Source organism: Cupressus sempervirens, chromosome 3 (assembly GCF_028749045.1).
Source record: "Cupressus sempervirens isolate cs-2001-9-10 chromosome 3, ASM2874904v1, whole genome shotgun sequence".
Taxonomy (NCBI): domain Eukaryota; kingdom Viridiplantae; phylum Streptophyta; class Pinopsida; order Cupressales; family Cupressaceae; genus Cupressus; species Cupressus sempervirens.
Genome location: NC_143120.1, coordinates 998,043,420 through 998,331,777, shown reverse-complemented (window position 1 = coordinate 998,331,777; position 288,358 = coordinate 998,043,420). Strand labels below are relative to the sequence as shown.

At 36.0% G+C, this 288,358-nt stretch overlaps 2 protein-coding genes across 6 annotated transcripts; both read right to left on the bottom strand.

Moving 5' to 3' along the window:
* Positions 1-58,865: 58,865 nt before the first annotated feature.
* LOC149570114 (uncharacterized) lies at positions 58,866-190,905 on the bottom strand. 5 transcript variants are annotated; one of them, XR_016362891.1, is made up of 10 exons: positions 190,532-190,905; positions 188,106-188,221; positions 159,250-159,422; positions 130,263-130,356; positions 129,389-129,499; positions 129,147-129,236; positions 118,842-118,927; positions 70,137-70,191; positions 69,654-69,718; positions 58,866-59,445 (listed from the first exon to the last, which is right to left on the bottom strand). XR_016362891.1 is itself a non-coding variant. In XM_089822773.1 (9 exons), exons 1-9 carry the CDS (start codon positions 190,797-190,799, stop codon positions 59,336-59,338), a joined length of 1,113 nt encoding a protein of 370 aa, XP_089678899.1. In that variant the 5' UTR covers positions 190,800-190,905; the 3' UTR covers positions 58,866-59,335. The 5 variants fall into 5 exon arrangements, 4 of the variants coding, with proteins under 4 accessions (XP_089678899.1, XP_089678903.1, XP_089678901.1 ...); XM_089822773.1 differs by lacking the exon at positions 70,137-70,191; XM_089822777.1 differs by lacking the exons at positions 70,137-70,191; positions 190,532-190,905 and adding an exon at positions 190,093-190,473.
* Positions 190,906-215,494: 24,589 nt separating this feature from the next.
* Positions 215,495-220,402, bottom strand: LOC149570113 (uncharacterized). The gene is made up of 4 exons (XM_089817092.1): positions 220,303-220,402; positions 218,126-218,674; positions 217,701-217,853; positions 215,495-215,721 (listed from the first exon to the last, which is right to left on the bottom strand). The coding sequence occupies exons 1-4, from the start codon at positions 220,400-220,402 to the stop codon at positions 215,495-215,497; spliced, it is 1,029 nt and encodes a 342-aa protein (XP_089673218.1).
* Between the last annotated feature and the right edge of the window lie 67,956 nt (positions 220,403-288,358).

The following is a 288,358-nucleotide window of genomic DNA, read 5'->3' as shown; positions in this document are numbered from 1 at the left end:
CCTATGATCCTATTCAACCCATTTCATTATGACATGTGTCTCTAGGGGTCCTATGACCCTTAGGAACATATAGTAATCAATCATATGGGTCAAATGGGGTTGTAGGATAACCTACAACCCCATTCAACCCATTCCATCACAAAATGTGTACCTAGGGGTCCTAGGACCCCTAGGGAAATATGGTAATTGATCATATGGGTCAGATGGGGATGTAGGCTAACCTTCAACACCATTCAACCCATTGCATCATGACCCCTAAGGATATATGGTAATTGATCGTATGAGTTGAATGGGGTCATAGGCTAATCTATGAACCCATTCAACCCATTACATCATGACATGTGTCCCTAGTGGTCCTAGGACCCCTAGGGACATATGGTAATCAATCACATGGATTGAATGGGATTGTAGGCTAACCTACCACCCCATTCAACCCATTGGATTGTGACATGTGTCCCTAGCAATCCGAAGATCCCTAGGGAAATATGGTAATTGATCACATGGGTTGAATGGGATCGTAGGCTAACCTACAACCCCCATTCAACCTATTGCATTGTGACATGTGTCTCTAGTGGTCTTAGGACCCCTAGGGACATATGGTAATTAGTCACATCGGTTAAATGGGGTCATAGGATAACCTACAACCCCATTTAACCCATTGCATTATGACATGTATCCCTAGCAGTCCTAGGACCCTTAGGGACATATGGTAATTAGTTACATGGGACGAATTGGGTCATAGTCTAACCTATGACCCCATTAGACCTATTGTATTGTGACATGTATCCCTAGTGGTCCAAGGACCTCTAGGGACATACTATAATTGGTCACATGGCTTGAATAGGTTGTAGGATAACCTATGACCCCATTCGACCAATTGCATCATGACATGTGTCCCTAGGGGTCCTAGGATCACTAAGGACATATTGTAATCAGTCACATGGGTTGAATGGGGTCATAGGCTAACCTATGACCCCATTTGACCCATTACATCATGACATGTGTCCCTAGGGGTCCTAGGACCCCTACAGACATATGGTAATCGATCACATGGGCCGAATAGGGTTGTAGCCTAATGTACAAACCCATTTGACCCATTGCATCATGACATGTCTCACTAGGGACATATGGTAATCAATCACATCAGTCGAATGGGGTTGTAGGTTAACCTACAACCCCATTCGACCCATTGCATGGAAACATGTTTCCCTAGGGGTCCTAGGACCCTTAGGCACATATGGAAATTGATCACATGGGTAAAATGGGGTTGTAGGCTAACCTATGACCCCATTTAGCACATTGTATCATGAAATGTGTCCCTAGGCATCCTAGGATCCCTAAGGACATGTGGTAATCGATCACATGGGTCAAATGGGTTTCTAGGCTAACCTACAACCCCATTCAACCCATTACATCATGACATGTATCCCTAAGGGTCCTAACATCCATAGGAACATATGGTAATCGATCACATGGGCCAAATGGGGTCATAGGCTAACCTATGACCCCATTCGACCCATTTTATCCTGACATGTGTCCCTAGGGGTCCTAAGACTCTTAAGGACATATGGTAAATGAACACATGGGAAAAGTAGGGTTGCAGGCTAACTTATGACCCCATCTAACCTATTGCATCATGACATGTATCCCTAGGGGTCCTAGGACCCATAGGGATATATGCTAATCGATCAAATGGGTGTTGCAGGGTAACCTACGACCCCATTCAACCCATTGCATTGTGATATGTGTCCCTAGGGGTCATAGGAACCCTAGGGATATATGGTAATTGATCACATGTGCCAAATGGGATCATAGGCTAACCTACATTTCAATTCAACCCATTACATCATGACATTGGCCCGAGGGGTCCTACAACCCCTAGGGACATATGGTAATCAATCATGTAAAGAAATGAGGTCATAGATAAACCTACAACCCTATTCGACCCATTACATCATGACATGTGTGCCTAAAGGTCCTAGGACCCTTACAGACATATGAAAATCCATCACATGGATTGAATGTGTTCATCATCTAACCTAAAGCCCCATTTGACCCATTTCATCATGATATATGTCCTTTGCTATCCTAGGACCCCTACAAACATGTGGAATTTGATCATATGGGCCAAATGGGGTCATAGGCTAACCTATGACCCCACTCGACCCATTGCATTGTGACATGCATCTCTAGGGGTCCTAGGACCCCTATGGACATATGGTAATTGATCACATGGGTTGAATGGGGTCATAAGATAACCTACGACCCCATTCAACCCATTGCATCATGACATGTGTGCTTAGGAGTCCTAGGACCCCTATAGACATATGGTAATTGATCACATGGGCCAAATGGGGTTGTAGGCTAACCTATGACCCCACTCAACCCAATTCATCATGACATGTGTCCCTAGGGGGCCTTAGGACCCCTATGGACATATGGTAATTGATCACATAGGTCAAATGGGGTCGTAGGCTAAGGACCCCTATGGACACATATCATGATGAAATGGGTCCAATGGGGTGGTAGGCTAACCTATGACCCTATTCAACCCATTTCATCATAACATGTGTCCCTAGGGGTCCTAGGACTCCTATGGACATATGGTAATTGATCACATGGGCCAAATGGGGTTGTAGGCTAACCTACAACCCCATTTGACCCATTGCATCATGACATGTGTCTATAGGGGTCCTTGAATCCCTACAAACATATGGTAATTGATCACATGGGGAGAATGGGATCATAGGCTAACCTACAACCCCATTCAACCCATTGCATTGTGACATGTGTTCCCCCTACAGACATATGGTAATTGATCACATAGGCCGAATGGTTTTGTAGGCTAATCTATGACCCCATTCGACCCATTGCATATTGACATGTGTCCCTAGGAGTCATCAGACCCCTTAGGACATATGGTAATTGATCACATGGGCTAAATGGGTTTGTACGCTAACTGACAACCCCATTCGACCCATTGCACTATGGCATGTGTTCCTAGGGGTCCTAGGATCACTAGGGACATATGATAATTGATCACATGGGTCAAAAGGGGTCATAGGCTAAGCTACAACTCCATTCAACCCATTGCATTGTGGCATGTGTCCCTAGGGGTCGACATATGGTAATCAATCACATGAGTTGAATGGGGTTGTAAGCTAACTTGTGACCCCATTCGACCCATTGCATCATGACATGTGTCCCTAGGGGTCCTAATACCCCTGGGGACATATGGTAATTGATCACATGGGTTGAATGGGGTCGTAGGCTAACCTATGACCCTATTTGACCAATTGCATCATGACATGTGTCCCTAGAGGTCCTAGGACCCCTAAGCACATATTATAATCAACATATGGGTCAAATGGGGTCGTAAGCTAACCTACAACCCCATTCGACCCATTGCATCATGACATATGTTAGGGACATGGTAATTAATCATTTCGTAATTTAATAGACCATACAATTCTATGTAATAATTTCTAATACTATATATTAGAGTATTATATGTAATAATATATATTAATATAATAATAATAATAATATATAGATAATATATATAAAATATATGATATTATAGATAATATATAATAATATATAGTACTATGATCTTGATATACTATCTAATCATATTTATTATCATATATAATATTATAACAATAAAATTTGTTATATAATATAATAATATAATAAAAAATTATAATATTCAAATATCATTATATCTTAAATGTGAAAACATATTTAATTATGCTTGTAAGATTTTAGTTTAAAATGTACAATTAGTTCCCACCATCTCAATTTTTTAAATTATGTTTTGTCGCCACATTTTAGGTACCTGATTAGGCTTGGTATTTACCAAACCTCTTTGGTCAACTAAAAAAATATGTTTGAGACATGTTTCCCTAACATTTAAACTTCAACTAGCCATCTGAAAATATATTTTTCATCCAAATTCAATGGAATGAAAAGGACATTTTTAGAACACTCTCAAGATCCCATCAATATAACTATTCTCAAATTATGAGTTTGATAAGTATTTATTAGTTAGTTTCTAATGAAGATATTTGTAAACCACTGATTGAAATATAGCTATAACTTTCAAATGGTATAGCATTTTTTAAATCCAAAAGTTGTGTAACATTCTATGCTTAACCTAGTATAAGAAAAAAAATGTAAAGTTTTCAATTAGTTAAGGTGGTCAGACACAGGAATTTTTTAATTCTAAAAATGTTATAGTAGAAAACTCATATTTAATCATTTACATGGAATAAAAATACACAAAAAAATTCATCACATTTGGGAATGAGTCTACTTTTTATATCTATAATTATATTTTAAAATATTCTCATTTGACTTTTATTAAGGTGGTCAGACATACACATACCTTTTTATTTTGGCCCTAAAATTTTTGTAATACTACATTAAAATCCAAAATTTTGACCAATCAAATTATTTTTTCTCCAAATAAGGCCTATTAGTTTAGAAACTACATTCAATTTCATATAGAATCTTTTCTTACAAATTTTTTATATAAAGTCCATAACTACTTTAAAATAACATGTTAAGTTAACATAACCTTGATTTGTAGGTTTTTCATTGCCACTTAAGGCTATAGTTTTGTTGACTGTGATCCTTTGCATACCTGGGTGATAACAAGTTGTTTAGGTTAACATCCTTTAAGAGTGAAAAGGGTTTGAGATAACTACATAGGTCAATACTACACACGGTATCACACATAGCAAGCCATGATATAACCCTATTATAAAGGTTGTCTATACAATATGTAGAGGAAGTCGTAGGAGGAATGGATTCAATTAAGATCTCATTCTTTTCATTTGCCCCTTTTCTACTAGACACAGGTCTTGAAAGTTTTACTAATAGACACATCATTAAAATAATCATGAAATAAATCATACATCTTGAAGGAAAGCATTATCTCTTAAGAGCATATAAAAATGTAAAATGTAAAGTAATCCTAATTCCTTTTTTTTTTTTATTCTTAAATTTATGAATGAAATGCATAAAATAAAGATCTAACTACTAAGATCAAACAAAATGAGTTTTCATGATAGGTTCACCAAAATGTTTAGCGAGGAAGCAACACCAATGATAATAATGCAAGTAAGACTAAGTAAGTTGGACACTTTCTCCCTAAGCCATTCAATACAAGAGAAAGAGGAGCTTCCAAGAATAATTCTCGCTAAGCCCTAAATTTTACTAGCAAAACCTTGAAGAGGATAAATGGATGCCAATAAAAATATAGAAACTTGTCAAGGAAGTACACTATCAAGTTAAAGTAAGACCAATTAAGTTGGACACTTTCTCCCTAAGCCACTCAATACAAGAGAAAGAGGAGCTTCCAAGAATAACTCTCATAACTAAGACCTAAAATTTATTAGAAAAATCCTAGAGAGGATAAATGGATGCCAATAAAAATATAGAAACTTGTTAAGGAAGTACGCTATCAAGTCCCCTTTCATTTTATGTAAGGAAGAGACAAATATAGATCTAAAATACACACAAATATCCCAATAGAGATCTAAAAGTACATGTATGCTAAGAGGAAAAATAGGAGATAAAGCACTCACCTTGAAATAAAAAGAGGAAGATGTAATTTTTCTTTAAAACTTGCAAATCTGAACTATTTTTGAACTATTGACCATAGATCTCGAAATAAAATGAAGAAAGGAACAAGACCCAAAAATATCCCCTAAAATGGAGACTAAAGGACTCTAGGTCGACTTGAAAAGTTATCCTACAACTAGGTTGACATAGTCTGGTGAGCTAAAACTAACTTCTTAAGAAAGATCCTAAAACATAGATTCTACATTTTTAAATCTTTCACTAATATGCTACAAATTTATTACAAGTTTTGCATTTTTGGGTGGCTATAAAAAGGATTTCCTTAGTCAACCCCCCATTGTGGTGATTTCAACCTCCACAAATATCCACTCTAAAAAATGCCATGTGTATGTGTGTATGTTCATATCCTTGATTTGTAGATCTAGAATGAAAATATGCTAAAATGATAAGAATCTACTCTGTGAGTGGAACCCTAACATGTAAGTGTGCATGTAAATGTATGAAAGTGTGAAGAGTCAAATCTAAAGTATGATGTGCAAAGGATAAAAGTACTCTAATCATCTTTGAGATCCCTTTGTAACTCCACATTTGATATGTTTTCCTATGAATTCTTGATGAAGACTAATAGCCTCACTTTTAATGAAGAATAAGAAACTAGCCCTTGCTTTCACCTTGAAATTTCTCTAAATTCATATTGGGGTGTCTACACATGCTTGCTCCTTGCTCGTTTCATGTAAAAATGATGGATTGAATGTCTTTTTATAGTGTATTTTGTGGAATTACTCTATAAGGGCTGATTGCATAAGCATGAATTTTTGAAGGAGTTGAATGTTACTAAGCCCTTAATCAATGGAAACTTGCGACCAAGCCAACTTGGGTTGACTTGGTCTAGACTAGGTCAACCTTCAAAGTCTCCATGTCCAAGTTCCAAACTAGTAAAGACTTAGTGATGGAATAAGTGTGTTAGAGTATCATCTAAAGATCCAATCTAGGATTTTGAGGTCCTAGACAAAGAGGATACACACAGATTAGGTCCTAATGTAGTGAATAATTGAAGGAGGTAAATTGAGGAGGATTTTTTAGGTCCTACCTTTGTTTCACCTAGGAGAAAGTGAAGAAAAGAAGTGAAGTGTTTTTTAAAGGTGTGAATATGAAATGCAAACATGCTAAAGAGGAGCTAAAAGGTCTTAAATTGAAGTGTATCGAATTTAAGATTATACAATACCTAACTTGTATGCTTTCCTTAAATTTCTGAACTTAATGTTTTTTTTTTTTCTTTTGAGAATTATATTAATGAATGACAAACTCTACATGAAAAAGGAAATCCCTTCAACATAAAATTAAGGAGCAAATTTTATGATATTCCCATCAATTGTCACGTCGCATATGTTTAGGCTTAAAACTAAATTAAAAAAATGATGAGCATGAAAATGTATTGAAGTAATTTTAAATTAATATTATGTTTATATTTTTTATAATACACAAAATTGTAGAACTTTAAGCATGCAACAAGGAAACTATGCCTTTTATACTTAAGGAGAATCAGAATATCATTTCATAAAGCAACAAGTCTTGATTATCAATAAAAAAAGAGTAATTTTCTATCCTCCCATAAATTTTTATTGAGTATTTTCCTAATAGGTTAATGCTTATATTAAATAATTGTACTTTGCAGATTGATGGTAGTTGATTTCTTTGGTCTCTAGCAACAACATGCATATTTAATTTTTTGTGAGTGTGGTTATAAGATTTCTTTCCTCCAAAATATTTTTACTCTAAGAATTTTACTTAATATTATTCCCACCATAAAGAAACATGTCTTTAATAATAAATAATTACTTTTTGACAAATTCTTTCTTAGAATATATTCTTCTCTCTATTTACTAGTCTTCTCAAGCTGCATTGCCATTTTATAGAAAGATATTGAATGTTGATAGTTTCACATTCATTTCCCTTCTCCCACATTTTCTTCCTACTCCCCCACCATAGACAAGGATTCCAACTTATTTTAGCCCTTATCTATCAATTTCTAATATCTTAATCTATGTTATATAAAAAATAAATATGAATATGTTCATTATTGCTAATGATTTTCAATTGGTAACAATTTTAATAATATTAATTTTCATTTGGTAAATAAAGGATTTAGTGTTTTTAAAACATTATTGATCTATACAATAATTAATCAATGGGAAATAAATATTGTTTAATACTTTAAAAAAAGAAATAAACTATTAGTAACTAATACCAAATAATGACAAAATAACAATTGATTATAGGTAAGATATTTGGTTTAAGGAACCTTTATGGTCAAAAATATAAGGGATACAACAATAGATGAGGTTATAATTGATACTTAATCACCAAGATATGAAATCTTTCTATCTTTTAATTTTCTCTTAAATATACTAAAAATAGTTTGCATGCGTGTTTCCAACACTTTCTCCCTCTCAAGAGTTGTCTCTATTGCTCACATGAAACTTCAATAACCTCACTCTCTTTCCATTCCCGTATTTAAGAATTTGGGCACCATTATATACTATTCAAATTGCTAGCTTTTGTACCAACTATGTGTAGCTTTCAAGAGCTCCCTCCCTTAACTATTTTGAACCAATTCTAAGACCAAGATGTTGGGCAACATTTTGCAAAAATTCCCCCTCTTTTTCCCCATGCCCAACCAGGAAGACTCCTCCCAACTAGTGCACCTTAAGTGATCTCCCATATCATCCTATGATTTTGTATGCCTCTATAAAAAAAATAGTCACTCCTCTCCATGCACACTTCCTCGACCACCCTTAAACATCATATACAAGGGAAAAGACTAAGCTTGAAAAAAGTAAGACAAGTTTGACTATTTACCACTATTAGCCTAAAAATCAAGCCTTAGTGTTTGATGTTTAAGTTATTTTGCACCTCCCCTCTCCATTTGTTTTCAGATGCTCTTAACATGGATTTAGTCTCCAATTCCTAGCACCGTGAAAGTCATTGTTGTCACAAAAGCTTGCACCCTTGTCCAAAGTTTTTATCTAAGGACAACCTTGTGAAACATGGAGACAACCTCCAAGTTATAGGACTTAAACTATGAGGTTGATTCTCCAGAGAAGGCTGGATTCCTCTACCATCAAGATGCACTTAAACTACTATTGAAGAGAAAAGGGAGAAGGAATACATGAAAGTAACTACCTAATCTATTCTAAGGAGCTAATGCACCAAAATAGGGTGTTCAAACCAATTTCTACCCATACATGCATAGTACAATTATCATGACAATCCATAGATATACGGATTCAGACTTTCTTTAACCTATTAGCCACATACAAATTAGACAACCAAGTGAGTGATATGAGGAAAAAGAGATTCACTTCTTATCATTCATAGGTCAAAAGAGATATAGAAATGTAGGTTATATATATCCATAGTACATCGAAAAGAGGTAGACAAAGCTTGTACAATATATTGATGGCTAAAAGAGATAAGATACGATATCATATAATGCAAAGGAAAAGAGGGAATTTATAGTAGTATGCTAGGGCAATAATAGAGAAATACAGAAGATTCCACCCTAATAAACAGTACAATTCATCTTCTTTTATAGTGTAAGAATAACTTATATAATTTTCACCCTAAGATAAATTTCAACTACTACATTCAGATCTATAGAGAATAATTACTACAAAAAAATAGAAAAGATCTAATCATAATTCAAATCCAGATGTGAGAAGATCACTTAGCCACCAAAGAATCTTTGAGGAGATAGGAACAACAACCATTAACCTTCTTACTAAGTAGATGGATCAAAAGGTAGTGATGGAGTGTTCCTTTACATTTATCAAACCTAGGGAATGATGAAAGTGGTTTGCAAAAGATTAAAAAGATTGGATCTATCATCAAAGAGTTGCTTCCTCTGTCATCAACTTTCCAAATTAGATAGAAAGCATAGGTCAACCATTTTCAACTATCACTCTGTACCTTTCCTACTACCTGATTGGTCAAGAACTTCTCCTTGTCCAACTTGGCAGGTGAATGTCCTTGTATATTTTGGTCAACAATGGAACTCATGATCTTACAAGCATCAATTGTAGTCAAAACCCTTCATGTCACCTTTTGTTCAAAACCTTTACTTTAACAATCTTACAATTGCCAATACCTTGTAGAATTGATCCCATCCTCCATTCTCTTTACAATCCTTCAACAATAATAAGTCTTACGATCTCACGAAAGAACGATGAAAACACTCTTGGTATAAGGTCACAGTATCATTATTCTCTCCTTTTGATGTCACGGGCATGGTTTATTTGACCTTTATGATCTTACAATCATAGTTCATCATGATATGATTAGTCATGGTAATAACCCCTATGATCCTACAATTTCAATTTAACTATATTTTATTTTCACCTCAAGAGGCATCCTTTCTTGTGCTTGTGACCTTACAACCATAAGATCATATGACCACCTTCCACTTCATAGCATTGGAAACTTGAGAAGTCAACCCCATGATCCTACGATCGTTGACTTTCATGGCATCAAAACACACCTTTGTGACACCTATGATCGTATGATCACTTAATATTATAAGATCGGGCAAGACCTCTTTCTAGCTTATGACTCCTTGACTATCTGTAATGTCATGAAAGCTTGATCAATAGGAACCTCATAGCATCTTATCACTGCTTGATTTTCCCTATGATCTTTTGATTTATGAGCTATCATAGATCGGGACCATACCATTCTTTCGTGCCCCTAGGACTTAAAATATAATATGAAAGTGATTGTTAGGTGGGTTTAAATATTTGAATTCAAGCATTGGAGGGAGGGCACTTTTGGCCAACATTTCTAGTGATTTGAAGGGGATGCAATTTTGCTTGGAATATGACTAGTGACCACTAAAATATCCATCAGGCTACGGAGTCTCTTTGCAACTCTTCAAAATTGGGACAAAACTCTCAACAACAAAACAAAATTCTTGGCACTTCTTCGAAAATAGGAAAAGACAAAAAGAAACTACTCTAATCATGTATAGGAAACCTCATACTTTCCTTATAAATGGGACTTGAGATATATTCCATTTACTAGGATAGGAAGAATTTCATAGTTAGGTTTGCTTAACTAGAAAGCATTGGCCTATTTGCAACTAATGATCACATAGGGACCACTCCATAAGGCATCAAATTTTGAGTGTCTCCCTACTTTTTCTCTGTCGACATCCCACTTTAGAGCAAGATCACCCTCTCTAAAAATTTTGGATTTAGCCTTCTTATCAAAGTTCTATTCATTTTTTGTTGATGTGTCTTTAAGGTTTGTATGGCCTAATTTCTTCTCTCCTTTATCTTAATCAAATCTAGCATTTTTATAGACATAGCATGATTTTTAATTAGTTCCAATTGATGGGCTAGTTCTAAGGATGGAAACTCTAATTAAATAGGAATTCTAGCTTCTCTATCATATACCAACATAAATGGAGAATTTCCAATAGCCCTCTTTGGTGTTATTCTATTAGCCATAGGGTTGTCTTCAATTTCTATTGCCAACACCTTTGATTGTCCTTAATAGTCCTCTTGATGATTCTAATCAAATTCTTATTAGATGACTTGGCAAAACCATTACCTCGAGGGTAGTAATTGGAAGATGTACTCAAATAAATACCATGATCAATCACCTATGCACAAATCTAATCTCCTACAAATGATTTTGCATTATCTAATATTATGGTGGAAGGAGCACCAAATCTAGTAACAATTCCATTAAGGAATTCCATGACTGAAGCCTCTATAGAATCTTTCAAGGCTATTGCCTCTGTCTACCTTGTAAAGTAATATGTTGTAGCCAAAACCCACCTGTGACCAGAACTATAAGGAAGATTAAAGGGACCTATGAAATCTAACCCCCATTGAGCAAAGGGTTGATTGACCTAGATGGGGTGAAGTGGAAGGGTTGCAAGTCTCTATTTACCTAAGAAGCAAGCACACTTTTTACACCTCCTTACATGTCTATGGTATTCATGGAATAAGGATGGATAGTAGTAACTAGCTCTCATGATCTTCATTGCAGTAGTTCTTTCTAAAAAGTGGCCATCATTAGGACCATCATGAAGCTCTTTAATCATTCTCTCTACTTGGTTGATATCAATTGATACATCTTAGCAAAGCTCCATTGAAGTCCTTCCTAAATAGAATACCATCGACTATAGCATAGGGGATTGATTGCAATCTAAAATATCTCCTTTTAGCCTTATCCAACCTTTGAGGATATCCATTTCTAGCTAAGAAGCTCTTCATGTCATATATCCAACTCCTTGGATTATCACTTCTGACTTCTTGTTGTTCTACCAAAACCAAGGCAACTTCCTCATCAAGTTCATGAGATGAGATCATCTACTTACACAACCCTTTCCCTCATACCAACCTAGTAGCCTAGATGTCCACATCATACTCCATCACCTTAGTGATCCAACCTACTCTTTTCTCACTAATATCCCTACTCAATAGGAAATCTTTAACACTTGCATGAGGGACCAATAAGTGGATCCTATTATGGATAGAAGATGTTTAAAATTCTTCAAATATCTTATGACTACAAGGTCTTGCTTCTCTACATAGCTATATTTGTCTTCATACTCCTTCAGTCCTTCACTAAAGAAAGCAATAGGTTTTTCTTTAGTCTTATCATTTAATCGATTCAAGATAGCAGAAATACTTGACTCACCTCCTAAGGTGTAAAAAATGAAATCCTTATCAAATTTGGATTCATAAGAGTAGAGGTTGAAGCTATGGCTGCTTTAATCTCTTCAAAAATTTCTTTCCCTTCCTTTTTCCATAAAAAGACCAATTTTTTAAGCATGGTTATAAGAGGTTTCACCATGGTAGCTAAATTAGGAATAAATCTCCTCACAAAATTTATTCTACCAAGAAAACTTTGCAGACCTTTCTTGTGACTAGGAAGGGAAAAAACAAGTATTGCCTTTGTTCTTTCTGGATCAATGGTCAAACCATCCTTAGATACAATGTTTCCTAATAATTTACCTTGATTAGTGGCAAAGACACACTTTCTTGGGTTCCAAGATACGCCATACTCTCTACATCTTATAAACACTTGTTTAAGATGACCAAAATGATCTACTATATTCTTCGAATATACTATGATATCATCAAGCTAGACTAACACAAACCTTTCAATTATTTTTTTGAAGGCCATCTCCATCATCTTTTGAAATGTGGCACCTATATTTGTTAGTCCAAAAGTCATTTTACTATAGGCATAGGTGACCTATTTGGTAGTGAAGTGGTCTTATATCTATCAACCTCTTTGACTAATGCCTGATTATAACCCAAGAATCCATCCAAGAAAGAGAATCTCTCTAAACAACTAGATTTGGACACTATTTGTTCCATGGAAGGAAGGGGATGGTGATCTTTAAGGAAGGCTTGGTTAAGATCCCTAAAGTCCACACATAGTTTGATTTCTCCATTCTTTTTTCTAACAAGGATGAGGTTTCTACAAAAGAAAAATACTTAATAGGGATAACGATATTGGCCTCAATCAATTTGGATAGCTCATTTCTCATTAATGTCTCAATCTTTGGATTTACTGGTCTTTGATTTTGCCTAATAGGCTTGACATTACCAATGAGATCTATGGTGTGTTGAAACAAGTTTGTGTCAAAACCCTTTAAATCATCATATGTTCAAGAAAATACATCATTAAATTCTTGACATAGATGAATGAAACTTTCTTTCTTAGTTTTAGAACATACTTTCCCATGTTTAGCATCCTTCACCAACAACTATAGCTAGCTTATGATTATCTTTGTTTGCAACAAGATTCATGCCTCTATCCCTTGCTTGGTCATCAAGATTGAAGACACTCTCTAAGTTAATGAGACCCTTAGGCAACTTATTGAAGATGAGGTTGATGATTTGATCACCATACTAGTCATGCAACCTCAACTAATTTATATCTAATAACTCTACTTCATTCTATAAGAAACTCACAATTTGTGCATCAGATTCAAAGACCTGCCAATTGTTATTATTATCAAGGATAGTGGGTCTAACCACCACTTTAATCTCCTACTTCTTCTCATCTTCAAGGCTCCTTGGTACATCATAAGATGCACCCACTATCATAAGTCTATTAGCATATCTATTTCCTCTTCTAGGGATGCTCTAAATATTAAATGCATTAAAAATTTCAAGAAAATCTCATATTGTATGTTTATAAGACTTGAGCAAACCATTTTTGGTGATATTTTGATTTCTCACCTAACTAACCACTAATTCACTATCTCCATATGCACTTAATGTTTGAATTCCTCTTTTTTGAGCAAGTAGAAGACCCTGAATTAATGCCTCATACATAGCCATCTTATTTGTACAAGTAAATTGAAGCCTAAACAAGAAACAATACCTTATGTTCATAGGAGAAACCAACATCACACCAGCCCTTGATCCATTCTTATTCTGAGATCCATTAGAGTACATGCTCCATATCCCACTTGTGTCTTATTTTATTTTCATTAAGTTGGGAACAAGAGCATCCTTTAATATACAATATGTGTCAAGGCTTATCTCTAAGGTTTTTGACATAGGATCAAACTGATATGCATTACCCCATTGATCTAAGAGGAAATTAGGAATCTCTACCAAAGAAGTGGAAGGCTCATTTGTTGTGTCACTCTCATCTATCTCTAGGATGGTGCAATTCATATTGATGAGATTAGGATTGTAGGACTCTCTATGATGGAGGGATAATAGTTTTACTCTAACTAAAGCTTTGGTTCGATATCTTGTTCTAATAAACATGTATGACCATTCAAAAGATATGTAACCACCTATTTGAGTAGTGAAATCTATTGATAGATAAATAGAAAAGTACAGTTTAACCTCATAAATTGATATATCTTGAACTACAATACAACTAGGGCATGCATGTAAGGCTATTTCAACATTCCTAAGGATTCCTACAATTTTGATAGTACTATCATCTAACTACAACACATCCTTAACAATGGGTTCATATTTCACTTCTAAGATATCAACAAAACACTTGGGCATTACTAAACTACTAGCCCTTGAATCAATCATGAAATTGTGGACTAGCTTATCTCTTATAATTAGATAAACATAAAATGGATGAGGTATAACCTTTTTACTTGTTTCCACCTCCTTATATGGCTGTACCAAACTTGCAGCATTCTCCATGCTAGGTAGCTAGCCTCTGAGTTCAATGTTTTCCAACACCTATTGTAGCAACCTCTTCTATGATGGTATGATGGCCACAACATCCCACATAGAAATTTTCACATTGGTCTTCTTCATTTGATCTACCATGCTAAAAGATGCATTAGATGTTTTGGTAGAAGCCCTAGATGTAGAAGGTAGAGATGGAACAACTTGGGAGTCATTCACATCTCCTCTACTTTCATTTTGCCTTTGTTGTTGAGGAGTACCAGTAGGTTGCTTAGCATTGTGTTGTTGCAAAACTATTTGTAAATGTGGCACTACACTTGATGTTGAAGCCTGATTACGAGGATTAATCTCTTCCATGGCTCTTCTCTTGATTTTGGTATGGTAAGCATAGGAATCCTAGTTTACATTACAATGCTCTTCCACTAGATGGTTCATGAAAGAATAGCCATCCTATTGAAAGGTATCAGCGAGTGGATTAGCATTATGTTGTTGGGAAACTAGTCATTTTGGTACTATTAAATCCAAGTAAGACTCTTCCTTTTGACACATGAAATATCCATAGCAGTAGTTACAAGAAGGGAAAAAATATTGATCTTGGGAAAAAAAAAATTGAGGGGCTAAAGCCCTATTTAGGTTGGTGTTTTTAGTTTGGGAGTGGTTGATAGGTCTATTCTAATTGTGAGGGTATTTGATAGGTCTATTTAGATTATAGGGGACATGACTCTAGTTTGGGGGTCTACCATGAATGGGACCTTGACTCTGGAGTTGGAGAGGCTTATTATTTTGAGCTTGCTACATCTTCATAGTCACCAAATCATTTCCCATCTTTTGTACTACTGCACTATTGTCCTCCATTTTATTTTCTTGATCCTGCATCCTCCTATCCATATTCTACATCATGGCCTCAATCCTATCGACACCATTAGAGGATGTGGAGGCTATTGGGACTACAGTAGGAGACTGAGTTGTAGAGGAAGTATGAATAGGGGCTACAACAGGCTAATGATTGAGCATGTCAGAGAAGAAAGGCATTGGGGGCCTTGGAGCTAACTTTCCTCCCTATATCAAAATATTTTTAGCTCTTATAGCAACCTCATAAGCATTTGGTAGAGTCTCTCCTCCCATAGATTGTAGAGTGGTAGCAATATCACTATTGAAGGTTCTAAGATAATACAAAAATGCATTACCAAGAGAGGGTTTCACTATAGTAGATATTCTATGCCATGTCTTCTAAAATATATCATTGAAATCAATCATACATTCATGGGGGGCCCTCTTGATAGTTGTCATTTGTTCTAAAAGTGATAGGTGATCACTTGTGTCCTCAAAATACTTGCATAGGGCTACTCCTAACCCATCCCAATCAGAAATAGAGTTATGATGCAAGCCTCTATACCATTATAATTCTTTTCCTTTTAAATATGAGGCTAAAAGTTAGACTACTACATCATCTTCAGTGATACTATGAATATTGCATATGTTAGACACCTCCTAAGTATGCTCGGTAGGGAAAATTGAGATTTCACCAGTAAACTTAGGTATAATTTTAAGGGATGATACTAGTATGTCATGCCTTTTAGCTAATAGGAGGAGAATTCCACCATTAAAGGTGGTGAAAGCATGAGCCCTAGCCATGTACTTGAGCAATCTATTGATATGAGCAGATGGTATTCTAAACTAAGATCTAACAACAGGAGGAGTGGAGATGGAACTTGTAGGGATATGTGTTACTGCTGCACTCCTAACTAGTAATAGAGATAACCTAGCCTTTCTTCTTGGATTAGAAAAATAAAGCTCCTAGTATTGGAACTTACCCCTACAAGATGTCCTTGTATGTGTCTTGGGCATGAATCATAGCAAATTTAGTCTAGAAAATAGATTATTCTTAAGGCTTGGAGTCGCCAAGTACTTTGAACATATGAGGCTCTTGAAGACTTTTAATATCAAAGGCAATATTATCTCCTCAACATGAACATGAAATCTTTCTTTGACATCAATAAACATATAATGTTTAATATGATGGTCCTACCGGGCATGCCAAAAACTATTGTCACAAAAGTTTGCACCCTTCTCCAAATTTTTTACCAAAGGAAAACTTTGTGAAACATGGAAACAACCTCCAAGTTGTGGGACTTGAACTATAAGGTTGAGTCTTTTGAGAAGGTTGGCTTCCTCTACTATTAGGATGCACTTAAACTGCTATTTATGAGAAAAAGGAGAAGGAATACATGAAAGTAACTACCTAATCTATTCTAAGGAGGTGATGCACAATAATATGGTGTTCAAATGAATCTCTACCCATACATGCACAGTAAAATTATCATGAGAATCCAAAGATATACAAATTCAAAATTTCTTTAATCTATTAGCCACATATAGATCAGAAAACCAAGTGAGTGATATGAGGAAAAAGAGCTTCACTTTTTATCATTCATAGGTTAAAAGAGACAAAAATGTAGGTTATAGATATCTACAGTACATCAAAGAGATGTAGACAAATCTTGCATAGTACATCGGTGGCTGAAAGAGATAAGATATGATGTCATATAATGCAAAGAAAAAGGAATTCATAGTAGTATGCTAGGGAAATACCCAAGAAAAAGAGAAGATCCCACCCTAAGAAAGAGTACATCTTCTTTTATAGTGTAAGCATAACTTAGATAGCTTCCACCCTAAGATAAATTTCAACTACTACATTCAAATCTATAGAGAATAATTACTACAAAAAATTGGAAAAGATCTGATCATGGTGCAAATCAAGATGTGAGAAGATCACTTATCCACCAAACAATCTCTATGATTTCCATTAACCTTCGAACTGAGTAGATGGATCAGCAAGTAGTGATAGAGTGTTCCTTTGCATTTATCAGGCCTAGGGAATGATGAAAGTGGTTGCAGAAGATTGAAAAGATTATATCTATCATCAAAGAGTTTCTTCCTCTATCATCAACTTTCCAAATTAGATAAAAAGCATAGGTCAACCATTTTTAGTTGTTGCTTTGTACCTTTCCTACTACCCGATTGGTCAGGAACTTCTCCTTGTCCAGCTTGGTGGGTGAAGTAACTTGTATATTTTGGTCAACAATGGAACTCACGATCCTACAAGCGTCAACTACAGCCAAAACCCTTCATGTCACCTTTTATTCATAACCCTAACTTCTATTATCTTACGATCGCCAATACCTCATAGCATCAAGCCCATCCTCCATTCTCTTTACGATCCTTCAATAGTAACAAGTCTTACGATCTCACAATAGAATGATGATAACACCCCTAGCATAACGTTGTGGTATCATTATTCTCTCCTCAAAATTTCATGGGCATGGTTGATTTGACCTTTATGGTCTTACGATCATAGTTTATCATGATATCAATAGTTGTGGTAATAAACCCTATGATCCTATGATCATGGTTTAACTATATTTTGTTGTGACCTTGTCATGCCCAAAATTTAGGGCAAAACACAAAACCTTTTTTTTTACACTTTTTTTTTATTTCTCTTAAGGAGACACCAATTGACATAAGCATATTGTAACTAGGTTGCTGATTAGTTAAGCATTCATACTACATCTACTTAGGGTATTGAATAATGGTTATATTCATTAGAATATGGTATATATTGATAACTGCCACTTTTACTTATAGAAGGTGATCTCTTGAACAATGATTTAGTGTAGAGTGATACACTTAGCAGTATCATGTTGCATGAATAATTCCAATTGGGCCTTAGACATCATGCTTGATCTTTTGGACATAGTTTCACAATTGAATTGTTCATACAACATTACCTTCATCACTTCATATCATATAATGCATGAGTATGTATACATCACTTGTCTTCTTTGCTACTTGGATATTGTATCTAAATATATCAATTACTATTAATGTATATAGTAAATCAAGTTGTACTTATCTTAAATATTGGTGATAGAAGTTATATATTAATTAGATAAGTAAAAAATTACCCTATTAAACTCGAACCAAATTAATGCTTGCTAAAAAATACTAATTATTCCACAACTTATCATTTATATACTATCATAATTGTTATCTATTATCTATATCTATTCAAAAAACATTATATTTTCTTCCATTTATACTAACCAACCCACAAGTAACTTTTTACTAACTAATTCATTTTCAATATTTATACAACCTATTTCCTAACCATTGGATTCTTCTAAACATACTATATTAACCTAGTACAAATACGTGTTAGTGAATATTTACTAACTAGCAATCTATACTAATTACTAACTAACCAATCTATTAATATTAATTTGTAACTAATTAAGTTTAAATTATACTTTACTATTCACTAATTAATTGTTACATCACTATCCAATAATGCTATTAATTTTATTATCCCTTAACTATCTTGTGTCTTCCAACTACTAACTTTTTTCTAACTATCTTATTTATTTACATTACAAATAAAATCTTAATATTTATTTATATTTACTTAAGAATATTTCCTACACTATACTTCTAATACTTTATCCAACCATAATTATTTAACTTAGCAACTAAGCCTTGACTCCCTACAACACATGAATTTATAATCTCACCCCTAACATTACTAATTATCCTATACTAACTAACATTTCCTTATCCTACTACTTGCTAGTAATGATTTGCTACTGTCCTATCCTACTTCCCCCACCTACACCTATTGTTAGTGTAGTTTTTTATTTTTCCTATTTTGCTAGGTTTTTCCTACACTTTTAATAATCTCGCTTAGGTTAATAAAGCATGTCTTATTAGGTGAATGGTTGTGAGGTGTCACCTTCCTACATGTGAGCATCCATTAGCTATCTTGGGAAGATACTTTGCTATCTTTAGTCCGATAGATGGTTGCTCCTCATTGGTTGGTGTTGCCACCTCCTCCCTCTTCTTAGCCTATATAAGCATGCTACCTGGCTTGTATTTGTATCTCTTATTTTTGCATCCTCTTAATGCTATTTTGCTTCCAGCATTTGCATTACTCTCTTGGAGACTAACTCTATGATGCTATTTTGATTTTGTATCATTTGCATTCATAGTTTAGATATTTACTCTTTGCACTAGTTTTCTGGGTTATTAATCTTTTCAGATTCTAACATGGTATCAGAGCTTTTCTATGTGCAAGAGTAGATTTTAGTTTCCTTATTTGAGAGATTCGGGGGGGGGAAATAAACTTTATTGTAGTTTTTTGAAAAACGAAGTATGCTCTTCTCTTGCATCTTTGGATGATCCTGAGAATCAGAAAAGTTTTGACAAAAACAGTTTTTCTCTGGGGTTTCAATCTCAAATTTGACAACCAACTTGCATATTTGGAGTTTTCAATCAGTTTTGCAGGTTCCAGCATGCCATTGATGGACTTAAGAAGCTGATCCAGCATTTGCATGTCATATTTTGGTTGCTGGGGTCGTTTTCTAATTTTTGGAGCCATTTTTTACTGTTAAAAGCGTCTGATTTACACTACAGCAACATCTTCTATTCATTAGCAAGAAAAACGCTTTCTGGGTTTTGTTCACAGCCCCGAAAAACCATCTGGGTATCTTTTATATTTTGCATGCAAGTTGTATATTTTTCAGAATCGAGCATGCAAAGCTACAGCCATACCCCTCTCCGTTGGCAGCCGCAGATCTGAATGCAGTTTTCAAATGTCTCGTTCTTGCTCATACGGACTCCGATTTTGATGATTCTTGTTATGAACTTGGCTATTTTTTTGTGCTCTATCCACTAATGGAGTTAGTTTTTGATTTTCATGCATGAATTCTTCAGAAATTGCAGATTCTCAGCCGTGACTGTGCACAGTTCTCGTTTTGGAAACTTCGGAGGATCATAACTTTCTCATACGACCTCGTATCGAGGCGATTCTTTTTTTGAAAGTGCATGATTTTTTGAGTAGATCGCAGTGGTGCTATTTGTTTCCTTGATTATTATGCCCAAGTTTCACTTTTAGCATATGCTCTTCATGAGGGTTTGTAATGCATTGAAATCAAGACCTACTTGTGGTTTTTTGGCCATAACTTTTGCATATGGAGGTATTTTTCCGATCCGAAAGAAGCGTCGAAAAACTGGTTCTAAGACAGAGATACTGGTATAGGTTTTTTTGAGTTTTGATACAGTTTGGTTGCCTATTATGGCAATCAAAGTCAGATGTTCTATTTTGCACTCCGAGAGGCATATCTTGAGCTTCCGATCTCCGTTTTTGGACTTCTTTATATCGCTGGAAAGCTCTTTCTGTGCTCTTTCTAGTGATGTTGGTTGTTGTTCCAGATTCTGTTCCACACACATCCTATTCAGTCTTTTGCATTTTAGCATTCTGGTGGATATTCTGTTTGTTTCAGGTTCGGAGATCAATTTTGTTGCTTCAGTTACTTCATTTTGGGCTTTACCTTCTGTTGTTTCAACCTTATGTTTTTCTGATCATTGTTGATATTCACTGTAAGCATCTTTATGCAACGCATTGAGATAAAGTGCCACTCTTGCGATTCGGGATCCTTTTCATCATTGTGATTCATTGTACTCGCACTATTATATAAAGTGCCATGGGGGGGATAGTTGTTTGCCGCTTATAGGCTCTCTTTCTCTAATTCCTCATGCAGTGTCAACGACACATGCCTTTATTTGTGTTTGTACCTCACTCTCAATGAGTTTGGCTCCTGTGTTGTAGGAGATTTTTGGCCCATCTTTTCAGCTGCCTGTCACCTCACCTACCTTAAGGAGAGGTTATATTGTTGTTCTATGCTTCTTTGGTTGATGGTTCGTGCCTTCTATTTCCATGGAGGTTCCTTTGGTTGATGGTTCGTGCCTTCTATTTCCATGGAGGTTTCTTTGGTTAATGGTTCGTGCCTTCTATTTCCATGGAGGTTCCTTTGGTTGATGGTTCGTGCCTTCTATTTCCATGGGGGTTCTACAAATCAGCATTTTGACAGAGTTTTGCGGTTCTTCATGCTCCAGTGATGCTGCTTCTTCATGATCACTCCTTGTTCCTGTTTTAGGGGACAATTTCCCTAGTGGGAGACTTCTTCAGTTCTTCACTAGGTTCTTACCTCTTTTTGGGGGAGGGTTTTTCCCTTGTGGTTTTCTCTCTTTTCCCACTTTCAGAGGTTGCATCTTCTTGCATTGTACTTGGGTACCTAACATGGCCTCGTTGCCGGGACCCATTTCTACATCCACCTAAGCTTCGCTTATGGGGGGGTGTTAGTGTAGTTTTTTATTTTTCCTATTTTGCTAGGTTTTTCCTACACTTTTAATAATCTCGCTTAGGTTAATAAAGCATGTCTTATTAGGTGAATGGTTGTGAGGTGTCACCTTCCTACATGTGAGCATCCATTAGCTATCTTGGGAAGATACTTTGCTATCTTTAGTCCGATAGATGGTTGCTCCTCATTGGTTGGTGTTGCCACCTCCTCCCTCTTCTTAGCCTATATAAGCATGCTACCTGGCTTGTATTTGTATCTCTTATTTTTGCATCCTCTTAATGCTATTTTGCTTCCAGCATTTGCATTACTCTCTTGGAGACTAACTCTATGATGCTATTTTGATTTTGTATCATTTGCATTCATAGTTTAGATATTTACTCTTTGCACTAGTTTTCTGGGTTATTAATCTTTTCAGATTCTAACACCTATCCCATCCCAAAGCTATCTCCCTTTTTCCAAGGTGCCTACATCACCTAGGTGGGCACATTCCCTCCAACCAAGCCAAAGGCACATATAATAATTACTTTTTGACTTATGTCAGAACCAAGGCAAGATGTGTTCCCTTTTTTCATGTGCCAAAAGAGTATGAAGTGCCTAGATGAGGGTGGGTCCACTGTCTTTACAAATTTTCAAGCATTAACTTCCCTCCTTCTTGAAAGGTAGGCAGCTAGTTCAATGTTTCTTGAGCTTTCATTCTTAGTTATATCTTATGTTTATTTGATGATGTGAATAGGGTGATCAACTAGGTCAGAATCTAGTTGGTATTTATTGGTTTTGTTTACTGCTTTATTAATATGTAATGTCTTTGGTGGTTGAGAGGTCCTTTCTAGGGTGGGCTTAATTCAATTTTCTTTATTGTGTGTCATATATGTATGTTTTTTTTTTTTTTAAGGACAACTACACTTAGGTCTCCTCAAGGGTCACATGACTATCTAGCAAACTTGCTTTTATGTTAATTTATTTTGTAAGTTATCACCAACTAGGTTTAATAAGTTTATTTAGGAGTCAAGATCCTAGGAAATATTCCCTAGGATTAATTTATTGGTCTGTAATGGGGAGTGGGATATTTTCCCACTTCTCATACAATTTCCAAAGAAGAATGTGCATCTACAGTTTGGATTTTCTCTCATAGATTTTAGACTATGTATTATGCTAATGCTACTTTTCTTCTATTCTACTATGGAATTTAGGGGACTACAATTATGGTATAACAATGGTTTGACTTAACTTTCCTATTTCCTCTATTTACAAGATTATATCAATTCTTACATCTATCTAATCTATGAAATTAAGGTACTCAAAAGTTAACTCTTTGTTTTCATTACACAAAAATTATATACAAGTGAACTGAAGGATGAGAGGACTCTTATAATGAAATTTCTTATACATAAGAAATAATTCAATCATTTCACCATGCATACATAAGAGCCATTAAGAAATTGATATTTTCATTACATCAAAATACATAATAAAGAACCATAAAATTAAATCATTCAAGTCTATATTGATTCATTACATTTACACCCCTTACATAAAGATTCCATCAGGGTTAGTTAAGGATTGAATACAAGAATCTAGGGGAAAACAAGATATAAGTTACATAGGTTCAATGGGTAATCTCTTAAATGAGTTGATTTCTTTCTTCCTATACAACTATGATAGTGCTACAATATTTATCTTGCAAAAACAACTATATACAAATTTTTCAAACTCCACTTTACAAATTTGCAACAATATGCAATAAGAAGGAAATCCCTTTTCACATTTTATCAATTCAACAATGGAAACCTAACATCATAATACATTATGAGATGACATGGGAAAGATTTATCTCTTCACAAACACCTGGTTCTTCAACATAGCCAAAGGGTGAAACCCTAGTCTCTTCAAGGAATCCATCTTCACAAAACCTTCAAACAACATAAAAGTGGGAACCATGGAGGTTCACCTCCCATCATAGGCTTCTATGAAGCCACCCATCGAGGAGGGGAAACAAGGCTCAAATAGTTTAGACTCAAACATGTCACAATGCATGCATGACTCAATCTCACAATACACTTACAAAACCCTCCAAGGTTTTACACAATGATTCACCATTGGAATCATGAAACAATGGGTGAAAGTGGGTTCTCCAAATAGGAGAATGGCATATCCATAAACACATATACATTTACAATTGCATAATGCCTCTTCAAGGCTATCAAATACATCCTCCTCATCACATCAATACACTTATACCTCCCATAATACAAATGCCTCTTCAAGGCTATCAAACAAGGCATATGGCTTCAATGGAGCCCATACTCCATGAGCAACAAAACTCTCTCCAAGAGGAAAATCTCTCAACTTCAATGTTGAGCCCAACTAACCCCTTCACCCAAGGCTTCTCTTCCCTCCTAAGGGTTGTAGGGCCCATTTTTCATTGCACCAAAAGCCATGATTGGTAGTGAACATGGAACGCCACATAATTAACCACCTGTGGGCAGGGGAGCGTGTCGCATCACCCAACAATCTCCCCCTCGACGCGCATACCAGGTGCTTACGTGGGTCGAGAAGGCACCGAGGAGATTTGAACCCATGACCAGGCCAAAATCAGGCTCTAATACCAATTGTAGGGCCCATTTTCCATTGCACCAAAAGCCATGACTGGTAGTGAACATGGAACACCACATAATTAACCACCTGTGGGCAGGCGAGCGCGTCGCATCACCCAACAAGGGTGAGTGAAGCCTTGACACCCATGAAAAAATTCAACATTCAAAAAATAATAATGAGATCAAGAAAGAAAACCAAGAAAATGCATGAAACTCATTGCACAATCACAACACAACACAAAGATTACCATAAGAATCCATGATTCCAAAAAAACACTCCATACTTGCAAATTCATTATGCAATGATAAAATAAAATTTTCATGGTTTGAGCACCTACGTTGGTTCAAGCTAATGGTAATGATAGTTGATGAAGAGCTCCCTTAGCCTCCCTCCAAAACCCTAATTGTCTCTAAACTTAGAAAGTGGGTGAACACCCCACTAGTTTGTCCAAGACTCTCTAAAAAAGCCTTCCCACTAACCATTTTAACAAAAACACCAAGCCACTTCCTCTTACAAACTTGTCTCCCCCTGAGTTTGTTATTTTTTACTTGGTGGAAACATGGGAAAGAGCTCATGTGACAACTTCATTTTTGAATTGGTGGGAAAATGCATTGGTAGAAGGGCCCCTAGCCTATCTAAGCACTATCATGGTCAAAATTAGGTCCCTAACATGTTATACTATCATATGGGTAGCTCATTTTCACATCAAAGACACTTTTGGACCACCTAATGACCCCTCAAAACCCTAGTCAAGTCTAAATTCGAATTTCCTTTAATTGTGACCCATCCTATCCCTTGTTAAGTGGGCTTACATAATCATTAACAAGGTAACTATTTTTAGGGTATTCTACTAACATGACCAAACCCTAGATGACATGCCATTAACACACAAAATCCACAAGTGTCAAGTGACACATAAAAGCACATTCCACATCATCATGACATGTCCCTGATGCATCTTTGAGACTAAAATTTAACATACAACCAAGCTTACATTACTAAATAAAAATACATCACATCGAGGCTTTTGAATCTTCCAAAGATTCACCATGGCTAAACCATGTTCACATAGGTTTGAACCTTGTTTACCCTAAAAAATTTCATGGTTCCACTTCCTGCACACTAAACTCAAGCATCAGTAGTCCAAGGAGGTCATAAAGAATACATATCATAAATGCATATGAATTTAAATGTTACGTAATGTATATTAACATAATTCAAAGGAATTCCTTTACTTAATCATTTCAAATAAGACATTCAAAATGTTAAAATATCAAAATCTACACATCACATTTAATCATAAATCATCATAATCAATTTAACATTTTGCATCACTTCATAATCCATTTCCTATCATAATGACAAAATGTGAAGTCTATATTTCTAAATTAGCCAACATAAAAATTAGTTATGATTATATACCTTAGATAAAAAGCACCAAAATGTAATAATCACAACCAGTATACTTGATTCAATTAAATATAGTTTGATTACTAACACTATCTCATTATCATTATGAGATATTACATGGTAAGGAACATGTCTCTAAAATCACTAATGTTAGGAAATTAGGATGTTTTCATAATCATGTCTGCATAGGTTAAAAATTAGTCATTAGGCGAACCCATTATATCTGTTAGTCAATATATTATATCTTCATCTTAATCATCATTCATTGTAACCTATCAACCTAATACTACTTGTACAATAATTGACTTATTATATTTACATCACGTCGAGCTCTACCAAGTAGGCCTTTATCTAAATTAATAACAACTTATGTCCATAATTATTATTAGTATTCTGAAGGGTGGGTGTTAATTCACCTTTCACAATGGCCACCTAAAACAACTATCCTAATAAATCATAACATACTATGAACCCATTGGCATAGTTTTCTAAGTTATAACATCTCAAGTCTGTTCCATAGAGTTTTAGCTCACCTACCTGATATAATTTTGAATATGCTACAATGTAAATCAATCTTAATAAGATCTTAGGTTCAATATTAATAAGAAGGATACCAATCATGACATACCTAAATCTCGAAACCTACTTATCATCATTTTATCATAAGGTGTATGGTAGCAGTCTATAATTCACATACCTTGCATGAGAGACAAAGACATGTCATCTCATCTCCTTGTGCTTCCTAGTTTTGACCACATTCATGTTATTTAGGGTTTATAATATGGTACTGGGGAAGGGGCCTTATAGACCTCAAGAGGCATCCTTTCTTGTGCTTGCAACCTTACGACTGTAAGATCATACAACCCACCTTCCCCTTCATAGCATCGACAACTTGAGAATTCAACCCTACAATCCTACAATTGTTGACTTTTGTGGTGTTGGAACACACCTTTGTGGTACCTATAATCTTACGATCACTTACTGTTGTAACATCAAGCCAGACCTCTTTATGGCTTACGACTCCTCAACTATCTATGATGTCATGACAAACTAATCAATAGGAGCCTCATAGCATATTATCACTGCTTGATTCACATGACGATCTTCTGATATATGAGTTATCATAAGATCAGGACCATACCATTCTCTCATGCCCTTGGAAATTAAAATATAATATGAAAGTGACCATTGGGTGAGTTTAAATATTTGAATTCAATCCTTGGTGGGAGGGAACTTTTGGCCAATAGTAACTTTCTTTCCAACATGTTCATTTTGCTTCCTTTCTTTATCTTTTTCTATCTTTTAATTGTTTCCTTCCAAACACGTCCCACTTCTAAATTGGCATTCATTCTAACTTTTTCAATGTTCCCAAAATGCTTCTATATGTTAACCATTATGTTGGATATTATATTGTGTTTTGTTTTGTTTAAAATGATGAGATAACTAAAAATTAAATTACATATCTATTCAATAAATAATAATAATAATATCACAAAAATAATGGCACAAGAAAAAGATAAATTAAATATTTGTACGACATCATTTGATAGAACTCATAATATTAATATTGACAGAATGACAATCACTTACTATTTACATATCAATATTATTTTAATTAATAAATGTAGTAATAATATTAAGATGATTATTATATAATTATTATTGGTACTAGATATTTATATACTTTCATCTCAATCATTGTACTAATAATTAAATAATGTTGATAAAATTATATTTTTTAAATATCTTGTCACCTTTATATTACAATACTACCTTAGTAATAATAATTATTAAACAATATTTTACTATTATTATTAGTAATGTTTAAATTATTTAGTGCTAGATCATTTTTATCCATGTAATCATCATGTTAATATCAATATTGATATCGATAGAACAATAGTCACTATATTTATTACTTTGTGTGCATGTATGTTTGTTTGTGTGTGTGTATGTGTGTATGTGTGTATGTATACTAGTATAATTATTATTTTGGTGATAATTCATTTATAACAACTTTTAAATATCACATTCCAATCATATTGGAATACCATTGTCATACTTATTATTATTACTTTCATAATAATTATTGGATTTTAATTATTATTGTCATCATTAAAATTAATCCTTGGTTAAAAAATTTTGATTATTCCATAATAATATTAACTCCCTATTAGTTTTCAAGCCCACTTTATTTTTCCTTCACAAAATTAATGTTGTGGTGTTGATCTCAGATTGGTTTTGACTAATGAGTGTCTATACACTTAAGTCATCTACTTAGTTAATATTGAATAAGTAACATATGTCGAGCATAACACATAGTGCATGTCGAGTAAATAATGAGTGTCGAGCCACTCAAGTGTTGAGTCACTCAAATCCCAAGCAGATAGTATGTGTCGAGTGATTCAAGTGTCAAGAAATCAATGCATGTCAAGTCACTCAAATGTCGAGTGATAGCATTGAAGTTATAGTTAGTGCTGAGCACCAGGGACTTTAGATGTCGAGTAATATAATTTTGACATAGTTGTTTGTATTGGAACAAACTACTATGTAAGTCATTTCTAAGCCATCTTAAGTATGGTTTTATGATTTTTATTGATAAGGATGAATCTTAATTGTGAATCCCTATGCATGACATGTAGCCAATTAGAAAAAGGGAAGGTTTAAGCGGCAATATGGGTGAATCACTACCATTGATCCATACCTAACCCTAAACCACCTAGGTCTTCTTAAGGAAGATGAACCCTAAACTTCATAGGATGGAAGAAAGGAATGCTAAGTAGAATTGAAGAGAGTTTACATGCACAAATAGAGAATTCATGATGATTAAGGTGTTATGAATTGAGATACATTGCAGAGTCAGTTAGAAGGAGAATAGAGGGAAGGGAATAGAGGACAACAAAGGTACATTTGATTAGAAAGGATCAAGTACACATTAGTATAGACGTGATCTTACATCAAGAAATAGAGTGCTAACTACAAGATCATTGTTAAGATATTTTAACATGTGAATTAGTCAAATCTCTTAACAGAGTAGTCTTAACAAGCTCTTGTAAATCCTTTAATATGGTGCTTACTTCATTGTAAGTTAACATCCTCTTACCAAGCACACTTTTAGTAGGGTGTTCTAAATCCTTTAACAGGGTAAGATCTAACAATCTTGTAAGCCTTTAATAGGGTAGACCTTTCATAGGGTAAGATCTAACAATCTTGTAACCCTTTAACAAGGAAAACTTTTCACAGGGTAGATCATGTTTCATGATCAAACATTGTAACCTTCATTGGATACACTTTATTACTGCAATAGTGAAGATTTGTGGGTGTCATCCCCACCCTAGTTTTACCTTCTCCTTGGAGGGTTTCTGGGTAACCAAATATCTTATGTCATACATGTGTTGAATATTTACTTTCATGCTATGAATGTATACACTTAATTTGGTATTTCAGTTTATATGCATAGATTGTGAGATGGATGTGTGGTGAATAGCTTTAGAGATTGAAAGGTTTAAGTGTTGATTCACTCCCCCACCTCTAAGAGTTTACTTTCCTATTGTACTTTCCAACATGTCATAGTTTCCTTGACATTGCACACTTTAATTACTAAGACTCAACACTTATTTTGATGACAGGTAGTAGAAAAATAATGGTTTAAAAAAAAATCAAAAGACATGACATACAAGACACAAAATATCAAACCAAAAGAAGTGGCAATATGGGTTTGAAGAACATCTCCATCAACAACATATGTTTCACTGAAAGGATACACACTCAATGCTACCAATTAAAGGGAATGTGCTTGGTTCCTATAGCTACATCATAAAATTAAACCATATACATATGTACACATTAGAGTGGGGTTATTGTTGCACCAAAAGACCGATCTAGCAATGGTTGATATAATCACTCAAGTTATAGTACATATGAGGCAGTTGATCCCTTGTCATGAGTCCTGAGGGGAGAGTTGAACATTTTTCCAAAAATCTCACCCTCAGTGTTACCTAATGGTCTGAGGTTTTGAACCTATGACCAAGCTCTGATACCACTTGTTAGAATGGGGTTGTCATTGTACCAAAAAACCAATCCTACAATGCTTGATACAATCACTCAACTTATAATACACATGAAGTAGTTAATCCCTTGTCACGAATCCTAAGGGGAGTGTTAAACATTTTTCCAATAGTACACACACACACACACATGTGTGTGTGGGTGTGTGTGTGTGTGTGTGTGTGTGTGTAGACAATCACAGCCAAGAAGAGGGATTGTCACATTGATGCAGGAGCATCCAAAGTGTAAGGGCAATCTTGCATCACCAAACAATATTTACTTTTTTATCTTTTTCAATAAGGGTTATTTCAATGTAGAGTTTCTCTTTGTGGAAACTTACTATTTTAAGTAAGTTGGTCATTCACAGGTGGATTCTTAGATATTTTAGTCTCTCAGTTGAGTTGCATTGACATACCATTTTTAGTGTTGAAGTTATTGGGAAATTTTGGTACAAAATATTTGAGCTCAATTTTGAAGGCTGTAGAGGCTCCAAAATGAGGTTAAATCTTTCCTAAAGGTGCTTACATAGTCAAGGTGTTATAGATTAGGATCTACCATTTTTGAAAAGTGGTTACGATAGCCAATCATAGCTATACTTAAAAATAATGGCCTCCAGAACTTGGGCTGCCTGAAATTAAAATTTGAAAATGTTTTGAGCCAATTCTAATGTAATAAATATGAAAAATAAATTAATTTTAGGTTTGGTTAGTGTAATGGGCACCCCTGGATGTCCCAAAAAACTAAACCAAATTGCTGAAAGGAATTATGTCAAACAGTTTGCATTCAACTTCTTAAAACCCCTTATAACTCTGGAAATCAAACGTTTATTTGTTTGTTGTGTTTCATGCATGGAATTGGTATCATACAACATAAACAAGAAAGGAACTACAATAATATGCAAAGTGGAAATGAACTGCTACTAATAAAATGTTATTTTCAGAATTCATAAAACCAAATACATGGCAGATTTATCAACTCACTAATTACTTCAGCAATATTGTCATAATACTCCAGCCCATGCTTACGAACTTGCTGCTACAATACTTTGTCCTTCAATCAGTCCACTACCTTCGTAATACCATTCCCTCAAAGCGGCATAAGCGTCGGACAAGTAGTGAAGAAGATATGAGCAAAATACCAAATCTGCCTGTAGCTGGAAATGCAACTAAACTGTCTGATAATGAAGCCAAAAACAAAGAATTCCAAAGGCCAAACCCCAAGGGAATGACGTCTAGAATGTTACAAGAGAGGATAGACGTCCTCAAATGCCAAGAACTGAGCTGCAACTCACATACCAATTTCTTCTCATATTCAACCTGTCTAATGAAGCCACAAATGCTTCCTTTTATTCTATTCCCACGGGTCCCCTCAACTCATATGGGCAATGTGGGATAAAAGATGTGTAATATAAAACATATATTAAAATACCCCTTATGTCTCTCTTGGGTACACATCACCATAAAATAAATATTAAAGTAACACTTTAATATTTTACAATTAAATTAGACGTTACTTTAATAAAACTTCAGGCATTAAAATGTATTAGCAATCGGACTCCGAATAATGCGAGTGATAGCTCATCGAAAAGCTCTCACCGAGGAGTATCAAATCCAATCACCAAAATTGACCTGCACTGTGTCCTACCGACTTACTAAAAATAGTAAGTATGCCTAAAATTGAGTAAATCAACTTCATTTTGGCCCAAACTGGAAATGACTAGGCCAAAACACTCCAAGATCCCATTAAACCCTTCGTTAGCCCTCGGGACCATGTAGAACAAGGCTAACATGCACACACTTGGTCAATTGCTAAAATGGGGACATTACAGTCTGCCCCCCTTGAAATTGCTTGTCCTCAAGCAATCTCAGTCCAGCCTACTGAATAACCTGCTCACTCTCCCATGTAGAATCTTCCTCCGGCAGGTCTTTCCATTTGACCAAATACTCCTTCACTATCCTGTTTCTAAGCTTCCTCTCTCTGGTATCCACAATAGCCTCAGGTACTAACACAAGCTTCCCCTCCTCATCCAAAGGGGGTAAATCTGCAGAAGGCACTACACTCTGACCAATGGCTTTCTTAAGCCTAGACACATGAAACACATTGTGCACTCGATTGCCCTCTGGAAGCTCAAGCTCATAGGCGACTTTGCCCACTTTGCGAATCACCCTGTAGGGACCATAAAATCTAGGTTTCAACTTTTCAGCTTCGCTCTTCTTGAGCGATGACTGTCTATATGGTTGTAGCCTCAAGTAAACCATATCCCCTACCTCAAAGCTACGCTCTATTCGATGTTGATCAGCATACAATTTCTGTTGATTCTGGGCCTGTTGTATATTCTCTTTGAGCACTTTCAGGATGTCCTGACTATCCTGCAATAAGTTTTTGGCTTTGGGCACTCTACTGTCCCCCAAAACTAAATCCATGAAGCTAGGTGCTTCATAACCATAGAGTGCCATGAAAGGAGTCATCTTGATGGACATATGATAAGTGATGTTATAACAATACTCTCCCATATGCAACCATCTGATCCAAGCCTTTTGTTGTGTAGTTACATAGTTCCTCAAATATCCTTCCACCCATTTATTCACAATCTCTGTTTTCCCATCTGTTTGTGGATGATAACTAGTTCTAGGTGTAAGATCTGTACCACACAACCTAAACAACTCTTGCCAAAAAACACTCATAAACTTACTATCCTGATCGCTGACAATGAATCTGGGCAGCCCATGTAACCTGAATATCTCTTTAAAGAAAAGATTTGCCACCTGTGCTGCTATGTAAGTGGACGGAATAGCAAAGAAGTGAGCAAACTTCGTCAAGCGGTCCACCACCACATAGATGCAATCCCTTCCCTGCACTCGTGGTAAACCAGTGATGAAGTCCATCAAAATACTTTCCCATTTCCTATCAGGAATGGGCAAGGGCTGTAATAAACCTGCAGGAAATGTGTGTTCTCCCTTATTCTGTTGACAAACCATACACTCCCTGACATACCTCTGAACATCATCCTTGAGCCCTTTCCATGAAAACTGCTCTCGGATCTGCCTGTAGGTCTTGAAGACCCCCGGATGTCCTGCTGTGGGTGCATCATGAAATGCCTTCAATATTGCCTCTCTCAAATGTGATGACGGAATCAAATAAACCCTGTCCTGAACTCTGATCAATCCATCTATCACCTCATAGCGATCATCCTGTATGGTACCTGAAATCAATCCAGAAGCCCAAGCATCTCCGACATACTCTGCTATAATCCGATCTCTCCAATCTCCTGAAATCTCTGCCAGAGCACATAAGTGAGGTCTCCGAGATAAGGCATCAGCCACCACATTTTTCTTACCTTTGACAAACTCTATGTCAAAGTCATAAGCCTGCAATTTAGTCACCCATTTTTGTTGCCGGTCATTAAGATCACGCTGGCTCATGAAGTATTTAATACTGTTGTGATCAGTCTTGATCACAAAACATCCACCTACCAAATATGATCAAAATTTGGCCAATGCATGCATTATGGCCAACATCTCCCGGTCATAGACAGAATAACTTTTCTCAACTCCTCAGAGCTTCCTACTCTCGAATGCAATGGGATGCTTCTCCTGCATCAATACTACTCCAATCCCATCACCTGATGCATCACAATGAAGCTCAAAAGGCTTTGTAAAATTTGGTAGAGCTAGAACTGGACATGAAGACATTACCTGCTTGAAATGCTCAAAACACCTCTGTGCTGCCCCTGTCCACACGAAGGCTCCTTTCCTGGTAAGATCTGTCAAGGGTGTAGCAATCTGTGAGAATACCTTAACAAACCTTCTATAAAAACCACATAAACCAAAGAATCCCTTAAGCTGTGTAAGGTTTGTGGGAGTAGGCCACTCTAAAATAGCTCTAATCTTTGCAGGATCAACCCGAACGCCATCTGCACTAATGATATGCCCCAGGTAAAGGAGCTCAGTCATGCCAAACTCACATTTAGATTCCTTGGCATACAATGACTCTCTCTCCAGAATAGATAACACCTCCTCCAAATGATGTAAGTGCTCCTCCCAGGTCTTACTAAAGACCAAGATGTCATCAAAGAAGATCAAGACAAATCTCCTCAACTGCTTCCTGAATACCTGGTTCATACAACTTTGAAATGTAGCAGGTGCATTGGTTAGACCAAATGGCATAACCATGAACTCAAAGTGGCCATAGTGACATCGAAAGGCTGTTTTCTCAATGTCCTTTGCTCTCATCCTGATCTGATGGTATTCGGATCGCAAATCAATTTTGGTGAAGAAGCATGCCCCATGCAACTCATCAATCAGCTCATCAATCCTAGGAATGGGATACCTTTTTTTAATTTTTTTCTTATTCAGTGCCCTATAATCGATGCACATGCGCATTGTCCCATCCTTCTTCTTTACCAATACTACTGCTGAAGCAAAAGGGCTCTTACTGGGCCTGATATGCCCCATCTCCAACAAATCCTTAATCGCCTTCTCTATCTCATCCTTGTGTTTCTTAGGATGACGATAGGGAGTAATCATAATTGCTTTGGCTCCCTCCTCGAGCTCAATAACATGTTCCATCCCTCTGTCAGGAGGAACCCCATGAGGAATATCGCTAAATACTTTAGCGTGTCTATCAATTATCTTCTGGACATCTAGTGGATGACCCTTTTCTTGTGGCTCTGGTGAAGTTGGCATGATGTGGCACTCTGCCGCCCACTCTATGTCATCATGACGAAAAAGTCTCTGCATTCTCCTCAAGGACACTATTCTGCAACCTCCATCTGAAAGCCCTCTAAGTACCACAGTTCTCCCCTCATGCTGGAATCTCATCTCCAATTTCGCTAGATTGAGTGTGAACTCAACTAGCGAAGCCATCCATGTCATGCCGAGGATGACATCATAATCTCCCATGTCCACAACATAGAACTCATCTTCCAACTCGTAGCCATCTCCAAACCTGATGCGAAGATTAGATATCTTCCGAGTGCATAATAACTTATCACCGTTAGCCACCATGACTCTAAACCCATCATGCTCCTCTATCTGTAACCCTCTCCTGGCTACCAACTGTGCATCTATGAAGTTGTGTGTAGCCCCAGTGTCAATAAGAGATATCACTTTCTGCCCCTGGATAGTACCCCTGACCTTAAATGTGATTGCCTTTTGGGCCCCTGTCAAGCGTGCCAACGATCTATCATCCTTAGGAATGTTGCTCTCCTCTATAGTGTTACCCTCATCTAAATCGGAGTGTTGATCCTCCCCTTCTGACTCTGACTCTTCTGCTGAAAAATACTCCATTTGATTTGCCTTAGCCTTGAGAGAACATTTATGAGATAAGTCCCAAGGCTCTCTACAATGGAAGCACAGCTTCTTCTTTCGAAGTTCATTCAAGGTTTCATTGTCTAGTCCTTTTGATCCTTCTTTGGGTTTGGTATACTCTTTCTGAAATGATTTTTTGTCTTTGTCCTTGCGGTAGGAAGAATCTGTTGAATGGTTTTTTCCTTTGTATACCGAAGGGGCTAAATCTCGTGCCTTTTTAGTTGCTTCAGCTAACGTGAGTGGATCATGTCCCTTCACCCAACCTCGTAATGGATCAGCAAGACCATCACAAAATAACACCACCAATCTCCTAGGAGAGATATCAGTAACAAGTACAGACAAGCGCTGAAACTCGGCAATGTAAGCATCCACAGAACCTGACTGTTTTAACTGTGCTAGCTCCTTGAAATGTAACTCGGGATCCTTAGTGTCAAATCTCCCAATCAATGTTTCGGTGAATTCCTCATAGGATGTAATCTGATTATGCCCCAAAGTCACCATGCCATGATGCCACCATTCATGTGCAATGCCATCCAAGTGCATAGCCGCATACTTGATAGCCTCCTCCTCAGGCATAGGATTAAGCTGCAAGTATGTATCTACCTTCTGCACCCAAGCTCGTGCAGTCATCTTCCCTGAAGCATCATAATAAGGTAAAGAAATTTTTCCATCTTTCTTCCTCAGCTCAAAGTTTTGATTCCTCCCTCTTGCTTTAGGCATGTGTCTCATCCTCAAGTCCATATAATCTCTAAGAGAAATATCCGCCTGAAACTCTGGTCCACTAGCCTCCCAGTCCCTCCTGAACTGATCCTGTAACTCGGTAATCTGCGATTCGTTTACTGGATGAACCGGATCTCTGGGTGGAAAAGTGGGTAGAAGAGGTCTCAAGCTCACAGTCTGTGCTGGGCATGCAACGTGTCTAAAGTTATCAGCCTTATTCCCATTGTTGCCGTGTCCATTATTACCATTAATGTTATTCTCAGGACCATTGTTGTTGCCTTGGCCTTCATGGTTATTGTTTCCCCCGTTGTTATTGTTTCCCTCGTTGTTATTGTTTCTGTTGTTGGCATCACCTGGATTAATATTGACACCCATCTGTCTAGCCATGAGCTGCAACATCATGTCCATTCGCCTATTCTGCTCCTGCTGCATACGCTGCCCCTGCTCTAATGTATCCAGTAACTGTCGGAACAGTACCTCCCCTTGATCTGGACCAGCATTTCTGCCTCCGCCTAATCCTGTATTCCTGTCATCTCGATCACCCATATTATTGTCCTGATCACAGAATATCTCCTCTGTGTCTGTATGGTTGAATTCAATGTCCCCCTGCACGGATGTACTAGACTGTTTGCTTTGCAAGTCTGAAATCCTATTTTGTCTTGCTCTGGTATCGCGGAAATTATAAGACCCCTGTCACATGCTCAAACATAAATGCTTAGCCTGTGTTTTTTTTTACTTACTTTTTCCCTCTATCCGGCTGTTCCAAATTCCCTATAAGACCTCCACAGGATGGCAGGACTTATAGCTCTGATACCACTGTAATGGGCACCCCTGGATGTCCCAAAAAACTAAACCAAATTGCTGAAAGGAATTATGTCAAACAGTTTGCATTCAACTTCTTAAAACCCCTTATAACTCCAGAAATCAAACGTTTATTTGTTTGTTGTGTTTCATGCATGGAATTGGTATCATACAACATAAACAAGAAAGGAACTACAATAATATGCAAAGTGGAAATGAACTGCTACTAATAAAATGTTATTTTCAGAATTCATAAAACAAAATACATGGCAGATTTATCAACTCCCTAATTACTTCAACAATATTGTCATAATACTCCAGCCCATGCTTACGAACTTGCTGCTACAATACTTTGTCCTTCAATCAGTCCACTACCTTCGTAATACCATTCCCTCAAAGCGGCATAAGCGTCGAACAAGTAGTGAAGAAGATATGAGCAAAATACCAAATCTGCCTGTAGCCAGAAATGCAACTAAACTGCCTGATAATGAAGCCAAAAACAAAGAATTCCAAAGGCCAAACCCCAAGGGAATGACGTCTAGAATATTACAAGAGAGGATAGACGTCCTCAAATGCCAAGAACTGAGCTGCAACTCACATACCAATTTCTTCTCATATTCAACCTGTCTAATGAAGCCACAAATGCTTCCTTTTATTCTATTCCCACGGGTCCCCTCAACTCATATGGGCAATGTGGGATAAAAGATGTGTAATATAAAACATATATTAAAATACCCCTTATGTCTCCCTTGGGTACACATCACCATAAAATAAATATTAAAGTAACACTTTAATATTTTACAATTAAATTAGACATTACTTTAATAAAACTTCAGGCATTAAAATGTATTAGCAATCGGACTCCGAATAATGCGAGTGATAGCTCATCGAAAAGCTCTCACCAAGGAGTATCGAATCCAATCACCAAAATTGACTTGCACTGTGTCCTGCCGACTTACTAAAAATAGTAAGTATGCCTGAAACTGAGTAAATCAACTTCGTTTTGGCCCAAACTGGAAATGACTAGGCCAAAACACTCCAAGATCCCATTAAACCCTTCGTTAGCCCTCGGGACCATGTAGAACAAGGCTAACGCGCACACACTTGGTCAATTGCTAAAATGGGGACTTTACAGTTAGCCTCAAGGGTTAGGGCTAAATTTCTATAACCTTCTTCAGTTGTGAAAAAATTGCCTATACTAAGAAGGTCTATAGGGTGGTCAATGCCAGTTTTGGATAGTGATTCGAGCTTTGACTTATAGGATATTGTAAGGAAATGCTCATGTGGCTTCACATGTATTTTTTTAATTTGTAATTCCATAATTTTGGAGATAGTAAGAAGCCAATTTTTTGGTCTTGCAAATTGTTGTTGTCTCTCTATTTTGATTGCGTGATTATGGTATTAAGGGGAGAACCCTTCATCATACATCATGTAGATCTCCTAAAGAAGTGACTAAAACTGCCTCTCCTCATCCTAAAAATACTATGATCATAAAAGCATAATCTATATGGTTAGTATTGTAAGAAACATGAGAAAATATAAGCATACACTCAAAAGAAATAGATCCATATGTATACTCAAAATACATAACATTAGTTTAAGACAAACAATATCATTCAACAAGAAATAATGCCCACAAACACAATTAAACAAAATATCATGAGAATGCAGAGTTATCCAAACAACATCAATTTCATGAGAAACACACAATTTCATAACCATATAAACTACATTATGGAGTCACAAACATAATCACAAGAGCATATCTAAGCTCAATGTATGAAATCAAACCATCATAGATTGATATGAATAATCATCAAGTCTATAAAAGCATAATTGTATGCAAATTTGTTACATCATGATCCTCATAATGTCTAAGAGTATTAGGAAACTATAGCATCCATGAGAATACCTAAATGTCATCACTAAGTGTCATCTCATGTCCACATCATAACTCACAATAAAAACTAAACATCAAAATAATTGAGAATGTGTGTAGACATGCTACAATCAATAACCAAAATAAATTATCAACATAAATCATTTCACATAACAAGGTGACTAGTGCCAACCACACTCAAGGGAGTAACTACTTTACGATACCCAATAGTACAAAATCTTGGACTTTCTAGAGATTGTACCTAAACATAATAGATAGACACTTAGATATGATGCATCTAGTGAAAATGTAACTAATTGAATTGTAAAATGTGGCAAAACAACTATGAGCTATAATGGATCTCTTATGAACATAATGTTTAGTTAAATTGTGAACTTAGGTCATTGACCCAATTGAACTAATATAGGGAAAGACATATCCTAGTCTTATAAATATATCAAAAAATAACACATTATTTCTAATAGTGCACAATGCATTTCAATTCAAATGACAATAATATGAATTATTGTCCACTTCCATAATCACCCATATCCTTTGACATTTCATTAAAACATTCACATAATAAAATATGCAACACTCAAGTATGATACAATCAATAACATACAAGTCTACTCATCTAATAACAATAATATCATACCACTAGGAACATGGCAATAAGGTTTCTTAAGGAACATAGAAGGCTTAAAGAGTTAAGGATCATCAAAAAAGGATCGCCTAGAACTAGGATCTCAACACCAAGGAGGGTTGCATAAACCCTAAACAACACTCATCAACAATTATGCTAAGTCAAATGAGATAACCCAACCATGAGCTCCAAACATTTACCCACATACAAACCACAAGCGGTACAAGAAGAAAGATAACTACTAACTCACAAAAAAATACTCACATAGACAACTACCAACTTCATGAGAAATAATCTAACAAATCCTATTGTTATAATGCGAGTTCAAACAATGGATTGAGCCTCAATAGGAATTTTACCTATAACAACCAATGAGAAAAGAAATATCTCAAAAAAACTAAGAGAAATAAAGACATAGTGCTCAACTTTCAATTCAATATTTCTTAATTACAAAAGAGTTGTGTGTATGTTTTCTTTTAAAGTTTACTACAAGACACCTAATCCCATACAAAATTATTAGGGTTTCTAGTGTAGAAATTCAAGCTTTGATACCAGATGTAATGCTCTGCCAAGGAGCCCGTGAGAAATTAAACTAACTTAACTCAGTGTCGATGCAATAATTTGATGCAGGAGCATCTTGCATTGGAAAATTATTAGAAAAAAAAAAAAAAAAAATTGAAAAAGAAAAAAAAAAGGCAAAAAAAAAAAAAAAAAGTTTATAGAGGAGAGAGAAAAGTGATGAAAATTAGAGGAGAAATAATAAAAAATAAAAAACAGAAAAGAAAGGAAAAGAGGATTTTTATTTCCGAGGTGCATAGGTGGCATAAATAGAAAAATTTTTTAAAAATAGTTGTCATTACATTAATCGAGGTGTGTAGGTGGCATCTTAGAAGCTTGTGGAAAGTTTCTTAAATCTTGCATTTAATATTTGTTGTGATCCATAAAGGAAATGTAATTTTCTAATTGGACCACATGGTGGTGCTTAGTTTTAATTCTAGAAGGTTATGGAAGTTTTAGAAGGTTGTGGATATTGTGTAGGAGGAATTCTAGAAGGTTGTGGATAAGTCATGCATAGGGTGGTAAGTGCCTATTTAAGCAAGACATATGAGAATTTCTAATGAAGCTCAAGGAGAAGCTTGAGGAGTAGAAGCTCGAGAAGAAGGTGAAAGCTCAAGTAGAAGCTAAAGGAGTAGCTTGGCAAGTAGAAGCTCAAGAAGAAGCTTGAGAAATGGAAGCTTGGGAAGGAGAAGTTGTGGAAGGTGAAAGCTTTGGAAGGAAAGCTTGGAAAGGTGAAAGTTGTGGAAGGTGTGAAAGAGGAGGAAGTGAAGAGTGAGTTTTCCTGAGTCTGTGGACAAAGCACCGAATGTGAGGCAGTTTACAGCAGGATTTTGATGGACTTGTGAGTGTGTAGACAGAGCGCCGAATGTGAGGTCGTTTACAGTTGGATCTTGGATAAAGTTGGAGAAGAGCTAGTGACTGTGGTTTAGAAACAAGGAGGTTTCTTGGTGGCTTCTGAGCACAAGGTGAGATCTTAGAGATTTCTACCAGAGTATGGATCTGGACTAGCTTGGGTTTGGATTGGATCTTGAGAGATCTTGGAGAAATGTTATTGTAATCGCTATTGGATTTTCAAGTTTAATAAAATTGCTTGTAAAGTATTTTGTTATCTCTTTGTCTTCATATTGTTGCATTATTGGTTGTGAGTTGGTAAGGGTGGTGTGGCCCTTCGTCAGTGGTATCAGAGTGTACCTACATTAGTGGTATCAAAGCAGGAGATCTTGAGTGTACAAGAAGATCTCCGAAGAGTGAGGCAGTTTGTACCAGGACCTTGGTTGGGTGAAGTTTATTAGAGTGGGAGTTCCTGAGCATGTAAACAGATCATCGAAGCTGAGGCAGTTTGCATCAGGACCTTGAGAGGACATGCAGATTGATCAATTGATGCGGAGATGGAAGACTGAACTTGTTGAGGCATGATTGTGGAGAGCTGGTGGATTGCAGATCCGTTGTCCTAGACTTGTGATGTGGTTCCTGATTGTTCGTGTGAGGTGGCAGGTTGCGATCTGACTTGCAAAAAATTTGGTTGTCACAAGGAGCGTAGGAAGGATTTGTTGCAGAGGGTTTACGAAGATCTTGGGAGATGGATCCAAGAGGATTGGACCCTAAGATGATTGCGAAAATCCATGATATAGTGGAGAGGAATTTTTCTAAGATGTTTGCTCGGTTGGATGCTAAAGCTAAAGAGGTCAAGGTGGAAGAGGATGGTTTTGCTGATCAGTCTGTGGAGTCTGGTGCAGAACCTATAGAGCAAATAGAGGTTGTTGCTAAGGATATTCCTAACCTTGCTAATGTTGGGATGGAGGTTGGTTTTCATGATCAATTGGTTGAATCTGACATGGAGATTATGGAGCACTTGGAGGTGGATGATCCAGTTGTTGAAGGTGAGTTATGTATTGCAAAGCATCTTGTTGTGAGCAATGAGGTTGTTGGTGTTGAGAGTTTGGCATGTATTGATGGAGATCTACATGTTGATACTGATATGAAGTTTGTTGTTGCTGATGCAGGGTTTGTTGCTGCTGGTGTGGATTCACTAGTTGTTGATGTGAATGGGAGTTTTCTAATGAAGCATTATGTTCAGTTTGTTCTTGTGCATGAGCTTGTTGATTGGATGGTTGAGATGTTGGTGTGGAAGATTTGCATGGTGGTTTTGTTGTCCCTATTGAGGTGGAAGCCTTTGGTGAAGATGAAAATGGTTGTAGATTTTCTTTTTGGCGTCCAAGTGTGGGACACACTTTTCTATCTACCGGGGGAGTCTGATGCAGGAGCATCTTGCATTGGAACATTATTGGAAAAAAAAAAAAAAAAATTCTGGAGGAGAGAGAAAAGTGACAAAAATTAGAGGAGAAATAATAAAAAATAAAAAAGAGAAAATAAAGGAAAAGAGGATTTTTATTTTCGAGGTGCATAGGCGGCATAAATAGAAAAAAAATTTAAAAATAGTTGTCATTACATTAATCGAGGTGTGTAGGTGGCATCTTAGAAGCTTGTGGAAAGTTTCTTAAATCTTGCATTTAATATTTGTTGTGATCCATAAAGGAAATGTAATTTTCTAATTGGACCACATGGTGGTGCTTAGTTGTAATTCTAGAAGGTTATGGAAGTTTTAGAAGGTTGTGGATATTGTGTAGGAGGAATTCTAGAAGGTTGTGGATAAGTCATGCATAGGGTGGTAAGTGCCTATTTAAGCAAGGCATATGAGAATTTCTAATGAAGCTCAAGGAGAAGCTTGAGGAGTAGAAGCTCGAGAAGAAGGTGAAAGCTCAAGTAGAAGCTAAAGGAGTAGCTTGGCAAGTAGAAGCTCAAGGAGAAGCTCAAGAAGAAGCTTGAGAAGTGGAAGCTTGGGAAGGAGAAGTTGTGGAAGGTGAAAGCTTTGGAAGGAAAGCTTGGAAAGGTGAAAGTTGTGGAAGGGGTGAAAGAGGAGGAAGTGAAGAGTGAGTTTTCCTGAGTCTGTGGACAGAGCACCGAATGTGAGGCAGTTTACAGCAAGATTATTATGGACTTGTGAGTGTGTAGACAGAGCGTCGAATGTGAGGCAGTTTACAGTTGGATCTTGGATAAAGTTGGAGAAGAGCTAGTGACTGCGGTTTAGAAACAAGGAGGTTGCTTGGTGGCTTGCGAGCACAAGGTGAGATCTCAGAGATTTCTACCAGAGTCTAGATCTGGACTAGCTTGGGTTTGGATTGGATCTTGAGAGATCTTGGAGAAATGTTATTATAATCGCTATTGGATTTTCAAGTTTAATAAAATTGCTTGTGAAGTATTTTGTTATCTCTTTGTCTTCATATTGTTGCATTATTGGTTGTGAGTTGGTAAGGGTGGTGTGGCCCTTCGTCATTGGTATCAGAGCGTACCTACATTATAATTATTCTTCTTGAATATTAAGTGAACATTAAACAATACAGATGTGGAAGAAAGTTCAAACATATGTTAAGATAATATCATCAACACACTAATGTACATATTTAATCAATTAACTATCTCAAGGGTTCCAAGATGTGATTACTTTTAAGTATACAAATTAAACTACTAAGAATAATCCTAACATTTGAAATTAGTTTAGAAATTGTCACATAGTTTGGAAATGTAACTTAGATTTTCTAAACTAACAATTTAATGAGCTTGAAGTTTATGGCAGAAAGCAGAAAATAGGGTACTTTTCTATAGATTCCTCTAGTCTTTAACAACTAGATGGTTGGTTCATTCTTTCCTATCAAAAAATTTTATCCTAAAACAAAGACATCCTAGTTAAATTGATGGAAAGGAAAAACATTTATTTTATCCAATAAGCATTCAAGCAAAAGATCACTAAAATTTGTAATATTGGGGTCTCTTTGTAGACCCCATCACCCAAGTCATTATGTGGAGCCTAATTAGAGTCAAATAAATTTATCATCTTTCATCATTGCAATTTTGCCCCCAATTTTGTATTTGTTTTTTGTTTTGTTTTTTTTGGGATTTTTTTATTTTTTATTTTTTTTTAAATTTTTTTAGGAGGTAGGGTTTAGGGGTAGTGCCCCTTGAAGGGCCTTAGGAGAGATCTTTAATGACTCGTTATGGTAAAAGGCATCAAGCAATATTTTATGTTAGATGATATATTTTTAACCCTAATTTTGTAGCTAACATAAGTCTTGTTTAAAATGGTTTAGGGTTACAGATTTTGTGATGATAATTTCCTAGCTTCTTGCAACAATTGAGTTCCAAGGGATTACAAATTGTAACCAAGTTGAATCACTAGATGACAATATTGGATTCTATGTTTGATGGGTGTAGCCCTCGATTGGGTGAACCACATTAAATCTTGGTATCTTGTATTCTATTTTTGTGTGTTTTATTCCTTTGTAGTATTGATTGTATTTGCATCTAACTATTACTTTTGTTTACTAATCTTGTTACAAGTGACCATATGTAGTTTTAGTAATCCTCTCATACAAACAAGGAAGAACTATGGCATGCCTCAGTTTTCTCCCACCAACATCCTAGCTTATACTAGCACATAAGGCATAAGTGAGGCATAAAAAAGATCCTATTGATATTTCTCTCCTAATAAATTTATTAAGTTATCATTTACTACTCAACTTACAATAAGTTATCGTATTAGATAGTTTAGGGCTCTATCACGTATTGCAATCCACTTCTCCTCTAAACTCCAAGATAACCCACACTAACACTCTAGGGAGATAAACAAAAGAAAGCAAAACCAAATCATTGAAAAATTCTCATAAATCATCAAGTAAAGAAAATCACCAAACAAAATTGATGGGACATAAGCAAGAACATCACATTCTATACAAGAATCCAAATTGTCCATCCCATAATAGACATTTCAATAAAACCATTACCAATTCTCATGGTCTCATATCACAAGACCAAGATCACCAAAAGTATTAATAATATATTTTTGAAAATATGGAGTAAAATAGAAATTAACAATATCATTTTTCAAATCATAGAACACCCATAATAGATGAAACAAAGTGACCAAGTAAAATCTCACCACAGTGTTGGCCATCATCTTTTATTTTCAAATGATATAAAATTTGGGAACATCACTACCAAATGCACCCCAAAACACACATGAACCAATTATGGTACACAATTAATTAAGATTTTTCCACTATATAAACCTAAGCAACAAAAAGTATAAAATCATAAAATAATTCATGTTTTAAAGACAAATCGACAAAGGGCATTACTCTATTCACACATATGCATAATCAAATACAAAAATAACATGATAAAAGACTTGTATGCATTTGATGTCTTGTTAAATCCAATTTATAACATCATTATGCTTAAAATAATATTATTTAATAACATATGTTATGAGATGAAATTAATATTAACTATATTTTAAAAATATTAATTTAACTTTTACTTAAATCTAATACTAATATACACTTCTCCATTAATTCATAATGCAATTATTAAAGACGCAAATTTTTAATAATTAAATTATAATTATAATGCAATTAAATTATTTATGATTTTATAGTTAATATCGAATAGTTACAACTAAATGATTATATACTAAACTCAACTATAACTCTCATTACAATATATAAAACCACAATCTAGCAATATCCTATAACACTATTGTAAGTTATTAGCCTCTCATCTAAAAGGTCTTAGGTTCAAATCTACTCAAACTTAGTAAATAATAATAATAATAAATTTAGGCTTAGTCCATTATATATATATATATATATATATATATATATATATATATATATATATATATATATATATATATATATCACAATGATATATTTATTAACTTATAACCATACTTCCTTTGTTAAATATATAATAAGTTATATCTAACAAACAATTTAACCAAACTTATTTATATAAATAATTATATAGATAAAAACATTAATATTGGAACTCTCCTATATAACATTTAAAAATATTATTAATATTTATTTATTTATTTTTAATGTTTATAATAAACATAAAAGAAGGTATGGATAATAACAAATTTATCAAAGAAAAAGAGTTATTATCAAAACAAGAATCTATACTGGCAAAAAGAAAAAATCTTTTGAAGATGGAAATCAAGGCAAACATGGTTGACAGATGGAGATCATAATACAAAATCTTTCATAACATACAATTAATAATAGGAATGGCGTCATAATTTCTAAAACCAAAGATACTCAAGGCGAGGTCACAGAAAACCCCAAATAGATAGCAAAAATATTTGTAAATTATTATACCAATATTTTCAATAACTATGAAAACTCAAACTTAAGAGCACAAAATGCAATATTAAATGCAATCCCAAAACTAATAACTAATGAAGACAACAAATTTTTTAATGGAGCTTTCTCAAAAGAAGAAATCAAAACAACTCTGATGAGGACACAACCCAAGACAAAATGAACACAATGGGAAAAGGGGATATTATTATTAGAAATGATATGCCATTACATTCAGTACAACAAAAATAGACTCCACGACATGCCTTATGGACTTACAATGTTACTAAATTCTAGAGAAAACCCTTCTCACAGTACCTTCTCCCAAACTCCACCAAAAACTGCCTTTACAATGCCAGAAATGTCCTTACTTAACCCAAATTAGGTTTAGAGTTAGGAATACATTTTAGAATATGACATTTGGCATCCACCACCAAAACAAAAGGTTCTAGAAATACATCAGAAGTCAGTGTAAAATTAGAAGAATCTAGAAATGGTAGTCCAACTTTCGGGAGGCATAACTTTTGATCTGGGACTCTGATTGACGAACCATTTACATTTCTGGAAAGCTTTCCAAGCGCTCTATAGCCCTATGAACAAGCTTAGCTTTTCTCCCATTTTTTGGGCCCATAAAAGGCCATTTAATGCCTCAAATCTAACTTTGAAGTGCTCTTAAGAGGTCTCCAAGCAACTTAAAATTGTAATAACGTTCAAACCATAAAGCCTTTTGACTTGATTCCTTTTCTGGAGTGCTTTAAATTACAAGTATAATCATCCCTCCACTTTACACCCTATAACTCATTATAATTATGGCTCAATTACAAAATAACCTATTTTTTACATTAGCACGTATCCCAAGGTGCTAAAAAACTCTAACCTAGAAAACCAATAATGGAGCTATGAGAGTTGGAATATTTAATTGACCCAAATGGGTATCTAGAAATAAAAACACTTTAAATAGAAACTAACACTAAGCATTTTTTTTGGGGTGATACAGGATTGCCCTTACACCACTGGATGCTCCTGCATTAGACACCTAGGGTAGATTGAAAAGTGACCCTATCACTTTATAGTTGGTAGAGGAAAACCCAAATGGGTAACATCCATTGCAGATATCTAAGTTGAGTCTTCTATTGGTCATCCTTTCTATTTCACCAAGTATTCTTCATACTGCATGTTTCTAGTACTCTGGCCTGCATGACTATCTAGAATTTCTTCAATCTCTTCCTTCACAGAAGTAGGAATTGGACATGGCTCCAGCATCAACTCCTCATTTGCACCATCATCATGATATTTTTTTAAGTCTACAATATTGAAATTAGGAGAAATGTGAATCTCATCTGGCAACTCCACCTCATATACATTCCCTGAATCATGTTTCTTTAAAATTTTGTAGGGGCCAAATTTCTTCATCTTCAGTTTGTTGTAGGTACCCACTGAAAATCACTCCTTCCTCAAATATACCATAACCTAATCTCCAACTTAGAACTCCTTATATCTCCTCTTTTGATCTACCCTAGCCTTATACTATAGGTTCATCTTGATAATATGTGCTTGCACCTCCTCATGTAGGTTCTTGACATGTTCAGCAAAGTCTTCTACATTAGCACTTGTCCTCTCCCCTGCTCCATCTTCCTCAGCTCTGGTGTAGTCCTTGGACTACTCCCATACACAATTTGGAATGTCGATCTACTAGTACTCTTGGTCACATAATTATTCTAAAAAAATTCTTCTTGTGGTAGAATCAAATCCCATCCCTTGGGCTTATCTCCTATAAACACCTTAGCAAATTACCCAGACTCATATTCACTACTTTTGTTTGTCCATCAGTCTATGGATGATGTGCAAAACTAAACTTCAATTCTATCTTCAACTTCTTCCACAAAGTCCTCCAGAAATACCCAACAAATTTAGTATCTCTATCAAAAATAATACTTTTTGGGAGACCATGTAGCCTCACCACCTCTCTAAAAAAAAAATCTACAATATGTATTGCATCATGAGTCTTGTGGCATGGAATGAAGTGTGCCATCTTGGAGAACCTATCAACCACCACAAATACTGAGTCATTACCCCTTTGTGTCCTTGGAAATCCAAGAACAAAATCCATACTTATGTTCTCCCGAGGCTTCGATGAAATAGGCAATGGCTGATAGAGTCCAATAATTTGACTAAATCCCTTGGTTGTTTGGCATACTTGACAACTCTACACAAACTTCTTCACATCCTGTGACAATTGAGGCCAAAAATAATGTTCTCTAATAATGGCAATGGTCTTATCTCAACCAAAGTATCTTGTCATCCCTCCATTGTGCTTCTCCTTGATCAAGTTATCCCTCATGGAACTCCTTGGAATACACAATTGACTTCCCTTTAACAACATACCATCCTGAATCATGTAATCTAGCTACATGGTCCTGTCTAGAATAATAAGTTCTTTACAAGCCTTGCAAGCCTCTGTGAAAGTCAAGATCCTTAGGGTATAGATTCTTGAGTTCATCAAACCCAACCACTTCAACCTGCATTACTGTTAGCAACAATTGTCTCCTACTTAATGCATCTGCAACCCTATTAGACCTTTTGTTCTATGTTTCAATACAAATGTATAGCTTTACATGAACTCTACCCATTTCAAATGTCTCCAATTTAATTTAGCTTGGCTATTTAGGTAATGCAATGCTTGGTGATCAGTATACAAGACAAATTCTTTTGGCAACAAATAATGCCTCCATTTCTTTAAGGCCTAAACTATTGCATAGAACTCTTGATCATAAATCGAATACTTCTTTGCATCATTCAATTTTTTACCGAAATAGGCAATAGGCTTACCTTCTTGGCTCAACACAACCCCAATAGCATTGCCACTAGCATCGCAATTCACCTTCTTCTTCAGTAATTGAAAACTCCTTGCAGCTCCTCTAGTCCACTTAAACTCTTTTCTATCCCCCCTCATTGTTTCAATTAGGGGTGCACAAATACTACTAAAATTCCTAATGAACTTCCTGTAAAAACTAGCCAGACCATGGAATGACCTCACCTCAGTGGCATACCTTAGAGTAGGCCATTCCAAGATGACCTTCACCTTCTCTGGGTCCATTTTAAGACCCTCAGCTAATACAAAAAACCACAAATAGACTAACTCCCTTTTGACAAAGCTACACTTCTTCAAATTAATCAACAATTTCTCTTCCCTCAACCTTTCAAGGACACTATGAATGTGCAATAAATGTTCATTCAAAAACTTGCTGAAAATCAAAATATCATCTAGATAGACAATAATGAATTTTCCCAAAACTTTCTTTAGTACCTCATTCATAAGCCACATGAAGGTCCTTGGCACATTGGTCAGTCCAAAGGGCATGACTAACCACTCATATAGACCCTCCTTGGTCTTGAATGTAGTCTTCCACTCATTTCCCTTTCATATCTGTATCTAGTGATACCCACTCTTGAGATCTATCTTTGTGAAGTACTGAGCTCCACTTAAACAGTCCATCAAATCATCCATTCTCGGTAAAGGAAATTGATACTTAATGGTTATTCTATTTATAGCCTGAGAGACTATACACATTCTCCACTCTCCATCCTTCTTTGGTGCTAGCACTACAAGTACTACACATGGACTCAGGCTCTCTCGAATCAAACCTTTCCTCACCAGCTCCAAAACTTGTCTGTTTTGCTCCTTAGTCTCAGTAGGAGTCATCCTATGAACAACCTTGTTAGGCAAACTAGCTCCAGGGACTAAATCTATTTGATGACTGGTTTTTCTTACTAGCGACAACCCTTTTGAAACATTATTAGAGACGACATCTCCATACTCACTTAATAGACCTAAAACTTCAAGTGGGATTTCACTACTACCTTCCTTATCTTTTCTAGGAATTAAAGTGTGACACATATGCTAATGTTTCATGCCATCTAGAAATTTTCTTCCATCAACAAGACATACCCTAGCACTATTGCATACCTTTTCACCCTCCTTTATCAAGGGCTTCAATTTGTGGCAAACTCCATCCTTTGTCAGAGAGTATGTATTTGCATGACCATCATGTATAGCATGCCTATCAAATTGCCATGGCCTTCCCAACAATAAATGTTAGACATCCATTGGAATGATGTCACAGAGAACCTCGTCATGGTAACTCCCAATCTTGAACTTTACCAAACATTACCAACTAACTAGGACCTTATGATCATCCTGCATCGAAGCAATCCAATAGGGTTGGGGGTGTTTCTCCCTCTTGAGCTCTAGCTTTGAGACCATCTCCTCTAACACCAAGTTGTCAATGCTTCCACCATCAACAATCACATCACAACATTTACCCTCACACTTGCACCAGGTACGAAACAAACTCCTCCTTTGTCTAGGTTCACTCTTACCGCTCAATAAGACCCTTTCATTAAATAAACCTCTCCTCTTTCTACATCCTCTAAATGTGATGACTATGCATCATCATCCACATGAGCAACCCTTTCTTAACCATCAACTCTCCTATCTGTCCTTCCTTGGCATTGAGGGCATTCAAAGGCTTGATGACCTTCTTCATTGCAATGAAAATAGGTACTACGAAAGCCTCCTCTTCTTGAACCTTGTCCACATCCTCTACCTCTTCCTCTCTAATCTCCAAATTTTTTATCATGGGAGCAGTTGAAACCCTCGTTCCTTTGATTTTGGCTAGTACCCACATCTTCACTTTTCTTCTCTTTCTCATTTCGGCCTCCAAATGACCTACCACCACCTCTTCCTCCTTGACCACGCCCTCTTTGGCTTCCATCAAACTTTTTGTTTAGATTCTCATCAACTCGCAAGGCACACTAGTATGCCTCTTCAATGCTAGTCATTCTAACCAAACTTAACTCCTCCTAAATGCTAGGTTTTAACCCACTAAGGTAACAGGCAACCTTCTCCTTGTTTGCTTCTGCATGCCCCGCCCCAATAAGGACTCAATAAAATTCCTCTGTGTATTCTTGGATAGGTTTTTCTGCTTGCTTTACCCCTTGCATCTTCTTGAACAAAGAAAGCTCGTAATCAACAGGAATGAACTACTTCTTTAGTTTGTCCACCATGTGATCCCATCTTGTGATTTTCTCCTTTCCTCTTCTATTTCCTTCCAATTGAATCTCTTGCCACCACATTTTGGCATGGCTTTTCATTTTGGCCTTTGCAAACTTAACCCTATCAGGGTCCTCATACTCATAATATTCCTCCAGCTCATTGATCCAATCGATCAACTCATCCATGTTTAGATTTTCCAAAAATATGCTGACGTCAATTTTAGGTCTTCTTCCAAGCTTGGCAATGGCCCTAAAACGCCTCTCCTCCACCTAGTTTAGGACTTGTCCATCTCCTTCCCCTTCCTACCCAATATTTCCTTCTTCATTATCTTCCTCACTTTTTTCGCCTATGGCAACATTCATCCCTCTACGGATCTCCTCATATAATGTTTGGACTTGTCTCTAGAGGGCTCTAACCTTAGGAGTAACAACTCTGGCCCTTCCACCATGCTCCCTTTGTGAAGGCATCTTCTTGTATCAAAACCTACAACCACATGTTCCTGGTGCAAACTGCCTCACAGTTGGTGCTCTGTCTACACACTCAGCAAGACCTACTTTGATACCACTTGATGAGGACACAACCCAAGACAAAATGAACAGAACAAGAAAAGGAGAATATTATTATCAGAAATAATATGCTATTACATTCAGTACAACAAAAATAGACTCTGTGACATGCCCTATGGGTTTACAATGTTATCAGATTCTGGAGAAAACCCTTCTCACAATACCTTCTCCCAAACTCCACCAAAAATTGCCTTTATAATGCCAGAATTGTCCTTAAGTAACCCAAATTAGGATTAGGGTTAGGAATTCATTTTAGAATATGCCATTTGGCATCCACTACCAAAACAGAAGGTTCTAGAAAACACGTTAGAAGTCAGTGTAAAATTAAAAGAATCTAGAAATGGCAGTCCAACTTTCGAGAGGCATAACTTTTGATTTGAGAGTCTGATTGATGAACCATTTACATTTCTGGAAAGCTTTCCAAGCGCTCTATAGCCCCATGGGAAAGCTTGTCCTATCCTCCATTTTTTGGGCCTATACGAGGCCTTTTAGTGCCTCAAATCCAACTTTGAAGTGCTCTTAGGAGGTCTCCAGGCAACTTAAAATTGCAATAACTTTCAAACCACAAAGCCTTTTGACCTGATTCTTTTTTTGGAGTGCTTTAAATTACAAGTATAATCATCCCTCTAACTTACACCATCTAACTCATTATAATTATGTCTCAATTACAAAATAACCTATTTTCTACATTGGCGTGTATCCCAAGGTGCTCAAAAACTCTAACCCTAAAAACCAATAGTGGACCTATGAGAGTTAGATTCTTTATTTGACCCAAATGGGTATCCAGAAATGAAAATACTTTAACTAGAAACTAAAGCTAAGCATTTTTTTTGGGTGATACAGGATTGCCCTTACACCACTAGATGCTCTTGCATCAAACTCGTTTTTACCTTATCCCAGACAAATACCCTAGTCCTGATGGATTTCAAGTTTTTTTTGTTAGAAATGTTGGGACATTTTAGGAGACGGTGTATGGAAAGCAATTGAAGCCACAAGAAACTTTGTGTCACTACTATCAAAAATCAACAATACACTCTTAGCTCTTATACCAAAAAAAACTAATCACAAAGAACCTATTGATTATCACCCTATTGCGCTATGCAACACCATTTATAAAATCCTACCTAAAACAATGAAAAATAGACTTAAAACAGTCTTGCCCAAACTCATCTAAGAACAGAAAATTGGATTCATGCCTACTAGATCAATTTTAGATGGTATTATCATAATTCAAGAAGTAATTCACTCTTTCCAAATAAATAAATAAACTTTTATGCTTGTGAAATTATACGTTCAAAAAGAATATGACAAAGTGGATTGGAGATTTTTGTGTAAAACCCTTGAAGCCTTTGGTTTTTCACAGCAATGGATAAATCTTATCAACAATTGTATTGTCACCCCAAAAATCTATTTACTTGTCAATGGAACTTTGGAAGGTTTCTTCAAGATCTCAACAGGAATAAGACAAGGGGACCTGATTTCACCCTTCCTATTTATCATAATGGAAAAGGCCTTTGGAAGAAGTATTAAGAAGGTTCAAGAGGATTCAATCATTAAAGGAGTTATAGTTGCGGTAGGTATATCAAGAATTACCCACCAACAATGTGTTGATAATACCATCCTACCAAGAGAGAGCACAATGGAAGAAGCTCATAATTTTAAATGCCTCATCACAACATATATGAAACTTGAAAGCCTTCGGTCAGAAAGTCAATGAAGACACATCTTAATTTGTTTTCTTAAATACCTCTCCAATTTTAGAAAATAGAAATTGTAAACACATGGGATTCAAGAAAGGTTATTTTCCTTGCAAATTTTTAGGTGTACAACTTGAAAAGGGAAACAAGAAATATAAGTCTTAGCAACCTACTCTAGAGAAATTTGAACAAAAAAATGGAGAGTTATAAAGGTAGATAGTTAACTAAAGCAAGGAAAGCAACCAAATTAAAATCAAGATTAACAGTCATTCCAACTTATCAAATGTCTCGACTTCCTCTACCCAAAGGAGTTAAAAATAAATTAGACCAAAAGATCAGGAATTTTCTATGGGATGGGATAGAGGACAAGAAAAAACAAGCTCTTATCAAATGGGACAAAATATGTGGACCAAAAGAAGTAGAAGATTTAGGTATAAAAAAATTAAGTTGGCAAAATGAAGCATTGGGAGCAAAACTAGTATGGAAATTATTTTATGAGAATGATTGTGAATGGGAAAAAATTTTATATCACAAATATCGAACTCCATCTGAGCCAGCCTTATTTCATACTAACAATCTCTCAAAGGGATCTAAAACCTAGAATTTTATGTTGCAATGTTGAACCCTTATCAATAATAATCTTACTTGGGATATAGGTAATGGGGAAAATGCTCTATTTTGGGAAGACTCTTGGGATGGCCTCTCAACCCCTGGTAACCTAAATCTCCCCTAAAATATAAAGAATACATTGACCAATCTATGGTGTAACTCAATATGATTATCAAACCATCTCCACATCAACATAATCAACAAGACACATATGAAGATCAATTTCATATACAAATTTGTCAAAACATAAAAAACAACAATATGATTTATACATCAATCAAAGAACAACAAACCATAAAGATAGAGAGGACAAACTTATATGGGGAGCCTCCAAGGATAGACAATATAGAGTGAAGAAAGGATATGAGATAATTACTAGATCACAAAGATGGGATGCAACATATATCCCATTAACTCTATGTTGGGATCCAACATGCCTGCCAAAAGTAGGTTTTTTTTATGGACAATTATCCAAAATAGGATTATAATTGCAGATAGATTTATGAAAATAGATTTTGAAGGACCCTCGAGATGTCCATCATGTAAAAAAAAAACTCAAAAACAATGGACCGCCTTGTGATATTGCTATCAGGATGACCCATGTTTCATGAGTAGTGATTCAACATGAATCCATCTCTCATGAAGAATAAATGGAACACTTAGCACTCATTGAATCTAGGAAATTATCTCCTGCTTGTTAATAGATCACCTATTAATTAATTGCCCCTTCACCAAAACATGTTGTCTTTGGTTATGTAACAAATTAAGTTGGCATTCGGCTCTCTTAAACAATCTTTGGCACCATCTCAAACGCTAGCCCAAAAATGGATACTCCAAAATCTAAAACAACCTTTGGAAGGTATCCCCATCCATCATACTATGGGAAACTTAGGAGAGAAATCATAGAATTTTTGTTAATGAAGAAATGTTAATACCTTCCTTTATTTAAAAAAGTAGAGGTCGGTATCATAGAATATATAAATAATGAACTTAGACATTCAATTAAAGAGGAAGGTACCTTTTCAGAATGGGATGCAAAAATAAGGCAAAATTGGCACAATTTAATCAATCCTCACATGATATATCCTAAAGAAGACAAGCATGCAAGAGCAAATTGTAAATGGAATCCACCACCTAGTGGACAGGCTAAATTAAACTTTGATGGTGCCTCAAGAAGTAATCTTGGTAATGCAGGAATAGGATGCATTATCCACTCAGTAAATGGAGAATGGATAGCTAAGAGAGCTAAATACATAGGGGTAGTTTCAAATAACATAGTTGAATTGGAAGCTCTAATTGAAGGATTGAACCTCAGTCTACAATTAGGGATTAAAAACTTGGTTATAAAAAGGAGATTCACATATTACATTAAACGCTATCAGAAAAAGGAAGACTCCTAATCAAAATCTCAATTCAAAATTAGAATATGCTCTAAAATTAATGGACAAATTAAAAGAAGTTTGCATCCAACATATTTATAGAGAAGGGAATGGAGAAGTCGATTCTCTAGCAAATTTAGGGGTAGATGGTGAAGAAATTATCCTTGAAATCATTTTACTCTACATAAGAACAAGGTATGTTAAATCCTTGCATTGAATGAAATTGCAATATATTTGTTAAAATAAATTCAATTACATATAGTTATGAAGGATCCCAATAGACTTCAAAGGAATTGGTTCACCTTCTTGGTGCACCTTTAGTTTGTGTGACTTTAAAAATTCATTCGTTTTACACAAATTCAACTAACAAATTGAAGGGAGACTTAAAACTTATTTTTTTCTTTCTTTATAATTCAATGATTATGATCTTTTATCACAATTAGCAATCTATTAGATTTAAGCATTTACATATGAAAATATAGTGGGAGTAACATTAATCTTTTCCAAGTGATTGAGTTATGCAAGAAAAGAACGAATGAATTGAAGAAACTATGGAATGAGGCTCTACATAAAGATGAAAGCTATAATTCAAGCAAGGATAATCAAGGAACAATTTTGAAATTGAATAATTGTTTGCAATCTCTTAAAGGATAATAAGTTCTAGAAGAGTTATAAGCCATCAAGTGATGCCTAAATGTGAAAAATATTTAATGTAATTCAATATTCTATATAAAACAGGGCTTGGGCCTTTTACCGATAAAAGAATATGTTTATAATAAATAAATAAATGATTTTCTAAAATTTATAAAAATAGTATTTTTTAATAATTTTATAAATTAACCCTTTTGTTTTAAATTGAAAACTTGCATTATGCAGAAAAAGAGGAAATTAAAAAAGTCATAATGATACAAGTAATTTTTCCAAAATCTTATTTTTCTTCAACCTACAAAAACTCTCCACACCTTTATCTCCCGCATATCAAAAAATCTATGCATGAAAATAAAAATAAAAATTTAAAGATAAAAGTTGTATGAAACATTTCCACAAAACTTTCTTACAAACTCTAATTATTTAAACCTCAACTTTGAATATATTATTCAAAGAGCATACAAAAAATCACAAAATTAACAAAACAAAATTTGATTATCAAAATCATAATTTTGAAGAAGACAATCGATAGTCACACAACCTAAAGAGGCACCAAGAAAAAAAATTCAAATGGTAACCCCAAAAGTTTAAAACCTTGGCTCAAATCTAACAAGCAACTTCCAAATTTAAGTATTTAGTTTTGAATTGACCATTGTTGTCTCCCAAAATCTAGAAAATTTTCCCATACTAGAAGTTAATGAACCCCTAAAGTGACAATCTCAACTAACTTTAAAGAAAACCAAAAGTTAAAGTTTGAAATAGAGAACTAAAAATAAAAGAACTCAACTGAAATTCAATTAAAATATATTCTATTAATTTTCATCTTCACTTCATTTTGCATAATTAAAATCAAAGCATAATTAAACTCCATAACTAAAATCAAAGTATATTCAAAATTTGCATAATTAAACTCCATAACGAAAATCAAAGTGTATTCAAAATTGAATAGTTTCTGTTTTGATTAAACTAATATTTATATCTTAATTAATGCAACTTTGAAATATAAATGAATATCAAATATAACTAAATTCACTTATACATTTTTTACTTAAATTTTTTTTAATATTAATTAAATCTTTAATTATACCTAAATATTATCTTGTCTATCTTACCATTGAGAAATTACAATAGGACATGTCACCCTAACAATTTAGGGAAGTCAATATTCAGTACATATATACTATTGAATGGTATAGATTTGTACATCGTGTAGATTTTGCAAGCGACAACTTTGTTCCTCAACCACTTCAAACACATCAAACACAAATACAAAGCATACATGTCAACCATACGCATGCGAGTATGAGATCTACAAAAACCATAATATACATATGTTGTTGTATGCAAATCATCATCATCATCTAGCATTGTGATATAAATCAAATGCCCAAGGTATCTCAATCTTGCATAATCAATAGATATTGTAATAACATAAAAACATAATTAAATATAAATAAAGATCTAACATGCACATAAAAAATGATCTAAAGAGGTAGTACAAGGGTGGGTATTACATTTTATTCTATGAGAAGTGAGAATCAAGTCAGGATCTCATGTCAATCATATATCACATGAAGCCTCGAGTAACAAATGATCGAAGATCAAAATAGTTGAATAATAAGAAATTTGAAATGAAAGGAAAAGTAGAGATGAGAAAGAACTCGATAGTCTCACCAAACTATAGTTTAACTATTTAAGGTGAATGGAGTACTTATTATATAGAAAAACAACACCATATACAACCATGAGGTGCATTTTAACTCATTTTCTATAAAAGGTCAAAGGTCTTCAGGTGAGTTAAAGTGCTTATTATATAGAAATAAAGTCTCCAACCAAGAGGTAAATTTTTAACTCTCATTCTCTATAAAAGGTGGGAGGTTCTACATATGTCATAAATGTCATGAAAACATGTGGCATAACCTCCTTACATGAAGATAGAAAATGAATTATGTAAAGTGGCAAATAAAATCACGAGGGTGAGAAACCCAACTACCCCATAACCAAATTAAGAAATGAGAAAATAGTGGTTATGCGAGCTGGCACAAGAAGCCAAAAGGTGTAGAACTCTACCCATGTTTGGGAGTGAGTGACACATGTAAATTGTTCCCAATAACCCGAGAAAACTTAAATAATGTGTGTAGGAAGGAAAAAAACCTCACATCAGGAAAATAAATCCTGCAATTAGAGAATACAAGAATCTTCTATCTTCACAATCAAATCCAAAAACATTCTGACAATCTTCTATTTTCTTGTTATGAAAATTGCAAAATTAAAAAAGGATTGTTTTAAGACATTAAATGAAAAGAGAAGAAAATTGAAGGATAGAAAAGAAAACATCTCTTCAAATTTGACACTCAAAATGAACTATGAGCTGCTCCAAGTTGACGGTGGATACCCCCAAATACAAGGTGACCTTCAAATGCTTTCTGGATTGCTACAATTGTACTGCTCAATTTAATCAACATTTGCTGGCCAATTTACTCTCTATTTTTGTTTTTCATTGTCTTTGTTTTCTCTTTATAGTCTATTATTCAGAATTCTCCTTGTATGTTTGTAAATGATATTTAAGTCAATTGAATGTGTTTTTTAAATTTTCAGAAATTTTGCTGCTTTTTTTATTTTTCGGTTTTCAGTTTTATTTGCTTGTTTTCCTTCCAGTTTAAAAAAGCCAACTACTCGAGCATTAGCAAGTTAATCAAGACTTGCCTTTGAGTCCCCTCAGCTTTGAAAAAACAAATTACCCCCAAACTCAAGAAGTTTGATGAGTCATGCTAGTCAAAATTTGATCCAACATGCAATTACTTGTTATATCATAGTGTTGAATTCATTCGCATAGTTGCACATTCTACTTCCAGCACAAAGCCAAAATATACTTACAAATCCAAATAATCGTGGCAAAGAAAATACATCCATTTTAGTGCTAACATTAACATTGTCCACCATTGTATATAATGGATTGAAGGCTTCATTTTCAAAGTAACCCATAAAGGTTTTCTAGAGAACTTATATAATCAATACCATGTTTTTTTTTTGCTGTCCACAAGATGAGTACTGACATTTCACAACTTGGCAATAACAGGGTGACTGCAAAAAAAATTCCTTGCATTCTTAACATCAAATAACTAACAAGCACATGAAAAGCACCTCCAGAAACATGTATAGAAGCCCCCTTAGCCTTTAGAGTATTAAATGAAATATTCGGGGATCAAATCTGAAAGAATTGAACTTTGTGAAAGCAGTAGTCTTTCTTCTTAACTTGTAACTCCAAGAAACTCGGAGAAGCTTTGGTATATTGGGACCCACCCAATCTCATTACGAGTTTTTGCATTGTTCATTTGTTTTCCCAGTGGCCCACTAAAACCTGCATTTTATCATTATGTGTATGCTTGTCACGGCAACAAAATACATAAATTTATTTCAGAACAACACATCAAGAAAATAGAGTAAAGATAACAAACATAATGTAAATGCTATTCAGTATGGCCAGAACTTTTCCAAGGATAATATTTTTACTAATAGATTAGTGATACAAATCTACCATATTAGAGCTAGTTTTAAACTTTGCCTCCACCCTTAATTCTTAGCTAAACATTTGCAGTGGTGGCTTTCCTCCCCACATCATCTATCATTTGTATCTTGACAATGGCTTTAAACACAGATGTTCTACACTCCCTCAAAAAAAAATTGAAATCAATAATGTCTTCAGGTCAGCAAACCTTACCATTCCTTAAGAAAAACATTTTAATTATAAATACATTCAAAAAATGAGGAATCATATGTTAGGCTAAGAAAACATTAAGGGTAAATAAGCAATAAACCATTCATGTGTGTGTGTGTGTGTGTGTGCACATGTGCATGCATGTCTGGTATCACACTCGAGATAGTTACCAAAAACTGTCTAGTGTGTTCAATAGCAAGGACATGATATTTAGTGGTAATCAAGATTTACAGATGTATCTTCTGAACGGAGTATACTTCCTAACCTTGAAGACAGACTAAGTGCATTTATATTAGGAAAAGTAGCTACAGTTTTTTTTCTTTGTTGTGCATAGGGTAGCTTCAGAGAGACTTATCATATGTACAAGGAACCATAGATTTAATTTCCAAAGTGATTACTAGGATGGATGCAATAACTTTCCTCATTCAGCAAGCTGACATTCCAAGCAACTGAGATGAAGTCATGGGATTGATAGGGAGTTTTATTCCTCGAGCAGCAAAAAATTGTCTTACTGAAAATTTCAAAATGAGCAGCAAATGCAACTGGCCAAAGGATTGTATCCAACACTCTCAACTTATAGCAGTAATTTTCCTTTAGGCTGATTCAAGGAGTAGTATGTCACTGATGGCTCCAATGGATTTATTCGCTGGTTGAAGACTTCACTTAATTTCTCCACCCGCTCATCTACTTTCTTTCTTCTTTTTCGTCACCCACTCATTTACTTTGTCTTTTTCTGATTGTTCAAAAGACAATGTAGAAGCCTAAACAGATCCCCTTAAATATGGGGATTGTGAATCCCCTTCTGCTAGTGCATTTCAAATAGATTGAGATCTTTTATTATATCGACAATGCGAACTAAGAGACTGCTGGTAAGGAGAGTGCACATGGGATTTGAGGAGATTCCTACAAGAGAAATTTTTATCTTGTTCAGGATTGCGGATTCAAATTAGCTTAGTTACTCAAGCTCGCCACTTTGCCCTCCAGATCACGTACTGGTTCAAACCAGTAAGTGGTTTGCATCCAATACCACAGAAATACGGGCAAGGTTCGATTTCTAGGGACATGGTTCAAACCAGCATCAACCCAGATCAAACCCGAGCGAATTTTGCCCCATAGACGGTGTTTAAATCGTTTTTTAAATGTATTTTATAATTTTTTGAATTCCACAACCATAAAAAGTAAATGAAAATAGCTTGTATTGGCTTCTAACACTCATTTGTGGTGTGCAAATAGGTTGTTTTGTTTTGTGCAAGAGCAAATAGGTGATTGCAAGAATTTGTTTGTGCAAGGAGTTGGAAGATTGCGGTGTGAGCTATCTTGAAGTGCTTGTGCCTCATTCCTACACCTTTGCAAGCTTACTATGGCAGAAAAAGCTAAGTTCTCATTCCATTTTTCAAATGTGATTGATGCAATGTGACTGTCTGAATGTATGTACAATGAATCCAATATTAACAAATACTGAATATCAAAACATATTTGAGAATTCTAAATAAGGCAGAGCATTTATTAGTTTCAATGCTTCGTCTCTTGGATTCATTCCATATAAGTATTCATACTAAGAGTCGCATCATGAGCGGACTTGGCTATTCATTATGTGTCTCTTGGTGAAGAAGCATGAAGTCACTAAATCAACACTCCAATACACCTGTTCCTAATCGGACATGTTTACTAAATAAACAAATCTTATTGTGACCTCTGATTTACATAGGATGATGGATAAACTCGATCCAATACATGATTGATATTTTGCAAGGAAGTATTGCACAATCTCGAAGAAAGCTATAATCTGAATGTACATATTTGCATACTCAGTTTGATATAATAGTTTCAGATAATCAAAAGGATAATCGCCTGTGATATTAATGGCAAGATAAATGCATGCACAGTTGCCATAATCAGTATCTTATCAACGTTATCATATCTCAACACTCCCTCTTAGCTAGGGAAGATAACTAAGTATGAACTAATTTAGATATCACCTAACTCGTGATATCAAGGAGTATACAAAACATCAAGTCACATGACATTTGTATATCCTTATTATGGTAATGTGCACTGACATCACGTCACATGATGTCTACCACAACATGTCATTGTCCATGGTTATTACGTCACATAATATCCACTATGATAATTTCATAAACAACATATTGATACATCCTACAGTGGGAGTGTCTTAAAAACCTACTTTCATGACGGTTTGTTGAATGAATATTTTACTTCAGATCTTCTCAAGTTAAAACATGTTTGAATATACTGTGAAAGTGTTGTAGAAGACATCATGCCTCCCATTGGATGGTTTGAAATAACATCAATAAAAAATGGTCTTCATGGGTCTAAAGAGAAGTTTTCCATTTGAAAGTCTAACAAGAATGTATTGTATTAGTATTATTGGAAGGGTGTCTATTGTCATTTCATCAAAATGCATTGTAAAAGAATTGAAAAGTCCAAGACCCCATGCTTGTGTGAATGGTCACCAAGTTCATTAAGCAAGGTCACTAAGAAGAACAAGTCATGGTCCTAGATTGAAGATATGCTTGTAATGAGTCAAAACTTGTTGCGACTGTTTTTATTTTTCAGTTCTTTACATCAAGAGGTTACATGACGTTCACTGTTAACATTGTTTAATGCCATCAATGGATGGTCAAATGGATTTTAAACCATCAATAATGTGGAGGCAGCTGATAGTGAGTAGCTCTCCATGTATGATTCAGACTTTCAACTCCACAATGAACAATAATTCCTACAAGCATTCTAGGGTATAGCTACACCTTCCCTCCTATAACTCTATAATGATATTAGCAATTGGGATTTTCCTCTTGACTTCTTAAGGAAATGTATCAAAGTTCTGTTCCTGTCATTCAAACAAGTTTTTCTGTCAGTCGAGAATAAGAGTAACCTTGATATCTGTTTCAGTTGGAAGATACAGTTGGAAGATACACAATGAACACTGCAAAGGATTTCTAAAAAGGCAACAACAGTTTGGCCATGAAAATCAGATTTTGAAATCAGAGTGACACAACAGCAACGTGATGGTACACTCATAAGGAGAATTTGGAATCCAGGATTCAGTTAAAGCTCAAAGGTTGATAAATATCAAACGACATATGCTGAATACAATAAAGAGTTTGAGATCATCAAAGGATATTCATCTAAAGCGTTCATGCAACATTGGTTGACTCGTCCTACGGATAGTCATCAAAGCAACATTCTTATGGATATATTCAACTTCACTAAGTTTTGAGTAGATGATATTACAAACCTTGTAATCCATGAGTTACCTTGGTAAACAAGCATCATAGCAGTAGATTGTTCATAGTATGATAAGGGTTGATGCACTTGGTAAATTCCATGCTAACAACATAAAGAAAAGAGTATTTTACTGGATTAAATAGGATTGTGGTATCAACATGAGATTTGAAGAATGCTCATGGGCAAACATTTTCAAGGAGGGGAGACTGTGCTATCCCCATCAAACACCGAAAATATTCCCTTGGCATATCATGGAAGCTTGCAGCTTATAGAATTTATGAACACAAGACTATGATAAGTATCGAGATGAATTTCTTATGAGCATTGCAAACTTTATGCTCACTGATTAAACTAAAGCCAAACATTAGTGACCACAGAAATCATATTCCTTAATTGGGAATTGATATAATTTTTCAGATGAGGAAAAATATGTGTCTATACTGAGACCAATTTGTAGGAATACTTTTATGCCACCATAAATATCAAGTAACAATTGGATTAATTCTTCTAATGAACAATGAATCCTAAGAGTTACATTTGACTGTAATTATCGGAGCACCCTGGTTATGGCTATATTCTCCAAATTATTATGTTTTTATCAGATTGAACAACTATTGGCTACGAAAACTAAGTATTTATAAGACTCTAGAGAGACCATTGACATGGGGATCAATATTCTTGGAATCAATGAATATCATTGGCAAATACTATTCGCTATTATTGGAGCACTACATGTATCAACATTTTCTTCATAGCTTACGATGGGTGCCTTTTTTATTTATCAGAAGAGAGTAACAGTCAGAAAACATAACAATGATCTTGTACATTGAAGGATAATCATCACCCAGAACTAGTTATAGTCAGCTAATCCATTGATTAGTTATTCAAGGAAGAGCAGCGATTAAATTTTAAAAAGAAAAGATTTAATATAAGGTAGCAATTAAAATACATTAGCAATTTTAATATAATAACAATTAATTAAGAAAAGGTGTGATTCAACGGAGGAATTAAAGAAGTCCAGCAAATATTAAAATCAATATTAAGAAGACACCATACTTATGTGGCTGCTCTATAGGAGTGTGATTTCAATTATCAAACAAGATTTGCTATTACCAAATGAAAGGATGCACCCTTCCATAAAGTCACCTCTTTGCTAATATAGGAAAAGGTATTAAAGAAGATTGAAATATCACTCCAGCATCAGCATCAGTTATTCCCTTTTACATTCTTGTAGGATCATTCATATAAAGTACGAAATCAGGAATAGCACCATTGTTACAAGCTTACAAAGACAATTCAGAAACAGCACTTTATCGCTATAAGTGAAATGATAAATCATGAATTTGCATATTCATCAAGATATATCAGGAGCAGAAAATCACCTCCTCATTGTATGCATGTGTGTGCATATATGTACATATATGTGTGTGTGTGCATATATGTACATATATGTGTGTATACATACGTATATACATATATATGTATACATACGTATATATATGTATACATACGTATATATATATATATATATATATATATATATATATATATATATATATATATATATATATATATATATATATATATATATATATATATATATATATATTGTAGCATACCTTTTATTGAAATAGCAAAGACAGCTACCAATCAGATTATATTATAACATAATTTCCATTGTCAAATCAGAGACCGCAACCAATCACATTGGTTTCTTACTCAGATTGCACAATTCTGATTGTATAATTCATATTGTTTAGCAGAAAGTACAGATTGGATATTAAAAATCATCCGTGCACAATTATCATCAATCATATCAGATACAATAGAGATAACAATAAATATTTAACATTGATAGCATTGCTAAGTGAAGATATATAGATCAAATCATCTTGCTAATATCTAAGTGTTAAATCAGAGATAGCAATGATATTGTTCTCAGATATCATATTATAAGTGGCATCAATAGTATAACACAAGGACAATCATTATAAAGTGATACCACAGATTATAATTCTTACAATTAGTGACTTCAATCATTATTATTTTAGTGCTATTACACACTTTAAGGAAAGAAGTCTCTTGCAATTTCATTTTACTTTTAAATTATTTTTAGCACTTAAATGGAAATAATAAAGGAAACTTGCCAAGCTAACAAAAACAGAGAATCAAACATGCTAGAACACAACCTATTTCAAATAACATATTTATAACATCTCCAATATTTGTGTGAATTTCACTTGCTATTAAGACATGTAACTAAGCATCCACACTTTTGATTCTATTGCAGACCAATATTTAAACCTACTGTTGTGTCTCAATAGTTGATACTGATTTACAGATTGACTTTTCTGTTCTATTGGCTGTAACATTTCCCTCATGGTTATCATCTCAGATCTTTCAGCCAATATGGTATGGTTTTTTGCATGTTCAATACTTGATGTCGTGTATTATGATTTCTATTTACATTTCACTCATTGATATAATATATGGCACCCACATTGGTGTATGATCCCCAAGGCTTGCTTGCACTGCTACTAAGAGACCTAGCTTGTCTCTTCTAGGAACTTAGTCTCCTCTAGGTTCTAATTGGCTTAGGTGATTAACTAAGTCCAATTCCAACTCTACTCAAAGAGTTCTCAACCCTTGCGCTTAACCTTGAAAGACTAACACCTTTAGATAGTACAATCCTTCACCTCACTTAGAAAGCTCTAAGTGCTACTTTCTCACAAACTCCATTCTTCGTTGCAAGGGTATCCATCAATATGAGAACATTCCATTTGCTTCCACTTGAATCCATTTGGAAAGATCTTCAAGTCTTTTTCCTATCGATTTCAAGATTTGGTCTCTAAGAAGCCTATTTAGGCCTAGTTCCAATTAGCCCTTGAAAATGACTAATTCCACTTTCTTGCCAAAACTCTCCAAACAACCTGGAAAATCAATCCCAAACTCAAATACCCTTTTGGATTTTCTAAAGGATTATGTAGGTTCAAGACTCCTATGCTATCCATACAGGGGGTTCCCACTATCTAGGTCTAATAGGGCTAAAAAGGCTTATTTCTTCGTAACTCACTGGTTTCTTGTTCAAAACCCACTTAAATGGATTGATAAACCCTAGATCATTCTAACATGGCAAGATATGCTCATATCACACCTGGAACTGTACTTGTTCCGTACTGTACTTCTTTATCCTGCAATAAATCTTCACTTTCTCATATCCTAAGCCTCTAACCGGACTCTATCTGCTCACCTAGGGCTTAGCAGTAAAAATAACTTCCCATACTTCCATGACACCTAATCCTAAACCTATGTACACTACTGACTCCCCTAGCATTCCCATCTACCCTTAGGTGTTTTCCATGGCTAGATTTCATGAGGGAGCCATATATATACAGACTGGTCAGCACAAAACCAGTAAGATGTTCAGAACTTAAACAATTTATTCAACACTATATACCTACTCTAATCAACTTGCTTATCAAATGAAATCCTCTACAAACTAATCAAAGAACATTATACAATCATCAGAACGAATCTTTCAATCCATCATAAGGCATTGTCACTACTAAAACTCGAGAAATTGTTGAAAATGCTGTTGCAGAGCTATATTTCACAAACAAAACTTTTACAATGCATACACTCTCCTCTAGATTCGAGTCTTTACTGATATTTAGATGCCATCTCCACCATTCTAGGGCCTGTTGCTCAATTTCCCACTCCCTGTCCTTAAGGGAATCAAAGATAACTAAGTTGCATGCAACATTTGCAATAATTGCAAATGTTGTCATGACAACTTGACAACATTTGGCATCTTTCTCATTATGCCTTCATCCTACATTTTAGGACCTCTAACCTCTATATTCCGAGGAACCAACACCATTTATGGCCATTAAGCATCTTTCTCACCACTTATATGTGTTTAGAACACATTTAAGACTTGAATCTAACACTAAGCTTCTAAGCCTAAGAAATTGAAATGCTACTAACAATGACTATTTGTGCGACCTTAGTCCACATAGCAAATGACCTTCTAAGGTCTTAAACCAACCTAATCTAAACTTCTTGACTTGGCTAGAGTCAAAAACAAGCCAAAAAATAGACATGGAGAGGTTAGCTTAGGTGTGCTCCTGCACCACACACTCATGGATTTCATTTTGCTAAAAGAAGTATTAAGTCGATTAGTATCACTGTTGTAACCTTGCCACTTGGCCAGGGGCTTCTGTATGCAGCAATATGTTTTCAATTGTTCAACATTTTTTTAATATCCATATAAATTATTATTCTTGTTGATCTAAATAAAAAGCTTTATTCCAGAAACATAGTAATGTTTTAACTGTATGTTACAAAACTGCAAGTAGCTAAACAAATAAATATTGTCAAACTATTCTCAATATTTAAGCATCTTGGGGGACCACATTGTTGTGTAGTGGTAAATTGGCTACACTGCTAATAGTGCAACCAAGGTTCAAATCCCCATTTGGTCCATAACAAGTGCTAATGCCGGTTTTGGGGGCACCTTGGTGGATGTGTACAAGATTCTTGGTAGGGATAACATTCGCTATCGTGCTAATGGTTGGGAAGGAGTTTGGAGGTGGTCGTCATATGAGTAAGTCTCAAGGAAGGTGTTGCGGAGGAGTTTAAGAATGTAATGTTCCCGAATAGTTTCAGAGATGCTCCCATGCTGCGTGGTCACTTCCCCGTGTTGCGCGACTACTACCCGTGCTGCACGACCGCTACCCGTGCTGCGCAACTACTGCCTGTGTTGCGCAGCCACTACCGAGCACTGCAATGTTCCCAAATAGTTTCAGAGATGTTCCCGTGCTGCACGACCTCTACCTGTGCTACGCAACTACTGCCTGTGCTACGCGGCCACCACCCGTGCTGTGCAGCCACTTTCCCGAACAGTTCTAGAGATGCTCCAGTGCTGCGTGGTCACAAACCATGTTGCGTGGCCACTACCCATGCTGCGCGACTATTGTCCATGCTATGCGGCCACTACCCGTGCTGCTCGGCCACTTTCTTGAACGGTTCCGAAGATACTCCCGTGCTGCATAGTCACTTTCCCATGCTACGCGACTACTGCTTGTGTTGCATGGCCACTACCCATGTGTGCGACTACTACCCGTGCTGCGCTACCACTACCCGTGCTACGCGACCACTTTCCCGAACGGTTCCGAAGATGCTCCCGTGCTACGCGGTCACTTTCCCATGCTGCGAGGCCTGAAAGACTGAGTGGCTGTACAATAGCAGCAGAGACGTACAGTATGTCAGCTAGTCATACGGTAGAAAGTAGTGACCGTACGGTGTATGAGAGGGGAAGTACAGTGGTGTGTGGGAGATGGTCGGAATGAATGTCGTACGGGTGGTAAGGAGGCCGTATAGAAATGTCCAAACACCACACGATTACTCAATTGCGCCACACGGAGGATGCAAACTTATTCCTGCGTAAATAGATTCAGACACGTTAATAGAAAACTTGAACACGAGCAGTCCTTTAATTAATGTGTCAAAAGATGTTGCTCCGATTTGCCAAATCCCAAGTTAAGCCATACACAACAGAATACAAGTGATCGCCTTTGCCAAAGATATCAATAAAACTAGTACATGTATAGAATAAGAATTAACGATTGATATAGATGTAAATATTGGCAAACAATAATGGCACTCCAATTTGCCAAATCTGAGCTGAGTAATACACAAGCGAAATAGGGTGAGGGTTGATTCCCACCGAAACTGCAAATAAGCCAAATAGGGAAGATCTTTCACTTCCGAAATGGCGAACAACAAAGAATCCCAACAAGAATTCCCAGTACATAGAAAATAATCCAAAAGCATACCTACGACTACCTACAAGCCGTGCTTAAATACCCTTCAAAAATAGCCGACAGCCAACACCTATGGAACAATTAAATAAAAATAGGTCCGAGATATACTAAATCAATCGGAACCCCTAAATACAAACATTAAATAACTTGGGCCCAAATTAATTAATTAAAGGTCCTTTTATTATATTATTTAAATTCTAGGACCAGTTAATTAATTAATTTAATTTAATTATTACATAAAAAATTGGGGACATTACAAAGAACAGACTAGGCAAGACCCTCACTAGGCTGGAGTGTCCCCAGACCCCGTGCTAGCCCCACAGGCTATGTTGCTAATGGATCCAAATTCTCCTTGGAAGGTGTTGCTCACAAACTTTCCATCAAACCCACACGGGTCTATTTTTTTGCATCTAACCCACGCAGGGCTCTCGCTCCTGCATGGCTTGGGGTCCCTGCTAGGCTTCCATGCTCACAAGTCTAGATTGTTAGGCTAGGTGATGAGGCCCAACAATTTGTGGCCTAGCTGGTTCATTACTTCAGTCAAAGAGATTTATTGATCAAACACACACACATGCGCACGCACACGCGTGAACATATAAACATTTATACATACATACATACATACATACATACATATATATAACATCTTGAAACTCAATGGCTTGTGAGTTAGTTCTAAACATGAACTCCTGTGAAATTGGGTTGCAACAAGAGAAGAGACAATAATCATAAGCAAGATGATCTAAATGTCTTTATGATAGTTAGAATTGTTACCTGTGAAACCCTGAAATTTCTCCTTAAATTTTCCACTTTTGCAAACATATTCCATCATCTTCTCCCTGTAGGAAGGTAATTCTTGTCAGATAAAAGGCAGAGCACAAAATAAAGTCAAATTTAAGTAGAACAGCTATGAATAGATTGAAAATATAAAAATTAATAATTGTATATTGCTAATAGAACAACTTTTGGGGCATATTTTACAATGAAAATAATACGTCAAATCATTTGATTGCACTATCAAGAATACTTTCTGATTACAAGATATCTTGCATTCATACACAGATTTAAAACCTAAGTAAACTGATATGGAAATTGTTCAAGAAGAGATTTATCTAACTCCACTCAGCACACCTATCCTAGTCAAAAACTGATAGTTTATGCATGTATCTACCATAGACCTCTGAATAAGGTGGTTATGAAAGAAGAGTATACACCATTAGCCATAGCAGAAAAACTGAGTACTTTGCTGCGACTCACCATGGCTCATGAGTTTTCCAGCTTACTGTGGCAAGTCGACTGAACTTGCAAGTTTCTGTAATTTATACAATTTTATTTTTTTAAATACAACAAAGTAATTAATTATATGTAATATCAAAAAAATAAAAAATAAAACAATACAAAAGTAAAATAAAAAACAATATTAATAAGTTCAAAAAATTTGAGTGCTGATTTTAAAAATAGGCCATATCATATCAAATACAATAGGTTGGTAAATTTAGCTTAAATATTTTTGAAGCTTAATAAATAACTAATTTAAAGTCTGAAATGAATATTTGAAAATATGCCAGTTTGATTTATTAAATGAATATTAAAATAAAACATAACATTTTGAAAATATAACAATATTAAAATTAATTTCACCTTCAATTTTTTTATAAAAATCTAGTTTAAAATGAATAATAGTTAGCATTTGTAATGTTTTTGATATTGAAAGCAACAAAAACTAGGGCCTTGTCCCTGTGTACAACGCCTAAAGGACAACACTCAGCAGAATCTCATTCTTAGCACGATATATAAATCAAAGTAGTTACCGCGACTTCTGCATCTCAAAAACCATCAAAGACCTGCTAGTCATAATGGCTAAACAAACTGCAACTAACATTACCTTACTACTTATAGCATTACCAGTATAATAACCATAACCATTAAAACTATTAAGTAAAGGCCTCAGAGGGCCATCCAAGCAAACATCTTTAGGAAGCAACATCAGAGTATCTACTATCAGTAGAGAAGATTGAAACTAAAACTAGGCTTACAAAGCCATTATCAACAAAACGACAAAAAGAAAACAGAAGTCAGAGCACCAAGCCTCCTTATGCATGCATTTCTTCAACATCATCCACACCTAGTCTACGGTCAAGAACTTAAGAACTTCCTTACAGTTATCATCTTCAGTGTCCCTCCCAAACAACATATCCTTCTGTAGAAGACAGAAAGATAGCTAAGGAGTGCATCGCTTTAAGGGCAAAACGTCAAACCCCTTGGAACCTATTATCCATGTTGATAATTTGCTTTTTTATCTTCCCCATCTCTTCCCACAAAGTCCCACATTTACCGCAATCTCCTTTAGCAGTGATTTTCTTGTCTGCAATGAGGAGACATGGCCTTGTTGTCAGTGTCCACCTAATGTATGAGGTCAATAAACTCAGTTTTATAACTTTCTGAGATGTAGGAGGAGATGTCAGCAGTGATAGAGCGGACCTCTTTCTCTAGCAGTTTTTACTCTATAATTTTGCTTTCACTACCCATGGCATCCTCCGACACTAACTCTTCTTATAAATTCTTCTCTTTCCCAAGAGGCTTGACTGCAAGTCCAACACCCAGTCAATTTGTTGAACATGGCTTTCTTTGTGGCTTTGATCTTCAAATTCAGAGGAGGCTCATTTCTATTCTTCTCTTTCAGCATTTTTGTAAACACTGTTTTGGGAGAATTTTCCAAGGAGACTTGTGGGGTTTTAGGATTTTTTATACATTTCTTTTTACTAGGGCGAGGGAAGTCCATCAAACTGGACAATGGTGGGGTTGAAAAAGTAGGGATTTCCTACACAATAATGGCTTGTGATGGATAGAGTGCAATATGAAAGTGATATAACCTAAATATAAGGCCTTGGTGCAAAATAGTATAATTTTTACCTTGTGCTTTAGAATCCAAAACATCTATAACAATAACCTCCAATGAATGAAGAAGAAAATATGAAATAGAAATAACATCATGATTCCTAAAGTGGCTTAAAAAGGGCATATGGTAATAGTAATAAACCCAAAACCTACCTTAAAGGGTAAAATATTTCATGATAATTGTACACACCTAGTCCTAAGGCTCTTCAAGGGTAAAATATCTCATGGTAATTGTACACACCTAGTCCTAAGGTTCTAGTTCTTTCTCTTGATTGAATCCCTCCCTCAACTTGCCAAGTTGTTCGTTTTTGTGGAAGAATTTATTAAAGCTGGCCAAATCGAAAACCCTGCTTGTCTACTTCCATTTCAGCCCTTTCGTTGAGAGGCCAGTGGCTTGGACAATGACCTCCTTCACCTCAAAAAGGTTCTAATCAAAGCCTATCATGCATTCGACAAATGGGGTAATTCTCCTTCCTTACAAGTATGGCAAACAATGGCATTTCTTTTGTAATTATCATATTTATCGGACTCAACACTAACCCAATCCCCCCCCCCAAGTTGTTATAAATTAGAAGCAATGTTTATGGTCAAGGAAGCAATAGTGCGAGCTTGAGGAGAAACGTTACAAAGTGGTAGAATCCCTAGATTAAATTGGATAAATAAAAAGGCACAGAAAAACTTATTAAATGATGGTAATTAGTACAATTATTGCACTTAGTGGCTTTGTCAGCTTCCAACTCTGTGGGAGCAGTAACCTTGTGTGAGTAGGTCATCCATCCAAAAATAAATTTGGCTGAAATTATGTTCACCTCAAGGATGCAACCTAGAAAAATCTAACAAGCCGACTTTGAAATTATTATTGCAACCCCCAAGGAATTTTATTTGCCTTTCCCTATACTCAAATCAAAATGCAACCTCAGCCCATCATGAAGAGGCATAGGATGATGTGTACTACTCGAGTACATATCACATCGAAACTTTGTAGAAATTTGGTAAAGCACAACACACGGATAGTAAAAATAGGAACGAAAGAGTGTCCATGTGGAAAATAATCCATCTCACCGAGATGCATAGGTAACTAGCCACTGCATCCATCTAGTCCCTAGGAACAGATAATAAATACATAGCTCACTCTATCTAGCCAAGATTGAACCAATAGAATCCCCCTATAATGTTGAGAGGTAAGATAGGTACAATAAAACTAAATGCATAAACTATTGCAGAATAAAGAACCAGGAACATCGAGAGTGCAGAAGAAGTATAAACACCTATAAAAGCACGTGTCATCAACACATCATGAGGCTAATGTCGTGGAAGGAACACTCACTTGTCAAAGGAAGATGGAAAAAAGGCCAAGATAAACCCCCCCATGGCACTTTATAATGTAGCGTGAGTACAACAAGATACAAAGATATGCAAGATCCTGAAATGCAATAGAATGGCACTTTATCTCAATGTGTTTGCAAAAAAATGCTACAAAAGATGTCAACAAAGATTAGAAGAGACATAAGGCTGCTATAATAGAAAGTAGAGCCCAAGATGAGTCATCTCATGTAACGAAAATGATCCTCGGACCTGAAAAAACCAAGATATCCGAGTGCAAAAAAATTGAATAGAATGTACCTAGAGAAGAATCTGGAAGAGAAAAACCAGCATTACTAGAAAGAGTACAGAACAAGCTTTCCAACGATATAAAATTTTCGAAAAACCATACCAAGCTTCTTCATAGTATTAGCATCAAAACTTTGTTGTCCAACTCCAAATGAATTCTAGTGGTTACCAAAATTTGGCAATCAATATGTTGAAGATCTACCATTGTTTCTCTGCCTAGAATGATGGTGATAATTTCTTCTAACACTTCCATTTGTGCTTTCTCACATTATGTTATTATTTTTTCATACTCATTCAGCCCTCTAGTAATGTTCAAAATATCCTAGCTTATACTATTATTCCAAATTTTGTTACTGGATATCACTTGGATCACTCATGATCTTCTCGGGAATTAGAACACTCACATCAACTTTAGATATCTCCTATAGCTCATAAACTACCCATTCACAAGCAATCTTTTATTCTTTTGTTGTTTCAAGTTCCTTAATCATTTCTTGTTTCTAGATAAGAATCTTTACATAGACTCCTTTTGCTTTGATTACAAAATCGGAAACATTTTTTTTTAATTTTGTCAATCGTGGATTCCATCATTTTGCTGTGATTTTTTTGCTTTGCAATATTTTCAACCATTGTCTTTTCAAGTGTGCCTTCTAAACCGGTGTCTTTTCAATGTTCTCAAGAAGACATGCATTTATTTCATTCAACCTGTTTTCAATCGCCCATGGCTTGTCATTTCTGTGTGTGCAAGATAGCTACATCCTATTGATAAACCTAACCATATTTGCTTACCAAGTTCAACCATGGTGAACTTGTAGTTGGTGGATTGCATATGCTTAGTGGATTTATCCACCAAAGGCTCAATTATCTTATAGTATATTTAACCTCATTGTCATAAACTACAACCCTGGAAAGTGCCTTTGCCTTTTTGTTCTTTTGGGCCTTAGGTCTATTGACTTGTTTGAAATCAGAATCCTTAGGTGGAATCTCTTCATTCTTCCTCTTTTGGATCATAGAGCTTAATAATGGGGATAAGGACAAAGAAGATGAACCCACTACTAATGTGGTTGCTAACATAGTAATTGTCTCTGCCTGTGCAATTGTAGTCACAATCAGAGTGTCTCTATCTGAATCGCCACCGATGTTGAACTATTGCGTGTAACTTCAGTCATACATTTCTCAAACTAAGTAGTAATAGTATCCAGTAACGTCAAGGGTGTAATAGACATGAAGAAGAAAGTAGAATATATGTCAAACACATTCCCAAAACTGCCATGTTTGTCCAATGATGTAAATGCAAGAGTAGTCAAGGATATAGGCAAAGTAGGTGTAATATCAACAATGTACACTAGAGGAACATGCACCATTGAGAATGAATCTGCATTTCTATCCAATCGAGAGTCAGGAGACTCATTTGACACTGGCACATGATTTGGGAGTGTTGTCATGGCTAATGTATCTATGGATCGAGGGACATGGAGAATAGGTTCCTCAGGAATAGTTTCATGCATCTCGCCATCCTTTCAAGCTCTACAACCTTGATTTCAAAATTCATGAATGTGGGCTTTCCCCCTTTGTTGGTGAGTTTCAGAATGGATAGAGCTAGAGCTTTGAATGTGGTACCATCTTTCCCTTGTCCCTAATCTTAGGTCGCAATATAACTAGTCCTACAAGATCAAAACCTTTACCCAGTTTGATTTTGATGCACTTAAAATCTCTCCTTTCAACCAAACATTTGCATTTGCGAGGATAGGCTAAATTTGTCCTAGATGGCAAGCTTTCCTTAAGTGACCACGAAGGTGACAGGATAGCTCTGCTCTCTACATGATGCTTTACATAATATGGATCGAGAACATCCCCATCATCTTCAACCTTGTCATGATATCTTGATAGTTAATTTGCAATAGTTCAACTTTTTAATGTCCACCTTATTGCGCAAATCAATCCAAAAGTACTCTAAGCGATATACATGTACAATCTACCTCCTCATCTTGTCATTGAGGCCCCTCTGACGAAGCAACTTCTTGCCATGAACTTCTCTAGAATGATCCGTAAAGTTCAAATTCCGCGTTCTTTGCCTTTGGGACTATGTCAAGGGAATACCCACCAATCTTGAGAGCATTTCGTAAGAAATCCCCACTCCTTGCCTATATAATGTACACTAGTATGCTTGCACTGGCATGAGTTGTCTTGCCAACTCCACTAGTATGATTTTATCGGTAGGATACATGGCAAGGCATATAGTTCGCCCTCGAAATTTCCAAGCCTCAAGTATGTGAAGTTGGAGAACTATAGGAAAAGACAACCATACTCATTTATACCTTATTCCATGCCTCATCTAAACACACTTCTTGAGAAGCTCTTTATCAAACAAGTACATCTAGTGCCCAACAAATGCATCTTGTACTCTCTTGCAATACACTCGATTGGATCTTAGAGGCAACTACTCATAGTACTCCTACAATAGCACAAGTGACCTATCTCCCTTGATTTAGAGGCCAAAAAAGATCCTAACGCAACAACAATGTATACCAAATATGAGTTCATATAGATGATACAAATGGAGGAAACTTGAGCCAATTGCTCACACAAGATGTCACTAGTCTCCATTTTCCGAGCATTCCATCAAATTCTGAAGCTGGTTTATTTTCTTTTTGCATTTCCCATTTTGCCCTTTTGACTGCGAGGAAGGGCCTTCTCATTTCACTGTTTTTGCTTTGTTTTTGCTTCCATGGTGCAGAGCAAGGTAGGCCTTTCCAATTTCTATGACAAAAAATGCTCAAACAATGAGTTTTCCCACAAGTTTCCCAACACAACCTTAAGGTTTAGGTTGCCCAAATCAAGTACTTCATCTCTCCAATGACTTCTTATGACTCTAAGGGATTTGAATCCCCTAATCCAACCCAAATAATCAATTTAACAACTCTGCCTACTAGGCCTACAAGCCCCAATTAGCCCTCAAATGCTCTCCACTTGCGTTTTTCTCCAAACTTTCCCAAAACACTAGACATATAAATTGCATATTTGAATACCCATTTCGCTTCTCTACAACATATCAAAAGACTAGGTGGGGTTGCTTTGGACCATGTCTCTTCTGTTACACTATGGGCCTCCTTTTAGGCATAAAAACCTCCTCATTTACAAAGGAACTTTAAGGAATACTTATCCCCCCACCTTATAACTTGGTACAGTATCTTCAAACTATCCTAAACTAAGGATTCTTCAATTAGTTTGAACCTAGCAACTCCCCATATATGCTTTCTATGAAACCCTCACCAAATTGAGCCAAAAACTAGGGCCTCTGTAAATCCGACCAAGAAATCACTTCCAAAATCAAATGAAAGTTATTACACCATCCATTCAACATATATTAACTATTAAAATCATAAAACATACGCCTCCAATGGCTAGATCTCCTACTGCTGCTCCATAGCCTTAAATCTAGTGTCCTTCAAACAAACAAACTCCAATGGTGATTACCAACTTTCAGACTTTCTTGTCAAAATTTTGTTAGACTGTTTCATACATATTATTACATGATCATTCAATCAGAATCAAACTCCTACATTCATGGAATGATCAACATTTCAAATAGAAACTCAAAATTGTTAAAGAAAAGATCAATATTCTTGTAACCAGTCAAGAATCAATGAACAAATGAATCAACAAAGACTTCAAAACATTCAGTAGACTTCCTTAGGGGTTTATAGATGTCTTTGAACCATCACAAGTGCAAAACAACTCGCTGATCTCAATCAAAAGCAAAGTTTTTTTGAAAATAAGACACTTTCTATTGCATTTCTCAAGTCTATGCATACAAATGCTACTCAATTTCATAGTGTACTTGCTCCTATGCCTTGACCAGGCTATATAGAGTGCATGACAACTTCCTCAACCAATTTCATTTGGTTGGAACTTGTTACAAACTTGTTTAAGGCTCTAAAACTAGTTTCCCTCTAAAAGGTAACTAATCGTTATAATTTGAAAATTCAAATTTATAACTCTTATTTCTTCATTCTAATTAATTTAAAACCTACCAAACTTTTGTCAAATCTCTTTCTAGCACCTAACTGGTCTACTATCCCTCTAACCCCTTTTTAATCTATTGGACACTATTAACCTCCCATTACATTCAATTTTTCTCAAGCCTTTACCAGGACCTTGAGGAATCACATTCATCTTATGAGTTTGATTATTACATATAGCCATGATTGGCTCTAAAACCTTCCAATTGACCTTTAGAGATGTCTCCTTCTCATCCTCCAAGCTAGGAGCCTTCATCATGCCTTTATCTTTGAGGGGTTGCCCTACACCATACACCCGGCCTCCAAAAGAACTCTTGTCCCAAGAGTCAAATGGCATTTTCTTGACTACAGCAATCCTCCTTGATGGTACCCTGTAACTTGTCCTCACTTTGTCTTGATTCACCCTCCTTGAACCTGCACATAACTTGTTAGAGACATACAAAGACAATGCATCTTTTACAGTACTGTTTGACTGTGATTGTGCATAGTCATCTTTGTTTTTCTTTAACTCTTTCTCCTGCAGCCTTCTAGGAACATGTAGACCTACACCACTGCCTGGTATAGACAGCATTCCTTCCTTCCTTACTAATGAAACAAATGGACACCATACTGTGCCAATCATGACTCCTTGATCAGTCCTTTGTCTCTGTCCTGCGGAATTCTTATTCGCTCTATTAGCAACAACAAATCCTTGCATTTCTCTTCCAGATTTCATCACCAACAAAGATGTCTTTGGTTTAAGACCTCCTTCTATAGGGTTGCTCCTCAAATGCTCCCGCAAATCAACATGCTTCTTTTGCCCAAAACAAATGATTCTTGGCTCGACCTTACCCCTCGCTTGCAAAGGTTTTAACACATGCCTCTTACCATCTTTATGAACAACATAAATGTTTTTGTATCCATCATGGATAGTCCTTTCTAATTGTCATGGCCTCAATAACAGTATATGACAACATGTCATAGGTACCACATCATAAACCCACTCCTATACTCGCCAAGTGAAAAGTTCACATAGGGTCACCTCCTCACCAAAATGTTTTGTTCATCACTCACCCAAGTTGCTCAATATGGCTTAGGGTGCTCAAATGTCTTCAGATGCAGCTTCTCCACCATCTCTGATGAAACTAAGTTGTCAAAAGAACCTGAATCAATAATCATCTTGCAAATCTTGCCTTAGGCAATTAGTTCTGAAAATTGAAACCTCTTGTTTGCTTCACTGCAACCCCTCCTCATTTCTCACCATAAGGTGTTCTCCATCAGTATAGGGCCCTACTTCAATGATCTTTCCCTTGTCCATATCTTCATCATTCTCCTCTTCCACTACACCTTGTGTCATAGTACCCCTCTAATCGGACTTTGTTATCTCTTTCAGGGAACTTATAGAAGGGATGCCCTTTGTCACCACATGTATAACACTTCCCACTGAACCTACTATTCACTCTACCAGCACCAAATTAATTACTGCTTCTTTGTCCTCCTCTTGACTCATTCATCAGCTCCTTGCCCTTGTCAAGGTTATTCTGACCCTGACCTTCATTAAATCTTCTGCCCTTTCCTCTATTTAACCGATTTCTTCCTCCACCTTGCCTTTCTTGTCTCTTCCTTATCTTTTCTTCAGCCCTTACTGCTAACATGTAGCATTACTCAACTGTATTATGGGTATTCAAACTTATCTCATCTTGGATATTGAATTTCAGACCACCCAAGTACCTTGCTACCTTTTCTTCCTCTTCCTCATCATGTGCAACTCTTTTATCCAACTTATGGAACTCCTCTGTATACCTTTGGACATCCATGTCCTTTTAAGTTTTGCGTTTTCTTGCATAACTGAACCTTATAGACTCTTGGAAGGAACTTTTCCCTCATCTTGTCCATCATTCTCTCCCATGAAGTAATTTTAGGCAACTTTTGCTTCCATCTTTCAGCCTACAAACAGTCCCACCATAATAAAGCATGCCCCTTTAGCCTAGACTTTGCAATCTTGACTTTGTGTTCTTGTTTCACATTTTCACAACCAAAGAAATTTTCTAGAGCACTTAACCAATCAATATGTTCTCCCTCATTCATTCTTCCATCATACATAGGGATGTCTGATTTTCCCTTGTAGTCATCTGCTTTGATGGCTTTGATAAACATTGCCATTCTAGCGTCCTCAAGATCCATCTCATCTCTAGGTATCCTCTCTTCTTCTTCAACTTCTACTTCTTCATCTGTATCCTAATTTCATGACCACCGTTCTTCTTCCTCCTATTCACCTTTTCTGACTCCACCTCCATCTTCTTAATCTCTTCCGCTTGTTGACTTACAACCTTGGCCAACTCTATATTTGTCATCCTTGGAGGCACTTGTTCAGCCTCTTCTCCTAAGGTCTCTTCTTCTGACATGTAATCACTCTCCTTCCTAAAGATGCTACTATACTCTGATACCACTTTGATGTAGAGCAAGGTGGGCCTTTCCAAGTTCTATGACAAAAATGCTCAAACAATGAGTTTTCCCACAATTTTCTCAACACAACCTCAAGGCTTAGGTTGTAATGTCCCCTTTTTAGCATTCATAGCACGATGTTGTCGTTAGCCTATTTCCCCACGGTCCCGTAGGCTAACCAGGACATTAAAGGGGCTTAGAGGCCATTTGGCCTAGATAGTTTCAGTTGCAGGTCTTTCTAAGGGGTTTTGAGGCAACTTTGAGCATACTTACTATTTATAGTAAGTCATCTTGCGCATGGGTGGACATCCAATGGCAACGGTATGTCGATGGTAATTGTTTAAAATCGACAAGAAGACTTGTTTATCATTGACAAGATTTGTTATTCATTGATAAAACTATTTTATAAAGTTAAATCTAAATATTTAACTTTATTAATGCATAGACTATAGTTTGTGGGAAATATTTAAATTAAAAGTCCCCTTTATTTTATAACACATTGGAGACATAAGTTACATAAAGGGAGTTATGTTTTATCCCACATTGAGAAAACAAAGGATGGAGCTCTTGTGAGAACACTATAAAAGAAATGGAAGAGCTTCTTTTATGCATGGTTGGAAATATCAAAGAAATTGGAGAATTTTCTGGAGGTTATGTCTCAATAGTTTGAAGGACGAAATCCCTTCAAGCTGAAAATCTTGACGCCATTGAAAGATATGGTCTTGAGATTCAACAAGATAGCAACCCGAAAAAGCAGTCCGAAAAAGCGGAACCGAAAAAGCAGGCGGAAAAAGCGGAATCGAAAAAGCAAGCGGAAAAAGCGGAACTGAAAAAGCAGGCGGAAAAAGCGGAATCAAAAAAGCAAGCGGAAAAAGCGGAACTGAAAAAGCAGGCCGAAAAAGCAATTCGAAAAAGTAAAGCAAAAGGGGGCAGCATTGAAGGAAAATTATTACAGCCATCTACAACCAGGTTTCCTTGTTAGTATTGGTTTTTTTAGGGTATTATAAGTTTCAGCTGCAAGTGTGCATTATACCAGCATTGTCATTTTGGTAATCCATGTAAATGCCAAAGTCTTGGCCATATTTCATGAGCATTGTATTAGAAATTTGATTGCAATCAAAAAGATAATAGTTGCTGGTGTCATTTAAGCAATTCAATCTCATTATTTATCAGCTAGATAGTTTGCATACCAACTGTTTGCAAAAATGTCAGTTGGCTGTAGGTGTTCTTTTCTCATGCTTAGATCATAATATATGCACTGAATATTGTCAAAATTAAGAGCACACTCATGTTAGGTCATTGTGTAGTTCATTGCAATCTTCTATCACTAGATTCTCATTGATGCAAATTGGAAAAAAGTCATTTAAAGCAAGCTAAAATACTATATCAGTCATATGTCTCTTGCATATGAATTGTTTGACAAAATTCTTTGAGCCTTCAATCAGCATCTTTGAGAGCAGATTTGAGGAGGGTTATTACAGTGGTATCAGAGCTTGCTTGCAAAGTGTTTGACGAAATGTCAAACAACTGAAGTATAAAGATTTTTGGTGCTTGAAGAAGCTATAACCTGTTGGGGTTTTTACATAGGTTGCCCAAATCAAGTACTTCATCTCTCCAATGACTTCTTATGACTCTAAGGGATTTGAATCCCTTAATCCAAGCCAAATAACCAATCTACCAAGTTTCAAATGCCTATCCTCAAGGCAAAACCAAACAACTCAAACCTACTAGGCCTATAAGCCCCAATTAGCCCTCAAATGTTGTCCTCTTGCATTTTTTTCTCCAAACTTTCCCAAAACACCAGACAAATAAATTGCATATTTGGATACCCATTTGGCTTCTCTACAGCATATCAAAAAATTAGGTGGGGTTGTTTTGGACCATTTCTCTACTGTTACACTATGTGCATCTTTTTAGGCATAAAATCCCCCTCATTTACAAAGGAACTATAAGGAATACTTATCTCCCAACCCTATATCATGGTACAATATCTTCAAATTATCCTAAACTAAGGATTCCTCAATTAGTTTGAACCTAGCAACTCTTCATTTATGCTTTTTATGAAAACCTCACCAAACTGAGCCAAAAACTAAGGCCTCTTCAAATCCAACCAGGAGGTCACTTCCAGAATCAAATGAAAGTTATTACACCATCCATTCAACATATATTAACTATTACAACCATAAAACATAGGCCTCCAATGGCTAGATCTCCTACTACTCCTCCATAGCCATAAATCTAGTATCCTTCAAACAAACAAACTCCAATGGTGATCACCAACTTTCGGACTTTCTTGTCAAAATCTTGTTAGCACTGTTTTGTACATATTATTACATGATCATTCCATCAGAATCAGACTCCTACATTCGTGGAATGATCAACATTTCAAATAGAAACTCAAAATTGTTAAAGAAAAGATCAATATTCTTCTAACCAATCAAGAATGAATGAATAAATGAATCAACAAAGACTTCAAAACATTCACCAGACCTCCTTAGGGGTTTATAGATGTCTTTGAACCATCACAAGTGCAAAACAACTGACTGATCTCAATGAAAAGCGAAGTCTTTTTGAAAATAAGACACTTTCTATTGCATTTCTCAAGTTTGTTCGTACAAATGCTGCTCAAATCCGTACTGTACTAGCTCCTATGCCTTGAGCAGGCTCTATAGGGTACATTACAACTTCCTCAATCAATTTCATTCGGTTGGAACTTGTTACAAACTTGTTTAAGGCTCTAAATCTAAATTCCCTCCAAAAGGTAACTAATCATTATAATTTGAAAATTCAAATTTATAACTCTTATTTCTTCATTCTAATTAATTTAAAACCTATCAAACTTTTTTCAACTCTCTTTCTAGGGCCTAACTAACTGGTCTACTATCCCTTCAACCCCTTCTTAATCTATTGGGCACTATTGGCCTCCCATTACATCAATTTTGCTCAAGCCTTTACCAAGACCTTGAGGAATCACATATATCTTATGAGTTCAATTATTACATATAGCCATGATTGGCTCTAAAACATTCCAATTCACATTTAGAAATTTCTTCTTGTCATCATTCATTTTAGGAGTCATCATCATGCCTTTGTCTTTGAGGGGTGCCCCTACACCATTTTGTTCTTTATTGCTAAACAATTGGAGGATGATGAGGAGCACACGTTTACACTGAGAGAGGGATGAATCAGGATAATAACTTTAACAATTTAAAATTTTTAACCAAACAATTAACTTCAAATGTTGAAATGAACAATTATGCACATGAACTCAATGACACAATATTTTACATGGAAACCCAATATGGGAGAAAACCACAGAAAATTAATTGCTTTATATAGCTTTGATCTTTTACAATATTATGTAGGCTCCAACCTCGATTTTTACGAGAACCAACCCATTGGTAGCTGCAACTCCCACTAGCTAAAGGCACCAACCTTGAAGCAAAGCACCTACTTCGCTTCTGAATTTCAACTTTTATTTTAGTTGCGCTTACAATGGATAATGGATACTATTAAATTTTCTTGCTTTGTAGTCAGCCAACGAATTCCTTCAACTCTTCACTCTTCCTTATATTTTTTGAAGAATGAAACAATATATACATATATATATTGGTTGTGACTTTTCAACATGAAGAGTCATCTCCCTTCTTAAATATATCACTTTTTAAATTTGCACCTTTTTCTTGATTACACTATTTACACTATATTACAAATTTATTTCCCAAACTTCTTATTAAATTCATTGGACTTAATAATCATCATTTTCTTTATATATTTAGCATATACATATATACCTTCGATCCTCCAATTCCACAGGCTCAAAGAGACAAATAAATTCATTTCTATTTAATGCAACCCAACAAAACATAATCCTTGTTGGTATATACAATATGGCCCTTCGATGCCATATGCATTTGGATTTTGAAAAACTTGTATTTGTTTTTAACATCAATCGCAATCTGTAGTGACTATGTGATTTGTAATGGTAAATATTATAGTATCTCCACATACTCCAACGGCAGTTCTTTAATGCATAATACTTCAAAGAAATTCCCTCGTCGTCGCTTCTCACTATTATCTCATATGCGAAGATATTGGGATCTTTGTATTATTATCCTTTGATGTAAGATATTGATAAGGAAATTCTCCCTCTAATAAATGTTCTCTATGTTCCGTAATTATTGAGAATATATGCTACATATTTGCTGACATCATCTCCGACTGGTGACTTCTCTTTATTTTATCTTTGACGATAAGGAACTCCCAATAACCATGTTTGAACCCATAATTACTGAGAGTATATGCTTAAGTTTTTTCGCCATCATCTTCGATTGGTGGCTTCTCTTTATTTTGTCTAATAGTTAGGAACTTTTGATAACTATGTTCAAGCCAGAAAATGATAAATGCCTAGCTTTATCTCAAACGCTCTGTATATACATATTTTTGACCAATTTTTAAATCATTTTCTCATATTTGATTGTTTGATCTCATAACCCTTATGTCCACAACGTATGGTTTGTCATGTATAAGAAATTATGCTGTCTTGAATATACCAGTTAATATTTTTCTTTGAGATCCGATCATATAATAATCGCTACACATTTGCTATTCATTCTTTGTTGTTGAAGACTCCCTGTTGATATTATGATCGCATCTTTCTTGTAGAAATTGCATCTTCCAAAGACATTAAGGCTGAGGTTCCATGGAGGGGGGCATCCTTAAAAATAGACCGAGTAACTGCAAAGAGTTTTTAGAAATATTTAAAGGGGGACTGTCCTATGAATTGTCTTAATTTCTTTGAGCTTTAAAATTTTAGCTCCTATATTTAAGGACGCTAGTGGTCCAATGAATATCATTTGAAGAATTTAAATTCATGATATTATTATTTTATTACTATCATAATTAAATCCTTAAAATAATTAATAGATTGTTGAAATATGGCAAAAAACACTCCTAAGTTGGTGGGGCTAAATCCAACCCCACCCAATCTTCACCCACTCAAATTGAGAGGGCTAAAAGGCCGGAACTCCTATTTTGTAGGAAAGTATCCCAATTAAACCTTTAGCCCCCTCCAAAAAATCAACATGGAGGTACCCACTCCACAAAAATAGAGCCCAAGCCATTCCCATAGGACCCCTGCCTAATGATTTATTCATCAATGTACTGCCATCAAACATGTTCTTTACTCACCGCTTCCAACCCCGATGTCTTCTCAATAAACATTTGCTGATTCCTAAAAATATTTAATTGTTTTAATAAATTACTGCCATCAGCCTGTCAGCATGGATCATAGCGCTAAACTTATCATTGATTAACATGGATCATTTTTCCGTAAATGTACTAACATTGCCAAAGTAATTGATGTCTTCAAAATGCAGATTTGAAGACTCATAAATATGTGAGGAGGAGACATGTCTCTATAGTTAAACATCATTAGTTAATATATTAATTATATAAATAACCATATGTATAATATATATTATTACATATATAAAATTATATATATATAAAAGAGTATATTTATCTAATGATGATTTACCATCAACAATGTCTCTCATGATCAAATCAATCTGACTCCAACTACAAACTTAACACTCCCTCTTATTTAGGGAGGATTGATATAGAACACATTGTGCTCTTGAGTATATGAAGAAATACCATCTCAATATGATATTCTTGGAATGGAATATTTAAGGATATCAACATAAATCCATCAACTTAGATGTTATCTTTTAATATAATCTGAAGTATGATTCAACAAGTATCAATCATATGATATTCATCATACATATATTCTTTTGGTATGTGCACTGGCATGATCTCCAGCACTCCGAGACAACTTAATGAAGTCTGATCATGATACGTTTGTTATCATGACTTCCAGCACTCTGTGACAATCCAATGAAGTCTGTTGTGATAATAGGTCTACCATTTCTAAGATCGTCACCTTAGAATGGTTAACTTCAATTTAATAATGATATATTTGTTATCATCACTTCCAGCACTCTAGGGCAACAACTTAATGAAGTCTATCATGATTACTAGTCTACCATTTATAAGATCGTCACCTTACAATGGTTACCTTTTATTTATATATGTCAATGAAAGATTGTCACCTTTCATTCCATATCATATGCGAAATAGTAACCACCATGAACCAAGCGAGAGGGTGTTACAAAGGTTTTCACCTCAATTCTCTCTCACAGAGAAGAATGCATTGCAAGGAATTTTACTTAGAACTTCTCCTCATACAGAAGATATCATTCACAAAGGATTGCACCTCCAAATTCTCCCTCTGAACAATGATCCTAGGAAGTCAAGTCCAATAGTTACTCCCTTAGAGGCTCTCTTCCCCCAAGGATTCTTGTCAGACTCACTCTAAACCTGATATTAATCTTCTGATTTTCTAGTGATAAGTCAATACTTCCTCATGATGCACTCAAGATTAGCCCCATCAAAATCATGCAATCACACACATGTATTTCTAGACTCCCTTTGAGTATTAATCTTCTAGGCTCCTCTGTTGCCCTCGAAGAAGTGTCATACTCCCTCTTAATGTAGAAGGATACTCACAATCTCAATCATCAAAGATATTTTCTTCAAGAGCCTCACTTTATCCAACCTGATCACAACTTCATTTAAGCTATTGTCATAAGTTGTCTAATGTGTCATTCTTCTTTTCCCACAAGATCAACTTCATATACAAAGGAAAAGATCAAGGCAAATAACTCTTATAGTATGTGTAGAGTGGCAAATAACTAGAGAGACTACAATAAGCAAGTAAATATAATACTCAAGGATAATAAATACTTATTTGCACATTAATGTTCTTGATACAAGTTGCTCCAATGAAGGTCCATATGTATCAAATAAGATGATGTCTCTATATAAACATTTGTCAACCAATGAGAATGAAGTATTGGATATTATTCCCCCCACAATGTAAAATTCTCACTCATTCCATCAACATTGTTAGTGATACTTAGTTCTTGTGAGCGATAATTTCATTCTATACAATTCGTATCTTGAGGAATGTATTGAAGTTCTGCTTCCATGAATGATCCATCATTGCTATTATTCCTCATATCATCATCTCCTTAGTGTAAGTATGTAAAGTTCCCTCTATACAGTTGCTTTGATTCTATCTGATTTTCCAATTTCAAGAGGGTCTTTGTAGTTTCCTTGTGGAAAATTTCTCACCTTCCACTTTGATATGTAGTAGGGTTTACCTTGGTTTTAAGGAGATCGTATATGTTTTACTCTTCAGAATACATGTTTCCTCTATTTTCTCCCTCTTTCAAGGTTGCCTCTAATGAAATGTTTGTTTCCCTCTGAATCTCAATCTATCTCTTTTTCCTAACATTCTCGGAAAAGATCAAGGCACGTAGTCCTTGTATAGAAATATAAATAAGAGAGAGACTACTATAATACTCAAGGATAATAATTATGCATAATAAGATCATTTCAATATAATATAGATCTAACTTAAATCTATATTTTCAAAATATTGTTTTCTTATTAATGCCACATATATTAATTTATAGTGACCAATTTTACGTATATCCTTTACAAATTATTTAACTATATTTGACTTCCTGTATTATCACCATACAGTTAATATTACACACACACACATATTCATTGATTTACTAATATAGAAGAAACTGTAATATATATTCACCTTGTTCTGTATCACTCAAAAAAATTCATATTTAATGTATAGAAATGAGATCATATGAAATAATGAGAACATTGTTATACTTACCTTAGCTCACAAGAACTATGTTTTATACCCCCTTTGGGCCCACCAAAAGATGTGACCTCTAAGATGGCTTGCAAGGAAAAGACATAAACTTCCACATACTCTTCACGTGCCTAACCTAACTTGTAATTTATAAGCATAAACAAGTATCGATGATGTGGTTTTCTGATTTGTGTAAACTTGCCACATTGTTATACAATCATTACTTACCTTACAAGGTTGGTATCCAAGTCCTGTCCTTACTCTTGCTTAGTATTTGTGATTTGATCTCAAAGCATACCATACCAATACTAGTTGATTGGTCCTTAAGATTTTATCTATTCTCCTACTTCTTTCTATATAAAATCATATTCTATCCATGGGTGAAACAACCTAAGCAATAATAATTCTCATGTCTTATTTATGTTGGATCTATTACTCTCCACCTTATATGACAAAAATGATTTGGTGTCATACGAATCGACTATTAATGAATGTTCCTCCTCTTAATCCAACCGAATGGGATATAGGGTTAAGGTGCCCGATGTCCTATCATTTATTACGCCTCCCTACTTCCCATGCTTATTTCAATTCTATTTTTCTTCCGTTTATTTTTTACTTATCAGCAAGTGAGCCTTATTTGACCACACGATAGTGGGTCGAATCACCAATATTGTAGCCACTCTTTTTGTACTCTTTCTTATCAGATATCTTCCAAACACATTGTAAAGTGGTCTCACTATAATTAATGGTTTGGCCTTTCATTTCCACATATTGGCAGGTTGGTCTGCACTTTTATTTTTTGTATATCTTTTTACTTTTGTATTATACGGTAACCATATTTAGATACATTTGACCTTCACGTAGTCTGTAGTTTATATTTATTTCTATAATATACTTTGAGGAGTAGATTGATACTTGTTACCTTTATCGTTCCTTCAACAGTTTAATCCACTGTATCAACCATATACGATCATTCATGTCCAGAAGATGTATATGTGTTCTCAGCAATGGTCATCACCAATCAGCAGTAGACGTACTCAAAGTGGCCAATGTGCACTTTCCATAGTTCACATTTCTTGTCAAATGAAACCGATAACACACACTCATTAAATTTGAACTGCAGGTTGAACTGCTGAGCGTAGGATTCCATATACTGCATGAACTATTCCTGGTGGTAGAGAGGGAAGTCAAAACGTAAGGGCATCAGAAGCAGCTCACAGAACTGTCCTCGGATTCCTTCCCTCTCTTCTTACTTTCACTTTCCCTTTGCAATTCCTGCAGACCTTTCCACGATGGCTATATATATCTTGCAATAAGATTTCAAAGTATGCTTTGATGGATGTTCATACTCCATTTTACAGCCTATACCTATGGCAAAAAACAAGACATGAGCATTGTTTGTGCTCTTTGTGTGCATTACTTTGAGGCATTCTGTCAAACTTTGCCGTGTGGCTTGTAACTCAATATGTCTATAAGAAACATTTTCACAGTGATTCATCTTCATTATTTTTTGAATGCACATTAATATGATGCTCTATCATGGTGCCAGTAAGAGGTTATTGCAGACACTATGGATTGCGCTGCGATATGCATGTGCTTTTCTACAAACATGTCCTACAATCATTTTCTTTTCATTTCATTCAATAAACACAACTCTGATTTCTGTTCATGAGACTGAGAATCTCATGATCGAATCAATCGGAATGCAACTACAAACTTAACAATCATGCATCTCTATTAATTTTGTCCATACATCTCTTCGGTTAGTGATATCACCATTAACGTTTTTTACAACTTAGCCCTGTAATGTGTTTGTCTTAATTTTTTCATTGAACATCTTAACCTTGCTGTGAATTGTACAATGTTTCTTCATATTCTTTCTATCCTTTACAAATGTTTCTGATGGTGTGCGTGTCTATGTGTGTATATATGCCTTGATGCTACATACCCCAACAGATTAACTACACGCACCATAGCTACAATCTTTTCCAAATTACTTACAGCAATCTTCATTATTTCACATCAATGACAGTCTATTCATCAGATGAGACCTAGTGTTTGTTTCGGTCTCTATGGCTTACTACAACCCGGTTGGACGAGGATGAACATTTCTTGATTTGGGGGTTTTAATTTGCAAGTTTTGGTAGTGTTACGCTGTTGAAATTTGTGTGCTGGCTTACAACTCGAATTTTATTTGAGATTTGGGTACTTGACCCCATTTGGAAGTGGGTTTTCGATTTCGTCGGATTTTGACAAATTTGATTTTTGACCAGTTTTTATATTGTTGTGTTTTGTGTGAGCCCAGATTTTATAGGTGTTTTTGGCACACGTTTTGGTTTGGATTTTGGAATGTATGCTAGGTTTCCAATCCAACCATAGTATTACTTTGTGTGAATTGGGATTCATGTCAAATTCATATTGCCAGTTATATGCATGGTTGAGTGTATTTTGTACTTAGCATTTTTGTTGGCTTTTCTCATCCAACCCTTGCTTTGGTTCTTGATTTTCGTAAAGTTGGTTGTGGCCACACATGAGCACGTCCCGCATACAAATGACAGATTCTTGCAAAACCTGAACTCCAAGACATCAGTCGGCTGAGGTATTGTTCATTTGATGTTGGATTGGGAATTTGTATTGCCTATGGGCACTCATTCTATAATGAACATAGGTATGTGGGGTAGACGTGTGGAGTGGCTTCTCTCATGTACCCCGGCCCAAAAGTGACCAACCGAGTAACGTGAAGAGGTCCTAATGAGTGATAACCAAACTAACTAATGGTTAATAAAACTAAGATAGAATAAGTACACTTGTACAATTACCGAGCATCCTGCGGGACCCAGTATGAGGGTGTGGTGCTTGTACGGTTACTAAACTTCTACGAAAGTTGGTATAAGGGCACAGCATGTGGCCTCTTGTTGGAGTTGAGCCATGTCATAGATACCTTGGGTTCACTGATGCTAACTGTTTTACACTCCACTAGAGTCCCTACATTGTTATCCCAGAGAGTGTCTGACTAGTGAGTTGTTGTACTGCATTGTCCTCATGATCATGGTGTTGTCTTCATGTTCTACTTGGCATGAGTGTTAGCATCGGATGACTATACTTAAAGTCACTACTCCATCAACACGACAGGCGTGGGCCTATGGGTACCACATCGTTGAGAAGCATAGCTACCTATACCATTGTTGGGGACCGATGTACAAAGACGGTCTACTTCCAATTCAAGACCGAAGCTTGGTGTTTTACTTGAATTCTCAAGGTTTTTGGTGTATGTTTCCTTGTGATTTATGTTTTGCTTTGAAGCTTGATATCACGTTTAGATGATGTATTTTATGGTTTTACATTTCCTTCATTGCGATGTTGTTTATGCACACACTTTTCATGATGATGTTGTACCTTGTTGCTTAGATCTTAGATGTGATCCATAAATTAGAATGATAGGACCTTTAGGTTCATTGCTATGCTCTCGAGTGATCACTCCTCGATTTACGTGGATCCGGTACTCCCCCAATGTGGAGGTTTTATCTTATTTCATTCTTCTTTTATGCTTTTTCTAGGATTTGTCCTCTTGATGTCATATGGAGATGCATTCTCTTGTACGGCTGAGCATTTTGTCCTACTGTTAGTTAACAGTTTGTTCTCCTAGTTTGGTTTATATCATGACTCTAAAATGCCCAAACTGTGGAGAAATAAAAGGATGTTAACGACAGAATGGGCTACTGCTGCTTAATGTCACTTTCCCCTAAATTGAAAAGTATAGTTCCGTTATATTTGCAAAGATTTTCATTTAGCCCTGTCTTTAGTAGGTCAATGTTTGGGGGGGAGTATGCTCTTAACCAGAGAGCGATAGAGGCCAAAACGAAGATGCTTGTAACCACAAACAACCTAGGCAATTTCATGATATGGACAGCCTACAATACCAATGGAATGATTTATGCGAGCTGTATTTTAACTCTTCTAACTCTAAGTCTACTCCTATAGCTACTTTAACACTCCTACTACTAATGAACGCAAAGATGTCGTGCAACCACGGAGAAGAAACGTGAATACATATGAGGGGCAAATGGAATTACTTGTTAGCACTCTACCAAAATGGTATCCAGTGAGTTACTAACAGGTTCACATACATTTGTCTTCCAACTCTATGAAAACCACTATAATATGCAATGCACCCAGGAAAAAGAGTAGAAATATATATGAAAGGCAAAATGGAATTCCTTTAATTGAGAACGCTTAACTAAATTGGAATTTAGATAGAAATTAACAACTCCACATGTAATTGTGCTACAATTTCAGGGGAGAAACTAATCTAAATACAAATGAGCGACAAACAAACAAATAAAACAGGTAGATGGAACTACAAAGTCGATGCTTGTCATGTCCCCAATTTCTGCCCTTCCTTAGTGACAACATTTCTAGCAAGGTTGGTCTATTATCTGGTTCCCATAGGCCAGCAGAGCATAGAGGGAACCAACCCAGGGGCTTTGAGAGTCATGCATGAGCTTCCCAAGTAGTTTGGAGCAGTAGACAACAGTTTCCTACAATTTAGGAGGGATTCCTAATTTGTAGGGATTGACTAGGAGTGGTCTAGGAGGCATTTGGAGACCTCGGCGAACGTTTTGGAGACTTAGAGTGCATCTCCTATTTTTAAGGAGGAACTCCCAGTTCAGTGACAGTTCTTTCAGAGGTGCACATAGTAGGGGAGTCATTGGGACTCAATTTTGGTTGATTGGGGCTGTCTCCTACTTTTTAGGAGCATCCCTAGATTTTAGGGATGGACTGCCAGTTGACCCATCTTGTCTGGCATCAGTCACAGACAGGTGACAAGGTCAGATTCATGTTTGATTGGTCATTTTGGGCCTTTTGGGACCATTTGGGAAATATTTTAATATATTTAAATATTTCCTAAGTTGGTGATTAAATAAATTAAAATAAGGTTAATAATATAACCATTTTGGAGTAATAAGGGGATTTTGGCTTCAGCTGATCAGGTACACCTATGTGTTATAGCTCGTTGGAAAGGTCTCGAATTATTATACATGATTTTTACTATCTATAGACTTTTTGGTACCTTCAGCTATGGAATTTTAATAAAGTAATGTTTTTCCTATAGCATGGATGACTTTAATTGGGAAAATGTTATTTTATTATATTTTATTTAAAGGGAAAAGTGTAATTTCCCTTTAAGGTTCAATTTACAATTGGAAGGGGATATAAGGAGATGGAGACCTAATTTCTTATTATCTTTTGCATATTGAAAAACTTGTTTTTGTGAATTGGCTCTAAGAGAGCAATTCTTCATCTGGGACGCAAACCCCAGGTTCTAGATTGGCTGGGACGTGGCCCTCAGCAGTTATTGGCATTGGATTCTTCAGACAGTGTGCGTTGCTATCAGGGATAGAGTACACCATTCTTTATTGTGGGTTCAGGTTGCAGATTCATGGTTTCAGCGTTACAGATTGATTCTTTCAGCTGGGACGTGATTCCTTGCAGTCTTACGGCTGCCATTTGCAGCAGTTTGGCATCATTGTTGGATCAGATCAGCAAGGGCATCTATCAGGGATCTTTCAGTCGTATCAGAGCCTACATCCTGCCAGCCTGTAGGGTTTGTGAGAAATTGTCACAACAGATCTTGGCATCTGGGTATTGGATAAAAAGTTTTGATAATTCATTTCAGCATCTGGGTACTGGCTAAAAAATTTTGATAATTCATTTTGGCATCTGGGTACTGGATCAAAAGTTTTGATAATTCATATTAGCAGTACAGGGTCGATTTTTGCTCTAGCATGTTAGTTTCAGTTGGTCAGCGTGGTAGTTCATTATGGCAAAATTGTTAAGAGATATAACCCTGTGGAAAGAATGGGAACAGTCACAACAAAAATTCAAGCTTCAATTGCAGCAGTTCAATGATTCTATGTCAAGGAAATTTGGACATGCTAGTGGATCATCATCTTCTTCTAGAAAGGATCCATTGCCACTAGACAGGAAAACGGAAGTAATTAGCATACTTGAGGAGTATAATACTCTTCCTCAATATGTTAGGGAGAACTTTCATTTCAAATATTACGTTGACATGCATCCAAAAATTTGTCATAAGATTAAGCTTGCAAAAAAGGAATACCATGCCATAGTTGATGATATGTTTTCATGTGAGAAAGAAGATTTGTGTCAACCTATCCATGTTCATGATAAAAACACCATAATGGATCAGTCACTTGCAGGGTATGCAGAAGAAAGGCATGAAGATGTGTTATCATTTGAGTTGCAGCCTATGAAAAACAAAAATCAGTCATCATGTGGTATTCCTAAAGAAGAAATAACTCTAGATCAGGAGGAGACACATAGCACACCATTGATTCATCAAGTTGATCACAAAATGGAAGAGATTACAATTATGGATCAGTCCATTAGGGATGCTGAAATCATGTCTCCAAGGTCTGATAACTATTCTAATTTTTGCAATAGTAGCTCTAGTCATGTGGTATCATCCATTTCACATGAAGGTAATGAGGTTGTTGAGTCTTCCTATGATGGTACTCAGGTTAAGTGTGTTGCACATGAGATTTATATTGTGGATTCAAACCACAAAGGTTTTGATTGTGTTTACCCCACCTCGGAAGATGTGAAAAAGGCTCAAGAGACGTGCAATGGATGGTCACATAGAGCTAAGAAGGCCAAGATGCTTGCTGCCCAAGCAAGACAACACTTACAAGAGGTCAAGGAAAGATGCAATCAGCTTGATAATGCAAGAAGACAAAGAGAGTCATACATTAGATCCTTATTTCTTCCAAGGAAAGAAAGTGAGGATGTTGAGCATGCAAAGGAAGAGCTTCTTGAGATAAGTCCACAAGAAGAGCATGTTGAGATGTGTGAAGAGGAAAAGAGTTATGATTTAGAAAACTCAGTTTGGTCTAGTTTGCATCATGAAGTTTATGATGTTCCTCTTTTAAAGAGCCCCTTAAAGGCTCCAAACAATGATGATATTAGCGTCACACTTGATGGACCAGCCACAAGTGTTATTTTCATTTGTGTGGAATGGAAAATTATTGATTCTGATTTGGTTAGTCATGCATCATCTACAATGGAAGGACAATTGTTAAGATCATACGAAGCATCTTGTCTTAAAGAGATGATTAAGGAGACTAAGAGGCTGCTTACTAAGAAAATATTGCATTTTGATAATGTTTGGTTTGTTTGGCATACTACACCTTGGAGTTTGTTAGTAATGGAAAACATATCAGTTATGGAGATAGAGGTATGGATCAAATTTTGGGCAGCTAAGGCAGTTAATGGGACATGTTATATTCGTTTGAACACACCCCATGGACCAGCACCTTTAGAGGAGTCACCTATCTTGGAAGGAGAGGCAAGAGAAGACTGCAAAAACATTGTGGAAAGGTATGAACATACTTCTGATTTTCTGACTTTGAACAGCAATTCTCTTTCATCTCATGAGTCAAACTTTGAACCTTGGGTTGGTTACATTTAAGTTGGGGTGTTCAAGTGTGAAGTTGATCCTTCCCTACCAAGAGTTGATGATATATTAAGTTGCATACCTAGTGGACCAGCCACAAAGAGTCTGTCTTTGTTGAGAATTAGAAACCTCTCTCATTCATCAATGGGTTTATCACCTCTTGCATATGATAGGGCAGCGATGTACCTTTTGATTGAAGATTCAAACTTTTTAAATATTACATTGGGCTTTCAAGATCAAAATATAAGGGACTTCATTGGTTACATGGTTAAACAAAACATTTATTTAACAACCTTTAATGAAGGCACACTAAGTTGTGGAAATATAAGTAAAGTTGCAGCAGCTGTTTGGAAGACTTGGAAAAGTATTCAACAAACTTTCCTTGCCGATGATTGGCTCATTTGTGAATTCCTAACAGCATTGGTTGTTGGTAGTAATTGTGGCTTCATTTGGAGTGAAATTCTTAGTTGGTTAGATGAGGTACAATTTCACAACAGCAACATAATGAGTATCAACATGCCGGAGGGATTTGTCAATGCAAAGATTCGGGATCTTGGTATCAACATGTGTTGGGCATTTCTTCAGTGGATTCCTGTTGAGTTGCTTCACTTTTGGTATACAGATGTTTACATCAGAGTAGCGCAGTGGTTGGGTGGAGCAATATTTCTCAAATCGATATGGGATTCAGGAATTGATAATCCTACAATGTTGGGTACAAATGACACATGCTTTGGTTTTTCTCATGATGGCATACATACTTCATCTTCGAGTTTGTCATCTACATCCATTGATATGGCAGTGGTATCCTTGTTGTTTGGTGATTCCATAGTCTTCGATTCCTTATGGACTAGTGGCTGTCCAAGCTGGAATCATTTACTACTTGACTTGGCATTGACCACATCCATGATTCAGTATGAGGGCATTAAGGAGTGTTTCTTTGGGACATTTGTTGTTTGGCATTGGTATGATGACATCTATGATATCATTTGAGTTGCTGGTCAGAATTATAGCAACATTGTTAGGTGGTCATGTGGGTTGGAATACTGGTTTATGGGAGTTCACTTTCACACCTTGCTGGTCTGCTTCATTGTATGTATGTTTCATGGAGTGCGGTTGAGATGCTTCTTCATCTCATTCAGCACATTTGGTATTTTGGTTTGGGATTCGAGCCCTGGTCTCATTGATACATTGGTGCTTCAGGGTCCTAATGAATTGCTTCACAACTTGTGGTTCACTAATATTTATATCAGAGTGACGAAGCGTCAGCATGGTGGTTCCCTTTTGAGGCAGATTTGGAATCCTGGAATCATTTGGATTTGCAGTTCAATAGTTGAGGATGTGGAAGCCAATGTAGGCTTATTAGAGTTTCCGCCTTTAGTGTTCCAGTTTGGTTCTTTCGGAGAGCAGTTCATTGAGGAGTTGACAGAGTTGGTACAGTATTTGATTGCTCTTCCTTTAGGGGGTTTTCATGAGGTTACTTGTTTGGGTGCAGTGCAGGACAGTGTTTCTAGAAGATGGAACTACAAACCTTCCAAGATGGCTTGGGACCCTGGGATCATTCTTGGTTATGGTATGGACTTGCCTAATGTTTGTGGAGTTGGATTGACATTGCTTGAGGACAAGCAATCTTTGGGAAGGGAGGACTGTCATGTCCCCAATTTCTGCCCTTCCTTAGTGACAACATTTCTAGCAAGGTTGGTCTATTATCTGGTTCCCATAGGCCAGCAGAGCATAGAGGGAACCAACCCAGGGGCTTTGAGAGTCATGCATGAGCTTCCCAAGTAGTTTGGAGCAGTAGACAACAGTTTCCTACAATTTAGGAGGGATTCCTAATTTGTAGGGATTGACTAGGAGTGGCCTAGGAGGCATTTGGAGACCTCGGCGAACGTTTTGGAGACTTAGAGTGCATCTCCTATTTTTAAGGAGGAACTCCCAGTTCAGTGATAGTTCTTTCAAAGGTGCACATAGTAGGGGAGTCATTGGGACTCAATTTTGGTTGATTGGGGCTGTCTCCTACTTTTTAAGAGCATCCCTAGATTTTAGGGATGGACTGCCAGTTGGCCCATCTTGTCCGGCATCAGTCACAGACAGGTGACAAGGTCAAATTCATGTTTGATTGGTCATTTTGGGCCTTTTGGGACCATTTGGAAAATATTTTAATATATTTAAATATTTCCTAAGTTGGTGATTAAATAAATTAAAATAAAGTTAATAATATAACCATTTTGGAGTAATAAGGGGATTTTGGCTTCAGTTGATCAGGTACACCTATGTGTTATAGCTCGTTGGAAAGGTCTCGAATTATTATACATGATTTTTACTATCTGTAGACGTTTTGGTACCTTTAGCTATGGAATTTTAATAAAGTAATGTTTTTCCTATAGCATGGACGACTTTAATTGGGAAAATGTTATTTTATTATATTTTATTTAAAGGGCAAAGTGTAATTTCCCTTTAGGGTTCAATTTACAATTGGAAGGGGATATAAGGAGATGGAGACCTAATTTCTTATTATCTTTTGCATATTGAAAAATTTGTTTTTGTGAATTGGCTCTGAGAGAGCAATTCTTCATCTGAGACGCAAACCCCAGGTTCTGGATTGGCTAGGACGTAGCCCTCAGCAATTATTGGCATTGGATTCTTCAGACAGTGTGCATTTCTATCAAGGATAGAGTACACCATTCTTTATTGTGGATTCAGGTTGCAGATTTATGGTTTCACCGTTACAGATTGATTCTTTCAGTTGGGACGTGATTCCTTGCAGTCTTACGGCTGCCATTTGCAGCAGTTTGGCATCATTGTTGGATCAGATCGGCAAGGGCATCTATCAGGGATCTTTCAATGCTTCAGCTCTTCTTTGCCACAACAGCCTTGTGTGCCCTTAATGCGTCCAACATCATCCTTATCTCCTTGACACCTAGGATGTAGATATTGTCTGCTCTCACCACCCAGTAGTCGTGATCCTCTGTCAAATTCTCCACCACGGTAATTTTAGACTGGAGCTTCTCTTATGCTCTCTTCAGTGTTCCATTAGTGGCAACCAACTCCAAAATCTTGGAATCTTGAAAGTTTACGTGGCTGATCGACTCATCTATGAATTCGAGGAACTTTATTTTCATCCTTTCAATATCAAGCAACTGATTATCTGTATTGATGTGTAACTCAGTGTGCAAGTCCTTAAGATACACACATACCTTCTCAATTATCTTCTTCACAGCATCATACACCCTTTTCAGTTCTTTTTCAGTTTTAACCAAGCTTTCATATTTGAATTCAATGGATTGCTTCCAATGAAGGAAGGGTTCTTTACCAATTCTGAGTATGCTAATACTAAGGGCAGCATCAACTTTCATGTCATTCACCTCTTGGATTAGTCTCAATTCATCTTTAACCTTCTCGGACTCCATTAGCATTGACACTTGATGTGAAGACACAGCCTCCCTGAATTTATGTGCATCCAAAATCAGATTGCCCAAGTTTTCAATCAAAGGGGGACCTTGTGACTTAAGATCTTCAATCCAAGCTTGAGCAATCTGTCCAAATTGCCTTTCTTTCTGTAATTTCATCAATAAATTCTTATTTTCATCTGCACTTGGGTCGAATGTGCTTGACTTAGCATTGTCCACCGATACTATAGCCAAAGGACCCAACATAGCTCTAATATAAGCAACCAATTCCTTGTTGGAAGCCTTCAATGTTTCCTTTGCTACTTTCAGCTCTTCCAGTCTATCTTCAATCCTGTAATTTGTGGATTTCCATATATTGACCATAGAGTCATGGGTTGGAAGACCTATATCAATTGATTTTATTCAAAAATCTCTAGGAGCTAAGCTCTCAATCCTTCCTTCTTTCTGAGGTTCAGCTACCTCTACCACCATGTGCCCTGTATCCAAATTTGTAGCCAAAGTAGCAAAAGTCTTTTGCTTCTTTGCTTTAGATGTTGTTTGCGTTGGTTGTGTTGCTTGTGAAATCAAATCCTTTGGCGGGACACTCTCCTCCATTCTCCTTTTCTTCCTGTCACTAGTCTCTTCTAGCCAAGAATCGGCTTAAAGGACATTGAATGTTGACTCGAGAGTTGTAGGATCAAATAGTTTCCTAGTGATGGGAGGAGTCTCCTTTTTCCTGCTAGAAAATGGAAAAGACATTGTTTTAGCATTGACACTTGATGTGAAGACACAGCCTCCTTGAATTTATGTGCATCCAAAATCAAATTGCCCAAGTTTTTAATCAAAGGGGGACCTTGTGACTTAAGATCTTCAATCCAAGCTTGAGCAGTCTGTCCAAATTGCCTTTCTTGCTGTAATTTCATCAATAAATTCTTATTTTCCTCTGCACTTGGGTCGAATGTGCTTGACTTAGCATTGTCCATCGATACTATAGCCAAAGGACCCAACATAGCTCTAATATAAGCAACCAATTCCTTGTTGGAAGCCTTCAATGTTTCCTTTGCTACTTTCAGCTCTTCCAGTCTATCTTCAATTTTGTGATTTGTGGATTTCCATATATTGACCATAGAGTCATGGGTTGGAAGACCTATATCAATTGATTTTATTCAAAAATCTCTAGGAGCTAAGCTCCCAATCCTTCCTTCTTTCTGAGGTTCAGCTACCTCTACCACCATGTGCCCTGTATCCAAACTTGTAGCCAAAGTAGCAAGAGTCTTTTGCTTCTTTGCTTTAGATGTTGTTTGCGATGGTTGTCTTGCTTATGAAATCAAATCCTTTGGCGAGACACTCCCCTCCATTCTCCTTTTCTTCCTGTCACTAGTCTCTTCTAGGCAAGAATCATCTTGAAGGACATTGAATGTTGACTCGAGAGTTGTAGGATCAAATAGTTTCCTAGCGATGGGAGGAGTCTCCTTTTTCCTGCTAGAAAATGGAAAAGACATTGTTTTAGTAATAGAATGCCCAGGAATATTACCCCAGTCTGCGCCGCCTTGTTGCTGAGGAGTGTCCAAGGTTTATTGGTCACCACCTTGTCCACTCTCTGACGGATTGTCAATTGGCTGGTTGTCCTCTCTATCTAAATTGATGATTGGCACAACGGTCTGTTCCCATTCTTTACCTTTTTCTTTTTCTTTCCCTTCCTTAGCTACTTCAACTTTTCTTGTATCCAACAGAGAACCTCCTCTGCAAGTTGGAGGGACTTGGATGTTCTTCTCAGGTGGTTATCTCCACCTCCTCCATCAACTGTTTGGGAAGGATCCATGGATGTAGAAATAGAGGAAGTTATGGTGGAGGTGGCAAATGATGAAGACTAGGTAGCGCCCGAGGATGCTCCCGTGGAAGAACCACCGGCTCTAGTCCTTTTTCTCCTCACTCTAGTCCACTTTACCCATTTACCAATTCTTTTCAAAATTTCCTCCATTAGGGTCTCTAATTTATCAATTACTGGGCCCTCATGTGAGATAGACAAAATAGGCTTGTCCTTTATCTCTTTTTCATAGGTGGTGGATGTCATATTAGATTTGTCATCATCAATATCATCCACGTTAATGTTCACCTTATATAACTTTATTTGCCACACAATGAGCCTCGACCAGCACCTTTCTCGGGTCTAATATTCAATGTAACATTCAACCCAATAATCCTCTAGGTCTAGAATATGCTTGGACCTTGCACCCATCTGGAGATTATTCTTCACAAAGCCTAGTAATCTTCTAGGTCTAGAATGTGCTTGGACCTTGCACCCATCTAGAGATTACTCTTCACAAAGCCCATGGGATCAAACAGAGGCCAAATAACTTCATGCTCTTTCAATTTGAACTTTCTCTAAAAGGCCTTAACAAGGATCTTTGCATCAGATCTTGATGTACACGAATAGGATCCTATCTCAATTGGAAAGGGGATTTCAAACTTTTTGTTAGCAACAAAGAGTGTTCACTTCGAAAATTTACCTACAAAACTCAACTAGCACAATTCTTTCGTTAGGATACCTGGGTAATCTACAAGGAAAACCATCAAAACCACCAATTTGTATGTAGGAAAGAGATGGGAATTGTATAAAGCAATAGACAAACTGAGTCACCACTAAAATGGCTTCTGGAGAAGATCTTCTTTCAAGGCACCCCTGAAGCTCCCTACACAATCTCATAGTGAAAGCATCATTTATCTCCACAAACTGCTCATAGCTTCTTTCTAGCTGAAGACAATGATAAAATTCATATACTTTGGTAGACTCGTCAAAGTCTTCATTATAGGGCAAGCATGGCCATAAGTGATGTGTTGCTAAAGCATAAATTAGATAGGAAGACATGTAAAGTTGCTTAAAGGCCTTAGCTAAGTTCATACAGCTTGTCAATTCATCACACAATATATGTGCCCAATCTAGATATTTTCCTCCAACACATACATCATGCACTAAAAGGAAGTGATGTTGAATGAAATGTAATGTCTCCTCGTGTCCCTTTAATCTTAACAACACCAATATATCCACAATTTCTCTTTTCAGATTAGTTCCAAATAGAGTCTTAGGCAACTTTCTTTTTGAACTCCTTGGGGATTGAAACCAAGTGCTCAGGATATCACCACGCCTCAAGGTTCTCTTCTCGTTATACATTGAAGCGGATGACCCAAAATCAATATCACAAAACATCTCTATCTGGCAATCCAAAAGCACTTTTCATCAAAGCTCTTTCAAAGCTTATCAACACAAAATCATCTAGCATCTTTATTTGTTTTGTCATGTGATCATATCGTGCAATGCATTCTTGAACCAGCTCAAGGGCTTGAATAGCCATAGGGAACCCTGCAGCTTCAACCAGACCACTCGAGTCTATTTGTGATTGTGTGAATTGGTTGAGAATTCAATCTTCTATGTAGATCGAATAGATCGTAGAACGGAAAGAAGTGTCCGTTAAATCCTTCAATTTGCTCACCAAACCAAGCAATTTGCTTTGCATCTCAGTCCTCAAGTCCATGAATCACATATACTTAGAACAGCTTTGCACATAAAAAGGAATATTCCCATTGCCAAATATCATGAAAAAGTGCCCATAAGATCTTTTATCTGATTTGAATATAACCGCTAAATTTTGAATCTCCTGCATCATAGGAGTGGGGTGCAGAAAAATGAGCAAATCAGGCTAATTAGGGTGATAACATTTAAATTTCCCATTCATACGTTGGGCAAATGGCTTTATTTGAAATAAATGTGCCTTTAAGAGTGATCTATACCACTTCATAAAATTTACCATTTAGGCTCAAGCATGACAGAAATGGCACTTTTCCAACGATATACTACGATTTGGTTAATAAGCTTTGGAGGCCCTAAGGGACAACAGTTATCCTTGTAATGGGTTGAAGAAATAACTAATCTCTCCCTCGTCGCAACTCACTTCTTTAATGTTTTGGGAGCGCAGATACTTGGAGAATTTTCGATACCTTCAAAACTTAGCTTGTTCACCTTCGATTGAGTGCCGAGCACTCTTCTTTTCCGAAATTAAATGCTTCCTTCTAAGTATTTGCCTTTTATAATTCTTCTAAGCATAGCGCATTCCAGGCATCTCCGACAAATATTCTATTTTGAAAGCAATCCTTCACTTTGTTACCTTTGCCCTATTCTGTACTCACTTGTCAAGTGCATAGTCAAAACCACAGCTCTCCAAAGGGAACATACTTTAACTAAAGTGTTCGACTCAAAAAATATCATTGAGTCTTCCAAAGGATCATCCAATTATAATCCAAATGCATCCGAGCATTACTAGAATGCTATGTTTTGACATATATATCTTTCAACATTGGCCATATCTTTGATTTCGAAAAAATAGCCTACGTCATACACGAGCAGAGCATTAGAGACAATTTTCTACTCTCACCACTTTCATCACCAAATCGACTCTCTGCAAGATCTATGCGCATGTGCTTTCCCTTAATGCCTTTAGGATTCCAAAGCTCCATGTATATATATATATATATATATATATATATATATATATATATATATATATATATATATATATATATGGATAACTTCTCCAAATTCTAATTTCGAAAAACTAGAGGCGTGGCTTTGCAATGGTCATTGCGTAGCATCGAGGGGCAACTTCAGAATAGGGACATTTGCCTCCATATCGCTCCACAAAAATGATCTAGCATGCACAAGATTATCTAAATTGGTTCCCAAAGTGAAATTGATGCCAAGTATGACAAGAATTTATCCTATTTCACTCTTGTTGGAAAAAGTTGTGCGTGGCTCTATTATGAAGAACAGAGCACGGTGTAGCCAGGAAGATTGTTTTCAGATGTTCTTTTAACTTTATCAATAAGGCTCCATAGTTTTTCCGACATATTCACAATCTTCCAAGTAACTCCAAGAATGAAAATTAGGAACAAATAACTTACCATTTGATTTAATTGGTGTGTTTTGAAAAACATTGTCTCCAGGTGCGCTACTTGTGCCCGCGAAGCAATGAAGGTGCATGTCTGAAATGCATATATTTTAGTAAAATGGTTAATCTAATCAAACGCACACTACAAGCTCCGTGCAAAGACTATAGAGAGGCCATCTCCTCGAGCTTAGAGACCAAACCAACACACTCTAATATGTTTTCGGGTAACTGGAAATGCGGCTCCGCGATGGCCTTGGCGAAATTAAAATGCTAGTTTCCAAAACAAATAGTTGACAATAATAATGCTTCTTCATGGGCGAATGGGAGGCCAAGATCATTCTTCTACTATCTTTGCAATCCAAAACACATTCTTCGAATGTTGTAGCGTATCCAAAACTTCTACACTTAGCTCACAGCTTTTAATAGCAAGACAAAAGAAGCTGATCGAGAGTAGGATGGAGAGCTCTGTGATGGAGCCGAAGCATAGGTTTTCTAAAATAGCCCAATTAGATGATACTTTTAGTATGTCTTCAATATAGAAGGTTGGCCTTTGGTTGCCAAGAACATGAATTTCATCTTTTTGAAGAACATTCTGGCACATGTCACTTAGAGCATGCATTCTGGTCAAATTTCCTTCACATGGATGCTAAATTTGATGTGGATGCTTTTACAATGCATACTGCAGTAACTACTCTCCTTCATACTGAGGAAGATGCAATGCATTTCCCACTCCAAACCTATAATCTTCCAGCCTGACTGATATATACTACTTGCTTGATATCTAGCTTGGTAACATATGGAGGAAAGTGAGAAAGGAGGCCCCCCATGGACTAAATTAATTTTGGATATGAACTAAGTTGCCTTTACTTATGATCGAACTCGAAGGTTGAAAAAGGGAGATTGAAGGTCTGGCAACACGTACAACACATGCATTCTCTCGTATAGCATAACATAGTCTCGTACGAGAGTTCCCTGATCTCGTACTAGTCTAGCATTGATTCCTCCAATCTATGGAGTTTGTTCATGTAGGGGCCAATCCTAGCTCATACAAGATTCAAGTTGTTTTGTCGTACAACAAACAGTGGACGTCTACACTCACCTTTCGAGAATTTGAATTGCAATTTTGGATACCCTTTTGGGTCCCACATATTCCTAGATCACAATAGATTGGTTTGGTCGTGTATTTTGGGAAATTACCCTCGAGGCTTCCATCATGGTAATCGAATTAACCTATATGACTAATCACCTGAGAACTTGTACTTTGCACGTAAAATGAATATCGTAATGAATGTTTACTTGTAATTTAAAATGAGCAATGTGCTTAATTAATGTAGTCAGTAAATGGACATGTTGATAAGTAGTGATGCTTGACGGATCTTCGGCAGTTGGTATTGTGTTAGTCTTTCTTTGCAATCTTGATGTGAATGTTGCATCTTAATTTGTCAATATATATATATATATATATATATATATATATATATATATATATATATATATATATATATGCGCCCTTGTCTATCCTTGTTTCCAAGGGTCTCTGAGAGGGGCATACAAATCTTCTCTCCACAAAGTACTTGACATTTAGACCTGATTATCAAAGAGATCAACTTGTACATCCTATCATCTTGGTAAGCAAATTGAATGAGATCATAGATCTCTTCTTTGAACTCTAGGTGAAGCACCCCTTTTGGCATTCTTCACTGATTAGGCCTCTTATTGACCAACCAATAATCATTCGCATACTGGATACAGTACTATCTATCATCATTCCATTTCTTCAAAGCTTTCTCTTATGTGACACTCATTATCACTAGAGTAGGTGGTAGGTGGTACTTTGAATATCTATCAATGGTATAAGGATCCAAGTTGATAATAGTGTTCCCATCTTGATCCTTGATAATTCTAGATGTAAAACAAAATTCTTGGCAAATGCCAAGATGAACTCCAATTATAGGGTAGCCACTAGAAAAGTAGAGACCATATGTATGTAGTTTTGTCTAATGTACTCCATGTTAAGTGCAATAGCAACTTCAACCCTTTACATAAAATCGTCCATATTTAAATGGGGAATATGAATATGAAATATCCCAAATGGATATTTGCTCTACTGCTGCTATAATGTTTAATTATATAAATTATATTTTCCTGTAGGTTTTTCTTTGATCTTATAGAGCTTAACAGAAGTTGCAGAAGAATGTTGTTTCTTTTTGTATTTTTCATAATATAGTTATTACAATGAATAAATAACAACTGATAAATAGAAATGATAGAAATAATATGCAGCAATACATACTAATCCGGAAACGATTCTAAAACCATACCAGCAGAGTCTGCTTTATTCCATAATAGTACCAATATAGATGTGCTCCAAACAAGATGGATGCCAGCTGAAAATGGGATCCAGGCGAGCTGCTGTAATAAACGTCAAGCTGAACCAAAGTGTTTGCCTTCCCTAAAAATCCACTACTTGCAAAGTGTATCTGCAATTCTAGAGACCAATCCACTACCTTGATCAAACTGTATGCATAGGAACCTTCGAATCTGATCTTGTTGAGGGCTACGTCCCAACAAATCTTCTCTCAATACTAGGGTTTCCGTCCTAGGTGAGAAATGCTCTTCCAAAGCAATGGCGTCCAAAATAGGATGATAAAATGATAAAAGATACTCCTCTTTAGATTGTCTTCTCCTTATATCCCCTCTCCAAGTCAATTTGAAGCCTAAAAGAACCCTAAAGTGGATTGCATTTGAATTTTATAATATAACATTATTTTCCTAATAAAGGCGTCAAAATAGAAGGAAATCATTACTTTATTAATGACAAATAGCTCCAAGCATCAAATAAGTCCTAGCAAGTGATAATCAAATACTGGAGACTGAGCTCTTTCCAATGAGCTATCACACAGGCAAATCGATCCAAATGGAGCCAGAAAACTCTCTTATTACTCCAAAATGGTTAAACACTTAGCCTTATTTAAATTATTAAAATACTAACTTAAGAGAATATTAAAATATATTAAAATATTTTCCAAGTAACCAAGGAACAACCCAAACACCTCTAAAACATGAAATTGAGTTTGTCACCTGTCTGTGACTAATGCCGGACAACCTGGGCCAACTAGCAGTCACACCCTCAAATCTAGATATACTCCTAAAATATAGGGAACACACCCAAATCTCCTAAAATTGAGACCAAGGGGTGATCTCATAGAACCTCAGCTTTGGAAACGTCACCACCTCCTAAAAGGTAGGAATCTCCTCCTACAATCAAGGAACTGCCTCCTAAAATCAAGGAACTACTCTTAATTGATCTACTACTGCCTGTAATACCAAATCCGGATCCTGAAAACCCTAATTGAGACCCTAATCACCACTACCAACCTACGAGACTCCATAATAGGCTAACTCTCATGTCACTGCTAGAAAGAGCTAAAAAGGGGACATGACAAATCCTCCCCTCTCAAAGATGTTTGCACACAAGCAACTGCAAAGCTAGATGCTGTAAAATAGTCTCGCCCTCCCAAGTGGCATCCTCTATAAGGAGACCTCTCCAGTGAATCAGATACTCTCGAATCACCCTACTTCTCAACTAGCATTCCCTCTCTTCCAAGATCTGGAGATGGTATAATATGTTGTCCCAATGCCTTTTTTAAACACGACACATGGAACACATTATGAATCCTACTGCCAGATGGTAACTCAATCTCATACGCAACCTCTCCAACACACCCGATAATCCTGTATGGTCCATAAAAACAAGGTTTGAGCTTCTCAGCCCCACCCCTTTTAAAAGTGCTCTATCGGTAAGGCTGCAGTCGTAGGTACACCATATCCCCCACCTCAAATATCCTCTCAATCTTGTGTCAATCAGCGTAGACCTTTTGCTGATTCTGTGCCTGCTAAAGATTCTCTCTAAGAAATCTCATGATGTCATGGTTCTCCTGTACCCAATCTTGTGCCAAAGCAGCCCTGTTGTCACTAATCACTAGATCAAAAAAAAAGATATAGCATCATAACCATAAAGGGCTCTAAATGGAGTCATAGCAATCGACATATGATACGTAGTATTATAACAATACTGGCCCAAGTGCAACTAACGCACCCATGTCCTCTGTTGCGCTACTCTAATATAAACATCAAGATCTTAAAAGTGTAGCATCTCACCATGAATCCACTAGAGGAATATGTTATACATGTCTTACTAGATTCCAAACCACTTTCAAAAAAAATGCAACATATTCATATTGCACCTGTTTGAATAGATGTGCAAACCCATATTGCCGATGCCTCTCCATGAGGTCCCTACTAACAATCCTTCAACCTGATGCAATCCGGGTAAACTAACAAAACAACATGCTCAATCGCAGCATGTGACCCTCCATATCTATCAAACATACAACCAGCTGTTCCATTCTGACAAAAATGCCCAAACACTCCAAACCATGAAGCAATATATGGAAGTCTGTGTAAAGTGATGTATCTCGTGAATCAATACCTGAGTCCCATAAAAAAAACATGTCGTACTGCATGTGATGTAGAAGAACTTCATATTATCACCGTCACTACCAAGTAACCCTTTCTTTATGTAGGACACCATAACTATGGGTGAGTAATATCTTGCATGCTCAAAAACTATCAGCAATGGCCATCCTATCTCACTGTCATAACTCTAACCACCAACACAAGTGATATCAAACATACTATCAAACCAATTCCAATCAACAACAAACACTCCTTACTCCATTGCTAACCTATAGGGGCACCTCCCAACACTCCCATACTGATGAAAACCTAATGTAGATAGTGAAAAACTCAGATGAGTCATAAGATCCCCACTAGGATAGTCACTAATCCTCAATGGATTGAAGAGTACAAAGTCACCAATTAGCAAGGTTATTTCTGCCCCGTCAAGGAAACCATGAGGCCAACTCTTTACAGAAGTATATGGGTCATCCATGCCCATAAGGGACAACTCTTGAGTGGCCGGCCCACCAAGTTTATGCTCAACTTCACAATCATACTCCAAGATTGAGCTCCAAATATCATTTGCGTCATCAAGATCAAGAGCCTCCTCATCATCCAATTCAAATAGTGGGTTATCTAAAATCAAATCAGCACTCATCTCGAAAAAAGGGTTATCAGCAATGATTGAATGTATGTCATCAACTTCTTCAAGACTATAGGTAGAAAACTCAGGAGAATGGGAAGTAAAATTGCTACTATCCAAACTCAAAATTTTGAAATCCTCCTTTATACCTTCTTTGGAATCATCTTGTATATCCTCAGTATTAATGGAACTACTGGTCTCACTAGATAATGTATCATCAAGTGGTTCCTCTTCCTTATTCACCTCATGAATATGTTGTCTATCTGAACAGGGTATTGCAAGAGGCAAGTTTTTTGATTGAGCTGAAGTAGAATGTAGTAGACTTAGCTCCACACAATGTTCCTCCCACTGATTTTCTGATTTTGTAGGTAAAGCATGGATTAAACTCAACTCCCTACTCAGTTCCTCAATCTGATTTTCTGCCATGAGGAGAGCTACTTGAGAATTTCTCAAAGTTTCTCTAACCTTTAAAAGTTCTTAAATAAGTTGATCAGTCTCCTCTTCTTTCCCCCTCAAAGCAATAGAGTAAACAACACCAAGGTCAAGAAGATGATCTCTATCTGAAAAGAGGTTTAAGTAATTATTCTTCATTGCCTCCATGGCTGTCTTAAGCACATGCAAATCAGAGATTGATGAAGCCTCTTCTTTACATTTATGTCTTCCCTCAAGTTGGACCTTCCAAATGTACGTCTCTACTAACTTGTGGGAATTGTCAAAATGTGACAAGGCTGCAATGACATTTTCTTCACCAACCTTCAATTGGCTCTCCAAAATAAGCTTATGGACATGTGTAAATCCATAAGCAAAGGATGTGGACTGCCATTGAATAGCAGGGCTCTCTTCAATATCCTCTTTTGATACCCCCTCAAGATCTTCATCTAGTAATTCCTCTTGCTGGTTATTATTGGTCTGTGTTTCCTTTGTTAACTTACCTTCTCTCCTAATACTTTATTTTCTATCATTTGATTCTTCTTTCCTTCCTTGCTGCTAATATGAACTTTTGGATACCAAATCATCCTCGGCATCTAGTATACCCATAAATTGTGAATGCAAGCATGTCTTGTATCTCCGTAGGAAGAGAACGATACTAATGGCAGCTGCTCATTATTGCATCATTGAAAGGCTTAGCAAGAGGCCTCTTACTTGTACTTGTTGAAAGAGATGAAACCTTAGAGCACCCATTTCTCATTCTAGCCATGGTACTGACCTGCAATTAACCCAACAGGCTGGCAAGAACTCCCTGTTCAATTGCAAAACCTTGCTTAAGTTGAGCTCTCGTATGCATATAAAATCTGTGTATCTCAGCTCTTGGATACATAGATTTGTAATCAAATCCATAGGCTGGCAAGATCAGGCTCTGATACCACTGAAATATCCCAAATGGATATTTGCTCTACTGCTGCTATAATGTTTAATTATATAAATTATATTTTTCTGTAGATTTTTCTTTGATCTTATAGAGCGAGACAGAAGTTACAGAAGAATGGTGTTTCTTTTTGTATTTTTCATAATATAGGTATTACAATGAATAAATAACAACAATTGATAAATATAAGTGATAGAAATAATATGTAGCAATACATACTAGTCCGGAAATTATTCTAAAACCACAGCAGCAGAGTCTGATTTATTTCAGGATAGTACCAATACAGATGTGTTTCAAACAAGATGGATGCCAGCTGAAAATGGGATCCAGGTGAGCTGCTGTAATAAACACCAGGCTGAACCAAAGTGGCCGCCTTCCCTAAAAATCCACTACCTACAAAATGTAACTGCAACACTAGAAACCGATCCACTGCCTTGATCAAACTGTATGCATAGGAACCTTTGAATCTGATCTTGTTGAGGGTTACGTCCCAACAAATCTTCTCTCAATACTAGGGTTTGTGTCCAAAATAGGATGATAAAGTGATAAAAGATACTTCTCTTTAGGTTGCCTTCTCCTTATATCCCCTCTCCAAGGCAATTTGAACCCTAAAAGAACCCTAAAGTGGATTGCATTTGAACTTTATATTATAACATTATTTTCCTAATAAAGGCGTCCAAATAGAAGGAAATTGTTACTTTATTAATGACAAATAGCTCCAAGCATCAAATAAGTCTCGGTAAGTGATAATCAAATACTAGAGACTGAGCTCTTTCCAACGAGCTATCACACATAGGCAAATCGATCCAAATGGAGCCAGAAAACTCACTTATTACTTCAAAATGGCTAAACACTTAGCCTTATTTAAATTATTAAAATGCTAACTTAAGTGAATATTTAAATATATTAAAATATTTCCAAAGCAGCCAAGGAACAACCCAAACACCTCTAAAACATGAAACTGAGTTTGTCACCTGCTTGTGACTGATGCCTGACAACCTGGGCTAATTGGCAATCACACCCTCAAATCTAGGTATACTCCTAAAATATAGGGAACATACCCAAATCTCCTGAAATTGAGACCAGGGGATGATCACATAGAACCTCAACTCTGGAAACGTCACCACCTCCTAAAAGGTAGGAATCTCCTCCTACAATCAAGGAACTACTCTTAATTGATCTACTACTGCCTGTAATACCAAATCCGGATGTTGAAAACCCTAACTAAGACCCTGATCACCACTGCCAACCTACGAGACTCCATAATAGGCTAACTCTCATGTCACTCCTAGACAAGCTAAAAATGGGACATGACACAATATCTCAGATTTCCTCACAATGTGAGACAACCTATGAAGGAGGAATGAGGTTATGATATGTGTCATAGTGGTACTTCATCGTAATCTTTTCTTTGCCTTGTAATTCAATGGCTTCTCCTAACATGGAAGGCTTGTGTACATGAGCAATTGTTACATAAAAGTCCCAAAATGTAACTAGATCCTCATGAGATGGACCCATGCAATTGAAGAATATAACTCGAAAGCTTCGGGGCAGCAAAGGGCAATTAATTTTGGGCGAAATCGGCTCTTTAAAAGGAAAGGAAAACCAAAAACGAGTTTCCCTGGGAGCCATGCATATGCAGACAAACAGCTTTAAGTACTAAAATGAAGCATGAATGGGTATATATACATGTGATAAGAGTTTTTCTCATAGGTGTGGTTTTTATATCCCACTACAAATCAAGTGGCAAGCATTTGAAAAACACAAACAGGAATTTTAAGTCCCTTTACAGCCTTGGGAAAAGCATGGAAAAAGCATGCAATGTACTTGAAAGTGGGGTTTTAGCTTGCATTTGCACATTGAGAAGCAAATTGTTTCCTTGGAATACTTCATAGTCTTAGAATGAGGTTTTTAATCTCAACTGCATATGCAATTTAGAGGATTTAGACGAAAGTAGAAGGATCAACAATAAAAACAAAACATACGAAACTGAAAAAGAAATGAAAGACTTCCATTTATATACATGAAAAAAACATACACAAGAAAAAGGCCCTAAAATTGCACAAGAAAACTCACCTATTTTGGGGAAAACAAGAAAACGTTCTTCCAAAAATCTTTGAGAAAACTGAAAATAAATCCAAATGACTTTCAGATTTAGAGAAATGTCTTCAAAAAGGGATTGTACAGGCAACAATTTTGACTCAATCTTCTTTAGAACTGAATACATATTTAAGTCAAGATTCAATACTTGACAAAAGCCCAAGATAGAGAACAAAATGCATAAATTTACCAACAAGATTGAAAGTTTCAAACCTGCAACTTGAATGGAATTGCAATGGGGATGCAATCGCATCTGAAAACGGCATCTAGGGATGAAGAATACAATGTTGATAGATGGAAAATAAGTTGAATGTGTCATTGTGTGCCCTAGATGGGCCTCTTACTCACAAACGCAGGCTTAGATGCTTGCACCCGATCCACTGAATCCCATTCTTACTCAATCAATGCCCTAGAAGGGTTGTTTTGGGACTATCACAGGAGTTGAAATGCCATGTATATGACGCTAAATTCGTCGCTTTCAGTTTAAGGCAAAAATGTAGCCCTAGTAGATAAAAACAAGCTTTTACAACTCCATTTCATGTGCCTGTTAAGCCAAAATCACCACTAATGTTTTCCTTGATATAAAACACAGGTATGAGAGCTCAAAATGCACTTTTGTCATTCATTTGCATAAGCAATACTCTATAAAATTGCCATCAAATGGACTTGACATAAAACGCTACATATTAGAGGCTAATAACATGTTTTTAGAATGCAAATACATGTGCATTTACTAAGAAAATCACCCATTATGTCTTTTGAAATGAAATGCAGCTTGAGGGAGTATAAACGCATTTCAAACATGCATTTGCATATGAGATTTGTTCCAAAATTGCCACCATAAGTGTTTTAACAAGAAACGCGTGTATTAGTTAGAGGTAATAATGTCGTGTTTTGAATAGTCACTTGCACATGCAAAAGTTAGAAACAATGCCACTTAGGTATAACAATTAAAACATGTGTTAATGAACAATAATAAGTTTTTAATAAGCAATTGCATATGCATTTTGAAAGAAAATCGCCACCATATGATGGGCTTTAGGAAGAGTTTTACATATGTTTTAATTTATATTAGAATATGTGTAATTGAGACAAAAATTGCCACTTTCCAATTAGTTGGACTCTAAGAGATAAAAATGCATATACTTTGGGTATATAAAGATATGTAGTCACGTGGACAATCACCACCATCACAAATAGTGAAAGATTCAAACACTTATGAGCTTTCTCATCTGCATTTACATTTAAGCATTTAAAAGAGAAGACATGTAATCAGAGTTCAAAAATCCACCATCACATGAAAAACTCATTTAAAGCTTCATATATTTGCAATCAAAGATGGGATTCTATTAACATTTTATATGTAAATACACCCAAAGTGTTATGCAATGGTCAACGAAAAGTAGTATTTAGGCAAGATTTTAATTAAAGAATAATGACATGCAGTCAGGCCAAAAAAGCCCACTTGCTGAATGCTTAATTCTTAAAATATATTTTGATAGACAACTCAATTTGAGGCTTAAGATAGCTTGAAACGAGCGGAATTGAAAATGCTACAAACCTAGAGAGAAAACAAACTAAAAACGAAGCACACAGAAAATCGAAGGTTCCCAAAAATCAAATGCTAGTAATTTTAAAAATCAAATACTGCTAGTTAGAGAAGAAAAACTCCTCACACGCAATATGGTGATAAGCTTGACAGAAACCTTCGAAAATGATGTTTAGAAAACATGAAACTATTCCCTAAAAAATTTGTACATCACTAACTACAACTTACAAGATTGTGACTTTAGGCAATATTTTATCAAATTTCTCTCTCCTCTCAACAATAGGGGAGGTTCCCTTCTTATCGTAGGTAGCTTCAATATGAACTTAACTGAAATTACAAAATGTATGGTTCTCTTGATCAATTCCTCTTTTTTCAGGAAGGATTTGCATACAACTATAACTTTCCAACTTAACAAAAAATGTCTTATTGCTACAATAATACCGGTGACCCTAGAATTGTCGTAAGAACAACACCATGGTCAGCAGTTTACTTTTTATATTTTGTGAAACAAAAAAAGCAACCCTAAGTCTCATGCATTTGTCTTGAATAAGGATTCAAGAAGAATAAATAGTAAGACACAAATTCTCTTACTGGATTCTCCCAAATTTAATAAAAACACTTACAATTGAAGCCAGGAGTCTTCAGCTCTAAGTAATTGCAGCCACTACTATGTTTTACAATTTATTTGTCCTCCTACAACACAAAGTCTTCAAAAGTTCAAATTGGCTATGAATGCAATAGGCAGCTCAAAGTCTACAAGATTAAATTCAAATCCCTCTTGATCAAAGCTCCAAAACTCACAATCAATATCTGAAAAATGTTGTCACATAGCACCTTGAATCAACACAAAGTTTGAAAGCAAGTTGCCTCTTTTATTGATAGCAATTTAGATTTACATCCAAGTACAAAGTCTTAGAATGCACATATAAACTGGCAAAATTCTCTTGCCTTGCCATAAGATACTTATTTACAATGAGCTTCCTCCTTTATATGGTAAAATAGAAGAAGGAAGTGTGGAGGAAAAAGGGGAAATTCTCAATCACCTTGGCTTATTCTCTAACAAACTTCTAACTAACTAATTTGACTTATTCAAAGTTGCATGCCTAATGTGATTGCAACTTGATTACATGTTATAACTTTGTACATGATACTATCACATGCAATTACATCTTGTTTTTCCATTACATGTAATATGTCAATTACAAATAATATTCTAAGTGCCTTACAAGACACAAATTCTATTACATCAAGCTTTATTGATCTTCATGTTGTTACAAGATGCCCAATGCTATACGATTGTTGTGCTCAAGTTTGGTGGAAACATCTCGAACTGGAATATGAATATGCATCTTTGATTGTTTCATTGAGTGTCCATTGACCTTTTAGCTTGAAAGCACACTATGCTTGTAATCATTTTTTCACCTCCTTGTAGGCTCCATCATTTGATCATGCTTGTTTCTTGTCCTCCTTTCTTCTTTGCATGGATAAAACCATCTCATTAAATGGGGGAAAAACTTAGAAACGAGGTTGTTTTGGGAGCATCGCATATGAAATACGACTAGGAACTTTTCGGACAGCAAAAGAACAAATAGGTCAAGCTTAGAATGGCTCAAATATGACTAGAAAAGCCACAAATGTGTTTTTCTGGGTTCATCACATATGTAGACAACGAGCTTAGAAGTGTGCAAATGATGGATAAAGTATAATGAAATGAAAGCATAGCATACTTTAATAGGTGATGTGGTGAAAAAAACTCAAACATAGCACAGCCGTATGGAGGCTCATGGAATGCGTATGGTGGGATTTATACTTTTATTCAAATGAGGAGAAATAAAGAGCCTATCTTTCTTTAAAATAGGATTTTACCCTGACTACATATGTAGGTGAGACTTTGCATATTCATGGAAGAATAGTAGAAGTATATTGACATATACAAAACAAATGCAAATCTGAAACAGGAAATGATTAGACTAGCATACACAAAATAACAACTATATACAACAAAAACCGTATGATAAAATAACAAGGAATCACCCTTTTATCAAGAGGCAAGAGAAGAAGTTGTTTCAAACGCTTGTGAAAAATCTGAAAAATGCAATCAAAGAGATTTCTTGGATTTAAGAAGATTGCAAGATGAAGTGTTAAATAGACTTTAAATCTTGACTTGATCCTTGCAAGAGATCAGTCAAAATTAGTAGTTTGCCAAGTGTAGGAAGTTAGAGCAAACATTACGTCATTTACAACATGCAAAGAATTTGGAAAATGGCATCCAAAGCATATCAAGTGATTTAAAAGATTTGAATGCAAGCTAAGAAGGATAGGCAATGCTTTCAAACTTATCTTGATCCAAACACTTGTTGTTTTAATGGTACAAATTGCTCAAAACTAGGGCATTTTTTGGGCAAAAACATGCCTTAAATGCGTTGAGAAATAATAAAAACACTCGACAACTGTCCTCATATTTATAATCTCCAAATGGCACCGGTTTTCCAAAGAACTCCACTTAAGAAGCTTACTCTACACAACATTAGAATATATTAAACTGCCATTAATATAATTTATTAATTGCTTTTGGCTCAAGAAAATGACCTTTTCCACCATAACTTAAACTTCTAACATGCAAGGCCACTATTTCTTATTCCCACAATTTAAAACTAATCATCCTAGTTCCAATGAGCTATGATACTAAGGTGACCACAAACAACACCAACAAAAATAGCAACCTCAACATATTTAGATGAATAATAATAATAATTTACCCGTCTTGCGAAAACAACTGAAGAAGCATCAGATTCGAAATCTGACAACACCAAAGTGATCCTGATGATGAAAGATGATGAATGAACCTGACAGGTGGTGATTTTAACAAAAATTGACCTATAGATTATCAAAAACGACCAAGAAATGCTCAAGATATGAGCATTTGAAGGCTGGAAAACCCCTTTTTGGAGAAAAAAGCCCAAAAAAGTGAAGATTTCAGAGGGGCTAAAAATCGCCACTTTAAGGTGTTTGATCAAAAAGCCTAATATTATGAAGTAAAACACACTTCTCGGTTGCATTTACATGTTCAAAACATATGCAATGGCTGGAAAAATCGCCACTTTCAATTTTAATGCACTAGAAGCCATTTCCATGTTTAAATGATATGCAAATGGGTCTAAAATCGCCACTCTTTCTGAAACGCATTTTTAGAAGAGAAACACGTGTTTAAAACTACATGTTATAGAACGAAAAATCACTACTTATGATCTTTAAGTGAAAAAAGGAAAAAAAGGGGTTTTCCAACGCATATACATGTTCTTTAGCATTTAAAACACGTGTAATGGGGTCAAAATTTGCCACTTCTAGTTTTGGTTTATAGAAATGGGTTTTCTTTTACCAAAATCATATGCAATGGGGTCAAAAAACGCCGCTTTTGGTTTACTTAAGTGAAAACTCACTTAAAAAATGTATTTGCATGTTATAATAATATGTAAATTGATCTCAAAAATCCACTTAAGTGGCAATTTTAAAAATGTATATGTAATAAGGTTTGAAAAAACTCCACTTAAATGCATTAAAACATTAAAATAGACTTATATGTGCAAGAACCTGTGTAAATGGATTCAAAATATCTACTTATATTGATTTAAACGTTTTATTTATGCAAAAGCATATTAAAAACCCATTATACACATTCAAATGTGTGATTGCATTTAAAAAGTGCACTTTAATGATGCTAGGACTTATAATTTATCGAAAGTGGGTTTTCTTATAGTGACTTGCATCTTGATATATGCAATGAATAATAAAAACTCCACTTAAAAGCATTTAACATGTCTTATGTAATTAAATTTAATATCAAGCTATAGTTTTCAATGAAGTAACATGAAGAATAGACTTGAAAACGGCTATTTTCATAAAACATTAAAAACTATGGTCAAATCAACTCAGAATGAGTTGAAATTTGAAAATGGGACAAAAAATCCACTTTAGATATTACATCATAATTTTACCAATAAAAATCCTACTTTTATGAGGCTTTTTAATCGAGATATGCAGTTGCGCTAAATAAAACCCACTTTTCCCCCTATAACTTAAGCAAGACAACTCTGATTTTGTCCTAAGTTAGCTCGAAACGAGTAGTATTCCAAGGGCTATTCACCTAAGGCAAAAACAAGACTAGAATTTTTACAACACAAAGAAAAGATAGAAAATTTTGCCAAAACTTGAGCGTTTGCGATCAAAGAAGAAAAACTCTTACTAGAAAACAATTTGTGATTTAACTTGACAGAAATCTTCAAAGAGAATGTAGAGATAGGATCACAAAGAGTACAATTCAGGGATAACGAATTGTTCAATGAAACCTTAACAACACATTAAAACAAAGAGGATGCGCCAACGAATCCATAAGAAAATTGCGTAGGGTTGCCCCAATTTTGTGAAGCCAAAATCGAAGACAACAAAAACTTAGAACAATTCAAGGGATAATGAAATGGCTTTATGACACATAATTCAAAACACCTAGACTTAGAGGAAACACCTATGAACTCATGAGAAAACTATGTAGGGTTGCCTTAATTTTATGATGTCAAATTTGAGGACAACAAGGGTAATCATGAATCCCAACCAGAGATAGTAGCAATAAACGTTGTGCCAACTTAGAATAAGTTTCTAATGTCTTGATGTCACAATTTTCATTAGTGCTTGAATACATCTAGGCCAACACTCATGTACACTATAGTCTATAGCCTAGAGGTTATCTCCTTAGTGGGCTTGTCATGGTGATAATTTGTTCTCCACTTGTCATTAGACAAAGCCGACTGGCAGCATTTTTCGTGTGTTGGCATGCATAGTTTGTAGTTGTATATTAAATCTTTCCACAAATACCTTGTTTTATGGTCTTAGGTCAAAAAGACCATCGAATAATGCAAACTGATAAGGAAATACACAAATCTCTCTTCAAACTCAACCATTAAACCAATAAATACAAAGAATTTTTAAGAAAGAACGTATGAAACAAAGAAAATGTTATTAAATTATGTAGTTCCTCTACATTAGAGTAATAGCTTTTGACAATATAACAAATGATATCAACTAGCTGAAGCTCCCCTAAAAGTACACAATGTTTTTTTTGGTTTCTTTCCTATGTTTTTAAAGCCTCCAAAGTAGATTTAATCACACAAAAGTAGTTATGATACAAATGTATTTAGACAAACTATTATTTACTATATGTTCTACATTAAGATAAGGTCATTCTATGAAAACCACCCTTTTATGAATATAGTGTTATTCATTTTACAAAAATGTAATGTATTGTCTCTAATGGTTAACATTTTTAGCATATTGTCTTCATACAAACCTGGAGAGGGAGCAGTTATCACAACCCATAAAAACATGCCCTTGACATCTCTTTTCCAGGATAGCCTTGCATAAGGAAGCTGCATCCTGTTACTCCAAAATACATTTCAAAGGAATGAGTAATATACTAAAAAGACTTCTAACAACAAATCATTTATAGTATATCATATATCAAGTTACAAAGTTATCTGAGGAAAACTAATTTTCAATTCAATAGCCAGAATCCTCTAATGTTTAGATAAGAGTTAAAAAAAAAAGAATGCTTGTCATATGAAATCTAGATGAAAACTGCCAAGATAACTAGCTTCAACATTTCTAGTACACAAACTGAAGCTCTTCTCGTTGTTGAAAGAGCACCTCCTTTGAAAGACTATGATCCCTATCACAGCAACATCTCATGTGCATTTTTTAGCATTTAAATGGTTCTCCATCATCAAGACCGGGTAATATGTGGATACTATGTACATTGCATTTGAATTTAACAAAGTTACCCATATTCTTTGTATCTACAATTAATGTTGTTTTGAAATTTTTACATATAAGTAAATAATGATATGTGAACTATGTATATACCAATCTGTGTAATTTGTTTATTCAAGAATCTTTGGGATTAGCTACTATCCATCCCAACAATTATCTTGCAAATATAAGTATTTCATTCTCTAATATCTTTCTATCCTAATATCACATCCATACACATATTTTAGCAAACAAAGTTCATCAAGTACACTTTCCAACGTTTGCACTTGATCTACAAGCAACAAGAGACCTTACCGATATATGCTAGCATTAATTGTTTATTGTGTACAATTGATATTGGGTGGAATATTTATTAGCGTTATTTTTTGGCTAAATCATTTTTCCATTACATGACCCTAACATCAAGAGTATTACGAAATAATTGGAAAATATTTATTTGTTATTATCAGAGACCAAGAGGTCAATATATACAAATGAATGCAAAGATGTTTCCTTAGGAAACGATCGGAAAGAATAGAAACTTTCTATTCTAACTAAGAGTTATCTACAGCTAACTAAATATTAGAAATATTTTAATATTTACAATAGATTATAAATAGATTACCATTAACTAATAATAGATATTCACCTAGTATTGTAATACTAATGGTTAATCTATCCACAACACCAAACTGTGCTCTAAATTTGACAAACTTATCAGGACCAATAGGCTTGGTGAGAATGTCCACAGTCTGATTTGTGGTAGGAACATACTACAAGTCTATTGTCTTGTCTTCAACCAGTTGTCGTATGTAGTGATAGTGAACATCCACGTGTTTGGTTCGTTCATGAAAGACTAGATTTCGTGCTAACTTGATAACGCCTTCATTATCAACAAATAGAGTAGTTGGTCCTACTGGTGACATTTGCATATCCCCAAGCATCTGACGAAGCCAAACAACTTCACATCAAGCCTTAACAATCCCTTTGTATTCGACCTCTGTGAAGGAGAGAGAAATTGCCTGTTGCTTCTTACTGATCCATGTGACAACACCAAATCCCAAAATGAACACATATCCAGAAGTTGACATTTTATCGTCAACAAAGCCTACCCAATATGAATCTGTAAACCCATTGAGTCTAGGGTTAGAACTTTGACAACAAAGAAGTCCATAAGCTGAAGTGTCTCTCACATAACGACGCACACACTTTGTTGCCATCCAATGATCAACCTTAGGAGCTGTCATAATGCGTGATATATAGTTAACTGCGAAGCTGATATCACGCCTAGTAGCAAAGAGGTAGATGAGGTTGCCTAATAGTTGCTTGTATATAGTATCATCCACTGGAGGAGAATTAGACTTTGCGGATAACTTGAGACCTTTCTCCATGGGTGTAGATGCAGGCTTGCAATCCTGCATATGCAATTTGTCTAACAAAGCCCTAGCATATTTGGACTGAGAGATGAATATACTAGAAGGTTGTTGCCAAACCTCAACACCTAGGCAATAATGCATAAGTCCAAGGTCAGTCATATCAAAAGACCACCATAAATTCTATTTGATTCCCTGAATCAAAGATGTCGAACTGCCAATGATGATCAAATACTCCACATAAATAACCAGAAAGGCGATGTTACTGTCAATAGTCTTGATGTACAAATTTGAGTCCGAAGAACTCCTCCAAAAACCTTCATCAACTTATCAATTTTTATGTACCATGCCCAAGGGGCCTACTTCAAGCCATAGAAAGCTTTCACTAATCTGCGAACCTGATGTTCTTTTTCAACAACCTTGAAACCAGTAGGTTGTGTAAATTAGGCCTCTTCGTGGAGATCACCATTCAGGAAATAACTCTTGACATACATCTGATGGACCTTCTGGCCAAACTGAGCTGCCCTGGCTAGGACTAACCTGATGGTGCTAATCTTTGTAGTAAGAGCAAAGATCTCCTCATACTCAATGCCCAAACACTAAGAAGAGCCCTTTGCAACTAAACGAGCTTTGTACTTATCCAAAGTACCATCATATTTGTATTTGATTTTATAAACCCATTTGCAGCCTATGGGTTTCTTCCCTAGTGAAATATCAGAAAGGACCCAAGTATTATTCTTCATTAGGCTCTAGTGTTCAAATGTCATGGCTTGTTCCCACTCTGGAATCCCTTTAGCTTCGAAGTATGTTTGAGCTTCAAACACACTATGAATGTTGGCCATGAGTGCAAAGCTAACAGACTCTGTAGGTTTTCTCTTTTCCGAGCAGTTCTCCCCTCAATGAGTTCATCATCTCGATGATCTACAAGTGTTTTAGCCCACCACTTTGGCTAGAGAGGAGAATGACCAACATTAGTATCAGGAGATGCTTGTTCATCAGGTTCTTCATCATACGAATCCAAAACAAACTCAAGTTAAGCATTTACAAATCCAGATGATCCTATAGGAGAAGTTGGAGGTCTCTGTATAGGGATCACTTGTATAACTAGAGTTGCAGAAACTACTGGAGCCCTCCAATCAAGTGGACCTAATGGAAGCCTGACTCCCAAATCATGATCCTTCATAGGCTAGTCTGTTGGATCAGGAACAAGAGAAACAGAGATGAAATGTCCTTGTTGCTCATCAAAGACTACATCACGACTGTAGATGAGACGAGATGTCTCAATGTCGATCAAGCAGTAGGCTTTGTGAAGACTACCATATCTAGCAAGCATGAGCTTTTGACTCTTGGTATCCAACTTGGTGCATGACGCATCATGGATCAAAACAAAAGCTAGGGAGCCAAAAACCTTGAGGTGACTGATTCTAGGCTTGCGACCTGACTAGGCCTCTTCTAGAGTTTGACCGCCACTATAGGTGAAAGGTTCAGAAGATAAACTGCAGTGTTAACTGTTTCTCCCCAGAACTTCTTTGGAACATGTTTGTTTTCAAGCATGGAATGAGCCATCTCGGTGATTATTATGTTCAAACGTTCAACTACATTGTTCTGTTGTGGTGTGTGGGGCGTGGTTAACTAGAGTTTGATGCCATGACTATCAAAGAAGCTAGACAATTCATTAGAACAAAATTCCCCCCCATTGTCTAATCTAAGAGTAATAATAGATTTCCCAGAGTCTTTTTCAACCAAAGGTTTAAACTTCTGAAATACAGGAAATGCATCTTATTTCTTTTTAAGAAAATACACCCACATTTTCCTACTGAAATCATCAACAAACAATAGAAAATACTTGGAACCATGAAAAGGAGTGGCCATAGAGCCGCAAATATCGGCTAGGAAAGGACCTTTTAGCTCTGGCAAGAAACTGACAAGGGTAATGTCCTCATCGGTTAGGAAAGGACCTTTTAGCTCTGGCAAGAAACTAACAAGGGTAGTGGTTGTTTTTTCTTTTGATCACTTGGCGCAGGACATGGCCATGAAGGACAGAGAAACTAAAATCCCCCTTTTAAACCAATAAGAAAAGACTGAAATAAAAAGGACTAACAAAACTATTACACCTTAAAGTAGGAATTCCAACAGTAACTAATGAGAAAATGTAAAGGGACTCACCGCGAGAAAGAAACAAGGCCCTTCGTCAGAAAATCTATGTTGCAAACCGCTTACAACTCCAAAGAAGGTGTGATCACTTACCTCATTTAGCAGTTAACAAAATGAAACAGAAAGGCAAGTTTAAATAGCCTAGATAGGTAGACGCATCATATTTCAATATGGAAAGTACCAATTTGACGAGAGTTCAATCATTTATGAGTATATATTATCCCCGCACGTAGTAAATCAACCTGCCATCTTTCGCACCAATCATGCATTGAAGTATGTCACTTCAACCTTTTAGGAAATATTTTGACAATCTTCATACTGCCACTTGTCACCTTCCGTATGTACTTTAGGCTGGCAAACTAAACCTTTGAACCACTTTGAGGTTGAAGATTCAAATTTAGTAGTTGATAATTGTAGGGACTCTGGCACATAAAAACCAACTTGACATGAAAAGGAGATTACATGGTTAATGAACTGTGAACCTGAATGGGTGACTATTCAAGGTTCAACTTCAAAAGAAGTGTCGAAATCCGACTAATCATACTAGTCCCATAGGGTTGAAACCAGAGTAACGAGCCTTGCCGAGAGGGGCGAGTCTCCTGAGTTGGCGAGTCTCACATGGCTTGCCGAGTCAAAATTACCCGTGACCTGAGCTCAGCGGGTTAAGTGAGGTGACTCGCCTGACTTGCGGGTCAAGCTGATTTGACCCGGCCAATTTTTTTTTTTTTTTTTTTGATAAGTTTCTAGAGGTTGGTATGAATAGTCTCAAGATTACAAAAGTTTGCTCTTTTATTGTGTCTATTTGTAATTTCGTACTAATTGAGAATGAATAACTTAATAAGAATTTTCAATTTTTCAATTTAGCCTATTATCTAAGGCTAAAAATAATATTTTAAATGTTGATTACACTAAAATGGGCTGTTCAAAGTTTGGGATTTGGATTCTTATCCATTGCTTATTCAATTGCCTAGAATGACGGGAATCAAGATTAGTCCAGTTTTTAGAATTTCCTGCAGTTTTTGTAATAATGTTTTCAGTTTCCTTTCCTTGACCAAATTAATTTAAATCCAATGTGTGAAGAGTGTTGAATTTGAAGGTTTGAATCATATGCGTTTGGGTATGGTTCTTAATTAACTGGTTCCTAGGAAGTTTTTAATCCTTTCCTCAACCATTGACTGTTTTTGAATGGTTATTTCCATCAGATTTAACTTTTAAGTCTCAACTCTAGATGAGACCAAATGAACATCCATAGAAAAATATATAAAAATCTTACACATATACATATTTGTAGCCTTAAAACAAGAATTAGGTTCAGACAACCACCTAGGATGCATATAAAAAACTAAATCAACTTAAAAGTCAAAATTGTACTTTATTGTAAATTTTTCAAACTTGAATGTCATGATAGATATTCATAGTTCAATGTTGAATTAAGAATAGCAGCATTGAACTTCATATGGGTCTTGAATCTCTATAATGATCTTCATTGTTAACATCAACATAAGATGTAGGTAGGTTTGAAGAAATAAGTGTCATTTGTACTCACTAAAAGTTTGTTGTCTAGTTGACTCCTCAAACAATAAAATCGATGTATGTTGAAGTATGTGATCAAATTACCTTCTATTTCATGATATTATTGTGTCTTTAAGCTTTATTCAATAATGGGTGCATGGAATGCTCTTTAAATCCTTAAAAAATTCAAAATTTTGAAATTTTTTCACTTTGTCGAGTCATTGGCGAGTCCGAGTTGGGTCACGAGTCAAGTTACCCTTGCCGAGTCCGAGCCGAGTACGAGTCACGTTACTATGGTTGAAACAAACGTATGGACAAGGGGAATGAACTTTGAAATTTGAACTCAAATGGTTCGGAGTTCAAGTTCAGAAAAGAGGACAAAACAATCCAAACAAAGGCGTCCCAATAAGACCAAGACTATTTGAACCTTGAACTTTGAACTCAATTGTTCAAGGTTAAAGTTCAAATTTTAGATAAGAAAGGAAGCGATATTGAAGGCTTGAAGAAAAACATACAAGACTTCAGGGCGGGTAACATGGCGGATGACAACAAACACAAAAGCATTGTTCACAATTCTGAACTTAAGACTCTCATCCTGCAACTTCTTCCAGACTAGCTATGGGTAGACCATGCATGACCATACCACTATGTCATTTTTGAATACTAGCTTAGATAGCCCAACGTACACATCCCTTGTAGCAAGCAAATACACCACATTTGAAGTCATGTAAAATTTTGAGTCATTCTTTATTCCCACCAATCGTGTATGTTATCACTGATCAAGGTTGCGTAGTTAATCATATTCATCTAGGTCCTAATCTTCTCAATAAAGTGTACCTTGCATTTGGCCTGCCCATTACTCTGCTCAAAAGTACCACAACATATTTGAAATCACTAATCATGCAGCCTCAACTCATATCAACCTTCTTTATCTTCCCATGGGAGGAGGGTTGATCAAGTATTTCTCCATTATTAACTTATTGGACGCTATGATGTTATCCTGGTACCACCTGCCAGCACTTTCCAAAGTGATTCTATAAAAGGTGTTGGCCTTTGGAATGTCCAAAACATGTTCAATTGTGTTCGACCTCAAATCCAAGACGACCCTCTACATGTGTTTTTCACAACCTTCCCATCAAGCATTAGTGATGTGCAAGTGTCATTATCAGATTTGAAGACAATATAGCCATTGGATGGGCAGTAGCAAGAACCAAACCAACCAAAACCATTATGGTGCACATCTTTGACCTTCTTAAACACCTCTTGCATTTAGTCAAGAAACTCATTCCAGTCTAAGCTCAATAACTTTCATCTCAAAGTGGAGATCAATGAACTCCGATTAAGGTGGGTTCTCCTGATACTTGTACTTTACAAGTTGAGGAGAAGCAACCTTTGCCTTCAACGATGATGTCATTGTCCAAAGATCAGATGTTGGTATTTTGCTTCATAGGGAGAAAGCTCGAACCTTGGGGGTTGTCAAAGGTGTCGAGGTGTCAAACTCTGACATCTTCGATAGCTCGATGCAGATAGCATATATTGCAAATTAATGATCGATCTTCAAAAGTCTTGGATGCTTCAGGGTTGTCGGACCTGTGAAACACTGACAACTTCGAAGAACTCTGGGAGTTAGACTCGGATGCGAAGAATTTGCAAGGTTTTGAAGTTATCGACAATCTCAGAGGTATAGGTATGAACCTCTGACACCTCGAACACTTCAAATGTCATGGAGTTGGACCACTAGAAGGTGCATTTGGAAGATTGGGGATGTTAGGAATGTCAAAAGTACGAACCTCTGACATCTCCGATGCTTCAACTTTTTCCTACCTTGGAGACAGATTGGGATGCTCAAACGACTGGAAGTTCAAAGGTGTTGGAGGTGCAAACCCCCAACAACTCCAATGCTTTGAAGAACAGACAATAGTTAGATGTAAAACACCCAAATCCTAAACCATAACATACTAAAAAATCTACCCCTAAGGTTAACTGTATGAAGGGGTGAGAAGACGACTAAACACAAAGACCAACCACAAGACACGACTAAAACCTTGGCAAGGAGGTACAGGCAAATGACCTTGAGCGAAAAATCAACAGTCTTGCACCGCTAGGGCACGAAAGTGCAATGAAGGACTAGAACCGGGGGAGACTATTGGAGAGCTACCTGCAGATATAGACAGTGAAGGTCAATAAATCTTTGCACCAAAACCCCCACTTCCAAATTTAAACCAAAGACCTCAATGCTCAAAGACAATGGCTCTCTAAAGACTCAAAGGAAAAATGCACAAATGTGACCAAAACAATAAACAAAACCACCTTTTATAGCCTCGATACTTCTTGATGTCACCCTCAAAAAGAGCGACCCCGAACTCCAAAAAAGACTTTAAAAAGACAAAATAAAAACCCTCTGGTCTTCGGACCTTTTGGAGGTGTCAGAGGTCAAACCTTTGACATCTCTGAAATGTTCCAAAGACCAAAACAAAAGGCAACTAAACCTCCGACATCTCCGAAATGTGAAACACTAGAAGAAACTAAAGTTTTTGTATCCCATCAATGTGGAACCCTAAAAAAAAAATTGCCCCTCTCTCAATCAACAACCTTTCTAGTATCTCTTCTTCCATTCTCGCCTATATAATGCTAGCAAAAAAATCAGGTTTGGCTCTAAATATCAGCAAGCCAAAAGTAATCAATCCTTACAAACCCCACAATGCTAGACAATCTTTACTTCAGCCAAAACAAATTCAACAGCTTCATGGGGTACCATGTACAAAATTGTTTGTAGGCAAAATATTAAGCCATGAAGGAAAATGATTTCCGCCCAAAAATGAGGACACTTACAAATGTAGATACAAGACAATTGGAAGACAATTAAAAATGTGGGTATTTTCATATGCCAAAGGAATACCTCATTGCTATTTTAACCACCAACAAAGAGAGAGACGAAATAGTTCAAGAAGAACAGTATTTCCTTTCTATATCCAAGCTTTTCATGAAACAATTGGCTCCTAAATTCAACCCATTGGAAGATTTGTCAAACACGAGATCCATTTCAACTTAGTACTATCAATGTTTTAGCTCCAGGCGGATTGATTTTGATCATAAATTGTGCAAATCAATTATCATGATTTATAAGCTGTTCAACATTGTAGCTAACTAATAATCATTAGTTAAAGTTATCTATACATATGTATATACACACACATATATATACACACATATTCTATTAATAATAATATCTAATTATTTTGTTAAGACAAATAATAATAAATAAATTACGATCAAATTGACCAATTATTTTCCAAGGGAATTGCTTCATTGAACACCGATTAATGCAGATCAGGGTCTGTTTTTAAAGGCTGCGATAATTATGATTAAGCAGCAATTTTTTTATAAGAGGTCATGTCCCATATAGGAACAGGAACCTACGTGGTTTAAGCCACGTAAAGTCATCCCCCTACATGGGACAGACCTTCTACTTACATATTTAATTATGAAAGGATCGCTGCCATTGGAAGATACAAAAATTACAACAGTAGTACTACATTGGCAGCAATTCTAGTTTGAACAAATCAGTATTATATATTACAGTTGCATTGGCAGTGATTCTAAAATATACAAGTCAGTTTTATATATACACTGAAAATTACAAATATACATGTCATTCATATGAAACTAAGCACAAAGCATGTCATTTAAACATTATAGAACCTTAACATACACCATTTGAATGCCATCTAGGAAAAATAACCGATTTCACTACTTAATTGTCAATATGCATATCAATATGTGAACAAAAATATTCAAATATAAGTTTAGCAGTGAGCAATATCATAAAAATATGAAAATCTAAATATGCCCAAAGGCTAGAGGGACTAGGCACACCATAACTCAAAACATGAGAACTAATTTTGTTAAGTGTTTTCATATGTGTGACCTCAGTCTTCTTTATTCTCTCCAAGGCATATACATTTTATAAAAAGAGGACAGTATATTCTTTCAAGTTTCCATAGTTTAAGTAACTTCTCACTCATCACATGGTTTCACGTGACAATTACACATCATCTCCTATTCCATACAATATTGCTCTCTGCCCAATTTTCCACTCCTCAAGTCGACACTACTTGGTGCGAGTAAGAATGTGGCAGTCTTTTTACAAGGTTTTAAATAGGCTACACAATAATCTCAGAAATTGTGAAATTTCTTCTCTTACAAGTTTTTGTTCCCCTTTCTTCACCTATTTGTACCCATTTCCTGAACAATTTGTCTTGGCACTCACCTATTGTTTTGCATTTTCTGTTTTTCCACATTTGCTCTTACCATTGGTGGGACCTTTCTAGGTGTCGCTTCCTAGAACTTTGTACTGTATACAGCTGTTCTCTTCAGTCCTGTCAACCTACTTGTAGCCATCCATGAAAATTCATATATGTCATCTTGCTTCTTTCTTTCTTTCTAGTCTACAACCATAAAAAGGTACTCTTGTACCCCCCAAAACTACATTGTCTTTCTTGTGAAAAGTGTTTCAGTGTGACCTCGCACAATAAGAACCACTAAAGTTGCAGTAAACTGGAAAGAAACCCATGAAAGAATTGACGAGATAACATAATATAGAATAATTGAATGATTAATACAAGAATAGATAATAGTATAGCTGAAACATGAGCTATTTTCTAGGATATCTAATTGATGAAATATCTGAATTCTCATGAAGGTTGATATGCTGTATACATTGTTTAGAATAAGTTATCTATGTTACCTTCAAAAAATAATGAAAATAAATAAACCAAAAGTTGTACTTGAGATAAAGATGAAATAACCTCATAATGAATAAGATTAATCATGTGTTCTGGGTGTGCATCAACACTTCCCTTCTTTAAATAATACATATGAGCACCTCTGTCTAGCTTGTGCAACTTTAAGTCAAGAAAAATAGGTTCAACTAAGCAACAACATTTATTGTCCTCCATTTCATGATTCAAGTGACTGACTGCCTTGCATATAATTTTAAAAGAAAACATTTTTATTGGACTTCCGAAAATAACTATTACAAAAAGGATATATATAACCCTGCCAATCGAATAACATTCCCACCAGCTTTCAGTGCTTCTGCCTCTGCCATAAGCAAAATATCTGTACGAGCACTCCTTCCCATGGGCACTGTAGGACACTCCTACAAAATCATGAATTATAGTTTGCCTCCAAATAATAAGAAAAGATCGCAACCAAATAATTTAATAAAGAATCAAATTGAATGTGTATCTTTTCATGAGTATTGTTTTTTGCCATAAACACATTGGATATACATCTAAAGATACCAGATATCCAATTGAAATCCATGGAATTATGTCCACAAATAATCATAACATAGTCACTACTTCTAGAGAGTCAATATTAGAAGATCAGTTTCAAACTTTCAAGATTGACCAATAGAAGGTATAAATTCTTTGTGTGGAACTTTATCTTAATGTTCCTCAAGCTTCCGTCTTATACCTTTCACTAGATTAACACTTTTAGCTGCAGCAATGAACTTGAAGAGGGTTTCAAAAGAGATATGAAGCCTTCTATTATAGGAACAGTTAACAACCTCATGAGACTAAAACACAGACAAGTACCAATGACAACATGAGACCGGAAACAGCAAAGAAACATGCCTTGAGACGAGGGCCCTGAGAAATAGACAACAATGCCACAGGAAATGGGTAGCCATGACAACATCATGTTCTATTCTTCAAAAAAATTACTGGCCTTTAATATACAGTTCTCAAATATTCATTAGTTATTGAACACTTTGACCTGAACCTAATTCAAATGATGCTGTAAAACCAAATAATGCATCAACACATTACATAGGTATACCATATACTTATATGCTAAAAGACAACACAAATGGTATTGATGAATCATCAGTATTTATGTAGAGTTCGTGTGATTACCTCATCACACAAGCCATTGTTATAGCAATCATACACAGCTGAACTTGATGTAAACAAAAATGACCCTTCTCCACTCCATTGCGTTATTGCTGCCCTGAAAATCACATATTTCTTTTAGTGAATAGTCGTGCAAAAGAAATTGAAAGCATTATTATTTGCAAAATGTTGACATTTTAGTCCTAAATGATAAGCAACAAATGCCTGCATGTGAACAAATTGAATTCAAAAAGGCATAGAGCAGTACAAATAGAATGACACAAATAATACCAAATGAAAAAATAAAAATAAAAAGAGGAGAAAAATATGTAGGCATTTAAGAAGTTTACAACTTATTAGCATGCCATCAATACTAACCACACACTAAGGGAATGGGAAAAAAATTGGCAAAGGTGTAATGTCCCCTTCAAGATTTACCCTATAATATGTTGTACAATCACAATTGCAACAAGTTAGGGTTAGAGTTATATCTTTACCAAGTAAGATATCTCCTTTGAACAAAAGGAACCTAGGTTTAGACCCTATAACCATAACCAAGGATACATACAGACAGACAAACAAATATATATATGATAACATGTAATAATCAAGGTCACCGAGAGACGGGGAGACTTCGAGGTCTCCAGTACTGGTACAGCAATTTTTCAAATAGGAGACGGGGGTACTTGGAGAAGGCAATTTTTTTTTTTTTAAATTTTTAATAGTTTAAAGAGTCTGATACTAAAAGTAAATACAAAATTTGAAAATAGTAATACTGTAAGACTAAAGTAAATAATAATAGTAATGTCACATTAAAAATTAAAATAGACTCAGAGTCAAAGATTTCAAAACTCACATGATCACAATATTGTATCTCATAGACATATTTGTTTTTCGAATATTGCATATGATCACCATCATATCAGATTGATAATCGCTGAGATTATCATTACATATTCAAATTTTAAATTCAAGAAAGTATAGTTTGAAGCTGAATTGCCGATATGCAAACAAAAATGAACACTTTGTACAATAAACAAAAAACAGAAATATATCTAGTATTAGTATGTCGATGGTACTATCATCTACTCCACAAGGTTGTGATCATCCATCTCAAGGTCTTCAGCTATCATGCTCTCCAAAAAATCATCTCTCCAAAAGTATTTTAAATGATTTAATCATTTAAATTGTTGAATAAAAATAATTTTTTAAAAAAAATCTAATGTTTTTAAAGTTATTAATTTATTAAATAAAATATTTTAAATGATTTGTTGGTGGTCTTAATATTTGTATTAAAAACATTAAAATGAGGGCTAAAATATATAAAATTATTTAATATTATATTTTACATTTATATTTTACCAGGAGACTTCGGGGAGACTTCACTTTTTGGATTATGAGACGGGGAGACTTCAAGAGACTTCATCATGAAGTCTCCAACCTTTTTTGAGGTCTCCGGAGACGCAAAAAGTCTCCGAGAGGCGTCTCGGTCTCCGAGACGCGACTTTTAGGGGGGAGACGGGTCTCCTGGTAATCATGGTAATAATCTTTACATCAATATATCAATATATACAATATCTTAAGAGTTAGATGATAACATGTAATGATCTTTACATCAATATACACAATATCCAGAACGTTCCCTACTATTTAAACACAACAGGGTTTGAAAGTAAACACATAATAGGCCCCTTAGAAGCAATCTTGCACTAGGCACATAAGCAGACATTCAACCTCTTGGCCCCAATGGCACACAACATAGACATCCACTCAGGGTGGTCTACCGAGTGGGGTGTTTGAATCTACCAAAAGGAGAGAAGTTCCCAAAAGCTTATAAGTTGGCCTTTGAAACCACCAATAATACCGCGGAATATGAAGCTCTCCTACTTGGTCTCGAGTATGCAAGAGAAAAAGGAATCAAACAACTCAAGGTATCAGGAGATGCAAAGTTAGTTGTCAACCAGGTACGCAGACAATATGTAATGTCCCCCTTTTAGCATTTATAGCATGATGTTGTTGTTAGCCTATTTCCCCACGGTCCCGTAGGCTAACTAGGATATTAAAGGGACTTAGAGGCCATTTGGCCTAGATAGTTTCAGCTGCAGGTCTTTCTGTGGGGTTTTGAGGCAACTTTGGGCATACTTACTATTTATAGTAAGTCATCTTGGATATGGTCGGACATCCAATGGAAGGGGTATGTCGATGGTAATTGTTTAAAATCGACAAGAAGACTTGTTTATCATTGATAAGATTTGTTATGCATTGATAAAGCTATTTTATAAAGTTAAATTTAAATATTTAACTTTATTAATGCATAGACTATAGATTGTGGGAAATATTTAAATTAAAAGAGTCTCCTTTATTTTATAACAAATTGGAGACATAAGTTACATAAAGGGAGTTATGTTTTATCCCACATTGAGAAAACGAAGAATTGAGCTCTTGTGAGAACACTATAAAAGAAAGGGAAGAGCTTCTTTTAGTATGCTTGGAAATATCAAAGAAATTGAGAAATTTTTTGGAGATTATGTCTCAATAGTTTGCAGGACGAAATCCCTTCAAGCTGGAAATCTTGACGCCATTGAAAGATATGGTCTTGAGATTCAACATAGTAGCACTCCGAAAAAGCGGAACCGAAAAAGCAGACTGAAAAGCCGGGTATGAAAAAGCAGGCCGAAAAAGCAGTAAAAGCAGGTACGAAAAAAGCTATTCGAAAAAAGCGGAACCGAAAAAGCAGGCTGAAAAAGCGGGTACGAAAAAGCAGGCTGAAAAAGCAGTTCGAAAAAATCAAAGCAGAAGAGGCAGCATAGAAGGAAATTATTTCAGCCATCTAAAACCAGGTTCTTTTGTTAGTATTGTTTTTTAGGGTGTTATAAGCTTTCAGCTATAAGTGTGCATTATACCAGCATTATCATTTTGTAATCCATGTAAATGCCTAAGTCTTGGCCATATTTCATGAGCATTGTAATTTTCATTGCAATTAAGAAGATAATAGTTGCTGGTGTCATTTAAGCAATTTAATATCATTATTTATCAGCTAGTTAGTTTGCATACCAACTGTTTGTAAAAATGCCAGTTGGCTGTAGGTGTTCATTTCTCATGCTTAGATCATATATATGCACTGAATATTGTCAAAATTAGTAGCACACTCATGTTAGGTCATTGTGTAGTCCATTGTAGTCTTCTAGCACAAGATTTTAATTGATGCAAATTGTTAAAAAAAAGTCATTTGAAGCTAGCTGAAATACTATATCAGTCATACATCCCTTGCATGTGAATTGTTTGATGAAATTCCTTGAGCTTTCATCAGCATTTTTGAGGGCAGATTTGAGGAGAGCCATTACAGTGGTATCAGAACTTGCTTGCAAAGTGTTTAACGAAATGTCAAACAACTGAAGTATAAAGATTTTTGGTGTCTGAAGAAGTTATAACCTATTGGGGTTATTACACAATACCAAACAAAGAATGCAAAATTGAAGGCATATAGAAATAGAGTGTGGGATGAGGTTGAGCATTTTGATGCTTTTTCTTTATTTGTTATTCCTCGTGAACAAAATTCCAAAGCAGATTGTCTTGCAGTCTCTGCCTCTCTCCTTATTCCTCACCCTGAGTTTAACAGAGATGTTTATACAATAGAGATGATTCATAGAACTAGTGTGCCTGATAATGATCGACACTAGCAAGTTTTTGATGATGATGGGCAAATCATTGCATTTCTTGAGGGAAGGCCTCCATTTTCAGACATGAAATTTGAAGGATCACGTAATCATAATCGAACACTAGGAGATGACCCTGAGGTTATTCAATTGGATGGTAATGTTATCCCGAGAGGATTAGTCACCCTAGAGAGTCTTTTTGCTAAAGAAGACAAAAGGAAAGAGAAAGTTGAGGACACTAAACCTTCTAATTGTTCGGGTTATGAGAAAGTACATATTGGTTCTGAGGAAAATCCAAAGATGGTCCTAATAGGGAAAGATTTGACATCAGAAGAGAAAGAAGAATTCACGAAGTTGTTGAAAGTCTACCAAGACGTTTTTGCTTGGGGTTATGAAGATCTTAAGGAATTCATGAATGGGAAATTTAAATATCAAATTCCTTTGGAACCTGGTTCAACTCCCTTCCAGCAAAAGCAAAGGCAATTCAATCCCAAGGTAGCTGACGCTATTTTCAATGAAGTTGATAAGATGCTTAAAGCAAAGATTATTTATCCCATTCACCATTCAACATGGGTAGCCAATATTGTTCTTGTCAAAAAGAAGAATGGCGAGATAAGAATATGTGTTGATTTCCGCAATTTGAATCAAGCGTCACTTAAGGATAATTATGGACTCCCCGTCATGGATCATATTCTACAATTGGTATCTGGGTCAGAACTCATGTCAATGCTAGATGGCTTCTCCGGTTATAACCAGATCAATGTCACACCGGAAGACCAACATAAAACAGCTTTTACCACTCCATGGGGTACGTTTGCCTATAATATGCCTTTTGGTTTGATAAATGCCGGATCTACCTTTCAACAGGCGATGGATCATTCATTTGCAGATTTCAAGAATAAGATTATTGTGATGTACCTTGATGATCTTACAATGTTTTCAAAACATAGAAGAGATCATGTGCACCATCTAGAAGCTATCCTGCATCAATGTCGAACTCATGGCATCTCACTAAATCCTAAGAAGTCTATATTTGGAGTGACAAAAGGAAAACTATTAGGGCATATTGTCTCTAAAGAGGGTATTCGAATAGATCCTGAACGGGTGAAAGCTATCCAACAGTTGTCACTTCCCATGAGTAAACTAGGAGTCAGATCTTTCTTTGGGCAAATAAACTTCATAAGGAGGTTCGTACCAAACTTCTCAAAGATTACAAAGTCAATTGTGGATATGATGAAAGGGAATACAAATTTTAAGTGGATAAAAGAAGGTAAGGATTCTTTTGAACAAATCAAGACTGAAATTGCTAATGCCCCTACCCTTTCTTATCCAGATTTTTCTAAAGATTTTCATTTGTATTGTTATGCATCTGAGAACACTTTATCTGCTATACTTACCCAACCTAACAAAGACAATACCGAGGCCCCAATAGCATTCATGAGTATCCCTCTTAAGAAACATGAATTGAAATACTCTTTGATCGAGAAGAATGCTTATGCTCTAGTCAGAGTAGTGAAACAATTCAGGTTTTACATCCTGAACTCTCACTCCAAGGTGTTTGTTCCTGATTCAGCAGTGAAGACTATTCTGACACAACAGGAGATCGGTGTGAACAAAAGGGCCTCCTGGATAGCTAAAGTACAAGAATATGATCTCGATATCAAACCTACAAAGCTTGTCAGAGGAAAAGGTTTGTGTAAAGCTATTGCAAAAGGATCTTCCTCAACTGAAGAAGAGACAGAGAAAGAAGTTCCATTAGTCTTATTCATTAGTAATACCGATGATTGGTTTTCCAATATTGCCTATTTTCTGACTTATGGAGAATGCCCAGCCCATCTGTCACCCAAAGAGAAGAGGACCTTAAAATTGAAATCCGCAAAGTATGTTATCTGGGGTGACGCTTTGTACAAGAAAGGAATAGATGGTACCTTCCTGAGGTGTGTAGATTCTGAACAGAAAAAGGAGTTGCTCCAATTGTTTCATAATGAAGCATGTGGAGGTCATTACTCAGCATCAGTAACGGCTTACAAAATTTTGAGGAATTGTTTTTATTGGCCCGGGATGTTCAAGGATGAAGAAGAATGGGTTAAGAAGTGTGATTCTTGTCAGTATTTCAAAGGAAGAGTCCAATTAGCAGCACTGCCCTTGAAGCCAGTAGTGATTGAAGAACCCTTTCAACAGTGGGGTTTAGATTTCATCAGTCCTATCCATCCTTCATCTACTGTCAGACATACTCACATTTTAATGGCAACTGATTATTTTACTAAGTGGGTAGAAGCCATCCCAGTCAAACAAACAACTTCAGAAGTGGTGTGTAGTTTTATCAAGCAAAATATTTTGGCTAGGTTTGGAGTTCCTAACAAGATTGTTACGATAATGCTACAAACTTCTCCTCTCAGGAAATATCAGCCTTCTGCTATCAATATGGAATCATTCTCTCTCACTCCTCAGATTATTTTGCACAAGGAAATGGTCAGGCAGAATCAAGTAATAAAAATATTATGACCATTGTGTGAAAATTGATAGATGTCAATCAGAGATCTTGGCATAAACATTTGTATGATGCACTTTGGGCAGATCGCACCACTAAGAAGAGAGCAACAGGATTATCTCCCTTTGAGATCCTGTATGGAACTGAGCCAGCTCCTCCTCTTCCTCTAGAATTATCTGCCTTGAAGTTACAAGATGCTATTGAGAATCATGAATTCAAAGATGCTCTTGAAAAACGAATATTATATTTGATCAAGTTGGAAGAAGAGAGGGATGTGGTTGTGGATAGAATTCAGGAACATCAATCCCGCGTTAAGAAGTTATTTAATAAGAAAGCTAAGCAAAGGGTGTTTCAAGAAGGTGATCTTGTCTTGCTTTGGGATAAATGCCGAGAACCAAAGGGCTTACATGGAAAATTTGATTCCTTATGGAGAGGCCCATTCCAGATTAAAGAGGTATGTGGAAAGAATTCATTCATTTTTTCATACCTAAGTGGTACTCAGTTGCCCTCATTTGAAACATTATCATCAGTAAGGTGTCCAGTCTGCCACCTTATACATATCTTAGCTAGGAGTTTTTGTTGTGCCCTCCTTTCTTTTCAGTTCGGTTGTGTTCCCGTTTTTGTTGTGCTTAGTCCCTTCTCCTAGATTTATCTCCTTTTTGGGTGACTCTATAGCCCTTGTGAAAAAGCACAGTCATTTCTTACCTCTGGATTCATTCAGCATCCTATACAGTCCTTGTCCCCAAATAGAGCCAGTTGTTACCCAAACATTTTATAGGGAGGTTTAATTATATTAATTCTAGAAAGAGAGATTAATTCCCAGCTAAACCAATTTTTCTCACCCCCTACTTTTCTCTCTCCACGTACTCCAATTTTTAGAGAGAAGTTCGAGGTTTGAGTTTGAGTTGCCCTCTTTCATTCACAATCTTCTCTCTCCCCGTACTTTTCTCTCTCCACGTACTCAAACTTTTAGAGAGAAGTACAGATTTGGGTTTGGGTTTTCTCATTCAATTTTTCTCTCTCCACGTACTAAAATACTCTCCCTGTACTCCAACTTTTTAACCTAATCCCAACCCGAACCTCTCAACCCAAACTCCAACATGAAAACAATTGCCGACTGGAAATAAAGTCCACATATATTTGGAGTAATAGCAGGTGCGCTATTTCATTGGAGGCCAGTTTGAAGAAAGCTCGAGTTCGAGGAACACAAATTGTGATTTCAAAAGGTGCCATACTATTTGATATACTACCTCAGAAATACATGTTACTCAACCGTCCATGCAAGTTAATGATCTGCGGCTTTGATAGAACATAGGCAAAGCACATAAGCAGGCTACAAGCAAGGAAAGTTAAGTGCAAAGGAAGCTTCCAAGTGTTTGAGAAAATGTTCCCAGTTCATCCTACACGTGGCAAGAAGGGAACACTTATGCTTAATATGGGCATATCTGTTTTAAAAAATTACCTTAACAAGCTACGGGTGGAGGGTGCAGCTAAGTATTTGATAAAATGATCAGACCCGTATCTCACCTTCAGTTCGAATAGATAACACTGGGTGCTGCCAAGAATGAATGTAATATGATTGTCAAAATGCTAGGGAAGGATGCCGAAGTTGTTGAGAGATGACATAGCGTTGATGCCTTTAAAATCCTACAGTAGACAATGGCGTTTGAATGCGACAACGTGATGACTCAAAGACATCCAACATTGCATTCCATATTCTTGCACTGAGGACTACCCATTAGATAGATATGACATGTCACAGCATAGAGCGCCTTGGTATGAAGATAGATGTCGCATATTTTGCCTGTAGCCATCCAACATGTGTCTATATACTATGCATGACACAAGATTTAGATTCCACACATGCAGAGAAGGTTGTAAGTTCTAAAACCACTAAAGAATCATCACTCCATGTAATGGTCATTTTTATATAGAGACTCAATGAACAAATTCGGGATCATGAAGCTTGCTATGAGAGGAACATAAAATATGAAGCTTGTGGAAATTTGTCATCGCTTCATACTAATGAAGGATCTCAAGAAGGGATTTTGAGGGTCTAAGTCATAATGGTTGACTTACAAGAGACATCACAAGAGGCAAGGAAAGCTAGGAGGGAAGCGCAATAGGATATTGGAAACAAGGTAGCAATATTAGTTAATAATAATAATAATGAATCAGATCTTTATGTTGTCTTTGCATTGGCAAATGGACTTGTACAAGTATAAGTTGATCAATAATCATTTGGCATAAATCCCAAGTGAACATGCATAGCATAACATGGAAGCATACATGCAGGCTATGACATATAATGTGATGTGAAGGAAATATTGTACATCATCTTTGTCTGGTTTGCTAGCCTTGCAAACGAATTCCTAATCCACAGGTCCATGTCCTTCCGCGTAGGGTAAATATGGATAGGACGTGCATGTGAGAAAACATAGAAGAAAATTATATGTTTGACCAAAATGCCTCTAATACTTATTTTCATGAATCAATGAGGCTGAGGGCATGAAGATTATACCTATCTACTGAACATGGAGATAAAGGTATGGCGTGGCAAGATATGACAGACGATTGTTCATGAAAGTATCAAACATCAAGAATGTTTTGGCCCAAATATTTAAGTTAACAAACATGATCTTCCATCATTCTTTAGCTTCTAGAAACTACATGGAGTAGGGAGAACTTGTTAAATGCATATGTGCAGGTAAAGAATCCTTCTTGTGACAAGTATTGACCAATGGTATCGAGACACAGAATTCTGAGTAGTTCTTATTGCATCTATATCATGGAGATATTCATAGTAAGAAAATGTGTTGCTAAGAATATTGCATTCAGAGATAAAATATCATGAAGATATAATCATCACACAATGGCAGCTACAGGCTTGAATAGTATTGATAAAGTTTTAAGAATCTCTTGTGAATGCAGCAGGCAGGTGTAAAGTTTAATCTCATATGCACAATTTGATGCTTCGCAATGAGGAACATATATATATATATGAAAGTGATGAACGCCCAGGTCAGTGGAATCGATAAGATTGCAAATTGTCAAAAGAATCCAAAATTGTTGAAGAATGTATATCCAATGCTGGAAAATGACATGTGTCACTTATTGTAACCGAAGTTAGGATGTAGTGTTTCAACTTCGTAAAAGGTTGGAATTGGTTGTGAAATACTTCCCCAATGTCCAAATCCTAACTTTTTGAGTAGTTACGAACCCGAGAAGGTAGTTATGCCTGAATAGATTATAAATTCACAAATCTCAATGTAATAGAGGACTTTTGGACTTGGAAAGAGGGAACACTTCTGCTTTGATAACAAAGCAATTTTTGGAAAGTGTGTACAATTGTTGTTTTTTTTGTAATCAGTTATTTCTTGCTTTCTTGGTGCAAAGAAATAAAGGAAGTACATTTGACGTTCTCTTTCTAAAGGGTCTGAATTGTTGAGGTGTTGATTCATTTATGAGTATTTTCATGGTATAGTATGAGTATTCATGAATGATTGAATTAGCATTGTGTTGGTGAAAGTCCTCAAGCATAGTCCTTGATTGCTCTCATTAATAGTTTACGTCATATTTATGAGAACGTTGAAGGCGTGTGGTGTATTCGCTATCAATGGTTTTCCTTTCTATTTTCTAAATTCTATTCATCTTTATTGAAAAAGCACAAATTTTATCTTACAAGGGAGCTGCCCATCTAAATGCAAAGGAAGGCCAGATATCAAGGGCCTATCCAACTGTTGGAGACATCAATTTGCCACATACTCCATTGGGCCAAATCATATATTTTCTTGGTGACAAATCTGTTTACCAACAGATTTTTGGAGACTCTGCTGGGGAGACTGAACAAGAAAGATTGACAGTCGCCTGTAATGAAGCATAATGGTGCTACCACATGAGAACATTTTTCCTGTTCTCCAACCAAATCTTGGCTTCCAGGACACTCAGGAAGATATCATTTCAGACTTGAACACTTTAGCCTGGAGGTGTAGACGAAGTGCACAACAATATCATCAAGTAAATCAAGTTCTTGAAGAAGAAGAAGAGTTCGAAGAAATCTTGCGAAGAGCTCCTATTGGTCAGGACGTAGTAGTCATTGAAAGAATAATAGTTATCCCAAGAAGAAACAGGCCGAATCTTGGTCACATTCAAGGGCAAATAAATCATAACCACTAAGCTGGCTGACAAACCATACACCCGGGTAGATAGACAAAAGGGTCTGGTAGACGAAGATTTTGAAGCCCTTCGAAAGTTAGACTTCAAGCCAGTTACTCCTAAGAAGAAGAAGAAGGTTAAGTCTGTTAGTAGGTCATCTTCATCGACCAAGACTATTGTTTCTCCTGCGGCCTTTCAAGCTTTGATTCTGCCAGGTACTCTTGTACCTCTAGCTATAAATTTGCAGCCCTTGAACATTATTCTTCCAGCTATGGCACATCAAGCACCGCAACCACCCGTCCCATGGGGAGCTGCTATTGGTCCTTTAGCTCTAGGGAATCAATTACATGACATGCCTGTTGGCTCTCGAAAGATTCTTCCTAAGTTTTCCAAGGACGGGAAAGTTACCACTGATCAACACATCAGTGCATTTTTTATGGCAAGCGGAGTTCTTGCAATTCAACACGAAGATGTTTCTATCCGCCTTTTTGTTGAAACATTCACAGAAGCCGCAGCTAAATGGTTTGGTCAGTTGCCAACTGGATCAGTAACTTCATGGGCTACCTTGATTCAAGCTTTCGAGAGGAGATTTAAAACCGTTGAGGATGAACATTTGCTCCTTTCCCAATTGACTTCAATGAAGAAAGAAATTCACAAGCCCATGCAAGAGTTCATTGCTCGTTTTAACCAGATGGTCAATCGAATTCCAGCTAACAAAAGACCCACCGAAGAAAATCAAATGACATTCTTCATCAGTGCCCAACCTTCTGATGTAAGCTTTCAGATACGAAGGGCAAGACCTCCTAATCTAGCGAACGCACAAACTTTGGCTATTGAAGTGGACGATGACTTGCTTAGTTCAGGAAAGTGGAGTCGTGACTTACAAAAAGGAAAAGGTCAGCAAGCTCTTGTCTCTACCACTGATCCTTTATATCAAAAATTGGCTAATGATCTGTTACAACTCAAAAAGCAATTGCCCTATAATCCTCCACCTCTGTATCAAGATATTCCAAGAAGGAATTATATGCCATATCAGCAAAATAGACAAACTAAATGGCTACCTCAGCCAACACCAAAGTTAGCCATTGAACATCCCTCGTTGTCTGGTAAACAGACTGCTATGTGTGATTTTCACCTAACAACAGATCATGATGGTGCAAGCTGTCCCGAGATGGCCAGATTCATGCAAATGCATTTGACAGCGGAGAAAATAGAAGAATATGTGGCTCCTGAAGATGTAACAGAACCTACTACTGGGACCTCTTCTATAAATTTTCTAGAATATGAATCTGATGATAACAAAGCCGAAGATATCAACAATCATTCTTGCAATGCAGCTACACCAAATTGGAGACAAAGATTAGAAGAGAAGTCGGCAAAAGAAGCAAAGGATAAAGCTTCTGATGAGACTACTAAGCAAATTCTATCTCCGAAGCATACTCTGGAAGAGCCTTCACAAGCGAAAGAAACAGATAAGTATAAAACCTCTCCCATTGTTGAAGACTCTTTTGATTTTATTGATCATTGTAAAAAGACCAAAGTACAAATTTCTCAGTTGGACTACCTTAAGGCAAACCCTCATCAATTAGAAAGGTTGATCCAATGTGTTGGTAAAGGAAAAGGTTCGCCTAAGATCACTATCAACCATGAGTCAGAAGTCTCTCTGAAAGCAGAAGATAATTTGGAAGGTCCCATGACTGAGAAAGAATCTTTTGTTGCAGCGTCTTTGTCAGACAAACCTGACCCTTTCTATGTTTCTCTTTATATAGCTGGATGCAAGTTAAGTAATTGTACTATTGATTCCGGTGCATACGATAATGTTATGCCTTCAAAGCGATGATGATGAAATCAAGTAGGAATGGCTATGTTATAATAGTTATTGGTTGTGCCATCAGGATGCCGAGAGGTTTAATGTCGTGTTGGTCCACTGTTAGCAGCTAGAATGTAGGTGGTCACAACGTCAGCTGTTCCAACCTCTTCCAGGTATCTTTCGGTAACACATTCACGCGAACCGTCCGTCCACAATTGTGTCTGTCAAAACAGTTCCTAGAATTCCCATCTCGACGACCGTCGAATGCTGTCTGGATGTGAGGGCTAGCAGCATCAGGTCCTTTGCACATGCTCCACTTTCTTTTGCCGTTCCTTGTTCTCCTGATAATTTTGTAGCTGGAGCAATGTTTGTGAGTGTCGATCGGAGTTGAGGCATTGTGAGCAACAGATCATTTATTTTGACTAGTACTTTAGTTTGTAATATCTAACGTACGATGTTCTGTTCCGCACAATTCCTTGCTGAGGTACCAATAGTGTCCTTCAAGTGTGCTTTCTCCGCCTGCGTCACCTTCTCAATTTCTGCCCGTGTTTCCTCTAATCTCTTCTTTTCCTCCGTCGGATTGGGGTATTGTTTTGCTTGCTTACGTGTGACTGCCAGAACCTCCTCTTCGTCCGTCCCGATGGTGACCAAATTCACTCCCAATTTTGAGCACTTGGCATCTTCATGATCTCCAAGACCGCACCATCAGCATAACAACTTTGGTGTGTTTGCCATTGTACAATCTCGGACAAAGTGGCCGCACAAATTGCATGATCGACAATGAACGATCGAGCAGCCGTTCACATCGTACTAAATTCGGCTGTGGCCCCCATTATTATTGTTGGCATTGTTGTTGTGTTTTGCCCTCGTCTATTATTTTTGTACCCTCCCGACGTGGCACCCTCATTATTGGTGTTTCCGCTCTCTCCTGACGCAGAAGCCTCCTGCGTTAGGAGCACTTGTTGAGGTCCTCTTGTTTTTATATTTAAGGGGCATTCTTTTGTGAAATATCCCGTGATCTTGCAGATCTCGCAAAACTAGTTCTTTGGACAAGATCCCTTTATGTGACCTTCTATCTTACATTCTGTGCACCATAGCTCGTTCCCATTCATCTCTTTCTGCATGTTCTTAAATTTCTTCATCATTCGAATCATATCCTTCTGGAGAGCTCGGACATTCTTGCTGCCTTTTTCGTCATCGCTGCTATCTTCTTCCGAAGACGTGTCGTCATCTGAATTGGATGAGCTACTCTTCTTCTTTTTTGTTTTCTGCTCACTTTCTAAGTTCATCGCCCGATTGTATGCTTCAATGTATGACGATGGCGGCACAATCTTCATTTTCTTCCGTAACTTCGAGTGTAGTCCTTCAATGAACCATCTCTTTTGCAGCCCATCACTTTCCATCTTGTTTATTAATTTTTTTAATTCTCTAGCATATACTCGAACTGTTTCATTTTTTCCTTGCTTTGTGTTGTATATCTCTACTACGATCTCATTGTCATCGCGCAGCAATCGAAATTCAATGATAAATTCCTTTTTAACTTGCACCCAATTGATTAATTTTTGGGGATCCATATCGGCAAACCAATCAATTGCTACACCCCTTAGGGTTGCTGGAAATTGTCACACCCATTCATTTGTGTCAATTATACCATTCGCTGTCCAAATTGTTTCACATGTTTTACAGTGTCTGATCGGATCGGCCGTTTCATCACCATCAAACTTTGGAAACTTCTCTTTTGGTTCTGCCATTATTACTTTATTTTGTGTATGGGCGTTGTTCAACACTGCGACACTGGCGTTGTTTTGCACTTAGACACCGATGTTATGCACTCTGGCACTGACGCTTTGTATTCCGACACCAACGCTCTACACTCTGACACCAACACTCTACACTCCGACACCGACATTTTGGGCAAACGTCTTATTCCCTACAATTGCGTTGTTTGGTGAAGAAGGGTCTTTGTTAAGCAAAATTGTCCGTTCCGAAAGTGTATTGCGGACGGAGAGTTCACTCCACGCTCATGCTCTCTAGGCACTTCGAGTCGTGCGAGTTAATTCCCTTCCGTCTGGATTCTCTTCCCTTGGCGAATACAGGTTCAAAAATTCCTCCCTTGCTTCTTCCACCACTTCCACCCGCTGTCGAGTCTCCTCCAACAATTCCTCAGTGCTTCGGTGTTCGTCGACAATCTGCTAAAACCTCCATCTGCACTTGACTTGTTGTGTCAAAATTAAATTTTTTTGTGTAGTGCGTATTCCATCTTTTCCCTTTATCTTATTTCTATCCTTGTTAAGCTGATTTGGCATTAGTTTGCATTCCTCTGCCTTCATTCCAGGTCCATTGGGCAATAGCGCCAAATGTTTACCGTATGGGTAAATAGGCTAATGCATACAAACAATGGAACAAGAATATGTAACAGCAGTATTCCTTTTATTAGCATATATGCCAAAGACATTACATTATGCTTATGATGATTATTACAACCATGATCCAAAGTCGTACATATACCATCCCGAAGAACCTTCCCAAAGGGCCCATCGGCTACATAACACTTACCGATGACATCAACCCATCGACTACACAATATTTACCGACATACATCATGTCGGCTATACAATATTTACCGACAACATACATCCTGTCAGCTACACAATATTTACCGACGACAAGTCCCTAATCACCACTGTCAGCCTACGAGACTCCATAATAGGCTCTCATGTCACTGTTAGACAGAGCTAAAAAGGGGACATGACAAATCCTCCCCTCTCGGAGATGCTTGCCCACAAGCAACTACAAAGCTGATTGCTATAAAATAGTCTCGCCCTCCCAAGTGGCATCCTCTATAGGGAGACCTCTCCAGCAAATCAAATACTCTAGAATCACCTTGCTTCTCAACTGGCGTTCCCTCTCTTCCAAGATTTGAAGATGGTATAATATGTTGTCCCAATGCCTTTTTCAGACACTGGTGTGACACATAACTTTATTAATGGAGATTTTGTAGCTCGGTGCAAACTTCAGGTTGAGGATTTTGGTGGATTCAGAGTTCGAGTAGCAGATGGATATACTCTCGCATGCACCAAAAAGGTTGCTAATCTAACCTTGAGATTATGTGGTCAACATGGGAGAGATGGGCATAGTTTTGGGAATGAAGTGGCTCCAAGACTTGGGAGTATTTACCCTCAATGTACCTAAGATGGAAATGTCTTTGGAGGTTGATTGTAGGAGGCATGCATTGAGGGGTATTACGGATGGAGGCTTGCATTTTATCAAAGGGCTGGACAGTAAGAGAAAGAAAAAGTGATTCAGGAGAAACATGAGATTATTCTCAATCCATTGTTCGAAGTGGAAGCCGCTTGGTCATATGACAATCCACTCTATGGCTTGGATGATGATAGCTCTCTTGATTCCAGTCTTGAGATGAGCATTATTGATAATGTTTGTGATCCTACTAGTGCATCAAGATTGCAAATGGGGATCACAAAGGAGATTTCAAAGGTGTACATGGTGAGGAATGCTCACAGCTTCATTTTTTATTCTCATGTACATGACCTATTCATCATGCACAATTCAGGAGCGCATGTGTTGAAAACTTGGGATGATAGTACAAAATTTGGAGGCAAGGTTGATCAGTCTCTTGGCTTGCTCCCACTTAAGGCTAATACTTATGCAACACTTGATGATGATATTGAGTTGGTACGACAGTTTCAGTTTGGGCAAATGTTGCAGAGATTGTTCGGTGCTGACAAGGACATTATGCAGTACTTCTTGTGGGATCCAAGTGGTGAATTGCTTGAGGACAAGCAATTTTAGGGGGGGCGGACTGTCATGTCCCCTCTTTGGAGGTAATTTGATTTAATTAATTTAATTAATTAAGTTGTCCAAAATAATGAAAATTTTATGAGGATGACTAATTAATTATTTTCATTAAATAAATAAGTGGTATTAAGTTAATTATTTATAAAATTATCAAATAAACAAATATTAAAAGGTAACTTTATATTTAATATATTTAATAAAGTGACTTGAATTATAAAATATTTTATAAAGTCACTTAATTAATATATAAAATAATGTTCTAGAAGTTTCTGGAGAAAGTGGAGAAAAAAGAATAAATAGGCATCCTGAGCTTCATTCTCAACAGGCAGATTTGATGTTGTTGTTGTTGTTGTTTCACTTTGTGGAGCCTAAGGTTTCTGCAGATTACTTCTTTGTCATAGGAAACGAAAACTTCCTATCGATAGCAATTTTGAGGGTGTGAAATATCACTTGAATTATTGCAGCTGGGAGGAAGATACTTCAGTCTTCTATTTGTGCTATATTGAGAAAAAAATATGAGTACAAAAAGCAGTCCGAAAAAGCAATCCGAAAAAGCAGTCCAAAAAAAGCAATCCGAAAAAGCAGTCCGAAAAAAGCAGTCTGAAAAAGTAGTCCGAAAAAGCTATCCGAAAAAACAGTCCGAAAAAGCAATCCGAAAAAGCAAAGCGAAAAAGCAAATCCGAAATAGCAAAGCGGAAAGACAGCATTGGTGAAAATTATTACAGCCATCTACAACCAAGTTCCTTTGTTTATCATTCATGTTAGCATTGCATTTTAGGTGTTATAAGTTTCAGCTGTAGGTGTGCATTATACCAACATTATCATTTTTGTAATCCATGTAAATGCCAAGAGTCTTGGCCATATTTCATGAGCATTGTATTAGAAATTTCATTGCAATTAAGGAGATAATAGTTGCTAGTGTCATTTGAGCAATTCAATATCATTTATTATCAGCTAGTTAGTTTGCATGCCGACTGTTTGTAAAAATGCCAGTTGGCTGTAGATGTTCATTTCTCATGCTAAGATCATATATATGCAGTAAATATTGCCAAAATTAGTTGCACATTCATGTTAGGTCATTGTTTAGACAATCTGGAGTCTTCTTGCGAGCATTCTTATTGATGCAAATTGAAGCAAAAAGTCATTTCAACAAACTGAAAAGTTATCAGTCATATGACCCTTGTATGCAAAGTGTTTGACAAAATTTCTTGAGCCTTCAATCAAAAGTTTTCAATCAGATTTGAGCAGGGTCATTACAGTGGTATCAGAGCTACATTCCTGCCATCCTGCGGGTTTAGCAATCACATGCAGCCACCCAGATTCTACACTCGCAGGCAAGCTTGGTTTGACAGGGAACAAGATTTTGACAGGCAACCAAACACAATGGGTGATAGGCAAGAGCGTAGCCCACCAAGAGACAATAGGAATGAGGATCAGGAAACAAGGGAATTTTACAGAGCAATGGTTACAGAACAAGAGCGGATGGCTAAGGCTTTGCAGGCACTCACCACCGTGGTTGAGCGCATGAACACACAAAACAGACGAAATCAAGAGCAAGAGGATAACAGGAGTGCAGTGGGATCACCTAGAGTCCATAGAACTCCTTCCATAACAACAAATAGGCCTACACGACCCACCTTCTTAAGAGAAGAACGTGCAATAGAAGAGAATGATGAAGATGTTGAGGAGCCTACCTTTGCTGATGTATATATGGCTGCTCATGATGAATGGCAACAATTGACACTAGGAGCTCGAGAGTTCATGCATTTTGATCATTTTGTACAAATGAGGATGGACTACTACAAGTCCTGACAGGAGAGGAGACCTCGGAATCAGAATAAGGATCTCAAGCAGGCTACTAATAAGCTTACATTACCTATGTTTGATGGAAGTGGCAAATCTATTGCACAGTCATGGATTCATAAGTTGGATACTTTCTTGGCTCTTCGACTCATGACAAAATAGGAAGCCATCAAGTTTGCCACTTTGCACCTAGAAGGAACAGCACACAAATGGTGGTATCATGGATTGGTTACATTGCAGCATAATCAGATTACATCTTATTAAGAGTTTGTGAATAGATTGGTGGAACGCTTTGACAAGAAAGACCCAGAATCATACTTCAGAGATTTGGCTCAACTCAAGCAAGTTGGGAGTTTGGAGAACTACATTGGGGACTTTCAAAGATTGTCAATAATGGTTCCTAATATCTCAGAGAGACTACTAGTGGTGTTATTCATGGAAGGCTTATTGAAGCCTGTGAGAGGATGGATAAAAGCCTTTGATCCTCCTACTCTTCAGGAGGCAATGAAGAAGGCTAGGAGCATGGAGTTTGCAGCACCAAAGAGCAAGAGCTTGCATAAGGAAATCCTTTCAACAAGCAATGAGACTCCCCAACAATCAAACAAAAAAAAAACAGCACCTATGACGGAAGAGGAGACACCAGAAGAGTTGAGGAAGAAGAAATTATGCTATTGGTGCAAGGAGCCTTACAACAAGGATCACGATTGCCCTTTGAGGCCGAAGAGCAAGGCGAACAGTTTCATGTGGGCATACTATGAGGACTTTGATTCTGATGAAATTGATCAGTAGGTTGCTTCAAAACTTAATCAGGGTGAGGAGACTTCTGCTCCCATGGCATATATTGCCAATGTTTAGGATGAGACTGCATTCAGGTTCAGGGGGACAATTGATGGACAGAATTGCATCGCTATGCTTGATACTGGTGCGATACATAACTTTATTAATGGAGTTTTGTAGCTCGGTGCAGACTTCAAGTTGAGGATTTTGGTGCATTTAGAGTTCAAGTAGCAGATGGATATACTCTCGCATTCACCAAAAAGTTTGCTAATCTAACCTTGAGATTGAACAACTATGAGTTACATTTAGATTTTTATGTGGTCAACATGGGAGAGATGGGCATAGTTTTGGGAATGAAGTGGCTCCAGGACTTGGGAGTATTTACCCTCAATGTACCTAAGATGGAAATGTCTTTTGAGGTTGATGGTAGTAGGCATGTATTGAGGGGTATTACGGATGGAGGCTTGCATTTTATCAGAGGGTTGGACAGTAAGAGAAAGAAAAAGTGATTCAGGAGAAATATGAGATGATTCTCAATCCATTATTCAAAGTGGAAGCCGCTTGGTCATATGACAATCCACTCTATGGCTTGGATGATGATAGCTCCCTTGATTCCAGTCTTGAGATGAGCATTGTTAATAGTGTTTGTGATCCTAGTAGTGCATCGGGATTGCAAACGAGGCTCACAGAGGAGATTTCAAAGGTGTACATGGTGAGGAATGCTCACAGCTTCATTTTTTATTCTCATGTACATGACCTATTCATGATGCACAATTCAAGAGCGCATGTGTTGAAAACTTGGGATGATTGTACGAAGTTTGGAGGCAAGGTTGATCAATCTCTTGGTAGGAACTTGAGGCTAATACTTCTGCAACACTTGATGATGATATTGAGTTGGTACGACAGTTTCAGTTTAGGCAAATGTTGCAGAGATTGTTCGGTGATGACAGGGACATTATGCAGTACTTCTTGTGAGATCCAGGTGGTGAATTGCTTGAGGACAAGCAATTTCAAGGGGGGCGGAGTGTCATGTCCCCTTTTTAGAGGTAATTTGATTTAATTAATTTAATTAATTATGTTGTCCAATATAATGAATATTTTATGAAGATGACTAATTAATTATTTTAATTAAATAAATAAGTGGTATTAAGTTAATTATTTATAAAGTTATCAAATAAACAAATATTAAAAGGTAACTTTATATTTAATTAATTTAATAATGTGACTTGAATTATAAAATATTTTATAAAGTCACTTAATAAATAAAATAATGTTCTAGAAGTTTCTGGAGAAAGTGGAGAAAAAAGAATAAATAGGCATCCTGGGCTTCATTCTCAGCAGGCAGATTTGATGTTGTTGTTGTTGTTTCACTTTGTGGAGCCTAGGGTTTATGCAGATTACTTCTTTGTCATAAGAAACGAAAACTTTGATAGCAATTTTGAGGGTGTGAAATATCACTTGAATTATTGCAACTGGGAGGAAGATACTTCAGTCTTCTATTTGTGCTACATTGAGAAAAAAATATTTGAGTACAAAAAGCAGTCTGAATAAGCAATTCGAAAAAACAGTCCAAAAAATGCAATCCGAAAAAGCAGTTCGAAAAAAGCAATCCAAAAAAAACAATCTGAAAAAGCAGCTTGAAAAAGCAGTCCGAAAATCAATCCGAAAAAGCAAAGCGAAAAAGCAGATCCGAAATAGCAAAGCGGAAAGGCAGCATTGGTGAAAATTATTACAGCCATCTACAACCAGGTTCCTTTGTTTATCATTCATGTTAGCATTGCATTTTAGGTGTTATAAGTTTCAGCTGTAGGTGTGCATTATACCAATATTATCATTTTTGTAATCCATGTAAATGTCATTGTATTAGAAATTTCATTGCAATTAAGGAGATAATAGTTGCTGGTGTCATTTGAACAATCCAATATCATTTATTATCAGCTAGTTAGTTTGCATACCAACTGTTTGTAAAAATGCTAGTTGGTTTTAGGTGTTCATTTCTCATGCTTAGATCATATATATGCATTGAATATTGCCAAAATTAGTTGCACATTCATGTTAGGTCATTGTTTAAACAATCTGGAGTCTTCTTGCGAGCACTCTTATTGATGCAAATTGAAGAAAAAAGTCATTTTAGCAAACTGAAAAGTTATATCAGTCATATGACCCTTGTATGCAAAGTGTTTGACAAAATTTCTTGAGCCTTCAATCAGAAGTTTTCAATCAGATTTGAGAAGGGTCATTACATTGTATCTCCTTAGGAAGAGAACGATATTGATGGTAGTTGCTTATTATAGCATCATTGAAAGCCTTAGTAGGAGGCCTGTTACTGGTACCTATTGACGGAGATCTATTACAATAATAGATAAGACGTCTATTATTAGTTAATGGTTATCTTGTAAATATCTTTAGCTTTAGTTTGCTTTCGTTTTTTGCTTTCTCTGGAATAGAATGTTTCTATTCTTTACGATCGTTTCCTAAGGAAACATCGTCTCTTCCTTTTGTATAAATTGACCTTTCGGTCTCTGTTATTAATAAGCAAGTATTTACCAATTACCTTGTAATATGGTATCAGAGCTAAATACTTGAATTTTTTCGGAAAAATTTATAATTTCTTCTTGAAATTATTTGTTTAAATTTTTCCAAAATTATTTCAGCTAATTTCTCCAAAACCCACCTAGGGTTTTTCTGCTTGGAGAAATTCCCGAATTACGGGTCTGCAAATCGCGTGGAAATCGTGGCCATTTTTTGAAGACTCGCATTTTTGGGATGAAAATCTGCATGTTTCTGTATCAAATCTTCATGCTCTTAGCCGTCTCAGTCTGTCATCGTGCTCTGGGAAGCAGATTCGACCATTTTTCATCAAGAAATCTGAAGTTTTTTCAAGCTTTTTTCAGCTAGGGCCGTTTTTTTTCGAAAACCTAATTTTTGGGGCCGAAAAAATTTTTTGTTTGCAGATTCTTGGTGGGTTTTTCGAGAGATCAACTAGGTTGTCGTCCGTTTTTTCTGGGTGCCTCGATTTTTGTGCCTCGATTTTCGAGCCAGCGGATTCAAAAAACGACAGGAGATTCCTTCTGGGTTTTTCGAGCTCTCTTTTGAGTCCTTCTCTGATTCTTTTGGGTTTTCCGTATTTTTGCCTCGAAAAACGTGCCTTCACAGATTTTCACAGTTTTTCATTGAAAAACGTGCCATGGCATCTCTGACAAATATTCTGCTTGAGCATAATTCCAAATTCAATGGTCGCAATTATGGAACCTAGAAGCAGCGCATCATCGCAATCTTCGAATATCGAAACACCGATCAACTTGTTCTGGGTGTTAAGCAGCGTCCGACTTCTCCGGGTCCTGATCAAGATACATGGGATCTGAACAATCGAGAGGCAGTAATGCTTCTCAAACTCTCCGTAGCTGATGACCAGCTTTCTCAGATTCCATCCGGCAAGACAGTGGCCGAAATCTGGACACATCTAAAAGGTCTTCATGAGACTTCCGACAAGAGCAGAGCCTTCTTTCTGAAAAACACTCTGTTTTCTATTGTCATGGATGAGCGCACCTCACTCCAGGCACACCTGAATCGGATTCAGGAAATCCGAGATCAGTTACTTGCCATCGGTCGCAAGATGGAGGAAGAGGATATTGTGGTAATCACTCTTCGGAGTTTACCAAATTCCTATGAGCATTTTATCGAGACTCTCAACATCACATCTACTGGTGTTGATCTAAAGTTTACTGATCTCTGCACCCTGCTACTTCAGCAAGATCGGTGGAAACAACAATTCGGTGTCAGCTCCAGTTCCACCTCCACTGAGCAAGCCTTTGCTGCGAAATCCTTTCAGAAGGATAAGGGCAAGTTTCAGCAACCATCTCAGCAGAAGTCTTCTGCTCCAGCATCCGATGGTACCAAAAAGAAGAACATTCAATGCAACTATTGCCACAAGTATGGTCACATGAAGGTTGCATGTCGGAAACGCTTAGCTGCCCAGTCTAAGCAATCAGGTTTGCAACTCAAAGCGAACAGTGCAGAGCACACTGAGCAGGCGAAATCTGCCTTTTACGCCTTCATGGCTAAAAGACCCGCAGATCATGTACAGTCATCTGCCTGGTACATTGATTCAGGTGCCTCTCGACATTTCACTCACCGCAGAGATTGGTTTATTGACTACCAGCCTTATTCAGATTCTGTTATCTTTGGTGGTGGAGAAGAGTACACGGTTGTTGGTAAAGGCAACATTCAAATTCAGTCTGTTGGGAGGAAGCTCATATTCCTTGATGGATGGAACTAAATCTACTCTCGGTCAGTCAGTTGCTGCGACATTCTCCACACTTGGCAGTCACCTTCAGTTCACACCAGTGCACCATCACTGATCGGGCGACTAAGTCTACTATTGCAGTTGGTCTTGAGGATCATGGTCTTTTCAGACTTACTGATTCTGGTGATTCTCAGGACTTAGCTATGGCTGCTCGGCGATCTTCCATCAGCTCACTTTGGCATCAGCGATATGGGCACTTAAATGTGCATTATCTCTCACAACTTGCTCGGGATGAGCTTGTTCTTGGTTTGCCAGAGATTCAAACCCAACACCTTGGAGTTTGTGACGCATGTCAGGCTGGGAAGCAACATCTCACACCTTTCCCCAGTGGCGATTCTTGGCGAGCTTCTCAAGTACTTCAGCTTGTTCATGCTGATATCTGCGGCCCTATGGCCACTCCTTCTGTTCTTGGGTACAAGTATTTTCTATTGTTTGTAGATGATTTCAGTAAAAAAATGTGGGTGTATTTCCTTAAAAAGAAATCCGATGCATTTATTGTATTTCAGAAGTTTAAACCCTTAGTTGAAAAAGAGTCTGGGAAATCTATTATTACTCTTAGATCAAACAAAGGGGGGGAATTTTGTTCTAATGTTTTCTCCAGCTTCTTGGATACACATGGCATCCAACACCAGTTCACCACACCCCACACGCCACAACAGAACAGTGTAGTTGAACGTCGGAACAGGACAATCACCGAGATGGCTCGTTCCATGCTCGAACACAGACATGTTCCGAAGCATTTTTGGGCAGAAGCAGTTAACACTACAGTTTATCTGTTGAACCGGTCACCCACAGTGGCGGTCAAAGGTAAAACTCCGGAAGAGGCCTGGTCAGGTCGCAAGCCCAGAATCAGTCACCTGAAGGTTTTTGGCTCTTTTGCTTTTGTTTGGATCCTTGATGCTTCACGCACCAAGTTGGATGCCAAGAGTCAGAAACTGATGCTTGCTGGATATAGTAGTCTTCACAAAGCCTACCGCCTTATTGATGTTGAGACATCTCGTCTCATATACAGCCGCGATGTAGTCTTTGATGAGCAGCGAGGACCATTCATGCCTGTTTCTCTTGTTCCTGATCCAGCAAACCAGCCTATGCAGGTTCATGATTTGGGAGTTCGGCTTCCATTAGGTCCACCTGATGGGAGGGCTCCAGTAGCTCCTACAGCTCCAGTCCTGCCAGTGATACCTGTACAGCCACCTCCGGCTTCTCCTGCAGGATCACCTCGTTTTGAAGATGCTTCACCTGAGTTTGATCCAGATTCTTCTGATCAGGATCCTGCTGATCAAGCATCTCCTAGTACTCCTGTTGGTCATTCTCCTCTCCGGCCTAAGTGGTGGGCTAAGACACTTGCTGATCTTCATGATGATGAGCTCATTGATGGGAGAACTACTCGAAAAAAGAGCAAAACTTTAGATTCTGTTAACTTTGCTCTTATGGCCAACATTCACAGTGTGTTTGAACCTCAAACATATTCCGAGGCTAAAGGAATTCCAGAGTGGGAACAGGCCATGCAATCTGAACACCAGAGCCTGCTGAAGAACAACACTTGGGTCCTTTCTGATCTTCCCCCAGGAAAGAAACCCATTAGCTGCAAATGGGTCTACAAAATCAAATACAAATCAGATGGTACTTTGGATAAGTACAAAGCTCGTTTAGTGGCAAAGGGCTTTTCTCAGCATCAGGGCATTGATTATGAGGAGACCTTTGCTCCTACTGCAAAGATGAGCACCATCAGATTAGTCCTAGCCATGGCAGCACAGTTTGGCTGGAAGGTCCATCAGATGGACGTAAAGAGTGCTTTCCTGAATGGTGATCTCCATGAAGAGGTCTACATGACGCAGCCTCCTGGTTTCAAGGTTGCTGGTAAAGACCATCAGGTTCTCAGATTGGTAAAAGCTCTCTATGGTTTGAAGCAGGCCCCTCGGGCATGGTACATCAAGATTGATACGTACCTCAGTGATCAAGGCTTCAAGAGGAGCTCTTCAGACTCAAATCTGTACATCAAGACTACTGACAGTGACATCATCCTTCTGGTTATCTATGTGGATGATTTGATCATCACTGGCAGTTCGGCATCTTTGATTCAGGGAATCAAACAACACTTATGCCAGGCTTTTGATATGACTGACCTTGGGCTCATGCATTATTGCTTAGGTGTTGAAGTTTGGCAACAGTCTTCTGGTATATTCATCTCTCAGTCCAAATATGCCAGAGCCTTGTTAGACAAATTCCGAATGCAGGATTGCAAACCTGCATCTACACCTATGGAGAAAGGTCTCAAGTTATCAGCCAAGTCTGATTCTCCTTCCGTTGATGATACTACGTATAGGCAACTAGTAGGCAGCCTCATCTACCTATCTGCTACTAGGCCTGATATCAGCTTCGCAGTCAGCTATATTTCACGCTTTATGACAGCTCCTAAGGCTGATCATTGGATGGCAGCAAAGCGTGTGCTTCGTTATGTGAAGGGCACTTCTGATTATGGACTTCTGTATTCTCGGAGTTCTAATCCTAAACTCAGTGGGTTCACAGATTCAGATTGGGCAGGCTCTGTTGATGATAAAAAGTCAACATCTGGATATGTGTTCAATTTGGGATCCAGTGCAGTCACATGGACCAGCAAGAAGCAGCAGGCAGTTTCTCTCTCTTCTACAGAGGCTGAATATAGAGGGACTGTTAAGGCAGGATGTGAAGCTGTCTGGCTTCGTCGGATGCTTGGTGATATGCAGATGTCACCAGCAGGACCGACTACTCTGTTTGTTGATAACGAAGGCGTTATCAAGTTAGCATGGAATCCAGTCTTCCATGAACGAACCAAGCATGTGGATGTTCATTGTCATTACATACAACAGCTGGTTGAAGATGGGACTATAGATCTACAGTATGTTCCTACCTCAGATCAAACTGCAGACATTCTCACCAAGCCTCTTGGTCCTGATAAGTTTGTCAAATTCAGAGGACAGCTTGGTGTGTTAGATAGATTAACCATTAAGGGAGGGTATTACAATAATAGATAAGACGTCTATTATTAGTTAATGGTTATCTTGTAAATATCTTTAGCTTTAGTTTGCTTTCGTTTTTTGCTTTCTCTGGAATAGAATGTTTCTATTCTTTACGATCATTTCCTAAGGAAACATCGTCTCTTCCTTTTGTATAAATTGACCTTTCGGTCTCTGTTATTAATAAGCAAGTATTTACCAATTACCTTGTAATAAGATCAGCACCCATTTCTCATTCTAGCCATGGTATTGACCTACAACTAACCCAACAAGCTGGCAGGAACTAGGCTCTGATACCACTAAAATATCCCAAATGGATATTTGCTCTCCTGCTGCTATAATATTTAACTATATAAATTATATTTTCCTGTAGATGTTTCTTTGATCTTATAGAGCTAGACAGAAGTTGTAGATGAATGTTGTTTCTTTTTGTATTTTTCAGAATATAGGTATTACAATAAATAATAACAACTGATAAATAGAAGTGATAGAAATAATATGCAGCAATACATACTAATCCGAAAATGATTCTAAAACAATACCAGCAGAGTCTGATTTATTCCAGAATAGTACCAATACAGATGTGCTTCAAACAAGATGGATGCCAGCTGAAAATGGGATCCAGGTGAGCTGCTGTAATAAACGCCAAGCTGAACCAAAGTGGCCGCCTTCCCTAAAAATCCACTGCCTGCAAAGTGTAACTGCAATATTAGAAACCGATACACTGCCTTGATCAAATTGTATGCATAGGAACCTTCGAATTTGATCTTGTTGAGGACTACGTCCCAACAAATCTGCTCTCAGCACTAAGGTTTGCGTCCCAGGTGAGGAATGCTCTTTCAGAGCAATAGCGCCCAAAATAGGATAATAAAATGATAAAAGATACTCATCTTTAGGTTGTCTTCTCCTTATATCCCCTCTCCAAGGCATTTCAAATCCTAAAAGAACCCTAAAGTGGATTTTATTTGTGTAGTGTTCCCGAACAGTTTCGAAGATGCTCACGTGTTGCGCAATCACTTTCCCGTGCTATGCGGCCACTACCCGTGCTGCGCAACTGCTGCCTGTGCTACGCGGCCACTATCCGTGCTGTGCGACTACTGCCCGTGCTGCGCAGCCACTGCCTGTGCTGCGTGGCTATAGCCCGTGCTGCGCGACTACTACCCGTGTTGTGCGACCACTATCCGTGCTACGCGACTCTTGCCCGTGCTACGCAACCCAAATTGGAGGAGTGAAATAAAGTTGCACAGCTGAAATTTAGTGTCGTACATTGTGCTAGGAAGGCCATACGGTTGAATTAGAGCAAGCTGTACAATGGATTACAGATGTTCATACGGTGTCTTGGAGCAAACCGTACGATGACTGTAGTAGGGTCGTACGGTGATGCAAAAGATGTATCTCAGTACGGAATGATGGGTAAGTCGAAGTGTATGTACGGTGAAAGCTGTGAGGAAGGACAGTACGAAGAAAGGGGGATAGGAACCAGAATCCAACACAGAATGTAATCGTGGTTCATACACAGTACACCATAGAAAAATCCACAATAACAGAGACTTAGATGCGAATAATAATTACCAAGGATACTCCAACTTACCAGATCTGATCCAAGTAATACATGCAACAACAGAATAGGGTAAGGGTTGAATCCCACCGAAACCGCATGAGCCAAATAGGGAAGATCTTTCACTTCCGAAATGGCGAACAATTCCGAACTCCAACAGGAATCCGCAATACAAAAAAATATAATTCCAAGCATGCCTACGAACTAACTACAAGCCGCGCTTAAATACCCATCGGGAAAAACTTTCTGAGGGTGTACAATGTTAGCCGACGGCAACACAAACTACGAAAACTAAATAAAATGAGTCCGAGATAAAATAAATCAATTGGCCTGTTACAAAGATTAAATGAGTACATTTATTTTATGACGGGAACATTACAATTTGAACTTTATAATATAACATTATTTTCCCAATAAAGGCGTCCAAATAGAAGGAAATCATTACTTATTAATGACAAATAGCTCCAAGCATCAAATAAGTCCCGACAAGTGATAATCAAATACTAGAGACTGAGCTCTTTCCAATGCGCTATCACATGTAGAAAAATCGATCCAAATGGAGCCAGAAAACTCCTTATTACTCCAAAATGGCTAAACACTTAGCCTTATTTAAATTATTAAAATGCTAACTTAGGAGAATATTTAAATATATTAAAATATTTCCCAAGTAGCCAAGGAACAACCCAAACACCTCTAAAATATGAAACTGAGTTTGTCACCTGCCTATGACTGATGCCGGACAACATGGGCCAACTAGTAGTAACACCTTCAAATCTAGGGATACTCCTAAAATATAGGGAACACACCCAAATCTCCTAAAATTGAGACCAGGGGGTGATCTCATAGAACCTCAACTCTAGAAACATCACCACCTCCTAAAAGGTAGGAACCTCCTCCTACAATCAAGGAACTGCCTCCTAAAATCAAGGAACTGCTCTCAACTGATCTACTACTGCCTATAATACCAAATCCGCATGCTGAAAACCCTGACTGAGTCCTTGATCACCACTGCCAGCCTACAAGACTCCATAATAGGCTAACTCTCATGTCACTGCTACACAGAGCTAAAAAGGGGACATGACATCAAATGTTCTCTTCTCCCTTTTATATCTCATGTCTGAGGTAGTTCCAACTTTTCACTTCACGCCCTTTGTCCATTAATCAAACTCAACTACATTTTAATTTTGATCTTTTCTATTTTTAATTTAAATTTTATTTCCATTCTTTTATATTTTAAATTTATTATTGCTGTTCATTATTAAATCCTATTTCAAAAAGGGAACATTACAAGGTGTCATTTAAAAACTTGGGCATTTAAGAAATTAGACTAAAAGCATACTTAATCAGAACACAAGAGAGCAGTATTAGTACCTATTTTGAAGTCATGATTAGAAAAAAATTCTCAAAGTGGGTAAACCTCCTCCGCAGCACTAGAGGAAATTCTAATCAATCAAATAATAAAGATCCAACAAATGTTATCAACCAACAGTCTTTTTTTCTTAAGTCCTAGTATCAAAAAATCAAAGTTCAAGCTAAGTGAATGAAACTCGTATGATCAATGAAAAACACAACTCAATGATGTAAAGAAAATCACTATAAATACCAAAGAACTTCACCAACTCAGTTATAAGAGAATCAATAACCTGATTTCAGAGGAGTAATCTTCATTTCCAGATGGTGGAGCACAGAAAATAACAAATGGAAAATGCTTCCTCAGTTCAGACCCTCTAATGATTGGTTTAATGCCAAGGCTGCATAGCTCCTCATGGCGATTTATTGTCCTTGTCAGGCCATATACTTGACAAGATGGATTCTCCTGCCATAAAGCCTTGTCAGACATTCTATATAATCGATGGAATCAATTTGAGCAGACCTATTTTCATTCTAAAGCTTCATTTTATCTAATTGATTTAATGAAACCCTCATTAATCAAACATGTGACAACAAAATCAGTAATGTTGTAAACTTGCAAGCAAAAACAGATATCATATGGATTTGAGTACTCAGTGACACAAGACTGACATCAATATCATATACAGAAACTTGTAAATATCTTTTTTACTACTTATCCTAAATTAAGTTATAATTTAATAGGAAGATGAAGTCCCCACAAATTCATCTCCCTTTGAAAAATCTGCTAATGATATTTGACATGAAATTATATTCGTGCAAAGCAACACCCTGTAGTACAAAGCAGAAAGGGCAACTTTCTGAGATATGATCAGAGTTGTTGTATACTTTGTATCCCATAACAATACAGATATCTCCATATCTAAAATACTAGACATTGAGAACTATCAAAATGTGACCCCATATATGTGTCATATCTGATACATCCAGATGCTGTACCATGCTATCCAGACCTGAATCTGGCTTATTAGAGTTCTTGAAAAATTTAAAGATTGCCAAAAAAAAATTAAGTATAAAATTTTAGAACAATGATTTTGTTCTCTATATTTATCACAAAAACCACAATAAACATTTTTAAATAATCATAAGAAACAAACAAATACTTATATGTGTGTGCATGTGTGCGTATTAATTTGTATTCCAGCCATATCCTCACCATGGGTCTAAAAATATTTATCATATTCATATTCAATACCAGTATCCACATCAAATACTCCATTGGTCCCTCCATTTCCATGCAAAACAGCTTATGAAAAACTAGAGGTTAGGCCTCCTTAAAGTTTAGTAGAGACTTTCCCCCACAATATATTCTAAAACTATTTATCATATTCATATCCTTTACCAGTATCCTCATGATGATTTGTTGTCCTTCTCAGGCCAAATACTTGACAAGATGGATTTTCCTGCCATAAAGCCTTGTCAGACATTCTATATAATCAATGGAATCAATTTGATCAGGCCTATTTTCATTCTAAAGCTTCATTTTATCTTATTGATTTAATGAAACCCTCATTAGTCAAACATGTGACAACAAAATCAGTAATGTTGTATACTTGCAAGCAAAGACAGATATCATATAGTTTTGGGTACTCAGTGACACAGGACTGACATTATATGATTTACAGTAAATTTTAAATATCTTTTTTACTACTTATCCAATATTAAGTGTTAAAATAATACGAAGATGAAGTCCCCGCAAATTCATTTCCCTTTAAAAAATCTGCTAATGATATTTGACATGAAATTATAGTCTTGCAAAGGAACATCATGTAGTACAAAGCAGAAAGGGCAACTTTCTGAGATATGATCAGAGTTGTTGTAGACTTTGTATCCCATAACAATAAAGACATCTCCATATCTAATACTAGACATTGAGAATTATTAAAATATGAGCCCATATATGTGTCATAACTGATACATCCAGATGCTGTGCTGTGCTGTCCGGACCTGAATCTGGCTTAGAGTTCTTGAAAAATTCAAAAGTTGCCAAGAAAATGGAAGTACAAAATTTAAATGCAATAATTTCGTTCTCTATATCTATCAGATAAAACCACAACAAACATTTTCAAATGATCTTAAGAAACAATTAATACTTATGTGTGGGTACGTGTGTTTATTAATTTGTATTCCAGCCATATCCGTACCATGGGTCTAGAAATATTCATCATATTCATGTTAAATACCAATATCCATATCAGACACCCATTGGTCCCTCCATTTCCATGCAAAAGAGCTTATGAAAAACCAGAGGATCGGCCTCCTTAAAGTTTAGAACAGACTTTCCCCCACAATATATTCTAAAACTATTTATCATCTTCATATCCTTTACCAGTATCCATATCAGACACTCCATCTATTTCCATGCAACTCCATTCATGTTTGAGGTTTGACCTCCTCAAAGTTTAGAACAGGTTTTCTAACAAAATAAATTCTATAAATATTTATCATATTCATATCCAATACCAGTATCCATTTCAGACACTCCATCTATTTCAATGCAACTCTGTTCATGTTAGAGATTTGACCTCCTCAAAGTTTAGAACAGGTTTTCTAACAAAATAAATTCTATAAATATTTATCATATTCATATTTTATACCAGTAACCATATCAGATACTCTACATATTTCCATGCAACTCACTTATGAAAAACTAGAGGTTTAGCGCCGACAAAGTTTAGAACAGGTTTTCCATCGAAACATATTCTAATGAAAGAATCAATCTCCTACAGGGAGGAAAACAGCCCCACAACCCAACTCCCTCTCCACTAACCCACAATTTCCTGCCAATACTCACTCATAAAACATCTTACTTTTCATTTCATTCAATGTAAATAATCATTTGTTTTTAGTAATATTTCTACAGCACATATATTCACTTTAATGGACTCGCAAATCCTTCAAAATCCATATGCAGATATTCTATTCTTTTTAACACAATGATTTCTAGAACAATAGAGAAAAAGTTACTTGTGATGTTGAGAGTATTTTGATATTTTCCAAGTCAGTGAAAACTAAATCTGCTCCTTGCAGAGTCTCACCATACATCTTGCTCTTTCTAACATTCACAATCTTTTTCATATAAGTAAAGTGTATTCTTTGTGTATGGATGAGTAGGTGAATGGATGGGCGTGCATGTGGGGGTGTGGGATCGTGGGGATCAGCAGTTGACAGGGTGGTGGTGGCATACATGTGTATGGGGGTCTCTGCACGTAGTGATGTGCTTGTGTGTCTGCCTGCTTGTTGTATGTGTGAACAAGCATGTGTGTGTATAGGTGCATGTGATTGTGTGCGCCTGTGGGATTCTGTGTGCAGAGTGGCTGTATGTGTTGATTTCTGTTGGTGTGTGGATGTGTTACGCACCCACAAACGTTCCCATGTGTACATGTACGAGCGTGAGTGTCCAAACGTGGATTTACAAAATTCCCAAATCAGATTGATGAGATTACAACCAATCATGAAAGAACAAAGAAAAGCGAAGACACTATTATATGGTCAGGGTTCCATAACAATTAACATTGCCAGTATCCTTTACCACTCTACATCAGGCACTCATTTTAAGATACATTTGATAGTGTGTTTTCAATCTTGTTCAGCTTGTTTCATTGACCTGACGGCTGATACACACACCAAGATGTCAAATTGTACCTTAGACTTGCTTGCACCCACTCCAAACTTCACTTACAGTTTCTACTTATCCAGACTTTAATGCAATCACAGCAGTGAGCTTGGCCTTTGTAGTGATCATAGTAGCAATTTGAATTGCAAAGTCATCTTCAAATCATTAAAAATATTTATAATGGTCTTTTCATTGTTGATGTGTAGATAGGTCGGATCCCTTCTAGGGTCAACCTAGTACACCTAATGGCTAATTGGCTTGTTGGCCTTAGCCATGTTGCCAATGAACTTTGTCATATCAATCTTTATTGGGTCTGGCCATATTTGGGTGATTCATGTAACTTGTAATTAATAGGTCTGATCCTATTCTTGGCACCAAAACTCAAAGCCAACTGGAGGTTTATTAGAAGGCGTTCACTCATATATATATGCACGGCCACTCTTGCATCAATGGTGATAAATTTCTGGAATGTGCAGAATATGCAATGTGTTTGGGGGTGATGATAAGAGCTTATCATATGGCTAGGAAGGCAACAGATCTGATGTTTTGCATGTGGCTAATGAGCACTACTATAAAATCAACATGGTATCAAAGCAAGCTCGAAAACAGGAAAAGGCTGTAGATTTCATTTCTCTCAACACTTTGCCTTGCATTTTGTATATCTGAACCTAATATTGGTGTTCATCTCCAGCCTATCCACCAGCAAATCACGCCACTCATGAAACGTAATCTTCAATCAAAGTACTTGAAGAGCACTTAATCTCAGCACTAGAGGGAAACTTGATGTTGGTTTTTTGTGGATAGAGGAGTGGAGGGTATTCAATCAGTGGAGGAATTGCTATAAAGGCAGGGGCTGTGTCGCCTCACGAAGGAGGGTGTAAGGATGATACTGACATCACGGAACTGAAGATAGATGATGAGTGATGGCAAGGGACGAAGGCCACACAGCCATCAGATCATTACTAGATGCTTCGGTGTGATCAATCCAAGTGGATGGTAATTTCATTGCTGAGCAAAATTAGGAAAGAACGTTGGTGGAAGACTAACTTATAAAGGGATGAGTATTCCTTATGGTTGATTATGTTCATGAATTTTTGTTATTAATTCATTCTATATCATTGGGATGGTGAATCATCTCTGATTCAAGCATTGATATTTCTCTTTGACATAGACTTGGACTATTATTAATCTTTGTGTGAAATGCTTTCCGGATGAACCAAGAAGCATAAGAGATTGCCTTCAAGAAAGGAATATCTTGATAATTGCTTACATTTCTTGGAAGAGGAAGAATAACATTCGGGGGGAATCTAAAAACTCATTAGAGGCAACCTTGGACGAGGAGATTAGAAGGTTAATATTTGCTTTAGAGGGTGTTGGACATATTAGAAGGTCGATATCAAAGGGAGCCACATCACCTTGGTAATGCATTCTTCTCTAGAAAAAGTGTGAGGTGCAAGCCCTCAATAAAGCATTCTTCTTTGGGAGTAGTTTGAGGTGAAAGCCCTCGTTCCACCCTCTGTGAGTAGATATGGTGGATCCACCCTCTGCAAGTATGCATCAAGGAGATGCATTCTTCTCTAGGAGAAGTTTGAGGTAAAAGCCCTCATTCCACCCTCTGCAATTATGCATGGGGGAGATGCATTCTTCTCTAGGAGAAGTTTGAGGTGAAGGCCCTCGTTCCACCCTCTGCAAGTAGATACGGTGGATCAAACATCTACAAGTAGGCATAGTGGAGATGCATTCATCTCTGGGAGAAGTTTGAGGTGAAAAGCTTGTTCCACCCTCTGCGAGTAGGTATGTTGGATCCACCCTCTGCAAGTAGGCATAGTGGAGATGCATCTTTCTCTTGGAAGTCTGATGTGAAAGCCCTCATTCTACCATTTGCAAGTAGGTACGGTTGATCCACCCTCTACGCATAGTCATGGTGGATGTCAGGGAAGAAAATCCATGATGTAGCACTTTTGTTTATTCACCCTCTTCGAGTAGTCATGGTGAATGTCATAACATTTATGTGATGAGCACTTGTGTTTCCATTCATGGAAGTAGCCATGATGGGTCCATCTCTCAGAATAGCCCTAGTGGTATTATTCAATTGCATTTTCATGAGAGAAGCCATGATGATTATTACTATGTAATTCGGATATTGAAAAGGAATTCTCCCTAGCTAAGGAGTGTTGATGTGTAGCTAGGTCAGATCCTTCTAAGACCAACCTAGTAAACCTAATGGCTAATTGGTGTGTCAGCCTTAGCCATGGTGCTAATGCACTTTGTCATATCAATCCTTATTTGGGTCTGGCCCTATTTGGGCGATTCATGTAACTTGTAATTATTAAGTTTGATCCTATTCTTGGTGCCAAAACTACAAAGTCGACTAGAGGTCTATTTGAAAGCAATGATTCATATATATGCAAGGCCATTCTTGCATCAATGGTGATAAATTTATGCAATGAATAAAATAAGTGATGTGCTCGGTGTGATGATAAGAGCTTATCATCTATGGTTGGGAAGGCAACAAATCTAATGGTTTGCTTGTGGTTAATGAGCACTACCATAAATTATCATTTGTGTCTTCCGAATGAATTCATAAAGTTTCCTTTATGCTTCATTCAAAGTAAAACAGTCAGATCTTTAATTCCTCTTTGCAATTGAAAGCTTTCTTCTTGCCACAAACATATACTAGCAACTTCCTCCATTACTCTCATATTAACCTACAAACTCTAAATTTTATGCAAAACCCATAGTGTCATCATAATTACATCTCTCCAAACTATAGCCATAATTCATTTTCCTCATTTCTTTGGAAAAACCTTCAAGATCCCCTCTCTTGGCACTTCTGCACACAAATGCGCACAATATAGTAGAAGCCTCAAAATTGAAGACTATATTGATATGCAAAGCTTTAGCAATTGAAAGAGCAATCCCTCCAGCTCTATTATCCATTTCTATGTCAAGGTTACAACACACCAAACATGGGCCTCACCGAGGTAGGCTCCCAAGCATAATCCTTTTTCCTGTCCCATTCCTACAAGTGTTGACCCCAAAATCTCCCTACAAGTGCATTGGATTCAAAATAGGCAAGCCACAATAAGCAACAAACCCATACATACATCATCGATATATCTGTAGTCTCTCTGATAAGTTTGTAATGTCCACTTTCTAGCTTGTGTGGTGCAATGTTGTCATTAGCCTATCTGCTATGGACCTATCAGCTAACAATGATAATTAATGGATCTTGGTGGAATTTGGCCGAGCAAATTTCAGTTATAGTTAGTTGCAAGGCATTTTAGACACTTCCTATTTTTAGTAAGTTAGATGGACTCAGGTCAAGTCAAACGATGAACTCATTATTGGCAGTCATATCAATGGAAAATGTTAAGAAACCTACTTTGGGATGTTTTCTATAATCATTTGATTTGAGTTTAAATAAGGATAAAGTTTTAACTAATGAAGTTAAATTAAAAGATTTAACTTTATCAATAATTGAATAATAGCCATAAAGGGGTTGTGAATAAAGTTATTTTATTTAGTCCCGCATACATTGGTGAAGAAGGTTGAACTCCTTGGGAATGATATAAAACCAACTTTGTGGAGTTCATTTCTCATGCTTGGTGGGATATTTTAAAAGTTTGTTTGCTAGAGATCAATTCTCAAAGATTTGTGAGAACAAAACCTTCTTGAACAACATTCTTCACATTGTTGAAAGATACTAACTATAGAATCACTTGGTGCTTTCACATAGGAAGTACAACTACATTTATTGATCATTCAATGTTCATATTTAGAGGGCTTTGCACTACACATCAGGCCAAGGAGGGAGTCAACTTGAGGATACATTTCATTGAGATTGTTACTTACTCATATTTAGAGGGCTTTGCACTCCACATCAGCCAAGGAGGGGGTCAGCTTGAGGACAAAATTCATTGAGATTGTTACTTGTTACTTGTTAGTACATTGTTGGTCATCCCATTTTGGCTGGGCCAGACCATGTTTGGTCATTGATTACAAGTTCAGAATTAGACATTTGAGTTTAAAAAGGGTCAATTTGGGTTTTGGAGGCAAAAACAACTCAAACAAAGATATAATATATGTTGTTCGAAGGCTATCCTAGCTAGCCATACCTTCTTGAAGATGAATTGGAGAAGATGCATTCTAAAATGTTGATTTTGTGAACAGCAAGGACATTTCCATCGCTGCATTTTGTGGGTATGTGTTATTTAAATAATAGATGACATTTAATAATCTAGGTTGTCATTATTTTGGAAAAACAAATGAAGATTGCAGTTTGAGTTTAAAGCTTGAAATTTAAGTAATGGCATTACCTATGTTACCACATTCACTCAGCAAACCCCAAATTCAAAATTCAATTCACTTGGAATTCGAAGTCGGTGCATATTCGCTGCAAATTCGGTGCCAGTCTAAGAAATTTTGTCTACATTCATTGTTTCAAACCCTGGGTGAATTTGAAGGGACTTTGGAAGACTTCTAAAGTTGTTGCGCATAAGGTCGGACAGAATTTTGACGAATTTGGGGGCCAACATCCATTTTGTTGACCTTCAATAAAGTAAGAGAAAGATTGCTAACTTAGTGCATTGCAAGACTAGATTTATATTAAAATTCATTTTTGTTGTACATTTTATGCTATGTTGATCAACAAAGTACAACACTTATTGGGTCAATAGACTTAAAGAAAGATCGCCAACACAATACACTACATGATTATTTTCATATTATCCCACAACCTGACAAATAGGGCCCAAGATTTGTTAGAAATAATAGTCCACCAAGATAACTAGGGAGGGTGAATCAGTTATCTGACAATTAAAACATTTATCTTCTTTAAACAAACATAACCATTTATCCAAAGTAAACAGCAAACATAATAAAATGCACATAGACAATTACACCAGATATGTTGACTAGGGAAACCCTTGATCAAAGGGAAAACCCCTGTGGGAATGATGCCCACAAAATGATGTACTAATATAAATATTCCTTAGAGGATGGACCCTGTTAAGAGTCTATTACAACATTTAGTACATGGAGTCCCTGTTAGGAGACTTTGAATCCCTATTAGGAGATTCCAAACTTATTAGGAGTTGTAGTATAAAGTATGCAAGATGAGCCCACTGCCCAAACATGCAGTTTCAACTACAAGAAGAGCTCACTACTCAAACAAGTAATTTACTGTTATGTTCTTCTTTCTTTTGTTTTGTTAACCAAAACAATTACTGTCAAAGCTTGTAAACGAGGTCACGAACCTCGGATCCAAATATCAAACCTCGGATCACCCCGCAAAACCTCGGCAATGAAATTTCCTTCACTTCCGCTCTGCTCTGCTCAACTTCGCATTCCGCTCATACTGTTGCTTACAAATATCATCTACATCCATTCATATCCATATCTGTCATGATAAAGGAATATGTCCTTCCTTTATACCAAGTCCATAAACAATTCCTTGAGTCGGCTGTTAGACCTTCTCAATTAATTATTATAGGACCACATTAAGAATGTGTTACAGTTAGCAATAATATTAATCTTCCACCTTACATCTTGAATAACTTTCCGTACATGCAATATTATGACTAGCAAACTTGGCCACGTCATCACCAACATGTCTTCTTCATGTCCTCAACCTTGATTCTCATAATATCAACTCTGCTAAGAGATATAACAAGTTTACCAGAACATGCCTCTGTAAACTCTATCTCAGAACAGACATCACCAAAACTTACATAACTTCTTCTAGACTTATCATTTCTTCTTCCGACGTTAACTACATATACCAGATACTCAGAAGTATCTCCCATAACCTCGGATAGTTAGAATACTCAACTAGTCGTCCGTACCAACTTCATCTTTCCATTGTTCTTCTACCAGATACCACAAAAAACTGCTATGTTGACATCAATGACAAGCTCAATCATGAATGTAACATATCATCATAGTAACATATCTACAATACTCCCCCATAGGAATATCTCAGCATTCATGCTTCCAACAATCTCGCAACAAGATCATCACTGTAACGGAGCAAGTGAAATGACAATAGTAACCACAAGACACCTTCTAAAACACAGTTTCCACATAATCAGAATTAGCATAATCTTCAAGCACCCTTAGGCCATGATTATTATCAAAGCTCACCACCATTTGATATGGTACTCCCTTTTGTCATGTCTTTTTACAGAACAAATTACAACCCACAATTAACATCAATACATTCATGATGATCAGTTTCACTACTTCAATAAAACAAAACTGAAAAGGCACTAAAACAACAGATAAAAACAAACACACATGAGGCCCAAGCATCTCCAAGAGTCCATGTCATGTTGCTCACATTAGTAGGCATGCAATTACCCAACACAGTATTGTTTCTAACAATCTTAAAAACTTGTCCATATTCGGCATGTTAAACCATTACAAACGTTACAATCAATCTTGCCCCATGAGAAGCGTAACAATGTGATAACATTATTATTTTTTAATTTTAACCAAAACATTGATATGGTGGTGTATTTTAAGCATTTTGTTATGTCATTTGGACTAAAATGTTAATATATGTGCTGTTGTATATTTACATTGCTTTATTAGTAATTATTAGCATAATGGTGTATGAACTAATTTGCTGCTGTATATAGCATATGTGTGTGTGTGTCATGAGGGCACAAGATACAAAAATGAAGAAAACCGACAAAGAAAATCTTTATTATCTAAAATAAGAAACTATTCATGCACTATAGAAAAAACAGACCCGACTACATGCCCTATGGGCTACAATATTATTAGATTCTGAAAAAAAATCCTTCTCACAGTACCTTCTCCCAAACTCCACCAAAAAATGCCTTACACCTCAAGGATGGGCCTTAAATAGCATGTCTTAGATTTAGGGTTAGGAATACAATTTACATTTTGACATTTGGTAGCCAACGCCATACTAGAGGTTCTAGACTTCAAATTAGAAGTCGGTGCAAAAATAGAATGTTCCAAAATAAGCAGACCAACTTTTAGGAGGCATAACTTTTGATCTGGGACTCCGATTAACGAACCATTTAAATTCCCAGAAAGCTCTTTGAGCACTCTAGAGCCTTATGGACCACCAACAGTCGTCCCCCATTTTCGGGGCTGTATGAGGCTATTTAGTGCCTTATATCTAACTCCTTTCTAGACTTCAAATTAGAAGTCGGTGCAAAAATAGAAGGTACTAGAAAAAGTAGTCCAACTTTCGGGAGGCACAATTTTTCATTTGGGACTCCAATTAACAAACCATTTACATTTCCGAAAAGCTCTTTGAGCACTCTAGAGCCTTATAGACCACCTACAGTAGTCCCTCATTTTTCGAGGCCATATGAGGCTATTTAGTGCCTCAAATCTGACTCTGAAGCGTTTCTAGGTCTCTAAGCAACTAAAAACTGCACTAACTTTCAAACCATGAAACATTTTGACGTGATTCTTTTTCTGGAGTGCTAGAAATTTCACTAAATTATGGCTCAACAACAAAATAACCCTCGTTTTGCATATACACATCCCGAGGCATGCCAAAATGCTAACCTAGAAAAGTAAAAATAGAAATTTGAGAGTTGGAATCTTTATTTTGCCTAGATGGGTATCTAGAAATGCAATCAAATAAAAACTATCTCTAAACATATTTTTGGGTGATACAAGATTGCCCTTACACCGTTGAATGCTCTTGCATTAGACACCCTTGAGAAGTGACCTTGTCACATCTCAGCTGGTTGAGGAAAACCCAAATGGTCAACCTCCACCTTAAATAACCAAGTTGAGTCTTCCACAAGTCATCCTTTCCACTTTACAAGATACTCCCTCATACTGCGTGTTTCTAGTACTCCTTCCCATAAAGCTATCCAAGATTTCTTCAATCTCCTTCTCAGAAGTGGGAATTTGACATTGCTCAAGTATCGGTTCCTCCTCTATACCATCTTCATTATACTCTGCTAAATTTGCAATTTCGAAAATAGAGGAAATATGGATTCCATCTGGCAACTCCACCTCATATGCATTTCCTAAATCATTTTTCTTCAAAATCTTGCAGGGACCAAATTTCATCTTTAGCTTGTCGTAGGTGGACCATAACCCGACCCCCATCTTGCAACTCCTTATGCATCCTCTTTTGATTTGCCCTAGTCTTGTACTACATGTTCATCCGAGTGATATGCTCACACATTTCTTCATGTAGGATCTTGACATGTTCAGCAAAGTCCTTTGACTCAGCACTAGTCCTGCCCCCTTGCTCCACCTTCCTCAATTTCACTAGAGTCTTTCCACTACTCCCATTTACAATTTCGAATAATGACTTACAAGTACTCATGTTCACAAAATTATTATAAACAAATTCTAGCTATGGTAGAAGCAAATCCCATCCCTTGGGCTTATCACCTACTAGACACCTCAACAGATTACCTAGACTTATGTTCACTACTTCAGCTTTTCCATCAGTTTGTGGGTGATAACTAAACTTCAACTCTGTCTTCAACTTCTTCCACAAGGTTCTCAAAAAATACCCAACAAACTTTGTATCTCAGTCTGAAACTATACTCTTTGGGAGACCATGTCACCTTACCACCTCTCTGAAGAACAAATCTGCATCATGGGTCTTGTGGCAAGGAACGAAATGAGCCATCTTCGGAAACCTGTCAACTACCACAAATATTGAATCATTACCCCTTTGTGTCCTTTGCAACCCAAGAACAAAATCCATGCTAATGTCTTCATGAAATGAGCCATCTTCGAAAATGTATCAACTACCACAAATACTGAATCATTACCCCTTTGTGTCCTTCGCAACCCAAGAACAAAATCCATACTTATGTCTTCCCAGGGCCTTGATGGAACAAGCGATGGTTGATAGAGTTGTGTATTTTGACTAACTCCTTCAACTATCTGACACACTCGACAACTCTACACAAACTTCTTCACATCTTGTGATAACTAAGGCCAAAAATAATGTTCACTGACAAAGTGTCATGTCATTCCTCCACTATGTTTCTCTTTAATCAAGTTCTCCCTCATGGAACTTCGTGGAATGCATAGCTGACTCCCTTTGTATAACGTACCAGAATATTGAATCATTACCCCTTTGTGTCCTTCACAATCCAAGAACAAAATCCATACTTATGTCTTCCCAGGGCCTTGATGGAACGGACAATGGTTGAAAGAGCCATGTATTCTGACTAACTCCTTCAACTATCTCAGACACTCGACAACTCTGCACAAACTTCCCCACATCTTGTGACAACTGGGGCCAAAAATAATGTTCATTGACAATGGCAGTGGTCTTATCTTGACCAAAGTGCCATGCCATTCCTCCACTATGTTTCTCTGTAATCAAGTTCTCCCTCATGGAACTCCGTTGAATGCATAGCTGACTCCCTTTGAATAACAAACCATCTTGGATCATGTAGTCTAGCCACCTTGTCCTATCTAGAGTAACGGGTTCCTTGCAAGCCTTCCAAGAATCTGCAAAGCTAGGATCCTCGAGGTATAGAGTCTTGAGTTTGTTAAACTTGACCACCTCAACCTGCATTGCCATCAATAATATTTGTCTCCTACTAAATGCATATGCAACTCTATTTGATCATCCAGTTCTATGTTTCAATACCAATGTATAGCTCTGCAAGAACTCTACCCATTTCAAATGCCTCTGATTCAATCTACCCTAGCTATTAAGGTAATATAATGCCTGACAATCAATATAAAAAACAAATTATTTTAGCAACAAATAATGCCTCCATCTCTTCAATGCATGAACAATTGCATAGAAATTGTTGTCCCGCATTTGTCACCACAAAATGAAGGCAACAGTACAAAACCTTTTCAACTTAGTCTCACATTTCTCTAAGATTAGTTCATTATTTAACTGGCCAACACTAATCAACCAATTGATATAATGAATCCTTTTACTGAAAGCTTTTGTCAAGTCCTTTTAGTGGTTTTGTTTGTTGAGCCTATGCTTGATTTTTGAAGCCTTCAACATCCTTTTTTTTGCATTTTTTAGTGTGAGTTTGTTTGCTTTTGGTCTTTTGATTTTGCTCAAATCATTGCTTTCGGTTTTCCCTTCGAGTTGATCTATCTTAGGGCTTAATCAAAGTTGGCAGTCAAAAGATATGACCATTTTAGTGCCCAAAAAGTGGACTCTCAAGGTGTGACTGCATGATTTAAAAACCATGTTATATTTTAATATTGATATTCACTGTTTGAAAAATATTTATGTTTTTAAGTTACTTTATCACTTAAATTTATCACTTAGGTGACCATAGTGCAATTTATGTTATTTTTTCATGTTGAGTTGCTTTTTTAATTTTTCACTAAAGTGATTTATTGACTATATAGTTTGATTTATTTTGAGTTGCTTTATGTTTTATTTATAACATCTAAGTTAAATATTACTTTTTGAAATGATATTTGCACATAGTACTTAAACTATATAGTGTAAATGTTATTTTTTACCCAATTAAGTTATATTTCCTCAAAAATCAATCAAACATGAGCTTAACTGATCATTTAAGTTGTGCATATACATGTTTTTCAACCTATTTACATGTTTACATGCAAATGACTCTAGAGACCACGATTTTGCACCAAAAAGGCATTTTAAAAACACTTAAAAATGTAAATGCATGTATTTTAAAACATGCAATGCTCTTCAAAGAATGTGATTTGCATCTTAGAGCCTTTTTAAAACATGCAGTGACCCTTGGAGAGTGTGATTTTGCACTATAGGCTTGTTTGGACAAGTTTTTAAAACATGTAATGCTCTTTCAAGAGTGTGATTTGCATCTAGACTCAAATGCATGCTTTTTACAATTTTCAAATGCACTCCAAGAATGCGATTTGCATAAGAGACCAAGTTTGAGGCATTTTAATGCATGCAATCTCTTTCCTAGAATGCAATTTGCATTTCCTTCACATGCATTTGCAAGTTAAGAGCCTGATTTTAGCTTCCAAGGGCAAAACATCCATGATTTGCTCCTCAAGAACACATTTTTGTTTGGAAATCTCTAGATCCGCCCATTCCAAGGCTTGGAATTCTTCTAACTAGGGTCATTTTGGCATTTGAATGCATTTCCATGCATTTTGTGTCAAAATTCATGCAAGAAATGATGTGTTTTATGACATCTTGAGGGCATGTTTTGATGAAAAACGCCCAGATTTAGGACTTTTTGACTACAATTTTGCTGAAAAGGAAAACGTTTTTTTGTTTTGATCCTTGTGTTTGTTTCCAATGAACACGTTTTTGCCTCTCAATAGCAAAAACGACTTGTGACATAATAGCAACAAACCATGGTTTTTATAAAAATGGTTTTTTGCAAGCAACGATATGTGTATGAGAGATCTATGAAACATTTTTGGCATATCCATGCCAAAATGACCATTCAATGCTCATCAATGTCCATTACTTGCAAAGTTGAAGGAGTCAATATAGTTGTTTGTATATTCGAATTTGGATAACTTTTCTTCAAACCTATCAATCCTCATCTTTTTGGCATATTCATGCCAAAATGACCATTCAATGCTCATCAGTGTCCATTACTTGCAAAGTTGAAAGAGTCAATATAGTTGTTTGTATATTCGAATTTGAATAACTTTTCTTCAAACCTATCAATCCTCATCTTTTGGCTCTTTGAATAACAAGTTGAAGTTTTCAATCTCTTGCTATTTCATTGCATCTTTTTATTCATCATTGTACATTTGTCTCAAGATGTGCCATGAAAAGTGCAATTTCTCTTTGAATAAGAGAACTTCCATTTTTGAGTGTTTAGAATTTCCCCAAATTCTAAATTCTAATTTGCATAAGAGAGCAATTTTGTTCTCATCATATTTGAGTCAAAGACCAAAGGTATGTTTTCATTTTGTGTTTAGTTTGTTGATTGTTTGCTGCTTGTTATGATTTCCAAGAAGTTGCAAGTTATTTCCCAAGAGCATGATTATTTCACTTCATTACACTTTTCACCTTTTCATGCAAGTGCATCTTTTGCTTCCATATACATCATTACATGTCATTGCACATTGCATCTCACTCCCCATATGTGTTTGCATGTGATCTCATCCCTCATCCGCACTTACATGCAATCACATTCTTCATTCGCATTTACATGTGTTTCCATCCTCCGAACCTAATTGCATGTTCACATAAAAATAGTGATTACATGTAAATCACTTTACATGTACTTGCATCCAGAGAACCCGATTTTGGCTAAAGGTCACTCTAAAAAGTCAAAATTCTCATTTCCATGCATTCCCATGTGCCTAGCCTTCATTCCTCGAAGCATTTACATAAGGACCCATCTTTCACCTACATGTATTCCATCTCTCTGAATCTTATTTCAGCCCTTTGCATATGCTTACCATTTCCATTCAAAGCCATCACATGACACCTTTGAATCCGTACTCCGAACATATTGTCCCTCATAGATCCATTGTTGTCAGTCAAGAATCAATATCTTCTGATGATGTGTTCACATTCATGTTGCAACACAAGATATGCCCTCATCCACAAAGTCCAAAGGAAAGATGAAGTACCAACATGACAAAGAGTTAGCCCATGTGACTGCATCTCAGGTTTCATCACCTCTAGATAATGTTTCTGATACAAAGCTCGGGCACATTGACATGGCTGATTTTATACAAAGGGTCGAAGCTCCTTCAAATCATGAAATGAGATGCATCAAGAAGAGTAATATTCATTTGGTGTCTACTTTCCCTATGGTTGCCTTGTAACCAGAATTTGTCTTGGGATGCATATAGAATTTCAATCCAAAAACAAAAAAAATCAAAGATGCAGATGGAAAGGTCATCATTAGCCTTGACCCAAAGGTTATTGAACAGATATTTAAAGTTCCTCAAAATACAGAGTGCATGGATTTGTCAAAGGAGACATCTTTGGAGTTATGGAATGAGAAGAAGGCGGATTATTAGAAGTATATAAATGCATATTTGTTTAAGGCCATAAGAAACAATCTTTCAAGATGGCCCAAAATCATTCACAGATCTAATTTCAATCCAAAATGCAAGGACTTGATTACTCTACTTAGCCGAATATGCACTCTCAAAGATTCCAGTGACTTCGAGCCACGGATGTACAAATTCATTTTCCAGATCTTTGATAATGAAGAACCTATCTTCTCGGGAGAGCTTATCAATACCGCACTTTGTGAACAGTTGCTCAATGTGGGAACCTCAGCACCATTTTACATAAACTCTTACTTGGTCTACATTGCTACATCCATGGGATCTTTCTCAGGGCTTTCAACCAAAGGAGATCGGCTTCAAGTTCCTATTTATGAATATTATCATCAAATCACCTTGCCGCATAGCAAATACCACTATAGAAGAGTCCAAGATGCATTTTTTTGATATTTCAAGTGTCGGTTTGATAAACAGCTAGTAATCAAGAGTGTCAGATGAAGCTTGGAATAGGATAAATCAATTTGGTGCTATCTTCTACAGTTTCCAACTTTCACTTATTTGAGAGTTAGCTACTTCAAAGGAGAACCATATACTCTGCCGAGATATGCTACAGATAGGATCATACTAATGGAATTAGCTCGACAAACTTATAGAAGTACAGTCATATCATAATACTCAACATAGGTCAAGATTTGGTATCACTACAGCCAAGCCCTTGGTAATTGGTTAGTATATGATCAATTCAGTCTACAAAGCAAAAAATATGGAGTTATAACTTCAACTTATGACATTGAAGAAGTTCACGGCTAGGTATGATTTTGATTATCGAGGAATGCACTCAATGATCAAAAGAGCATTCACCCATGTTCATCGTATAAAGGACATATGGATTGACCTGAGCACAGAACTAGACATCATGAGGATGGACTGTTGTAGGCTCACACTGCAACAAATCATTGATCTTAACATGCTCGAGATCACATCCAATCTCCACATTGAAGATGATGGCAATATTCTTGATCCAGAATACCATCGTGTTGGTTTTGACAAGTAATGTCACTTTCCTATACATTGGTAGCAGAAAGAAGGCATATCTATCTTTGATAGATTTCAGTCTATCTTGGCAAATACCAACAAACGGTTAAAGATAAAGGCCTAAGGAAGGTGAATCCTAAGCTCAGGGTAAATTGCGGTAGTTTTGGACCACTTGGAAGGAAATTCTACTTGAAAATTTCAAGCAAAGATCATGCATCTTCCTCTATTTCAGAAAAATCCCTCAAGTTTAAATTGAAATGTGGAAAGGGATCTAAATCACCTCCAGAACCCTCATAAGCATCTACGCAAGTTCAAAAATCTGATGAGGAGGATGAAGAGGAAGGTGAGGTTACAATCATTTCCCCTCTACGACCGATAAATCAGCAAGGTTCATCCATTCAAGAAACACCTTTTCTAGGTGTCATAGATGACGATGTGGATTCATTCTCCACTGTTTTTACACCTACCATCCCTACCTCGGAAGTAAATACATTGGCACTTCCTATCTCTTCAGCAGCTCCTATCCTCACAACTGAGCCGCACGAGAATCTAGGAAATGTGTTTGAAGATTTCCCAACACCCACAGAGGGCCAAGTTTCCCAAATTGATACTTCAATGACTAGTTTTGAAGCATTCATGACAGAATCATCTCATCAGGCACCTCTTGGTAGAGCTATGCAAACTAAAGCATGCTCAGTCGCAACAGAAATACAATCAAGATCAATGTCAATGGTTTCTATTGTACCTAATTCAGCAAATGAAGGTTTTAGTTTGCCTACATGGTTGGGCAAGATCACTATGAAGAGAAGGAAGGTTGTACTACCCCTAGATATTTCTCCTATCAAGAAAACTAAGTCTAAATCTCTAAAAGCTAGGATTGTCTCAAGAATTGTAGTGGATTCTAAAAAGACTAAGTTTGTAGAGGTTGTTGAACCATTGGTGGATAAACTAGATAAAGAACTTAACCATTTAGATTACAAGTTCACCAAAACTGAACTTGGTAAGCACTCACAGTTGGGTTGTCTACAAGATGCTCATGATGCACTAGCTAATGTATCAAAGAGCAATCATGAGTTATGGGAGAAGAAGAATCAGCTCAAGCAAGAGGTTGCTCGCCTAAATGAGATTATTCAACAGCAGTCTTTGCAACATGTTCTCACTACATCTCAGACACCTCAAGAGAAACGAATAATGGAAGCGGCAAAGACTTGGTTTGAAGAAGTTGTCTCTGAAGGAGTCCAGGCCATCACAAATGTGGTGAAAATCCTTGAACGTATCAGAGGTATTGAAGAGATGTTGCATGACCTGATTGCATCTTTGAATCAAGAAGCTAACACCTTCAAGGAAATCTTTTGTGATTGGGATGAAATTGTCAATTCTGATTTGGACAGCCTGGTTGCATGTGATGTTGTCCCATCTTGTGAAATGTTCTACAGATGCCATGGACTCATGGGTTACAAAGTAGAGATGCTGAGGAAACTTATAACAAAGTTGCAAGCAGCCTTAGAAGATTATCAGTCAATTGAAATTGGGTAATGTGCAACCTAGAACAAATGGGATGCCAAAGTCTTACTGAGCATGATAACTTGGTCAGAATAGAGGAGATGACTTCAGAATATACAATCAAAGTTAATGCTGATTTGGATTCTGTAGACTTTGGTTCTCACACAATGAATAGGTTTGCTTTGTATAGATCATTAGCAGAGCACCTACAAGATTCTCTATGGCAAATTGTGAAGTTGTAAAATCAGCATATGTTGATGCAATCAAAATAGAGGCTATATCAAAGACAATAGAAATCTCAGATCTTCCTACAGTGCATGATGTCGTCATCAAGTTTAAGGCACTTAAGAATAATCCTTACGATTGTTTGAACTCTCTCTTCCATCTTCTTCATTAGTTTTCATATTTGTAGATTGGAGAGGATGTATTGCATGAAATTGTGTAATTGCATATAACTCGATTTGCATATCCTTATGACATGTAATCCAATAATTTATCTCATTTAGTTTGAGAAGGTCAAAGTTGGTTGAATTGCTCCCACCTTTTCGTCATTTTTCTCAGCTCATTTGCCTATATAAAGGAGTGGCCCCTTATTGTAAAAAATTAAAAATCATCTTTTATTGTATACAAGAAAGCTCTCGAGAAATTGTGCAAGCATAACTTTGATTATGTAGTACTATTTTGAAAGAGAAGTGAATACAAAGAAACAATTGAGCTGAACTTTGATTGAGTGCATGTTGGAAGCATTGACTGTGATTTGCATTTGTTATCTTTGATTGTAGTGTTTTTATGTTCTTGATAATTGAGTATAAAAATTTAAAAAGCAATTGAAACTGAAGCTTTAACTAGGAGTGGTTGTGGTGACATATAGAGTAGGAGCTTTGACTGTAGCTTGTATCTCTTTCTTAATTCACAGAAATAGTTAGAAATTTTTACTTCCGGAAGTCTTTGTGCCCCAATAGTAAAGATTATCCTTATAACATAGATTAAGACCGGACTTAGAGCCAAACTAGTACGCTTTCAACTAGCCTTTGAGTTAGTGTTGGTTTATTAGTATCACCATTTACAACTTTACATAGAAGTGTAGTTAGAAGTTTCATCTTGCCCATTACTCGCTCCGCAGATAAGTGGATTCTTTTTTGAAAGTTAAAGGAAAACAATATTGGTAATACCCTTTCAAAATCTCTCAACTTCTTGCTTACCTTGAGTTGATCCAAGGAACGGTGAGAAGGGGGAGCCTTCCCTTTAAGGTAGGAGAGACTCTGTCTCACATGCTATGGCTGGTCTACCTATTTTGTGACTAGATTTTATCTAAACTGTTGGTTGCAAAATATCCACCCAAAAGAACTCCTTATCATAAACGGAATACTTCTTTACATCATTTAATTTCTTGGTAAGTATGCAATAGGCTTAACTTCTAAGCTCAATACAGCTCCAACGGCACTACCACTGGCATCACAATCCACCTGAAACACCTAGTTAAAATCAAGAAGTGCTAACACAGGTTCCTCTGTCACCTTCTTCTAGCAACTCAAAACTCCTTCCAGCTCCTACAATCCACTTAAACTCTTTTCTATCCCCCTTCATTTTTTCAATTAGAGGTGCACGGATACTACTGAAATCTCTAATGAACTTCCTATAGAACCTTGGGGTAGGTCATTCTAGGATGATCTCCACCTTCTCTGGGCCCACTTTGAGAACGTCAAGTGAGACAACAAACCCCAAGCAGACTAACTACCTTTGACAAAGCTACACTTATTCAAATTAATCAAAACTTTCTCTTCCCTTAGTTTCTCAAAGACCCTACAAATATGCAGCAAATGTTCTTCTAGAGCCTTATTAAAAATCAAAATATCATCTAAATAGACAATAACAAATTTTCCCATAAATTTCTTCAATACTTCATTCATAAGCCACATGAAGATGCTCGATGCATTGGTTAGTCCAAAGGGCATGACTAACCACTCAAATAGATCCTCCTTTGTCTTGAATGCAATCTTCCATTCATCACCCTCTCTAATCTATATCTCGTGATAGTCACTCTTGAGGTCTATCTTTGTGAAGTACTAAGAGCCACATAGGCAATCCATAAGATCATCCATCCTGGGTAGGGGAAACATGTGTTAGAAGGTTATCTTGTTGATGGCCTTGGAGTTTTAACCATAGTTACATGCCTCGGATTCAACAAACCCAAATCAAGCTCGGACCTGGACTATACAACCAGACTCGACAAAATTAAAAAACCCATGAAATTTAAAGATTTTTTAAGATTTTAAGTTTATTTCATGCATCATTTAGCCAATTAACATCAAATGCACAATAATTGAGATAAATAGGAGTTACTTTGCACACATACACAAATTTTCATAGAGCACATAAGTATAAATACAATTTCTGAAAGAAATTACTAAAAGTTGAATTGAATAACATAATAGAAATAGGAAATTGCTTAAAGTTACACTGAATAACATAATAGAAATATAGTGTCATTGCCAAATGTCTACAATATCCATGGAATATGCAATCCAAGGAGTATATTAAAAAATAAGCTCATAGTAGCCTATGTCCTCCTACGAGTATGCCTAAGATAGGTCGTGGAAGACTCTAGAGCCATCCTCTCTCCCTGTGTCTGAGGTTGAACCTCAATGACATGCTCATCATGACCATCCTCCTCATCCTCATACTCATCCTCATAATCCTCATCATCAGAGTTGGATCCATTACTCTCAGCCTCGGAGTCCTACATTGGGACTGGAAGGCACATTTGTTGGTAGAATATTCCAAAAACACATTTGCTTGCAAGCTAATGGATGGCAACACCCAGAATGATAGGTACAAAGTGGTGGACGACATTATCTACTATAAGAATCGGAGATTTTTAGTGCCAAAAACCAAATTGAAGCAAAAAATCTTGAAGGAAGTACACGACTCACCCTTGGCACATGTTAGTGAACAGATTGTCTTCCAAGAAAATACATACAAATTAACTCTAAATGCCCAAATAAGAAGACCAAATCAGCACTAACAGTTGGATAGGTTATTATTGGATTAATAACCTTCCTCTAAATTCTATCAGGTATAGCTCCCCGTATATGATATACAATGAATCAACTACACTACAAATATGAATGTTTTTAACCTGAAAGCAAAAAAAGCTCTACAAACATCTATCCGTAAACACGAAATAGATGCGAAAAGATTAACTAACTGAAAGAAATCAACAAATAACACAAAGTTTATTTGCCAAAATGTTGCATTACAAAGCGAACGAAATCAAAGACGTAATTTCCATCCTCCTCAGAAAATGAAGAATTAGAGCTTTAGGAGATATCTTGAAATGATAGCACAATCCGAAAACAGTGACATTGAAATGTATTTTAGATAAAACTGAAAATAACACAAAGATCGTGATCAGTGGAAGGAAAATGCCTCATAATCAAAGTTTTGATGCAATTATCCTCCAGTCTCCCTTCTCTAAATGTAGAACACAACAAAGATCCTCTTACACATTTATAATCAAAGTCACTATCTAAAAGAAAACTGAAACTCTTCCCTTGGATTTACATAAAACAAATCAAAATTTATCCCTTTTCAACACACAGTTTCAAAAAATATAGAACTCTGTTCTTCTGCAGCACCATAGTCTCTCTCTCAAAAAGGCTGAAGTAAATCTGAACATGCTGGAACTCTTTTCCCCACTGTAGCGCAAAGTCTCCCTCTCGAAAGGAAAGTTGAACCCCTTCTTGTTTGAAAATACCTTCATAAATAGCCTATTGATGTGTATTATCAGTTTGCAGAACTGATTCTTGGAATCACGTAACTCTTATTTGACTACCCCCTTTGCTCTTCTTATGTTCTCTCATTTATATTTTGATAACATTATAAAACATTGATGTAAACATTTTATAAGAATAATTTGACATATCAAATGAGACTTGGACAAGTGGCACATTACTACATTATTCCAATATATAAAAATATTCTTGATGCTAGGTGGATTTAAAATAACTCTGACAGCAAAAATAGGTCTCAGTACGGGAGCCATAATTAATTATCCCACCATTGGATCTTGCTGAATTTTGGATATGTTGTCACAATCCTAGTTTTCCACATTCTCACTGAAGTGATTTTGAAAATAATGTCCGAGTCAAAAGTTACAGGTCACTGTTTGAGGGTCTATATAACTATCAGAAAATCAGAATTATAAAGTTGACAGCAAGAGCCTTAGATTTTTCATCTTTGCTTGTGTATCAATTTGGTGGATTTATAATGCATTCCAGCCATCTTCAAATCACTAGGCTCTTCATCATTATTTTGTATGGCATATTCAAAACCTTCACTTCTGAAACAATGAATGTGGCTTTGAATCTAAACTTGAACTTTGACCTCGATATTTCTATACTTCAGCTCATGCAGGCCTGTACACAAATTGAATAGTGTGCATTCATCATACCAAAACAAAGGCTCATATGCCTGATCTATTAGGTCTTTGGTATTCACGGAATCGGGGAAAAGAGCATGCTTAATGAGTTGAGACCTGTCGCTGTTGGATATGGGAGTGGAGAGATCGAATACCATCAACATGACATGATACCATTTGCAGAAATGAAGATACCTAGCATGATTGATGAGGCTCAAACTTGAATCTTGAGTTTTACACCATTTGGCTTTGGGGACCGTGCGACACTCCATGGACATCTGATTTTTATGAAAGTATGTGGGAAAGCATACCAACAAACACTTGTTGTCTCCTCCTTCATATGTGGCAATCCTTATGACTCATCGAGCATGGGAATCAAAAATAGGGAATAATCAATACATCCCAAAATAATGAGTGTCTCTTATTGTTTGTATTTAGATTTTTAATTGGTAATTTTGAGTCCGGAAAACAATAATTTTCCATTTCGAACTGAAACTATTATTCCACTAAACTAATCATCTGACACTTCTTCACATGAGATTTGAATTCAGGTTCCCATTTCAAACTCAAGATTTAGATCTGAACTTTGCTTCAAAATTTCCATCTTTGAACCTCGAACTATTAAACTAGAATATGAGATCCATGGACCTGTATCCAAAACCCAAACAATGCTTCTGAAATGGGCTTTGCACTCCGAACTTGAACCATTGGATCGGCACTAAGCTCGAAAACTGAACGTGAATTCTAAACTTTTCTAAATTAATGGATCTGCATTTTGAACCATGAATCTGAACTTTGCTTATACCAATCTTACAAGATGGACCATTTGAATGACTGTACCACTTCGAACTTCTTTGAACCTTGGTTCAAAGAGGTTCAAAACCATAAATTAAAAATTTTAATATTCGGGTCCATATTGGGTACCAACAACAGGATACCTAGGTTTCCTCAAAACTTACAGAAGTCTCCAGGAGAGATTTTCATGGAAAGGACTTAAAGGGGACGTGTTGCAGTATGTAAGAGTGTGTGATCTGCCAACAAAACAAATCCGAACATACTCTACCTATCGGGTTACTGCAACCTCTGCCAATTCCAGAACATAAGTAGGAAAGTATCTCGATGGATTTCATAACAGGGCTTCCTAAGGTGAACGGAAAGGATTGTATTTTCGTGGTGGTTGACAAATTGACAAAGTTCGCACATTTCTTCGCCATCTCCTCAGATCTTCAGGCCGCACAAGTTGTCGATCTATTTTTAGAGAAGTCTTTCGTTTGCATGGTTTCCCCCAAAACATTGTGAGTGATCAGGATGGGCAATTCATCAGTATCTTCTTGACAGAACTATTTCTGATGGCAGGGACAGAATTGTCACCAATTACTAGTTACCACCCATAGATAAACGGACAAATGGAGATTGTGAACAAGTGGCTTGAAGGTTACCTTCGAAACTATGTTTTGACACAACAAGAAGCGTGGGTCAAATGGATACATCTAGGGGAATATTGCTACAATACCACGTACCACATGTCCATCAAAATGGCACCATTCAAAGCTCTGTACGGGTACAAACCCCTTTCCTTCATCGACACAATTTTGGGTGTCAGTCACGCACCAAGGGCGAGGGACTGGCTTCAAGACAGACAAGACATACTGAGATGCTTGAAGGAAAACTTACAGCGAGCACAAAATCAACAGAAGATGTACACCGACAGACAAAATGGAGAGGAGCTTCAAAGTAGGGGACTTGGTCTATCTCCGGCTCCAGCCATATCGACAATCCTCATTGAAGGAAAAGGGAAAAGAAAAATTGAAGCCACGATTTTATGGCCCCTATCGTGTAGTTCGTCATGTTGGTGGAGTCACGTACGAGCTGGAACTTCTAGAGAGAAGCTGTATTCATAATGTCTTCCATGTTTCATGCTTGAAGAAGGCCGTAGGGCAAAACGTCACGATAGCCATAGACCTTCCACCACTCAATGAAGAAGGAAAGCTCATATTGGAACCAGCCGAGATCATTGAAGTACGTGAGAAGACTCTGCAGAACCGCACGGTGAAGGAATATCTGGTGCGTTGGAAACACTTGCCATTGGACGACGCAATGTGGGAGGGCGAGCACATTCTCCAGCAACTCGCATTGCATTTGCTTGAGGTCAAGCAAAATTTGGGATGGGAGGACTATAATGTTCCCATTATAAAATAAATCATTTATAAAACTATTGTTAATGGGCCAATTGATTTAATATATCTCGGACCCATTTTTATTTTGTTTCCATAGTTTGTGTCATCATCGGCTATCTTTGTACACCCTCGGAAAGTTTTTCCTAACGGGTATTTAAGCATGGCTTGTAGGTAGTCTTTAGGTATGCATTTTGGATTATTTCTTTGTACTGCGAATTCCTGCTGGAGTTCTCTGTCGTTGGCCATTTCGAAAGTGAAAGACCTTCCCTATTTGGTTTTGTTCAGTTTCGGTGGGATTCAACCCTCACCCTATTCCAGCTATGTATTGTTTGGCTCGGATCTAGCAAAATCGGAGCATCATTTGTATGTAAAATTTTATTATTATCTGGCACAAGTGTGTATCTATTTGATCTCTGATTATCTGCAAGTTATAGTATTCAATATATTTCATTAGTGTCTTGAATAGCATTGCCGAATGTCTCTGCATCCATCCTCACCATACACATCATCCCAACCCACCACCATACTGCAATTCTAACCCCTGTACGGCCTCCCCTTGACTGTCGTACTGCCTCCCTTTGGCTTGCATACGACCTTTCACCCCTCTGTACCCCTTCCTTCACCCTGCATACTGTACGGCTTACCTAAGAACACCGTACACTCCCCTTGCCACCGTACGGCCAAACATCTCCACCGTATGGCTATCTCCCATCTCAATGTACGGACATCTCTCCACCATACGAATCCCTCAATTTGACCGGACGGCCTCTTGCAATTCATATCACCGTACAACCTATCAGGTAACCCCATCGTATGGCCCTCCAACTTTCTATTATGTACGGCCATTTGCACTCCTCTTCGTACGGCCCTAGTTTTACCACCGTACATACCTAGAAGGCCTGCAGTTACCCCTCTATTACATATGCATTCCCTGACTACCTGGCATCAAAGAATTTGAGGAGACATCTATTCATGTACGGGGACTGGAACATTACACAGACCCATAACTACTGTTGTGGAAGTAAATCTACACAAACTGAAGAATGACGGATTTGAATCAGACCCTGCTGATCCCACTTACTACAGGCAAATTATTGGATCACTAATGTACTTGGTGAACACTCGTCCTAATATCTGTTACGTAGCCAATGCCTTAAGTCAATTCATGTGTAAACCGAAGAAGATCCATCTCATGGCAGCCAAGCACATCTTACATTACTTGCATGGTACAATTGGACTGGGTCTCAAGTATGATCAAGTTCAGATTAACCTTTATGGCTATTCTAATTCTGATTGAGTCGGCAGCTCTACTAATCGTAAAAGTACTACTAGATGTTGTTTCAGTCTTGGTTCAGCAATGATATTATGGTTCAACAGAAAACAATCATCAGTCGCCTTAAGTTCCACTGAGGCAGAATACATAGCTTCTTCCATCTAAGCTAGAGAAGCAGTATAGTTAAGAAAATTGCTAGTTGGATTGTTCGGGAAACCCTTAAAGCCCACAATTATGCACTATGACAATCAAAGCTGCATCAAGTTGTCCATGCATCCAATTTTCCACAATCAATCAAAGCATATTGGAATCCCTTATCATTATGTTAGAGATATGGTATATCAAGATGTTCTCAAGCTAGAATACATTAGCACAAATGAACAGACAGCTGATGTACTCACTAAACCTCTATCCAAGCCCAAATTGGAGTAATTTAGAGGTAAATTTGAGACGATTCAACTATGATTGTAACTACTGAAATCAAATCTTTGTTTTTGAAATATTTATGTATATTCATATAAATTCTTGATGAAAAATATTACCATCTTATAGTTGCACGTGATATGTCATGAAAGGTGACGATCTTTCATTGACATATATATAAACAGAAGGTAACCATTATAAGGTGACGATCTTATAATGGTAGACCTATTATCATGACAGACTTAAATTGTTGTCCCAGAGTGCCAGAAGTCATGATAACGAAAGTATCATGATAAGACTTCATTAAGTTGTTGTCCCAGAGTGCCAGAGATCATAATACTTGTCATGATAGAGTTCATGACATAGTGATTTTTGTTATCTGATGGACTACTTTAAATAATTGTCCTAGATTGCCGGAAATCAGATAATATATTCTCGTGATAGGTATTAATGAAGTTGATACTAGTGCACATATCAAGAGAATATGAGAAACTTTGATTACTCACTTCTCCCTCGCTAAGAGGGAGTGTTAAAATATAGCTTCAATAGAAGTGAAGTATATATATATATATATATATACTTAATCATTCTCATATATCTATATAAGAAAAATTATATGTACACACACACACACATATATATATAATAATCTCATATAATATTCGTGCCTCTTCCTTATAGCAGGCTAATTATGGTCTGTGATTCCTGGCATATATAGCTGATGGTGTGTTTAGTTAAGAGAGCAAATATATTAAGGTCCATGTAGGGACATGATTTCAGAGTACTATAAATAGAACCGCAGCATTGAAAAAGATATCAATTCAAGGAAATATCGAGTATCTACAGCAGCAGTCTTCCAAATCAGAATAATAACAATTCATAATATTATATATAGGCATAGTTTGAAGCATCATCTGTTCTATATTTTATATATACAAAATCATTCTGACATATCAGGTTTACAAGTAAGTGAAATCAGAATATATATATCACTATATCAGAGATCCTAGTTACATTCACACATTCATGAGGAGACCTCATGCAATTTATGTATTAAAAAGAGCACTTAACAAAATCAATCCACCTTGATCAAGGCTGTAAATCACACAGAACTGCCTCTGAGGAATTGTCTAGCTAAGGAATTATCTGGACTTAAAGAATTGCCTTTTCAAGGAAAGGACTGATTATATCCACTTTTGTAAGTTCTGCATTGAGAAATAATTGTTCATATAATATACACTTCATACTTTATTCTACCTTTTATCAATTTGCAGGTTTCTGATGGCTATATGTAGCATAAGTGTACTATATCGTTATCCTTTTCCCTAGATCCCAATCATAATGCTCCAAGTTCAGTCATTTTCTATATTACAACATAAAGCGCGATGAACAAGATTTTTACAAGAACAGAGAGCAATAAAATTGGAAGGTTCCCAGATATCTGATTGAATTGATGAACTAAAGCACTGTTAACACCATATGCTAATTTAGAAATAAAATGAGAGTGCCCTGATTTGAAAAAAGACATACAACGTAGACTCATAGCAAATGCCAAGACTCTAATGGGGACCTTCATCCATGATTGTTAACAATTTTTTCATAGTTGTGAAAAGGCCATATATCATCTTAGGTGTATCGGTAAGCAGTATAAATATCTGCCAGAATAGCAAACTGACCACACTGGAAAAATGCATATAATTCTTAAAGCAAAGAACCTGTAACCATTTTTCTGCTACTAGTTGACCAAGCACGCCAGGTCCTACAACAAGCAAATCCCTTTCCATAGAGCCGTGAGAATTCTTATCCTCTGCATCTTGCTTGGAAATATTACCTGCATATGTAATAACTCTACTCAGAGAATAAAGAGGGAAAAGCCAGTCCCATTAACATCTAAAATTCAAATCAAATAAAAAACTATTCTTATACAAAGTACACAAGAGACAACATGCTAACAAGATTGAAAGCAACAGAAATAGAACATGATGAACAAAATGTGTGCACACAGTCTGCATTCCTCTTTGAGCTCTATAACAAGATGCTTCTGGGAAGAAATGTGAGATGATTGCAGGACATCTGCCTCTCTAACACATTTCAACTATTAAACATGGCATCGATTCTCCAAGAGAAGCAGTCCCACCAAAAAGGTGTAGTGTACTGTCGGAAAGAATTCATTACAGGAGTTGGTAAACTATTAGAAACGAAACCATCCTCCACTCAACAATTCCTTAATGTTAATTCAAGTTATAATCGTAAGCCAGTTTGGGTAAAATTGATGTTCTTTTGTTTTATCAAAATACACCATAAATAGAAGTTTTTGAAATCTGATTTGACGAGATAAAAATTTACTTCTAGAAGTTCTAAACTAAGGCCATATATGATAAATCTGGGTAAATATTTTATAGATATTCCATTAATGTTTTTAGAAGATTTTACACATTGCCCAATCTAATTTTGAATTAACAATTAGTAAACATTAGATGATAAAGTTTTTCTTCAGAGGTCATATTCTCTCTATTTGATGACAAGATAATTTGCAGAAAGTGCATGATATGGCACACAGCTTCGCTAGTAAGCCCACAAATTGCCTTGATAACCACTTCTCTCACAAAATTAAAGTGTCCAATATCCATAGTTACGGGGTTCATGCAGTTTTTTTTTCTAATAAAAAAATTAGTTTTTTATTTTTTTATTTTTTTCTGTATAATCATAATAACTTCGATTCATAGATTTATATTATGAAATGATTTAGTTTAGAATTATGTATATTTCTCTTCTTTTTTTCGTGTGTTTAATATATATATATATATAGCATTCAAACATTGCCCTGTTTGTGTTTTCCTGAATTTACTAGAGGAGGAAAATACTAAATAATACTAAGTGGGTTTTCATTGAAGCTCTAGAACCATAACTACTATGAAAGTAATATGAACTTAAAGAGCACAACCATAACTTATATATCGAAAGACTATAAGTGCTCCAAACTTATGAGATCCGTGATTCTCTATAAGTGAAATCCGGATTGAGCACTGAATTATCCAGACTGACAGATGAAATGTATCACCAAATCCTAGACATTAATTTGGTCTTTGAAAACAACTCAAAAACAGCAAAGCCAACAAAAGAAATGGCAAGATGCTATTGCATACTTAACTTTGCTAGAAAGTCTAGATACCTTTCCCTAAAATAACGCTTTGGCTAAGTTTTGACTGAAATACAACAAAAATTAAAACCCATAAGAAACTTGGTTCCACGCCAGATTAATTACATGATTGGGTGCATTTCACATCTCAGTTTAGTCCCTTGTTATCCTTAAGACCATTAACCCTAAACCTTGCACCTGTCTAAAACAATAATGGCCCCACTAAGCTAGTTCCATCACACAACTGGGGGCGCTGACATGCTATCATACGAAGACTTGCTACAAAGGTTAGGCTCCATGACCTAAAATGGCGCTCCATTAAGCTTTAATAAAAGCAAAATAAGACACAAACCCACAGAAACCCAATTCATAAACCAGTTCAACCAAATGTCCACAATTGGAGACATCTCACATCTAAGATTAGCTCCTCCTAACATTCCACGCACTAAACCCTAATCACCTCCCCTAACACACACTCCAACAAAAACTATGAAACCGTTTCATTTCAACGAGATGATGTTAGACCATAAACACGTATAAAAACTTGTATATCATATGAATACCAGAAGCGCGAGACCGGAATGCAGCCATATTTCTCTTTCATCGTGTTATCAATAGTGGTATCTTATCCTCGTCACTCTTCACAGTGTACTTCACAGAACTGGGTAAGTTGTCATAACAGTATTTAGAAGTGGCAATCAAACCGGTGCATATTTAATCGCAATCCTCTAAAGATTCCTACACCGCCCATTGATCATACTGTTATAACCACTTTTCAGAGCAAGGCCCACAAACCCATTTCTGAACATTAACAGAAAGCCGATAAAAAGTCTAAAGAGACCCGTCATTTAAATTACAAAACCATTATAAACAGCGCCATAATCAAGACAAAACTAGTATAAGCAAAACCATGCCATTTGTTTAGGAAAGAACGCATTATAAACAGACCCACAATTGCAAAAATACCTTTATTAGTAATGCAAATATGAAATGATCAATTACCGGAACGGACGGCAGAAATGGGATGGACTGCCACTCTCGCATGTTTGGCAATGCTGTTTTTCTGATTCTTCTGTTTCAGAAAAGTAATGGAAGAGTGCAACGAATTCAGGAATAATAAGTTGTTTCTGAATAAACATATGTTACTCTTCTTCCGCCACCCAACGACGGACGGCAAGGGCGTGTGTATCGTGGAGATGTGCATGATAAAAAGAGCAGAGTTACCACTACAACCAGCACAAAGTACATTAGAAATGCAGCCATGTATCATAGCATTTTTTATTTATCTTGGCACACGGATAAGCAGCTCTGATATAATTGAATGGGCAAGTTAGCAGACAATACATGTTTATTATTAGAAGTGTGCATAAAGAAAAAGCACGAAAACGGTCAAGGCCAGTGTCCACTTCCTAACAACGTCTTGAAGTTTCCAATTCTCTTTCAACGGCTTAATGTGTGTCCAGATTATTGGATAGATAATGAGGACATCACATCAAACACTTAAGTTGAAAATGAAACTTTTCAAAATTGCAATATGCTATTCAATCTCTTTTTTTTCATTTTTCCACGCAAATTCTTGAATGTCGTATCAATATTAAAGAATCAAATATATTTAATTTAACTTAGAGAAATTGTAATTATATAAATGAGATGTAGTTTTAAATTTGATTTAAGATAAACAAATAGGATTGGTTTTAAAATTGGTTATGTTTAATCTATTTTTGGTTGTATGACACAACAAAATTTATGACCAAAAATTGCTTGAGAGATGATATAAATTTAATTTTCAAATAAAATATTGAAATAATACTAACATAGTGACTTCAAATCCTTTGCAATACCTTCTATTAAATCCTCAATAAGGTTTTAGTTAATACATTCAACCCACTCTTGAATAAGATTATCCTTTTGAATCAAAAGAGGTTTGTCCTTCGGAGACAAATTCTTGATACAACTATCACTACTCATGAGATCATTCACTCTATTATGGATAGGAGCAAGGGAGTGGGTATGACTTTTGTGAAAAATTTATAGTCAAATCGGATGTATATATTTAAAAATTATAATTATGCAACTTAAATAATATAATATATATACATATATGTATATGTATATGATATATATATCTATTATACCTCTCATTGATATCTTATATAAACTATATAAAATTGCATAATGAAATTATGGATTTAACCGACTATGTTAATCAAATAATAGTTGACTGACTACATGGTTGACAATCTTTGAATCTCTTTATTTTGTTTGAAGTCTTTAAATGGTGGGAGAGGTGATGTGGGAGTCGCAACCTAATGGGACATGACTCCATGTTGGAGTCACCCCATCAGGTGGTGACTCCTCGTCACCCTACATAAAGGGATTGCAATCATCAATCGAACACGCAGTACACACATCTTCAATGGTGATTTAAGTGCAAAGACAGATGAATATGCTTGCCACTACTTATTATTGAATACTTTACTTAAATTGTCAAAAGTGCAAAACAATAACATTGCATAAGCACTAGCACACAAATGAATTTAAAAGGAAATTAAAAGAGAAATTTTTTATTTGAAACATCAAATAAATATGATAAACATTTACAAGGTATCAAAGCAAGTCTGTGAGACAATCCAGATTAGATTTATCAAATCAATACACCCAAATATTCTTATTTCCTATATTTAAAATGGTGAATAGAATGAGACTCGAGGGCAGACTTGAAGGTGACTCAAACTTTGCAACATGGAAACTGTAAAATGATATTAATCCTAAAGGAGAACAATCTAGAACAATTTATGGATAAATATTCTCAACCAAAAGAGAATGATGATCTAAGTAAATGGGAAATATATAACACTAAAGCCATAAGTTACTAGTGGACGGAGTTAAGGATCACCTGCTACCCATTTTACAAAACTAGACTCAGCATATGACATGTTCAAAGTACTTGAAGAGATGTTTGAGATAAAAAAAAACTAGTAGAATTCTCACTCCAAAGACCAACTCTCCAACATAAAAAAGAATCGAGGAGAGTATGTCTCTTCATATTACATGAGAATAACCAAGCTTAGAAACCAACTTGCAGCATGAGAAGAACCTCCTTATAGCAATATCGTGAGAATGCTCGAAATAACAGAATACAAAGTGATAGCAGAACTCAAAATAAATCTACTGATCGCAGGCCACTTCGAGGGGGTAACCTCCTTTGAGCAAGCTCAATACAATAAATTCGTCCGTACCCATCAAGGGCCTCAACCTATTCTTATATACTGGGTACGATCTAGAAAAGTAATACTACCTATGCATGTGGGATAATAAAATAAACTCACGGGACGACTTACAAAGCATATGCGTCCAACAACTCTACTCTAACAAAATAAACAGAAGGAACACACAGGTTCCTAACATCCCCTCTCCCTTAGAAAAAAGCTTTGTCCTCAAAGCTTAAGGTGTGGAAATTGTTGTTGAATCTGAAGAAGGGGTTCCCAGGTAGCATCCTCTGGTTGCATGCCATGCCACTGAATCAAGACCTCAGAGATGGAGCGAGAGCGAAGCTGGCGAGTGCGCTGGTCAATGATTGCTACCGGCTCCAGGATAATGGATCCTTCCGTATCCATTTCAGGGAGAGTAGTTTGTGCTCTGACAGTGGTACCCAGAACTTTCTTTAGACAAGAAACATGAAAAACTGGATGAATGCGGGAAGAAGGAGGAAGTTCTAGTTTATAAGCAACTGAACCAATCTTCTGCAGAACCTGATAAGGCCCATAAAATTTTGGGGCCAGCTTATGACGCCCTTTCAGCTTTAGGGAGGATTGTTTGTATGGCTGTAGACGAAGAAAAACCATATCCCCAACTTGAAATGAGCGCTCAGAACGGTGTTGATCTGCTTGCTGTTTCATCCGATTACGGGCCATGTGAAGATTATCCTGTAAGGTACGAAGAATTTGATCCCTGCTGCGGAGAACTATGTCAACTGCCTGGACTGGTGAGTTGTTGGGAGTGTAGGGAAGGAGCACTGGAGGTGCCTGACCATAGACTGCTTCATATGGAGTCATTTTAGAGGCAGTGTGGTAAGAGGTATTGTACCACCATTCAGCTAAAGGGAGCCACTTGGCCCACTGATGTTGCTGTTCGGAAGTGAAGCAACGAAGATAAGTTTCCAAGCATTTATTGACAATTTTCGTTTGACCATCAGTTTGTGGGTGATAGCCCGAACTCATCTTCAGTTTGGTGCCAGTTTTCTGAAACAGTTCAGTCCAAAAATGACTGGTAAAAGTTGCATCACGATCAGAGACAATGGAAGAAGGGAGTCCATGAAGACGAAATATCTGGTCCATGAAGATTTGTGCAACAGAGGAGGCAGTATAGGGGTGGCTGAGGGCACAAAAATGACTATATTTCGAGAGACGATCAACCACAACCAAGATCACTGTCTTGCCACCGGATTTAGGAAGCCCTTCAATGAAATCCATAGAAATATCAGTCCAAATCCGTGTAGGGATGGGCAATGGTTCGAGCAAGCCAGGAAGGAGGGTCGTTTCACCCTTGTGGCGTTGGCAAGTATCACATTCAGCCACCATCTGTTGAATCGTCTGTTTCATTCCTTTCCAAAAGAAGTTTCTCCTTGCTCGCTCATAAGTTTTGAGGAAGCCTGAGTGCCCTGCTGAAGGAGAAGCATGGAGTTCATAAAAAATAGCCTGATGTAGAGCTGGGTTCTGAGGAAGCACTAGCCGACCCTTGTATCGAAGAGAAGCACCATCCCAAGAGTAATGTGGTATAGCAGAAGGATTATTGGCTAGCTGGTGAATGATTTGAGATAAAGAAGAGTCACTATCATAGCCCTGCTGAACAGACGCTAACCAATTGGGAATGGGCTTAGAAATAGCGGAAAGGGAAGCTTGATTATCAAATGTGCGAGAAAGAGCATCTGCCACAATATTCTCCTTACCCTTCTTGTAGGTGATCTCATAATCATACCCCATGAGTTTGCTGACCCATTTCTGTTGTGTAGGAGAGGATACCCGTTGTTCCAGGAAGTATTTCAGACTTTGGTGATCGGTTCTGATGCAAAAATGACTCCCTAAGAGGTATGGCCGCCACTTCTGTACAGCATGCAAAATAGCCATCATTTCTTTTTCATAAGTAGAGAGGGCTAGATTCTTACCAGAGAGGGCTTTGCTAGTGAACGCAATAGGATGGTCATCTTGCAGGAGAACAGCACCCAATCCATTGCCGCAAGCATCACTCTCAATAGTGAAGGGTTTGGAAAAATCTGGCATCGCGAGAACAGGTGTACTGCACATAGCCTGTTTCAGTTGTTCAAATGCAGTCTCAGCAACAGGGGTCCAGGAGAAGGCATCCTTTTTTAACAGAGCTGTCAATGGTGCTGCAATTTTCCCGTAATCTTTGACAAACTTGCGGTAGTAGCCAGTCAACCCCAAAAAACCCCGAAGGCTCTTGAGAGTTTTAGGATGCGGCCAAGTTTTCATGGCATCTATTTTTGTAGGATCCACCCGCACTCCATGGTGTGCAACAATATGCCCGAGATACTCCACTTCCTCCTGGCCAAACACACATTTAGATAGTTTTGCACAGAGTTGATGATCAGAGAGAAGTTGCAAGACAAGCTCCAGATGATGGAGATGCTCAGCCCAAGTTTTGCTATATATGAGGATATCATCAAAGAAGACCAGAATGAATTTTCGGAGGTATGGTCGAAATATGTTATTCATCACTGCCTGAAATGTTGAAGGAGCATTCGTGAGGCCAAAGGGCATGACTAAAAATTCATAGTGACCATCATGTGTGCGGAAGGCAGTTTTAGGTATATCCTCCTCATTAACCCGAATTTGATGATACCCAGAACGAAGATCTAACTTGGAGAAAAAATGAGCCCCATGAAGTTCATCAAGAAGTTCATCAACAACTGGAATGGGAAACTTGTCCTTTATAGTGAGATGATTAAGTGCTCGAAAATCAATGCAGAGTCGCCATGAACCATCTTTTTTGCGAACAAGCAGAACTGGAGAAGAAAAGGAACTGGTACTAGGGCGAATAATACCTTGCTTCAGTAAGTCACGGACAAGTATCTCGATTTCGGTCTTCTGATGAAATGGGTAGCGGTAGGGCCTGATGTTGGGCGGAACACTGCCAGGAAGGAGCTGAATACGGTGGTCCTCTGGACGAGAAGGAGGTAATCCCACAGGTTCAGCAAATATACCAGAATACTTGTCCAAAATGTGTTGGAGATCGGCAGGAGTGCTAGAGACTGCTGATGGCTGCATCTGAATGGAATGGAGCTGAGCGATGACACCATGTGAATTCTTCTTAAGAAGTTTTTCCATACGGTGTGAACTGATGATGCTGAGAGACCCTGGTTGTAAGCCTTTCAAAGTGTGTTGGTGCCCCTCGGCTGAAAACTGCATCCAAAGTTCAGCAAAATCCCAGAGAATGGGGCCAAGAGTGCGTAACCATTGGGCACCCAAAACCACATCACAGCCGCCTAAGGGTAAGGCAAACATGTCAGAGCGCATGTTATAATCTCCAATAGAGAGACGCACATTGCGACATTTTCCTTTACAAGGTAAAGTGCCCCCATTGGCAATCATGACTTCAAAGCTAGAGCAGGGATGGATAAAGCAATCAGCCTGTTTGGCTATGCGTGGATCAATGAAGTTATGAGTGCTACCAGAATCAATGAGTATAGTAAGAGGGATCTTCTTGAAGAAACCCTGGACCCGCATGGTTTGTGGAGTAGTGACTCCTGCCAAAGCATGGACAGATATCTCTGGTGGAGCTTCTGGGGAAGGAGGTTCAGGCTGGTGAGGCTCAACCTCAGCATCCACTGTTTCCTGAGCATCTACATATTCTTCCAGTTCCGGTGGAGAATCCACATCCAAGAGATAGAGCTTTTGCTGAACACATCTATGGCCCCGAGACCATTTCTCATCACAATTATAACAAAGCCCTTTGTCTCGCCTAACTCGCATCTCTGTTTCAGACAAGTGCTTGATCGGAGTAGTTCTGGGAGCTGGTATGACTGGAGGGTTGTGAGAACCTGTATTTCTGAATGGAACAAAATTAGATCTGGAGCGTTGTAGAGCACTAATCTTGTCTTCCGCTAACTTAGCCAACCCAAGGGCTTCCATCATTGTAGTAGGTCGAAACATTTTGACTTCTGAGCGAAGTGCATCCTTCAGACCACTGACAAAACAACTACGGAAGAATTCATCAGACAAGCCCTCTGTGTGATTAGCTAATTTTTCAAACTCTGTCTGGTATTCTCTTACAGTGCCTGTTTGACGCAGTTTAGTGAGTGCTCCTATGAAATCATCAAAGGAACTAGGGCCAAAGCGCTCCAAAATGAGGGTGCACAATTCGCTCCACGTTGGGCCTACATTAGCCTTGATGTACCAACGGAACCATTGAAGAGCTTCATGTTCCAAATGAAAAGATGCAAGGGAGACTTTGTGGTTATCCAAAGTATTATGCAAGCTGAAATACTGCTCTGCCCTATAGATCCATCCAGTCGGATCAGAACCATCGAAGCGTGGAAAATCAAGCTTTGGTCCACGGAAATTGCCAGAAGAGGACCCAGTATCTCCTGAATGGTTTCGGCTCATGGCTGACTGCTGAAAGTTAAGACCCAGAATTTTGTCATCCAGATCTTGAAGTCTGGTTTTGAGGGATGCAATTTCCTCTTCCATGATTTTTGCTCCTGTACGCGTAACAACCATAAAACAAGGTTTTTTTTTTTTTTTTTTTTTTTTTTTTTGAAATGGGTAGAAGATGAGAAACAAAAACTTTTTTAGTTACGGCAAACTTGGATTTGGGTAAAACTCATATAGGAAATGGGTGTTCGACGGGTGGTGGGAGACTATCTAGGGACAAGGGAAAAAGAAAAATGAGGGTTTCAAGGGTAGGGAGGCAAAATGAGGCGAACAGTCCAAGAGGGATAAGGGAGCAAAATGAGGAATTGAATCTTGTGGCTCAGTTTGGTGGCGATTGGATGAGAGGTGAAAAAGATAGGGCAAACCCTAAAATTAGATAAATGAGGGTTTTAGGGCTTTGATATGTAAAATTTGGGGTTGGGTCGCCAAGGAAGGAAGTATGCGAAATGATATTGCAGACGTTCTGCGGAAGTATGAGCAGAAACAGAAAGCAAACAAGGAAGCTACGACTAAAAAACAGAAAAAATTTTACTCTTTTTTTTTTTTTTTTTTTTCTGAACAGTCGACTTAAAAAAATTCACTCACAGACAGAACAACTGAAAAGAGTTATTGCAATAACAAGAGATATTAGAAGTGAGAGGAACCTGAAGGCCACGACAGAAAAAAATTTGATGTAATTTCCACCCAGCGAGCCCAAGAGAGTGCTCTGATACCAGATGAGAAGAACCTCCTTATAGCAATATCGTGAGAATGCTCGAAATAACAGAATACAAAGTGATAGCAGAACTCAAAATAAATCTACTGATCGTAGGCCACTTCGAGGGGGTAACCTCCTTTGAGCAAGCTCAATACAATAAATTCGTCCGTACCCATCAAGGGCCTCAACCTATTCTTATATACTGGGTACGATCTAGAAAAGTAATACTACCTATGCATGTGGGATAATAAAATAAACTCACGGGACGACTTACAAAGCATATGCGTCCAACAACTCTACTCTAACAAAATAAACAGAAGGAACACACAGGTTCCTAACACAGCAATTGGTCACATCTATGATGGTAAAGAATCAACCAGGATAGCTCTAAAAGGACTTCAAACATCATGGGGAACTTTTAGACAAGGAGTATGTTGTCAAACCAAGCTTCCTAAACTTGATCGACTCAAAGTCGGTTGCATACAAGAATAGTACATGAATATCTTGAGGAATTTGTGTTACTTCTACTAAAGATAATATTCAAATTCTTACAACTCAAGTTGATAAAAGAAAGAAGAAACCAAAATTCAAAGGAAAAATAAAGCATATAGGCTACTATAAAATGTAGTGGTTTAGAAGCAAAAATTATGGCTACACTATAACAAAATGCCTTGATAGATTAAAACATAAAGCATCCTTCGTGAAAGTCAACAAATATAATATAGACTCAAAGAAGTGTGCTTTCTATTATGTTGTATCTAGTGAAGTGTTAAACATATCAAAGACTTGGGTCATCTATAGTAGAGCATCCTGACACATTAGTGATTTCAAAGAACAATTAGATTTTATTAAAGAAGACTATGATTCCAAAGTAAGTATTGGAGATGATACTAGTTATCCAATAAAAGGAATTAACACGTGCACTATCAATCTTAAATTGGGGAATCTCACTTAAACTTACTAAAGTACTATATGTACCTAGCATAAAGAGAAATTTAGTCTAAATATTAGCATTTGAATCTATGAAGGATACAAGCTCACATTTATGGAAGGAAAAGTCTCAGCCTGGCCTAAGAACTCAAACATTAAAATTACTCATACAATTGGAACAAGACACATATGCCTATACAAACTAAATACATGTTCCCCTACAACACTAATACATGAATCCACCAAAGAATATGAAATATGACATAGAAGATTATGACATTTCAATTTTTGAGGATTTCCTTTTTAGAGAAGATGGTAATAAGATTACCTAAACTGCAACCTAATCATGAAGGAACTTGTAAAGGTTGTTCTTTAGGAAAGAATATTGAAAGCACCTTCCATAGCAATGAAAGAAAATCCAAATATGTTTAGAGTTTGTTCATTTTGACTTGTGTGGACATGTGTTTGTTCCTTCCTTAGGAGGATTCTTGTACTACATTTTATTTGTTGATGACTACTCTAGAAAAATATTGATTTATTTCCTAAAATTTTAAGAATCTAAAGATATTCTCATAATTTTTTTGGAATTTAAAGCTCTTGTAGAAAACATATTTGGAAAGAAAATTAAAACCCTAAGAATACATAATGGAAGGGAATAAACACCAAAGATCTTTCATAACTTTTGTAAAAAATTTGCGATCAAGAGGGAGTTGTCAGCTCCTTACAACCCCCAACAAATGGGGGTAGCATAAAGGAAAAAATAGAACTATAGTTGAAGCTACTAAAGCAATGATGCATGATCAAAACCTAGAAACTTGCCTTTGGGATGAAGCCTCCATACTATTTTATATGTTTAGGATAGATGTCCACACTCTCATCTTGAACATGAAACCCCTAAAGAAGCCTTTTTCATAAATAAACCTAGTCTTAGTCGCCTGATAACATTTGGGTGTCATATCTACATTCATATACCTAAAGAGACAAGGACTAAACTAGAACCTTCTAGGAAAAAAGGAATCCTCATAGGATACAACAAAGCTTCTAAAGTGTATCACATATATATCCCTGCCAAAGAAACATAGAATTGAGTCGAGATGTAATATTAGATGAAGCTATCACATTTAAAAGATCCAAAGATCAAAATGAGTCAAATGATGAAGAACTCCAAGAAGACACGTCTCCTAAGACTTAGAGAGAATTAAATAGAAGAAAATAGTTCTTTAGAACCTATGGATGAAATAGATGTATCTAGAGAAAATAAGAGAAGACCCTTATGGGCTAAAAAAATTAATTGAAGAATCTAAAAACATTACAGCTCCTTTTAGATCTATTAGAGGAAGAAAAAGGCCAGACATGTTTTCTAGCTATATTGCCCTTATGAGTGAACTCACAAGTTTGAACCCTTAAATGTAGAATAATCTATCAAGAAACAAACTTAGAAGGACACCATGATAGAAGGATATAACTCTATTCTTAAAAATAATGTTTGGTATATTATTCCTAGACCCAAAAATAAGTTAGTTATATCCTCCAAATGGTTATTTAAAAATTTAGCATGTAACCGATGGAAGTATTGACAAACACAAATATAGATTTGTTGCAAGGGGTTTCTCTCAAAGGAAGGCATTGACTATGAAGAAATTTTTGCTCCAATTGCTAGATACACCTCTGTTAGAACCATAATTGTTATTGTTGCATCTAAAGGATGGAAAATACATCAAATGGATGTTAAGACAACCTTTTTGAATGGAGTAATAGAATAAGTTTGTCTAGAGAAACCTAAATGATTTGTGGTATATAAGAAGCAATCACATGAAGTTCCCTTATGCACTGAAGCAAGCCCCTCGAGATTGGTATGAACATACAGCTCACCACTTATGCAAAGTTTGTTTCTGCAAAATTAATGTAGACCCTAACTTTTATTTTAAAGTACAAAGGGGGGATATGTTGATTTTAGTACTTTATGTTGATGAATTATTAATTACAGAAGAAGATCACCTTATAGCTAAGTGTAAACAAGATTTGGCATCTAGATTTGATATGAAGAATCTAGGATTAATCCACTACTTCCTAGGGTAGAAGTATGGAAACATACTAATGAAATTAGTCTAAATCAAGGTAAGTATACATTGGATATACTAACAATATTTGGAATGCAAATATATGAAGACTCTTATAGAAACAAATTTAGACAAATTAAAAGAAGCAACCAAAGATTCAGAAAATGTCAATCCTACTCTCAATTGGCAAATTATTCATTCCTTAATGTACTTAGTGAGCACAAGACCTGATATTTGTTATGTAGTGAATACACTAAGCCAATTCATGTTTGAACCCAAACAAATTCATCTAGCAACAACCAAACACATTCTAAGATATCTCTATGGTACAATTGGATATGTCTTAAGACACAAAAATTTAGAAGTAAATTTAAGTGGTTATACAAATTCTAATTGGGCGAGAAATTCACTAGATTGGAAGAGTACTTTAGAATGTTGTTTCACCTTGGGATCAACAATAATATCATGGTTAAGTATAAAGTAGACATCACTAGCTTAGAGATTCACTGAAGTAGAATATATTGCAGCATCCATGGGAGCTCAAGAAGTAGTACGGTTGAGGAAACATCTAGTTGGATTATTTGGAAAACCACTAGAACCTATTGCAGTTTACTGTGATAACCAGAGTCACATCAAATTTTATCTAAATCCAATATTTCATAACAAATCAAAGAACATTGAGATACAATATCACTACATATAAGATATGGTTCAGAAGAATGTACTTGAGATAAGGTATATTAGTACAAAGAATTAGGCTACAAAAATTCTAGCCGAACCACTTGCTAAAGAAAAGGTGGAACACTTTTAAAGAGTCAAACTTGGTATGATTGTAATCCCTAAGAAAGAGTCTTAGAATAATTTATTGTTGTACTATATTATTCTTTATGAATGTTATGTTATAACTATATGAGCCATGTGTCCATCATAAGAAAGTGATGACTTTCAAAATGATCATCACTTCTATTTGTAGAAGTTATTAGAAGGTGATGATCTCATAATAAATTAAATCATGATATAAATTTTATGTATATCTTGAAATAGATCATAATGGATAATATCTTGTAAATCAACAACTAAGTGTTAGATGTCATTCAATTGACAGTCAATGAGTTGTTTGTATAGATATATCACAGGTATTTGGTGAATAGCACATGATGTGATATTAAAGAGGCGATAATCTTATTGAGTACTTGGTAAATATCATGTGTTGACATTCTATAGACCATTGTTCAAAGTATTTGGTGAATATCATGTATTTTGATCCCAATTGGTACTGAGAGGGGGGTGAATTAGTACTAGCTCCAAAATTGGTTACTTCTTGAACTACTCTAACTATAAATAGTCTAAGCCACTTGACAACTAAAACCAAGGCAAATGCAATAAAGTAGAAGCAAATAAGTTCACACATAAAAGCATCCATCAAGTTGACACTAATATTTTATATGTGGAAACCCTTGGTAAGAGGGTTAAAACCATGGTGCGGATAATATACCCACTAGCCCTTATAATGCATGTAAAGGTTTTCCGTGGTAGGAGCTACAAATGTTTCTTTTGGAGATGCATCCTATTAGGAATGCATGTAACCTATCAAGTTTACACGAGCTTGTGAAAGCTACCTTGTTAAAGGATTTACAGGTCTCCTTCCGAGAGACACTTTGTTAGAAAACTTTACACTAAGCTTACTAATGAAGCTTGTCTTATCAAGAGCTACAAATAGATGCAATGGTAAGAAAGAAATCAAATGTATTAGACCTAAAATGCGGCATTGGCTTGCCTTGTAGATCTTCTCTAAATATCCTCGAAGATTCACTAATCTACTTGTTCACTTGGTGAGTTCTTTGGTCTCACATCTCCCCTTGGTTATTTTTTACAACATGTTGTTGTATCTTCTTTCTCTGCAACTGCTTTGCTTGCTAGTCTCCACTTTTATCAGCTCTGTGTGTTCTTTTGCACACTCTTCTTCCTCTTCATTCTCTTCTCTTCAACAACAAACTTATTTAACAACAACCAATGACTGCAATAACAACACCATTTTTTTGATCTCTTATATTCATTTCGTGATGTCAAGGCATAGCTACTCATAACAAAATTATCCCTCTCACTTTTTAATTCAATTTTGAATTCCATGTATGATTTATTCATAGGAAACTTGTGACACCTACACCTAGGGTCTAGATAGTAGTCCTTCCAAACTGTTTGTGAACTAATGGTAGCCTTCATCCTTGCTTGTTTCTATCATTTTTCTTTATTCTTCTATCACATCCACTCTTCCCATTACTCTCCCACCACATCCATGGTGACTCACTTTGTTGATGAACTAGCTCAACTATCTTGCATGCTTGTCTACCTGATCTAGTATGGTGCACATAAGTGCATATCAATTTTCTCCTCTATCAATGATAATAACCCATTGGGTCTTCCTCCTCCTTCGACTAGTTGTCAATCAATTTTCCCATCAATGACAATACTTCTTACAATATTTATAATCATCATGCCAATAAGACTTGTAGGGTCAACAATCTCCTCCTTTGCCAATTATGGAAAAACCTCCTTCACCAATAATCTCCTTTATAATTTTGTGAAGTTTCCTTGATGACAAAACCTCCTTCTTATTTTTAATGTATCTTCATCTGTACCAAGGAAGATGATATTTCTAGTAGGTGGACTTAGCATTCTTTTGATAGATCTACCATAACAATGTGCTTGCCTTACTATTCTATTGGATTCATTCCTTTCTTTCTTTCTTTGATCTCCTTTCTTCATATTGACATCTCTTCTTTGTGTCATGTCCTTTTTCCTGCATTGCTCCCCCTATCTACTATCTTATATCTTCCTTTTGCATATTCATATGTTCCCATTCTCCACTATTTAGTTCATTCTTCCCCTTCCTCTGCTCTATTCATTATGTTCATTCTCTATTTATTTTTTCTCTCCCTTTCTAATTTTTTTCATTATCCCCCTATCTTCAATCTCCTCTTAATTCTCTCCTATCTATCCCTTATTCTCTCCTACATATTCTCCCCTTTTTGTCATCAATGAAAAAGGGTTTTGCAAGCTATCAAATACATCTTTATATCAACCTTGTGCGGTGGCAAGATGGGTGTACCATGATTCTTTCAAGTTAGTGAGAACGATGGTCTCACTCTTTGTGTCAGCCAAGAGTGCTTCTAGTTTTCTCAAAGTGTTGACCAGTGCTCTAGTGACTAGTAAATATGCATATGCAATATGTGCTTGAATGATGCCTATCATTAGGGATAGCATGCACTATACTTCCATTAGTTTGATTGCTCTTTTCTCCTATTCTCCTTTGATTTGATGAGTGAGGTGCAATTTCTTTTGTGTCTTGGACAAATAGTTAGCTATAGAATTAGTGGCTAAATTGTAATTACCTTATAGTTCATGTAGCTCCTATTGAGCTTGTCATAAATTTTTCTCTTAGTCTAGTGAGAGTGCACTTGGGTCAGATGTCTTCTACATGACCAATGTCGAGGCATGCAATGTTTCTATAATTTTGGCTTTAGCCTCTTGTAGAGTGGCATTCTTTTAATCTACCATATTTTTCAAAATTTCTAACCTTTTGGCTTCCATCTTCTTTTCCACTAGTTCTTCAGTGCTTCCTTGATTATCCTTGATGTTATCAACCAAAGTGGTGAGTTGGTTGATGAGATCCATATTAGGATTATATGTAGCATCATAAGCTAATTCACCAATAATATTTCTAGTGATTACCAGTGTTCTTTCTCTTTATTACTACTTAAGTTCTCATTGCCTTTTCAATTATTGCTTGTATTCATTGATTTCTTCTAGATCCACATCTTTGATTATAGACTTATTCTTTGCAAAGATGGCATATAGTTTATCATTTCCTTCTTTTATGCCTACATCATTTTCAAGGAATCCTCCTTCATCATCTAAGCTTGAGGATGAGGATGAAATGTCAAAGATGTCACCATATATCTCATTGGCCTTCTCTTCTTCCTAGAGTACTCACCACCTAACATTCTATACATGCTTAGTGCCCTCTTTTGGCCTATTTTTTCGTGTGTCTTTCTCTAAAACACTCATTATCTTGAGGATGTAGGCCCAACTGCCATACCTCCTTCTTCTTTCCACTCTTCCTCCTCTTATTAGTGTTCTTCTTATTCTTGCTTCAAGTCTAGAGGCTTTTCCTCAGAGGGCTCTTCATCTGGTATTTGAAAATGTTTAGTTGGTTCCTCTTTTTCACCTTTGTCCTTCTCTAGTAATGAATCAATAGTGATGGTGGTTTCCTTGATTATTTCACCAACCTATTATTGACTCATACCCATAGGTGATTTGACCCATTCATCGGTAGTTTGGGCATCGACATGTGTAACTGGTGGGACATCTACTGATTGCTCATCCTTTCCAACTACAATTATAGGTGCCTCCTCTATATTCGTCTATGGTGGAATTGACTCTCCTTAAGTCACATTTATTTTCTCTTACTTTTATTTCTATTTAATTTCTTCCTCTCTTTGAGGACTTGGAGTTTCCTATCTCCTTTGTTCATTTCCTCTATCTTTCTCAACTCTTGTAATTTTTTCTACTTCTTCTTACTTCGGCTTTGCTTTGATCTAGGAACCAGATGATTCCTTGGTGCCTCATTGGGTCTAACTGCCCTACAATGAAGTATCAAATTCTTGTGTCATTTATTTTCAATGTTGAGTGATTCTTTCCTGGGCCTGGTTGGTTTGATTGGTTAGGATGTCTATAACATCCTTTTATGTTGTTGAACTTCCCTCTGCATACTTCTATACACAATGTCCTTCGACACTTAGACAATTCGGGCCTTATTTTGATTAGAGAATCATGTACCATCTTATCATAATCCTTCATGCCCGTACTCCATTTTTTGTTCAATATTCTTCTTAATTACTTGGGTACCAAAAACCCAATATCACATGGTTTTCTCTCTATTTCTCTCAAGCTAGCCAATCTAACATTTATGACTTTGTTCTTTTTATCCTTATTGAATCATGCTTTTTAACAATTGTATTTATAATTTCTTCAACAGACACCAGTTTAGGTTTCTTCTCACCTTTCTTTGATGCCCTTGATGCTTCTTCTTCTACCTCCTTTGTTACTTTTCGTAATTACAACTACTCTAGTTGCATTGTCATTTTATTCAATATCTTCCGCCTGTGGGTGAGTTGACAATGACTCTTCTTCCTCCTGAGCTTGAGTCACTTGTGGGAGACTAATTTCCAGTTCTTCTTCAGTTTCTTTTATGCTCATTACAATGAATAATGTCGATGTGAATGGTCTTGAAGCCTGACTCATGGTTACCCTTGGTGGGGTTGACTACTGAGATTTTTTCTTCTTTGTGAGAATTTTGTTTCTTATCTCGACACATGTGCCAAACCCTGGTAGGATTTATCTTTCCTCCATTTATACTAACCATTTTATGTAAAGCCTTTCCTCGTCCTCTTTTACTTCATAACTAAATGGTGTCAACCAGTGAGTTCTCAGTTGAACTACACATGCAATGCACTTATCTGTGATTGTTCAAAAATAAACTTGATATTTGATGATTTTCACTAAACTAGTGGGTATCCTTTCTCTCTAATTCATTTCCTTCTTGAAACATTTGAAGTATTCTCATAGAATGAAGTTTTTTTTCCTTATAATTCCTATATAGTTCACAAATATGTGTCATCACTAATTGGTCTTCACTCCATTTCATGAGTGGAAATCTAGGAAATTCTCCTTTAAGATAGAAAAACATGTATACTAGTATATGTCCAAACCTTAGGGTTTGGTCCTTGTGATCATTTATGGTCTTACCTAGGTTCTCCATTATCTAGCTGTGCATATATCCACATAGATCAATTTGTGACTTGTTGTGGATGGCTTGAACTACTTTGTATGTTGTGTTTCTAGGGATATGGTTTTTCCTATTACTGTGGCACATCTTATACCCCAACAACATGGCTACAAACCTTATCTTTGGGTCTAGGATCTCATTTACTGTGCAACCTGTTCCATCTTGGGTTGTTTTTCCTCTAGTCATTAAAGATACTTGACTCATCAATATGGCATTTATCGATAGATCAATGCAAGAAAAATTAAAACTTGATGCCCTCTCTATTAGGGCATTTATGATCCTATATAGTTTTTCCAACCATATATACTACTCATGAGTTCTACTCAAATTAAATATTACCCATTCTTTGTGAAATAAATTGGGTATGTCCACTGCTCTTCTCAATGTGGAACTCTCTAGATCTTTGTGTTCATCCCTCAAGGCCACTTCAAAGAATGTCCACCACTCTTCTTAGTGTGGAACTCTCCAGGTCTTTGTGTTCATCCCTCAAGGCCACTTGAAAGAAAAATGAGCTATACAACTCTTATATCTCCTTGTCGCCTAGTATCTGAATCTCGATCTCCCGGTACACACATACATCTTTTGTAAGTAATTCATCATCATGAAGTGATGATGGTGAAATTTTATCTATCGCATCTTTCCCTATAGCTAGGATAGTCTCGTACTTCAGATGATCACTTTGATGGATGTCAATCATATTGACCTTGTTCATTTCTTCTACCATTGTCCTTGCTTGATTCCTGGATCAACCATTGTGCAAGATTATGAGAGATTCTTTGTGCAAACAATACTCTTCTAGATTTTCCTTTTAGGTCTTAGGGTTTTGTAGTATGAAAGCATGAGTGATTTTATAATGCAAAGTATCAAATGATTTATAGTCCACATATTTATATTGATGAATTGTAATGTTAGGGTTACAACGGTTGGAAAAAGACTTTACTTACCAAAAGACATATGTCAAATGCTCCTTCTCTCTTTGCAACGGTTATCTTTTCACCCTTTTAATCTTCCATAAATATGTTGGACTTCCTTTCGACATCTTCTCCTCTCTTATGTGGTATTCACTAGTTTAGACTAGGGGACCAATTAAAGAATAATTCCTTTATCATCTAAACCCTCTAAGCTTCATGATCTTAGTCAGTTTGTGAGGTTCCTGTTAGAATGGGGTTGTCATTGCACCAAAAGATTGATCTGTTAATACCTAATACAACCACTCAACTTATGTTACACAAGAGATCATTAAGCCCTTGTCACAAATCTCGAGGGGAGCACTCAAAAAAATTTCAATAATCTCCTCCTTTGAATTACTCGAGGGTATGAAGATTTGAACCAATGACCAAGCTCTAATACTGCTTGTTAGATTGGGGTTATTGTTGCACCAAAATATCAATCTATTAATGCTTGATACAACCACTCAACTTATATTACACATGAGGCAGTTAAAGCCTTGTCATGAATCTCGAGGGGAGTGCTGAACAAATTTCCAACAATCTCACCACTAACTGGTGAGTATATAACCTTGTGTGGCTTTGTTGCTTCATCCCCTTCACTCTTCTTGCTCTACTTGGTGGTGAAGTCCTTCTCTAATTTTTCCATAGTCTTGTTCTTCTCTTTCTTGACCAAAAGTTTTCTTCCTAGTATTCAATTGTTTCTATTGTCTCTTGCAAGATGACCAATTTTGTGATAGATGTAACGGGTCGTTATGGTACCTTTCCATGGTTTGGTATTGTTCCTTGGGTTCATCCTCAAGTTACAATGTGTATGATGACCATCATTTCCATAGGTTGTGCACACCAGTGTGGAAACCTACCCCTTCTAGTGGGACTCATTACCTTAGGAGACATTTGGTTTTCTCTAGCTCTCATTTTGCAGTCTTCTATTCATTGTCCATACTTGTTACAATAGTAGAAATCTCCATCTATTCTTCTCTCATTAAAATGAAATATAAACTATTGCATGATATGGCCACATAGATAATAGTTGTTCTAGTACCCTTCAAAGGTACATTGTTGAATAGGTGTAATCTACTTAAACCAACACACACTAGATGTATGTCCTTTCTTTTCATAAATGATAAGTGGGTTTAGTGGTACCCTTACCTTTTGGAGACATACTTCATAATCTACTTTTGTTTAGGTTATTTTCTTTAGAGGTCTCTCCTTCTTTAGTCTTGATGTCACCTTGGTAGCCAAGATTGGTTGCACTCTTGTTTCTTCTTTGAGCCTTCAATTTCTCATCAATATTCTTTGAGATCTCATTGAATCTCCTCAACTTTTCATTGCACTCATTCATGCTTCATAGCTGTTTTGTGAGTTTGAGCACTTTCTATGTTAGTTCCATTAACTATTCCATATTAGGATGGTTACTCTCCTCAATTTGGATTCTCCTTTCTCCTTACTACTACTCCAACTTTAACTCTTGTTGAGATGGAAATACCTTGTTCAACTTGATCTCTAATAACCACATGAGTTAGCTCTTCTTTCTCCTTGCTAATCTAATAAATGGTTTTATTCAACTGATAATTTTCAATCATTAAGTCAGAGATAGCTTCTTATGACTCCTCTGAACTACTATGCTCCTCTAAATGTTCAATAACCTCTTGACTCTTGCTAATATTTTTCATTAGCTTCTTCCTCTTAGTAAAGGACTTTCTAATTTTATCCCACATGTCTTTGATAATGTCTAGTGCTTCTTCCAGATGTCGTTTGAGTGATGGCATTGGATCAATTCTTAAACTGTTAGACTTATTGCACCATGGAGCTACACTCTAATACCAATTATTGGTTCTAACCAGTACTAGGGGGGTTTAGCTATCAGCTATAAAACCACTTACTTCTTCATTTGCTCTAACTATACTTAGTGTAAACCACTTGGAAACTAGAACCAAGACAAATGCAGTAAAGTAGAAGCAAGTAATTTCACCCAAAAGAATTCATCAAGTTGAGACAAAGATTTTATACATGGAAACCCTTAGTTAGAGGGTGAAAATCACTGTGGGGATAATATAGACACTAATGCTTGTAATGTGTGTAAAGGGTTTTCCTATTAGGAACTACAAATGCTTCTTCTAGAAACACATCTTGTTAGGAATGCATATAACCTATCAAGGTTACACAAGCCTTTAAAAGCTACCTTGTTAAAGGATGTACAAATCTCCTTCTAAGAGACACCTTGTTAGAGGATATTTACACTAAGGTTACTAATAAATCTTTCCTTGTCAAGAGCTACAAATAGATGTAATAATAAGAAAGAAGTCTAATTTGTTAGATGTAAAATGTGGCAAATTCTTTCTTTATAGATGTCCACTATGTATCCTTGAAGATGCATTGATCTCCTTATTCACTTGGTGAGTCTTTGGTCTCACCTCTCCCATTGGTTGTTTGCACAACATGTTGTTGTATCTTCTTTCATTACAAGTAATTTTCTTACTAGTCTACACTTTTAACAGCTTTGTGTATTTATTTGCACACTCTTCTCCCTCTTCATTATCTTCTCTTCAACAACTAACTTCTTTAACAACAAATAGTGACTCCAACAATAGTAACCTTTTTTTGATCTCATCTATTCATTCTGTTGTGTCAGGGCATAGTTACCCATAACCAAAATTATCCTACTCTTTTTTAAATTAATTTTTTTAAACCCATGTCTGGTTTTTCCACAAAAAGCCCATGACTCCTATACCTAGGGTCTATATTGGTATTGTTAAGTTTCAGGATTTGCACCCTTAACTGAACTGAAAACAAAAATTCAATAACCCTTACTTAACATGGGAGTCATTTCACTATGTGAGACTGGCTAATGAAATGAAACCTCCAGGTTCTATGACGGCTCCTATTTAATCCTTTAGTGAAAATCTCTAAAAACTCAATGAAAACTTGCAAGGAAAAGAAAAGAAATTGCTAAAAGAAAACCTAAAACCTAAATTTTAAACTAAGAAGGTGATACACCAAAAGTGATTATGAAGATGTAACAAACACATAACGGAGAGGATTATGTAGCTATATGAAATGCAAATAAAACACAACTTCTTATAGAGACTTGCACAAATGATTTATGATAAGGTTTCAACACTGAAATGATAAAAGGAGGAAAAACTAACACCTCACTTTGATTAATTTAACCTATAAACACATATCATAACTTGCAAGCAAACTTACTTTTCTAAAAAAAGGTGTTGGAATGAGACAGAAAGACAAGGAACAGTGAAACATTCACAAGTTAAACCATCAAATCATTCAAAAGACGCACATAGAATTTGATGAAAGAAAAAGGCTTAATAATGAACTCCACAGAGCATGATCACACTGCTATCACTGGTATTATATCTCCAAAATGTTGAATTATAGACCCTGTAATTAAGCTTAGGACTCAAAATGAAGTCTTAAAAAACTCTATCATAAAATCAGAACTCGTCTAAAATGAGTTAACAAACTCCATAAGTACAATGCCCAACTCCTTGGGTCGTATACATAATGATAGCCCCAAAAAGAGGACTTAATAACTCACATAATGAAGTCCTACCCCTAGGAAAACTCCATTATCTCATAAAGAACCCAATGACTCATCTTCCACTGTCAACAAAATGCTCAAACTGATCATAAAGACCCCCACACTGACTTGGCAAATTCAAATTTGACCCCTTATATTTTCTCCATATGTTTCCCAACTACTTTCAGACTTAAAGACGATGACAAGGGGGAAAAAAATGACTCATTTTATTTTGCATGACAAATAGGAAACTATTTAATGATTTATAAAGGTCATCATTAACATAGTTTTCCTTTAAATTTTTAGATTTAATGCAAAAGAGAATAATAAAACAAACTCTTATGTGCATTTTAACAAGAGGATAATATTAAATGATTTATTGGTATCATTTAATATTATTATTGTTTCTCAATATGCACAAAATGCACAAAAGCATGTCTTTATCCACTTCAAACATTCACAAGTTACATAAGGTATTATATAAATCAACCCTCCTCCTCTCAAATATAAAAACTTTAAAAGGGATGTAAAATCCCATAAAAAATCCACGAACTCCAAATCATAAAAAAAACATGAAAAAGGGTATACAAAGGCTTGAGTACCCTAAAAAGCTTTTTGTTTTCACATTTTCAACTTTCTGGAAACATCTGGTGAAGAGGAGATGAGGGTATCTGGGAGCTTTGTGTTGAGATTTTGCTCCTCATTTGCATGATTTTTTGTTGTGTGAAGGAAATTCCTTGGTATAATTTGCACAGAGACTAGCTGTAAACATTTGGAGGTATGCCTTTTTTGCTTTGTCTTTTAAAATGATGAATTTCATTTCAAACTCGAATGCATACAATTGGCTTTGCTCTGAAATCCCGAATAGGGTTCCTCTATAGGTTGAAATGACATTTTACTTTTCCATTGTCATTTGTGAAAGGAATACTTTTGATTTGGGTTTTTATATATCTTATCTTACCACCATGTATGTATGCTGGAACTTGCTTTCGAATAACTTAATACAGTTTTGTGTGTGTTTGTTGAAGTTTTTCTCTCTGGAGGTAAGAAAGCCTTTGTGTTTTACTGCATCTGATAACACTTTCCATTTTCATATGCTTCTTTATCTTCCAAAGCCATTATATTGCATAACATGTTGGCCACTCTACTGGATACAATTTTTTATTTGTATTTGATATGGGTTTTGCTAGAATAGAAGCTTTTGTTCCAAACCCGTATAGGGTTTCACTGGTTCATATCCATGTAACTTATGTCTGAACAACAAGTATATGCTTTTCCTTTACACTATATGGGTGTCGGCTTTTGATTGAAAAGCTCTCCAATATGTCTGAAGTTTCCTAGAGTGCGAAGCTTAACCATCTTCTTCTTCTGTTGGCATTTTTTGTGATACATCATATCACCAATACTGAGAATTAGAAGCTTTAGGTCGCTTCCCCATACATACATACATACATATATATATACATATATATGTATACATATACATGTATACATATGTATACATATACATGTATACATATGTATACATATATATATACATATATATATGTATATATATGTACGTATATATATATATACGTATACATATATATATATGTATACATATACATATATATATATGTACGTATATATATATACATATATATATATATATATATATACGTATACATATATATATATGTATACATATACATGTATACATATGTATACATATATATATATATATATTATATATATGTATATGTATATATATATATATATATATATGTATATATATATATATATATATATATATACATATATATAATATATATATATATATATATATATATACATATATATAATATATATATATGTATACATATGTATACATGTATATGTATACATATATATATATACATATATATATATATGTATACATGTACATGTATACATATATATATATATGTATACATGTACATGTATACATATATACATATGTATACATATATATATATATGTATACATGTACATGTATACATATATATATATATATATATATGTATACATATACATGTATATATATATATATGTATACATGTACATGTATACATATATATACATATATATGTATACATATATATATATATATATATGTATACATATGTATATATGTATACATATGTATACATATATATATATATACATGTATATGTATACATATATATATATATATATATATATATATATATATATATATGTAGACGTATATATATATGTACATATGTATACATATATATACATATATGTATACATATACATGTATACATATATGTATATATATGTACATATGTATACATATATATACATATATATACATATATGTATACATATACATGTATACATATATGTATATATATGTACATATGTATACATATATATACATATATGTATACATATATATACATATATGTATACATATACATGTATACATATATGTATATATATGTATACATATGTACATATATATACATACGTACATATATATATATGTACATATGTATACATATATATACATATATGTATACATGTATATGTATACATATATATACAGATATGTATACATATATATGTATATATGTATATATATGTATACATATGTACATATGTAAACATATATATACATATGTATATATATATATATATATATATATGTATACATATGTATACATATGTACATATGTACATATATATGTATATATGTATATATATACATATGTACATATGTATATATATACATATATACATATATATGTACATATGTACATATGTATACATATGTATACATATATATATATATATATATATATATACATATGTATACATATGTATACATATGTACATATGTACATATGTATACATATGTATACATATATATACATATGTATATATATATACATATGTATACATATGTATACATATGTACATATGTACATATGTATATATATGTATACATATGTATACATATGTACATATGTACATATGTATACATATGTATACATATGTATATATATATATATATATATATATATATATATGTATACATATGTATACATATGTACATATGTACATATATATGTATATATGTACATATGTACATATATATACATATATATATATATATATATATGTACATATGTACATATGTACATATATATATATATGTACATATGTATATATATATATATATATATGTACATATGTATATATATATACATAGATATATATGTACATATGTATACATATATATATATATATATATATATATACACACATATATATACATGTACATATGTATACATATATATACATATATATGTATACATATGTATATACATATATATATGTATAAATATGTACATGTATATATATATATGTGTATATATATATGTATACATATATATGTATATACATATGTATACATATATATGTATATACATATGTATACATAGATATGTATATACATATGTATATACATATATATATGTATACATATGTACATGTATATATATATGTATATGTATATATATATATGTACATATATATATATACATATATATGTACATATATATATATACATATATATGTACATATATATATATACATATATATGTACATATATATATATGTATATGTACATATATATATATATATGTACATATACATATATATATATGTACATATATATATATATGTACATATACATATATATATATGTACATATATATATATATGTACATATACATATATATATATGTACATATATATGTATATATATATATGTACATATATATATATGTACATATATATATATGTATATGTACATATATATATATGTATATGTACATATATATATATATGTACATATATATATATGTATATGCACATATATATATATATATATATATGCACATATATATATATATATATATATGTGCATATATATATATATATGTACATATATATATATATATATATGTATATATATATGTATATATAGTACTAGATTGGAATAGGACAATATATGGAGAAGCTGTTGCGTTTGTAGGAATTGCAACAAGTTCAGATGCATACATCACAAATGCAGGAGTGGGAGAAAGTGCACATATAATTTTTTTGTTTCTTATCATTTCCAACAGTTGCTACTCCTATAAAATGTGTTATGTGTGAAGCTCCATCATTTGTATATAGTTCCCTAGCATAAAATATACCTTCACAACCTACAATGTGATACTACGGCTTGAGTTCTCTAACCAACTTTGATATCACAGTGTTTCCACCTGACAGATGCTCTATTCCTGGAGGAGCATCTGCTAAGTTAGCACCCCTGAGAATTCCTTCTAGCCATTCATTAGTTGGAAACATATCAACAACACTAGATTCTTCAACAAGAGCTCTCACTGCATCAATATCATCCTCACAGTATACTCCTATAGTTGATCCATTTGATGAAATTCTTCCTGCTAAGTAGGCTACAGATAAACCAATTCAGCGGGCTGTCCACCAGTTGTTGATTGAAAAATTCAAAGGTGAGTAGTTGGCTATAGCTGCCACTTTTTAACCAATTGTTATTGCTTTTCTGTGTGTTTCTAGCCCACTTTAGCTGTTGTTCTGATCACCTCCATGAATTTCAAAAGGGGAGGACTTTTCCTTAGCTCTTCAAATGTGTTGCAATATTTAGATCTTTAAGTAATGTCCATCTCGGACATACTCAGGGGAAAGGTAGCCAAATGTTCCAACCACCTTTGTTGTTACAACATGATTTCCAAGGGACTGTTCCAACAACTTGATCAAACCTATGTAATCTTTACACATAAATCTGAATTGAAAAGAATGTTGCTTGTTTTGACCTCTCGATGAGCATAAAATTGATTTTGTGTGTTCATGAATATATTCAAGGCCTCTTGCTTTTACTTTGATTTACATTTTCATGTCCTAAGTTTGAGCTTGAGCTTCATCTGGAATAATCATATTAAACAGTCTTTCCTACAAGATACTAAATGTTCTTCCTGGTCATTTCTTGCTGATATTTCAGTACCTCCGCTTTGTTTATTTCATTGATATAGCACCAATATCAAGCGGGTTCTCTTCTTGTTTCATTTTGAATACATTGTGAGTTACAACAGTGATAATAATAATTGTTTCATAATGTTCGAGCGTGGGCTCGTGACACTCATAAAACTACTCTTTCTTTCAGCTTACTTTGCTATGTCACTGCTTAGTTTCTATCATGATGAAATGCATTGACAGATAGAGTATGTATAGAGATAAGCAGTCATTGCTTAGATCCTCTGAGATCTAACATTGATTTCCTTTATGTTTTTGTAGCTGCTGGAGATCGTAGAGTTTAGAGCTAGATGAGTGCGCCAGGGAAAGAGTTCATAACTAGTCAAAGCAATAGGCAATGATTGGTTGTCTCTACTCTTATTTTCTTTCATTCATATGTATCTATTTGTGTATTTCCTTATGAAAGAAACTTAGTACAATGAGCTATACTCACAGCTTGTGTGAGATCTTTTTTGTTCAACATACCATTTCATTTCATTGTTTGAAAACATCAATGTATATCTGAAAGTAAATAACACAAAGACATTTCTATTGTTTAACAAAAATGAAATAAATGGTAATTCTGTACTTTCATCATATGCATACTTAAATTTTACTTACGTGCAAAATTTTAGTAACATTTTTGGAAACTTTTGCTGTATGTCTTCCTGCTTGACATTTGACCAGTTGTTGTAGTTGTCCTTATTCTTTGGGCATTGAGTCTAATTATGCATTCCTAGCACCTAAACCTAACACAAAGTGACTTAGAAAGTTGCTGGTTCCATTTTGAATGTATGTTCGTGAGTTTAATAAGACTGGAAACTCTTATTAAATTGATGGGTATGTAGGGTCAAAACTCAAGTATCAACTTTAGGAGTCGAGATTATCATAGTCGACCATTTGGTTTGTGTATGTGTGAATGTATGGATTAAATGAATGCATGTATGTAGTGTATGCATGGATATGTAGATATGTATGGCTTGTAGCCAGACATATTTAGTGTTAGTGATATGTATGTGTGTATTTGTGCATATGTTGGATAGGTACATGCATTTAATCACACATATTTATGCATGCACAAATGAAATGAGCAGATATGACTGTTGAACAACGTAAACCAACAACTTGACTGAACTAATTACAAAAGAAAAATAGGATAAAAAAAAAAACAAAACAAAATGCAGACACATTTATTGAAAACAAGGGAAACTAACCTAGTATGTACAAAGTAGGACTGAAACTCATACCTCAAAACATGGTTTGAGGTGGATCCCATTCACAGGGATTGGCAGTTTATCTCCTTCCATGGTAGCAAGCTAGTAAGCATTATGTTGTTTGCACTCAGCAATTTGAAATGACCCAACTCACATGTGATCAAATTTACTATGCTAACCTGGCTTGCTCTTCAGAACATCTGACTTCAGTACCATGTCACCAACATGGAATTCCCAAGCTCGAGCTCTTTTATCAAAGCTCTTCTTTATTTGCATTTGCTGATACTCCATGGTTTCCATGGCCTTTTTCCTTGTTTCTTCCAATTCATTAGCTGAGCACACCGCACTAGAAGAGGGTCACCCTCCTCAAACAAAACTAGCTGTGTAGCAAGATCAAGCACTGGTAATTCTGTCTCAATGGACAATCTGGCTTCTTTTCCATATACAAGCCTATAAGGTGAGTTTCCAATAACTTGCTTTGGAGTAATCCTATCCACCCATAAAACAACCTTCAACTTGGAGTGCCAATCTCATTGATTCTCCTACAACATTCTTTTAATAATCCTTATTAAAATTTTATTTGAAGATTCTACTAACCCATTACCTTGTGGGTAATAGTTGGAACTAGTACTGAGATAAATTCCATGTTTAAGTGCCCAGTTAGTTATTTTTAATCCAGTGAAAGAAAGTGCATTATCAGAAATTACAGAATCAGGCACTTCAAACCTATTCACAATATCATCATAAAAATTAAGGACTGTTGTTTCATTTGCGTCCTTTAACACTACTACCTTAGTCCAGCGTGTGAAATAATCAGTAGCTATAATAACCCACTTGTGACTTGCACTTAATGAAGGGTTAATGGGCCCTATAAAATCAACACCCCACTTTTGAAAGGGATGTTCTGATTTAATTGGCTGCAAGGGCAAAGCTAGCAGCCTCTCCTTTCTTGCAAACATGGCGCATTTAGCGCATTTTTTGACATGTGCATTAAAGTCCTTAAACAAATCAGGCCACTGATAGCCAGCTCGTAGAATCTTATAAGTTGTTGTCCTAGGAGAAAAATGTACTCTTGAATGTCCATCATGAAATTCATGCAATATCTGAGCAACCTGATCTAAATCAACGCACCTAAGAAGGACTCCATTGAAGTCTTTTTGGTATAGAATGTCATTAATCAACACAAAAGGAATTGATTGCAAGCGATAATATCTTCACTTTGTTCGATCCAAGGTGGCTAGGAATTGATTGGTTTTCAAAAAATGTATCATATCCTGCAACCAGCTTGTTGTTCCATTATTATTTCTAGTGGTACCAATCAGTAAAATAGCATTTGCTTGCTCCTCAGGCTCTGAAATATCCTTATCTACGATTTTCTCGCACAATCCCTTTTCATTTAACCAACTTGGTTATTTGGATATCTATGTCATACTCCATGACGCATGTGATCTAGCTAGCTCTTTTCTCATTCAAATCCTTACTTAGGAGGAACTCCTTGAAACTTGGGTGCATGACAGGTAAAATGGCCTTGTTATGTGTCAATAAGTGCCTAAATTTCTTAAGGCTTTTTACAACAACAAGGACATGTTTCTCAATGAAACTGTACCTTTGCTATACTCTTCTAGTCCTTTGCTAAAGAATGCAATTGGTTGTTCCAATCCCTTTGCATTTTATTGTACCAACATGGCTAAAATCATGTCATAGCCCCCATATGCATAAAGAATGAAATCCTTAGTAAAATCAGGATTGATTAGGACTGGTGCTGCTAATAATGCATTTTTGATGGCCTAAAAATTATCTTTGGCCTCCTTTGTCCATGCAAAAATGACATTCTTTTTAAGCATAGTTGTTAATGGCTTGAGAAGAGCTACAATATCAGGAAAAAATCTTCGCACGAAATTGATGCGACCAATGAAACTTTGAAGGCCTTTCTTGTGTTGTGGTAAAGGCAGCTCCAGAATTGCTGCAACTCTTTTAGGGTCCACCATGATACCTGACTTAGTTACAATGTATCCAATTAATTTCCCCTCATGTATAGAAAATATACTCTTTTGGGGTTTAAGGAGATGCCAATTTCTCTATAGCGCTCAAAAATCTGTCTTAAGTGATCAATATGATCTGCTATTTTCTATGAGTAAACTATAACATCATCTAAATAAACCAAGATGAACATGTACATAAAATTGCTAAAATCCATTTCCATGGCTTTCTAAAAGGTAGCTCCAGTGTTGGACAATTCGAATGGCATTCTTTTGTACACCATTGTTCCCCATTTTGTTGTAAGTGTTGTTTTATATTGGTCCTCTTCCTTTACTAGTATTTGATTATAACCCGAATAACCATCCAATAAAGAAAACCTTTCAGCCCCTGTTACACTTTACAAAATCTATTCCATGGATGGAAGCAGGTGCCTATCTTTTAGCGAGACTCGATTCAAGTCTTTGAAATCTACACACAGCCGTAACTCCCCATTCTTCTTCGTTATTGGGACCAGGTTAGCAACCCAACTCGTGTGTTTAATAGGGAAAATAATTTTGCTCTCAATTAGCTTGAGAACCTCTTTTTGCATCAATGGTTCCAGCTTTGGATTAATAGGCCTTTGCCTTTGCCGCATTGGTTTAGTTGTTGGTTCCAACTCTATTATATGCTATGTCAACCTTGGATTGAATCCTTTTAAATCACTGTATTGCCAAGCGAACACATCACTGAATTCTTGAAACAAATGAAGAAATGCTTCTTTTTCTTCAACTAAATTTACCTTGCCAAATTTTAGGCATTTACCTGGTGCAATTTCCAGATCTGAATATTGATTTTCTTTAACCAACAAGTTAGCCTTTCCAGATTTGAGCTGATCATCAGAATTGAAAATGCTTTCTAGCATTACTAAACCCTTTGGCAACTTATTATTTTTTAACTATATCACCTAATCACCATACTAATCCTTATACCTCTGCTGATTAGAATTGGCAAAAACGTCCTCTTCAAGCAAAAATTGCAGAATTGGTTCATCACTGTCAAAAACTTGCCAACTAATATTATTATTAGGAATTGAAGGCCTGGTAATGATTCTGATATGCTACTGATCAATATGTGCAGACACACTGTTAACAATATCATACTGGGCTCCTACAGTTGCTAGCCTATCAACATGTTGGTTTTTGATTCTAGGAACAACCAGTATATTAAATGCATCAAAATTTTCAAGTAAATCCCAAACGTGATATCTATAAGACTTTAAAATGTCATTTTTCACAGCATTCAGACATCTGATTTGATTTACTACTAATTCATTATCACCATACACTCTTAAACACTTGATACTGTGTTTTCTTGCCCATTCTAACCCCTGAATTAAACCCTCATACTTTGATGTATTATTGGTACAAGAAAAACTGAATCTGAAAGTGGCATAATATTTCTCATTGTCGGGTGAGACTAAAATGACACCCCCACCAGCACCTTGTCTACCCCTCAAACCATCAAAGAACATACTCCATAGCTAATCTTGGGACTCTCCCAACTAATTTGTTGGTTTGACCAAATTGGGAATAACTTCATTTTGTTCATGGATAATATAGGTCCTTAAGTCAGCATTTGTCATATGATAAAACCGGTTTTCATAGGTTTGACTAGATGCCCATTCATCAAGAAGAATATCCGAGACATTGTCTAGTTGGGTTCAATTTTCAACAGCTGTATGATACCGTTCTTCGTCAAATGCAAGCATATTTGCATTGATAGCACTGGGTACATAAGGCTCTATGTGGTTTTTTGCAAGTAACTTAGATTTAATGGTTACTTTAGTACCATACCTAGTCCTAAAAAGCACGTGGGACCAGTCAGATGACAAATAACCACCAATCTTTGCAGTGAAATCCCTAGACAAGTAGATAGCAAAATACGAGGGTAAATCTATGACATAGATATCCTGCTGAATGGAAAAATTAGGACAGGCATGAAGAGTGACACTTGCATTTTAATCATGCCTATAGTACCCACAGATATCCCATCAAGTTGGACAACACCTCTTTCAATGGGCTTGTATTTTAGTCCTAATTGGTCAACTATCTTTTTTGGTATTACTGAGCTTGTAGCTCCACTATCTACCATACAGTTATGGACTAATTTATCGCCAATAATCAAGAAAAGATAGAAAGGAGGCAGTTTTATTACCTTATTCGATTCTTTGGCAACCGTATCGCTATCCTCTTTCTTTTCATCAGTGTTAGTTAACACAACCTTTGCTGGTTCATTCATCACCTTCATGGGATTTGCCTCCTCCAAGAGAGCTTTTTACAAGATATCTATTTGACCTGGAATAGCCAAAGTCTCCCACATTGACATAAACACATTCATCTTCTTCATATTCTCCACTATGTTGAATGGCATAGCAAAGTGTGATTTCTGATGTATTTTAACAGGAGCATGTTCTGCTGGCTTGTGAACGATTTCCTTGGTGACAGGGACGTGAGTGTCTCTCACCGTGTTTGTAGCACTTGATGATGGCTCAACTGTATCAGGTGATTTACCCTTGTTTGTTGTTTGCTCTGTTTCAAGAGCTCTTTTCTTAGCTCGAGTATTCACTGATATTGGTGAGTCATTATTGACTGTACAAAATTCATCTCTCTGCTAGTTGAGGAAAGCGCTTTCAGGAGTAGGTGCATCATGCTGCTGTTCAAGTGCATCATTAGTGACATTTTGCTATCCCACTACTATATTTTGCACCATTAATGCCTAATTTATAACTCCACTTGTACACGTGGCCTGATTATGTGGTTCATTATAGGGATAACACCACTCAAAGTCTGCTGCAAGATAATTTTGCATGGGCACAATGTCTCTAACTGGATTAGCAAAATTGAGAGGAATTGGATTGTATGGCTAGAAAGGTCTTTGATTAATATTCTGCCTATAACCCATTGCATTACCCTGAAATGGTGGCCTATTTCCTTGAGGTTGGCCTTGATTTTGTTGCTGGTAAGGCTGACTTACTGATGGATTCTACTGTTGGTAAGATGGCCTAGGCTGAAATTGTTATTTTTTAAGGTTAACCAGCTCATTACTAAAGGTTTGCATCATATTTTCAATTTTGAGCTGACTATTCTTAATTTCCTACAGGTTTGGATAAGGACCTATGGTATTTGAAGGACCTACCATGGTAATTTCTTGGCTAGGAACAACAGGTAATGGGTTAAATGGAAGAATTGCCAATGGCATATTGGGCTGAATATCTAGAAAAATGGGCATTGGAGGTCTAGGGACTATTTTACCAGCCTGGATAAGACTATTTTCAGCTTTAATAGTGATCTCATAAGCTTGAGGCAGTGAAACACCTCCCATAGACTGAATCATTACTGAAATATCACTATTTAAACTTCTCAAATAATAAAGAAAAGCATGCTATGCTAAAGGTCTTACTGTATTGGGTATTCTAGTCCAGGTCCTTTAAAATTGGTTATTAAAATCCATCATTTGTTCTTGTGGTGCATGCTGTATGGTTGTGAGCTACTCTACAAGTGACAAGAAATTAGACTTATTCTCAAAATGTCTTGTTAAAGTGTCACCCAAAGCATCCCATGAGCCTATAGAACCAACAGTTAGGCTTCTGAATCACTGAAGTGCTTTCCCCTTTAAAGATGTTGCAAGTAGCTTAGTAGCCACATCCTCCTCTATAACATGATGTACATTGCACAAATTAGCAACATCCCTTATGTGCTCATAAGCTGTAGTCTGGTTTTCCCTAGTAAAATTCGACAAACTTTTCAATGCAGCAAGTGTTATGTCATGATGTTGTGCAAAATTCAAGGGACTCCCTTGATTAAAAGGCACAAAAGCATATGCCCTCGCCATTGGTGGAGGTTGTTGTACAGGCAATTGTACTGGTTGCTATTGAATAGATACAATCTGTTGAAAGCTTGTATTGGTTGTACTTGCTAGTATAAAACCAGTGCTTGCCAAATTTTTAGTTGAATCAGAGGATATGTCAAATGACTCAACTCTTATTGATGGACTTGCTGAATGTCTGACTTTCCTTTGACATGTTCTGTTGTATACACGAAGACCAAGGGCTAAAAGTTGCCTCCTTGATGTTGGCTTTGTTCTAGCAAGACTCCTTCCATGTCTTTTTGGAGTTTCTAACTGCAGATATTCAAAATAAGTGGAACTTTGTGTTTGAATCTTTCTCATAAATCTATTATACCCTACTGGTTGGTTGAAAAATAACTTTCAGCTATACCAACACAGTTGAACAATGTGCTCGTGTCCCATTGGGCATGCCAAAACTATTAAATTTCAAGATTTGCACCCTTAATTGAACTGAAAACAAAAATTTAGTAACCCTTACTTCACATGGGAGTCATTTCACTATGTTAGACTGGCTAATGAAATGAAACCTCCAGGTTCTAGGCTGGCTCCTATTTAATCCTTCAGTGAAAATCTCTAAAAATTCAATGAAAACTTGCAGGGAAAAGGAAAGAAATTGCTAAAAGAAAACCTAAAACCTAAAGTTTAAACTAAGGAGGTGATACACCAAAAGTGATTATGAAGATGTAAAAAACACATAACAGAGAGGATTATGTAGCTGTATGAAATGCAAATAAAGCACAACTTCCGGTAAAGACTTGCACAAATGATTTATGATAAGGTTTCAACACTGAAATGATAAAAGGAGGACAAACTAACACCTCACTTTGATTAATTTCACCTATAAACACATATCATAACCTGCAAGCAAACTTACTTTTTTACAAAAGGTGCTAGAATGAGACAGAAAGACAAGGAATAGTGAAACATTTGCAAGTTAAACCATCAAATCATTCAAAAGATGCACACAAAATTTGTAGAAAGGAAAAGGCTTAACAATGAACTCCACAGAGCATGATCACACTCCTATCACTAGGATTATATCTCCAAAATGTTGAATTATAAACCCTGTAATAAAGCTTAGGACTTAGAATGAAGTCTCAAAATACTCTATCATAAAATCAGAACTCCTCTAAAATGAGTTAACAAACTCCATAAGTACAATGCCCAACTCCTTGGGTTGTATGCATAATAATAGCCCCATAAATAGGACTTAATAACTCACATAATGAAGTCCTATCCCTAGGAAAACTCCATTATCTCATAAAGAACCCAATGACTGATCTTCCACTGTCAACAAAATGCTCAAACTGATCATAAAGACCCCCAAACTGACTTGGAAAAGTCAAATTTGACCCCTTATATTCTCTCCATATGTTTCCTAACTGCTTTTAGACTTAAAGACCATGACAAGGGAAAAAAAAAGACTCATTTTCTTTTGCATGAAAAATAGGAAACTATTTAATGATTTATAAAGGTCATCATTAACATAGTTTTCCTTTACATTTTTAGATTTAATGCAAAAGATAATAATAAAACAAACTCTTATGTGCATTTTAACAAGAGGATAATATTAAATGATTTATTGGTATCATTTAATATTATTATTATTTCTCAATATGCACAAAATGCACAAAAGCTTGTTTTTATCCACTTCAAACATTCACAAGTTGCTTAAGATATTATATAAATCAACCCTCCTCCTCTCAAATATAAAAACTTTAAAAGGGATGTAAAATCCCATTAAAAAACCACAGACTCCAAATCATAAAAAAAAATGAAAAAGGGGTATACAAAGGCTTGAGTACCCTAAAAAGCTTTTCGTTTTCGCATTTTCAAATTTCTGGAAACATCTTGTGAAGAGGAGATGAGGGTTTCTGGGAACTTTGTGTTGAGATTTTGCTCATCATTCGCATGTTTTTTTGCTATATGAAGGAAATTCCTTTGTATAATTTGCATAGAGATTAGTTGTAAACATTTGGAGGTATGCCTTTTTTGCTTTGTCTTTTAAAATGATGAATTTCATTTCAAACTCGAATGCATACAATTGGCTTTGCTCTGAAAACTCGAATGGGGTTCCTCTGTAGGTTGAAATGGCATTTTACTTTTCCATTGTCATTGATGAAAGGAATACTTTTGATCTGGGTTTTGTATATCTTATCTTGCCACCATGTATGTATGCTGGAACTTGCTTTCGAATAACTTAATACAATTTTGTGGGTGTTTGTTGAAGTTTTTCTCTCTGGAGGTAAGAAAGCCTTTGTGTTTTACTGCATCTGATAACACTTTCCATTTTCATATGCTTCTTTATCTTCCAAAGCTATTATATTGCATAACATGTTGGCCACTCTACTAGATACAAATTTTTATTTGTATTTGATATGGGTTTTGCTGGAGTAGAAGCTTTTGTTCCAAACCTGTATAGGGTTTCACTAGTTCATATCTATGTAACTTGATGTCTAAAGAACAAGTATATGCTTTTCCTTTACACCATATGGGTGTTGGCTTTTGATTGAAAAGCTCTCTAATATGTCTTAAGTTTCCTAGAGTGCGAAGCTTAACCATCTTCTTCTTCTGTTGGCATTTTTTGTGATACATCATATCACCAATACTGAGAAATAAAAGCTCTAGGTCGCTTCCCCACATATATATATATATATATATATATATATATATATATATATATACATATATATTACCAGATTGGAATATGGAGAAGTTGTTGCATTTGTAGGAATTGCAACAAGTTCAGATGCAGACATCACAAATGCAGGCATGGGAGAAAGCGCACAGATAAAATTTTTATTTCTTATCATTTCCAATAGCTGCTACTCCTATAAAACATGTTATGTGTGAAGCTCCATCATTTGTATATGGTTCCCTAGCATAAAATATACCTTCACAACTTGCAATGTGATACTGAGGCTTGAGTTCATTAACCAGCTCTAATATCACAGTGTTTCCACCTGACAGATGCTCTATTCCTGGAGGAGCATCTGGTAAGTTAACACCCTTGAGAATTCCTTTCGACCATTCATTAGTTGGAAACATATCAACAACACCAGATTCTTCAACAAGAGCTCTCAGTGCATCAATATTATCCTCACAATATACTCCTATAGTTGATCCATTTTATGAACTTCTTCCTGCTAAGTAGGCTATAGATAAACCAATTCAGTGGGCTATCCACCAATTGTTGATTGAAAAATTTAGAGGTGAGTAGTTGGCTATAGCTGCCACTTTTTAACCAATTGTTACTGCTTTTCTGTGTATTTCTAGCCCACTTTAGCTGTTGTTCTGATCACCTCCATGAATTTCAAAAGTGGAGGACTTTTCCTTAGCTCTTCAAATGTGTTGCATTGTTTGGCTCTTTAAGTAATGTCCATCTCGAACATACTTAGGGGCAAGGTAGCCAAATGTTCCAACTACCTTTGTTGTTACAACGTGATTTCCAAGGGACTGTTCCAACAACTTGATTAGACCTATGTAATCTTTACATGTAAATCTGAATTGAAAAGAATGTTGCTTGTTTTGACCTCTCGATGAACATAAAATTGATTTTGTGTATTCATGAATATATTCAAGGCCTCTTGCTTTTACTTTGATTTACATTCTCATGTCCTAAGTTTGAGCTTGAGCTTCATCTAGAATAATCATATTAAACACTCTTTCCTACAAGATACTGAATTTTCTTCCTAGTCATTTCTTGCTGATATTTCAGTATCTCCTCTTTGTTTGTTTCATTGATATAGCACCAATATCAAGCGGGTTCTCTTCTTGTTTCCTTTTGAATACATTGTGAGTTACAGCAGTGATAATGATAATTGTTTCATAAGGTTCAAGCACGGGCTCATGACACTCATAAAACTACTCTTTCTTTTAGCTTACTTTGCTATGTCACTGCTTAGTTTCTAGCATGATGAAATGCATTGACAAATAGAGTATGTATAGAGATAAGCAGTCATTGCTTAGATCCTTCGCGATCTAACATCGATTTCCTTCATGTTTTTGCAGCTGCTAGAGATCGTGGAGTTTGGAGCTGGACGAGTGTGCCAGGGAAAGAGTTCATAACTAGTCAAAGCAACAGGCAATGATTGGTTATCTCTACTCTTATTTTCTTTCATTCATATGTATCTGTTTATGTATTTCCTTATGAAAGAAACTTAGTACAGTGAGCTATACTCACGGTTTGTGTGAGATCTTTTCTGTTCAGCATATCATTTCATTTCATTGTTTTAAAACATCAATGTATATCTAAAAGTAAATAATACAAAGACATTTCTATTGTTTAACAAAAATGAAATAAATGGTAATTCTGTACTTTCATCATATGCATACTTAAGTTTTACACACGTGCAAAACTTTAGTAACAAGTAGCTCTACTAGTCATTTTGTGAACCAATGGTAGTCTTCTTCCTTGCTTACTTTCTCTATTTTTCTCTATGCTTCCATGACATCCACTATGTCGATTAATCTCATGTCACATCCATGTTGACTCACTTCATTGATGACCTAGATCAACTATCTTATATGCTTGTTTGCCTAAGTTGGCATGGTACACATAAGTACATACTGGTTCACTCCTTTACTAGTAATCATAGCCCCTTGGACCTTCCTCTTCTTTTGACTGGTTGTCAATCAATATACCCATCAATGAAAAAACCTCTTACAATCTTGTGATCATCATGCCAATGAGACTTATAGGGTCAACAATGTGTTGATATTCAAGAGGCCAATACTCACGATATACAAAATTAATATAAAAATGGTGGAGATATTTTGATCAAAGATATCCTTGAAATTGTCATTTCCATTGTTACTGGTGGTGTAATATCTATTCAAGCTTTATAGTCAAATCAAATATAACATATTGCAATATATGTGTTTGTGTGTATATGTACCATCTATATTTATATTTTAAAGTTATAATCATGCAATATAAATTATATAAGATATACATAGACACACACACACACACATACATACATACATATATACACATATATACATATATATACATATACACATATTTATATAAATATATATACACATATATATACATAAATCTATATATATATATATATATATATATATATATATATATATATATATATATATGTATGTATGTCTGTATGCACACATATACATGTATATATATGTGTGTGTGTCTATGTATATATATTTATATTTATATATATGTGTGTGTGTGTGTGTGTGTGTGTGTGTGTGTGTGTATTATACATATCATTGATATCACATATAAACTATATTAAATTGCATAATAAATTTACTAATTTGACTAACTATGTTAATCAAATAATTTTTGACTGATTGCATGGTCAATGGTCTTTGAATCTCTTTATTTTTTTTAAAGTCTTTAAATAGTAGGATAGGTGACATGGGATTTAGAACTTGATAGGACATGACTGCGTGTTGTAGACATCCAATCAAGTCGCGACTCCTAGTAATCCTACATAAAGGGATCATAATGTGCATTTCAATCATCAATTAAACACATTATACACATGTCTTCAATGATGATTTAAGTGCAAAAACAATCGAATATACTTTCCATGATTTATTATTGGATACTTTACTTGAACTAAAAAAAGTACAAAATAATAATATTGGATAAGCATTGGTGTACAATTGAATTTATAAAGGAAATTAAAGGAGAAATTTTATGTTTGAAACATTAGATAAATTTGATAAACATTTATAGCTTTCAAAACTAATATCTCTAAGGCTTATGATAATGTCAATTGGGCTGTCCTCTTCAATGTCAAACTTGCTTTGGGTTTTAACCATGGTATTATTGGCCTTATAAGGGAAGGTATTAAAATAGTGATGTTTTTAATTATGGTGAATGAGAAACATGGGATTAAATTCCCCCCTAAAATAGGCCCAAGGAAAGATTATCCCATTTACCCCTACCTCTTCATAATGGTGGTGGAGGTCTTAGCTAGAAACATGATGAACATGGATAATGCAGGCATAATCTCTGGTATCAAACCTGTTTCCACCCTCCCCTTGGTCTTGTAGAAATTTTTCAACAAGACTTTTATATTTGGCATCTCTTATGTGATTGAAGCTAGGGAATAGGAAACTCTTCTTTACCATTATAATTTTGCCTTGGGGCAATGCATCAACTATGATAAAATACAAGTTTTCTTCTTCTATACTACTAGTGATCTCAAACAAAAAATTTAGAGTATTTTGGGTTGTCAATCTACCAACCTTCCTATATCCTACTTGGGCCTCCCTTTGATGGTTTAGGATGTTAAAATGAGTTTTGGAACTCTATTACAGAAAAAAAAAAACTAGAAGAAACTAATTGGGTGGAAAGGTACTCTCCTCAGTTTTGTTGGGAAATTATGGCTACTCTCATCCACTCTTAAAAGATACAAGTATGATAAATGTGTTTCAATCATTGTTTTTTTAGTGATTTCAACCCCACTACACATTGGTAAGACAATTGCTTGTGTGATTTAAGAATTATCATTTGTTTGATTGATGAAGAGGATTTGATCAAAAGAGGTAATAGTAGCACCTAGAGGAAAGGTTGAGTTATGATATGAAAAAGAGTACAAGGATCAATTAAGATAGTGTTATTATAGTGCATTGATAATCTCCTTAAGGTTGCAAAGGTTGGTTACACTGAGTAAGTTTAGAAGAACAAGTTAAATGAAGTTTTTCTGGAAAGCTTGACCAAGTGGTTAGTAGGTGCCGAGCAAAGTTAGTGTAAGCCAGGTAGAAAATCAGTTGGAGCCGAGCAACGTCAATTTAAATGTAAGCTGAGTGAAATGGTGTAAGTTAAGTTTAGTTGATGCTGAGCATCAATAAACTTCAGTTCATGCTGAGTGTTTTGGCAGTGGATATCGAGCAACACAGTATGTGTCGAGCACCATAAGCTAGTTAATGCTAAGTGTTAGCATTATGCGAAAGATAAAGAATTCAATGAATTTGAGCCAACAAGTTTGTTTTCTTGGATTGTGTGAATCGTGTGGAAGATAAGATTGATGAGTTGGTGGCACAAAATTCAAGATGGATTGTTTTGAGGTGAATTCAAAGAGGATTGAAGGAGAAGTTTCTAGAAGGGAATGAAATGAAATGAGGAGTAGATTCATTGAATCCTATCTAATCCAACCTAACCCTAAAATGGATGATCGAGATTGAAATAGAAATATTTCTTAATTCTATATTTATAGTGATGGTTGGTCAGAAGTAAGAGTTGATGTGCAAGAATTTAAGGAAGATAAGGAGTCTAGGGTATTTGCTTCATTCTGTGACTTAAGAGAAGAGATTGCATTGGGGAACAAAGCAAGAAGGCTTCAGGGTATGGATTCTTAAAGGGTGAACAAGCTATTAGAATAGAAGAGTGTGAAAGTCAAGCAGAATGGAGGACTGAAATAGAAATCTGTAATCTGCTAATAAAGTTGTAAGTTATTATCAGATCAAACCTTACTGTTACTTTCCAATTATTGTATAAGTCTAGGGTAAATCCTTTGGATTATGGTTGACCTAATAGTCATTTGTAAATTTTTTAACTAGGTGATATTCCAAGTGAATGATCTAAAGTCCTCTAACAAGGCTCATTCCTAATAGTGTGATTGAAATCCTTTAACTGGGTCACATTTAACAGTGTCTATTTTAACCTTTGATAGGGTTGACCTTTCATAGGGCATTACTTCAGAAGAGTGACAATGGGTAGCATGTTACTAGTGGCTTTTTCCAAATTGGGTTTCCAAATCAAATCATTATGTCAAATGTGTTATTGAATCTGTCATGTTTCATGTTTACATTTCCACAAATTAATTTGATAATAACCTACAAGTTTAAGTGATTGCATAATCTAATGGATGCATGCATGATGAAAATGTTTTATGGATATGGGTTCACTAAGTTGTGAAAAGTCTTAATTGTACATCTGAACCTTGGATACTAATTGAACCCCCACCCCTCTCAATTATTTTAAAGAATTCCAACAATTGGTATCAGAGCCATTTGCTTAAGAGGACTAGTTTGAAGGTACTAGAAGCACAAAGATCAAGATGTAAAAAAGAGAAATACCCAAGCTTAATAGAGATAAATTCCTTGCTTGGAAAAGTCTAATAAAGCTACACCTAAGAGGTTCTAGAGATCATGCACAATCTACCATTGTTGTTGAGCATACTGATCCTACTAGAGCCCTAACTATTGAAGTTTTGAAAAAGAAGAAAGAACACAACCAAACAATGTTGGAGATTGCCTCTACCCTAAGCTATGCTGAGTTTGATGATGTCAAGGGTTGTGATAATGCAAAGAAAATTTAGGATGCTCTACAGACTATCTATAGAGGTGACAAAAATGTTCTAAGAGCCAAAGCTGAAAGTCTTAGAGGTGTTACCAATTTAACATACCTCCTAAATTGCTATGTTATATGTTGAACTAAGTGTGTTTTATTTGCTGACTAAGTGTGTTTAGTTGCTGAGAATACATATTATAGAATGAAAAGAATGCAGAAAGTAAAGTACAAGAATCAATAAAAAGGAAAATTGACCACTTTATTCAGAATACAAGTACCAAAATAGTACATTATTTATTGAAATATCCAAAACTATTTTGGTGAGGTACAAAGTGTTCAAGTTTTACACAGTACTTAAATACAATGCATTCAGTTATCACAAGCATTCTTAGCTCCTAACATAATATCTAAATTAAACACATTGTATAAATAGAAAATTACTGAAAAAGATAAGAGGAAAGGCATCCATTGCCTAAATGGAATGTTTTTTGTGCTGAATGTTGAAGGGCTGAGCCCACATCTCCATCTGGGAGTAAACTTGCAAAAAAATGAAAGAAGAGATGGGTCAGTTCATATGAACTGAGCAATGAAAAACTTTCCTGTAATCTATACTCTACTATTCCTACAACATGGTTATTCAGATAACTATGTTAAAAGACAAGAAGGCAAGAGAGAAATCTGAAAATAAAACATGTTTATGCTAATGAGTTTGTTCCACGTGTAGATACAGGTATGAAATTTGAGGTTGTTGAAAGATCTTGCATAAACTACAAGCTTGAAGCCTTTTGACTGAATCATGTAAGGAGGTTATTGAAGGGAAATGCATAAACTACAAGCATGAAACCTTCTAGCTGAATCATGTAGAGGCGAAGACTAAAGACATGGGGAGGCTGTCGAGGGGGCATACATAAATTACAAGTATGGGACCTTCTAGTTGAACCATAGCAGGAGATTGAAGACATGAGGATATTGTTAAAGGGACATACATGTGTTACAAGCAGAAAAGGAAATAAAAAGGTGTTAAACAACATAGATTTTATGGAAAGATTCAAGATATGTACTGAACCTGAATAAAGCTACAACAATTAATGCAATAAGTCATGAGTATTTTTGTATCACAGTCATAAAAACTTCTAATATACAGAGTTGCTATTCATCTATAGCAAGGAATGTTGAAAATGGAATTATATTTTTTACAACAGCAAGCATTAATCAAACGTGAAATAGAGTTCACGCTAACAATCTTGAAAAATGAAGTCACAACTGCAATGTAAATGGATAGACACATATAATCTTGATATAGTAGATAATTCAATACATGTGCATAACATAAATATTTCATGAATATTTTAAACCAGTATGTAGGTTTTCATTCATGGCAAGAATATTTGGAACTGACAAACAACCTTATTCAACAGATAAAGAGGAATGTTTCAACTATAGCAAAAGAAGCTTATAATACCATAGGGGGAAATATGACAAGTGACTACAATTCTTCACTGGCAGCAGTACTTGGTCCAAGCCAACCTAGTTCTCACCTCAATCTAGCTACTACTGGTGTAGCTGATGGACCTGATTGAGTTTTTGTAAGGGGGTCTTCCTTACTATCTTGCTAAAACAAGAATAAGAGAGCTGCTTCAACCCTTTGGGCCTTTACGTGGATTTGATCTTGTTAAAAATAGGGATACTAGAAACTCCAAAGGTGATGGTTTTTTGCATATACCAGGACCTAGTTGTGACAGATATTGCCTGTGCTACACTTGATGGGTTAAAAATGGGTGACAAAACTTTAACAGTTCATCATACAACAACCAACAACACTCAGGCAAGTCCAGACCAAGCAAATGTGTTAGCACAGATCCAACATCATGATGGCTAAATTAGTTAGGATTATTAATCATTTAAATGCAAAATGAAATAATAACATAAGTTGGAGTCCAAACTAGTAGAAGCAATCTGAATATTATGAAGGAAAATGACTTATGGCAAGTCCAATAAGTAGCATTCAAAAAAATAAAACTATTGTGCTATCAAATTTCGGCCATGTACAACATTAATATAAGCTTAAGTCCATTCTCAATAAAACCCTTATAATGTTTATAAGTACAGATCGACCCATGAAAATAAGAAGGTTTTCAAAGACTTACGGCTAGCATATGGCCATGAAAGAAGCCATCCAGGGCCAGGTGAAACCCACATCTAAAGGAGAAGACAAGAATATATGGCGTCCAAGGCTAGAGAAGCAAATGAAACCCGTGAGCTCTCAAGGAAATCTGCTACCAAAGATAAACATGGCATCCCAAGCTCATAAAAATGCAACCCATACTCAGCCATGGAGGAGAAACTAGCAAATAATAGAATCCAATAGAAGCCATTAACAAGATCAAAACCCACAGTCTAAAAATCACTAGATATGGCATCTACAAAACTCAGCCACCTAACAAGAAATGAGAACTAGAAAATATTGCAAGAACTTGCAACCAAAGGAGCAAAATATGGCGTCCAAGAGGAACAAATCAAAGAGCCAAAATCATAGCACATTCCATCCATGGCCACAGCTAGGGTTATGAAACCCTCTCCTTCCTCTCATGCATAAAACTCCAAATGAGAATATTAAACAAAGTCTTTGCACTTTTGTTTTTTGCCTTGCATAAAAACACATAAACTTCATTAAACAAAATTTCGGGTCCATGCCATAATAAGCAATTTATGATATTTTGAAAAACTCTAATTTTATTTATTTACTTAAGTCTTAACATGTATTTAATGAATAGATGTCTATATTTTTCATTAAATACATATTAAAATTTAAATAAATAAATAAAATCAAATAGATATATTTTTCTAATTGTTATTTATATTAAATTAATTATACATTTAACAGTTATAAAATATATAATGGACAATTTTTATTCCCTTTATTATACTTACTAATATTAACATGTTTAAAAAATAAAAATTGATAAAATATTATAATAAACACGTTAATATTAATAAATATAATAAAAAGAACTTTGAGTGTAAAATTAATATATCAAGTGGTTGTAATTATAAGACCATTGATTTTATTAATTAATTAAAGGGAATTTAGAGGAGTTTTAAAATATTTTAATGTCTAAATGCAAGGGGAATCTTGAGAAGCTAATTTTGAACTCCAAAGAGGACATTCAGTTAATGCTTTCATGACAAGTTATTTTTGGAGGCTAAGGGCAATTTGAGATTGTCATGCAATGATGGAGCAGATTAGTGCTATTTTTGGTGATTTATGGATCAGTTAAGGATAGTTATGCATGCTGTTCATATTGAGAGCCTATTTTATGCATATATTGCATAATTATGAGGAGTTTTACGTGCTATATTTTTGGGTTACTTGAGGGATCCAAATTTGAGTTTTTTGTGCATGATTTTGAGGAGCTAGAGGTAGTTTTCTAGTTATCTATCAGTTAGGCAAGTGGTTGAGAGCAATTTTCAGAGGCTTCTTCATAGTTTTCATCATTTTTGACTGATTTTTTCTAGGCATGATCTTGGAATCCAAATTAGGGTTATGAGTTCTATTTATTGTACATTCACCTCATTACGAGGGATCTTGTTCCAAATTCAAATTTTTACACTTTGCAGATTTTGAGTTGATTGTAAGAGCAAACTTGTAGCAGAGATTTTTTCAACATTGGTTATAGAGATTCAATAGTTCTTTCTCATTGATTCTTGTGCAATATTGTGAATTTTTTTTGTTTTAATGTTGTGTTCGCCTTCGTTTAAGTTAAGTTCCTTATTGCAGATTGTGATCTCGATATGTGTGATTATAGGTCTTTGTTTATGATCATTTTTTTTTTTGCAAAAAATTGGTGATCTCCCTTTCAAAGAAGAAGAGCCTGGTCCTTGCATAGAAACACTTTTGTGGTTGCATGTTTGTTTGAGTATTGTGAATCAATTGTGTCTCTCATAATTTGTGTTGATTTGATAAAGTTACATTCAAAATCATCGATGTATCACCTCATTTCGGTTAGTATTCATTATTTTTCATTCACTTCTTACCCCTTATCTTGCGCATAATTTAGGATTAGGTGATCACTATTTAGGAACCAGCCTAGCTTTCAGAGATTCATCTCTCATTTTAGGACAACCCACCACCCAAAAGAGTTTCCATTTTTTAGTAGGATAGCTAGATTTAATATCTCACTATAGGCGCAATCTTGATTGACAACAGTTTTCTGGCACGCCTGGTGGGACTATGAACTAATTCACAATTCTCTAAATTACAAGATCTTACTACTATTTTGGTGTGAACAACAATATTTCAGCCTTTTTGAAGGTGTTTTATTAACACTTGGTGACTCTATTTTGAAGGTTTATCGCAGATTCCGTTGCAGTTTTGGTGATTTTTTAATAAGAAGAGCTCCCAGAAGGTTAATAAGAGGAAGAGGAACACCATTTGTTACAAGGGGAAGGTCCATTTCACCATCTGGATCATATTTTTTAGCGTTTGAATATCCTACAATTGAAGATCAACCAATTTTTTTTGAAGAATCTGAGATAGTAATTGAAGATATCGATTTTCCTGAAGATTTAAGTGTTCGTGATCATTTTGAATCTCAAGTGCCCATTTTTTAGGAATTACCAAAGGATCAATTTATTTTTTCAGCATTTACAAGTTGTACTATAGCTATTTTTAAGAGTCTAAAAACATATCAACAGAAGGTAAATCAGACTACCCAACCTTTATTACCGTTTATAGTACAACAACAAATACCACCAGTTCATCAAATGGCCCAAAATTTGCCATTTGTAGCTTTTAACACTGGCAACCCTTTACAAATTGTTGCTCATCATGATATTCCACCAACAACATTGAAAAGTGTGCCATATTTTACTGGTGAAAATCATGTTTCAACAATGGAACATATCAAGGATATAGCTACCCTTTGCGAATTGCACCAAGTTCAACATGAAGATGTGGCCTTAAAGTTATTGGCAGCTTCTTTTAGAGGTAAAGCATTAATTTGGTTTAGAAGTCTTGCAGTGAATTCAATTGCCTCATGGGATGCATTGGGAACCTTGTTAATTAGCAAGTTTGAACATAAGTCTAATAATCTTTCCTTGGTTGAATAGTTGACTACCATCAAAAGGTATCCTAATGAGCATATTTCTGATTTTAATTTTTCTTTCCAACGAACTTGGTATAGAATTCTCGCATCTATTAAGCCCTCTAATGATTATGCATTCTTATTTTATTTAAAAGCTTTTAACAGTGATATTTTAGTTATGATACAATCTATGGGAGGACGTACTTTGCCTGATGCATTTGATATTGTTGTAAGAGCTGAAAATAGCTTAATACAAGCTGACAAGCTATCTCCTAGGCCTCCAATGCCTTATTTTGTAGAAATATAGCAAATTGTACTAGCTGTTGTACCACTATTAGCTATAATTCCACCTATGCCAGCATTACCAGCATTTAATGTGCAAGTTGCAATAGAAGAACACACTGCTACAACTCCTATTAGAGAGCTACAAGAGCAAAATTAGGGCTTAATTGAGAAAAGTGATAGTATAATGAGAACATTGTAGACCTATGAGAATGAAATAATGAAGTTGAAAAGGCAACAAGGTCAATACAATAGGCCTAATCAAGCTTCCTATTAGAAAAATAGGCAATTCAATCAAGCTTTAGGAATAAATCAACAAAGGCAACCTCAAGGACAACAAAGAAATTATGGTCAAAGAACTAACTAGCCCTACAATTATGCAACTCCTAGCAATTCTAAGCAATTGGCAGTTGTTCCTCAAAACAACTATGCACATGATGATGAGTGGTACAACACTTGTAATGTTGGTCATTATTGGTTGAATTGTGCGCATGCGCTTGAGGCAAGGAAAAGAGATATTCTTAAAGGGCAGAAAATAATGAACCAAGGAGAAGTTCAACATGATCAAGTGTAGCAACAAGGTAACTTAGATGCTACTCCAATGAATTTTACCAAAGATGAGGTTGTTATAGCAACAAATTTTGATCAAAACTAGATTTGGAGACCTGTATTAGCGGGAACAAGGTCAAAGACCCAAGTTGCAAATGTACAACAACAAGCTGATAAGGCAAAAAAATAGTAGGTTAACATTGATAACACTCAACCAGGACCATCAAATGCACAAATGATGCAATATGTGCCAAAAGGACAACAAGGATAGCAAGCACAAGTGCAAAAGGCAAGTTTACAACCATCACAACAACAAAAGGAGCTTGTTGTACCAAAAAAACAATCTAAGGTTAGTACCCAAAATTTTAATATTGTTAAGCATTCCAAGAAGAATCATGTTCCTGTTTCCATGTGGGATGTTTTAGCACTCCTAGGTCAAAAGGATATGCTACAGGAAGCATTACAGTCACTTACCTTATCTATTAATGCTTTGGCACAACACACTCCTATAGTTCTAATGGCTGCAAATGCTAATAATTCACAACAACCATCCAAAATAGTGAAACCACCACCTTTTTATGGTACAATCATAATAGGCAAGTACCTTGTTCATAGCTGCATGATAGATTCAAGTGCCATTAGCTTAGTTATGCTAAAGAAGATTATTGACCAGCTAGGCCTTAAATATGAACCAATTGAAAAGGGGGTAGTTCAGTTAGATGGGATAGCTATTGAGATAATTGGAGTTATAAGGAACATGGATTTGACCTTGCATGCTTGTCCAAGATTTTTGGTCCCTATGGATATATACATCATTGATTTACCTCCCTATTTTTCCATATGTTTATCACATGATTTCATAGCCAAAATAGGAGGTTATGTATCAAGAGATTGGTCTCACATGCTTTTCCACACTAGGTATGGTACTAAGGTGACAATTCCATCTGAACCAATTGCTAAAGATTGCCTTGAACAAAATGTTGTTGCTGCTAAAAATGAGACAACGACTATTTTATTTGACCAAGAAGAAATTAATGTTGTTCATGAGTCTAAAACACCCATAGACAATGTTCCTGATATATTGTTAGACAAATGAGTTACTGAAAATGCTAAAATTTTAGAATAACAGGTTGAAGAACCAAGTTTGGGCAATTATGTTATTCATGAGACTACTGATTTTCTACCAAATGTCATGAAAAGTGCAGATTTAAATATAGAGCAATAGGGTAATGAGGCGTGGAAGTTTTTTTTGATGGTTCACATAGCAAAATAGGTGCAGGAGGAGGTTGTATACTGATTTCACCAGCAAATGAAAGGTATTATGCTTCTTTCCTATTTACTTTCAGCTATACCAACAATGTTGTTGAGTATGAAGTGCTTGTGAATGGATTAAAATGGGCCATAAAAAGAGGTATCAGTTGTTTGCAAGTTCATAGTGATTTTGAATTGATTATTAACCAAGTTAGAGGCATCCATGCTACTAAAAATGATCTTCTAAAAAGTTATAAACATGTTGTATGGGATTTGATTGAAGGTTTTGAAGCATTTAATTTACAGTCTGTACCTAGAAATCAGAATAAATATGCTGATAGATTTGCTGCAATTGGCGCACAATATGATATTCCTTCTGAAATCAACAAAAATAAAAGAAATAATCATGTAAAATTTGTTCTTAGACCTATTGTACCAAATAATGCTTAAAGTTGGCAAGTTTTTGAATCCGATCAGCATATTGTTAATTTTTTAAGAGAAAAAGCTGAGTTTTGTTAGCCTAACTAGCATAAATTATAGGAACAATATGAGGATCATATTATTCAGTTAAGGACAAATAAGATGCCTAAAGGTTTGGTGACTTTGGAATATATTTTTAATACTGATGATCAGTTTAAAAAAGATAAATCCAGCTTGCAGATCAAGGAAGAACACTATGAAGAGATTGAAGTTGTAAAGGATAAGAAGTTCAAACTTGGCAAGCTATGTACCCCTGAAGAACATCAAACTTTTGTTAATTTGTGCAATAAATTCTAAGATATTATTGCATGGAGTTATTTAGATTTGAAGGGGTTTGATCCTAATATTTCTCAACACACCATTGAATTGGAACCTGGTGCAAAACTGGTTAGACAAAAATAGAGGCCAATTAATCTCAAGTTAGAACCTCTTATGATCAAAGAGCTGAATAAGTTAATTGAGAGCAATATTATCTTTCCTATCAAGCATACCTCTTGGGTTTCTAATTTGGTCCTAGTTAGGAAGAAAAATGGAGAAATTAGATTATGTGTTGATTTCTGTGATTTAAACATAGCTTCATTGAAGGATAGGCATCCTTTGTCTTCAATGGAACAAATCTTACAAGTTGTTTTAGGTTCAGAATGCTTCTCATTGCTGGATGGTTTCTCTAGTTATAATCAAATTTTGGGCAAGGAAGAAGACAGATTTAAAACAACATTTACTACCAAATAGGGAACTATGGCTTATCAAAAGATGCCATTTAGTTTGTCAAATGCAGGTGTGACCTTCCAAAAAGCAATGGATAAAGCTTTCTTGAATTTAATGTACAGTTGTGTGCTGGTTTATCTTGATGATATCACTATTTTTTCAAAGAATGCAACAGATCACTTTCAACAGTTAAAGGTAATATTCGAGAGATGCAAGGAATATGGCATATCGTTGAATCCTAAGAAAATTGTTTTTTTTGTTGATGAAGGAAAACCGTTAGGATTCATTATATTTAAAGAGGGTATTACTATAGAACTGAAAAGAATAAGTGCAATTCTCGCTCTACCACTTCCAGCACATAAAAAAGGACTTCAAAGTTTTCTAGGTAGGATCAACTTTGTAAGGAGATTTATTCCAAATATTGCTGAATTATTGATCCCATTAACAACTATGCTAAGAAAAGGTATGGCTTTTACTTGGACAAAAGACGGTAAACGTAATTTTGAGCTAATAAAAGAAGCATTAGCTACTACTCCTACATTATTAAATCCAATTTTTTAAAAAGATTTTATATTATATGCCTATGGAAAAATTGATTCTATTGCTGCCACGTTAGTACAATAGAATGATGAAGGTTTTGAATAGCCATTAACATTTTTCAGCCAGGGGCTTAAAGATTACGAACTACACTTTTCTTTTGTTGAAAAGCATGTTCTTGCTATTATTAGAAGTTTAAAAAAATTCAGGTACATGCTTTCAAATAATAAGATCAAAATAATGGTTGCTCATCATTTTGTTAAGGATTTCCTGCTCAACAAAGATCTGATCACTAAAAGAGTAGGTTGGATCACAAAAGCCATGGAATATGACATTGAAATCAATGTAACTAAGCTGGTTAGAGGTAAGGGATTATGCGAACAACTTGTTGGAAATGGAAATAATGATTTAAATCATGATGATAATGTTTTTTTGACCCTATTAGATGAACAAAAACCTACTGTCCACACTATTCAGAATTATTGGGTGGAAGATATGATAAGATTCTTGCAAACAGGATGTTGTATTGAAGGTTTGGAAAGGTCAAAATGAAGGTATTATAGATTACAAGCCATTCCTTACAGTTTGATGAATGGTATTTTGTCCAAGAAAGATTTGCAAGGTGTATTGCTGAGATGTATTAAACCAGATCAAATTGAGCATATTTTGCATCAATTTCATGAAGGGCCAGCTGGAGGCCACTTCTCACCAAGAGCTATAGCTCTTAAGGTAATGAAGGCAGGCTATTATTGGCCAAGTGTGTTTAAGGATGCACATCTTTGGGTAAGAAAATGAAAACAATGTTCAATTTTTGCAGGTAAAGAAAAGTTAGCAGCAATGCCTTTACAACCCATTCAAGTGAACCGGCCATTTATGAAATGGGGTCTAGACTTTATTGGCGTCATTAACCCACCATTAAGTGCAGGTCATAAGTGGGTATTGACAACCACTAATTATTTTACCAAGTGGACTGAAGCGGTAGCTCTTAAAGATGCAAATGAAACCGTTGTTTTAAAATTTTATGAAGATTTAGTTTGCAGATTTGGTCTACTAGATTCAATTATTATAGATAATGCACTTGCATTCATAGGAAATAAGATTGCTAAATGGGTTGTTAAAAAAGGCATGTACCTAAATACTTCATCAAATTACCACCCACAAGGTAATGGGCAAGTTGAATCCACTAATAAGAATCTAATTCATATTATAAAGAAGACATTAGAAGGAAATCAATGTTCTTGGCACAAAAAGTTGAAATCAACAATGTGGGTTGATAGAATAACTCCTAATAGATCAACTAGTATGTCTCCTTATATGCTGGTTTATGGTAAAGAAGCTAGATTACCTATTTCAATTGAGTTTTTAGCGTTACATTTTATGCATCAGTTAGATATGATTGATGAAGAGCCTATGACTGTAAGGCTGGCTCAACTCACTGAATTATAGGAGAAAAGAAGAGGTGCTTTACAAACAATTGAGCATCATCAAGCTCAAATGAAGAGGATATTTGATAAGAAAGCATCTCCCAAAAAATTTCAACTAGGAGACATGATATTAAAATGAGATGAATTGAAAAGTAGACTTGGAAAACATACAAAATTTGATGCCATGTGGGTTGGTCCGTATATCATAACGTGTAGTACACAACATAATGCTTTTCATCTGTCTACACTTGAAGGGGAGCAGTTCAAAATCTCGGTTAATGGGATTCACCTCAAGTGGTTCTTTTCAGGTATTTTTCAAATTACAATAACTGCTTTTTAGTTTTTAGATTTCAATAAGTGTTGTTTCAGCACATTTAGATTCAAGTTTCAGTATGTTAGTTGTTAGTAATAAGGTTGGAAACTACATCACATCATTATCAATATGCCATCAACACATGAGGTACATATCACAAAAAGCATGGAATGAATTCCAATGCCCTAAATCATACATACACCATGGGTTCATAATAGGTTCATGATGACATGGCATAGTTTTCAACCATTTGCCTATAAAGAAATCAGAGAACAATCAGGCATATTTTTGGTATAGATCCTTTTGGAATATTTTCAGAAAATAGCAAGTATAAATTCTAGTTTTGAATTATGGTTGACTTGAATAAGTATCTTGCCCCATAATAGTAATATGATGTGTTATCCACCATCATACTAGACTAATATACTGTTGTATACAAAATGGAAATACTAAAAAATAGGAGGAATAGTCACTCCAAAACAACTGGTATACCACCCTAGTACAATCATAAATAATGCACCATATTGCTGATATGATGCAAGTTATGCATTCAAGCTTAGCAGTTGAAGTTTTGTAGTTGTTTTTTTAAAATATTTTTTTAGCCAAATTTGCAAGGTGTCATAACAGCTAGCAATTATCAGTCCTCACAACTAGTTTTGTCATAGAAAAGAGATCAAAAAATAAACTATGTTTATCTCTTTGCTGTGATATAATTCCATCCTGGTTATCAAAATGAACAACTACGGGATCCTATGGCAACTAACAGATTTGTTTTTAGTTTTTAGATTTTAGTTTTCAATTTCAATTTCAGTTTTAGTTTGGTGTGGTGAGGTGTGTTTATTTCAACAATGTTTTTAGTTTGGTATTTTCCTAAAATTTTGAGAAGGTTCAGATATCTAAATGCTAAAGATGACTCTATACCCAATGGATTTACAAGGCAACTGGTCTATTACTATTTAGCAGGCAAACAACCTTGAGAGGTTGCCAAAAATGTTACCAATTTAACATACCTCCTAAATTGCTATGTTATATGCTGAACTAATTGTGTTTTATTTGCTAAGTGTGTTTAGTTGCTGAGAATACATATTACAAAATGAAAAGAATGCATAAAGTAAAGTACAAGAATTAGTAAACAAGAAAATTGATCATTTTATTCAGAATACAAGTACCAAAACAGTACATTTTTAAATCGAAATATCCAAAATTGTTTTGATGAGGTACAAAGTATTCAAGTTTTACACAGTACTTAAATACAATGCATTCAGATATCACAAGCATTCTCAGCTCCTAACATAATATCTGAATTAAACACATAGTATAAATAGAAAAGTACAGAAAAGAGATAAGAGGAAAGGCATCCATTGCTTGAACGGAAGGTTTGTTGTGCTGAATGTTGAAGGGTTGAGTCAACATCTCCATCTGGGAGTAAACTTACAAAAAATGAAAGAAGAGATGGGTCAGTTCATATGAGCTGAGCAATGGAAAAAATTTCTGTCATCTAGACTCTACTATTTTTACAACATGGTTATTCAGATAACTATGTTAAAAGACAAGAAGGCAAGAGAGAAATTTGAAAATAAAACATGTTTATGCTAATGAGTTTGTTTCATGTGCAGATACAGGTATGAAGTTTGAGGTTGTTGAAGGATCTTGCATAAATTACAAGCTTGAAGTATTTTGACTGAATCATGTAGGGGCCAAGATCGAAGGACTGAGGAGGTTATCGAAAGGAGACACATAAACTACAAGCATGAAACCTTCTTGCTGAATCATGTAGAGGGAAGACTAAAGACATGGGGAGGCTGTCAAGGGGGAATACATAAATTACAAGTATGGGACCTTCTAGTTGAACCATAGCAAGAGATTGAAGACACGAGGAGATTTTTAAAGGGACGTACATGTGTTATAGGCAAAAAAGGAAATAAAAAGGTGTTAAACAACAAATATTTTATGGAAAGATTTGGGATATGTACTGAACCTAAATAAAGCTACAACAATTAATGCAATAAGGCATGAGTATTTTTGTATCACAGTCATAAACATTTCTAATATACAGAGTTTCTATTCATCTATCGCAAGGAATGCTAAAAATGGAATTATATTTTTTATAACAGCAAGCATTAATCAAACGTGAAATAGAGTTCATGCTAACAATCTTGACAAATGAAGTCACAACTGCAATATAAATGGATAGACACATATAATCTTGTTGCAGTAGATAATTCAATACATGTGCATAACATAAATATTTCATGAATATTTTAAACCAGTATGCAGATTTTAATTCATGACAAGAATATTTGGAACTGACAAACAACCTTATTCAACAAATAAAGAGGAATGTTTTAGGTACAACAAAAGAAGCTTATAATACCACAAGGAAACATGGCTTTATATGCCTCTGATAAGTAAAATCAATGCTGAATTCCCAAGCTCAGCTGACAACATAAATAGAAGTAACTAACAGGTGCAGTGATCAAAAGTAAATATGCTTCAATAAGGTTTTAAATTGAAGAAGAGAGAAAGATGTATCATGGACTTCTTATGAAGTGAAATTGGGAGTATTGCAACATTTTTTGATTGTTATAGGAAGAAATACTATTGCGCCTGATGATGCTGTTATGAATGTGTACATAAATCATGAAAAGAAATTTGCTTTTGTTGAAATGTGCACAGTTGAAGAGGCTAGTAATGCAATGACATTGGATGGCATTATATTTGAGGGAGTTCCTATTAGGTTAAGAGGGACAAGTGACTACAATCCTTCACTGGCAGCAGCACTTGGTCCAAGCCAACCTAGTTCTCACCTCAATCTAGCTACTACTGGTGTAGCTGATGGACCTGATTGAGTTTTTGTAGGGGGGTCTTCCTTACTACCTCGCTGAAACATAGATAAGAGAGCTGCTTGAATCCTTTGGGCCTTTACATGGATTTGATCTTGTTAAAAATAGGGATACTGGAAACTCCAAAGGTTATGGGTTTTTGTATATACCAAGACCCAACTGTGACAGATATTGCCTGTGCTGCACTTGATGGGTTAAAAATGGGTGACAAAACTTGAACAGTTTGTCGTACAACAACCAACAACATTTAGGCAAGACCAGACCAAGCAAATGTGTTAGCACAAACCCAACAGCATGATGGCTAAATTAGTTAGAATTATTAATCATTTAAATGCAAAATAAAATAATAACATAAGTTGGAGTCCAAACCAATAGAAGTAATCTAAATATTATGAAGGAAAATGACTTACGACAAGTCCAAGAAGCAACATTCAACAAAATAAAACTCTCATGCTATCAAATTTCGGCCATGTACAACATTAATATAAGCTTAAGTCCATTCTCAATAAAACCCTTATAATGTTTATAAGTACAGATTGACCCATGAAAATAAGAAGGTTTTCAAAGACTTACAACTAGCATATGGCCATGAAAGAAGTCATCCAGGGCCAGGTGAAACCCGTAGCTAAAGGAGAAGACAAGAATATATGGCATCCAAGGCTGGAGAAGCAAATGAAACCCGTGAGCTCTCAAGGAAATCTACTGCCAAAGATAAACATGGCGTCCCAAGCTCATAAAAATTCACTCCATACTTGGCCATAGAGGAGAAACTAGCAAATAATGGCGTCCAACAAAAGCCATTAACAAGATCAAAACCCATAGTCTAAAAATCACTAGATATGGCAACTACAAAACTCAGCCGCCCAACAAGAAATGAGAACCAACAAATATCACAAGAACCCACAGCCAAAGGAGAAAAATATGGCATCCAAGAGGAACAAATCAAAGAGCCAAAATCACAGCACATTCCATCCATGGTTGCGGCTAGGGTTATGAAACCCTCTCCTTCCTCTCATGCGTAAAACTCCAAATGAGAAAATTAAACAAAGTCTTTGCACTTTTGTTTTTTGCCTTGCATAAAAATGCATAAACTCCATTGAACAAAATTTCGGGTCCATGCCATAATAAGAAATTTATGATATTTTGAAAAACTCTAATTTTATTTATTTACTTAAGTTTTAACATGTATTTAATGAATAAATGTCTATATTTTTCATTAAATACATATTAAAATTTAAATAAATAAATAAAATCAAATAGATATATTTTTATAAGTGTTATTTATATTAAATTAATTATACATTTTACACTTTTAAAATATACGATGGACAAAAAATATATATTTTATATTCCCTTTATTATACTTACTAATACTAATGTGTTTAAATTTTCTTTTTGATAAAATATTATAATAAACACATTAATATTAATATATATAATAAAACGAACTTTGATTGTAAAATTAATATATCAAGTGGTTGTAATTATAAGACCATTGATTTTATTAATTAATTAAAGGGAATTTAGAGGAGTTTAAAAATATTTTAAGGCCTAAATGCAAGGGGAATCTTGAGAAGCTAATTTTGAACTCCAAAGAGGACATTCAGTTAATGCTTTCATGACAAGCTATTTTTGGAGGCTAAGGGTAGTTTGAGATTCTCATGAGATGATGGAGCAAATTAGTGCTATTTTTTGGTGATTTATGGATTAGTTAAGGGCAATTATGCATGCAGTTCATATTGAGAACCTATTTTATGCATATATTGCATAATTATGAGGAGTTTTACATGCTATATTTTTGGGTTACTCGAGGGATCCAAATTTGGGTTTTTTGTGCATGATTTTGAGGAGCTAGAGGTAGTTTTCCAGTTATCTATCAGTTGGGCAGGTGGTTGAGAGCAGTTTTCAGAGGCTTCTTCGTAGTTTTCATCATTTTTTACTAATTTTTTCTAGGCATGATCTTGGAATCCATATTAGGGTTATGAGTTCTATATATTGTACATTCAACTCATTATGAGGGATCTTCTTTTGGATTCAAATTTTTGCACTTTGCAGATTTTGAGTTGATTGTAAGAGCAAACTTGTAGTAGATATTTTTCAGCATTGGTTATAGAGATTCAACGGTTCCTTCTCATTGATTCTCATGCAATATTGTGAATTTTTTTACTTTAATGTTGTGTTTGCCTTTATTTAAGTTATGTTCCTTATTGCAGATTTGGATCTCGATATGTGTGATTACAAGTCTTTGTTTGTGATCATTGTCTTTTTGCAAAAAAAATGGTGAAACCTAGGTCTCCCTTTCAAAGTAGAAGATCTCGGTCCTTGCATAGAAACACTTTTGTGGTTGCATGTTTGTCTGAGTATTGTGAATTAGTTGTGCCTCTCATAATTTGTGTTGATTTGATTAAGGTTACATTCAAAACCATTGTTTTATCACCTCATTTAGGTTAGTATTCATTATTTGTCATTCACTTCTTACCCCTTATCTCGTGTATAATTTAGGATTAGGTGATCACTATTTAGGAACCGACCTAGCTTTCGAAGATTCATCTCTCATTTTAGGACAACCCACCACTCGAGAGAGTTTCTATGTTTCTATAGGATAGCTAGATTTTATATCTCGCTATAGGCACAATCTTGATTGACAACAAGAGGTAAGTTCAATAATATGATAATGCAATAAAGTTAGAATATTGCTCAATATTGTTCTAGGATAAAAGATGTTGTTAATGCAATAAGAGGAGCTACTAGTAAAATAGATGATGATACTGTACTAAGGAAAGTTTTGAGAATATTATTACCTGTCTATGCTATTAGAGTTTCTACAATACAAGAATTAAGATGTATACCAGTGAATGATCTAACTCTTGAAGGTCTGGTAGGTAGGCTCACTGCTTTTGAGCTATCTAAATTTGATAATTACAAACCTAAAAATATTGAATCTTCTTTCAAAGCTATGTTGTCATTGAAGGAACCTAATGAGAAGAAGAAAATGTTAAATATGTGTCCAGTGATAGTGATATAGATGAGGAAGATGTAGATCACATTGAAGCACTACTAGCAAGGAGATTTTACAATGGTAAAGACAATTTTAAAGGTAAGCTACCTATCATGTGTTTCAATTGCAATGAGGTTGGTCATTTTATTGCTAGATCTCCAAACAAGAAGAATTACAAAGGTGGTGGCAAGTAAAAAAGTAGAAAAGATGAAGACAACAAAGAATATGAAGACAAAGGAAAGAAACCTTGCTACATTGCTAAAGAGGAAACAAAAGATGGATCTAAATATCATGATGATGAAGTGGTGTATGTTACAATGAAGGATGAATCCGATGAAGTTGAGGCAACTGCACTAGTGTCTTGTGTGACCAAGAATGACAGATGGATCATTGACAATGGGTGTTCACATCACATGACCGAAGATAAAACTAAGTTCAGTACCTTGAATTATTATGATGAAAATAGTGTAAGGTTTGGTAATGATGCCCCATGTCTAATAAAAGAAAAAGGTTCTATCAAGCTCACATAAAATATTTTATGTTATAATGCTTACTATGTTGAAGGACTAAACTATAACTTGTTGAGTGTGTGACAACTAAATAATTTGGGTTGTAAGGTTGAGTTTGAGAACAAAATTGCCAAGATATACGATACTGATGGAAAACTAATTAGAAAAGGTGATCAAACTAGAGGTAATATATTCTACCTTGATTTAGAGGATGCTACTTATTTAGTTATAGAATTTAATGATGTGTGGCTATGGCACAAGAGGTTATGTCATGTTAATTTTGATAACTTGGTTAGTATTAGTAACACGAGAAGATTAAGAGGTTTGCCTAAGTTGAAAAATATAATTTGCAAACAATGTTAGCTAGGCAAAATGACGAAGTCAAGTTTTAGAAGTAAGACTCATACCTCTAAAGGAATATTAGGAATTGTTCATACTTATGGACCAATTGAAGTGCAAAGCTACAAAGGAGATAAGTACATTATGCTACTAGTTGATGATTATTCTAGAATGATGACAGTTATGTTTCTGAAATAGAAATATGATGCTTTCCAAATGTTTAAGTGGTACTTAGCAACAGTTGAGAAAGAAACAGGTAAAAGTTTGAAATGTTTGAGATCTGACAAAGGAGGATAATTTAAATCAAATGAGTTTGAGATGTTTTTCAATGAAAGAGGAATCAAAAGACAAACATCTGCTCCTAGAACCCCTCCAAAAAATAGAATTATTGAAAGGAGGAATAGATCTGTAATGGACTGTGCGAAGACACTCATGATGGAGAAAAATGTTGTTTTGAAATACTAGAGAGAATTTGTAAGTACAATTGTCTATACCTTGAACTGTGTACAAGTCAAGAAAGGTACTCATTCAACACCTTTTGAACTATGGTATGGATACTCACCTAATGTAAAATATTTTAAGGTATTTGGAAGCAAGTGTTACATTTTCAAAGATTTCAAAAATGGTAAACTAGATGCAAAAAATAAAGAAGGTATATTTCTTGGTTATTCCACAAGAAGTAAAGCTTATAAGTGTTTAAATACTAACACTAACAAAGTTGTGGAAAGTGCAAATGTGAAATTTGATGAATATACAAAAGTATATAAGGTTGAACCTATGAAAGAACCAGAAGAATAAAAATCATATGTATACTTTATGAATGTATGCTTACTGAAGAAGATGTTGTAAATCATTTTACAAATGAAAATAAGTTTTAGCGACTGCCGAGTCACATACTATAAACGTTGAGTTGCATACAGGAACCGAGCTACATTCAGGTGCCAAGTTACATAATGAAGTTGAGACACATTCTAATTCTGAGATTACTGTACATTAAAGAGATGTTGAACTACCTAACATAGATGCACATAGTTATTCATAAGTTGAGAGACCAAATGAAGAAAATAGAGTTGAACCAAGATCATCTAAGTATGTCAAGATACATCATCCTGTTGCACAAATCATTGGAGATAAAAATGCTAGATCAATGACAAGGAACAAGTTGAGAAATGATACATGTTTTCTGAGCATGCAAGAACCAAAAATAGTGAAAGATGCCTTAGAATATGTGGACTTGAGTAAAGCCATGGAAGAAGAGATTGAACAAATTGATAAAAATAAGACATGGACTCTAGTTCCTAGACCAAAAGAAAAAAATGTCATTAGTACCAAGTGGGTATATAGAAACAAGTTAGATGAAAATGATGAAGTCATGCGGAACATGACAAGATTAGTCTATAAAGGATATGCACAAGAAGAAAGGATAGATTATTGAGAGACATTCACTCCTATTGCAAGACTAGAAGGAGTAAGACTCTAATTTCTTACTCTAACTACAAAGGTTTAAAAGTTTATCAAATGGAGATTAAGTCTGCATTTCTAAATGGTATATTGGATGAATAGGTTTATATAGAACAATCAAAAGGATTTGTTGACACTAACAACAAAAACAAGGTGTGTAGACTACACAAAGCTCTTTATGGTTTGGAACAAACACCAAGAGCATGGTATGAGAGACTTCATAATTATTTTGTAAAGATTGGATTTGAAAGGATTGATGACAACAACAATCTATACTTGAAGACAGAGAAAGACAAAGGTATTTTGTTATCTGAAATTTTTGTTGATGATATCATATTTGGAGGTCAAGATACTTTATGTAAGGCTTTTGCAAATGAAATCAAGTAAGAATTTGAGATGTCTATGTTTGGGGAAATCAAGTTCTTTATGGGTTTGCAAGTACATTAGATAACATATGTATGTACATCACTCAGTCAAAATATGTTAAGGAGATACTAAAAAACTTTTGGATTGGAAAATTCCAAGCCAATAAGTACACCTATGGTGACATGACATAAATTATCAAAAAATAAAAATTCAACTGAGGTGAATCAAATATTATACAAGTCTATAATTGGTAAATTACAATATGTAGTACATAGTAGACCTGATATTGCATTATTTGTAGGGATAGTTTCAAGATTCTCTACTAATTCCAGGGAGAATCACTTGATGGTAGTTAAGAGAATAATGAAATATCTGAAAGGAACATAAGAGTATGGTCTATACTACAATAAAAATGAAAAATTTGAATTGAGAGCCTATATTGATGCTGATTGGGCTGGAAATATTGATGAAAAAAAGAGCACCAATGGAGGAGCATTTTTCTTAGGCAAAAGTCTAGTTACATGGACTAGCAAGAAACAAAACTACATTTCTCAATCTACTGTTGAAGCTGAATATGTTTCCGGTGCAAAAAATTGTACAACATTGTATGGATCAAACAACTACTCAAAGCTATGAAGGAAGAAATCATTGAACCTGTGATACTTTATTATGATAATACAAGTGCTATAAATATATCAAAGAATCCTATAATGGATACAAAGACTAAGCACATTGCAATTGAGTATCATTACTTGGGAGAATTAGTTCAAGATAAAGAGGTGAAGATGGAATATGCCAACACCAAAGAACAAATTATTGATATCTTCACAAAAGCATTACCTAAGGATGCTCATGAGTATCTAAGAGGTAAACTAGGGGTGATACCCCTATCAAAAGCTATCTAAGAAGTATAAGAAGTGTCTTGCATCAAATAAGCTGATTGACATATGTTACACATTGATGCAGTGAATCTTACTTTAGGAGCTACCTAAAGTAATCAAAGAGATAGAACTATAAATCAATCAAAAACAAGGTGGTAGAGGGAGAAACTGAAATATTCATATCTATATATGAAGATGACATGTCTTTGGCATTGTTGTCAAAGAGGGAGAAACTGTTGTCAAGAAAAGTGTACTAAGTTTCATGAAAAGATGAGGGAGATAAAGGAGAAATCCTGATCTGCCTAATCCTGAGGAAGATAATGTTGAGGGAGATATAAGTAGTGATCAAGAGGAGTCATACAGATGAGTTGATTATCTATTGATTAGAACAAAAAAATTGTAACCTATTCAGAAGATGAAAGTTACTGATAGAGGGAGAGATTTCAATACAAGGAATTATTTTCTTTTTGGTATTCTGATTGGTCATATTGATTAAGATTGGTCAGTTTGGTTTACCATCAATGCTAAAGAGGGAAATTGTTGAAAATAGGTTGATACAAGCATGATAAATGTGTTTCAATCATTGTTTTGTCACTAATGTCAAATCTACTACATGTTGGTAAGACAATTGCTTATATGATTTAAGTACTATCATTTATTTGATTAATGAAGAGGATTTGATCAAAAGAGGTAACAATAGCACCTAGAGGAAAGGTTGAGTTATGATATGAAAAAGAGTACAAGGATTGGTTAAGATAGTGATATTATAGTGCATTGATAATCTACTTAAGATTGCAAAGGTCAGTTACACTAAGTAAGTTCAGAAGAACAAGTTAGATGGAGTTTTTCTACCAAGTTTGACCGAGTGGATAGTAGGTGCCAAGAAAATTTAGTGCAAGCTGAGCAAAAAATTAGTTGGAGTTGAGAAAAGTCAATTTCAGTGTAAGCTGAGTGAAATAGTGTAAGTCGAGTAAACTTTAGTTGATGCCAAGCACCAGTAAACTTTAGTTTGTATCGAGTGTTTTGACAACAAATGTTGAGCAATGCAATATGTGTCAAGCATCAAAAGCTAGTTAATGTCAAGTGTCAACATTATAAGAAAGATCGAGAATTCGATGAATCTAAGCCAACAAGTTTGTTTTTTTGGATTGTGTTACCATGTGGAAGATAAGATTGATGAATTGGTGGCATAGAATTCAAGATGGACCATTTTGAGGTGAATTCAAAGAGAATTAAAGGAAAAGTTTCTAGAAGGGAATGAAATGAAATGAGGGTAGATTCATTGAATCCTATCTAATCCAACCTAACCCTAAAATAGATGATGGAGGTTGAAATGACAAAATATCTTAATTCTCTATTTATATTGATGGCTAGTCAAAAGAAAGAGTTGATGTGTGAGAAACTAAGGAAGACAAGGAGTCTACAGTATTTTCTTCATTCAATGACCCAAGAGAAGAGACTACATTGGAAAACAGAGCAAGAAGGCTTAAGGGTATGGATGCTTAAAAGGTGAACAAGCTATTAGACCAAAAGAGTGTGAAACTCAAGCAGAATGGAGGACTAAAACATAGATCTATAATCTTCAAATGAAGTTGTAAATTTTTATCTTATCAAACCTTACTGTTACTCTCTAATCATTGCATCAGTCTAGGGTAAATCCTTTGGATTAAGGTTGACCTAATAGTCATTTTTAAATCTTTTAATAGGGTGACACTCCAAGTGAATGATCTAAAGTCCTCTAACAAGGCTCAGGCCTAACAGGGTAATTGAAATCCTTTAACCAAGTCACATTTAATAGTGTATATTGTAACCTTTAACACTGTTGGCATTTCACAAGGCATCACTTCAGAAGACTGAGAATGGGTAGCATGTTACTGGTGGTCTTTCCCAAATTGAGTTTTCACATTAAATCATTGTGTCCAATGTGTTATTGAATCTTCTATATTTCATGTTTACTTTTCTGCAATTTGATTTGACAGTAACCTATAAGTTGAAGTGATTGCATAATCTATTGGATGCATGCATGATGAAAATGTTTTATGGATATGGGTTCACTAAGTTGTGAAAAGTTTTAATTGTACATCTGGACCTTGGATAACTGATTACATCCACAATTCTAAAGAATTCCAACATTAGTGTCTACTTTCTTTGTCTGTTTAATATTATGAGAATGATGAAAGATAAATTAGATAATATTTTGTGTATTTTTTATGGTCTGGTAGAGAGGAAAAGAAGAAACTTCCACTAGTTAGTTGCGACAAGGTCAACCTCCCCTAATACCTTGGCGGTTTCAACATCTGAAGGATTAACAACATGAATAAGGAATTGATGACTAAGATGACTTGAAAACTTATCCTTGGTATTGCTAATTAGTGCAAGATCATGAGGCTAAATATCTCGACAAGGAGAGATTTAGAAAACTCTTTACTTCTCAAAGATTTTCCCAAGGCTCCAAGATTTGGTCTAGTATTCTTAAATGTAGAATTCTTCTTCTCTCTGGTGCATTCTAGCAACTCTGCAACAACAACAATATCTAATTTTGGAAGGATTAATTGTTGGACAATCCTCTCTAGAAACTAGTAGGTATAGCCATCTAAAAAAAATCCTTGTCCGTAGGATTGGTTTTGCGATTACTAATTATCTTGACTATGGGAATTGGGTGAACCTTATTAGAGTAAAATTGTTTTCTTATTAATCAAATCATATTTATTTAATTTTTAAGTCACTTATTATCTCTAGTTTACTTAAACTAAACTTTGGGCATATAATAATTAATTCTTTTATTAATTATTATCATGCAACCTATGTTGTTTTACCTATTAGGGTTTTGATCTCCTTTTATAAGGATTGATCTTTTTGTAATTCATTCATTCACTTTTGATAATAGAAAGCTCTCTTTTTGCTCATCAAGAATGTCTCATTGTGGATGAAATGTCCCTTTTTTGATTTTACATGATATTTCAAGCCTCAAATCAGATCTTTAAAATCAAACAACTAATATCACATAGATCCTCCCAATTTCTCAAGAAACCCCAAATCGGGTATGCCAGAAATGGTGCCAAAAGCTTTACAGCTTCACCTATTACTAATAAATCTGAAAATGGACATTTTTACAGAAATTTCAGCAGCATAACAGCATACAAAATGACATTTCTAGATCTATATAGCCTTTACACAACAGCTCACAAATGTAGGACAAAACTATGCTCATCGAGCTCTCGAAATTAACACAAAAATGCTCGGAAACACCACAAAAACACTAATAAACTATCTCAAAAGTTTAATCACATCCCAATACATATATTCAGCTCTATTTTAATAGCTTAGAGTCTGAAATACAACAGCAACCAAAACTGATATGAAATGCTCAACTGAAAACACCAAACTCATGCCAAAAAAACACACCCAAAAACCCACAAATCTACACTGTTCAGCACAAAGGCAAACTCTGTATGAGCATGCACATGGAATGGCTTCAAACTCCCATCTTTAGCCTTCCTGGAAACCTACAAACTCCCATTCTTGGGTCTCCCTGGAAACTTGCAAACTCCCGTTCTTGGGTCTCCTTCTCCACAGGTTTGGCAGCCTCTGAAGAATAACAAAGAATGAGCAAAAATCAAGTTCTGGAATGTGCCCAAAATGCCTCCAAACCCCCTTAAAAGAGGGCATAAATGTAACTCACGTCCAAAAGAGGTTAATGAAACATATTTTAATAATAATTTTCATTTATTAGTCCAACGGTTTCCAAAGATTAACTCCCTTTTTCCGAAACTTCACTTTCTTGGGCCTGGCCTGCCTTAGCAAAGATTATTATTTTTTAATTATTTGAAAAGGGGACATGACAGTGGATCTAGGAATTCTAACCTCCATAGCTTTTGCTTCTCTCTTTTTGTGATAGGTGTTTGCATGTAGGTAATTCTTGAGAGTTGTGGAGTTGACCTTTCATCAACTTCAACATGGTATTAGAGCTCGAGATCTTCATGCCCCTATTATCTTTATGAGAGGTTTGGTTTGGTTTTTAGATCTATTTAAAAAATAAAAATTAGAGGATTTTAGTTTTTAGAGGTGCTTTGTACTAGATCTAGGGGTCATTTTTTGATGCATTTTGAGCCCAAATGGACCTCACCGTTGGATTCATAGCACCCAAAAACCCTACTCCAAAAAGAGATGGAAATAATGGTGAAAGAAGTAGTGAAAGAATTGAAGAAGCCTCTAAACTAAGGAATGTCCCAGAAGATAGGAACAAAAGATGATCATGAAGAACACCACTGAAGCATGAAGCTACAAACACTGTCAAATTACTGATCAAAATAATCTCCATTGTATAGAATATGACCAGGTAGAGAAGACTAAGTATGAAGAGCTAATAAATCAAAGATGGAAGGTATATTCATGGCATCAAAAAATAGGAATTGAAAAATGTCTATGTGGTAAATGATCCATCTCACTAAAATGCATAGGTATCTCGCCACTACAATCACCTAGTACATAGGATCAAATACTGAATACATAGCTCACTCCAGTGAACCAAGAAAGCAATGGAACCAACATAACCCTCCTTTAACATTGAGAGGTAAGACATGAACATTAAAATTGAATGCAATATCTCCTGCAGAAAGAAGAACCAAGAACATTGAGAGTGTGAAAGAAGTACAAACACCTATAATGGTACGTGGCATCGACACATCATGAGGATAATGTCATGGAAGAAACACTCACTTGAAAAAGAAAGATGGAAAATAAGGCCAACATGAAACCCCCCTGAGGCACTTTATAATATAGTGTAAGTACAACAAAATGAAAAGATGTGCAATATTCTATAACGCAATAGCAATACTTTATCTTAGTGTTTTTGCAAAAATAATACAAAAGGATATCAAGAAAGATCAAAAGAGACATAAAGCTAATAAAAGAGATAGTACAACCCATGAAAAATCATCTAAAGCAACAAAATTGATCCTCAGACCTGAAACAAACAAGATATCCACCATAATGCAAAAAAACAAAAAAATAAATAGAATGTTCCTAAAGTAGAATATGGGAAAATAAAAAACATCAATGGAAATATTACATAAAGACTTTTCCAACGATATAAAGAATTTTCAAATCGGAGATTGAATGCTTAAGATATGTCTCCCAGAGTGCAAAATATAACTTATGATTTTGACTACATAAACAAGAAACCAAACAACATCAAAAGTCCAAATAACTTGCACCATCATGACCAGCTTGGAAAGAGCTTTCCAATAATATAATATTTGTCAAAAAATACTTTTTTATGCCCAAGATATCGGAAAAAAATCATCAATAGGTTTTAAGGACAAAATAAATCATACACAACTGTAGAAAGACAGTCAAATTTTTCCTAAAAATTGATGATGTCAATATTGACATGCATAAGTACTGCACTGACATGTGTCAAACTTGTTAGTACTACACTGATGTCATCATCCTTTTCCAAAAAGGTTTCTTTATTTAACCTTGCTTTTGCATACCTTTTTAATTTTTTTACATGGTCCTTTTAAACTTTTGAAATTAAAAATCTAAACACTTCAAAAAAGAATTTTTTTTGTGATTTCATAAATCTCTACCTCATGAAGCATGTCAAATCTAGGGGCAAATTTTTTTTGCCTTAGATACTAATTGTGTCCAAATTGGACAAATATTAAATGAAAGTAAGGGTTTTTGGGTGCTACGAATCCAACGGTGGGGTCAGTTTGGGCTTGAAATGCATCAAAATAAAGACACCCCCCCCCCCCCCTCCCCAAATCCAATACAAAACACCTTTGAAAACTGAAACCCTCTAAAAAGAAATTGTGAAAACCAAACCAAACCTTTCATATAAAAAAAAGGGGCATGAAGATTTGGAGCTCTAATACCATGTTGAAGTTGATGAAAGATCAACCCCACAGCTTGTACGAATCACCTGTCATAGAAGGAGAGAACCAAGAGCTATGGGGGCTGAAATTTCTAGATTCACAGATGAACAATTCTTGATGAGAAAAAAGAGAGATTGCTATTATTAAAAGTGAATGAAAAAATCACAAAGAGACCAATCCTTATAAAAGGAGATCAAAACCCTAACAAGTAAAACAACCTAGGTTGCATGATACTAATTAATAAAAGAATTAATTATTATATGCCCAAAGTTTAGTTTAAGTAAACTAGAGATAAGAAGTGACTTAATAATTAAATCAGTATTATTTAATTAATAAAAAAATACTTTATTACTCTAACACCCCCCTTTAAGATAAACCTAGAAACACTTACTGAAAGTAAATTTGAATCTCAGCAACAAAGTCTTAATGGGGTACCCAAGCACAACCACATCTTTGAAAAAAAGGAGAAATAGAGAAAACCTCTAGTTTAGTTAAACTAAACTTTAGGCATATAATAATAAATTCTTTTATTAATTATTATCATGCAACCTAGGTTGTTTTACATGTTAGGGTTTTGATCCTCTTTTATAAGGATTCATCTCTTTGTAATTTATTCATTCAGTTTTGCTAATAGCAATCTCTATTTTTTCTCATTAAGAATATCTCATCTATGGATCTGGGAATTCTAGCCTCCATAGCTTTTGCTTCTCTCCTTCTGTGACAGGTGTTTGCATGTAGGTGATTCTTGAGAGTTGTGGGGTTGATCTTTCATCAACTTCAACAAACCTCCCAACCCTACTAGCTAACATACCCAATTTAAGGAAGGATGTATTGGACCTTCTAGATTTACTTATGGATATCAAAATCCCTATCATTGATAGTGTTAACAAAATTATTTGGTCTCCTACCTAGTCTAGTCAATTCTCGATGAAGTTTTCTTACTCTCTCCTTGTCAAGGATTTGGGTGAATCAATTAGTTGGACTAAAGGTTGGAAGTATCAACTCATCCCTAAGATAATTTTGTTATGGTGGGTTGTCTTACATGGTAAAACTTTGACTCTTGACACTCTTGTTAAGAGAGGCTTTAGCCTAGCTAATAGATATATTCTCTAAAAAAGAGAGGAGGGAAATATAAACCACATTTTCTTGAATTATGGATTTTATGTTTGACAAGAGATGCTTGTTAAGTTTATTTTGTAGTGGGTTTTCAATTCTGATATTCATCTTCTCACCTTGGACCAGTATTCTCCCTCTTTACACCACTTTTCCAAATTCTTTGGTAGTAACTTCCCCTCGTATTTGTTGCTATATATGGAAGGAAAGTAAAAATAGAATCTTCAAAGATTTTGAAATATCCCTAGAAGCTTTGCTTCACCTTAAACTCAGGCTTCTCCATGAAAACCACTTGTAATGTCCCCTTTTTAGCATTCATAGCATGATGTTGTCGTTAGCCTATTTCCCCACGGTCTCGTAGGCTAACCAGGACATTAAGGGGACTTAGAGGCCATTTGGCCTAGATAGTTTTAGTTGCAGGTCTTTCTGAGGGGTTTTGAGGCAATTTTGGGCATACTTACTATTTATAGTAAGTCATCTTGGATATGGTCGAACATCTAGTGGCAACGGTATGTCGATGGTAATTGTTTAAAATCAGAAAGAAGACTTGTTTATCATTGATAAGATTTTTTATGCATTGATAAAGCTATTTTATAAAGTTAAATTTAAATATTTAACTTTATTAATGCATAGACTATAGTTTGTGAGAAATATTTAAATTAAAAGAGTCCCCTTTATTTTATAACACATTGGAGACATAAGTTACATAAAAGGGAATGATGTTTTATCCCACATTGAGAAAACGAAGGATTAAGCCCTTGTGAGATCACTATAAAAGAAATGGAAGAGCTTCTTTTAGGCATGCTTGGAAATATCAAAGAAATTGGGAAAATTTTCTGGAGATTATGTCTTAATAGTTTGAAGGACGAAATCCATTCTTGCTGAAAATCTTGATGCCATTGAAAGATATGGTCTTGAGATTCAACATAGTAGCGATCCAAAAAAGAAGAACTGAAAAAGCAGGCCGAAAAAGCAGGCCGAAAAAGTGAAACTAAAAAAGCAAGCCGAAAAAGTAGTCTGAAAAAGAAAAACTGAAAAAGCAGGCCGAAAAAGTAGTTCGAAAAAATAAATCGGAAAAACAAAGTAGAAGGGGCAGCATTGAAGAAAATTATTGCAGCCATCTAGAACCAGGTTCCTTTATTAGTATTTTTTTTTAGGGTGTTATGAGCTTTCAGCTGTAGTGTGCATTATACCAGCATTATCATTTTGTAATCCATGTAAATGCCAAAGTCTTGGCCATATTTGATGAGCATTATAATTTTCATTGCAATTAAGAAGATAATAGTTTCTGGTGTCATTTAAGCAATTTAATATCATTATTTATCAGCTAGTTAGTTTGCATACCAACTGTTTATAAAAATGCCAGTTCGCTGTAGGTGTTCATTTCTCATGCTTAGATCATATATATGCACTGAATATTGTCAAAATTAGTAGCACACTCATGTTAGGTCATTGTGTAGTCCATTGTAGTCTTCTAGCACAAGATTTTCATTGATGCAAATTGTAAAAAAAGTCATTTGAAGCTAGCTGAAATACTATATCAGTCATACGTCCCTTGCATGTGAATTGTTTGATGAAATTCCTTGAGCTTTCATTAGCATTTTTTGAGGGTAGATTTGATGAGGGTTATTACAGTGGTATCAGAGCTTGCTTGCAAAGTGTTTGACGAAATGTCAAACAACTGAAGTATAAAGATTTTTGGTGTTTGAAGAAGTTATAACCTATTGAGGTTATTACTGTTGTTTGATGAAATGTCAAACAACTGAAGTATAAAGATTTTTGGTGTTTGAAGAAGTTATAACCTATTGGGGTTATTACAATGGTATCAGAGCTATAAGTCCTGCCATCCTGTGGAGGTCTTATAGGGAATTTGGAATAGCCAGATAGAGAGAAAAATGTTTGAAAAAATGAATGCCGGTCCAGATCAGGGAAAGGAAAGATTCTTACAATTATTAGACACCTTAGCACAGGGATAGTGATCAGCAGAGCAAAGAGCACAGGAACAGTGTCAGAGATTTGAGCTTATGATGCAGATGATGGCTTGTCAAATGGGGTTGAATGCTAATGTGGGTGGAGGAAATAATTAGAATGGTAATAATTAGGATGGGGCACATAATGGAGGTGAACAAGTTGGGAACAATTTCGGTCATGCACCCCAGCAAACTAGGACAGTGAGTTTGTTGCCCATGATTCCCATATTTCCTCCTAGAGATCCAAAGCAACCCGTACCAGAGCCCCAGATCACTAATATATAGGACCAGTTGAGGAGAGATTGGGAAGCTGGAGGTCTATATTTTATTATTGCAATCACCTTTAGGGAGTATATAGATGTGTGGATGAAGCATATGCCACGTGGACATGACAGGAACCAGAACTATGAGCTACAGAAGAAAGTAGGGAAACTTCAGTTACCATATTATGATGGCTCAAGGAAGTCTACAGCAAGAGCTTGGATTCAAAAGCTTGACACATACTTTCAAATGAACCCTATGCCTGAGGAAGAAGCTATTAAGTATGCAACAATTTGCCTAGATGGGTTAGCACACGAGTGGTGGCATCATGGTATGGTCACTATGGGTCATGCACACATTACCTCATATGTGGAGTTTACAGAGAGACTAATTGAATGTTTTGATATGCTTAAGGATCGTACCTTCCCTATGACAGGAAAAAACTTGTATGAGGAGTTTAACAGACATACTGATTCAATACAGGGAGACATTAGCACATCTTCAGGTAATGGTTTATTTGCATCATCTTCACAAGCAGAAGGCGTTTCAAATGTTGTGTAGGTTGAGCCAGTTGCATCAGAAGGTGATATCACAGGCACACCGGATTGCGTGATTGACATAAATAGTGATTCCAGTACAGTTGGGCTGGATGAAGTTACAACAGTTGAGGATACTGTCATGTTTGAGGATAGCATAGTTGATCAGAAAGTGAGCATTCAAGACTTTGCAGAAAATGAGTATCAAGCACAGTTGGATGCTTCTTCACATGAGATAGAGGCTAGTAGCTCTTCACTTGGTTTGGCAAGCCAGCTGAAGATAGGGGACAAGGATATTGTCGCGGCTTTATCTTAGCATGACAGGATGCATGGATTGATTGAGAATCACATTTGGATGATTCAACTGCAGGAGAGACAGAAAGGAGTCACAACAGGTTCTTCTTGTGACAACTTACATAAGATCAAGGAAGGCATGGAGGCAATGAAGGTAAGTTACATACACCTACTTCCGGATCATGATCATCTCCTTAATCTTGTAGGGATCTATTTAGATGCATTGAAGAATAAGGAGGGCGAGGTTAACCGATTTTCTCATGAGCTAGAGGATACTCAGAATTCCTTGGTGTGTATCCAGTTGGCTCTCCAGGATTCTGAGAGACATGTGGACGAGCTTTGTCTTGAGGTGAGCTCAGTTTGGGAGTTAGCGCATATAGCAGGGACTCAGTTTTCTTTTACAGTCAGGTCACATGTTGATGATTTCTCAGAGATGATAGGGTTTACAGGAGAGTCCCAGGATCTGAGTATTATAGATGATAACTATTCTGAGGTTACTCCTTTGGACACTGTACCAGGGATAGAGTATAGGAGTTCGACCAATTGGCAAAGTCATGTGTCTAGTCAGCTGAGAGTTAGCAAGCGAGACATTGCTATTGTGTGCGAACATTTTGATGCTGCTCGCCAGTTGTTAGTAGTTTATGGATGGGGTTCTCCTACTAGTGATGAGCAGGGAGGCAATTATCTTTCCTTGACAGAGATCCACTCTTTATGGGAGGCTATTCAGATTCTAAGACAAAATTATATGCAGTTGGTAGCCGACAAAGATTATCTTATGGAGTGGGGGAGTACAGCATACGAAGCATTATTGGCCAAGGAAGATGAGGTGAGTGAGATTATTCAGCAGCTTGAGGTGACTTCTGAGATTCTTAAGAGTACACAGTTGGCTTTCGAGGAGTCACAATTTCATTTGGCTAAGGTGACCGTGGAGTTAGAGCGGCTGCAGTCTTTACCAGATTCTATACAGTCACAAGCTGTGGTGTTTGGTGATCCAAGGATGTCCATGGTCGAGATTGTCAAAGACAGTGGAGATGGGAATGCATCCATCCTTGATACTAACATTGGCATATCGGGTTCATTCCTACTAGAGTCAGGATCAGTTGAGTTGGGTGTTGCAACAGATTGTTGTGGTATGCCTGACATGGTGGTGGCCTCTAGTACTGATGGCATAGAGACTAGAGATGTTGTATCAAAGATCATGTGTGATATTGGTGAGCTGGCAGCTGGCATGGTTCATGCTAGTAATACTACTCCCTTGGTGATGTCTTCAAAGGTAGTAGTCAGTTCCAACATGGTTAATGATCGATTGCAGTCTAAGCCACTGACTAAGATTGGCGCATTCTATTGGCATTACACTGTGAGGTATGCTCATCAATTTACCTTTGATGACCATGTTTATAAGATGATGATACAGAGATGTACTTTGGTTCCTAGTGCTTGTCATCAGTTATGGGATGGTTTGATGCCTCGGGATGAGAGTTGTGATGGGCATGACATGGCGATAGGTTCTGCTGTTGATAGCTTGATAAGACATGACTTAGAGTAGGAGTTTGGGAGTGATGATTCAGCAGTTGTTGTTATTGATTCTACGCCTTTGGCTATGACATCTCTTGACTTAATTGGTGATTAGTCACAGTGGGTTGTATCACTTGTTCATGGTGAGCTATTGACTGAGGTTGGTTCTTTTTATCAGCATTATACTGCAGGGTATGTACATCAGTTAGCATTTGATCCTTGTGTTGAGGAGTTGATGGCAGGAAAATTTGGTTTGGGTTCCATTTCTTGCTGTTTATCTTGTGATGTCTTTTCACCATCAGCGGTGCATGGGAGTTATGGTTATGAGACAGTGGCCAGTGATCTGCAAAGTTGTGTTGACTGCAGGAGTTCTGCAGTGTGTGGATTCTCCATACTTGGTGCAGTTTCATTCGGGAGCATTCACCATTGTTGCAAAGTTGGATTATACATTCCGTATAGGCCATTGGGATGCATTGATGGTATTTATTGTGTTGGAAGCTTGATTTGTCCACTTTACTTGGGTTCTAATGTTCTAAGAGTTTGTGTCTCGTGGGTTTCTAACTGTGGCAGTTGAGATTTTGGAGTTTTGTTGAGCTATAATTGTCAATTTGATTATGGATTCCTCTTGGTTAATTTTTAGAGGTTGTTGCAGGAGCCTATATTAACTGACAGTAGTATAGTTCATGACTACATTTGGGACCCAGGTGGATTGATTGGGTTATTGTTCGACCATTGCTTGGGGACAAGCAATTTTGGGAAGGGCGGACTGTAATGTCCCCTTTTTAGCATTCATAGCATGATGTTGTCATTAGCCTATTTCCCCACGGTCTCGTAGGCTAACTAGGACATTAAGGGGACTTAGAGGCCATTTGGCCTAGATAGTTTCAGTTGCAGGTCTTTCTGAGGGGTTTTGAGGCAATTTTGGGCATACTTACTATTTATAGTAAGTCATCTTGGATATGGTCGGACATCTAGTGGCAACGGTATGTCGATGGTAATTGTTTAAAATCAGAAAGAAGACTTGTTTATCATTGATAAGATTTTTTATGCATTGATAAAGCTATTTTATAAAGTTAAATTTAAATATTTAACTTTATTAATGCATAGACTATAGTTTGTGGGAAATATTTAAATTAAAAGAGTCCCCTTTATTTTATAACACATTGGAGACATAAGTTACATAAAAGGGAGTGATGTTTTATCCCACATTGAGAAAATGAAGGATTGAGCCCTTGTGAGAACACTATAAAAGAAATGGAAGAGCTTCTTTTAGGCATGCTTGGAAATATCAAAGAAATTGGGAAATTTTTTTGGAGATTATGTCTCAATAGTTTGAAGGAAGAAATCCCTTCAAGCTGGAAATCTTGACACCATTGAAAGATATGGTCTTGAGATTCAACAAGGTAGTAGTCTAAAAAAGTAGATACGAAAAAGCAGTCCAAAAAACCAGAACCGAAAAAGCAGGCCGAAAAAGTGAAATTGAAAAAGCAAGCCAAAAAAGCAGTTCGAAAAAGCGAAACCGAAAAAGCAGGCCGAAAAAGCAGTTCGAAAAAACAAATCGAAAAAACAAAGCAGAAGGGGCAGCATTGAAGAAAATTATTACAGCCATCTACAACTAGGTTCATTTATTAGTATTGTTTTTTTAGGGTGTTATGAGCTTTCCATTGTAGTGTGCATTATACCAGCATTATCATTTTGTAATCCATGTAAATGCCAAAGTCTTGGCCATATTTCATGAGCATTGTAATTTTCATTGCAATTAAGAAGATAATAGTTGCTGGTGTCATTTAAGCAATTTAATATCATTATTTATCAGCTAGTTAGTTTGCATACCAACTGTTTGTAAAAATGCCAGTTCGTTGTAGGTGTTCATTTCTCATGCTTAGATCATATATATGCACTGAATATTGTCAAAATTAGTAGCACACTCATGTTAGGTCATTGTGTAGTCCATTGTAGTCTTCTAGCACAAGATTTTCATTGATGCAAATTGTAAAAAAAGTCATTTGAAGCTAGCTGAAATACTATATCAGTCATACGTCCCTTGCATGTGAATTGTTTGATGAAATTCCTTGAGCTTTCATTAGCATTTTTTGAGGGCAGATTTGAGGAGGGTTATTACAGTGGTATTAGAGCTTGCTTGCAAAGAGTTTGACAAAATGTCAAACAACTGAAGTATAAAGATTTTTGGTGTTTGAAGAAGTTATAACCTATTGGGGTTATTATAGTTGTTTGACGAAATGTCAAACAACTGAAGTATAAAGATTTTTGGTGTTTGAAGAAGTTATAACCTATTGGGGTTATTACACCACTTGATCTCCTCCTAGAAAAGCCCAAGCCTCCTCCTAGCTATTAAAGATATTTAAATTGCTAAGGATTGGAAACACTTAAAGGGATTTGATATTTTTGATCATACAAAAACTTAAGCGAGGAGGGCCACCAAATGGCTACCCTTGGATCCCAAATGGATTAAGCTCAATTTTGATGGTGCAATTAAAATTGGGGTAGAGTGAAGAGGGAATTCTAAGAGCCTTTAATGGTCATGTAAAAGTTGTATTTGTTAGCCCCCTCCAAAATGACACATTTAATCAAGTGAAAGGCATGACTCTCCTTCTAGATCTTAAGTATTCCCTCTCATAGCCCCCTCCAAAATGACACATTTAATCAAGTGAAAGACACGACTCTCCTTCTAGATTTTAAGTTTTCCCTCTCCATGGGGATTATATGTCTTGAGATTGAACATGAATTGAAAGTAATTATTGATACAAATAATGGCAATTCAAAGGTTGGCTAGAAGGTGGATAACACTTTGAGTGAAATCAAAGACCTCCTCACCAGATATGAGAAAATGTATGTATGACACACATTTAGAGAAGTGAACTTAGTGGTTGATTCTATGATAGTTGTTGGTCTTCAATATGAAGGCTTACAATGTTAGCAAGTTGTTAATTGGTAATCAAAGTCCACTCAATGCCTAATCTGGCAAGAAGAATGTAACACCCCTGTGTTCACTATTTTGTGTAATCACACTAGTATTTTCAGCCTTATCTTAGGCGTGGCTGGGACACTAAATATCTCCTCATGGATGCCACTTATTCTAATTTGAAATTCCCATGGGTGCTCTATTTTTTCATTCCCATGTTGCCTCAACCATGGGAGGTGATTGTCATAGAATTGGGTAAGATAAAATTGATAAAAATTATAAAATAAATCTCATGGTTATGTTAATTTGAAAATAGGGTGCTATTATCCCTTTCATGGAGAATGTGACTCATTATGATGAGAAGGTGTCTCAAAAATTCATTGCTACTTAGAAGGAACACTAAGTATTTTTCAATGGAATCTCTTTTGAGATTAATCAAGATATTATCTATAAGGATATGAGGTTTGTTAGAATATATAGTCCACCAATATAACTGAGAGGGGAGAGGGGAGGTGAACCAGTTATCTAACAATTATCACAATTATCAAAATTAATAAAACTTAACCATGTGAGCAATATAAAAAAAAACCACAATAGGATACCCATGTACAATAAGACTAGAGATGTTAACTAGGGAAACCCTTGATCAGAAGTAAAACTCTAGTGGGGATGGTGCCCACAAGATGATGTACTAATATAAATATTCCTTGTTGGAGGATGGACTCTGTTAGGAGTCTATAACAACATTTGTGCATATCAGTCCCTATTAGGAGAATTTGAATCCTTGTTAGGAGATTCCAACCTTGTTAAGAGTTGTGCCAACCCTATTAGGAGTTGTAAAAGGTAGATGGACCCACTATCCAAATAGCTTCAAGGGAAAGACCAATGAACCCACTATGCAAATGATCTCTATATTATTCCTTACATAATAATATAATTGAATAGTACTTGTCCTTCCTCTTTCTCTATCCTATCAACTAGACTATTGCTCCTTTTGATCTTGTTACTAGATCATAAACATCGTATCCAATAATCCCTTGGATTGTTTACTTGCATTCACCAAACACTACTCTTTTTTTTACTTAATACTTGTTCAACCTACTTACGAACAAGGAAGACATCTTTCCTTTATACCACATTTTAAAAATGATTCCTTGAGTCATCTTTGAGGCTTTCCTAATTAATTATAATAAGATTATTAATTATTTTTCAATGAAAATAACACTATCAGTTCATAGTCTATACAAAATCCCACACGTGTGATACTAGGGCTTGCACACTTATTGATGTCACCATCAGACTATCTTCTATCGTTGGTTGTCTGTGCATCACCAGATTATATCTCCACTAGAAGAAATAATAGGATCATCAAAAACTACTTTCCATGCACTCTTTCTCTGCACAGCTCTCTGTAAATCACTTATAGATTCCATACATCTTTGAATTAGACTCTGCATATGTAACCTTGTCATCAAGACATAGGGTACAACATGTCCTTAAACACGCTTCACTTGTACATCAAAATGATGTCCATACAAGTATGAACTCTATCTATTATTCTGCCAATCTTCATAGAATTACTACTATGTTGACATTAATGACAAACACAATCATGAATGCAATATGTCAATGCTATCTAATGCTTAGGATACTCCCCCAAAGGAATACCATCAACATTCATGCTAACAATCTCCCTCTTTGGCATTGATGGCAACATAGATGAAAAACATCTAAGTTTTCAGAATACCAAACAATACTATGTTGCTACTGTTGCTCTTTTCATCTTTTCAAATCCTCTTCATCAATCAAATCTAAAATCCTCTGGAACACTGCTCTATTCTATATCTTCATGTTGTATATCTCCCTCATAGAGATATTCATGAATCTTTCTAAGTCTCCCTAATATGGACATGTACAATGATCTCTCCCCCATTCAACTAGAGGTTGTTTTTCATGCACTCTTCTACCCCATTGACATCAATGAAAAAGGCCTCATTATGTCAGTTGTCTGCTCCAAGTTTACAATCAGCTCAAGTGTCCAAAGACACTATTTAATAACAAATATTATGAGTCCTTAATGACTCTGCTCATCACAGATTCTCCCTCATATAAGAAGCATCAACATTCAGTCAAATCAAACAATAGTGCTCTATACCAATGGACTAATGCAATCTCTACATCATCTACTATGAAGTAGGTAGCGGAATAACCCCAAGAATATCTCTCAAGTACTCAAATGCATCTTAAGGGCTTCGTAAAGATATCAACAATTTGACCCTTAGTACTCACATACTCCAATATGATCTCCTTTTCTACTACCTTCTCTCTCAAACATCATACTTAATAGATATATGCTTAGTCTTAGAATGCAATACAAGATTCTTAGACACACTCACTATACTTGCGTTATCACAGTATATGATTATAGGTTCTAAAAATTCTATCCTAATGTCTTTCAACATTTTCTTCATCCACATCACTTGATTATAATTATTTTTTGCTGCCACATTCTCTTCCTTAGCTATACTCTACAAGATACAATCTTGTTTCTTGCTCATCCAAGAAACTAGTCTTCCTCCAAGAAAGAATGCTCCACCACTGGTGCTCTTTTTGTCATCCATAATGCCTACCCAACCTGCATCACTATATGCACATAGAGTGAAATTACATGATCTATCATACCATATCCCATAATTAGATGTTCCCTTCAAATATTTGAATATACTTTTTAGTGCTGGATAATGATACTCTTTAGGATCGGCTTAAAATCTAGCTACAATCCCAATTGCATTTGCTATATCTAGTCTGGTGTGAGTCAAATATTTCAAATCTCTAATCATGGATTTGCACTTCTTTTGCTCAACTATAGTGTCTCATCTTTGCTAGATAACTTGTGACAGTTATCATTGGTGTTCTAACAGGCTTACAACTTACCAAGCCAAATCTCTTAAACATATTTGTCTATAAGAATTTGGTATAGCTCTGATACCATGTAAGAATTTGGTATAGCTCTAATACCATGTAAGAATTTTCCTAAGGCAATAATTCAACACCAAGATCAAGAATCTCAATAATGATCAAGATGATAATGGATATCTAATGATTGGATATGAGATGAATACACACTAGAAGTGCCTTGTATATAAAGGCAACTAGAATGACCAGGAGTTAACAAAGAGATAAACATCACAACAAAGAACATGTCCACCAAGAGTGGATTATACTCCATTAAGGACAAGAGTCCGTGCAATTATGAGAGGATAAGTTTGCATAGGTGTATCTTATAAAGAGATGCTGTAGACACCATGTGCTCTAATAAGTTGCTAACTCTTGTATTGTCAACAAGACAACTCATGTGTATATGCATATTTTTAAGTAAACTTAAGTAAAGTGTAATAATAATTAATTATTTACACTAACACCCCCCCTTAAGTGCAACTCAGGGGAATGCACTAAAGCTCGTCCTGACTACTAGGCCATGTTAGGTACCCATGTACAAATGCAATGCTCTACATATAATTCTACACAATGTAATGCAATCTCTCTAAAAATGGAGAAAGAGGAAAAACTTCATGGGAAAAACATCCTCCAAAAAGAGAGATGAAGAAATACAAGATGCATGCAAGGATGGAGTAATCAAGACCCCCCTAGTATAACATACATCATGCATGTACAAGCATATATCCCCATTAGAAAAAATACATGATGGTATCCCCCCATATTGAATAATCTCCAACAAGGATGTCATGAAGACAAAAAAGTATCCCATGCCTACAAATGACATCTCTCCCTTTAGGAAGAAGATACACCAAGTATAGGTGCAAGTGTAAGAATTTTCCTTAGGGAAAAATTCACCCAAGAACTAAGAACTAAAACACAAGCACAACTGTAGACCATGTGTTTTGAGCAAAGTTTCTAAAGATGGTGGAAGGAAAGATGACCAAACCACTCATGCCATAGTTTAATGTGTGAAGTAGAGTGAGTCAACAAGGCTTGAGAAGGAGACTTAGGCACAAAGTGGGAGAAGGAATAAAGCCTCTTGTCATCATTGACTTTCCCCATTGCAACCAATGAATCATCTCTATGACTGCGCACCATTACTGAATCTAGAAGGAACTCAACTTTGTGACCATCTCCAAGGTGAGTGATTTGGTAAACTAAAAGGATATTGGAGCTAAGGTTTGGAACATAGAGAACATCTTTGAATTCCCCATTTTCCATTTCCACATGTTCTTTTCCTTCAACTTCCATTTTAGTATCATTTCCCATGAAGATGTGCGGTACCTATGACTGCTTCAATGAAGGAAAGTCTCCCTTTGAAGAACTCATATGATAGGAGGCACCTAAGTCAAGTATCCATTCTGAAGAAGAATTTGAATTTTCCATAAGTGCTTGGCCTTTTCCCTTTGAAGAGGTTGGAGTTGAATCCTTGGAAGTACTTGACACTTGAATTTTGTTCTTCTTGAGTAGGTTTTCCAACTCATCGATTCTTTTAGTCTTGCAATGATGCTCGTCATGATTTGGATTTTTGCAATATGCACAAAAAAGTTTGTCCTAATTTTCATTACTTCCCTTTTTGTAGGAAGAAGAATTGCCTTGCTGTGAGGAGGATTGTTGTGTCTCAAATTGTGATTTTTGCTTCCATTGCTTCTTCTTCTTGTTGCTAGAAATTTTCCTTCCTTGACTTGATTGGTGCTCATCACTAGCCACCAAGGCGTTGGTCTTTGATGTCGTGAGAAGTCCTAAATCCATCAAGTGAGATTGTTCAACAATCAACATCTTTGCAAATGCATCAAATGAAGGCTTCTGGTAAGCAGTTCCCATGGTCAACCTATGAGTATTAAAACTCAAAACAAAGGAAGCATACTCTGAAGGTAGCCTCTTCAGGATGTGATGAATCAACTTGTCATCCTTCATGGGATTTCCATAATATTTAAGTAGTGCCCTATACTCATTGGCTTTGTTGATGTAATCCTGAATTGTGTCAAAGTTCTTTGGATCCAGAGAAAGTAGATCATCCTCAATTTGAAATCCCTTTTCCTCATCCACCTTACCATACAATTATTCAAGTTTATCCCATGGAGGTTTGGATTCTGTGAAATTGGCAATATGGAAGAAGAGATCTCTATGTACACAACTCCTGATAATTCTTAAAGCTTGTTGGTCTTTTTTTTTTTTTTTCCAATCAATGAGTTCTTTAGCATATGTGGGTTTGGTAATTGTACCATCAACATAAAGACTATAACCTTTTTCCATTAATCTACTCCATGCAATATCTTTCCATGTAGAATAATTATGTGAAGTTAGAAGTGGACATTTAGGTGAACCCATGATACAAAAAATGAAAAGAACACACAAAAGAGAGACACAATACACAATACACCCCCCCCTCCCTTTTCACTTAATCAAAAGACCCCCCCAAAAAGATGCTTTTGGCACTTTATAAGCAGTGCGTGTATAATGGGCCACTTGTCAAAATGAACAAAGTGGACTTCTGAATTTGCTTTTTACAACTGCCTTTTGAGGCCTAAATCTATCACTAAGCACTGTAGCTAAGATGTACATCAATTCTGAAACATAATCAAAGCATTACAATGCAGAAAAAGCCTTAGTTCTGAAAGTGATATTTTTGTCCATGAAACTCTAGAATCTGACTGTAGATTTGGAAAGTAGACAAAAAATAACATATTTTTTAAAAAATAGAAATGTTTTCATGTCTAGATGAGCCCATATGGAGAGTTTGAAGTTGCAAAATACAAGATTGAACAGGTAAAATCACCAAAAAATGCAATTTTTGAAAACTCCTTGCACCAAAACTAGAAAAAAAAACACCACTAGAAAGTTTAGGAAATTTTACCCAATTTCAAAAAAAATTGCACCTGAATTGGAGTTCAGATGATTGAGTTATGGGCTTGCAAAGCCAGACTGCCAAATCAAAAAGCAATCTAGAGAGGGGTTTGGAAGGAAAACTAGTTGCTTAAATTTGATAGTCAAACAGTCATCACAATAGTTATAAAATGCCTAGTTTTGATGATCAAATGGCTATCAAATTTAACCTCATAATTGGTTGACATCAGCAAAAAAAAACTACCTGGGTGACATGGTAGGTGACTGGACCATATTGTACTATATGGACGTGACACATAGTGTATGGCCTTGATGATGTGTTTGGTACAATTGATAGTTGATGTGGAAAATTGGAGGTGGGTCTAGCTGAGGTGGATACTTTGCGTGTCATTATCATACTGTTGTAGCAAACATGGTAGTTAGTCTTCGTGGCAAACTTGTGTTTGTCTAGCTGGCAGGTCTAAGTGTCTACGTGGATCAAATGCAGGACATCACACTAGGTGATGTGGCTAGCCCTGTGCAAGGCTGCATGAACTTCAAAGGACAGACCACGTGGTACTAGAGATCATTGTCAGAAAGTCAACTCACTAAAGTGTAGAACGCGAGAGCTGTGCTGAAGTTTCGATTGTCGATTTTGAATTTTATGCGCTAAAAAATCATAGCAACAGTGGCTGATAAGTTAAAAATAGCCACCAGAATCTTATATAAAATTAAACATCAATGGGAATGAAAGAGTATGAGGTAAATACAAAGAAACCTACACTAAGGCAAGTTAACAAGCTGCTTGGAAATGTTATGCGACAACTGTGTTGAGGGGCTCCCATTGCCAGTGTTGGATGTGGTGCCTTCAGATTTATTGGGCGGTCATTAGTGGAGTCATGGCCAGATTCTGATTATTATGCGTTTGTAATATAATAAATGTCATCGTGCAAAGAATATTCTCCTACACAGGGCCAAGATCTGACAGCTCAGTTCTGCAAAAAAAATTTCTCTACTAGCCTGACTGGGCAAAAAAAATTTCAAAAAAATACAGTAGAAAATGTAGAGGAAAAAATTATAGATCCAAAAATCAATCAAATAGATTTGCAAATGACCATACCTGAGTTGCAAGTCGGGGCCTCTAGGTGCCGATTTACAAAATTTTTTTGCCTCACGGTCAACTTTGGGCTAAGGTAGCTAAATTTATAGTCGATCTTCACTGAATCAACATTCTAGATGCAATGGTGAGGTCAGTTCCAGCTCTAAACACTCCCAATTTCTACAATACTCTTGATTCAGGCTGAGGTGTTGAAGCAATAATGGTCTCGAATGACTATGTGAAGAGAAAATCTCCAAGCTCTAGTACCATGTAAGAATTTGCCTTAGGGAAAAATTCACCCAAGAACTAAGAACTCAAACACAAGCACAACTATAGACTAGAAAGGAGTATGATTAAAATAATAATGTATTCAATTCAATATGCACATCAGAGCACACTAGGAGTGCCTATATATAAAGGCCTCTGAGATGCATCTAGAACGCCTCGAAATTAGCTACATGATAAGTCATACAATTAGAAACATGTCCACTAGATATGGGTTATCCTCCATTAAGCACGGAAGTAAGTGTGATGATGAGAGGATAAGCCTACAATGGTGTAGCACACAAATCAGTGTTGTAGACAACATGTGCTAAAAAGGGAGTGCAAATAACTATGTGGTCTACATGACAAATCAGTGAATGATGCAAACTCCAGTGTTATAGACACCATGTGCTGAAATAGAGTTGTGTACTTTTGTGTTATCAACATGACAACTCAAAAAGGTACACAAACTCTTAAGTGTCTCACAAAATAAATAATAAAATAATGCATTAACCTAAGTAAACTTAAGTAAGTGTAAATAGTAAATATGTATTTACATCAACAACAAGTATACTTCCCATTGTGGATAGGAATATGGATAAGGAATCCATACGTAGTATGCTATGGATGTTGCCTCTAAAGTCTGTTCATATGTTGACAAGTCCTTGACAAATTTAGATACCACAAGCCAATCTGGTGGATGCCCAAAAGAAGGTGGAAAACAAGGTAACATTTCCATGTATGAACCTGAATCAACCTCCAAAGAAAAGGAATCATACTTATAGGAAGATATGGGAAGAGAAGCAATGTATCCTCCCCTCAATAATGAATACACACCCATGAAAGAAGCTCCTTGATGACTAAAGAAGTTGCACCATGAAAACTGAATGATGTTCCTCCTTGTAGGAAGAAGTGGATGAGGGTCAGAGTATTCCCTTGCCAAAAGTGAAGAAGAATTCTCCTCAACAAAGAGAAGATGGATGTCATCAATAATGTCTCCCACATCTTAAATGTAAGACTCCACAAACAACACTACAATGTCTAGAAGGAAGTCATCCCATGAAGCTGAAATAGGAAGACATGGTGTTTCCTGCTGCATTGAATCAACATCATATGTGGCTAGAGCTGGATCAGTAGAAGTAATAGGAGCATCAAGAGGTATGATCTCAACATGAGTTATAGGTACCACAACTGGAGTGACTAGATGTAGAATGTCCTCTAGTAATGGAGGGACTCATGGATCTCCATATGCTTCCCAAAGACCCATCCAAATGTCATGAGGACTACCAATTAGTATTAGGTGGAAATATCTTCAAAAATAGATAAGGAAACACTTCCTTATGTTCTCTTAGATGATCAATCATTAAAGCACTCCATTTCTAATAGTTCTTTTTTGTCAATTTAAATTTTAAACCAAAGTGACACTTTTGACATGACTCCATGAGATCAAATAATGTATGCATCCCCAAAATTCAAAAAAGAAATCAAAGAAACCCCTCCCTAATGCATGTTTTGATACTTTATATTTAGTGCAATTACAATGGCCACTTGCCAATTTAGGGCATAAGTGGACTTCTGATTTTGATGGTTACAACAACAAATATGAAGCTATATAAAACTCAACAATATAAGACACAAGACCTCTCAAGGATCTAATTAATTACAAGTGCCAATAGGCCAAAATGTGACCTAAATTTGAAAGTACTATGTCTACTCAAAATTACTCCAAACTAATAACAGATCTAGAAAGTAGACAAAAAATCATGCACTTTCAAAGAAATAGCACCTAAATATGTGTCCAAATGAGCCTAAACTAAGCCTTTGAAGTTGTAAAAATTGGGGTTTGCGATTTGCAAAAAAAAATTAGAAACAAAGATCTCAAACATCTTGCACTAATGTGTAGATCACAAAATTTTACCCCAAAACACAAAAAATTACTCAAAAAAAGGAGTCTGTATGAGGGAGATATCGCTATTTGAAAATCACCTATATAATTATTTTTCTTGAATCGCCATCATCGCACCTCCAAAAATCAATTGACTCTAGATTTCACCTCAGATCTCTAATTTTGATGAAACAAAAGTTGATTTGGAGTTTTTCTGACCTTTTGAATATGATACCAATATATGATTTGCACAACCAGGCTCCAATCTTGACCTGCAAAAAAAAATCTCTCCAATGGCTATTTAATGAAGCTCTCATGGCTTTAGTACCATGTAAGAATTTGGTATAGCTCTGATACCATGTAAGAATTTGGTATAGCTTTGATTTTATGTAAGAATTTTCCTAAGTCAATAATTCAACACCAAGATCAAGAAGCTCAATAATGATCAAGATGATAATGGATATCTGATGATTGGATAAGATATGAATACACACTAGAAGTGTCTTGTATATAAAGGCAACTAGAATGACTAGGAGTCAACAAAGAGATAAAAATCACAACTAAGCACATGTCCACCAAGAGTGGATTATCCTCCATTGAGCACAAGAGATTGTGTGATGATGAGAGGATACGTTTACATAGGTGTATCTCATAAAGAGATATTTTAGACACCATGTGCTCTAATAAGATGCTAAATCTTGTGTTGTCAACAGGACAACTCATGTGTCTATGCATATTTCTAAGTAAACTTAAGTAAAGTGTAATAATAATTAATTATTTACACTAACACTTTCAAATACTTAGCTTGTGAAATAAAAATACCATCACTATTTTACACAATCTGCAAACCTAAGAACATCTTCGTTTCTCCTATCATACTCATTTCAAACTCATTCTTCATTTCGTCTACAAACTTATCACTTACTTCATCATTACCTCCAAATATTACTATTATCAACAATCCATTCCCTATTTCTTTCAAGTACAACTTACTATCTGTTGTACCTTTAGCAAATCCAAGCTTTTCCAAATAGTTGTGTAACCTTGCATACCAGGTTCTTGGTGCTAGCTTTAGACCATATAGAGCATGCTTATATCTTCACACCATATCTTTTTCTTCTATTAGAGGGGAACCTTAAAGCTACTCAATGTATACCTCTTCTTCAAGTTCTCCATTCAAGAAGGATGATTTGACATCCATTTGGTATACTTTGTGAATAGGAAGAAAATAGGACCTATCCTCACCACGAATTCCCAAAAGGAAGTGATCAATGCATAAATGGATCAAGCAATGGAGAATAGAGAGAAAGGATATCCTATGGTCTTGCTATTTGAGAAGTAAGTACTTGAAATTTGAAATAAATAGAAGACAAATACTTACCTTAAAGTAGGATAAATCTGGTAAATGTTGATTTTTGATGTTTCTGTACAGTTTTGGGGATCTCTACAACCTGTTGCACACTAGAAATGTCGAGATAGAGAAAAAATAGATTTTTTTTTGTCTATTTGAAGGGAGGTCAACCTTGACCCTGATAAAGGGCTACAATCTTACTTCAAGGCACAATTGTACCCCAAAAAGTTGACCTTGACTTGTACTGCTCCAACAAAACTTCTATTCATAGATCGCACATGTTCGATGAAAAGGGTATCCATATCTACTCTTTAGTTTGTTGTTCCACACCTGTATCTACAAGAAAAAGAGTTTTATTGTTTGGATGGGGGGTTTTCCTTGGTCAAACACTAGTTTGGAATCAACCTCAAAATATAATTGAAATTGTAATATGTGTAAACAAAGTAAATGGAACTATTCACCTTTCTTATATTGAAATACTTTTAGAGGATTCAAATCCTTGAATCCACAAGTAAGGATGGTCCAAATGAATGTAAAAATGTATGTAGGATGTCTAAAATCGATGGCATTAGATCTTCAATACCAACCATCAATGTATCTTTGCATAGGAAAAGGCTTGAATAAATGTGGATGGAGAAATCTTCAATAAGAGGGCTCCAGAGAGATTGAATCCTTCAATTGCTAACAATGGACCTCCTTGATGAATTGGATGCTTGAACACTTGAATGATGGAATGTGGTTGAATGCTTGATCATAAAAATTGTAATAATTTGCCTTAGGGAAAAATTCACCCAAGAACTAAGAACTCAAACACAAGCACAATTGTAGACTAGAAAGAGAGATTATGATCAGAATGACGATATATTCATTCAATATGTGTTGAGAGTACACTAGGAGTGCCTATATATAAAGGCCTCTAAGATACATCTAGAATGCCTCAGAATCAACTACATGATAAGTCATACATCTAGGCACATGTCCACAAAATATGGGTTATCCTCCATTAAGCACAGAAGTAAGTGTGATGATGAGAGGATAAGCCTACAAGGGTGTAACATGAAAATTAGTGTTGCAGATAACATGTGCTAAAAAGGGAGTGAAAATAACTATGTTGTCTACATGACAACTTAGTGAATGATGCAAACTCCAGTGTTGTAAACACCATGTGTTGAAATAGAGTTGCATACTTCTGTGTTGTCAACATGACAACTCAAAAAGGTGTGCAAACTCCTTAGTGTCTCATAAAATAAAATAATAAAATAATGCAAACTATTAAAATAATGCATTAACCTAAGTAAACTTAAGTAAGTGTAAATAGTAAATACGTATTTACACCAACACCTCCCTTAAGTGCAACTTAGGGGAATGCCCTTAAGCTTACGAAAAATAGGATGAAATGCATGATGGGTCCCAGCTACTAGGTCATGTTTGGTACCCATGTACATAATGAAACGCAATCTCTCATAAAGCAGAGAAAGAGGGAAAACCTCATGGGAAAAACCCTCCCCCAAAAAGAGATATGAATAGGGATGCATGGATGGATGGAGTAATCAAGACCTCCCATTATGACATACATTCAATATATACAAAAGTGAAGAATGAGAAGAACTAAACCTCATAAGAGGAAAAATCCCCCCCCCATAAGAAAGAAGAGGAAGAGAGACAAGGTAGTCCCCCCCCGCCCCCCCCAAAATGAAGAATACCTATTAGTGAAAGCCACTCCAAGGAAGAAGCTGGTCCAAGAGTGCAGAATGACATTCCTCTCCTTTGGAAGAAACATTGGTGAAGGTACAATCATGAAGATGTATGGTGACCCTGAAACTTGCTCAAGTATCCCTGTGCTAATGCCGATGTTCACCCCTTCCAATTGTGCTGAAAAGAATGAATACAAATTTGGAAAGGATGTCTGTTGAACCTATTCCAATGAACCATTTGTCTCGTCAACTGACAAAGAGACCTCTGACAATTATTATTTATAAGGATCCACAATCATGCCAACCTATGAAGATCATGTAGAGAATAGACATGAGGGTCAAAGTGAGCCTTCACAATAGCTGTAGAAGGATCACCTTCATCAAAGAGAAGATGCAAATCATCAAGGCTGTCTCCCAAATCTATGATGTGTGACTCCACAAACAAAAGATGCAAATCATCAAGGTTGTCTCCCAAATCTATGATGTGTGACTCCACAAAAAAACCTAAAATGTCTGCCATGTAGTCATCAACTAAAGCTGGAGTTGGAACACAATGTGTACCATGTTGTGTTGGACCTTTCACTGTGGCAATGTAAGCATGTGGACTATACTGATGATGTGAGCTCTCACTGCAACTATCAATAGAACCCCATGTGTCTGAATCTATTAAAGCACTATCACTAGTGTCACTATCAATTTCCACTGTGTATGATGTGTGAAGAGGATTAGAGGATAAGTTGGGTGAAATTTCCTCAAAGTGAACATCCTTCTCCAAAAAAATATCATGAGTCTCTAGATCCATAAGTCTATAAGCTTTAACATTGTCTTCATATCCTATGAAAGTAAATGGCATAGGTACTAGTGCCTTGCATTTTCTAGAAGATAGGTTAGCCCATGCCAGACAACTGAAGACTCTAAAGTGACCCACAACTAGTTTTCTACGGCACCATGCCTCAAAAGGAGTCTTACCATCTAAGGCATTATGAGGAGTGCTATTAAGTATGTGAGTGGCATTGCTAATGGCTTCAACTTCTAATGTAGGATCAAGAGACTTGGCTTTTATCATGCAACTTGCCATGGTTTTGAGAGTTCTAATCCTCATAACTACAACATTTTTCTTGTGCAGACTAAACATTGATGGGTTCTAAAGATCAATTCCCTCATGTTTGCAAAAGTCTCTAAGTCTTCTGTCTACATATCTATTCTCATTGTCCACCTATAGAATCTTGATGGATTTCCTAGATTTGTGTTCAACATGAGTCTTAAAGACTTGAAGCTTATGAACCATTTCACTCTTGTGATGAAGAAAGTAGACCTAAGTGAATCTTGAAAAGTCATCAACAAAAGTAAGGATATATCAGCCTTGGCTAACTGAAGTCACTGCAAAAGGACCTCCTAAAACCATGTGAACCAACTGAAGAATAACTGGAGCTCGTGAAGACTTTCCTTTATCATACTTCTCTTTGAGATGCATATCCATCAAACATGATCAACACTCACCCTTAGGAAATTTGATGTTAGGTGGACTTTTGACCATGTGTTTTGAGAAAAGTTGCTGAAGAGATCGAAAGGCAAGATGACCAAACCACTCATGCCATAAGTTGATGTGTAAAGTAGAGTGAGTTAACAAGGCTTGAGAAGGAGACTTAGGCACAAAGTGGGAGAAGGAATAAAGCCTCTTGTCATGATTGACTTTCCCCACTACAACAAATGAATCATCTCTAAGAATTTGTACCATCACTGAATCTGGAAGGAACTCAACTTTATGACCATCTCCAAGGTGAGTGATTTGGTAAACTGATAGGAGATTGGAGCTAAGGTTTGGAATGTAGAGAACATATTTGAATTCCCCATTTTCCATTTCCACATGTCCTTTTCCTTCAACTTCCATTTTAGTATCATCTCCCACGAAGATGTGTGGTACCTTTGACTACTTCAATGAAGAAAAATTTCCCTTTGAAGAACCCATGTGGTAGGAGGCACCTGAGTCAAGTATCTATTCCGTAGAAGAACTTGAGTTTTCCATAAGTGCTTGCCCTTTTCCCTTTTAAGAGGTTGGAGTTGAATCCTTCGAAGTTCTTGGCACTTGAATCTTGTTCGTCCTAAGTAGATTTTCTAACTCGTCGATTCTTTTAGTCTTGCAATGATGCTCATCATGATTTGGCTTTTTGCATTATGCAAAAGAAAGTTTGTCCCTCTTTTCATTACTTCCCTTCTTGTTTGAAGAAGAATTGCCTTGCTGTGAGGAGGAATGTTGTGTCTCAAACTGTGATTTTTGCTTCCATTGCTTCTTGTAAGAAATGAATAATGTTGAGCAAGGAACGAGAAACAATCCAAGTAAGTTACGTGTGAAACAATGTTACCATGAGATAAGCAACTCCAAGAGCATACACCAAGATGGTTCAACAATGGAGACAAGGATTTATAAGGGGAAAGCAAAGAAAACCCCTTGTGAGTTATTATGAATGAAGGCAAATGCCTAAAGAAGAGAGAGAGAGAGTGTTGGAGCAAAGGTAGCTCAATACAATAACATCAAGTGCTTAGAGTGGTGTGTAGTTGTGAAGAAAGAAGGAGGAGCATCTCTTATATAGAGATGAGAGAGGAGTTGCATTTGTAACTCCCATTTCTATGAATGCCACATTCATAATAGGTGTGTGCAAAGTGTCACAATCCTCTTAAGGAGGATAAACTAAATAAAGAAATAAATAAGAGTTGTCCTTACATGTGGAATAATGGACAAATAATGACATGTCCTCCACATGTGTACAAGTGGACAAATTACATGTAGGGACCCTTGGAATATCCTAATTAAAATATATCCAAGGAAAGATTAACCTTTCTAACACTTCTTCTTATTGTTGCTAGAACTTTTCCCTCCTTGACCTGATTGGTGCTCATCACTAGCCACTAAGGCTTTGGTCTTTGATGTCGTGAGAAGTCCTAAATCCATCAAGTGAGATTGTTCAACAATCAACATCTTTGCAATGCATCAAATGTAGGCATCTAGTAAGCAGTTCCAATGGTCAACCTATTAGTATTAAAACTTGAAACAAAGGAATCATACTCTGAAGGTAGCCTCTTCAAGATGTGATGAATCAACTTGTCATCCTTCATGGGATTTCCACAATCTTTAAGTAGTGCCCTATACTCTTTGGCTTTGTTGATGTAATCTTGAATTATGTCAAAGTTCTTTGGATCCAAGAGAAGTAGATCATCCTCAATCTGAAATCCCTTTTCTTCATCCACCTTACCATACAATGATTCAAGTTTATCCCAAGCTGGTTTGGATTCTGTGCAACTGGCAATGTGAAAGAAGAGATCTCTATGAACACAACTCCTAATAATTCCTAAAGCCTGTTGGTCTTTTTTTATTTTTCCATTCAATGAGTTCTTTAGCATTAGTAGGTTTGGTAATTATACCATCAACATAAAGACTGTAACCTTTTTCCATTAATCTACTCCATGCAATATCTTTCCACGTAGAATAATTGCGTGAAGTTAGAGGTGGACATTTAAATGAACCCATGATGCAAAAAATGACAAGAGCATAAAAGAGAGACACAAGAACATAGTACACTCCCCCCCTTTTCACTCAATCAAAAGACCCCCCCAAAAAAGATGCTTTTGGCACTTTATAAGTAGTGCGTGTACAATGGGCTACTTCTCAAAATGAACAAAGTGGTCTTTCTAATTTTGCTTTGACAACTACCTTTTGAGGCCCAAATCTATCACTAAGCACTTTAGCTCAGATGTACATCAATTATGAAAAGTAATCAAAGCTTTACAATGTAGAAAAACCCCTAGTTCTAAAAGTGAGAATTTTGTTCACACAACCCTAGAATCTAACTATAGATCTACAAAGTAGATTAAAATAACACACTTTTAGATAAAATAGAACTTAAAAAGGTGACCAGATAAGCCCGTACGGAGCGTTTGAAGTTGAAAAATGCAAGATTATGTAGGTACAGTCATGAAAAAATATAATTTCTTAAAAATATTTGCACCAAAACTAGAAAAGAACACCACTAGAAAGTACAGGAAATTCTACCCAATTTAAAAAAAAATGTACCTGAATCAGAGTTCGAATGTCCAAGTTATGGGCTTGCAAAGTCAAGCTAATAAATCAAAAATGCATTTGAAGAGGGGTTTGGGCAGGAAACTGCTATCTTAAATTTGACAAGTAAATGGTCATCACAGTAGTTGTAAAATCCATAGTTTTGATGGTCAAATGTCATCAAATTTAACCTAATGATTGGTTGATGTCAGCGAAAAAATAGCCTCTGTAGTAACGTGGCAGAGCTGTACGTTGACGTGTTGTATGAATTGTATGAAAAAGTCAAGGTGGACAGGCTGACGTGGTGCTGCGTCAAGGTGCTAACATGTCATGTGCTATCAAATGATGTGACAAATAGCTACGGATACACACGTGTCAGTCATTTATTCAGCCACATGTCACGAGTAAAATAGTTTGTGTGGTAGATTCTATGCCTACATGTCCATAGATTGGGTTGAGACGTGCTACATGGTAGAAGAAAATGATTCCACCTATCACTTGTTAGAAACACCACGTGTACCCCTGCGAAGGTTTTGAAAGTGTAGTTGTTGGGGTTTTAAAAACCTGTTGCCAGAGGCAGGCTTTTTGTGGGTCAAATTTTTTCTTAAGCGCCAGAATGTAATCTGCTTGTGGCCAGAATAACTAAATTGATGCAAAAAACTGAATGCAACCCAAAAAATAGGAAAAGTGGTGGTAGGGAATGCTACGCAAGGTGTCATGCATGCATGAGTGACCAGAGGTTTTTTGTGTGTTGAAAAAGTTATGTCATCAATGGTATTAAACAATGGCTAGAATATGTTGTGCCACGAGCGAAAAATACTCTGCACTGTCAGACAAAGGTTTTCAATTTTGTGAGCGTCGAGTTTTGTTATGCAGGTGCTAGAATATCAAAACATGAAAGCGTGTTTGAATAGTTTAATCCCACATTCATGGGTATACTGCATGCAAAGTGGTTTAAAACCAAAATGCCATAATATTGGAATTAACAAAGCATGGCTGTTGGAAAGTTAAGCTGGGCCACCTATGGGTATTTGACTGGTCTAGTTGGACTTGGATGCTGGTAAACTTGGGCAGTCGCCAGATTATTCAATGCAATGCCAAAAAATGTATAATATCCTACTGCAATAAATACTTTCCATACTAATGGAATATTTGCTACGACAAAACATAATATACTAATGTGTAGGGCTGAGATCTAACAACCTAGTTCTGCAAAAAAATCCTCTACTACCTGAACTACAAATTGGGGCATTTGGGTGCCGATTTGCAAAAAAAGCTTTTCCTCACGATCAACTTTTGGCTAAGGTATCTGAGTTTATAGTCAATCTTTGCCAAATTAGCATTCTAGACGCAATGGTGAGGTCAGATCTAGCTCTCGATGCTCCCAATTTTTGTAGCTTTGGATTTGGGCTGAGGTGTTGAAGCAACAATGGTCTTAAATGGCTATGTGATGAGAAAATCTCCAAGCTCTGAAACCATGTAAGAATTTTCCTTAGGGAAAAAATCACCACGAACTAAGAGCTCAAACAAAAGCACAACTGTAGACCAGAAAGAGAGAGAGTATGATTATAATGATGATATATTCATTCAATATGCATTGAGAGTACACTAGGAGTGCCTATATATAAAGGCATTTGAGATACATCTAGAATGCCTCAAAATTAGCTACATGATAAGTCATACAACCAAGCACATGTCCACCAGATATGGGTTATCCTCCATTAAGCACAGAAGTAAGTTTGATGATGACAGGATAAGCCTACAAGGGTGTAACACACAAATCAATGTTATAGACAACATGTGCTAAAATGGGAGTGCAAATAACTATGTTTTCTACATGACAACTTAGTCAATGATGCAAACTCCACTGTTGTAGACACCATGTGCTAAAATAGAGTTGCGTACTTCTATGTTGCCAACATGACAACTCAAAAAGGTGCACAAACTCCTAAGTGTCTCACAAAATAAAATAATAAAATAATGCATTAACCTAAGTAAACTTAAGTAAGTGTAAATAGTAAATATGTATTTACACCAACAAAAATGGATGCTCTCATGAAATAAATTTTCTCATAGATGGTGGATTGTAGTTCATAGATGTCAAAATGAGGGAAGAAGGATTCCTTATATAGAGATCTAGGGCACAAACTTCTAGAGAAGGTTGACATAGGAGCATTAAATCCCAATTAAACTTAACCCCTAGAAATGGACCTAAATTAAATGTAATTTAAGAGTATACCATTTTGAAACTTGAAATAACTAACCTGGAAGTGGGAAAATGAAACTTTTCGAAGCCTAATATCCTGAAACTAACATAAATTAAAAATTGGACTTGGGGTCAAGGAAAAGGTTGACCTTGCCCTAGTTCAGGGTTGAGGTCATCCTTGACCTAGGTCAGGGTCAAGGTTGACCTTGACCTAAAAGGTCATCCTTGACCCAAAAAGTCAAAGTCCTCAGTTTCACAGAGAAAGTTGTCAGAAATGGGTTGGAAATAGAGGGAGAAGTAAAATAGGGGGAAAACAACCAGATGAAAACAACTAGATCCATGCAAAGACCCATTCAAGGTGCTTGGCATGACCCCATACCACTTACTTAGAGGGCTAAACTCTCCTAACATTGAAGTGCTTCCATTTTAAGATGATACACTTTGAATTTCTTATTAGGTGCATAAGCCGGGAACATTCTCACTACTTCCATTCTCTCTACATGGGCACAAGTCTCCTCATAGTCTATTCCTTCTTGCTATTAATATCCTTTGCACACAAATCTGGCCTTTTTTCTTACAACTTCACCTTGTTTATTCATCTTGTTTTTGAATACCCATTTGGTTCTAATGACATTCTTGTCTTTGGGCCTTGGAACTAATTCCCATGTTTCATTCTTCACAATTTGATCTAATTCTTCCTTCATTTCTTGAATCCAGTGATCTTCCTTATATGATTCATCTATACTCTTAGGTTCAACTTTAGAAAACAAACATAATTCACATATTTCCTCATTTACCCAATTTATGTTTCTGCTCCCAATGATCTGTTCAGGAGGGTGATTCTTTGATATACTTCTGCTATGAGTTGTCAACTAAACTCTTTCTTCTACTCTAGGCTCAGATCTCTTCTCCTCAATCCAATTTCCATTCTGCAAATCATTATTAGTCTCAATGATAACTTACACATTTTCATGGTTAGCCTTTGGATCAACAATAGTTACCAAAGCTATCTCTTCTATTACTTCATCTTTCTTAAGCAATTGAAGCTCATTATCATAGTCATTCAAGAATCTTTCCATACTTTCTTTAAATTCTTCATCTTCACCAGAAACCAAATTCTTTGTAATTTTTCTTACTCTCTTAGGACATCTAGATGAAAAATGACCAAACTCTTTACATGTCCAATTTTTTTTTTTCATACCTTTTGGCTCTCTTTTAATAAGTAGATTAATACCTTCTTTGATCTTCATGTCTTCTTTCGATCTGGATCTATCTTTACTTGTACTTCTATTATTTTGTATGCAGCAAGAGGATTAGCAATCTGGAAACTCAATGCTTAGTTGTTTACACATTTTTTATGTCTCACCAAGAAGGTCCATCTTCTAGGTGTCAAAATTTCCTCCATCAGCTATAGGACTATCCCTTTTGAAATGACTCACCACTGATCTATTAGAGTTTTTAAGCTTTCTCTTCAAGGACCTGATTCTCTGATACCAATTGTTAGAATATATAGTCCACTAATATAATTGGTGGGCGCTGGGGGGGGGGGGGGGGGGGGGGGTGGGGTGCTAAATTAGTTATCCAAGTATTATCACAATTATCAACCTTAATAAAAAGTAACCATGTCAGCAATGTAAAAAAAAACCACAACAAGATACTCATGCATAATTGTAGACACCTAAATTTGTCCAGAACCCATTCCTAGCTAATTAAATAAATATTCATTATTTATTTAATTCCCCTACCTTAATTAAATAAATTTTCATTTATTTAGTTACATTTGCATTACCTTGATTTAAATAAACTAAGGTTTATTTAAATCCTTTGCCTTTCCTTGATTTAAATAAACTTATGTTTATTTAAATCCTAACCCATTCCTTTTAATTAAGTACTTCATTTACTTAATTAACCCCTTTCCTAATCCCACTTGGAATTAAATATTACATTTAATCCTATTTGAGCACATGGCTCCTATATTTAACCCTCACCTAACCTCACTAGCCTACCTAACCCATCATGCTAAACCTACCCACTTCCTAATCATGCTTGCTTTGCATAATCATCTTGCTAATCTCCTTTTAATCCTAAGTGTGTGTTCACACATGTGTGAGGAATCCTCACACATGTGTGAGAGATGTTCACACTTTTCTCATCCCTCATATCTTGCATGTCTCTTGTACACTTGTCCTCTTGCATGAGAGTCAAGTTGTCTCACACATGTGTGAGAAGCCATCCTTCTCACACCTCTTGCACACTTGTCCACTTGCATGAGAATAAAGTTGTCTCACACATGTGTGAGAAGCCATGCTTCTCACACCTCATTGATCATGTCACCATTAGAGGTTGCTCACACATGTGTGAGCATATTGCCCCCTTTGAATGGTCAAAACCCTAATCCATGTGGAGTCTACTTGGCCTCCACCTCATTGACACCTCATCAATCTTGAGAGATCCTAGCCCTTCATCTTGCCTTCAATCTCAATCGTCTGTTGCATCCATTTTCCTATAAATGGAGAGCCCTCTCCTCATTTCCATGAAGCACTATCTACCTCATTGTTATGCTGCAGGAATAGTGAGCAACCACATCCCACAACAATGTGAAATCATCAATCACTTGATGGTTTCATGAGGTTTGCATAGTGATATTTTGAATGCTTTTATGCTCTTTTTAGTTTCATGTTTCTTATTTACACGTCTTCTTTCATATTTTGAGGTTTTGCATGATAATGTAGGAATGTGCATTAGTTGCTTAGTGTTATTTCCTTAGTTACATTTTTATGCAACACAATAATAACACCAAATATGTTAACTAGGGAAACCCTTGATCAAAGGGAAAATCTCGGTGGCAATGGCACCCACAAGATGATGTACTAATATAAATATTCCTTGTTAGAAGATAGACCCTGTTAGGAGTCTACAACAATATTCAATACATATTAATCCTTGTTATGAGACTTTGAATCCCTGTTAGGAGTTGTAGAAGGCGAATGGACCCATTGTTCAAACAACTTGAGGGGAAAGACCAATGAACCCACTATCCAAATGATCTCTGTATTATTCCTTGCAGAATAATAACATTGAATAGTATTTCTCCTTCCTCTTTCACTATCCTCTCAACTAGAATCCTGCTCCTTCTGATCTTGTTATCAAATCACAAAACATCACATCCAATAATCCCTTTGATTGCCTACTCACATTCACCAAACACTATGCTCCTTTTTGTCCTTGATACTTGTTCAACCTACTTACAAATAGGAAAGACATCTTTCTTGTATACCATATCTTCAAAATAATTCCTTGAGTTGGCTTTGAGGCTTTGCTCATTAATTATAATAAGATAATGAATTATTTTGCAATTACAATAGCACTATTCACTCACAGTCTATAAAAAACTTCACACATTTGATACTAGTGCTTTACGCACTTTTTGACATCAACATAAGATTTTCTTCTTTCATTGGTTGACCATGCATCACTAGATTATATCTCTCCTAGAAGATATAATAGGATCATCAAAAATTTCTTTCCATGCACTTTGTCTCTAGACTGCTCTCTACAAATCACTTATATATAGATTTCATACATATTTGAATTAAACTTTTTGCATGTAACCTCATCATCAGGACATAGGGTACAATATGTCCTTAAACACACTTCACTTGTACATCAAAACTATGTTCGTACAAGTATGATCTTTGGCTACTATTCATCTAGTCTTCACAAAATTACTGCTATGTTGACATCAATGACATACATAGTCATGAATGCAACATGTCAATGCTCTCCAATACTTAGG

Bases quoted from the DNA above. Each gene is read 5' to 3' on its own strand.
- LOC149570114 (XM_089822773.1), bottom strand. From the start codon at position 190,799: ATGATACATGGCTGCATTTCTAATGTACTTTGTGCTGGTTGTAGTGGT. The intron at 129,237-129,388 runs ATATCCTTTTTG...TTAAAGTTGCAC, and splicing joins TTCGATTGGCAGGGTTATAT to AAGCTAGACAGAGGTGCTCA. The intron at 118,928-129,146 runs GTTATTTCATCT...TTGGAGTAACAG, and splicing joins TTAATCTTATTCATTATGAG to GATGCAGCTTCCTTATGCAA.
- LOC149570113 (XM_089817092.1), bottom strand. From the start codon at position 220,402: ATGCTAGAAAGCATTTTCAATTCTGATGATCAGCTCAAATCTGGAAAG. The intron at 218,675-220,302 runs GTAAATGCCTAA...TATACCAAAAAG, and splicing joins AGATCTGGAAATTGCACCAG to ACTTCAATGGAGTCCTTCTT. The intron at 215,722-217,700 runs GTTAGCATAGTA...CCTACTTAGCAG, and splicing joins TGTTCTGAAGAGCAAGCCAG to GAAGAATTTCATCAAATGGA.